This window comes from Salminus brasiliensis, chromosome 18, assembly GCF_030463535.1.
Source record: "Salminus brasiliensis chromosome 18, fSalBra1.hap2, whole genome shotgun sequence".
NCBI lineage: Eukaryota > Metazoa > Chordata > Actinopteri > Characiformes > Bryconidae > Salminus > Salminus brasiliensis.
This window is the reverse complement of record NC_132895.1, coordinates 11,677,759-11,936,229: the sequence shown is the minus strand read 5'-3', so window position 1 is coordinate 11,936,229 and position 258,471 is coordinate 11,677,759. Positions and strand designations below refer to the sequence as shown.

General features: G+C 41.6%; 11 protein-coding genes and 1 non-coding gene across 25 annotated transcripts; 8 read left to right on the top strand and 4 right to left on the bottom strand.

Moving 5' to 3' along the window:
• The first annotated feature begins 908 nt into the window (after positions 1–908).
• On the top strand, positions 909–982 carry trnai-aau (transfer RNA isoleucine (anticodon AAU)). Its single transcript has one exon. It is a non-coding gene; the product is annotated as a tRNA-Ile (tRNA).
• A 1,546-nt stretch (positions 983–2,528) lies between these two features.
• Positions 2,529–11,721, top strand: odf2a (outer dense fiber of sperm tails 2a). The gene is made up of 19 exons (XM_072661963.1): positions 2,529–2,629; positions 3,647–3,763; positions 3,958–4,062; positions 4,165–4,338; positions 5,054–5,241; positions 6,328–6,466; positions 6,660–6,791; positions 6,881–6,955; positions 7,071–7,142; positions 7,247–7,363; positions 7,480–7,665; positions 7,805–7,914; positions 8,085–8,220; positions 8,383–8,493; positions 8,651–8,914; positions 9,213–9,313; positions 9,414–9,576; positions 9,714–9,839; positions 10,330–11,721. Exons 1-19 carry the CDS (start codon positions 2,627–2,629, stop codon positions 10,501–10,503), a joined length of 2,493 nt encoding a protein of 830 aa, XP_072518064.1. The 5' UTR covers positions 2,529–2,626; the 3' UTR covers positions 10,504–11,721.
• A 90-nt stretch (positions 11,722–11,811) lies between these two features.
• Positions 11,812–15,634, bottom strand: LOC140539284 (uncharacterized). The gene is made up of 4 exons (XM_072661964.1): positions 15,550–15,634; positions 13,548–13,619; positions 13,209–13,389; positions 11,812–12,761 (listed from the first exon to the last, which is right to left on the bottom strand). Exons 2-4 carry the CDS (start codon positions 13,601–13,603, stop codon positions 12,444–12,446), a joined length of 555 nt encoding a protein of 184 aa, XP_072518065.1. The 5' UTR covers positions 13,604–13,619; positions 15,550–15,634; the 3' UTR covers positions 11,812–12,443.
• Positions 14,727–46,183, top strand: sptan1 (spectrin alpha, non-erythrocytic 1). 8 transcript variants are annotated; one of them, XM_072661955.1, is made up of 56 exons: positions 14,727–14,835; positions 24,372–24,611; positions 26,046–26,171; positions 26,710–26,850; positions 27,089–27,369; positions 27,491–27,635; positions 27,757–27,911; positions 28,072–28,207; positions 28,304–28,405; positions 28,503–28,640; positions 28,906–29,016; positions 29,128–29,205; positions 29,336–29,491; positions 29,653–29,857; positions 29,966–30,147; positions 30,234–30,477; positions 30,601–30,723; positions 30,953–31,170; positions 31,279–31,371; positions 31,470–31,604; positions 31,702–31,850; positions 32,157–32,216; positions 32,951–33,149; positions 33,271–33,375; positions 33,789–33,821; positions 33,940–33,975; positions 34,269–34,316; positions 34,823–34,914; positions 35,029–35,173; positions 35,288–35,469; positions 35,649–35,748; positions 35,882–36,079; positions 36,228–36,374; positions 36,506–36,609; positions 36,735–36,897; positions 37,205–37,219; positions 38,371–38,502; positions 38,641–38,778; positions 38,908–39,012; positions 39,111–39,319; positions 39,436–39,556; positions 40,124–40,245; positions 40,400–40,532; positions 40,622–40,720; positions 40,843–41,002; positions 41,123–41,199; positions 41,287–41,496; positions 41,668–41,964; positions 42,159–42,271; positions 42,804–42,821; positions 44,240–44,294; positions 44,388–44,584; positions 45,057–45,110; positions 45,197–45,343; positions 45,442–45,589; positions 45,724–46,183. In XM_072661955.1, the coding sequence occupies exons 2-56, from the start codon at positions 24,375–24,377 to the stop codon at positions 45,847–45,849; spliced, it is 7,443 nt and encodes a 2,480-aa protein (XP_072518056.1). In that variant the 5' UTR covers positions 14,727–14,835; positions 24,372–24,374; the 3' UTR covers positions 45,850–46,183. The 8 variants fall into 8 exon arrangements, with proteins under 8 accessions (XP_072518056.1, XP_072518062.1, XP_072518061.1 ...); XM_072661957.1 differs by lacking the exon at positions 14,727–14,835 and adding an exon at positions 18,618–18,747; XM_072661956.1 differs by lacking the exon at positions 14,727–14,835 and adding an exon at positions 21,378–21,543.
• Positions 46,184–46,249: 66 nt separating this feature from the next.
• dync2i2 (dynein 2 intermediate chain 2) lies at positions 46,250–52,603 on the bottom strand. Its single transcript, XM_072661932.1, has 9 exons — positions 52,211–52,603; positions 49,980–50,225; positions 49,783–49,892; positions 48,864–49,021; positions 48,419–48,528; positions 48,049–48,216; positions 47,246–47,478; positions 46,990–47,147; positions 46,250–46,646 (listed from the first exon to the last, which is right to left on the bottom strand). Exons 1-9 carry the CDS (start codon positions 52,286–52,288, stop codon positions 46,414–46,416), a joined length of 1,494 nt encoding a protein of 497 aa, XP_072518033.1. The 5' UTR covers positions 52,289–52,603; the 3' UTR covers positions 46,250–46,413.
• A 934-nt stretch (positions 52,604–53,537) lies between these two features.
• On the bottom strand, positions 53,538–57,580 carry setb (SET nuclear proto-oncogene b). The gene is made up of 8 exons (XM_072661589.1): positions 57,243–57,580; positions 56,057–56,114; positions 55,587–55,729; positions 55,306–55,409; positions 55,106–55,219; positions 54,826–54,996; positions 54,582–54,725; positions 53,538–54,471 (listed from the first exon to the last, which is right to left on the bottom strand). The coding sequence occupies exons 1-8, from the start codon at positions 57,313–57,315 to the stop codon at positions 54,451–54,453; spliced, it is 828 nt and encodes a 275-aa protein (XP_072517690.1). The 5' UTR covers positions 57,316–57,580; the 3' UTR covers positions 53,538–54,450.
• A 3,029-nt stretch (positions 57,581–60,609) lies between these two features.
• Positions 60,610–97,091, top strand: specc1lb (sperm antigen with calponin homology and coiled-coil domains 1-like b). Of its 4 annotated transcripts, none has more exons than XM_072662067.1 (16): positions 60,610–60,789; positions 72,723–72,903; positions 73,119–73,260; positions 73,491–74,233; positions 75,683–76,597; positions 78,958–79,165; positions 79,686–79,759; positions 79,893–80,068; positions 80,678–80,841; positions 81,041–81,162; positions 84,914–84,992; positions 86,078–86,243; positions 88,332–88,434; positions 93,554–93,670; positions 93,774–93,833; positions 94,637–97,091. In XM_072662067.1, the coding sequence occupies exons 2-16, from the start codon at positions 72,760–72,762 to the stop codon at positions 94,724–94,726; spliced, it is 3,303 nt and encodes a 1,100-aa protein (XP_072518168.1). In that variant the 5' UTR covers positions 60,610–60,789; positions 72,723–72,759; the 3' UTR covers positions 94,727–97,091. The 4 variants fall into 4 exon arrangements, with proteins under 4 accessions (XP_072518168.1, XP_072518166.1, XP_072518169.1 ...); XM_072662065.1 differs by having other exon boundaries at positions 80,678–80,850; XM_072662068.1 differs by lacking the exon at positions 60,610–60,789 and adding an exon at positions 62,315–62,371.
• Positions 97,092–98,117: 1,026 nt separating this feature from the next.
• adora2ab (adenosine A2a receptor b) lies at positions 98,118–108,256 on the top strand. Of its 2 annotated transcripts, none has more exons than XM_072661708.1 (3): positions 98,118–98,431; positions 101,209–101,911; positions 105,353–108,256. In XM_072661708.1, exons 2-3 carry the CDS (start codon positions 101,580–101,582, stop codon positions 106,398–106,400), a joined length of 1,380 nt encoding a protein of 459 aa, XP_072517809.1. In that variant the 5' UTR covers positions 98,118–98,431; positions 101,209–101,579; the 3' UTR covers positions 106,401–108,256. The 2 variants fall into 2 exon arrangements, with proteins under 2 accessions (XP_072517809.1, XP_072517810.1); XM_072661709.1 differs by lacking the exon at positions 98,118–98,431 and adding an exon at positions 98,895–98,926.
• Positions 108,257–115,087: 6,831 nt separating this feature from the next.
• snrpd3l (small nuclear ribonucleoprotein D3 polypeptide, like) lies at positions 115,088–118,558 on the top strand. The gene is made up of 4 exons (XM_072662089.1): positions 115,088–115,167; positions 116,468–116,604; positions 116,947–117,139; positions 118,311–118,558. Exons 2-4 carry the CDS (start codon positions 116,479–116,481, stop codon positions 118,376–118,378), a joined length of 387 nt encoding a protein of 128 aa, XP_072518190.1. The 5' UTR covers positions 115,088–115,167; positions 116,468–116,478; the 3' UTR covers positions 118,379–118,558.
• Positions 118,559–119,767: 1,209 nt separating this feature from the next.
• Positions 119,768–145,511, top strand: camkk2 (calcium/calmodulin-dependent protein kinase kinase 2). 3 transcript variants are annotated; one of them, XM_072661462.1, is made up of 17 exons: positions 119,768–119,960; positions 131,063–131,704; positions 132,549–132,596; positions 133,300–133,353; positions 134,942–134,993; positions 135,126–135,259; positions 135,348–135,384; positions 135,489–135,510; positions 135,614–135,702; positions 136,345–136,544; positions 137,229–137,282; positions 137,387–137,460; positions 137,558–137,645; positions 137,895–138,026; positions 139,178–139,278; positions 139,621–139,671; positions 141,358–145,511. In XM_072661462.1, exons 2-17 carry the CDS (start codon positions 131,117–131,119, stop codon positions 141,428–141,430), a joined length of 1,797 nt encoding a protein of 598 aa, XP_072517563.1. In that variant the 5' UTR covers positions 119,768–119,960; positions 131,063–131,116; the 3' UTR covers positions 141,431–145,511. The 3 variants fall into 3 exon arrangements, with proteins under 3 accessions (XP_072517563.1, XP_072517562.1, XP_072517564.1); XM_072661461.1 differs by having other exon boundaries at positions 131,060–131,704; XM_072661463.1 differs by lacking the exon at positions 139,621–139,671 and having other exon boundaries at positions 131,060–131,704.
• Positions 145,512–147,813: 2,302 nt separating this feature from the next.
• LOC140539625 (dual specificity testis-specific protein kinase 2) lies at positions 147,814–186,590 on the top strand. Its single transcript, XM_072662368.1, has 10 exons — positions 147,814–147,933; positions 148,936–149,010; positions 164,880–165,073; positions 169,486–169,607; positions 170,563–170,611; positions 171,807–171,956; positions 178,614–178,787; positions 180,133–180,216; positions 183,244–183,330; positions 185,416–186,590. The coding sequence occupies exons 2-10, from the start codon at positions 148,980–148,982 to the stop codon at positions 185,515–185,517; spliced, it is 993 nt and encodes a 330-aa protein (XP_072518469.1). The 5' UTR covers positions 147,814–147,933; positions 148,936–148,979; the 3' UTR covers positions 185,518–186,590.
• Positions 186,591–194,895: 8,305 nt separating this feature from the next.
• On the bottom strand, positions 194,896–242,679 carry nsmfa (NMDA receptor synaptonuclear signaling and neuronal migration factor a). The gene is made up of 15 exons (XM_072661559.1): positions 242,408–242,679; positions 224,483–224,541; positions 221,842–222,711; positions 220,327–220,393; positions 219,921–219,926; positions 213,008–213,060; positions 212,277–212,366; positions 210,250–210,377; positions 209,208–209,291; positions 208,886–208,919; positions 208,284–208,354; positions 208,057–208,136; positions 207,831–207,933; positions 204,399–204,474; positions 194,896–202,010 (listed from the first exon to the last, which is right to left on the bottom strand). The coding sequence occupies exons 1-15, from the start codon at positions 242,476–242,478 to the stop codon at positions 201,913–201,915; spliced, it is 1,890 nt and encodes a 629-aa protein (XP_072517660.1). The 5' UTR covers positions 242,479–242,679; the 3' UTR covers positions 194,896–201,912.
• Between the last annotated feature and the right edge of the window lie 15,792 nt (positions 242,680–258,471).

Below are 258,471 nucleotides of genomic sequence, written 5' to 3'. Positions count from 1 at the left end.
CACTCTCTCTTTCCCTCTCTCTCTCCTCACCAGGCACTGCTTGCTGTGTGGCCATATGGCAGAGTGCAGTGAAGGGGATGGACAGAAATAAAACAAAAACAGAGCAAAATTAACTAAAGCTAGACCAGACCTTTAAAACATGAGGGCCTGTGTGGTGGCACATGTCAGTGAGTTTTGTCAGGGGAGGGGAGTTCTGTAGTCTCTGTAACGGTGAGAAATATTGATGAAATGTGACATGTGTGAGTGTCTAGCATTCATGAAGTCTAATTTAAGCACAGACCTTCCCTCCTGTTCCTAGCAGGCAGTTTATTAATAGTGCATTGCTATTAATAGCCTGTCATTGTGGGAAAACTGCGCTACACCAATAAGAGTCCTTGGGCAAGACTCCTAACACCACACTGACCCTCCTCTGTGATACGAGGAACCTTGTAAGTCGCTCTGGATAAGAGCGTCAGCTAAATGCCATAAATGTAAATGTAAATGTAAAACACTGAACAAGTGTACAGGTGGACATTAAGCTACATTAAGAAACAGTCTTTATGTAATGTGCAGAAAGATTAGCTGGAGTGTGGCACAGTAATACAACCACAACACTGCAGATTGGCCTGTCCAACTATCCAAATTCTCAGTGAAATTAAATGTTAGGCCATTATACACCAAAACCTGTAACCGTGCTTGTTATGTGTGTCATTCAACAAGAGCTATGTCGAGTGCACTTGATAAACTGGATGTTAAGAAATGCATATTTTTTTCTCCATACTTTCAGATACGTGCATTAATTTAACACCAATTATTTTTTAAAATGCCGTCCTCACGTCAGTGTAAAAATGAGCCTCGCCGCTGTAAGAGTGCTCTATCAGGCTAAAGATGCCTTGTGTTGCAGCTGAAAGCGCCACGCTTCCGTCACTGGCCGGTTAGCTCAGTTGGTTAGAGCGTGGTGCTAATAACGCCAAGGTCGCGGGTTCGATCCCCGTACGGGCCAGCTGCCCTTTTTTTCGTCTTGCCACCTGCAACGAGGTCCAGCCAAAAAAGGCTTCTTAGGTGGGTGAACTCCCAGTGAGAGTTCCAGTCTTGTGTAAAACTTTAGGCGAAATCACACGTAGACTAATGAACTATGTCCTACCTGTTCTGCACCAGAGACTTAACCTTACAGTGTTTCGCTGTACTGCACCCCCCTGTACAATCACAGTAAAGCTGAACTGAATAGAGTTTAGTTCACGTTCATTTTCAATAATAATAATATTAATAATAATAATAATAATAATAATAAAGTTTTTGTCTGGTGCTCTGTGTGTGTGTCCAGCATGTGTCGGGTTAAAATGAGGGCTGTGTCTGAAATCAGTGCAGTGTGGTGGCCCCTGAAGTGCACCTCGAAATGAAAGGGTAATAAAGGGGTAAATTATCACATTAAAATCTGTCTAACTACCTGATTATATGCCTATCTGTCTGTCTATCTATCGATCTGTCTGTCTGTCTGTCTGTCTGTCTGTCTGTCTGTCTATCTGTCTGTATATCTATCTATCGATCTGTCTGTCTGTCTGTCTGTCTGTCTGTCTATCTGTCTGTCTGTCTATCTATCTGTCTGTCTATCTGTATATCTATCTATCGATCTGTCTGTCTGTCTGTCTGTCTGTCTGTCTGTCTATCTATCTATCTGTCTGTCTATCTATCGATCTGTCTGTCTGTCTATCTGTCTGTCTGTTTATCTGTCTGTCTGTCTGTCTGTCTGTCTATCTATCGATCTGTCTGTCTGTCTGTCTATCTGTATATCTATCTATCGATCTGTCTGTCTGTCTATCTGTCTGTCTGTCTGTCTATCTATCGATCTGTCTGTCTGTCTGTCTATCTGTATATCTATCGATCTGTCTGTCTATCTGTCTGTCTATCTATCGATCTGTCTGTCTGTCTGTCTATTTTTCTATCTGTCTGTCTGTCTGCCTGTCTATCTATATCTGTCTGTCTATCTATGTATCTATCTATCAATCAATATAATAATAATAATAATAATAATAATAAGTAAATAATAATAATAATATTAATAATAATAATTATTATTATTATTTAATCATGGTTTAAACGTTCTTCTGAGTTTTTAAAGGTAGAAATGTGTGGCATATCGTCAGGCTTGATAATTAGCTGATAGATTAGCTGTAAAGTGGAGGGGATCGGGGAAATAGGAGAGGAGAGGTCTTCATCAGACGCGTTTCTGTAGGTTATCTCGTCTCGTTTGTAAAAGAAAACGATGATAAACCCCTGCTGTTCAGGTCTGTCATACAGAGCAAGCATAGCTACCAAAGTCTTCGGTGATAAGCCCCTCTAACGCGCTGCTAGTGTCCTTGCCAACCTGTGGCTTGGCTCAGTGTTGGGCTTCGTTTCTATGGACACGGTTACTCCAGACAACGTAAGATGGAAGCGCAAGCAAGCCAGAGGCACGTCCACCTATCAGAGTCCAGTACGCTTTTGAACCAGCCAATCAGGACAGAGACAGGTTGTGCCCAGCGGAAGAAAGCTTTTCCAAGACTGTGGGTTGATAAGGGAGAGAATTAGCTAGCGGGCTAGCCGAGTGAGAGATTACTCTTAATCAATATAAGCACACAGTTCGGATTTTGAATGTTTATGTTTTCGGATGGTAAGAAATCTTTCTCAATTGCCCGCTCATGAAGTAGTTAGGCTGACAAGCCGTTTAGAAGAGCCGCATAACTCGTGATGTTGGGTAACTGTTGGCTAGCACGATTACTTAGTACTGGTGGAGGAGCTGGGTTAGAGAGCTAGGTCAGTGGATGGATAGATAGATAGGTAGGTAGGAAGGTCGGTAGACTGCTGACCTTTTGCTTTTGCTTTGCAGCTATATTATTTATGTAGATAATCCAGTAAGGTGATATGCCAACCTGCTGGCTAACTGTATGGTATGTTGTTTCTGGCTTGAAGATAGATCAGTAGATCAATCCATAGATAGCACTAGATTACTTAGCTATCTTCAGTACAGCAGCACAAAATAATGAGAATTGCAAAAACAAGAGCAGCCAAAAAAATTTATCTATCAATCACTATACTGTAGAAATGTGAATATAATAAAAAATAATAATAATAATAATAAAAATACAAAGAGTGCAATAAGTTACATAAATCTAACGCAGTGGCCTAATGTACCCTGTGTGCGCTTCGAACACTGACGTGGTCCAGTGATGTGTCCAGAGTATGAACTAGGCTTAGCATAAGATAAATGTTCATTTCTGAACTGTGAACCGTATCAAGAGTTCATTAGTGCCCGTACTCCTATCCAGTGCCATTCAAAGGAGCGTAAGCTGATTCCAGGTCAATATGTGCGCTATGCAAGTTTGATAAATGTGGACACAGCTGATAAACCAGCCACACGTTTAATGAATCATAACCTAATATACAGTCTCCTCTGTGTGTCCATTTGGACTTAAAACCTATGTCGCACAGGAAAAGCAGTAATAAGTTCCAGCGGGCAATAAGACCCCACTTCCCTGCTCCCTTACACCCAGTTCAACTGAAAAAGAGCTGATGGATTCAATCGGACTTGGTGCAGATATAAGAATAGGATGATAAGTTTAGGAGGGTTTGAGCACTGTCATACAACCTTTTTGCATTATTTGATGTAGTTTTTGTTTCTTTCTTTCAGAAAAAGGCAATGAAAAGCAGCTCCTCCCCGCCGTTACATGTCCACGTCAATGATAGCACACCTGTGCACGTGCATGTAAAGAAGGGCACAAAGAGCAGCCCCACAAAAACCGCCCAGGTTTGACATTCCCGTTCTCCAGCTTGTTGAAATTTGGAAAGTGACCAAGGATTATATAGCTTTAACTGTGTTTTCTAGTTGCCCTCTACACAGTAAGAGGACTGATGAAAAATGACATATAATCAAGACTATATTTAAATTGCTGAGGAATTTTCAGGAGACATGCTACACTTTCACTACTCTTCATTTTGCAGATCAAAACAAAAGGTGGCTTACGCCCAGCTGCTAAAGTTAAGACGAGGGTGCCGTGGATTCCTCCAGGGAAGACCTCAACACGAGAAGCATCTTACAAATGGGAGGTTAGCTAAAAAAAAAAAAAGTATAACATTTATCTATATTTATTTAAGACATCTGAAGTATTAAGCTTTTTTGAATTATTAAGTTTTCAGTGAATTTTATAGGGGCCCACGCATCGCTTGGATATTACCCCGCTGCCCGATGTAGAACCTGCTCAGACGGCTCTCCGTATGGAGGACCTCTCCACTGATGAAGAGGAGGCTCTCCATGGACGGATCAACCAGTACGAGAGGAAGATTGACAGCTTGATGACAGAGGTCAGCTCACTGAAGAACGAGGTAAGGTGACAGGCTGCAAAAACAAAGCAACATTAAGCAACATAATCTAAGGATATCCCAATCCAGTTTTTCTGCCCCCTGGCCTGACCTGAGTACTTTAATGCTGTGTATTGGCTGAAACTTTTTTTGGTGCTCTGCTAGAACACAGTAAAAATAAAGGATCGAAACGTGATCAGGCTGAAAATTGCCATTGAATTAATTAAAAGATATGCATGGATTAGACCCAGTCCTGATCCACTGGATTGCATCAGGACATCCTTAATCCCTATCTCAATTGGACAGTCGGGTTACATCAGGAATGGTAATATCTGTCCTGGAGGACCGCAGTGCTGTGTATCTAGGACATGTTTGACAGACATGATTCAGTTCCTCAATAGTTTGGTTAATGGCTGATAGTTCAGTAATTAGTTCAGTGAGAAAACCCAAAATGGAGTAGTGTTGTGGCCCGCAAGTACTGAAAAGACGTGTCTCTGTAATAATAATTAGGAAGGCATTGCACCAGAGTTCTTGAGTTCTTGTACTGAGACGCTGCTGTCCAGCACAGTTTGGTGGTTTCTTTTCTCAGACACATCTACTTTGGTGTGTGAGTAGGGAAACCAGCCATCCTGGGTTAGATCTGAAGATCCTTGCACTAATTGAGAAGAAATGCATATGTGCAATCTTAGCCCTATATCAGAGATTCATAGGTAAGATGTTTTCCTGTCTGTATTTGCAGGTTGAATTGCGTAAGAAAGAACAGTTGTTGGAGCGTCAGTCAGAAAGGCTGAACGTCTCTCAGCGTGTAATTGCTGAGCAGGAGGAGGAGCTTGCTGAGGTTGCCAAGGAGTTGGAAATCACAGAGCGGGAGAATACTCTCCTCCGAGAGTCAATGGAAAAAATGCTGGAAGAAACTGATTATGGCAGGTATGGTTCACTTGGATTTACGGATAAGTGATGCGTCTCTACACTACGAGCTGAGTCTTCCAGTCCCAGATTAGACATAATAGACTAAGCATCTAGACTAAAAAGAATTTCTGATGGTGATTCACCACTGACACTGTAGTTCAGTCTAAAATTAGACTTAATAAATCTGTAAACTGGCCTTATTGAATTGACATAATTGCCATTTTTACCCACCGATCCACAATAATAATGAATGATAATGAAAAACATTAGAAAATTAGAAATCAAAACCTTCACACACTTTTTGTATAGTAGCCCCTTTCTAGATATGTCAGCTTTGCACATCTGGATTTTGGCACTTAATCCCATTTTTCATGGCAGATCCTCTCAAGCTCCGTTAGATTATATGGTGAGCACCTGTGAACTACCATCTTCAGGTCTCCCCAGACATGTGATGGAGTTTAGGTCTTGGCTTTGGTGAACTGTCCCCCATTATGAGTTTCTTTTAGGACGTTTCAATATTTGGCTGCATCCACCCCTCCGTCCCTGCTGCTGTGAAGCACCCCAAAGCATGACGCTGCCACTACTGGGTTTTACAGTAGGGATGGTATTAGCTAGGTTATGTGCAGTGCCTGTTTTTCAGTAGACATAGTGCTTTCTGTTCCGCCTGAAGAGTTCAGTCTTCATCTCATCAGACCAGATGATGATTTTCCATAATTTTCCAGGCTCTAATGGGCTGTTATACATTTTACTCAATAGTGGCTTCTGTCTTGCCATCCTGTCATAAAAACCTGATTTATGGAGTTCTGCATATATATATATATATTGTCCCGCAGGTTCTCCCATGTCTGCACAGGACTTCTTTAGGGTGACAATTGTGGTGTTTTGCAAAGAACATTGGACTCTCGCAAGGTGGAAAATCTCAAAGGATAATTGAAGCAAACAGGATGCTCTCTCTTAAAGAGTGCAATTAAGAAGTACCTACAAACATTTAGACATATAGTTTAATATATAGGTAGCGTGTTTCTCCTTTAAGTTGACTGCAAGACAGTATCAAGCTGTTGCAGTAGCATAATCTGCTCCATGTCTCTGTGTGGTCTTGCTCAGAATGGAGAGGGACAGCCTGCAGCTGGAGAAGGATGTGCTCCTCAGGAAGCTGCTGGAGGCAGAACTGGACAGCAATGCAGCTGCCAAGCAGGTCTCTGCCCTGCGTGAAACTGTCAGCAGGATGTCCAGGAGTGTGAGCGTGAGCTAAATAATTCCTGTCCTATCAGTAATGAACAAGTTATAATGTATAGGAAGTGGTCACTGCATTTTTATAGAGCAATAATTTAGCATATGTATTAGATAATATTGTATTAACTAATATTGATTTGCATCTATTAAATATTTCAGCAATTATGGCATCTAATAGAAATCTGTTATGTATGTGTTTACAGGAGAAAAGGATGTCCGGGTCGGAATCTTCTCTGCTGGCCCGGCAGAAAGATCTTCTACTGCAAAAGCTGGAGACGTTTGAGAGCACTAACCGAACACTTCGTCGTCTTTTGAAGGAACAGCATGGGCGTGAGGTACCACTTTTTTTCCAGCAGAGGGAAGCCTTGTCATAGTATAGAAAAAAATCCAAGTTCTGATTCCTGTCTTTGTTTTCATTTGACAGATGGACTCACTTCGACTCTTGGAGCAAAAAGATTCTCTCCTGAAGAGGCTCGCTGACGTTGAGGCAGAGAACTCGGTTTGTCTCTGTTTTCTATATGGAAATATACGTCCCTAACCAGTGTGACATGTTTACTGCGAACACTAGTGTGGATGTAGCCAGGCTTAACACTAAGAACAACTCTCTCTGGTAGCATCTTCAGATGAAGGTTCAGGACAAAGATAAAGAAGTCAATCAGCTGACCTCCTTCTTAGAGAATGAAAAGGTAATCTGAGGACATGCAAATCCCAATGCAATGCAGTCCCAGCACATTCACAAGTACTGATAAAATGTTCCTTATCGTGAATTCTAACACGCTTCTTGTGACAGGAGAATTCTAAAACAACGAGTGAGCTGTCCAAAGTCCTGGAGTCAACCCGAGCTCATCTGCAGGGCCAGCTACGCAGCAAGGAAGCTGAGAACAACCGTCTTGCTGTACAGATTAGGGTACTGGATGTTTGTCATATTTGCTCTGCCTTTTTAATTTGCTCTAATTGTAATTTAGTAATCCAATTATAATACACCGTTATCTTCTGAGCTAGTAACAGATCCATTGGTTTTAGAACCTGGAGAGAGCAGCAAATCAGCAGCAGGGGGAGCTGGAGCACCTGCAGGAGCAGCTGAAAGAGATGAAGCTGCGCGCAGAGGCAGATAAGGAGGCCTTAAAGAAAGCCACTCGGGCCCAGAAACAACGAGCAGAGCGAAGTGAAGACACTGCAGGACAGCTCAACGCCCAGCTGGCGGAGATGGTGAGTGGACTGAGAGCGTCTGAGGCGAGAGGGCTCAGTAAATATCAGTGCCTAATTTTAAACTAAAATATATTTTAAGAGTTGTAATTAGTTTAAATGATCAACACAGGGCATTTTGTCCTTCAAAACTGACCTGTAGGAAACTCAGCTGGCAGATGCCGTTTCAGCTGCGGAGAACTGGAGCAGTCGCCATGCAAAGGAGCTGAAGGATAAAGGACAACTTGAGATGGAGATCACATTGCTGAACAAGTGAGGACTAAGAATGTGCTCTCTGAACAACTGAACTGATTACTCAAATCCAAATTCCAAAACATTGTCCTGAACAGCTGCTCTAAATTGGCATTTATGAACCGGTAACTTTAAAAAAAGGGGGCGTCATAAGTAACCCCCTCATAAGTAATTGATACATGTTCTCTTAGCCGAATCACAGACTTGACTGAGCAGCTACACGCACAAGAAGAAAAAGCGCGCTCAGAAAGAGAGGGACTTCTGGACCGTCTGCACAGCCTCACAACTGAGAGCACTACAGTTAGACTGGAGAACCAAAGCCTAAAGGTAGGGCAGATAATGCTCAATTCTACACTTAAAGGATTTCAGATTGAGGGACAGAGAAACATAGTTCAAAACTAGGTTAAAGGTGTATCCAGGAAGCCCCCTCAACACTCAAGTTGGTGATCCATCTGCTTTGGTAGCCTTGTAATTGTGTCGTTTCTTCAGGCCACCCTTTCAGCACTGGAGGAGAAGCTGTCCTTATCTCGTTCTGAGGTGGATCAGGTCAAAGCCTCTGTGAAGCAGTATGAAAGCCTAGTGGACAGTTACAAGACCCAGGTGTGCTTATCATACTAACATATACTTGTACACACATAATTATGAGATGATCCAGTGGATGTGGATAGTTAAATGAGAACTTGACACAACCTAAGAAACTACTAGTCTGAAACATTACTGAGTGTGTAAGAGTGTGTGTGTTTGTGTGTTTTTTTAGGTACAGAAGACCCGCGCTGAGGCAGATGAGTACAGTGTGCGTCTGCAGCAGGCTGAGAGGGAGGCGCGGGTTGTGAGGGAGGACCTGGACCAGGAGATTGAGCAGGTCAGGAAGCAGCTGCTGGGCCGCCTCACAGAACTTGAGCCTCTGCCTGAAGCCCTGAGACGCTCAGAGCTCCAACTACAAGAGGCGCAGGAGAAAGAGTATGCACAAGAGAGAAGAAGTGCCGAGCTCACCACTGCCCTCGCAGACCTGCGCATAAAGGTGTGTGTGTGTGTCAGTGTATGTACGTACAGTGGCTTGCAAAAGTATTTTGTATTTTACATTACAACGATGCAAAAATTATAAAATTCCTTCAGCGATCCCAGATTCCAGCAGGATAGTGACCATTAGCATACTTCTAAAGCAACATTTGTGGCTCAAATAAACTAATAAACTAGAAAAGATTAACCCAAACAACATTCCTTGATATGTCACAAAATTATAAAGTAAGAGAATTCATTTTTAAAATTGCTCTCCAGTTAAGCAGGTAAATGTACATGTGTGTTGGTTTGTTGTCTAGGTAGAGCAGCAAGGCACTCAGATGGAGATGGCACAACATAAGAACATGGTTTTACTAGAGGAGAACAAGCAGCTCCAGCACAAGCTGGACGCCCTTAACAGGTAATTCACGTGTGCATTCAGATAATCAGATAAGAAATATGTATATATTTTTGTGCTGAGGATTTTTTTTTTAAGCTTTGATTTGTAATCTTTTCAACAGAAAGTTGGAGGAGGCCAACTCACAAAATGGAGACCTCCTGCAGGTCATAACGAAGCGAGAGGAGACCATATTAAACAACCAGGTGCGTCTAGAGGAGAAGTCACGGGAGTGCGCTATTTTGAATCGGCAGTTAGAAGAAGCTCTGGATGATGCGAGAAGACAGGTCTGTATGTTTGGGCTGCAAAAATTATCTTAGCATTGGGAACCTTTTATTGTATTGCAGGACCAATCTTTTTGTTTGTTTAGTTGCCACTAGTATAAAGAAATGTCTCGTTTTGATATGAGTATGACTTGTTACAGGTGACTCATACCAGAGAGCGCGCTGCTTCTAAAGAACGTGTCACTCAGTCCAAAGTGATAGACCTGGAGGCTCAGCTGAGCAGGACCACCTCAGAGCTTAGCAAGCTGCGGCGAGCTAAAGAAGAGGTAAGCTTCACTGCAATGGCTGGACGTTTCCCAGTTAATTAACCTGTGAGCTGGACACAAACATACCCCTATGGCAGTCTGTGTGGCATGCATACTAGTTGCGCTTTCTGCAGTGTAGTTAATAGAAACAGAAATATGTACAGGCACCTTTTCCTTACAAGACAATTGGAATTCTAATCATTATATTTTGCAAATAATTAAGAATGAAATAAAAAAAGAATGTGATAAAAATTTAAATGAAAAAGGTTTCCTATGTGTCCTAATTTTAAAAGACTAAAACTAGATCAATACAATGGCATGTAAGTACTTCTGGGATGTACCCTCTTATGTGGCTTGTTGAAAACCTGATGAACAATTGCTAGTTAGAAAGCAAGGCTTTCTCTATTGGAATTAACTGAGAAAGGGAGGTGATTTAACTACTTTGACAAGTGTAACAATCTGTCCATTGTTATTCAATTGAGTGTATTGACTGTGCTGTCTGCCCTCCCAGACCGAGACAAGATACCAGAGTCGTTTGCAGGATATTAAAGACCGTCTGGAGCAATCAGACAGCACCAACCGAAGTCTGCAGAACTACGTCCAGTTTCTCAAAGCTTCCTATGCCAGTGTATTTGGAGACTCTGCTCTCACTAGCTCCTCATTCCGAGCCCACTCACAAATCTGAAAGTTGTGGCAGATTTTAGCTAAGGTGATTATGAGAGAACACACACCCTGTGTTTACATTCAATATTTTACGAGGACACTCATTTGATGTGAGAACCAAAGACTGTACCCTGTTTATTCTCGTATCGCCGTGGTGGTGCATAAACTTTAAATCTTCATTTAATGGCACATTTCATGTATCAAAATCATGATGAATGTCAAAATGTCATGATGGACCAATAGAAATGATCCCAAAATTATTTGGATTAAAATCTTTTTACATTGACTTCCATTGAAAGTTAGTTTCATGTAAAGTTGACATAAGGAAGATCAGTGTCGCTGCTTTTTGATTAGTTGAGTGTCTTCAAGAGAGCTAGGCAATGTTTTGAGATAGCTATGCATTTAAGTGTGAAAGTATTCAAATATTTACCTATATATTAAGAATGATGTTTATGAGAGTGCACTCATTTCAGTGTAAAGTAATAACACCATCTTGTTTTAGTCTTCTAACAGTTCATGAACAGTTGACATGGTTTTATAACCATATCATATTGAGAGAGTTGGTATTACAATACCTCTTTTATTATACCTCTTTTCATAGAGCTACACATTGTAGACTTGAAAGACTAGACTTAAAAGTGAACATGTTCTATAGAGGGTATAGGATTAAATTTAAGGTAATATTTACCACAAAGCCATTCAATTTTATAGTAATGTGGCAAACACCACAGTGGTTTAAATCTGAGATGCTGTCAGAGATACATGTTGTATTGAAACATACGCTTTACTAACATGTTTACATAAATGGTTTATTTACATGCAAATGTGTAATCTGTTATCTGACACTCCACTTAAAATCTGCAGTTTTCCCTGTTACCATTTAAGTCTGATCCCCATAAGTACTGTACAGAAGGGTATTAACTCAGGGTAATACCAGGTTTTGAAGATGTTGCCACTTACTTTTAGCTGAGGTGGTTTTAATGTAACCAGGGGACTGTTGTACTGTTCTAGAGGGTTATGAAGAATTTGTCAATGGGTGCTACCAGTTTTACAAAGTACTATTTGTAAGTCTTTGTAAGCTCAGTTTATTTGGTGTTTGAAGTTCTACTTGCACTTTTACTGTAGGCTTTTGCAGTTTATTTATCTGATGACGTGAATTAACAATAACTCGTACTGTTGTCTGTTCTGTATGAAATAATGGACTAGAAACTGTCATTTCATCAGTATATTTTATACATATGACCCGTTTATTATGATATATATGTATGTATATTAAAATCACTTTTTATGTTTGAACAAAAACAATGAACAGTGTGTGTTTGTGTGTTTAAGTAGAGGGAAATGATTCAGTGCAATAATAATAATGCAATAATAATAAAGTCATGCAATATGTTTATTCTAGACAAACCTTAAATTTCAACTATACAGCGAGCGGTATACATTTAACACTGGTACCAAAGTACTCATGGGCACAGAAGTTTTGTATATTAATAGAAGCAGCAAATGCATTGTATGTCCAAATCTTTGTGGACACACCTTCTAATGAATGCGTTCAGCAAATTTAAGCTGCACCCATTGCTGACACAGATGTGCAAATGTGTGCACATGTGGTTGTCTAGAGAGGTATTAAGTCTCCAAGTCTCATAGCTATTGAGCTATGCTCTCTGTAATGATGGTGCTCCATCCAATACGTTTGGGATTAGGTGGGGTGGTGATCATCCAACATTCTGACCTCTCTAACACTCTAACACTGTTGTTGATGAGTGCTCCAAAATCTAGTAGAAAGCCTTCATTGGACAGTAGATACAGCTACTCCAACAAAAGCAGGAAAGCCATATGGTATATTTTACTAATTGCACCCTTGAACAGTTAATACATATAAAGCTAAAACAGTAAACAATAACTGTAATGTCACTTAATTTACATGCAACGAGTCAACACAACTACTTAAATCGAGACACTTCAGTCTTGAACAAGGTCCGTTGGCTTTTCAGAAGCTGCTGGTGTTGAAGCAGCTTTCCTTAGCTTCAAGGTTATCACAGCAGACTTCAAAATTAAAGCTTTCTTTTGCCATTTCATCGCCTTGTGTGACTGCTCCATCAGTTCTTTCTGGTACTTTTTTATTTGAAGTTGAGCAGAAAGTAGCTTCAGTCTGTAAGCTCTTTCAATTGCTTGAATGCGTTCCTCACAATCACATGTTCTTGCTGGAGTGTCTGAGTGTGTCTCTGCTGTTTCTTGTTGAACGGTTACATTTTCAGACTCTTTAAAAACTTGCAAGTCCTGGAATTAACAAAGGCATGCATTGGAACTCATGCAGAATTAATGTACTCATAGTACACGTCCTAATGTATGCAACTTGAAAGAACCATAATTCAATCAAATTCAACGATAGTGGTGCAGATGTGTTATTAACATATGCTCTATATTTTGGTTTTAAAAATAACAGAGCAAACTACACCGTTAGCCTTAATTAATGTAAGAGTTGGTGTGTAAATACTGTTACACGCAAATAAAGGTTCTTGACGTTCTTGATACTCTAGGTGGGGAAACTTGTGTTTAGAATATAATGTGGAAATTCTTTAAACTCACGTTATTTGCCAGACTGATTTTCCATATAAATCACCACGCAATTAATAAAATGTGATTAGGAGCCCATTGGGCATGCAAATTTTTGTAACAGTTGGTCAAATTAGAATGTGATGTAATTTCAGACCATACAAAACCTACCACAGGTTGATCTGGAGGGAAAACAGTGGGAATGGCATATGAGTGTAGATGTCCTGACCCATCAAAGCACTCTGGGGTAAAATGAGCAGAACATAAGGCAGAGGATTCTGCTGGAGTCCATGCTTCATCTTTCCCCATGTTAGCAATCCACTGCTGCAGATGCTCTTCATCCCGGGGAAATCTGATGGACATCACATGATCAACACAAAGACAAAATGATCACATCCTAATGCAGGGCTTTTTCATTCCAATCCTGGAGGCTGGTGTACAGGACTCTGACCCTATAGGATTTAGGTTGAAGAGCCTAAAAAGAATTAATAATGGTAGGGACTCACTTACTTGTAGAAGGAGATGCCTGTTTCCGTTGTGTTTCTGCAGGCTTCACATGCAGTCATCTTGAGAGCAGTTTTGCTGAGTGAACAAGACAACTCAAGTGAGGAGGGATGGAGGTACAGGTTCTGCTTTATAGGGGGCAAGTTGCCAGAAATTGGTATCGGCCATCCTCAACGTGATAATGGCCAATTGGTGGCGCAATGGGCAATTTGCACCTTTAGATGCAACCTTATGGGTGTCTGAGCAGGTCATTTCTCATCTCAACATTCTGAATCAATGTGTGAGTTATAAAATAAACTCTTAAAGATAAGATAAGAGAAATTGAGAAATTGTTCCTGTTTAAATGAATAAAATATATAAACCACATAGGCATGCATTTCAAGTATTAATAAACTGAAAAATCAGATTTTTTTTTTTTACATATTAACTTAAATGTATGAGTTTTTTCAGCTTGAGTCTTCGAGAAAGCTATTCATATGTTCATTCATACGTTCATTTTGTGTGTTATTGTGATGATCTTTATCTGCCATTCTGCAGGTTTCCAATGGCCTACCACCTCAAAATGTTACACATGTCAATTGGCATTATAAATAAAATTCATAACACATTAAACTGTTATCCTATCCAGGGGCAATCTGTTTTATAGTACATTAGCTGGCTTCTGCTCTGCCGTTTGTGTGGTTGGCCAGGAGACTGTGGTGCCCTTAGACAGCACAATCCAACAGACCTTACTGCCCAGTGTGTGGTGTCAGCACATTCCACATAGTAAACACTGGTAGCAGTATAAACGGACTGCAGAGTCAATGCAGCCAAATGCCATTTCCTCTTAGCTCTTAAAAGCACTTGATATAATGCACTATAACATTACCAGGCCAGATAGATCTGACCTGAAATCATGTAGACATACGTGTGCAAGCTTTTCTTGTTTTCCTTTTGAAATGGAAATGGTTTTGTACATAAACATAAAACATACAATTACTGGTTCTTAGATGAATATCTAATTAGATGCACGCCGCAATAAAAAAAAAAAAAAATCAAACGTGCTCATACAATTTATATATATAATATGTAAAAATTGCAGTCAACGCAAATCGCTGTCAACCAATCAGCTGCCAGAGCGACTCGGCATCGCTCGACACCGTTCGGCAACGTTCGGCGGGTTGCTGCGGACCCTGACGTCATTGCCTCAGAAGGCCTCGGTCGTTTCAGTCAGATCGTTATTACAATACGAGGGGAGGCTGCAACCTGCCTTGATCCAGTCCATAAGACCAGAGCTGAACACCTTTTTGCAGAGGTAAGCGGCTCCGCCACGGCACACTGGCGTGAAATGACATAAAAGCCATTTAACTCGCGTTTGTTTCGCCTCAGAATGGAAATAATAAGCTAGCTAGCTAACTACTGCTTGTGGCACGGCTTTAGCAATGCTTAGGGGCCCAGTCACCGTTCACCATTCACACTCACCTTCAGCTGGGGGGGGGATATGCAGCTGTTGTTAGCTAGTGCTACATATTTTGAGCGTATTTGCACTTACTACACAGTTACTAACGTTATCTGACATGTGTTATAACCCATACAGCTAGTGTAATCTAACGCATTGCATTATTCCGAGGCGAAGTAGCTAGCTAACGTTAATGTAGCTAGCTAGCTAACTCTAGCTACTCACGAATAAAATAAAACGCTGGTCAGCGGACTGTTTAGGGTTATTTAGTTTACCATGCCGTCTGAACAGTCTTTTCCAGACATTAACCATCGCCTGTTAGCTTGCTTTCTGTCTTTCTACCGTCGGGAAAGCAAGATGGCTAGTTAGTTAGCTGGCTGGCTAGCTATAGCTAACTGTATTAGCCTGCTAGCACCTAATAACGCCTTAGCCAGCGGAGTGGCTAGCTGCACAACAGCTGCAGCTCGATTTTCGACCATAATATAGTTAGCTAGTGCTAAATACGTGCAGATTGGATCTAAAGACTATATAAAACACACATATATGCAGCTCTGTCGCTTTTCCTTTTACCTTATATCAGTATTTAGGCTAAAAATCGATATTTTGCGTCTGCGGTGTCTAACAGCTTGTAGGAGCCGCCCAGCTCCTCTCTCGCCCTCTCTCTCCCAGTGAATTTAGCTAGACAGGCGGCCTAAAACACAACCATCGAGATTTGTCTTGATTTTTTTGTGTGTACAGACCATAATATGAAGAAATGTTGGATAATAAATTAGATATCTGAAGCATTACACCGAGAGTAACGTCTTGGTGTCCATATGACCAGTCCTTTCTGTACACAGTGCTACTACCTACATATCACTTAGCTGGCTATTTGCGCTATTATAAAGAATAAGAGCTGTCATCATTGCTTAAACACAGTGATATGCATAAGAAAAGCTTCATAAATACGTTAATAGATGCAAATCAGGTTAGCTGTATTCTTGCTTTTATATGCCTACCCTGCCTGGGTGTCAACAGTCCTGCATTCCTCTCATTCCGTTCAGACACAATAGCTGGACACTTCTCCACCTTTCCTTTATCAAGGCACTAAGCTCAGGTTTTCTTAGTGAGACTGAAATTGAACCCCCTACATACATGATCTCGATCCTGCTGTGTCATATTGCTGACACCATGACATGAGCACAGTTAATGGCTGCAGCGCTGCTTCAAATGAATGAATGAATGAATGAATAAATAAATGAAGGACAGGCATGGTTTTGTGCTTGGCCATTAGCATGCAGAACTTGTGATCTGTACACGAGAGACTGCATAAAGCTGTTTATTTCTCCCTCAGAGAACACGAATGACTTTTACATTGTGTGAGCTTTAGCCTGCTGTGCTTTGAGATGCCTTGAATCTCATTCGCTAATCAAATTTCAGGTCCTTAAGGCCTCGGCTAGTATGTCATGGGTTACTCCTATGCCGTCTGCCATTCACATCAGTGTGAATATGTGGTATTTCGCATCGACGTCAGCCACCACTCCTGACCAGTGTCTGATAGAGGAAGGACATCCAGCAAGGAATTCTCTCCTCCCTTTTCCTTTTCCTCTGAAGCTGATGTAATGCACACCGAACTCTGAAAAACTCTCCAAAAGGGTGTGGTCCCTAAAGCTGAAGCGCTGGAACGTGGGGTCCTCCTCAGGGGCCCATGGGGTTAAGCTGCTTCCTCATGTGCAGCTGTGCGTTCTCTGTAGCTGATTTAAGTGGACGCCCTTTATAACCATGAAATGAAACTTTCTCGTCTATACTTTAGCAAAATGTGGGGGGAAATAGCATTTTTCTAATACCAAACAAGATGTATTGTACATATTACAAATATTGCAAGTATGCAAGTAACACAGCTGGTACACACCCTCATCCTCAGTATCATAAAAGAACCACTTTTGGTTCCAAAAAGATAGATTTTTCGATAGTTGAGTTTGGAGAACCTTTAAAGGGTTCTCTTGATGTAAAGGTTCTTCACACCCACACATCGTTAGCATTGCAAACATGGTTCTTCTGTGGCATTACTCAAAGAACCTATTGTAGCACCTGTTATTTTTAAGAGTGGAGGGCGAATGTGAAGCAGTATAGACATAGACAGGCAAAGGCCGCGGTTCCTAAATATGAATGAGCACACATGCGTATTGTTAGATTGTTAGGAGGCTCATGAGGATGGCATTGGGACTGCAGAACTGGACGTACTCTAGCGCAGGAATTCCTGATTACACCAGTGCATTTTCACAGGACTTTGAAATGGTAATGCTGTTTAAAAAATTAAACGCGAAGGGGGGGTGAAGAGACCATATTGAAGTGGCGTGTAGGTTGACTCTGGTTTTGTGTGACGTCCCGCTGTAACCCAATCAACAACTATGTGTTCCTTACTCTGGGGACTACCTCATCTGTTTCATTCCTGCATTTCCTTTGAGAATGTACGAGCTGTTAAGTGTGCTTTTATCGATAATCACACATAATTTGCATGAGCACTTACGGACTGAATGCCTTTGTGCTGAAGCTTGTGTTACCCTGTGAATTCAACTGTGACTGTATACATGTAATCGTGTTTTCCCTCTTGGTTCGCTCTTCCCACAAACTGGTTGCTTTGGTACAGACTATTGCGAGGCTGCACAGGTTTTACAGAGCTTTGGCAAAAAAGCCATTAAACTAAATGAGTAACATTGAATCACATTATTATTATTATTATTAGCTTATGTTTTTAGGGTAAATTGCCCTAATTTGGGGTACCTAAGAACTTTTTGGTGTAGGTATCCCTCAAATAAGTCAATCAAACTATGGTTTAACACGAGCTGTGGTTATTATAATTGTTGCTTTGTGTCTTGGAGGTCACACCAGATTATCATTATTTTGGGACCTAGAAAAATATGTATGCAAATAGAATAGGGTTGAATAGGAGGCAGCATAATGCAAAACTCGCCCATATTAAGCCAATTCACCCTATATTGCTGTGTCTGAAATGTTGCATTAGGATAGATTGTATAGCTACTGTTAACTATGTTCAAAATCCATTGTTGTTTCCAATCTGCTTACTTTCCTTCAACAACAACTACAACACGGTCTGGTTTCGTCTGAACTCCACGTTATGTAGCAAACCTTCATTAGGTAAAATAAGGAGGCGGTTTGCCAATGTTCTGTAAAGCTAGCCCAACCTCACAGCACATGACATATGGGGCAAGATCTTTGAACGCTTCCAAGTTTCACTAATAAAATGATTTAATCTTGTGCCCTGTAACCAGCACAGGCACCTGTTACCATGTCCAAGTTTATTAAACCCAAACTTAAGGTAAAGTGTGTGTGAATTTGTGTGACGTGTTTGTTTGTGTGTTTGTTGGGTATGGTTTGTGGTGGTGTGGCTCCGTTAGATGGTGTGGGCTCTATAGATTGCTGCGTAGCTTCTGGAATGTCGAGAGCAGGAAGGAAAGAGCCGAGCGTAAGCTCATTCCTGCCTGCTGCTGATTTTCTTGCTGAGAAGTCGCATGGGCAGGGCAGGGTCTTGGCTGCCTCCCCATACGGCCTTACCACTGCAGCGGCGATGCGTCTTCTGTCTGTCTGCACTGCAGTCACAGCTGGAGAGATGGAAGGACACGTGCACTCACAGAGTGTTGTGCTTCTCTGATGCTTTTGCGTAGTCATACCTCTCGAGGCTCATCTGCAGCTTCGAGAAGTTCATTTTAATTCATTTGGGCTGAGCCTGACGATACGCAGTTACCGAATAGGAGTAGACCGTCTGAGGTTGGTCAGTTTTATGGTTGTCCTAGGTTCTTTTATTTTCGATAGGTCTATGGGTTACTTTGTATACTGAGATTTAATGCATGCATGTAAGAGATGATTCTTTCTAGACTGCTGTGTTGCATGATGTGTGGGTGTTTTCTGCATGATCTTGCAGTGTGTGGGAAAACTGATGGGTTTATTCAGATCTACTGGTGCTCGGTTTAATTTAATCCTACATTTTCTACAGTGTTTTAACTGTTTATTTGGAACAGTCAGTAAAATACTGCAGTGTTTCGTTACTCCATAGCTTTTGCGTAGATCACTGTTTCCATGAATACTGCATGAAGAGACCCTAGCCCAGAAAAGGTTGGCTTTAAGTCATGTGCATCTAAAGCTTATAGATGTTTAGTTTTTTCTCAGCAACAGAAGATGGGATTTAAGTGGTCTATAATGTTCTGTGGCTGTTCTACGAGGGAGCAGTCTGAAATTCATGTGAACTCATGGGAAGTGAAGGAAAAAGGCCTCTCTGCTTCATTCTTTCTCAGTAGTTGAACTCTGCTCAGCTGGAGAGCTCAGAGTCGGCCCACCCGTTTCCTGGACATTCCTCAGGCCTGCATCCTCCTCCCATTCTATCTCCTGGCCCTTAGTAACAGATGTGTTTCCATGGAAACTTAGTGTTACGAACATGAACTGGGCATGTTTCCCACTGATGCTGATTTCCCAGTGGGAGCGCTGGTCTTGCTGAATGCAGGATGTGACATGAAGTTGTTAGGGGGCCTTGTTGTAGGAGGAGAAAGTAAAGCTTTGTGGAAAGAATTCTCCCTCTTTACTAGCCCTGTAGTGTCTCATTGAGCGTGTTGGACTTGCGCATCAACCAGTTCTTCTGCAGTAACTGTTATGCAGAATGTTGTTGTCCCTTGAGATAGCAAAAGAGTGAGATGGGCTACCTCTGAATATTAAAAGTTGCCTGGATGTGTTTACCACTAGGACGGTATGACGAAATGTTATTGTTATTAGTTTTCAAATCCAGTTATTTTATTGACACCCTGACTGATCAGATTACCTTAATGTTGCATATTGGCCGCTGCTGATATGATCCTGATCTTTATTTGTTATATAAGTAATACAGACACCGTTTAGCTAACATGAGCTGCTAATTAATACGGAAAAAATTGTATATAATGTAACATTATCTGGGCTGATTAACTATATTTGGAATCCGACTTCTTAAAAAATGACCCCTTATGACTAACAAACCCTGATCAGTCTATTCAAAACTAAGGTAGTAACTCCCCCAGATTGGTTACAAATCGATGACACGCCAATGATGACTGCTCCTGCTCTGTGAACATGATGTTTGTTTGTTTTTTAGTCTGAGAGCTGTATGTATATGTAAGTTCCCGGTAATTAATCTTGTAGAATGAGCTCCTAAACAACACACAGCAGAAGTAGCGACCAATCAGAGAATTAGACGAAACCCCTGGTGAGCAACCAAAACAATAACAAAAATGGTGATGGTAAAGTGTGTTCACAGAAAACATGGAAATCTCTGTTTGAAAATGACTGCACAAATCGGTGCAGAAACGATGACTATCTTCAGTTGAGCATGTGACAGATGATGGTTATTTTCATGAGACAGTGGGATTTTGTTCTCATACACGCTTTATTAGCGTGAGCCGAACAATGGTCGTAATTTTTTTTTAAGTTGTACACTGTCCACTTAGCATAGATCTCTCAAATACTAATCCAGGTAGTCACAGTCCCAATTTAAATGTTTAAATATGGTTATCAGCCTCTGCATTGGCAAAAAAACACATGCAAAATATTGAGAATCTGCATCGGCCCACAATTACCGTATCGTTGAAATAGCTTGAACTACCCTGATGTTATATATTTGCAATATTGCTTAATTTTGTAATGCACCAGTTAAAGAGCTTTTGCTTAACCCCCCACACACACCTTACTGGTGTCACATGTTCTCCCTGCTCCACTTAACATACTTCTGCAGCAATCTGTGCCACACTGGGGTGTATAAATATCTCTGCTCCTCTCTGCAAGATTGGTAAGAATGTCTTTGAGAGGACAACCTCATTATCAGGACAGTTTGGGAATAGGAGGCATGTTGTAAGACAGACCTGATTATTTGGACAGATGGGGAATATGTGGCACGTCTAAAAACGGCTGAGGAGACACCGTGTGGGCCAGTTGAGGCATAATTGAACTTGTATGTGTTTCTGTCTCTTGGCTGTCAGAATTGTGTCTTTCTGTGACTTACCTATAGTTATTTTTGACCTCCTTCACAACATGGTGTGAAAAAATCTCAGAGCACACACACGTGTGTGTGTGTGTGTGTGTGTGTGTGTGTGTGGTTTGTGGTTTGGTCTTTGGTCTTTGTAATAGCAGCTCCTTCCATGTAGGCCCAGCTAACAGCAATTACAGCTGGCCACTGAGTGTTTTGAGGGTGTGAGCGTGGACTTTGCCTGTGTCATCATGTGGCCGGAATGTGAGGGAGGTATCTGGGCGCCTGCTCAATGGACGAGTGTGTGGGAGAGAGAGAGAGAGAGAGAGAGAGAGAGAGTGGGAAAGGGAGGAGAATATTCCAGAGCTGCGCTGTTGAGCACTAATGGTGGGGCCAAGGCAGAGCTAGAGCGAGTGCCGAAGAGTGCTGGAGTAGGAGGGAGGGGGAAGAACAGGGTGAATGCGTAGGAGAGCAAGCAAGCTGGTGTTATCTCTGCTGTGCACACCGCTAAGGGCTCTATCTCTTGCTACAGCTGCACCACTTTAGTGCCCTCGTGCAGGTTTTATGCTCTTGTTGTGGTGAGTTGTTTTTTTTTGTTTTTTTTTCCCCAACTCCAACTATTTTCAGTCATTAGTCTTCACCGCAGTGGGGGGTGATTAGTAATGTCAGTTAGGTGTAAAATAAGTGTGTAATGTGCCAGCTTTCAGATTTGAGTGTCTTTAAGCAATATGTATGGCTCTGAGAAGACCTCTTCGAGGTTAGCGGATTTTCACAGTAAGGTGCGGTCTCTCTCAGGCATTTGTCAAAAATGCAGCGTCATGCCTTTTGTTGTGATGTCGCCATTTCAGCTCATACAGGTCAGGTAGGCATCCTGATGACCTATGACTAAATGCTGTTAACGCACAGCTGATGCTGCTGTGTAGGCTAGCTGTAGGTTGTTGTGCTCCTGACCGTGGCCCTGATCTTTATCCCCACTGAGAGCCATCAGGCTGAATCCAGTCGAAGCCACTGTATATAAGCTGACAGTGAATTGGGGACTGATGTGAAGGGATGGGCCAAATGGGGGAGGGGATGCAGCCGGGTAGCCCATCTGGGCGGGAACAGGGTGGGTCAGTTTAAGAGAGAGTAATCTGTCTTTGGCTAATGCACTTTATTTAGTCATAATTCACATCTGGGCGTGTTATGCTGGCTTGCTGTAGCTGTTATTCTTTATGCTGGAATGCCATGAACAGTGTAGAGTGTATTAAAGCTGTTACTATCAGTTATGTTCATAATTTACAAATAATTTGGATGATAAATAGTTAAAAAGATGACCAAACACGACAAAATGTATTAATGTTGGGCGATATGACCTTCGATGTGCAGACTGAACATGGCAGAGTCACATGACTGCATACACAGCACTAACTAATTAAGATTAGGTCAATTAAAGACAACTGCGATCACCATTTGTGATGGGACACAGATGGAATTTGGCCTTTGCCTTTTAACCTACACACATACATACTAGTGCAGGGCGAATGTCTTGTTCTATGCATCTTCAGCAATTGGACTTCATCTCCTCCATTAGCCACTCATTAGTGGATGATTTAGTGAGCTTCCAGATGTATGCTGGTCCTAATGGTCAGCCTCTTCCCTTACTCTCATGCTTTTTACCTCCACTGTCCTTGGAAATGAGACAGCATGCCTTATTTATCCATACTGCTGACTCAGCCAATCTCTCCCTGTATGTGAAAGACTCGCCCCATTTCTCTTGTTCACACTTTTTTGGTTGACTTCAGCCTTTCTTAGTGTGGTCCCTTTTTGCGTCGTTGTTAGTCCCTTCTTTTTCTGCGTCCTTTCCGGCACCCCTGTTTTTCTCAGTTTTATTACTTCCCCCACCCCCTGCTCTGCTGGCGAGTGTAACAAAAGGCTGTATTGATTTGGCCCAGCAGTCTCATGGTTGCAGAAGAAGCAGCTCTATGGCTCCAGAGATGCCCATTTTTTTTTGTTTTTTGCCTTGTGCCATGGGACATTGAACTTGGGCTTGGGAGAGCAAGACTCTTCTGTCCTTATTATGGTCACATTCACTCCTTATTCTTCTTCCGTTCACTGAAAAGGACTTATCTCAAGAACTTCATAATAAAAAAAACTGATAATCCCACTAAGGAGTGTTGTATGAATGTTTAGCGTCACCCACGGAGAAGTAGAAAAGCTAGAGGTTTAGAACAGGCGTATTGACTGAGTGGACTTATTACAGCCAATGTGGGAAGAATGCATTACAGTTGTCATCTTCAACGATGAGCAGCTCTCACTGTGGCCAGAAATGGCCACATTTGTTCTCGCCTATCTGTAAAATCCCCCAAAAGGACTCTGTGCCACTTTCTCACACAGTTTTCTGTTTAGCTGTTAATTCCAGCTGCTAAGTCAGATGAGTTTGCACTTAGCACAGTGGTTGGGCTTTGTAGCCTCTTAAAGAGAAAGGCTTATCAAAAGGTTCTTTGAGCGATGCCGTAAAAGAACCACTTTTGGTTCTATAAAAAATTGAAATTGAGTGTAAAGAGTCTTCCCACTTGCACATCTCTATTAAAAAATAGCTCAAAAAACATTTAATACACATTTATTTGTAGGAGTGTAAGCGATAGGAATTTTATCGCATTCCGTCTGTCCCCCTGACATTTGTGCAGTTCCTCCAAGAATAGTCCACTAAGGGGCCCACATTCCCAGCAGTCTACTCAGTCTAGTGCTGGGATGGGCCAATCTCTTGAATACCAGTAACATGTTACTGTATCCAGGGTGTGTCCATCCTGCTGTTCAACTGTGCTACATCATACAAAATCATAACTTAACCCTTGATGCTCCTCAAGCAGTCTGTGAAAAGCATAGGCCCTAGGGCATGACTGATGGAGTATCAGGAGGGGGTTGCAGCATGTGTTCGAAGTGGGTGTCAGTGGGGGTGGTGTGTAGAGTTGGCCCACATGGGGCTGACAGCAGCAGTCTCTTTGTGTCTGTTTGTTCAGAGGCATGAGGAATTTCCGCCTGGACCCCTTGTGTGCTCAGCTGTTGTTCAGGCCATCTCTCTAATCACGACATGTCTGTGTGGTGTTAAACTCGTCTTATTGATAAGAATTAATGACGCAAATTCTGCAGCTGTTTTAAGAGATCTGTCACAAGGTAAATGGATTAGGCTAGTCCTCTGGTCAGTACTGCTTAATCTGTATAAATATAATGTTTGTAATGGTGTAGATGTTGCATTTAATACTCCCCTTTGTTTTTCAGGACCCTCTAGAAGTTGTTTATAATCTAGGACCCAGACATTTGTTGTGGAATTTAATTTCAGCTAATGGAGGAAAGGGAAGGCACAGTGATGCAGCAATTTTCCAGCAATGCATGAAGCCAATCTTCTGTGTGTTTGTGTCTCTTTTAGAAAATGGATATCAGTGGAGTGAAAGTCCTGGAGACGGCCGACGACATCCAGGAGCGACGGCAGCAGGTCCTTGACCGCTACCGTCGCTTTAAGGAGTTGTCGACCATGCGCAGGCAGAAACTAGAGGACTCCTACCGATTCCAATTCTTTCGCCGCGACGCCGACGAGTTGGAGAAGTGGATTCAGGAGAAGCTGCAGATTGCCTCAGACGAGAACTACAAGGATCCCACCAACCTGCAGGTGTGTGGTTTAAGAATGTGGACGGGTGTCCATATCTAAAACACTTCCATTTTACTGCACACTGAAGCACATAAGGCAAAATACTGTGACTACTACTAACAGTAGGCGGCGGGGCGGCACAATACATAGTTTCAGCCATTGCAATGACATTGCAATGTGCACGTGTGCAATAGTCCCATCGAAGATGTGCAATCTCACATAAGGCAAATGAAATCATACACATTATGCTTGCTTTTGAGGAGGATGGGTTCCCTTTTTGAGTCCTGGTTCCTTTCAAGGTTTTTCCTCTCGATCTGAGGAAGTTTTTCCTTGCCCCTGTTGCAACAGGCTTACTCAAAAGAGGCTCTGACCGGATCTCTGTAAAGCTGCTATATGACAACATTTGTTGTAAAAAGCCTATATAAATAAATTTGAGTTTAATCGAATTTTGAATTGCTTGATACAAAAGGAAATTTCACACTGTTCTTATTTTCCATGAGACTGATTATATCTGCCCAATATCATGTATTTTATTAATATCACAACATGTTGGCTTATTGACATCTGGAGAAATCTGGTAAAAATCATGTGGTTTAATAAATAATAGAGCAACAAAATATCACTATCAGTTTTTTCCAATATTGTGCAGCCCTAGTAGGCGGTGCTTGCCAAGTCGAACAATAGTTGAAGATTTTGGCAAAAGCATCATAAAGGTGCATTTAATATATACATAAAAGCCTTATATCTCATATTTTTGTTGTGAATCTGGCATTTCTTTAAATTGTCAAAATTAAGATTTATGGGCCAATACAATGTATCCAAAATGACTTATAGATTATTATCTAATGACTTATTTATTATTATTATTATTATTATTTTTACATTACTTCCAGTGAAAGTTAAACGTTTTTTTCCTTCTCATGTGAAGTTACAAATTTGGAGATACAAAGTTTTGTCCGACTTTGGCAATGTTTGTCAAACTTTTACAGTGGTTTTAAACTTTGCTTCGCCAATCATACTTCAGACTTCTGTTTAACAAGATGCTTCTTTACCAGCCTAGCAGCTGAACAAGTTAATAATAACCTTCTTAACTAGTAGTTAAATATTGTAAACTGCGTTGTCAGTAAGTCATAGCAACCTTTGACTTGTGATTGCTCTTCCTGTAATTGAAAAAATGCCTTATAGGCATTCCCACTTGTAAAAGCACACGGGTTTCATTATTACACAACGCATCATGTGTTCAGTCATTTAAGTAAACATATTAGTAAACCATAAGTAATAATACTCATTTATGTTGTAGCTATTATCTTAAGTTTAAATCAAACCACTTATCCCAAACATGGGTGCAAGCTACAATTTTACATATGTTCTCTTTTAAAGAGATTTTATTATCAGAATATCCTGATCTTACCTCTGGAGCGTTCTTTGTCTCATCCAGTGTGTTTGTCTTCACAGGGGAAGCTTCAGAAACATCAAGCCTTTGAAGCAGAGGTACAGGCCAACTCCGGCGCCATCATCAAGCTGGATGAGACTGGCAATCTCATGATCTCTGAGAGCCACTTTGCATCTGAGACCATCCGTGTAAGAGACCTTACTCACATAACAAATGAATCTAAGCTTAATTCAGTGACCTGGAATATTACTGGATAAACACTGGTACATTTAGGGCTATATATGGTTATGTACAGTAATACAAAGATGTAACATGCCTCATGTAACCATCCTCATGTTTGACTCAGTCCTTCACGCCTTACCGGACTGCTCAGAGACCAATTGTAAAAAGTGTCAATTATGGAACTTATATCCAAGTAGGTGCTTGAGTGCTGTGACCTTTTATCTTAGCCTTTGGTGAAATTTCTTCTTCTTTCTTCTTCAGACTTCCTGTCCCCCTTGGGTTTAGCTAGACAAGTTTGTGGTGATATCTATAAATATATAAAGATATCAAATTGACTCCTACATTTCCTAGATTGTCCATCATTCTTTCTAAAGGTTTGGACATTATAAACCTAGTTCCATCAGGTCAGTGATGGACAGCCTTAAACTTTCCTTCTGCTGCCGCCTAGAGGACAAGCCTAGCATTGCGACACATTTTCTTTAATCTCTCTCTGTTTCGTAACAGACTCGTCTGGAGGAACTGCATCGTCTCTGGGACCTGCTGCTGCAGAAGACCAAGGAGAAGGGAGTGCGTCTGCTGCAGGCCCAGAAACTGGTGCAGTACCTGCGGGAGTGTGAGGATGCCCTGGACTGGATCAGTGACAAGGTCAGAAACCATAAGACATAGTACACTTTCTGACTGAGTAAGCCTTGCTATTTTAAACATATTCGGATGTGGTTAGGTAGTAGCAAATTGTTGTGTTTTAGGATCTAAAGCTTCAGCAGGATGTCGGCTTTCAATACTGATCAAACAATTCACACAGATTTAACCTTCTCAAATTCAGTGGTGTTGTTCAAGCACAAAGGCATGACCTGAATTAAACAGTACACATTTACTCATACAGGAAGCCATTGTCACCTCAGAGGAGTTGGGGCAGGACCTGGAACATGTGGAGGTTCTGCAGAAGAAGTTTGAAGAGTTCCAGACAGACCTGGCAGCCCACGAAGAGCGTGTGAATGAGGTGAACCAGGCTGCAGCCAAGCTCACTCAGGAGAACCACCCCGAAGCCGAGCTCATCCTGAAGAAGCAGGAGGAGGTTAATGCAGCCTGGCAGAGGCTGAAGGGTTTAGCCCAGCAGAGACAGGGCAAGTTGTTTGGGGCTGCTGAGGTGCAGCGCTTCAACCGGTAAGTCATACGATTAATACAATTAAAATTATAATAATGAATGATTTAGCTATATAACCACAGACTTTGAGTCTTGAAATAAGTACTTCACTCATTAACTTTAATCTTTTGTGGTTTGTAGGGATGTGGATGAAACCATCAGTTGGATAAAGGAGAAAGAGCAGCTGATGGCCTCAGACGATTTTGGACGTGACCTGGCAAGTGTTCAGGCTCTGCTGCGCAAACACGAGGGACTTGAGAGAGACCTAGCAGCCCTGGAAGACAAGGTCAGTCTCCCTAATTATTAGAACCTTTAAGATTTAAATTTTGACAACACTGTGCTTGTGCACATCTTTATACATTTGCTGTCATTATTTTTATTAAGTTCTGCCCTGTCTGTGTGCTCAGGTGAACACTCTGGGTGGAGAGGCAGAACGTCTGCAGCAAACCCACCCCCAGAACGCCTCTCAGATCCACCTGAAGAGAGATGAGCTCATTACCAACTGGGAGCAGATTCGTACACTGGCTGCTGAGCGCCACGCCCACCTCAACGACTCCTACAGGTCGGCACATGGCTTATTTTCTGTTTCTTCAACATTTGGCTAAAGTCTCAAGTTTAGTTTTTTGCTCATAATTATTTGAGGCCTTAAAGCTATAAGCTGTAAAAAAAGGTGTAAAAGCGGATATTTTGTACTGACTGTGACTGTGCATCCCACACCCCAGACTTCAGCGGTTCACTGCAGATTTCCGGGACCTCACCAGCTGGGTGACTGAAATGAAGGCTCTGATTAATGCTGATGAGCTGGCCAATGATGTGGCTGGGGCTGAAGCTCTGCTTGATCGTCACCAAGAGCACAAGGTTAACCTACACTCCTCTGAATGTGTGATGTCATTTAAGGACAATAGAAAATTCACTTTATTCTGAGAGACATTGTTTTCCATTACTTCTGAATAGGGTGAGATTGATGCCCATGAAGACAGCTTCAAAGCCACAGATGAGGCAGGGCAGGCTCTACTGAACACCGGACACTATGCCTCAGAGGAGGTCAAGGAGAAGGTAGGACAAAGATTTTGGTTGTGGGTTTTTGGAAAATGTAGACTCTATAATGGGCCATTTCATTCCATTGTGAACGTGTGTATGTGTTTTTGTGTAGTTGGGTATTCTTGCTGAGGAAAAGGAATCTCTGTTGGAGCTATGGGAGCTGCGCAGACAGCAGTATGAGCAGTGCATGGATCTGCAGCTTTTCTACAGGGACACTGAGCAGGTTGACAACTGGATGAGCAAGCAAGAGGTGTGTTTTTCATCCCAAATGCTCCTGAAAGCCTGACCAGTAACAGGCCAATAGATTAAATCTATTTATTAATATTAAAAGTTAAAAAAACTTTTAATATTAATAAATAACTTTTATTTAAATATAAATAACTATTTAAATTACTTACATTAGTGAACCCAGTCTTTGTTTAGATATTCTGCAAAATTAGATGCATATGCTAAGCAGTCTACAGGTGAGAAATCTGGATATTATTGAGGTAATCAGACTTTTGTCCCTCCTTTAGGCCTTCCTCCTCAATGAGGACCTAGGCGACTCTTTGGACAGCGTTGAGGCCCTGCTGAAGAAACATGAAGACTTTGAGAAATCCCTCAGTGCCCAGGAAGAGAAGATAACTGTAAGAATACTCTGGCATCTCTGCTGTCTCACAATAACTTTGACACAAAACCTTTTTAGGTTTGGCATACATATGGCCTTCTAACTAACTGCACATCACCGTAATCTTTAGGCCCTGGATGAATTTGCCACCAAGCTGATCCAGAACAACCACTATGCCAAGGAGGATGTTGCCACCCGCAGAGACGCAGTAAGTGAACAGTAACATCCCAAAATGTTCCTCAATTTTACACAGTTGGCGTTTCTCTGACCCTGTATGCTGAGTAGTGCTGAGTCATTGGGGATACATTGTGAATAGACTGAATGTGTGTGTGTTTCAGTTGCTGAGCAGACGCAATGCTCTCCATGAGCGTGCTCAGTCCCGCCGTGCTGCCCTAGAGGACTCCTTCCACCTGCAGCAGTTCTTCCGTGATTCTGATGAGCTCAAGAGCTGGATCAATGAGAAGATGAAGACCGCCACTGATGAGGCCTACAAGGTGCACCCACTTTTGACTGATTCACCCTTTTAATTCCATGTACTCATTGGTGTTGTACATTTTTAGACCTCAAGGAAATTAAGTATGCATGCTATTTTTCTTTTTTTTTTCCTGCTGCTGCTTGATCTCATGCTTTCAATTATTTATCCATGCACACATAGGACCCCTCCAACCTGCAGGGTAAGGTGCAGAAACACCAGGCCTTCGAGGCAGAACTCTCTGCCAACCAGAGCCGCATTGACGCACTGCAGAAGTCTGGCCAGGAGCTGATTGATGGAAAACACTACGCTTCTGGTGAGGTGGCTACCCGTATGGATGAGGTCAGCTCTCAGTGGAAGAAACTTCTGGAAGCCACGGAACTCAAAGGTAATGAGCTAAACTGATCACTTATTTTTATTCATATTTTGGGCATGAAGTATAGTTGTTGTATGTGTATTGTATAAGCCTGAGCAAAGTATCATGCTGTTCTATCAGGAATTAAGCTGCGTGAAGCCAACCAACAGCAGCAGTTCAACCGTAACGTAGAGGACATTGAGCTGTGGCTCTATGAAGTGGAAGGTCACCTGGCTTCTGATGACTATGGCAAAGACCTGACCAGTGTTCAGAACTTGCAGAAGAAACATGCTTTGCTAGAGGCTGATGTAGCTGCCCATCAGGTAAGTTAATTAGCAAAATCGATAAGCCTGACAGAATGTTGCGAATTAGATGTCAGGTAGCTGAGTCTGCCTTTTTCTCTCAACAGGACCGTATTGACGGCATTACCATCCAGGCCAGGCAATTCCAAGAGGCTGGCCACTTTGATGCTGATAACATCCGGAAGAAGCAGGAGGCTCTTGTGGCACGCTATGAAGCTTTAAAGGAGCCCATGGCTGCACGAAAGCAGAAGCTGTCTGACTCTCTCCGGCTGCAGCAGCTCTTCCGAGACATGGAGGATGAAGAGACCTGGATCAGAGAGAAGGAGCCCATTGCTGCCTCCACCAACAGGGGTCAGTGAATCATTCAGGTTCCAACTGGAGTTTTATCCAGACCAAGTTAATTGACTGCTGTAGTTCCTGTGTGGTAAAATGATCTGCTTTTGTTATGCCAATCTCCTTTTCTTACTCCCTTAGGTAAAGACCTGATTGGGGTTCAGAACCTTCTGAAGAAGCACCAGGCCTTGCAGGCTGAGATCGCTGGCCATGAGCCCCGCATCAAGGCTGTAACTCAGAAAGGCGAGGCCATGGTGGAGGAGGGTACGTGCTGCTTTTTAAGCACAAATGAGTGCTCAGAAATAAGTGTTTTCAGACCCTACATCAGAGCGCAAACCACTTGTGAAAGTGCTGTGGTTGGAGGTACATGATGGGGAGATTCAAGAATGCTGAATAGCTGGCTGCTTACATTGGGGAGTTATCCCACATACTGTTACAGAGTATAACCATAAATCCACCTTTAATGTAACTGTTAATGTAACCTCTATTGCAGGCCACTTTGCTGGTGAGGATGTGAAGGTTAAACTGGGAGAGCTGAACAATCGCTGGGAGACTCTGAAGGGTAAGGCAGCCCAGCGCAGGCAGGACCTGGAGGACTCCCTGCAGGCCCAGCAGTACTTTGCTGATGCCAATGAGGCTGAGTCCTGGATGAGGGAGAAGGAGCCCATTGTAGGCAGCCCTGATTATGGCAAGGATGAGGACTCTGCTGAGGTGAGTGGGCAGATTCCAGTGGAATGGATAGATGGCGCATATTTACCAACACAAATGCTTAATGACTACTTGAGAACATCCTTTTAAAAGCATGTTACTCCTCCCCAGGCCCTGCTGAAGAAACATGAAGCGCTGATGTCCGATCTAAGTGCCTATGGCAGCAGCATCCAGTCCCTTAAGGAGCAGGCTCAGGCCTGCAGGGTGAGTCCCTTGTTCTTTTCAATAGACCCGCACATCCTAGCAAAATGAATCTAAAGGAAAGTATGTCTTACTGGATTTGCTCACTGGTTTTCCAACAGCAACAAGTGGCCCCTACTGACGATGAGACCGGTAAGGAGCTGGTGCTGGCTCTGTACGACTACCAAGAGAAGAGTCCTCGTGAGGTCACCATGAAGAAGGGTGACATCCTTACCCTGCTCAACAGCACTAACAAGGTATCTTCTCCGAGCTTTAAACAGAAGGCCTGAGCTACAGGACTGACCATGTACAGTCACAGTCAAAAGTGTGCCATATTTTGCTTCTTCTCTTCAGGACTGGTGGAAGGTGGAGGTGAATGACAGGCAGGGCTTTGTGCCAGCAGCTTACGTTAAAAAACTGGACCCAACGCAATCGTCCTCCCGCGAGAACCTTCTTGACGAGCAGGGCAGCATTGCTCTGCGCCAGGAGCAGATTGAGAACCAGTAAGAGAGACAATCAGTTTTGTTTAGGATTTGATGTATCGTATAGATTGGTGTACTACTTCAATAATGTCTCAGGTTTGAGAGTGAGAAATGAGAAGTGTTTACTTTAACCCGTAACATAGTTTTGTCCCTTTCTGTCCTGTAATAATCCTCTTCAGTCACCCAGCTATGAAAACTAACTGTTCTTTCAGCCTAACGTCTCTGCCTTTCTTCATTTCTTCTTCCCCTTGTTCTTTCCCTTTCTCTCCCTTCCTTTAATCTAACCACTAATGCCTGCATGCGTGCGCCCAATCTGCCTTGTGGCAGGACTATGGTCACCAAGGAGGTGTGCAGTGTTTCTGTGCGCATGAAGCAGGTGGAGGAGCTGTGAGTAGGACCCAGACCTCCATTTTGTGCTGTTCCAACAAGTTTGCCTCACTGAAACTGCCCGTCATTTCTCACCTCATCTTCTTTCTCATAGTTCCTAATGCTTCTGTAGCTGTTGTGAATCTGCAGTTTCATCCTTTCATTGTTGATGTGTTCCATTTATTTATCTTTCTCTCCTCTGCAAGGTCATCTTTCCATACCTCTTCTATTCAGTACAGGGATAGAAGTCACATCTCTTGTTCTTTGTCTCTCTATCCTAAAGCTTGCCTAATGGTGACACATCAACATATAGTAGTCATTGTCATTTTTTCCCTCATCCATTTAATTCTTCTTATTTTCTTTGGATGCTTCACTACTTGCTGGCTTTTGTACTAGCCAAATACCTAACTGTAATTTGTAATACTAATAGTTGTTGTACATATTGTACATCTTTCTCATGATTTACTGTTTATGGTGTTTGTGTATTTTATGTAGCAAAGAAATAGGCACATGTCTGGTTTTCATGACCTCATAAAAGCAGTGAATTGAAAACAGGCTTGGTTTTAATACAGTATAAGGACTGTCTGGAATAGAGAGTGAATTCTTAATTTAACCTAAGGAGGAAATTAAGGAAAATTAAGTTTTCCATGATATGGGTGTTTTAAAGTTGTTGATTGGTGCAAAATCCAGCAAGACCATGAGGAGGGTCATTTAAGTGCACCAACCAGGCCCTGATCATTCTCTATGTGGCTCAGGTATGGCACCCTGCTGGAACTGGGCGAGAAGAGGAAGGATATGCTAGAGAAGAGCTGCAAGAAGTTTATGCTGTTCCGTGAAGCCAATGAGCTGCAGCAGTGGATCAATGAGAAGGAGGGAGCGCTGACTAATGAAGAGGTGGGCTCCGACCTGGAGCAGGTGGAAGTGCTGCAGAAGAAGTTTGATGATTTCCAGAAGGTATGTGGCTGCAAGTGCACCTGAGAGCATCTTCATCTTTTTCCTCTGGCACTATTCACACTACTTTGCTGAACAGTTTGTCACGTGCTGCTTCACTGCATCCTCTTGTGCTTTGCATCAGGATTTGAAGGCAAATGAGTCTCGTCTGCGAGACATCAATAAAGTGGCATCAGAGCTGGAGTCTGAAGGACTGATGGCTGAGGAGGCTCCATTGGTGCAGGCCCAGGTGAGAAGCATTTGGGAAGAAGCTTGTTTCACAGCTTTGCTGGCAGCAGGTTTATAAGTATATAACATTGTCACTGTCACTCAAAAATCTTGTATACCAATATTTTCTATCTTTTGAATTTTTTTTTTTTACATAAATTGAATCTGACAGTTCATTAAATTCTATCATATTTCCATCAAATATTCTGTGAAGTGACAATAAATGACACAAGAAAACAACTGTAATAAATGAATTGGTACTTAATATGGAGATAATATGGGTATATAAAATGCTTGCCTTTTGCAGTTGTGATTGAGGTCTTTGACAAGTGAAGGCAGTAGTTTTCAGAACACTGACGATATGAAAGCCTAATTTTAATGCCTTTTCCCCTCTCCTTCCTTCCCTCCCTCGCTCCCCACCCTCCACCCTCTCAGCAACAAGAGATGCTGGGCTCTGCTCCTGGCAAGGTCTTAGTCCTTTTTTTAAAAATACAATTACTGCATGAGGTGCCTGCATGCCTGGCCAAATAAGATTCTTACATTATATGTGATCAAATGAGACTAAAATGCCTCTCGTGTTTTACAGGACGAAGCTGATTCGAAAACTGCCTCCCCATGGAAGGTAAGCAGAAGACTTTATTTGAGTTTAAAATACTGACAATGGATGTGAAAGCTAATATCTCTAATGTTGGGAGGAACGGATGTGTTGGTTGTGCATGCAAAGTATAGAGTATTTCTTTGATGGATTTTCGGGTCTCTCACACTTTTTAATCTTTAATCTGGTGGTTGGTTCTGTGTGTGAGAAATTAGACATCTTTAAACTAACTGGTGGTGATCTTTCTTTTGACTGGTGTGATTCTTCTATTTTGTTTCCTTCTGTCCTCTCTCTTCCCTTAATTTTTCAACTTGAAATAGTCTATTCGTATGGCTGTCCAAACGACGGCTAACTTTAATACCATTAAGGTAAGCCCATCGTGCCCTCCTCTGGAGCCCCACTGAAACTGCCTCACTAAATCCTTCATCATGTCCCTTTGTGCGTAAAGGACTAACTGCTCAGTCTTGGTCTGTGGTCCCTTTTGTGTTATTTCCCCATTACTTTACCTTACTTACCCCTGCTGTGGACCTTCAGTGCATCGATGCAGTGTTGTCGACCATCCTGTAATCACATAGCCATTCTGTTTCTCATTTTTAATTGTATTGACAAAAAGGCCATATTTGTCAATATGCCTTTACATGTGTCGTATAACATTTATTTGTTGTAACGTCTGTTTTTTTTGTTGTCCTGCATCCAAACATTTTACCTGTCATCATAAACCCATCTTTCTTCATGCTGAAATGTATCATAACATATTTGCTGAACTGTAGTGTATTAGACAGATTTAATGATTTAGTTTAGTATAGGCATAGTTATAGAAAGAAAATATCAATGTAATTTTTGTTGTAAGCAGCTGGACTGTTAATGCTTTCAGGAGTTGAACAACCGCTGGAGAGCCCTGCAGCAGCTGGCTGAAGATAGAAGCAACATGCTGGGAAGTGCCCATGAAGTGCAGAGGTTCCACAGGTGTGTGATTTACCATATTCTCACCTTTACAGTAACATGCAATGCAAAGAAGGAAATCCCCAACACATCATAAGTGCACTAACAGAGAGGACCACAAACATGTTTCTCTTGCAGGGATGCTGATGAGACTAAAGAGTGGATTGAGGAGAAGAACCAGGCCCTGAACACAGACAACTACGGCCACGATCTGGCCAGCGTACAGGCGCTTCAGCGTAAACATGAGGGCTTTGAGAGAGACCTGGCTGCTCTAGGAGACAAGGTGCAGTCCTAGGGAGGACACTTGCAAATGCTCAGAGCATATCACCCATGTGATTTTGGTTAAATTATGTGAAAACGAATCCTAGACTAATTTAGCTTGCATTTGCCATTCCAGGTGAACTCCCTTGGCGAGACTGCAGAGCGTCTTATACAGTCGCATCCCGAGGCCGTGGATGACATTCAGGAGAAATGCACAGAGCTGAACACAGCCTGGAGCAGCTTGGTAGGCCGTGCTGACCAACGCAAAGACAAACTGGGCAACTCGCACGATCTGCAGCGCTTCCTCAGTGACTTCAGGTGAGGAGGGAAAAGAGTAAAGAAGGAGAAATGGATGAATGTTCTTATTACCTAATCTTGCAGTGTTTAAGAGAGAGTGGACAAGACAAATGGTGTGGCTGACCATGTTTGTTTATCCTTGCACTATTACTACACAGTGAACTGTACCACTGAATTATTTTGGGCTTTTATTTCTGCAGAGATTTGATGTCCTGGATCAACGGTATCCGAGGACTTGTGTCCTCTGATGAGCTGGCCAAGGATGTGACTGGAGCTGAAGCCTTGCTGGAGAGACACCAGGTACTCGATCCAGTATAAATATTCTCATCAATACCTCATCTGTTACTGTAGTCTATTACATAGAACCTAATAACATTATTTATTTTACAGCACAGCATGTGAAATCTAAAATATTCATTTTCTGCCTCTGCAGGAACACCGTACTGAAATTGATGCCCGCGCAGGCACCTTCCAGGCCTTTGAGCAGTTTGGCCAGCAGCTTTTAGCCCGTGGTCACTACGCCAGCCCTGAGATCCAGCAGAAACTAGAGGCTCTAGACCGGGAGCGGGCTGACTTGGAGAAGGCCTGGGTGCAGCGTAGGATGATGCTGGACCAGTGCTTGGAGCTCCAGGTAAGCTCCATTTTTTTCAAACAACCAAGTAGACTGAGATATAAATGACAAATGAATGAAGCAGAATATTCTCTGTAAGGAAGCAACCCAAAACAAGACCCTGGAACCTGTATCAGTAAATAGCCTCATGCCTCTCTTTTTTCTGCAGCTGTTCAACCGTGACTGTGAGCAGGCTGAGAACTGGATGGCAGCAAGAGAAGCTTTCTTGGCCAGCGATGACAAGGGAGACTCCTTGGACAGTGTAGAGGCTCTCATTAAGAAACATGAAGACTTTGACAAAGCCATCAACGTGCAGGTAAGCGCTGCTGTTGTATATGAATATTAGTTGTATTTGAGTTAAAACCCCATCTTTTATGTATTCATTTATTTGAATTGTGTTTAAGTGTTGATTCATAACTGATCTGCATATCCTACTGTCAATCACAGGAGGAAAAGATTGCTGCACTGCAGTCGTTTGCTGACCAGCTCATTTCTGCTGACCATTATGCCAAGCCTGAAATTTTCAACCGCCGCAACGAGGTCTTGGACAGGTCAGAATTGTTCTCCTCCATAGACATTAACCTTGGAGAATTTTACTTGTGTAGATTGTATGTCTTGGTTTATGTACCTGAGTGTTCTGAAGTGATTCTAAAGTGATCCATGACTTCACCACCAGGTGGCGTCGCCTGAAGGCTCAGATGATTGAGAAACGCTCCAAGCTGGGTGAGTCTCAGACTCTGCAGCAGTTCAGCAGAGATGTGGATGAGATCGAGGCCTGGATCAGCGAGAAACTGCAGACAGCCACTGATGAGTCTTACAAAGATCCTACTAACATCCAGGTAAAGTTTCACTGTAACAAAGCCTCTGTATACTCCGCCTGACTGCTCCTCCCTAAATAGAGTTCGAGTATGGTCCAGTTTGTATAATTGTGTTTGGGTTGTCCTATTGTACTTCTAACTTATTATATATTATGGCTTATGCTAAGTTCCTCGTCTTTGCTATTACCTTAATCAGTGAAAGAATCCCTTGTTAATACAGTCCTGTTTAATAAATACAGTAACACCTGTCTCTCCTGTAACCCTCCTGAGTGTATGTGGGGGAATGAAACTGAACCTCTCTCTGTTCTGATTGTCTGTCTGTTTTTAGCTGTCCAAGCTGCTGGTAAGTAGTAGGAGTAGTGTGTCCGCTAACTAACTCCCAGTAGGACCTGTTCTCGTGTCTCTGTCTGCTGTGTCTGTAGACATGTAGTAGAGCTCCATCTGTCTGTTCTGTGTCCTGGTGTATTTGCCAGTGTTCGCTTCTTATGGATTTATTTTACTTTGTCATCCCTAGACTTGTCACAGTTTTTTTTTTTCACAGTTTTTTGAAGCAGTTTTAGTTTTTAATTGCTGGGTGTGGTGTCTTTTTCATTTTTTTTGTCATTTTTCAGTGTTGGGCTGTCTTGTTTAGAAATTGTTCCACGCAATGTATTTTCTTGGGGTCTGTATGACACAGAAACAGTGGTGCTGAAAGATGTTCTCATGGAGTTCCTTGAAATTCTGAGAGAATTTTGACCTTTGCCAGGATGAGTGGAGATGGAGAGCAGCCTTCAAAACCGTTCTGCTTTTCTTCATTTTAGCTGCTCAGCAAAGGCTTCGGAATACGTTAGCCACGTGCATTGCTGCAAATGCTTATGCAGTGAAGAGGTGTGCTTCATTTTGTGCTTGTGTGCATTAGCAAGCTTCTCTTCATCTCACTCTACCTCTCTTTGGGAGTTATGACAGCATGGAACAATGAGGCAAAACAGCCCAGCTCTTTTGAGTTCTCCACAGATGCTTATTTTGTGCTGGATTGTGTTCCTCCACCGCATTTTATCAAATACCCCATCTGTCCGTTTTGGTTCTGTGTGTAGTAATAGTCGCTGTTTTTTGTTGTTGTCCGTCCTTGTTTGGTGGTGTATTAATTTCACCATAACCACAGCTTCATAATTGATGCTACAACACCATCCACGTTTGTACTTTTTTTTTTTTAAATATAATTATTATTATTTTTAATTATCCATGTTAGTCTTAACTGAGAGGAATTTTCTTCCATCACATAACCACACACTCATTCACACATACTACAGACAGTTCATATTCATTTGAATGTTTACTGCCTGCTGTATTTACTGAACGGTACTTGATCTATGGCTGTCATTTGTGGTCCACAAACGCAAGCCTAGTAAAAGAAAGGACAAGATTAATATTGTTTGCACAGGTATGGAATCACAAAGTCAGCCGGTTTAGCTGGCGTCATTGGCTTACTCTACTTCTCTTCCTTGCTGCTTTTAGAGTAAACACCAGAAGCACCAGGCTTTTGAAGCTGAGCTTCATGCCAATGCTGACAGAATCCGCGGAGTGATCGATACCGGCAACGCACTCATCCAGAGAGGTGCCTGCGCTGGAAGTGAAGATGCAGTCAAGGTGAATATATTTTCATTGCTGGTCTAGCAGATTCTTGATAGATCAGGTCTTATTCTTATTTAAAGGATCTCATGTTTTTTAGCTTTTACTTTGGTAGCAAATGTAATTAAGAGCCTGTGTGGGTGTCGTCTTCTCCAGTCTCGCCTGGTTGCTCTGGATGAGCAATGGCAGTTCCTGGTTAACAAGTCTGCTGAGAAGAGTCAGAAGCTGAAGGAGGCCAACAAGCAGCAGAACTTTAATACCGGCATCAAAGACTTTGACTTCTGGCTGTCTGAGGTAATACTTTTATTCATTTCATAGATACTGAAGCATTCTTGGGTGACTTTTAAAGTTTATATATAAAAAATTTAACTAGAAAGGCAAGACTGAGCTATATAACTTACTCTTTTAATCCCTCATGTCCAGGTGGAAGCTCTTCTTGCTTCTGAGGATTATGGAAAAGATCTGGCCTCAGTCAACAACCTGCTGAAGAAGCACCAGCTTCTGGAGGCTGATATCTCTGCACATGAGGTGATCTATACAAAACCATACATGTGTGTGAGAAGGCAAGAAGGTTTTTCTAAAAGTGATTTAAGATCAGTTTCATGTGACTCTTTGTTCTTTTCCAGGATCGCCTGAAAGACCTGAATGGCCAGGCTGATAGCCTGATGGCCAGCAATGCCTTTGACACCTCTCAGGTCAAGGACAAACGCGATGCTGTTAATGGTCGCTTCGGCAAAATCAAGAGCATGGCTGCGGGACGTCGTGCCAAGCTGAATGAGTCTCACCGTCTGCACCAGTTCTTCAGGGACCTGGATGATGAAGAATCTTGGATCAAGTATGTGTATTGCAGTGGATCAAACAGTTAATGTTGGATGTTTGTCCTTGAACAAGCTTAAAAAGCTTTAACAATGTAAAGTATTTTTAAAAGCTACCTTTTTTTTCCCCACACAGAGAGAAAAAGTTGTTAGTGAGTTCGGAGGACTATGGACGTGATTTGACAGGAGTACAGAATCTGAGAAAGAAACACAAGAGACTGGAGGCTGAGCTGGGAGCTCATGAGCCAGCCATTCAGGTGAGTAGCTACACCATATTTTCAAACATTTGTAGACATCCCTTCTAATGAATGCATTTAGCTATTTTAAGTTAACCCATTGTTGACACAGATTCTCTAGTCTTTAGAGATAAGTATTGCCAATAGAATAGGACTCTGGAGCAGATAAACATGAACCTATTGGCACCACACCTAATGCCAGGCATGGGCTAGAGGGTATAAAGCATAAACCCCAGCATTGAGCTGTGGAGCAGTGTAACTGTTCTCTGTAATGATGGTGCTTCATCCAATACTTTTGGGATGAGGTGGATTGGTGATCATCCAACATCCTGACCTCACTAACACTCTTCTCGCTGAATGCAATCAAATCCACACAGAAATGCTCCAAAATCTTGTAGAAAGTCTTTCCTGGACAATTACTTAAACAACAGCAGAATACACTCCTTGTATAATACCCTTGATCTTGGGAAAAACATTGAATGAGCAGGTGTCCCAATACTTTTGTCCATATAGTGCATCCTTTTGTTTCTGGTCAGCTTTGATGCTTTAGTTGTAGTAGCCAAAGTTAACACTGGTTGTCCTTTTTAGTCTGTGCTAGACACTGGGAAGAAGCTGTCTGATGACAACACCATCGGGCAGGAGGAGATCCAGCAGAGGCTGGCTCAGTTTGTGGAGCACTGGAAGGAGCTGAAGGATTTAGCTGCTGCCAGGTGAGCACTGACAAAAACTGTGGGTTAGTTTTCTCCAAAGTCAGTCTTTTACCGGTTTCTTCAGAACTAATCATTATGTGATCAGTGACATATTTTGTGACATCCCTTTCAAGTTGGGCCTGGTGAATAAAACTGTATTTTTATGTGAATGTAGGGGGCAGAGGCTTGAAGAGTCGCTGGAATATCAGCAATTTGTGGCAAATGTGGAAGAAGAAGAAGCCTGGATTAATGAAAAGCTGAACCTGGTTGGAAGTGAGGATTATGGTGATACTTTGGCAGCAGTGCAGGTTCGTAGACATGAGTTATTGCACAACACAAAATAAATTGCCAAACCTAAACAAATTCTGACTTTGTTTATCATATTGTTTTGTTTCAGGGCTTGTTGAAGAAGCATGAAGCATTCGAAACAGACTTTACTGTGCATAGGGACAGAGTGAATGATGTGTGTGCCAACGGAGATGAGCTTATCAAGAAGGTACAATCCAGTCAAAACTTGGAAGTGCAGTGACTTCTTAATACCCTATAGTACCCATGTTCAATTTACTTTGTGCCATCTCTGAAATTATGCATGACCTCTGCTGGCAACCCTCTGCACAGGAGAACCACCATGTGGACAATATCACAGCCAAAATGAAGGCCCTTCGTGGCAAGGTGGCTGAGCTGGAGAGGGCTGCAGCCCAGAGGAAAGCCAAGCTGGATGAGAACTCTGCTTTCCTGCAGTTTAACTGGAAGGCTGATGTGGTGGAGTCCTGGATTGGTGAGTGTGGATGGAGCTGCATGTGTCTGTTTGAAACGACACGACGTTGAAATGATATTTTTACAGGAGTCAATATAAAACCAGGATTATAGTCCTGAATCTCTCTCTATGATTTGTTAGGTGAGAAAGAGAACAGTCTGAAGACTGATGACTATGGACGTGACCTTTCTTCAGTGCAGACACTGCTCACCAAGCAGGTAGGAACAGTGGAAATAATAAAAAATAACATCCAAGAAAATTATATTGTGTTGTTCCTCATCACCTGTTTTGTTAATTTGCTGTAGGAAACATTTGATGCTGGGCTTCAGGCTTTCCAGCAGGAAGGAATCACCAACATCACAGCCCTGAAGGACCAACTCTTGGCAGCCAAGCATGTGCAGTCCAAAGCCATCGAGGCACGTCACGCCACCCTGATGAAACGCTGGAACCAGCTGCTGTCCAACTCGGCTGCCCGCAAGAAGAAACTGCTAGAGGCTCAGGAACACTTCAGAAAGGTGAGGAGCACCATGCTGGAAGCTGAATGAGCAATCCTGACATTTGTATCTTTGTATAGAAATAACACTAAATGGACAGACAATGTTTAAAGACTGTAGTTTTCCCACCGTGTGCTCTGAAAAGTCATCGTAACAGGGTGCTCGCTCTGCCCCCTTTGTGGTCCGATTCAGGTTGAAGATTTGTTCCTGACCTTTGCCAAGAAGGCTTCGGCCTTCAACAGCTGGTTTGAGAATGCAGAGGAGGATCTGACTGATCCAGTGAGGTGCAACTCCCTGGAGGAGATCAGAGCGCTGAGAGAGGCCCATGATGCCTTCCGCTCCTCGCTCAGCTCTGCAGAGGCTGACTTCAACCAGCTGGCCGAGCTCGACCGGCAGATCAAAAGCTACCAAGTGGTGTCCAACCCGTACACCTGGTTCACTATGGAGGCCCTGGAGGAGACCTGGAGGAACCTACAAAAGATAATCAAGGTAAGCACAGGATGGCACCATAACAGACATCACATAAAAAGAAAGCACCAGCAAATTCTTAACTAAAATACAACTGGATCTTTCTTGTATGAAGACTGTTTGTAGAATGTTGATGTTCTTAGTCTTCATTGAAAAGCCAGGAACCTGCAGTTCTACATCCTGTAAAGCTGAGTCTTCTGTTGTATGCTTTATAGGAGCGCGAGCTGGAGCTGCAGAAGGAGCAGAGGAGGCAGGAAGAGAATGATAAGCTAAGACAGGAGTTTGCTCAACATGCAAATGCATTCCACCAGTGGCTGCAGGAGACGAGGTACAAGAAGATCAGAGAGCCCATTCGGGAGTTGTAGCTTGAATAACAGACACTCTGAGCCATGTAGCCTTCGTTCAAACATGCTCTACATAGGTCTACTGCATGCTACACAGTTCTACCAACAGTTGATCCAGCTTTCATTGTCGGCACATTGCTATTGCTTGGATGTCCATGTTCATCCATGCTGTCCACCACCAGTCTGTGCACAATCACTGTCTGATAAATCACTGCATGCTTTGCTATGTTGTGTGTATTATATCTTTTAGTGGGTGGAGAGATGCATTTAAATCACCAGCTTTAACACAACCACATAAGTGGTCTGTGGACGTTTTGTTAGCAGAAACGAGCTTCTCACAGTTCACCTCTATTTACATGTGCCTTTATGTGGGTATTGAGTTGTGGCCATGATGTCACTGCTCAATGTTTTAATTGTTGATTGTGTTTCTCTCTCTCTCTCTCTCTCTCTCTCCTTTCCCCCCCTTCCTGCTCTCTCGCTGCTACTCCTGATGCTTGGGATCACTTTTCTAATCAGGACATATCTACTGGATGGGTTAATATCATTTTTTTTTTCAAATTTATTTGTGTGTGTTTGTATGATAAATGTTTGTATGCGTGTTGAAGACAGAGTGAGTCTATATGAAAGGAATGTAGATTGGTAAAATGTTCGTAGCATCCACAGATGAGTACAGGGATGACATCCATGACACCAAATGATGCATTCAGTTAAGACTATGAATCCCTGTGTATCTCTTCTTCTGCTCCCCTTACTCTGTTACTGTATATTTTGTCTGTTACCAAATGTCTCCCTTTGTTCGTTTATGCTATTTTTCCATTCCTTCCTCTCTCCCTGCTCCTCTCCGAATAGCATAGCCTATCGGCGGGTTATCCGTGTCTATCAGTATGAAGTCGATGATGATCTTTCTGGAAGGTTTTTTTTCCTGTTTTTTCTGGTTTTCCCATCTGGTCTCACTCCTCTCTTATCCCACATTGTTTGGGTTGTCTTTTCATGCACTCGAGTCTAAAACCTACCATTTGGGCTCTGCGTGTGCTCAGTTTCCTCTACTAACATTCACTGCAATGTGGCCGTGAGGCAGGCAGATGGACCCTTCCAGCTTCTTAATCTTACAAGCCTGGCTACACTCCAGCACTGTTTTGACGAGTTTATTTAGTTCACTTTCTTTAATTTCTAGGCCTTTGTGTTGGTGAACCATGTCCATGCACCAGATTCAGGGCTGGAAACTGCAACAAGATTTCCTAAATGGGGATTTGATCTTTTTTCCTGACCTGGCAGCTATATATTTTACATTTTTGTCATTGTCATAAATCCGTCTCACATTCAGATGCATCTAGACCTCAAATTATTTTCTCATGGAGCCATTGAATAGACTGCAAAAAAAATGTAAGTGTTCTTTGATGTGAGACGAAAATGGCAGTTTCTAACCCTGCTGGCAGTGACCCTAATCTAGCATGGTTGCCATATATGTGGGCTCCATTAGCATGGATTGAGTGGCTATTCTGGGTGCATTCTCGAATGGCTTTATAGTATATAGTTGACTTTTCACTATAAACTGTAGGTAAGTCTTTTAGTCTACATATAGTCTTTTGGCTACATATAATTACAGGGATATATGGCACAGTACATAGTTTTTTTGGTCTTTGTCTTTATGGGGTTCTTCCTCTGCATTTGGCATTAGTCAGTAGTCAGTAGACATGGTTTCAGAGTAGATCTAGTTGTACAAACATTTGAATTGACTTTCCCTCTTGCACAGAATCCTTTGTTGAAGCATAATCGGTTCCATCCATCTAATTAAAGACAGAATGGGTGTAACCAGTTCATGGATTTTGTAGGATTTGAAACAAGTAGTCAGGCTGATGTAGTGGAGTGAGTGTGTTGTCTTTGCTGAAAGTTGCATGGGAGGTTTTTCTCATGTCTTCTTGGTCGGATCTCACTGGTTTGCTTGTGGGCAGGTCCTGTATGGTGGAAGAGTCTGGAACTCTAGAATCTCAACTGGAGGCTACAAAGGTAAGTGACCTACAGATAGGAGAGTTTTGCCTGCTTACTTGGTTCATATGCACTGTGCTCGAAGCTTAACGATCCCTGCTTGTGTCTGCACAGCGTAAGCACCAGGAGATCCGTGCGATGCGCAGCCAGCTGAAGAAAATCGAGGATCTAGGAGCAGCCATGGAGGAGGCACTGATCCTAGACAACAAATACACAGAGCACAGCACGGTGGGGCTGGCCCAACAGTGGGACCAACTAGACCAGCTAGGCATGAGGATGCAGCACAACCTGGAACAGCAGATCCAAGCCAGGTCTGATTATGTTGACACAATCAGTAAACTTGAATGTGATTTGTTGATTAGCTAGGTTATGAAGTTGTAGTGCAGACTGCCTGCTTTAATCTAAGGGAAAGTATTTCCCTGAAAAATACTTCAACGGGGCAGTGATTCATCTGGCAACAGTGCAATGACATTCATTTTTTTTGGGCCCAAAAGTGGACCATTTCCTGATTAGTCAAGTATGTCACAAAACATGAACCCAGCTGAGTGTGCAGTTCACGTAGGAAGAGCAAGAGTAAAGGCCCATAATAAAAGTATTTGCAGAATTGGCAGAACGTAATCATGGAAGATGTCCAAAATCCTATCAGGAGTCAAAACAACAAAAACGTCAGTTAATTACAGGCAGCACTGTGTAAAGTACTAACCCATACACACACAAGTCCTCTGCCTTGATCTACAGCAGCAGCCAGTGCCTTTTAACTCCTTGTTAATGTGTATTTTCCAGAAACACTACAGGAGTAACAGAGGAGGCCCTAAAAGAGTTCAGCATGATGTTCAAGTGAGTAATACCACATCCAAATTACTTAATGAATACCTTTCTAAACCGTTTCAGATTTTCAGACTGTGTGTAACTTCATTCCCTAGGCACTTCGACAAGGAGAAATCAGGTCGTCTGAATCACCAGGAATTCAAGTCCTGCTTGCGCTCTTTGGGCTACGACCTTCCCATGGTTGAGGAAGGAGAACCAGACCCAGAGTTTGAGTCTATTCTCGACACTGTGGATCCCAACAGGTGAGAACCCTGATTGAGTTGGGAAAAAAATCTACCATCCATTCTTCCAATCCTGCATCAGTCCACACAGCTAACTACTCTTAATTCTGTGTTTGTAGGGATGGCAACGTGTCATTGCAGGAGTATATGGCGTTCATGATCAGTCGCGAGACAGAGAATGTGAAATCCAGTGAAGAGATTGAAAGTGCTTTCCGTGCTCTCAGCGCTGAGAACAAGCCGTACGTCACAAAGGAAGAACTCTACCAGGTATGCAATGCAACTGCACTATTGACATGTCGGGTGGAAACTTGGCATAATTGCACATCACAAAGCAACCAGCTCCATTTGACTCGTGGGTTAAAGACATTATTCTTGGTAACAAAATCTGGTCTCTTTTTCAGAACCTGACCAAGGAGCAAGCAGACTACTGCATTTCCCACATGAAGCCCTACCTGGACAGCAAGGGCCGGGAGCTCCCGTCAGCGTTTGACTTTGTGGAATTCACTCGCTCGCTTTTTGTCAACTGATCCCCCGCCCCTTTGCCTGCCAGTGACCAATCGGGATGCGTTTTCCCTTCACAAGAACACACGGCTCAACTGCATGAATCTGACGTTAGAATTCTCTATAGCACCCTGTATCTGTACCTAGGTATCGACCTTACTCTTAACTATTTATCATACACTTCTTCTCTTTGTGCTTCACTGACAATAGTGTAGTGAATTTGTCTGCAATTTATTGTGGTTGTTTTACCTGTTTCAGTGCTTCGCTTGATTTAAAGAAACCTATAGAGACGATGTGCTACAACACCATGCGTAATTCTGCAGTGTGCATTAATAAACGCTTCTGGTTAGAACTGGTAAAGTCGTTCTGTGTCTTTGTTTAACAGTTATTACAAAGAAGAACAGGTGACTGTTTATAAAGGACGAATTTATATAGCAACATAACTGTGAATTTACACAAACGAAAAGACATCATCTTAACATTCTTATCTTAACAATCTCCAAAAAAAGTATGATTAAACAGTCTGAGAAGATCAGAAATAGAAGCAAGTCCGGCTTTCAGGCTCAGGCTGCATCTGTCCAATATCCACCTCACTCAGCCACCTCGTTTGCCAGCTGCTCCAACACTGTGGTCTCTCTCGGGCTCTGCTCTGTTAACTCTGCACTCAGCTGCCAAATGTTGACCGTCCCATCTGCATTGCCCACTGCCAGGAGCTGCTGGGGATTGAACTCCAGACAATATGCTGGCTGTCCTCCAGTGTTCTGGTCAATTGTGGTCGCTGGCCTGAGAGACCTCCGACCCAGATCGAACACTTGCACCAACCCTGTTCAATAATAAGAAGAAATATTTTTTTAGTAGAAGTGGTAAAGGCTGCATTTCCTGATCACATTTAAATCTATATTCATTATTTACCATTTTTCACTTTGACAATTTAAATCTGGCAGTTGTCCTCTGAATTTTGTCAAAGGTTTATGATAAATGGATCACTAGACATAGTCAAATCTCATGGAATAAAATCATTTTACATTGACTTCCACTGAAAGTTGAGGGTTTATTTTTTACTTTTCCTATATATAACATGTTAACACAAGGCTTTGCCCGGCTGCGGTTAGAATATAGTCTTTATAGTATTATTTTCATACTGCATCACTTCATAGAAATCCTACCTTGGCCTGTGACCGCAGCAAAAACTAGCGGCCGGACAGGCGACCATCGCACTCCGAATGCGTAAGAGTCGGAAACTCGCAAAGCCAGCAGGGGTCTGGGCTGCAGTATGCTGTGGACTTGGGCCAAGCCATCTGTCCCAACACTCACAAAAAGGTTTCTGGAGCGAGAAAATGCGACCGCAAAATCAGTGTCTGAAAGAGATGCTGTAGCACTGGAATGAGTACCTCATTTCTTATTCCTCAAAGCAAAGCTCACCTATGAAACGGGGAGAAGTGGAGGGAATGTATTGGGCCGCCTCTTGCTGAGAAAGAGAACTGGGCAGGTGCGTGCAGTGTAACACTCTCACCGTCAGGAGGCACTGCTGCTACTGTCCGACTGCTGAAAGCGCATTTGAGAACCATGCCCCCCTCAGAGCCCACAAGGAATGTGTCAATGTCCCAGGGTGAAAGTGTCAGAGAGGTGACACCTATATTAGTGCCACCTCTGGACTGCGAGAAGAAAAACAACCAACAATTCCTACAGTCTTTTGTACAGAAGATCTTAACACTTAATCTCAGCTAGCCAAGATAATGGAACTCCCTTTTAAAGTAAAGTCATGCATGTAATGAAAATTCTTATGAAGTTAAAAATAAAGGTGCATCTCATTTGTTCTTAAATGGTTCTTTAAGCGAGGCCACAGAATAGAGGTCTACAACTCTGAACCTTGTTCTGTTATCATTGGTAGGTGTGACAGTAAGGGGCCAAACAATCAAACTAGAGAGTGATTGCAGCTCATCAGGGTTGTTGCTATGTGGTTATAAAGGATTTACTATGACATAGGTGTTGGTTACTAAAGCATATAGAAGTTGGTTGCTATGGTTTTGCTTGGTGGTTGCTGATGTGTTGCTATGGTATTTTAACTGTTCCAGGACAGTAATCTGGATTCAAGGTCCAGATCTGAAGAGCTAAGCCACAGACCTGCATGCCGTAGTGAGTGTGAAGAACCTTCACTTGATGTTTTGTTGAAGTGTTCACAATGTTTGAATGAAAATTTGACCCAAAGTCACCATAACACGAACCTTGCTCGCAGAACTGCTTTGAGGAATCTGTTGCCTGACTAGAGCATATCCAGAGGCTAGGGTTAGTTTGCCCTCTGCTCCGTCTATGCTCCACAGAAGGATTCTGCCTCCTGAACAAGCACTCAGGACAGCCAGTTCTCCTCTACGAGCCCCTGGAACCCATTTTACCTGCGCGCACACACACACACACACACACACACACACACACACATACCATATCTTGGGTCATAAATACCTCATAAAAAGAGAAGAGATTATCTTGCGCGTTAAACAGCCACCTGTGTCACTACTGAGGTGCTTACTGCCCTTAAGGCAGTTCTGGTCAAGGTGAGACAAGCTGAAATTGTTAAACTGTAGAAGAGACCTGTACCTCATATACTGGCTCTCTGTGAGTATCCTGCGACATCCCTGTTTGAGCCAAAACAGGGTCTTGAGTGCGAGTAGTATCCCAGACTATCACTTCTCCACTGTAAAGGCCTCCTAGGGAATCATCAGAAAGAGTGTACAGTTTTTAGCATAACGCACAATTTACATTACTGCATCACTTTTCATCTATCAAAGGCTTTCTGTGGCCTGTCTTTAACAAAACCATGATGGCTAGGTTAAATCCAGTGGGTACTCCACTGTTTATTCCAGTTTAAGCGTATGTTTACTGCTGTATTCTTTCTAAAATGATCAAACAGAAATCATTTGTAGGAGAAACTGCAGAAAACAATGGGGTTTCTAGTCCAACACACTGTCTCATTCTATCTGAATACACCCTACAGGACTGTGAAGTGGGCAGTGATGTTTCAGCCTCTGCGGCTACTGTTTACCGGCGATCAGAGACGGCCGCAGGGGATGGAAGGACACAGACATGACAGGTGTTGCTGTATCTATGACCATATCAGGCTGTTTGGGATTCAGTTTGCTTCGGTCCAGGTTCCACGTGCACACACAGGATCTCTCTGTGCTCCAGTCTCCATGATCAACTCTAACACAGAAAGCATTGATTAGTTGGGGGGAGGGTGGGAGTTAGTATGGGGGTGACATGACCTGCAAGCTAGATACAGATAGATACTGATAGACAGACAGACAGCTAGCTACACTATATATCCAGATGTTTGTGGACACCCCATCAAATAAATGCATTCGGCTACTGTTAGCGGCACCCATTGCTGGCACAGAAGAGCAAACGCACACACAGAACTTGTCTAGTCCTTGTAGAAAAGTACTAGAGACTCTCTGGAGCAGATAAACATAAACCTATTGCCACCATGCTTAAAGCCAGGTGTGAGTTAGAGACATTAAAGCCCCCCAGCACTGAGCTGTGGAGAAGTGAAACTGTTGTTTCAGCAATGATAGAAGGTGCTCCATCCAATACATTTAACGGAATGAGTTGGATATGAGGTGGAGTGGAGATCATCCAACACCCTGATCTCACTATTTCTCTTGTCACTGAATGCAATCAAATCCTCACAGCAATGCTCCAAAATCTAGTAGAAAGCCTTCTTCCCTAGACTAAAGAGACTGTTACTCCAACAAAAGCAAGATAAACTATTATTTAAGATCCTTGATTTTATAGAAAGAAACAATGAAAGAGCAGGTGTCCCAATACTTTTGTCCATATAGTGTAGATAGATAAATAGACAGTAAATACTAAACAGAGTGTTTGCCCTTACTGACTAGACTGAACTAACTGGGTGCCACATACTGTTCCAAGCAAGGACCAAACAGGGCCAAAGGGCAGCATACCGGCCATAAGCACAGGCAATAACAGAACCTGTGCAGTTCCAAGACACGCCAGTGACTTGCAGACCCCTCTGTTGTGCATCAGGATGCCCGAGAGAGTACAAGCATGTGACCTGTACAAGGATTCACACACAAAAAAACAGTCATCTTAACACCATGTGTTAATGCACACATGTAGCTTCTGTATGTCAGATTATTACCGCCTGATGCTGATCGACCCAGTTCACTTCAAATCCATCAAAAGCGTGGCTCTTTGCGTTCTTCACCAGCTCCCTGATGACCATATCCTCTACTCTGTGCAGGAAATCCTCCAGTCCGGGCGGGTCCGATGAGAGCTGCAGCTGAGAGAACTGCTCCTGTGGATCTGTCTGAGCACCGCTGTCTTGAACAGACCTGACCTGAGCTTCGGCTTCTGCAGTACGAACCGGCTTTGTTTGACAGGATTTCTAGAAAACAAACGGCCAAGACCAGTTAGATGGGTTACTTAACTATCCTTCCATAATAATTTCTGTACAGCTCAAATAGTTCACTGAGTTACACTGGTTTCACCAAGACAGCATTAAAAAGGTTCATTCAGAGGAAATCACAGAGTAGCAGTACTCCAGAACCAGGACTGACAACCACTGGACTAAAGCTCTGCTCCACTCCTACAAGACAGGGGTTCTCTATCCCAGTCTTGGGGACCCTGCCTGATTCAGCACATTAGCCAATGAATAAGGTCCTTATTCTCCTGGTCAGGGGAGTCGGAAAACGCAAAGATGGGACTTACTCTGAGCAGTGTTTCCCAACCTTGGTATCCTTAGCCCATAAAGCCAAAGTTAGTTTCTTATTCTAATAAGACGTCTTGTCCCATTTCCTGCCTATTTTGTATTTTCTCTGACGGATATACACAACAAATTATCAGATCATTAACAACCCCTTCTTGAAGTGAGCCTGTGTAAGCATGACAGAAACAAAGGAGCAGGGCTGAGAACCATTGCTTATAGGGAACTCTACAGAGTCCCAAAAGTATCAAGATAAATAAATAACAAATAACAAATAATTTTTTTAATAGAGGGCAGTTTATTAAATCAAGGGAACGACTTATTAAAGTGAGGAAAATATTTATTAAATCAAGGGAACTGTTTATTAAATTCAGAGATGTTTTTAATAGAGGGCAGTTTATTACATTTACATTTATGGCATTTAGCAGACGCTCTTATCCAGAGCGACTTACAAGGTTACTGGTATTACAGAGGTGGGCCAATGTAGTGTTAGGTGTCTTGCCCAAGGACTCTTATTGGTGTAGCGCAGCATAGTCACCCACACCGGGAATTGAACCCCAGTCTCCCACATGCTGTGGTAGCTCACAGGCCAATAGTGGTGTTATCTGTTGCGCCACACCAACCGTTCCCTTGATTATTAAATCAAGGGAACGACTTATTAAAATGAGGAAAATATTTATTAAATCAAGGGAACTGTTCATTAAATTCACAGATGTTTTTTTAATAGAGGGCAGTTTATTAAATCAAGGGAACGACTTATTAAAGTGAGGAAAATATTTATTAAATCAAGGGATCTGTTCATTAAATTCAGAGATGTTTTTTTAATAGAGGGCAGTTTATTAAATCAAGGGAACGACTTATTAAAGTGAGGAAAATATTTATTAAATCAAGGGAACTGTTTATTAAATTCAGAGATGTTTTTAATTGAGGGCAGTTTATTAAATCAAGGGAACGACTTATTAAAGTGAGGAAAATATTGATTAAATCAAGGGGACGTTTTGAGAACATGCACACACTCATATATTTGTATAATTTGTATGTCTTGGCTGTTGCACTATTGTCTATGCACCCTGTCTCCTGTCTTTCCCTACCTAATACTGGACCGGAGACCTGGCCTAACAGTGTTTCTTAGTACTGCCCAACCCTGTACTGCTATAATGACAGTACAGATGAACTGAGGCTGTAAATATTAGCTACATTTCTGCCCTGATCCTCCAGGGAGGGGCTCTCCAGATCCAGTATATCAGTGTTTTATTTCACATGTTCTCTCTTTCCTGCTCAGGTTGTTGTTTCCTGACAGGCATTTTTTACATCTACTTGAGTGCTAACTGGACTACACACACACCTAGGTCTTAACAGTGGGGTGAGATCTGAGCTACTCGTGGTGAAGCAGACTGGCCAAATGTCGCCAAGATGTGTGTTAATGGCTGGTCAACGCTGGTCAACGCTATCTAGAACATATAGATAGATATAGACACACAGTACTGAATATCTTCTTCCTGTTTGGTCGTTATTTAGCAAGCATAGCTAGCTGTTTTCTACACATCACCAGCATCCTCCAGCAGCTTCACCGGCTCAAAACCAGACCTAGGGATGCTAAGCTAAGCTAACGCTAGCTAAGTCGCATAGGGCTGCGTTAGCCTGCTCGACGCTAGAAGCTCACCTACCGACTCTTGTGCCCGCTGGTGGGATTTTTTCCATGATGACTGAACACCAACAACTTCGAGCGACTCGTCCACAAACATTTTGTCGAACTGTCTCTAGCACTAGCTAGCTATGATCGCTACTGTCTCCGCAGGCTGCCTTCACTTTGGCTAGCTAACGTAGCTAGCTAGCTAGCACTGGCTAGCTAGCGCCTCACTGGCGAGCGCTTCTAACGTATTAGCTGTAGGTTTAGACAGGCTAGCGCAGGGTTATGGAGCTAAAGCGGCTAGCTACAATCCACTGCGGTTAATTTATAGGTTAAGTATAACTACAGCCATTTTAGCTAGAACTGTGTGTGTTGGTGCTTCGCGGACATTGACTTATGCTATCGGCGGTTTACTTAGATAGCTAGTGAGTCTAATGCCATGGTTACCTATGGGTGCAATCCTAATCTCTCGTTTTCCCCTCGTTTTCACTCACTTGAACTATGTGTTCTTCACGTACTGGGCCAGTCTGCGAAAGCACACGTAGTGTATAATGAAGTGAATGTCAACTTAATAAACTTTACTCACATAATTGTGCATTTTAAAATATATATATGTGCTACGTTTTGTCGTGAGATCTTCCTACAAGTACCTAGGGGTAGTGAGGGAGTGTGATATTTATGTTGACCCAAAGTTTACTGTCGCTTACGGTCCCTAGAAAAAGTTCCGCTTTCTACGTGACAGCTGTTGGTGTTGGTGTTACCTTAAAAATATACATTTATTTTAAACATGTTAGAAAAATATTAACAAAAAAGAGAATGTTGCAATTGAACACGTGGCTTTAAATTTACAAATAAAGCTTCACCATATTAATGGACACGTTTTAATACCCATTATTGCAAAGCATCATTCAGCCAATGAAGGTTAAAACCCACTAATATTGTCTAGACTGGTACGAGGTTACCGTGTTATGGTTTTTCGGATTTAATGACATATTTGATGACTGAGGCGCATCATAGCCATGACATGACCCCCCCCTAAAACAGCAGTCAGAGGCTGTCCTGTTTCAGCCAGTCCACTTTACTTCATATTCAAAATCTAAGGAGCCTCTAAGGCTCCAAGGAGTATACTTCATATTGAGAGACAATAAAGGTTTACTAAAGCATATTAAATCTAGGTAACCTCTCTAAATATTTTTATACCATGATCCTTGAGCCTTTTTATGGTACTTTGCATTCATAAAAATAGCATGCTGGCATTCACTAGATCAGGACTGACATGCAGTAATATTTAAGGAATAAAAAGCAATAATTATCATCCAGCACAATCCAGTTATGAAGTTTGGTCAAAAAATGACCAGCATGAATGAATTCACACCTTTTATTGTAGGAAAAACACATCTGAATGTTTCCAAGAGCCTTGGAGTAGAAGGTGGATAAAAAGACCCAAATGTACATTTCTTGTAAGATTCTATGATTTATTCTCTCATTTAAATAATCCTTTAATTAGCCAAGCTCAAAATTACAAGAGGAAGTTTTTTTGTGTTTTATTTTTATTAAAAATGTAATTTTCAAACCTCATGGGTGTCTGTAAAACATTACAATGAAAATTCAATCAACATAAACCCAAATGTTGATGTGTCAAATGCCCACTTGCCCCACCCAACCCCATTTAACTGCCTACAATAACGGTCATACCCTGATATTGACCCCAGACATTTACAAGAGGTGACAAGAACAAGCTGGTGCTTTCCATTTGTCCAATAAATCACATAGGAAAAACAGTGTCAACTCTTTGGGGCCCACCCCTGCATTAAAGAAAATATACATAAAAAGAAGAAAAAAGTGGCTAGGTATGTATGCTATGATTAGGTCATCACTGCACCATGGCTTATTATTTCAATTCACAACCATTCACAGAAAAAAAAATGTATTTATATACTTATATATAAACTGCTATTTACTTTAGTTTAGTCTACAAAGGATGACGTGCAGATTGTTAATATCTTGTATTTGTCTTTGGAGATGGTGTAATAGTTGATGACGCAAGAGGCTTCAGCAACGAGATGCCACTAGTTTTCCAATGCAGGTATATCCAGGGAATTAACTCATTAGACATGGTAAGGACAGGAGAGGCTTCAGTAGAACAGAAGACGGAGCACAAAAAAAAAATTCAAAATAAACAAAGCTTTTTGCTCCCTCGGGTTGGAGGATGACTTCAAAAAGGAAAGAACAGGTATGGAGGTTGTTGAAATCTGGGAAAATGTCCTTAATCAGATCTTAGTCATCCTCCCCATCATCCTATAAGAGGGGGAAAAAAAAATAAACACTGGTTAGAACTCAAACTCCAGTTAATTAATTTATTTAAACTGCTCCTCCACAGATTCAGGGCAGGCAGAAGCACATCTTACCTCTCCATCCTCGCCCTCATCTTCCTCCTCATCCTCTTCTCCCTCATCTTCATCTCCCTCCTCATCAATGTCTTCTAGTCCTTCCTCCTCTTCTTCGTCATCCTCATCTTCACCCTCTCCTTCCTCATCATCCATATCTGGGACCTGAAAAGGACATAGTGGAAAAATATATAAATATATGCATCATGTGTCAAAACTGGTCTTTATTCAACTTCAATAGAGGTTACTTCAGTGGAAGCCATACCAGGTAGTACTGCAGAGGGTTGGGCCAGATATCATCCTTGATGACCTCCCCGAGTTCATCTGCGCCTGCATCGGAGTGGTCAGTGAACCAGGTGAAGAAACTCTCTGGCTCCTCATGTTGCCTCTTCTTGCCAGCCTTGTTCTGTGTCTGTCCTGCACGCTTTGTTAAGTCCTGGGGTTTTAGAAGGATGCAAACATTTAGTTGCAATGAATTGAAGCACAATGTCTAACTCTACAATGCAAAAACTGCCAAAGGATGCACGTTCATCAAGGACACCAACCTTTCCGGCCTTCCATTTAATTTCGGTAGACTTTGAGGATGGATCACCGCTTTCATTCAAGTGAAACTCTTTTGACAGGACTTTGTTTTCGAAGTACGGATTTTCATCAAAGTACTGGAAAACAAAAGGACAGATTAGTGCTCACATTCCCATCTTCTGCTAGTCAAAATAACAGTGAAGCAAGAAGCTTGGCTACTTACAAAATCTATTCTGTAACCTGATTTGATGTCCTCGAACTCTGTGACCTCGACTCTGGTCAGGTAATGAAGTGCTTCCTCATCCTCCTCCCCAAGCAAGGCTGACACTACATAATACAGTCAAGAGCTGTGATTAACATCATGCCAACTGAAGGAATGACAAGTACAGAGGAAAACACTGTTCTTTCTGGTATAAGAGATTTCAAATATACTTAAATCTATTAGATTTGACACCCAACTTCATACAGACTGGATTTTACAGCAACAAGTGCTCATTCTCTTACCTTGTGGATGGTTGACGAATGTTGTGACCCAGAAGTTAGGAATTTTGGCTATGAGTTCTGATCTCTTCTGGAAGAATGGCTGGCGTAGCTTATTGTATTTTTGCTCTACTTTTAAAATTTCCTCGCTTGCTTGTTCGTTCAATCTGGAGAGGACAAAGAAACACCAATCAGCAATGGCAGAACATTGGAGTTCAATGTAGGAAAGTCTTCACATACGCTGCTAAGATCCCAGAGAATCCCAGAAAATAACTAGATAATTTGAGGAGGTCACATTACAGTATTATCATAAAAAAGTAATCAAAAGTTATACATCAAACATCCTCAATTTTTATTATTCCCTCAATTTAAGACAGATGTTTAGTTCAACTGAGGGAACAATTTATTACATGATTACAAATCAGTATAATCTATTAAAATTACTTTTTTTAGAGTATTAATCAAATACCTAAAAAGAAAAAGGTGGTAATTACCTGTCAATTTCATTCTGTACTTCATCGATGTGTTCAATAGCTTCCTGCTGTTCTTTTTCTGGAAAAAGAAAGAAAATCAGACAGGTCAAACATAAGACCATAAACAAAAAGCGTACAGTCTTTTACAATCTTTTAAAGACACTGAACAGTGATGCTATGTGGAGAGGTGTGTGAGGGTGTGAGAGAGTGTGTGTGTGTGTGTGTGTGTGTGGGATGGAGGAGGGAAGGGGGGGAGGGGGGGTGTCCCTGTTCCCCGCCTAAAAAGATGTGCTTTAGCTGCTCGGCTAACATCACATAGGTTACATTAGCTATGGGTCACAGGCGAATGTAAACACGCAGGACATCCTAGAATAAACCCGGAACCCCGGACAAAACGACACGACAGGAAAGTGTCCCAGGCGTTTAGAAACGACTGAATCCATACAAATTAGGTGATAACCCGTCTAAGCACAGTAAAGCCCACCGATATGCTCGGCTCGCCGTTTCCTGCCACCGCACCGGGCCGCGTGGTTTGAATGAACGAGGCCACACGCTGCGAAACCTCGCTTAGCCACACGCTAACCCAGCCACACGTACACGACCCAACCAAACGGCACAGCGCAGAAACACGCCACCCGTACCGCCCAGCAAACACAGGCCGCACAAACACAGCTTTTCTGCGCTCCTCGGCGTCAACGTTGGCCGCCAATACTCCAGCTAATCGAGTCGTGATGGCGGGGAGACACAATAACGAGCTAGCTAGCTAGCTACACGCTAACCCCGCTGCCTCGCTGCCTGCTAGCTAGCTAGCTACACAATTCAGTCCCAAAACCCCCCCCGGGCATTCAAGGGCATGTAGGCATGGCTGTGGCAGAGAAAGGAGGTGGAAAACGCGCACATATCCGACATAAACGAGCGTATTTGGGGGAATATGGTGTGCAGCGAACATGCGTGGCACAATGAGCCGTGTAGGGGAACATGGCCTCCTCATGTAGCCCTAGCTTAGCAGCACAGCCCAGCGGCTGGACGGCTCGGTCCACGTTTGTGCGCGACCCCTCAAGTTCGCTCATATCGACAGACTGGAGGAGTTAAAACCGTCCTGGCAGTCTGAGCGAGGGGCTGAACACGTCCTCGGGGCTGAGAGAATTATAAGGAAAGTAAGTGGAAAATGGCGGTGCTTAGGAGGCCGCCATTATAGTTACTTTACCCGAGGTCTCGTCCGCTCCGTCATGATTAGAGTTCTGCTCCTTTCTACTGACTTTCGCCGCTGACGCCGACATGATGGTGATTTTCGCCTTTATTTCAAAGACAGACTGCTTTCAACTCCGCCGAGGTATTAGCTAGAGTCCCAAAAAGAAAACAACAAAACAGCTCGCTTCCCCTGAGGAAGAAGGAAACTTCGGTCTACCTTTGTGAGAGAAGTGCGAGTGTATCCGCGCTCTCTCTCTCTCTCTCTCTCTCTCTCTCTATCGCTGCCCTGCCGTGTAAAACGAGCTGCGCGCTCCCTCTCTCTCTCTCTCTCTCTCTACTCCACCAGCGAGCTCTCTATGTCTTCGTGAACGCGCTTTAGGAGACTCGACCGAAGCCCCGCCCCCGCACGGGGGGGGCGGACACCACACGCCTCTCGCACCCAGCGCTGCTTTCTGATTGGCTGAGAGGCAGACAGTGACGCGAGGAGGACCGTCTGGTTTGCGCACAAGTCCAGAGGGTGGAGACGAGCCGCAGCCCACAGCTCCCACTTCGTGTTTTCATTGGTTAATAAAAACCATCGTGAAATCCTCCGCTATAAAATATATCACGTGCATAATAGTTGAAATCAACTGCAATCGAAAGATTATTTATTTAAAGATTTTTTTATTTTTTATTAATAAATTAAATAGTTTTTAGACATTGTTACATCTATTTCAAGCTTAAGGTTGCTAAACAATTTAGAAATAAATAAATAAATAAATAAATAAATAAATAAATAAATAACCACAACATACAAACTCTCTCTCAGGGGGAAAATGTCCCCAAGCTGTGGCATGAAGTCCTAAACTGGCCCAGACTCCAGAGTCCTTATGAGAGGAGACAGGTCTGAAAAGCCTGCAGGCCCTGGTGCATAGTCACGCAGACACAGGCCCTGGAAACAAGCGCTGTGGACCGACAAAGACACAATAAGCAGATACAAGATACATTTAGCGAAAAAAAAAAAGATAATTAATAAAAACACACTGCCAACTGTGAAAAACAGGGGCTGATCCAGCATGCTTCGGGGTTGTGTTGCCGCCAGTGGCATTGGCAATATTGCACAGGCGGAGGGAAGATGAATTCAACAAAATACCAGCCAATCAGGGATGTGAATGCAACATGATCTGTTAAAAACTAAAGCTGGGAAGAGGATGGATTCTGTCACAGGAGAATAATCTAAAACGTACCTCAATGTTACCATAAACTACTTAAAGAGACACAAACTGAAGCTTCTGGAATGACCCTCACAGTCTCCTCACCTAATCATCATAGAGAATTAGTGGATAGACCTCCAACAAGTTGTACATGCAGGACAACCCAAGAACTGGACACAAGAATATACCTTTGTAAGCTGTATAGTTTGCCAAATGGGGTTTTACTAATTCCTGGCTCTGTAGGCTGTCCAAACTTTTGCACAGGCCATATTAATGATTGATGATTTTTATGTTATGAAAGATATACTAACTGTGCATTAGAATTAGCAGAAAAATTACCCTCTCTGCTCCCCGGGCGCTGGAGTTGGCTGCCCACCGCTCTGGGTGTGTGTGTGTACTCACTGCCCCTAACACATGTGTGTGTGTGAGTGTGTGTTCACTACCAGATGGGTTAAATGCGGAGGACACATTTCGCTGTACACTGTACAGTGACAAATACGTGCACCTTTACCTTACCTTTACCTTTAAAAGTGTCATTTGGCCAAGGGTGTCCAAACTTTTGCATATAATAGAAAATAAACATGTCTTTAATTATCAACTATGGTTGGATTAAAGGGCGAATTTGAACATGTTTGCTGGACCATTTATTGTCTGTGCACCAAGAAAAGCACACTCCACAGCACAATTCATGGGAAGGGGGTGCTGTATACCTCTGGCTGAAGCGTGGTTTGGGGTATAGTGACTTTAGGTTCAGAGGGCCTAGTTCTAATGGAAATGCTTTTCTGCAGATTTTTTAAAGGTTAATGTAGTTAAATCACTAAATACATGAAGTGTCTCAATAGTTTTGAAAACAGTGTTTTATTATTTACACAAGATTGGGTCAATGGATGAAAGTGAAAACACACACACAGCTTCAAGTTCTGAAACGTCTTTCAGAAAAATATAAAATAGATGTTTTAATTTATATATTTATTTATTTTATTACTTATCTCTGGTTTCAAGCAGCTTCAAGCAACTTATCTCTGGGTGCAGCTTATTCTATAACCACACACACACACACATACACACACACACACACACACACACACACACACACACACAAAAGAAGAGCCTGATTTTTCTGGACCTGAAAATCTCAGAATTACATTTAAAAGATGAAGTGATTTAGTCAGACTAAATATATTTGGGATTGATTTTCCATCCTTCTTGTTGTAGTCAGCATTTGGTGTAGGGTTAAGCCCCCCTGGAACTCAACCACAAGGACAGCACTTTCATCCCCCTAAGGACCCCTATGTCATATGTGCCATATATGCCTGGCAGTTCTCTACATTCTCCACCCTACCTAATTACTCCTCCATCATGTCTCTGTATTGTGTGTAACACAGCATCTACTCAGGCTTGTGTGTACAGTGTGTACATGGTAATGATTCTGCAGGGTTGTATAGAGTGTGTGTGTGTGTGTGTGTGTGTGTGTGTGTGAGGCACATAAAACGTGTGTATCTAATGTAGATGTAGACTAATGTAGAAATGAGGGGTCAATATGTAGGTATACTATATGTAAACTGACGTTTACTCTATATAAGAGATTTGATTTGTTTGATATCCCATATTAAATTGGTTAAATTGAGGGAACTTTATATTAAATTGAGAGAATCGATTAAAAAATGTATTAAATCGAGTGAACATTTTAAGTATCTAAATATTATTTTTCTACCTTGATATTTTAGCTGCTCCCTAGACTTTATATTGATTTCGGCCAAAAAAGCGAGACTTTTATTTTGAAAAATGTTTTTTGCATGTAGTTGAACACTATGTTGAAACGAGGGTCAGGTATAAAACATGTAAACTGACTTTCATTCTTACAAAACGCGTTTTGTGACAATATAAGATATTTGATTTGTTTGATATGAGTCCCATATTAAATTTGTTAAATTGGGGGAATTTTATATTAAACATAAATATATATTAAAGTGAAAGAATCGATTCAAAAATGTATTAAATCGAGTGAACATTTTAAGTATCTAAATATTATTTTTCTACCTTGATATTTTAGCTGCTCCCTAGACTTTATATTGATTTCGGCTACAAAAGCGAGACTTTTATTTTGAAACATGGGGTTTTTCTTTTGCAGCGGCGGGCGGAGCTCCCGCTCTGCCTGGCTCCAGTGTGTTCAGGCTCGGCTGTGGATCGGCCGAGGAGCGGATGAGGGCTGGACTCCTCTGGGCTGCCAACTAAACCGCTTATGTGTGTTTGCCGGGAGAAGAGAGTCCTTTTATCGTTTTTGTCAGGTTTTCCGTAGTGCTCACTTCAGCTTTCCTCCGAGAAGCTGGAGTACCGGACGACGTCTTCGACAGAAAGAAGATTTTAAAGGTAAAATCAGTGTTTTTCAGCAAAATGGAGGCTTTTGTTTATAGTGTTTAGCTGCTGCTGTGCTGCTGTGTCCCAACTGGACTGTGAATAACGAGCCGTATCGTTTGAGTGCAGCTCAGGCCTACATGCGCCTTTTCACACTCCACCTATGAATGTACAGGGAATCAGCCAGCCTGTGAAGACTGTAGGACCTTTCCAGCCCACTCGTTTTTGTCCTGTGACCTGGTGTTTGACGGGGTTTCATAGAGTCCAAGCCAGGATGAGGAGGACTGTTCCAGCTAGACGTTGTTCATTAGATAATTCAGTGCCAGGTAACTGTCTTCACTGCTGTCCTGTACAGGGAGCAGAGCTGTGGGATAACTGTGGATTTGCCACCTTTTCCATTATAACCAGTTACTTCTGTTGAGGCATATCTGTAAAGAAAGCTCGTTACTGATTCATTCTTTCAGATTTGTCATTTTTATTGATGTCAGCATGTTTATTGTTAGTTCTTTTTTTTTTGCTTTGGAGATTTACATCTGATTTTGGACTAAAATAATAATAAAAAAGAGAAAACATGATATAACTTAACTTTGCTGGTACAAGCTGGGTGTAATGTAAAGCTTCACTGCAGTCTGGTATATCAGTACTACTAATATTAATGTTTTTTTGGTATTTAACACTATTTATAGACCCAGAAATACATTACAGTAGCATATTGCCACAGTCAGGCAAAAACCTCATCTTTCAATGGGTGTAAATGTAAAAAGACTTTACTACAGGCCATTTTGGGACATTTATAATGTTGTAAAAGTTTTGACACAATGTAAAAAATGTCAGATTTAAAGGATGTACAATTATCTTAAAGTTGAAAACCCCCAAAAAGCTCATAGCCGATATATTATTAATAAAAACAAACTATAGAAGAAAACCTGGTGTTTTACTCTAGCCATTCTTTAAATAAGGCTGAAGCTCTTTTAGCCCCCAGTGTCGGCAGCCAGTGCTGTATAAAGCCATACAAACAACAAAGCCAGTATTTACAATTACAGCCTGTAAAAAGTGACCATAATAGGAAAGAAATGTTTGGTACACTATGCAGTTTTGATTCGAGCATAATAAACGTATTCATGTCAAGTTTATTTATTTTATTCGGCCCGTGAGAAACCCGGATGACTCTTCCTTTCCCTTGACGTTCTGGGAAACAGTGACCACGAGGTTAAACAGGCCGGATTGTGAAATCGGACATGCTCAAGACCGGTGTGGTCTTCTGAAGTGGTTTTCACACCTAAGGATAAAGCACGACCATGAGAAACATCTGTCCGAGCTTAAGCTCTTCATACAGTCGGAGTATTTCAGCAGCCTGTAGCACATTCCAGTGTTCACAATGGCCTCAAACATCTCCGGCATTTGCAGGTCCTTCATGAGGGTTTGCAGAGACCTATTATGTAAACTCATCGGATCTTTTGTCAGAATTATGACAGTGTTTTTTGTTTTTTGTTTTTTTAGCCTATCTAAAGACGAGGAAGTGTTAGGAATACAAGAAGGGCACTTGCGTTCATCTGCAGTGCACATGTTCAAGTGGATGCCTGCCAAGAACATCTAGGTAATGATGCTGTAGGCCCCTGATGGCAGTAGGGAGCTTGTATTTTAGTGATTTTCATTGGTCACACTTCTACAGCGTTCTGAGACGAGCAGAGGAGATTCGTTCATGACTTTCCCCTTTCGTTATCGCTGTCCATATGACCTCGGTAATGATTGACAGGAAGTTACAGTCACAGTGTCTGATCTGCCGCTTTTACTGCAGATTTCATAGTACAGAAGCTTAGCATACAGCTGTATAACCCAGTGTTACTTCCGTTCTTTGAGTTTTTAGGCTTATCCCCATTGATTTTCTCGATCGTTTGGCCTCCTTGTGTGGGTTTGTCATTAGAAACGGAGATTGGTATTGAATTTAACAAGGCAGCGCGGAAATGACGGCCAGCTGACTCAGTAGGGTATCCGCTAGACTCGACTGAGGTACACTGGCCTAGTTGTATCTGTCTACGGTCTCTCTCATGAGCGGGCTTACTCTGCAAAAGCGTGTTTTTACAGCTCTCAAAGGAATGGCTCCACTGAATTGAGGCTCTGTTGGAATTTTTCTAGCTCTCCGTTCAGAGAGGCTGCGTGGGGATTTGGGCATTTATATTGGCACACTTGACGGGAAAACTTGCTAAAGCGTTGTAGAGTATTTAATAAAGATACATGATGATTTTGTGATGTTTCGTAGCTACCTCTGACTGTGTGTTGAGTGTGTGATCGTTTGTCAAACTGAATGAATTCCTGCAGCCCTACCTAAGTAGCAGCTGCTTTGCCCACTTGCAAGGGATCAGCAAATGGGGAGCATGTTGTGTGTGTGTATGGATAGATGTATGTTTTTAGGCTTTCACCCATTCAAGTCAGTAGAACAAGGCTTTGGGGCCTGTGGGAGAGTTGGTGAAGTCGTAGACTGCTCATTAGGGAAATGGAGTCACTATGAGCTGAATCAGTATGAGGCTTCTAGTCACATGTTTTATCCTCAGCAATACTTCTCCAACCTTCAACCCTCTCCTGACCTTTTTTGGTATCCTTTGTTTAGCTTGTGTCTCTAAATATTACTGACAGGCCTGTAAAGATTATGGTGTTCCCAGAGGAATTCACTATTCCATGTGCATTTTAATGTCGGAAAAAAGACGTGTTATGCCCATTCCGTCAGAATCGAATGAAACAGAATGAGCGCTCACCAAGACATCTGGTTTTCTGAGTACTTTTCTTTCGGGAACGCTATCTGTTCCTGCAGGCCGTTATTTTTAAGAAAGTATGCCGCATTTCGGAGAGTCAGCTGGTGAAATGGTTAAAATTGGAGGAATGGATCTTTGAGCTGACAGCAGATTGATTCGATTCACGATTCATTGGTTCTTAAACGTGATTTTTGTACATTTTTGTGATTCCACACATTAAACAGTGTTTCAGTTGAGTGCTTTGGTTCTTTGAGAAATATAACGGAAGAGATTTATTACATTTAGTCAGTTTTTGACAGATGCAAAAGTTTCAGTATTCTGCAGTTACAGCTGAATACGTTTATAAGAATTATCACACAACTGGATGTAGTAGGGCTAGTCGATATGATAAAAATACTATATTACCATATTTAAAGACTTATTATAAGACTTAAAATTGCTATAGGCAATATTTATCACAATGCATGTAAGTCTTATAAACCACTATTCAGATCCTGTACTGAATAGAGCAATTGTTATGCAACATCTGCTGAACTCCATCTAATCTAATCTAATCTAAATCAGTCTAATTACACGGTTTGTAATGAAACCTGCAGATGATCAGTGTTTATTAAGCACTAATCACAATTAATCACAATCATATCACAATACAATAAGATATCATCATATTGCCCAGCTCTAGTTTGTAGTAGTAATAGTAGGTCTGGGTGATAAGGTAAAATACTTTTACCACAGTACTTCAATACATTTAAGATTCACAATATTTATCATGATGATTGTGATCACAGACTTGATGCATCAGTAGCGGCAGATTCTTTAAAACTGCTATTCCGATACTCTCCCGTACTGAACACAGTATTTTTTTTATTCTGCTGTACTTCATCTAATGAGTCTAATTACACTGTTGGTAATGAAACCTGCAGTTGATCAGTGTTTATTAACACTAACAATATCAGCGATATGCTTAGAAAAGCGTGTTGTGTATCACCATAATAAAATCTATCACCATGCAGTAAACTCTCGTCGTATTGCCCAGCTCTATGTAGTAGTATATTAAGTGGCAAATAATCCATTCATTTATTGAGGTCAGGATGTTGGATAATCACCACCTCACCTCATCCCCAGCTCATCCCAAAAGTATTGGATGGCGCTCCATCCATCATTCCACTGCACCACAGCTCAATGCTGGGCGGCACTTAATACTTTATACATCTTTACACCCCTCTAGTTCACACCTGGTCATTAGACATAGTGCCAATAGGTTTATATTAATCTGTTCCAGAGAGTCCTATTCTTTTGGCATGTACTGGATAATCTATGTGTGTGCATTTGCACATCTGTGTCAGCAGCAATAGGTGCAACTTAAAGTAGCTGAAAGCATTTGTTAAAAGGGATGTCCACAAATATTTGGACATAGAGTTGCTTTTTCTGTGTTGCCGGGCTAGCTTTAGGGCTAGGAGGTGTAGGTTTATTTTTAGGGTGAAAATATAACAAGTCAAGACTGTTAATTCACGTTTTTCTAGCCGTGGTTTGCTCTGTTTTTAGGATGAGACAGCGGCGTTTGCGGTTCACGGCATCTCCGTGCCATGTACTGAACTCTCATTATTCGACTATGCCAAGGAAAATGCAGTTTTACATTCTAGGACACCATTCATAGTCTTTAACGAGGGAGCTTTTACAATTGTACTTGTCTATGTTCGTGTTGTCCGTGCTCAGATATGTGGACATGTTTGGCTGGTCTGGATCATGCTTGGACCAAATATCTTTCCACCATATCACACACACAGAAGTCTCATTAGAGACTTGTGTCCAAACCACAGGCGAACCAACACTGGAGTCAATGTGTCACACGGCCTTAAAACTGTTCATGGCAGATCTATTTCAAACTGTTTACGCGGAGTGTTATTTTGTCTGCCTGTCTTTTGTTAGCTGGGACTGTGAGCTCACACTCTGAGCAGGTGCTGAGGGGTGTGATTACGCACCTGGCTTGATCTCTGACTCTCTGACAGGCACACACTACTTACACACACTCACTCAAGCCATGTGAAAGGGGCTGGAAGGAAAGGAGATCATGGGAAAGTGCTGAAAACGATCTGCTTGTAAAAGGTAACATTTTTTTTCTTTTTTTTTCTCCTTCCTCCTCCTCTTCCATGTGTGGAAAAAGTGACTCATTTGGATACTACAGATGAAAAGAAACTAAGTATTTTAACATACTTTTTAAAGAGTCCTGATTTTACGTACTGATGTTAAGCATTGCAGTCTGATGCGAATATCTCATATTTTCTGTTGGTACATACCTGTTCATAAGCATAAGCATTTATACAATGGGCTAAATCTAGATCTTAGCATTAGAGTGAACTTTGATTGAATATTGATTGATGTAGATTTGCAAAATAAGCAGTGAAATGAATAAAATCCAGATGTTTTAGTGGAGTTTTTGGTGTATTTGGAGTAAAATAAATACGTAATTAAATATCACTCATATCAAACAATGATCAATGCTGATCATTTGTTTTTAAAGGTGCCAAAGATGAAATTTTTGAGTTTTCAGGTATTATTTGATGTATGACTAATTGTATGCCACTTTGGTTGGTGCAAAAAGACCCCAAAAACCCTTAAACTTGTCATTTAACAATCGTGTTATGTTGCCTTAGAATGAAAAGCTCTCTTCATTGCTCTGCTTTTATTAGCTGGTTTATGTCAGAACAAAGTTTGCAGAACCTGCATATTATAGCGTAGTTTTATCACTGTGACAAAAACAGTTATTCCAGCGTCTTACCGGATAGTGTTGCTATCCTCTCGCTGTGTTTGAAGCTGAAAAGCTTGAGGCCTGCTTCACATCACCACCCATAACACCATCACCAGCTGGAGGTGTCTGGAGGTGATGTGCTGCTCTTCAGTATCAACAGCACCATATTCTCCAGAGGTCACTGTTGCGTTTTGCTATTTCACCAGCTTTGACCAGGGCCTTCTTTGTAGGGCCTAGTTGATGTAAATGTTTTTTTTCCAGCCCTGTTTTGCTTAGGCTGGATTATGGATGGAAGGAGGAGACGAGGTTTATGGTTTGAGGTTTATGGCATGTCCGTTTCAAGCACTGAAAAGCTTATTTATTATTTAACTACCCCAAGAAAAAAAAGTATTGACATGCTTGAGCCCTGTGAAGTAGTGATCTGCTCATACTAGTGTAATTTCTGATATTATTGTGTAGCGCTGGGCGAGATCACAATGAATTGAACATTTTACTTGACTTTAATTAATGAACAATCATATAAGCTGCTCCAGTTGCTCGGTTGGCTCTGTGTTTGAGTTCCCCTCCATGTTACTTCCATGGCTCAGACTGGATGGGGTGGAGTCACATGACTCATGCACACGTGGTAGGTAGGGCAGGTTATTATAAGGACTGTCCTATGAATATTCCTATCCTTATGCTTATCGTAAGGATTCATTAGTTGCGTCCTTCAAATTGCAGTACGGGTATGTATGGGTTGAGTAATTGGCGGTCCAAATTGGGAAGAAAATGGGTGAAAAATCTGATAAAATGAAAAAACAACAAAATAATAATAAATAAAAATTGAAATGATCAACATAGGCAAGATGGCACTGATTTAGAGGTTCTGAATGTATTTTCCATTAATTGCCCCGACCCATTGTTGTGTATTCCCACAGTTAAGTCATTGTTTTCTTGATTTTTCTGCTGCTGTTGTGTATTTTTGTAAGTGAGAGAGCAGTATGTGTGTTGTAATTTTCTTAAGGAACATCTTATCAGATGTCTGAGCATGTCTTGTGTTCGTGTGTGTGTTTGTGTGTGTGTGTGTGTGTCTCTTTCCATTTTCCATCTGTGAGTGATTGCAGCGACCAGAAAGTCTGATTTTGTGCTTGAGGGTTTGGTTCGGTTGGCTGTGGTTTGCTTACACGTGTCAGCGTGGCTGACCCCGCTCAGCTGAGAGATATTACCACAGCCCCTCCTCCAGTGCTTCTCGTCTCCTCTCAAGGATTCCAGAGTTTCAGTTATGTTATGATTTCCACCAACTGTTATTGTCTGGCGGCCCCCTGGGGGGGAAAAAAATACCAGCACGCTGAGCCTCAAGGCCTGCTGAGCTTGCGGGACTTAATGATCATTGTTTATGGAGGAGGAGCTGCTGCATCAAATTGAAAACCTGCCCGACCCCATCCTTCTGTCTTTGAGGAAAGCAGCGCCAGTGAGTTCACGCTGTAGTTTTGAAACCCCTGCTTGTGTCTTTAAATGACCGAATCAGCCGGTAGCTGGAGTGCAGCTCTTTAATGAGCTCCCTCCACCTGGCGCCACCCTGCGACGGCAGCAGGGATGATGGGTTGCAGTCTGCTGCTGGGTGTGTGGTTGTCTTGTTTTGTCTCCAGTTCAAGCAGATCAGCTTCAAAGACGTGGTTGTAAACTATACGGGGGTTTTGGGCGAGCGGGTGGACCTTAATCTCTGGCTTTGTGTTCAACTTGGTCAAGTGTTTGTGTGTTGAAGCAGCATGGGATGGAGCCACGCATCATTCGGTGCACTTCATGAGCAGATCCTGCTGGAAAAGGGATGTCATGTTGGGGTGGTTTAGGTGGCCTACTGTCATGAATTGTTCAGTGGAATTTTGCAGTAGTATTACTTTAAATAAATCAGCTGGTCACTTCATTAAAACCGCAATTTCGACACTCATCATCCATTACATCAGCTCCACATATAGGAGCACTTTGTAGGTCTATAATTACAGACTGTAGTCCATCTGTTTCACTGCATACTTTGGTAGATTCCTTTCACCCTGTTCTTCAGTGGTCAGGACCCCACAGGACCACCACAGAGCAGGTATTATATGACTGGTGGGTCAATCAGACTCAGCATAGTAGTCACACTGTCATGGTGGTAGTGTGGTTTGTGGCCCGAGTGCATCAGGACACAGCAGTGCTGCTTCTGATATGACCTGTAAGTCTGGGCGGTTGATGCAGCACAGAGGGTGTCAAGCTAGGGGTGTGAAACACCACCCTACACCATTCCTACAGGAAGACCCCTACATTCACCTACCGTAAAGCAAACTTTTAACAAATTAGCACAATTTCTGTTTATTGGTCAGTAAAATTTATAACTGTGCTGGACCACGGCACAGTGTAGTCTGGGCTCAGGACTTTTATTCTGAAATTCGACTCTGTGAGACTAAAGAGGAGCTAGCAGCCTCTCCCTTCTCTGTTCTCCTTAAATGAAAGACAAGCTGGATACTCGCTGATCGTTGATTACAGGACGATGGCATGCTGGTTAGATAGGGGGAGTCTTGTTGTTTGCTATGATATGTGATTTGATGTCTGTAGGTTACTCTGATCCTGGGTTATGAAGCCTAGAATACTGGTAGTGCTAGAATCGTGGTCCGTGAATGGATAAATTGGATCAGACTAATTAACCGATACCTGATCCATTTAATTTAGTTAGTATCGGGAGCGATATCTGATCCTAGTATTGGATCGGTAAATGTATCATTTGTACTAGTTTTCAATAGGGAAGCTTTGTGGTTATTGGGGTGGTATGTTACCAGCATAATGGAGTGGGTGGAGCTTTAACCGTCTTGGTTGACCACAGGTGTAGTGTGAATTGCTTTGCGAACGGTCATTGTTGGCTAGAACTTCATAGAAACATCTTTTGGCACACTTATGTCTCTCATTTCTCTTCTTAAGAGTTGTAGTGTTGGTGCGTAGTCTCAAAAAATTGTAGTGTTGATTTTGGAACATATATTCAAGTAGTTAAAACATGGATTTGCAAAAATCAACATTGATTAGAAGCTCTTTATTATCAGAGTTTCAAGTCAACAACCTTTCTGTTTTGTTTTGTTTTTTTAATGGGGAGAAATGCATGATTAAATTCTGTTATTGTGATGTGAAGCATATTGAGGATATCATCAGCAGGTTTCATTACAAACCGTGTCATTGGACGGGTTTAATTCGATTAAGCAGCAGATGAGTCTGAATAGTAGTTTATAAGAATTTTCGCTACTGATGTATTTCGTCTGTGATCACATGTATCATGATAAATATTGTGTATCGGGAAAACTGTTATTAAATATTGGGACATAGTATTTTTACCTTATTGCCCAGCCCTACATCAGAATCATGTTTTATGCTAGTTGACAGTGTGATGTAAGGCAGTAGAAGTTTGAGATGGTTGAGAAATTCTGCAGCATTCCTTTAAGTCACTGAGATAAATGTTATTTACAGTTTAGTCTGTGAGGTATTTAGTAAATCTGGGCAGAGTTAGAGCTGCAGGTCTTATCATGCTGAGACAGAGGCTAGAGTTGTTTCTCCTCTGTGAAGATCACAACAACTTTACTTCAGACTGGCTTCCAGGATCCACCCCCTGAAGGTTCTTTCAGTGGAACTGACTTTTAGCAGATGCTGACTTGACTTGGTGCATGTGTTTTAGGTATGCCCTGCTATCAGCAGCATATTCAAACCTTGCATTGTGGACATCTGATACTGTAGGTGTTTGTCTCCGGGCATGTCCAAGCCTATTTGGTTGGAATGATTGCACAAAATAAAATGTCCTGAGCTTGCAGGAGAGGAGAGGTTGCAGTCTCTGGGCACTTTACCATTGAGTTTATCATGTTTGAAGGTGTGGTAAAATTATTATTTATGCAAGTTTGTCAGTTTCTTTTTAATTGTTTTCCCCCTCCTAAACCCTTTCCAAGCTTTGTACCTGTGATTTTGTGGCAGCACCTCCCACGGCCCCCTGCTGATATTTGTGAAAGTGTACACACACACACACACACACACACACACACACACACACACAATTTCTGTTTTTGCAGTAAAGTCTCCTGTGGTCGAAAGCAGCATCGCTTAGTCAGACATCTGAATTATCAGCAAACTGCATTGCATTTATATATATATATATATATATATATATATATATATATATATATATATATATATATATATATATATATATATATATATAATATTATGGACAGTCTTGCAAAGTGTGTCCACATGTGTTGCGTTGGCCTTAGTGGAAAGTTTCTTAAATTAGGGCTGCATGATATTTGAAAAAAATCATATATGATGTATAAGGATATTTTTAAAAAAATACAGGAATTTGCACCAGATTTCTCTAGATACCAATGATCCAACATTTCATGATATTAATAATGCACTCCATAGATTCAGAAAATGAAATGAGAAATGAGAACAGGAATTTTGTGAATTTTTTTGTGAAAGTGAATTTTCCTTTTGTATTAAACTGAAAAAAAGATAAAAAATTGACGTTGCATGTCTTGAGATACGAATGTTGCGTATATGCACATTACAATAACGATAATCAAAATCTAGAAGTATGTGGCTCCAGAATGGCTCTACCATATAAGTGTCGGCAAATTTCTTCAATCCCTAATGATGCCACAGCCAGAAGTCTTCAGCACACTTTCAGCTAGACGAGTGCTCCAGTACTGCAGGTGGTGCTATGACCGTCATTTCCATGACTATTGAAAGAAGTAAGCATGCTGTAAAATAGGGCCGACCCGAGGCTCTAAATGCTGAGTGTTAGCTAACACAGTTTACTTCAGCTTTTATGACTAGACATTCTGGACTGATTGATTTAGTTTAGTTGAGACTTTTTCTTAAAATGTTTTATAGTGTTTAATATCTTATGATCCAGTCTGACCTCCCTGACCAATCAGCTCCCAGCTCCTTTAAAGCACCAACTACGAAGCTTTACACCCCTCTAGCCGTTGCCTGACATTGGCATGATGACTTTATTCTTGTGTGGCAGCGTTTCACCATATCCTCGCTGACATGCTAAATCCTCTGCAAACATGATATCCAAAATGACTTCATTCCAAATCATTTTGGAGCATTTCTATTGATCTATTCATCATTAATTATTTTCACGATGTAAAGAACGGCAGTTAGATTAATATTATAATTCAAAGGAAACGAAAGGTTTTTGCCAAGTCTGCAATGATATCATAGATTTAAACAATTTAACATTTTTTTTTAGGGGTAATTGTGATACATCTGACCTAGGGCTGTGTGATCTGGTAATTTTTTTTTTTTTTAATTTTCAACATCTGCTGCACTTTACAGTCTAATTATACTGTTTGTAATGAAACTTTGTGTTTATTAAGCACTAACAAAATGCTCAGTATGCTCAGAACAGCATTTTGTGTATCACAATACAACCATCGTCATATTGCCCAGCTCTAATCTGACCCCAGAGGATACCTCACTAAATGTTTAGTCTGATCCTGAACATGATATAATCCTTGTTTAAATATTGAGATACTTACTGGAATCATTTTTTAAAAATAGCCAATAAATATTTACATTATAGTGACATCTAAAAATGGGATAATCTCACATAGCATAGAGTTCACATTATATTACATCATCAAATGATGGAACGGGTCAGGTTTAGTTGCTTATTACGAGCCTTCAGGGAATACTGGAATGAACTAGCAAGACTTTTTTTAAACAATGCTAATAACCGTGAGCTGTATTCAGCAGAACACACTGAGTTGAACTGGCTAGGAAGCCTGTTCAGACCTCGTAAAGCCTTTTAAGGCCAGCCCCAGTGGGGATCAGCCTCAGTAACGGCCTTTGCCTCCACCCATGATGATGTGATAAGAAAGGCAGCTCCAGCCTCTCTGCCCATCCTCCAATCACACTGTGTGTGTGCATTCAAAAGGCTGTCCAGTGACGTTTCCTTTCGAAGTGTGTGTAAGTGCATAAATAGGGCCCAGGGGGACTGTAATGGTACGTTACAACTGTCTCTTAGCAAAAGCACAGTGTTCCATTGGCCATGTGCTCTCCAAAGAAAAGGACAACTTCTGGGTAATGGAGACGTTTTGATGTCTTGCTGATATTTCTTTTTAATGTGTTGTATTGTAATACATGTGGAATTAGATTGGAGTGGACTGTGCGTCTGTGCAGCAGCAGCCTTGCATGGTGTTATTGATTTATTTCATGCTTTTGTTTTTAGTATTGTTGTTATTGATTATTTTTCTTATGCTTTACTATAAGATGTCTTATTTAAAATTGTTTGACAGTTATTGTTGTTATTAATATTTTAAAGTCTCAAGCGCTTGTTCATGAAGAGCCGACTTCAAACAGGCTCACTAAAAAGTTATTGCTACTGACAGTTCTTCAGATTTAGCTGCCTTGTCTTTCTGCCTTAAAACCACGCATGTTTCCCCTCTCCGTAGATTGCCCCGTAAATGTATCAGGAACTTGGAGCCCACTATGAAAAAGGCGAGCAGGGCCACGGGTGCCTCCAGCAGAGCGACGGCTGGCTCTAAAGCCCAGGGCAAGCCAGAGGGCACCGGCACTATGGGCACTGGAGGCAAGGCCACAACCAAGACGCCAAACTCAGCCCTTCTGTCTAAGGTGAACCACTGTTGTCCAGTTGTTCCTAATGCATGCTCTTTTGATTGCCTCTAGTCTTTTCAGTAGCTTTCCTGTAAATAAAGCCATGAAGGAAAGTGTTGTAGTTTTGATAATGTTGACCTGAAAAGTTCTAGTGACTACTCTGGTGAAAGAGGGTCCCTCAAAACCAGTACTTGCTTGGACAATAACCATAGGATATCTTGTATGTTTACCAGACAAAGAGCAATGATGATCTCCCAGCGGTGAGCGCAGGCAGCGGAGCAGCTTCAGCAGCTGGCAGCAGCACTGCAGCCAAGAGCAAGAAAACTGCTGCTTCCACTCAGAGCAACACAGAGGCCAAAGCCAAGACCAGCTCAGGTGCCAGCAGTGAATCTGGGTCTCAGAATGTGTAATTGAGTTGATAAACCGCCTCTAGGAGGCTTTTTTCCCCCCCTTTAAATTTTGTGCAAAGTACAGTGTGTGCTTGAGGTGGCCTTAACTTAATTAATGACAATAAATACTGTCATGGTGTGTCCACCATTCATCACCATCAGCCTTTAGCCTTTTGAAGATTGATTAGCTGATGATTGATTGGGTGTGCCTTGTAGGTCCATCAGGAAGGCGAGGGACGTCCTCTGCCGCCAAGGAACCTGGAGCAACCCGTGAAGGTTTGCGAGAGCGCACCAGGAACAGTGCTGCCAAGAAGCTATCTGGGCCTTCTGACACCATGCCTCCAAAACGATCTCGCTGCCGCACCACTGCAGAAGCCGAAACCCAGGCCAGCAAGTCCCGCTACGACAGGCAGGTCACCAACAAAGCTGTGCTTGAGTCCAGAGTGAAAGATCTGCTAGGTCTGGCCAAAAGCAAAGATCTTGAGATCATGCACCTACGTTCCGAGCTGCGTGGGATGAGGGCTCAGCTGGGCCTGGAGGAGCAAGAGGCCCCTGAAATGGAGGGCCAGACTGAAGAGCAGCCCCAGGAGAAGGAACCTGCCTGTGGCATCAGCGCAGCCGATGTGGAATCCACCCTCCTGCTTCTACAGGATCAGAACCAGGGCATCCGAGGGGAGCTCAACCTGCTGAAGAGTGAGAACCGCATGCTGAAGGACCGACTCAATGCACTGGGCTTCTCGCTGGAGCAGAGGCTGGACAGCCCAGACAAAGGCCCACGCGGCACCTCTCTTAGCCCAGAGCCAACCGCCAGTGGAGGCAGCGGCAACAGCAGTAGTGCTGGTGGGGGAGGGACTCGGACGTCTTCAGCTGAAGGCTCTGCTGGCGGTTCCACTGAAGACCTTCTGTCCGAGGCAAGACGTGTTGGCTCACCCGATGCTGTGGACAGCGAGTGCAGTGAGGTAAATGTTCTGTCTGATTTAAGAAAACCAAAGAAATTTGACCATACAGAGGAAATCAAGATGTTCTGAGACGTTTCTCTCAAACCTGCTTTTTCACTCTACATATTTTCAGTGCTTGTATGCTATATTGAGTGTACAATATAGATGCAGGCATTTATCTCAGGCACTCTTCTGGTCCATTCTCCCAACTCTCAAATTGAATGATTGTTAGAATTATATTATTACACCAGTACCTCTTGACCATTGCTGTCATGCAAAAGCCTTGTATCTCAATGCCTCAATGCGCTTTCTAGCACAATCTAAATCTGGCAGTTGTTTAAAAGTTTCATTTTTTAAATGCAAGGATGAGTGACAATGACAGCATGTTTATGTTCTTATACAAGTACTATAGTATTTTATGTCCTGTATATATTTGAATCAACTATGTAAATCATACATTAGTGTTGTGTATTTCATTTTGAAAACTAGCTAATATTAACAGCTAGCTAATATTAACATTATCCATATCTTTCATGCACTTTGCTAGCCAGCATAGCTAACTGTGACTGACTGTGTAGCTGTTAAAAGCACTAATCAGAAGCAGGAATGTTAGTTAGAAAATGTATCACTGTAGTCATTTATAGCATAAGCATCTCAATAAATGACTAAATAAAAATTGGGTGGTACCATCAATATTGGGGTAACTTTAAACTTTAGCTTATTATTAAGGACAATTTTTAAGTTTATTATTACAAAGTGATGTTGACAGCTATGAGTGTCATGCTCATATCTTTAGAGTAGCACTGCTTGACTTTGGTAGTAGCAGACTGTAAGAGTCATTGTTAAAGACATCCCTCCTTGCCTAGTCAGGAAAAGACACATCACCACTTAGGGTAGTTTTACACACACAGTTGATTTGCTCTGGTCCAAAGCAATCACAGAGGTTGGAAACCTGGGCTGTTTCCTGGCTTGTTTTCACCAGAACGCATCACAACAAACCATGTGAGAACATCATGTCCACTGGCCATTGGTCAGACCTGTTTGGGGTGGAAGCAAGAAAGTAAATACAGGAAGAAGGTGCTGTGTTCTGGACTAGTGCAGGTCCCTGTGTAGTTTAACATTAGGCAACAGCCCAGATGGCATTTCTTCATAGATGTGGTAAATTACCTGGGCAATATGTCTGGTGAACACCTGGATTTTACAGTACACCTGGTAGTTGGATTGGATTGAGGTCAGATTACATTCTCACCACAAATGAGGCACTCCAGACTTTGTTTAAGACTGGACCGAGCCCACTTCTCAAGGGTCACAGTGCAGTTGATTTGGGTCGATTACTGTGTTCACACCTGCCCAAATGTATCGGACCAAGGGTGAGAATGAACCAGAGCACAGTTAGTGTACTGAAGAAGCAGTTTTCAAAGTTTCTAATCGGCTTTGTTTAATAATTACTGTCATCCTCTCATTGCCCAGGCGTACAGTGAGGCCTACCAGCCGATGACCTCCAGCGATGATGCCCTGGATGCACCCTCAGGCTGTGGCTCGTCCTCTGAGTCTGAGGCTGGTGGCTCCTCTCCAAGCCGGGAGCGGAGGGGCAGCAGTGGGAACGCCAGCGAGGTGTCTGTGGCCTGCCTGACGGAGCGTATCCATCAGATGGAGGAGAACCAGCACAGCACATCAGAGGAGCTGCAGGCAACACTGCAGGAGCTGGCTGACCTGCAGCAGATCGCGCAGGAGTTGAGTGCTGAAAATGAGCGTCTGGGCGAGGAGCGCGCCATGCTGCTGGACTCACTGAGGCAGCAGGCTGAGCGACTGGACCTCTACGGCCGCCAACTGGACTACTTCCGTGGCTTGCTGGATGAGCACCGTGTGGCCTATGCCGATGATGAGGAGGACACCAAGAGCGGGCGCTATGTGGAGCTGGAGAGGCGCTACGCTGAGCTGAATGAGAATGCACGCTTTGAGAGGGAGCAGTTGCTGGGTGTACAACAGCAGCTAAGTGGTGCGCTGAAAATGGCAGAGCAGGAGAACGCAGAGGCGCAGGGCCTAGCGGCTGCCCTGAAGGAGCGTGTGCGCATGGCAGAGAGGGCCGCCGAAATGGAGCGGCGAGAGCGTGATGCCGCTGCTGTGCAGCTGCAGGCCCTCCAACTGCGGGCTGAGGAGGAGCAGACTGAGTTGGACCGCTGCAGAATGCAGTTGGAGCAGGAGAGGCAGAGGGTAGCCCAGCTCCTCTCCATCCATAATGCTGGGGACAAGACTGACATACGCCATCTGCTGGACAGCGAGAGGATGGACAAGGAGCGGGCCGAGGGTAAAGCAGCAGAGCTGCAGGAGGAGCTTGGGCACACGCGCAAAGAGGCTGCCCAGCTGCAGGATGCAATTAGTAAGGTGAGAAAGTGCACACATGGCTACATAACCCGTAATGATGAAGTGCTTTGGCTCCATGCTATCTAATGGAGGAATTGGGTCAAAAATCAGATTTGCACAGTTTTCTGCTTACCTAAAGTGTAGTCAGCTGGCCTGACATACTTGGTGCCTCATGTTTGCTTTTTTAGTTTTTGCAGTGGCGCTTTAGAGCAGTTGTAATTAACAATTAGAGAAGTAGGAAGCATTGGTATCAGCCAATTACCTGTTTGCAGGAACATTTATAGAAGTACTACACGATTATACATTACCAACTTTGCCTGGAAAGGTGGTATAATGTGGTATACAGCCCCACCCTTGATCGGTATCTGCAATTGACCAGTTGTGCCAAAAGATGATTGGTATCTGGCCAAAACACTGATTGGTCCATCTCTACTAATGAGTATGCTTATGTGATACCCCACAAGGTAGCATTGTGCATGCCTAAATCAACAATACCTTCCTCAAACTGCATTAAGTTGTTAAGTAATGTCAAATAGACTTGCCTGTGTAGCCTAGTTTTGACTATACAGTCCATTTAACAGGGAAGCCCTATAAAGAATGCTGTGTAATCCTGTGTGACATGCTGTTTGTAGGGCTGTCATTATCCTTTATGTTGATATTCAAGCAATCAGGCTATTTGTTTATTCATTAAAAGTGCCAAAGAATATATTTCCTGGGTGTTTTAAGTTAGGGTTAGGTTTGATTTCTGAATAGTAAGTATGACTGGCTGGCTGGGACAGAAAATGCTCAGATATTATTAAACAAGCCTGTTTTCAACAATTTTGCGTTTGAATGAAACGTGCTGAGCTCTTATGTAAAAACGGGTGTAAAAACGGTACTATGTCATAGAACTATTCCCAAGTCTTACTAGAAAGCATTGCGATCCTCTCGTGTTGTCCTCTCAGAGTGATTTGCTTGTTGCTTGGTTGGGGGGGGGGTTAAATTTACTAGTGATGGCTTTCTAGGACACCTTTTAAGTGTTTAGGCCCTCAAAGAGTTGTACATCCCTTGTGTATTCCTTACAGTTTTCAGAGTTGGAGGATTACCAATAACTGTTTTAAAAGTGATAAAGTGAATATTAAACCTACTGGAAATCAGGACAGAGCAGTCGGCCCAGGACTGAAGGAAAAATTTGCATTGGAATTGTAATGTTGAAATTACATCATAAATTCCTGAGAATAAAGCACAATGATGGAAAATGATGTGACTACAGCGACTAACATTGTTCATCATTCCCTAGTGATTAATGTGAAGACAATAAAATCACGGCCATACACTTGACAGCTAAAACCTGCTGCACACCTGCTGCCAAGGAGCTCCCCACGTGTGCATTTTCTTGGGCCTCTCAGTTTCTTTAAAAGGCTTTAGAGTTCAGACATGATGAGCAGTAAGAGATGACTAATTCACCAAATAGGAAATTTCAGGTTAAAAGACTGAGCATGTCCTCAGTTACTCATTTCTTCAGTGTAGCTGAGACTTACTGGAAGGTGGAAAGTGTGGGACAAGATAATGATATCTGGCTAGCTAATCAGTTTAGCTGGCATTTATAGGCCAAGAACTGCCCCTTTTTACGTCCCTACAAATTGCTCTAAATCATCAATACTAATAAGATTTGAGTTCAATCAAAAATAACGGACAGCCTGTGAACTTCCAGTTCAAATTGCAACCAATCACTAAGCCAATTAATCAAACACTTTATTCATTTATTTATTTAGACTCTTTTTACCAATCATTTTAATCACAAGCCCTGCTCTACTTCTATCAATATGACCAGACAAATGTATTTTACACATAGCACACACATGTAGCAGTAGCCACTGTCTGTAGTTTTGTCCACTATTTCTTTTAACCCCTAAGAGCCTGAGGTGTATCACAGACCTTTTAAAAGATGTGGAGTGTTGTATACAGCACTGTGTGAATGTGTGTACATGTGACCTAATTTACAAAATGCTTCATTAGTAGCTCATTCTAAGTGTATTTTTTTTTTATTTATTTGCTTCTGAGGGTCTGCTCCAATTTTTCACTTTAATAATGCCATATGTCAAATATGACCCCATGTCTACAACTAATTTATGAAATGCAAGTTGAGATCTTTGTTGTGACCCATTACATGGGGATTTTAACCTTGGAATATTTACAGAAGTCATGTGACCTCTATCACAATAAGAAGGAACACCAATGAGGTGCTCAGTTAACGATTTAATGAATGAATTAATACCTGATTCGGTTATTTTTTACCAGTATTCAAAACTTTGGTCTGTTTTGAGTTAGGCCCTGCGGATTTTACAGTGCAGAGAAGCGAAATGATCACACTCATGTCTGTTGACGTGTTTTTATTGTAGCTGGAGGGAGACTTCCAGGAGTTCCGGGCCGAGGTGCAGAAACAGCTGGCTGATCAGAAGCGCGCCCTGGCTCAGCAGTGCTCTGAACTGGAGGAGAAGGACACTGAGATTGCGGACATGAAGGAGACCATCTTTGAGCTGGAGGACGAGGTGGAGCAACATCGAGCCGTCAAACTCCACGACAACCTCATCATCTCTGACCTGGAGAGTGAGTCCACCTTGACAGTTCTGCACTCCTTCACATATTATTAAAGATGAGGACACTCACAATTCACCATTTGTGTTGGACACGGATGCAATCTTCGCCTGTAACCCATGTACCTGTGTAGTGAGCACGTATACATACACACAGATGTGCAAGTGCACATTAATAGAGTAGGCACATGTGCTCGGAGTGGTGGGCGGCCATCGCTGCAGCGCCTGGGAAGCAGAGAGGGTTCAAAGGCCCTGCGCAAGGACCCAGCACTGGCAACCTTCTCATCAATAGCCTGGCGTTTTAACTACTAAGCCACAAAAACACACTAGAAATTGACAGCTGATCAATCATTTAATTATTTCTCCTCATTTCTGGAATTAGGCACTGAAGACTTATGACTGAAATGTTGTACAGAGCTTTGGCCACATTGAGGCGCCATTGAGCTGTTTTCTGCCATGTAGAGATTGTGTCTGTCTGTGTATGCATGCATTTTCTGTGGTTAACGTGATCTTTCCTCATCTCTCTCATATAGATTCTATTAAAAAACTTCATGACCAAAAATATGACATGGAAAAGGAGATTAAGACTCTTCACCGGAAGCTTCGGGTAATATATTTTTTCCCCATGTGCCATAAAATGTTGTTTTTTTTGCTTAATGTCATGTAGAGAAGCTTCATAGGGGGGTATAACAGGTAATTTACATGGGGAACTAAAGTGATTCTGATTCCTTGTCCTACAGGAAGAATCGGCTGAATGGAGGCAGTTCCAGGCTGATCTACAGACGGCGGTGGTCATTGCCAATGACATTAAGTCTGAGGCTCAGGAGGAGATTGGGGACCTGCGGCACCGCCTGCAGGAAGCTCAAGAGAAGAATGAGAAAATGAGCAAAGAGCTGGATGAGCTTAAGAGCAAGAAGTAAGATGCTGCGTGATTGGAAGATTATAAGGATTAGGTCACATTGCCTTTAACTGTGTTCTAAAAAGCATTACGTTTGGTTAGCTTGTCAATTGTGAGTGTAAAGCCATTACCTCACAATGATTGATTTGATTACATTACTGGTTTCTGCTGGTCACTGGTCACCATTGTCTGGTTAATACTTTTGTATATGTAGTTGTAATTGTTTATTATTGTAGTAGTAGTAGTAGTAGTAGTAGTAGTAATTCATCTCATAATTTATATACATATTTTTAATTATTATATACATTTTATGTGCTTTTCACACAAATCCTTATCTCCATTTTTGCCCTTTTTACTTTTTTGAAATGATTTGAATCTGGTCAGAAATTACTTTTATATATATATAATTTTTTTTTTTACATTGACTTCCATTAAAAATATTTTTTTTTTACATTTCTTGCTAAGTTGCTTTTTTGGAGACGCAAGGTTTTTCTATGTGACAATTATGATACTAATCCTAGTCTTTTTACACAGTTACCCAAATACCCAGTTATGGAACATAAGTAAATGAAAAATACCTGGAGATTACAGTCCATGTAAGTCTGATGATTTCTGTGTGTATTTCAGGCAGGATGAAGAGCGTGGTCGTGTGTATAACTACATGAATGCCGTGGAACGGGATCTCGCTGCGCTGAGGCAGGGCATGGGCTTAAGTCGCCGCTCGTCCACCTCCTCAGAGCCCTCGCCCACCGTCAAGACTCTCATCAAGAGCTTCGACAGTGCCTCACAAGGTTCAGAAAGTACATACACACGCACACACACACACACACACACACACACATACACACGCATGCATGGGTGCAATCAAGGCAATCATAGCTCCTCACACTCGCTTAAGACCTCATTTGAATTTTCATTGTTAACCATTAGTTGCTGTGTGTGTGTGTGTGTGTGTGTGTGTGTGTGTGTGTGTGTGTGTGTGTGTGGCAGGTCCAATACCAGGCACTCAAGCAGCCGCTGTTCCAGCTGCAGTTGCGGCTGCCATTCCCAGAACCCCTCTCAGCCCCAGCCCAATGAAAACTCCTCCAGCTGCTGCGGTGTCGCCAATGCAGGTACCAGCTGCTAGAAAAAAGAACAAATGTGTATACGGTCATGTGAAAAAACATATCTTAACATATTTAAATACATATGGACATTTGATCTTTATTTAAACAATATTGGGAAGTAAAATATAGTAAAAAGTAATTCATATAAATGCGGTTTTCCTGTGGGGGGAGGGTGTAGAACACCCCCTCATTTATTACTGCTTAAAATGCCTAAAATTAGAATCTGGTGTTCCAGATCTGCTGCAGAGGGTTAGAGATTTGAGAGGATTTTGGTGAGATCATGGTGAGATCCTTCCGAAAGAAGGTTGTAGTTGCAGATGAGTAGAAGTAAAAAAAAAAGTAAAAGTAAAAGTTTTTTTTTTATTTCTATTAATTAAATGTTTTAAAGGACTAATTATTTTAGTTTGTTTTATGTGTTCAGTTAGTTAATTACCTTTATCTCTGAACTTCAATTAAAGGTCAAATGTCCATGCGTTCAAATATGTTTAAAAAAAATAAGTACACCCATGAAATTGTATTTTTCATGGCTTTTTTTTTCTCATTGCAAAAATCATTTAAAAGCCCAGAAGCTTATTTCACGAGCAATGGAACAAGAGAAATGAGCATGAAGTGCACCAACACAAATTTTTATGATTATTTTCCAATGTAGCTTAATTCTTTAGAATTCAGTACTCTGTTTTTGTTACTGCACCATTAAGTAAAAGACTTTTCTTTAATTTCCCTTTAAAGTTAATGTTAAGTTTTTAAGTTTTTGTCATGTCAGGGATGCAAAGTGCAATATGTTCTATAATGTGTAATAAATGTTTGACTTCTTGCCAAGTGTACCACTTCACCTACATCGGCACGCTGCAAGTCATGTCTGCATTTGTAAGAGGGAATGTAGAACAGCCTTCTGATGGGTTCTCCAGATGGCGGCATTCTTTACTTCAAAGCTCTGTTCAGCGGGGTTATGGGGCTTCAGTGCCTCACCTTTAAATGAGAACACCAGAACCACCAGAGCCTAAAGAGGCTGAGGGGCTTTCCTTCTTCCCATCTCTACCGCATGGATATCCTCCAGAATTTGTCTCTGGAGTGATACGCAGGGTCCTTTGGGCCGTGCCAAAACAGGATGTTTTCATGCAGACAAAGGAGATAGTTATTTTTTGCTCAGTTTTTTTGAGGAAAGACTAGGCAGAAGATGGGTCCTGGAGACTCTTGTTCTTTCAGTGGTCACAGTAAAAAGCTCCAGTTGTTTGCTTTAGAACGTCTGGGGTGATTATTATTGTTGGAGTGGCATTAAAGATTCATGAACAGGGTCATGCTGTTCTGTACTCACTATGCAAAATAGTGGCTGTGTGGAAGAAAAAAAAAACTGTGTGACCGTCACTGCGCTCACACAGACTGTTAATGGAATTAAAACAATTCTGATTAAGGTTGGGGGTTTTGCAAGGGTGATCAGCACAGGCCTGGAAAAGTAGTGGTTTAGGCTTGTTCCCCTTGCCTTTATAACCTTTTGGCTAATAAATAAATAAATAAAAATACTATGACTTTATAAGACTATTTTATAAATAACGTAAAATTAAATGTTATTTTTAAATTATTATTATTATTATTTTTTTTATTTTTATTAAATAAATACCATTACAAAATAAGAACAAATGTATCACAATATTAGACTTACAATATAAATATGGTACAGAAAAGACGATAAATATGACAATATAAGTAAATCTAGTATATAAATAAATCATTTTATATACTGTATAATAAAAGTAAGATGGTAAATAACACTACAAATGACTGTGTAAACTATTTTATATGCTATATAATTATATAAGACAAAGACAATAAATACATAACTGTTAATATAGTATACACAAAGAAAAAAATGACTATTTTAATAAACTATAAAATAAAGACTAAGACAAAAAAGACAAGTATATGACCTTATAAGACATAAAGAGACATATACAGTGGGGGAAAAAAGTATTTAGTCAGTCACCAATTGTGAGAGATTCCTGTAATTGACATCATAGGTAGACCTCAACTATGAGCGACAAAATGAGAAAATAAAAATCTGAAAATCGCTGTCTAATTTTTAAAGAATTTATTTGCAAATAATGGTGGAAAATAAGTATTTGGTCAATAACAAAAGTTCATCTCAATACTTTGTTATATATCCTTTGTTGGTAATGACAGAGGTCAAACGTTTTCTGTAAGTCTTCACAAGGTTGGCACACACCGTTGCTGGTATGTCGGTGGGCAACACAGACTTTCAACTCCCTCCAAAGGTTTTTTTATGGGGTTGAGATCTGGAGACTGGCTAGGCCACTCCAGGACCTTTTAAATGCTTTTTACGAAGCCACTCCTTTGTTGCCCTGGCAGTGTGCTTTGGATCATTGTCATGCTGAAAGACCCAGCCACGTTTCATCTTCAATGCCCTTGCTGATGGAAGGAGGTTTGCACTCACAATACATGGCCCCATTCATTCTTTCATGTACACGGACCAGTCGTCCTAGTACACGGCCCTGAGTCCCTGGCGGCGTAGTGTGTTACTGACGGTAGCCTTTGTAACGTTGGTGCCAGCTTTCTGCAGGTCATTCACTAGGTCCCCCCGTGTGGTTCTGGGATTTTTGCTTACTGTTCTTGTGATCATTTTGACCCCACGGGCTGAGATCTTGCGTGGAGCCCCTGATCGAGGGAGATTAGCAGTGGTCTTGTAGGTCTCCCATTTTCTGATTATTGCTCCCACAGTAGATTTCTTCACACCAAGCTGCTTGCCTATTGCAGATTCAGTCTTCCCAGCCTGGTGCAGGTCTACAATTTTGTTCCAATTGAGTTTGGAGTGTGACTGTTTGAGGTTGTGGGCAGGTGTCTTTTATACTGTTAACAAGTTCAAACAGGTGCCGTTAATACAGGTAATGAGTGGAGGACAGAGAAGCCTCTTAAAGAAGAAGTTACAGGTCTGTGACAGCCAGAAATCTTGCTTGTGTGTAGGTGACCAAATACTTATTTTCCACCATTATTTGCAAATAAATTCTTTAAAAATCAGACAATGTGATTTTCAGAATTTTTTTTTCTCATTTTGTCTCTCATAGTTGAGGTCTACCTATGATGTCAATTACAGGCCTCTCTCATTTTTTTAAGTGGGAGAACTTGCACAATTGGTGACTGACTAAATACTTTTTTTCCCCACTGTATAAAAACTATTTTGTACATAAGTAAGACTAAAAACAGACCATATGTATTTTATGTGTTATATAATTATAAGACAAAAAAGACAAAAAATATATAAAACTGTTTTATACACTGAGGCTTAAAAAAAGACATGTACGACTGTACATAAATATATATGGTAAGAAAGTATTTTTTAATACACTCGGAGTTGGATTAGTTGTGTAATTTGCCCAATCATCTTCATTTTCTCTAAAAGAGTATTAGTGCTCCTGCCGCAGGGAACATGTAATTCAGATATTCATTGCAATGACCCAGTGAATGTCACATGGTTTGATCACAGTGCTTTTTCTTCCTTTTTCTTTTTTTTTGAAGTATTTCTGGCTACATCACATACACAAGTCATGATCATCTGCTGTTTGACCATTTGACATGCCACTGCATTTATTCATTGAGAACTATCTGTACAAATCTGGGGGAAAAACACAATCCAACATTCCTAACATCTGGGCGTCTGTGCCGGATATTATAAAACCTTGCCTGTTAGAAGCTCCAGCCTTGCATGCTTATAAGATGGGGTTTGTTTCCCTCCTTTGTGTTTCAGAGGCACACCGTCACCACACCCAAACCCCTCTCCTCTCTGGTGGATAAGAGACCCAGCTACACAGAGCTGAGCATGCCAGGTGGGTACAGACCGGCTTGGGTTTTCCGCAATTTAGAGCACCTCTTTAAGCCTCTCTCACGGCCTCCTTAGGCCAGTTTACACCAGCTGTGTAGAGTTAATGTGTGTTTTTAATAGTGGAGCAGACCAAGCACTGGGCCAGCTGCTTCTTATGAATATATACATGACTTGCATACATCCATGTAGCTTAATTAGCCCACAACACTGAATGCTTCATTCACACTAATAAACAAAAGGACTGAAAATCCATAAATCCATCAGGATACACTGAGGTGGGAATGCCACAAGCAAATGCTCTGCTTAGGTCAGTTCAGTGCTCTGCTTTCAGCTACAGTTATGTGCCAAGGTTGTCTGGACACCATAGCATCTGCAGAAACTGTTTAGTTTGTGTATGATCAGCTGCTAGGGGTGTGCATGAATTTGTTCAAAACAGGTACAGTTCTGTGCACACAGTTGTACAGAGCATTCACGGTACCTGTATTCCAAAGAGATCCTGTTAGCCTGCAGAGAAACAAAGTTTGTAGTGCCTGCATGACTGTGCTGAGGTAAAATGTATACCTGTGTAATTATCCAGGTTTGGTGCATCCTGTAAGCTCCCTGCTACTACACTCATGTTAATCCCCTTTGTCTGCAGTAACTGATTATTTCCTAGTAACACATCAGTGAAACTAATGCCGACAGTAAGGTGATTAGATACAGAGCAAATGATTGATCCCACCTAGGTTTCTACATAGATTTGTATAGTTAAGATTAGGGCTGTACAGTATATTGTGTTTTTCTTTTTTTTTTGCTTTGTTCCCTATGTATTGAACTCGTACAGAACCGTGAGGTCCAAAGTGTATGCGTATGTGTGTTGTTACCCCCATTAGCTACAGAGGTTGTGTTTACTACTTCTCCGTTACAAAAGAAAAATGTCAAAATGTGTAATTCGCCCAAGGGTGCGCAAACTCCTCCTGGCTCTGCTCGGCAGAGTGTGGCTAAGGTGGACTCCCAAGTCCAAATCAGGTGTGTGATTAAGAGAAGGAACAAAAAACGAGACGCTTAGACACTCCAAAAGGTTTTATTGTGTGTTTCTGTGTCTGTTAGTTTCGCGAAGGAGCAGTGAGGAGCTGAAGAGGGATTTATCGGTTACGGATTCTTCAGCAGCCTCATCTCTCATGGCTTTAGGCTCCTCCTCCCCTCAGCTCTCCCTCTCCTCAAACTCCTCTTCCCCCACAGCATCAGTGACACCCACTACGCGTGGACGTCTACGGTAGGAACCTTTCTGTTAGGGGAGGGTGATAAAAAAAAAAAAAAAAAAAAAATATATATATATATATATATATATATATATATATATATATATATATATATATATATATATATATATATATATATATATATATATATTTATTTATTTATTTTTGTGGATGACTAAATGGGGGAAATGGCAATTATAACAGTTGGTATCGGAATATCGGAATATCAGAATTATGACCAATATTTAGGACCGTTCATTTAGTGCCCTGTTTTTAGGCCATGCTTGTGGTCTTGGGCCTTTCCGCTCATTTCGAATGGGTAGCATAGGGGGTAAAACTGTTGTCCACGCATGAAGATCGGACATTTGCTTCCCCATTCAGGCAGAAATGACTCTGCTAATATCAGTCATTGAACAAGAAAATATTTACAGTGATGTAAACGGTAGTTGTCATGTTGCTTTAGCTTGTGATAATATTATTAATTATAATATAATTATGTAAGGATTATATTATGATGAGCTATTATTATTATTATTATTATTATTATTATATTGTAATTATTAATGAAAACTATTTAAATATTGAAACATGGAGTACCATTTTTAGTAATGTCTTAGTTGTCATATTGTCATGTTAATACATTTATTGATGTTTATTATGACAGCTGTTCAACCATAATTTGATATTATTGTTATAGTTATGTATGCATTGTTTGCATATAGCTATCTCTATTTTTAAGCATTTATGCTGGATTTATTTTATTTACATGTAATTGATATTATTCTATTCTAATACTAATTGTCAATATTTGCAGCAGTAATAATGAATGAAAACAAATACATGTAATATAAATTTACTTATCATGTCTCCAGTCTTATTGCTCACTTTCCCCCTCATTTAGTGCCTTGTTACCCACCTCTTTTGCTTTCTAGACACTTCCTCTTGATTTTCCAGGAGACTCCCCTCTCTCCTCTTCTCAGAAATCTCCCCCTACTGGGCGTAGTAATCACATGCCATTTGCACAGAGCTTTCACCTGTTCTGAAACTTGACTTTGGTTCCACTGTGGCTCTTAGTGCTGGAGACCCTGAGGCAGAATTAATCACACTACACAGGATCCCGGTGCTCCTCAAGTGCCGAGGGGGAAGAACATGCATATGAATGGCTGAAAGGATCTTATGATGCCCACATGCTGTATTCCCTTCATTTTTCACTGTGATCCTGCCAGGCAGCTGGTCATTGCTCGAATGTGTAGCTTTTGGTGTTTACTAGACTAATTTGCACAAATTACAGGCCATTAGTGTATGTTCCATTTGTTTTCATTTGGGCACATGGTGATTTGATGGCGATGTCAGATGTTTGATCTGTGCAGTTTTCAGGCAGGCATGTCCAGAACATCTGAGAAATTTGGTTGATAGTATTTCATATTTGGCCTTGTGGTGGGAGAACAGGTTAACAGTGGACTTCACCAAATATTAAATTCGTGGCTCTGCATGTTCTGAATCTATTTGTCTGTTTTATTGGATTGTAACCTGTGCTGGTTGTCCAAATTCACAGCTTTTATGGTACTGACCAAATGACATGTATAATATTGAGGATAAAAAAAACGTAATGTAATTTGGTACTAAATGTCTACCGATTTTCTCCTCACCATCCTTGACCCAGGAGACATGCTTGTTTCTAGACAGTCTTTTTTTGATGACAGCACTTTTTAATCTTTAACACTTTTTGAGTCTGCAATCTGTCAGTAAAAACACCCACTTGCAAAAACCTCTCGCTTAGTACTGGTTTATGCCACATCCTGTTTGTTTATTAAAAGAAGGAATCTAAATAAGTTGTGGTATTGGTGTTGGTACCGAAATCATAACCTTTTTATAATGGTACTTATGTCTTCTGGTGTAGTTTCTCACCTTCTTTTACTTGCCTATCCCAAAGCCACCAACCCAAATGAGCCCTGGTTTACTGATACCTTGTTTTGCCCGGCTATAGACATGCCCATATTCTCCCATTTTAGCTACATTTGTACTGACTCCAGAGATCACGTATTGAATTTTAGAAGTCTGGGTCCTTCGCTTAAATACATACCTATGGTGTATTTCCGCAGAGAGGAGAGGAAGGACCCACTGTCTGCTCTGGCCAGAGAGTATGGAGGATCCAAGAGGAATGCTCTCCTGAGGTGGTGCCAGAAGAAGACCGAAGGTTATCAGGTAGGAGCCTTTTGCTGTAATGTGACATAATGATTTCATTGGGATGGGATGACTGAAGAGTATGTCTGGTTGTTTTTGTGTGTGTAAGTGATGTAACATTTGCAGCAAAGAAAATTCAATATGGCAAATGATCTGTTCAAATATGAGAACTGTCTGATGATCTGTGTTTAAATGCTCACGGCTGATTTGTATTTGTTTCCGTTTCATTTGATTTCTCGGCAAAGACGGTGCTTTATTTCCTTCCCAGCTCGTTGGGCTTTTGCCGTGTTTACTGTTCACGAGCACTTTAGACAAGAGTGGTCAATCACCATGACTCCATGGTGCTCAGCTAGAAGTGCGGGAAGCTTCTACGGCTTCCTCTTCATGATAAGTCTGTGTGACCTGATCCCCGCCAATTGGGAACACATGCACAGAAATTCTATGTGACGCAATCATCTCCCCGTACCCTTTTCTTATGTTTGTCACTTTTGATGTAACAGTTTGGCTGTCACAACTTCATCTGGAGTTTCTGTCCTTTTTCCTTGTCCTTGGGGACACAAGGACACTATTTCCTTTCCTTTCTTTCTGCTTTTCATCTGTGCTTGTGCTGATTGATGATATAAGGGTACTGTATATTCCCTCTTTCTCTGTCTCTCCCTCTCTCTGTGTGATGGATGGTAATGGCTAGTGGGGTCTGTAGCTCATTTTTCACTGTAGTTCTAATGCGTTCATTAGAAGTACTCTGGACACGTTGGAGTGCTGTGAGTCAGAAAGGGCTGAACAGCGACAGGCCTCTTTCCACTGCGATTAGCCCCAAAGCTCCCTCCTCTTGGCTTTTCCTGTTGTGCGCAGGTTACACACACGCCACTCTTTTTATTACAGGTTCACTCTGAGCCGGAGCATGAACGCACACGACCGAATGAGTGCAGGCACACAAGACTGAGAGGAGCGTCCGTGCTTTAATGAGCTGCTCTGCTATCAGTCATGTGATGGCCAGGACGTTTTGTTTCGTGCGACAAGCAGACCACATCCTTCCTAGTTGAAGGTGGCTTGCTTCAACGCTGCCAGCTTTTCCAGTGCTGTGACAATTAGTGGGGCAGACTAAACAGATTCTTTAAAGCCTTACAACTCTTTAAAGCATTGTTTTGCATAGAAATCATCATTTGCAGAGTTCCCCTGTTGTAGTTGATCAGCTAAGACATGTTTAGTTTCTGTGGTTTGCTTCTTTAATTCATTGCAAGGCTGGTGTAGCTAACAAAAATGAAAATGTATACTTGCCTCAAACCACACCATGCAGTGAAGACCAACATCTCAGATCTTAACAGAAATCTGAGTTTTGTCTGGTGTAGCTAACAGAAATGAAAGTGTGTACCTACTTGCCTCAAACCACACTATGCAGTGAAGAAAACTGTTTTTTTTTCGTTGTTTCTGAAATGCTATGACCTGCTGGTGCATATAAAAAGCGTCAAAAGTACACCATGTCCAGATGTTTGTGGACACCCCTTGTAATGGATGCATTCAGCCACTTTAAGTTGCAGTCATTGCTGGCACAGATGTGCAAATACACACACTGCTTGTCTTGTCATGTAGAGAAGTACTGGCAATAGAAACAGACTCTCTAGAGCAGATAAACATGAACCTATTGGCACCATGCCTAATGCCAGGCATAGGCTAGAGGGGTATCAGCTGTGGAACTGTGTTCTCTGGAATGAAGGTGCTCCATCTGATACTTTTGAGATGAGTTAGGGATAGAGTAGGGTGGTAATGAAATGCAATCAAATCCCCACAGCAATGCTTTATCTTCATCTAAATCTAGTAGACAGCCTTCCCTCGACAGCAGAGATGGTCACTCCAACAACAGCTGGATAAACTCTTGGTTTTTTTTTGTTCTCATTTTGAAGAAACAATGAATGAGCAGGTGTTCCAATACTTTTGTCCATATAGTGTATGTTGCAAAGCTTAAAACAATATTCGAAACCATTTTAAAACTTTGCATTGTCTGCAATTTTGTTCGATGTTCAGTGGTTATTATTTAAGATAACTGTATGTGACAGTACTTCACTAATTAGTTACTACACATTTCCAGTACTTGTTAGCTATGTTGGCATCCTCGATCCCATGTGAAACTAAAGAAGTACTTGGACTGTGGAAATTGAAATGATTTGGCTGCTGGACTAGATTTAGAGGAAGGGGAAGATTGGGGTAATGTAATATTAGGATCTTTAATCTGGAAAAATATTTCGGAATTTCTTCAATTCAGATTAATTTGGATGTAAACATTCCGGGTGCTCTAATGTGAAATGCTAATTTGATGCAGTAAATGATGCAGTTTAATAATAATAGTTTAATGTCAAAATATGATAAATTGATAATAATAAAATGGTGGTAAATCCTAAAAATAAAGGCCTTATAATATCCTAATTTCCTTCGACTGCTATTTTACATTAGCGGCATTTACCTCTCTACCATCAGTGGACTGTTCAAAAATACATTTTGAACCATTTACATTTACTTACATTTACTTTTAAGGCATTTAGCAGATGCTCTTATCCAGAGCGACTTAGAAAAGTGCTTCGGTATTTACCCAAGAAAAACCTCAGTTAGTTTGAATAGACTAAAAATTCAAAGATATCTCTGAGCTTAGACTCTACTAAGCACAAGTCAGTAAGGGGACCACTCTGCATTCGCCCAAGTATTCTAGGAAGAGGTGAGTCTGCATTTGGGTCAGTCTGCATTTAAATACAGCGAGCGACTCGACCGTTCGGACACCCAGGGGAAGCTCGTTCCACCACTTTGGTGCCAGGACAGAAAAAAGCCTGGACGCTTGTCTTCCGTGGATTTTGAGGGATGGCGGGTCGAGCTGAGCCGTAATTGAAGCTTAAAGGGCTCTTGGTGCAGATCAGCTTTTGACCATCGCCATTTACTTGTCTGGTTCCTATCGCCACCTTTTTCAAAAACTTTGTTTACATCTTAACAGTTGACTTGTACAGGAATGGTGAGATGTCTGTGTAATTCCCCTTTAATACTGATAGGATTCAAGAGACGAGCTGAAAACGGCGACTGTATGAACATGCTCCTTGTACCAGCATGCGTTGACTGAGCATTATTGAAGTGTGTGAGAGGTGCAGTGGCTCGACCTCTCTCCTTCAGACACCTGCTGCTCTGATCCTCTCTGGTGACCTCACACTTTCTATCCATCTCCCTCACCACAGGCTCCCATAGCCTCTCCACCTCTGCCAATTTACACTCCCCTTTCGCACATCTGATAAGCGCTGCTGCTCTTTCACAGATTGAACTGTGGTTCTGGATCTTTGGGGTGCTCGAGGCGAGGAGTTTGAGAACAAGTAGCCTTTTTTTTTCCTTCTTCTTCTTTAAACAGGCCTAGCTGGGCAGGAAGGATATCCACCACCTGGTGAAGCCTATTAGGCTCTAAACATTATTTAAAAAATCCTAAAAGCCTTTTGGCAAATCTGTGATTCCTGTATGATTTACCTAATCGGCCACTAATGAATGGCATAAAAGTGTTCATTTTAGGTTAATCATCCTTTTGGGAAATATGCAGTGTCGAGGCTTCTCTGCTGTGATGGTACCATCATGTTGTGCTGGTTTTCTAAACTAGCTATCGTGAGCATTTTATCCCTGCATTGTTTTGGATTGACCCCAACAGTAAACAGACACCTAGGCAGGGCGTTAATCTGGTCTTGTTAAAATTGTACAATATCATGCAATCCACTTTCTGCTTTACTTGAGGAGTAACGGACCGTCAGAGGTTTGATTCCTGATGACAAAATTAGTAAAATATTCCTAATATCTTGGTTTAATGAGAGGAAACTGGAATGATGGTGAAGGCTGCTATGCTAAACACACGTTTCTCTGACTCAAAGCTTACCTTTGCTGTTTGGACTGTCGTTGCAGATCTTTGGTCCAAATGTAAACACATCTTGTTCGCATGAAATGTCTCTGGGGTTTATAGCCTAGTTTTGGAACTGTTTACAGGTGTGCGTGTTTATACCGTAAACAAGATGGTCGGTAATATCCAAGTATGAGGTTGGAGGCACCAGTGATAGCATTTCAGCTTGTTGCGGGTTGGTTTGTGTTGATAGATGATTTATTCAAATAACAGAGACTGGCATCCTTGCTGAGCTTGTCTCAGGATGGTTTCCTCCCAATTCTGTAGCTCTGTTGTTTTAAATGCTGCCAAAGAGACAGTACACAGTAAACGCACGTGACTGAGAAAGATCAATATTGACATAAATACCTTCATATAAAAGCTGATATTCTGCACTTTAACTCTTTAATTGCTCTATTTATAGAGATTTTAAGAATTGCCGTAATTCCACAAACCCACAACCAGTTCCAGTAATCTTCTAGATTGTGTGGTTTTTATTTCAGTGCTTTATAAAACACCCTATTAAAACCTAGCGGTAAAACATTGTTATGGCACTGCAATTACCAGCAAACCTATTAGAGGTTGAAATATTTATAATGGGGAAGCTTCCATCCCCCTGAGGCTTCCACTTTACCCGAATTGCACCGATATTCCTGATAGACACGTGAGAGCTATTGGTTAACTAATTGCACTGAACTGCCATGGTCACAACAAAGCCATAAATGGCCTCCGCTGTCTGTTGGTTTCCGCTGTATATGGGTTTGAGCGAGTGTGAGATGTGTGTTGACATTGATAAACGTGTCTGTTGGGCAAACACTCAATGTTGGAGAGAAGAGAAGGTCAGCCTGGCATTCTGAGCTGCTCTGTACAGCCGGGAACCAAGTGCAGATTCTCCTTGACCATCCTGCCCCCCCACAAATACCAGCAGCTTAATGATTTAACCTCTGTTTGAGCTTTTTTATTTTTTTGTCCAGATGCTTGTTTTAACCAAACTTCTCAAAACACATGCCTAACACAGGAACCATTTTCTCCAACTCTGCTAGCTGAAGCCTCAGGAACCACAGCTGAACGGAAGTGATACCAATCTAAAGATCACACCAGCTTTGCCACTAACAAGCAGACATAAGAAAATGTAAAAGGCTCCAAATGGGTGATTCCATCCGAGCAACCGCCATTGGAGGTCCTTTGACCACTAGTATGGGCCAGATTCTGACAAAGGTGGGGGTTGTTTGTTTGTTTTTCCTTCCTCAGAACATTGACATCACCAATTTCAGCAGCAGCTGGAATGACGGTTTGGCCTTCTGTGCAGTTCTCCACACTTACCTACCTGCTCATATCCCTTACCAAGAGCTCAACAGCCAGGACAAGGTCTGATATCTCGTTCTATATACGTCCACACAAATGCAGAAATAATGCTTTTGGATTTTCCACTCATGCATGCTTTCTTTTCCCCCCTCCTCTCCTATCCTAGAGGCGAAATTTCACATTGGCGTTCCAGGCAGCAGAGAGTGTGGGAATTAAGTCTACACTGGTGAGTTCAATGCAAACACTTTAAATGCATCCAAGAGTGTGAGGTCTGATTTTATTACCTCATTACACACTAGGGCTAATAATGGGGAAAGACTAATGATATACCATGCAAACATCACTTTATTACATTTACAAATGTAAATTTCACCTCCACTCCTGAAAAGCAGCAGTTTATCACCTTCAGCTTCTACACTGATGTTACCACAGACAACTATAGTATGAATAGCAGGGGCACGGTCAGGGATTTTGGACCCCATGAAAAGATATTACACTGGGCTGCACAACTAACAATGCTTTTGTAAAATATCCAATGCATTGGACCAAGGCACTATCCGAGGATCACTGGTACCAATCCAGAGTCATACCGCTTGCCATCAGCAATCAGAGTCGGAGAGAGCACAATTGTCCTTGCTCTTTCAGGGGTGGGTGGATAGTCCTTTTCACCCCACATCGATCCTAGTGTGATGTTGGTCAGCACAGCAGTCTGTTAGCTGTTGTGTCGGAGCTGGGGAGCTGCGCTTTTCTCTGGGCGCACTGGCTACCTACCTCACGTGTGTCGGAGGAGATGTGCTAGTCTTCGCCCTCCTTGTATTGGAAGCATTGCTAGTGATTGGGGGGGGGGGGGGGGGGGGGTTAATTGGCCTTTCAAATTGGGTAGAAAAATAACATTGGAATTCTGAGGTACCTGGGTGTACTTTCAAGGCATTAAAAGGTTCAGCTGTTTGTACCCAGCTGTTTTTATCTTTGTCTCTTGCATCTCTGATGGTTGGGTGGTCTCTCTGTCTCTCTCTCTCTCTCTCTCAGGACATTGGTGAAATGGTACACACAGAAAGACCGGACTGGCAGAGTGTGATGACCTATGTCACGTCCATCTACAAGTACTTCGAGACCTGAGTCTTCAGAGTTTGTGGGCGATGGCTGTGTTGGTGCCTGCATGCTGGCAGAGATGCTCCACAGCTTACCTCCACCTCAAGAGTCCCTGAAATTAAGACATTTCAACATGCAGTGGTTTTGCATTTTGTTTCCCTGCATTTCACAGATGCCTCATCTAGCCTTGGGGGCTTTGGGGAGGGGAAGGGGTGGATATGTTGGTTCACCCTTCTCCCAGTGTTCGTCCCAATGAAGAGGATTAAAAGCTTTTTATAAGGACCTTTCACAAAAGCTGTCTTTCAACAGTTTTTTTTTTTTTCTCACATGCTATGTGCTTACACACTCATCACATGCTCACATGTGCTCACAGAAACAGCTGATTGTCTTTGCTCAGTCATTTCCCATTCTCATGCAAGATGTTTTTTTTTTTTCTTCTGTAAAAGCCCAAGGCTGCTATGCAGGTACAGTTTGTGTTCTCCCTATAAGCTATTCCTCCACGTTTGGACAGGCAGCTGTATGTGAACCACATCCATGAACCACATGAATCTTCATTATTCTAGCCATTTGTAACACATTCCGGTTCAGGTTGCCATTTTATAAACCCAATTTGCTAACAGTAGGGTTGTTCAGATGACTAACCTCACCTGTGGTTTGTTTAGTTTCCTTAGCTTTGGACGTAACAGTGCCTTGCCTGTCATATTGATTCCTTGGTAGGCCTATTTATTAGAGAGCGATTCTCACGAGGCTGCCTTTGTCACATGTCCCATTGTGTTGTGTTCACTGTGATTGCATTTGTGTCTTTTATGGGAATCAGTCATATGCCTTTCTTCCATATGATTTACATATCAAACTTGATTGGGCTATGTAAGCTTAATATGTTGTTAAAGACTGTTGTTGGCATTATTAGTGTTATTATTTAAATTTTAATGTTTCACAGTTAAGCACATGCGGTCTGTAACCTCAGAAGTAACTCGCAGGCTCGTGTTTGTTCAAGAGCAGCATTGTCTCTGGACATTTAGCTGAACAAGCTCTTTTTCTTTCATTCTCTTGACATTTCCTCATTTGCCTTTTGACATTCCAGTAGCTGCAGACGTTTGTATGCAAATCTAAGAGTTCCTGGTATCGATGGGGCACAAACCTTCCTCGCTTGGCAACTTTTAAATCCGGAGCTGTTTTATCCCATGTGCTTACTTAGAATCTCACTGCTTCAAAAAAAAAAAAAAGAGAGAGAGAGAGATCTGGCGCACTTGGTGCCTCTGAAGAGCAGAAGTACTGAATGCAATTTATGATTGTAATCAGCACCATGCTGGGATGAACAGACCAAGTGCTTCCTGATTTCTGTAGCCCAATCCTCCTACTGCTCACTTTTCTTACTGGTAATAAAGCACAAAACAAGACTGAATGTTTGTATGCTAAGTTATAATGTGAAACCTTGTCTAAACCCTTGGATATTTCTGAATGCATTATATGGCTCCCCGGTTTGGAGCTTAATCTAAGCTACGCTTCTACACTAACATAATACCCCAGAGAACCATAAACATTGTGAAAGGAAGAATAGGCCTCTAGAGCACAAAGGGTATCCTACACGCTGATGTCTTGCTGCACTGCCTTAAATACTTTTCTAGAAAGGTGTCCCCCCCCCCCCCCCCAAGCTATTTTGCCCCTTCTTTTAGATATATATATATTTTAGGCAGTTAAGAAATGCAATGCAAGAATTTATGCTAAGGCCCATAGCAAGGGATAATGTTGAAATTGTACAATACAGTATTTGAAGTGCATATATTTTTTGAGTCAAATGTCAAGTTATCTTGTTAAAAAGGCACAACCTGTAATTTATTCTAGAAATGGAGTGCTTTCCTGCATTTGGATAATAAAGTAAGAAGTTATCTGATAAATGTATGAATTAGAGAGGTATCATAAAGCTGCTGTTAGTGTCTTAATGTGTTAATAGGCCTACATTATGCTGAAGCTGTTAGCATAAAGCTGGATGTTTAATCTGGTCATGGTGTCAATTTGCCTAATTTGACTAGATGAACAGGCCAATTGTATTATTATTTTTCATCCAATTTCATTCCAATTCCTACAGCCTCCAGTTTTGTGTGTGTGTGTTGTGTTTTTTGCATTTTAAGATTTCACTCACTGGAATACGTTGAAGTATCATTATGCAGTGAACTGGTTTAGTCACACTGGTGTTTAAATTGCCATCGATGTCTATAACACATCGTACCATGACTGTACATTTCTACACTCCTCTAGGACCACTCACTCGAACTCAAACTTCTGGTTGTGTAAAGATCTTCTTGTCAATTAAAGAATTCATATCTGGACTTCTTTCCTTAACGCCCTTCTTAGACGTGTAAGTCTAACACCAAATAAACGATTACTCCGAGCTTGGCTTTTTATGTATCATTTATGCCTTTGATCCTAATCCAGTTTCTAACAGCCCATGAATGGACTGAGGGAAAACAGGACTGCACCCGCCGCCCCACTGCCAAAACACTAACGCTGCTGATGGTCATCAGCCACATCATGGAGTTCCAACACCTTCAAGCACCTTCAAGGTCCAAGCAAACTGAGCTCCCATCAACAACAGTCAATGGTGGCTTCAAGCTGATGATCAGCTTAATGGGCAGCCGATTAAATATGAGAGGGGTTGCTCTTTTGCTCTTTTGCTCAGATGGAACAACTGCAGAAGTTCTTGTGTGTTATCACAGAGGAAAATATGTTTGGTTAGGCGAGGGGGGGGAAACCTGCAACACTAAAGACTAAAGATAATCTTACACTTAGACTAATGTGCGTGGGTGGTTTCAGTGAGGTTTAGGAAGTGAATTGGCTGGTTTGCATCAATGTGGAACTAGCTTTTCTCTACTTTCCTGATGCCTTGTGTCTATTGTATTGCAAAAAGTTTAAACAACAGGATCCTCATGATGTAAAACTCATGCTGCCTCCAGCACTTATTTATTTATTGTGTGCATATCCATTTATAGATTACATCTAGATAGAGTGAGTGACTAAACCTGTTGAAATTTAGCCCAAAAAGTGTGTTTGCATTTGCAGAGGTTTTAAACAATTGTACAAAGTGTTTATCACTATTAATAGTCAAACACTTACACGTTGGCTGGACACGCCCTTGTAAAGAGCCTGTTAGACGACTGCCTAATTCAAGTATACGTGATGAACTGCAACGTGCAAATAATAATTAATCTAATTAGGAGCTCTGGGTCCATAATATGGTCGATAAACGCGATCAAAGTCTCTTCCAGTAGGACCCGCAGAGTCAAAAGGCTAACGACGTGCAAGACCCTCAGATAGGGGTGAAGATGAGTGGGGGGTTGGAAGGAGGGGAGTGGAGAGGAGTGGAGAGGAACTCGAAAAGCAAGAAGAGCGATTTCATAGAGAGACTCAGACACACAGAGCAAGCCCAGCTCCCCCTGCTGCTCTCCTCAGATACAGAATTAGACTCCATTAAACTCAAACACAGCAGGCAGTATTCAGTCATTTTAATAGGCTCTAAGTTGACTTAAGAGACTTCTTTTTTTGTTTGATTTATTTATTTACATGTTTTACGTTTATCAGCTTAACTGTAATACTTTTTTTTTTCTTTTTTTCTTTTTGAGAAGTGAAGCCATTGGGAACAGCATGGGACCTGCTTTCCACACTTTTCTGCAGGCTTGTCCACTCGGATTTTGAACACACAGAGATTTGGCCGCCCTTGAGCCTGAAGGTGAGGTATGTATCACTGGTGCTGGTTCTACTAAATGTCTAAATGATGGTTTCACGTATGAAGTCTTTAAACGTTGTCTCTTTTGTTCATTAAAACGTTTTCAGCGATTAGACCACTCTCCCTTTACCTGCTTATTTAGCTTTTGCTGGAGGATGTGGCATCTCCTCAGTCCACCTTAAACGGTGCAGCAGCTACACCGCGTCTGTACTGGTGCCCGTTTAAGGTGGACCGGACAACTCGAGTAACAAGGCAAACTTTAGGCTCGTCCAAAACGCTTCTCCACGTTCTCGCCACATTTGAAAACACAGTGTTTTCGGCATGTTTTTGCATTACTGAAGCATTAAAAAGTATGAAGGAGGGAAAACCGGTCAGAAAGTGAAGTTAGCTAGCGAGCGCCGCCAGCCGGTCAGCAGCAGGCGCTGCTCCTGCTGGCGCTCTCCTGCGGATCAGCACGTCTCGCATCTCTCAGGTGATCTACAGAGCTGTGGTACAGTACCGAGGTATGTGGGGAGTGTTTACCAGGGTTTTTGTTGGTTGCTTTATCTGGTGTAATTTAGGGGCCTGACTCGAATAGTAAACTTTTTTAAGACTCTGTGTAGACGGTATGGAGGACCGTGCAGTAGCCTGGGCAGGTCATGAGCACTGCTACCCTGTAATATACAAACCTGCCCTGTTAGACCACTCCACTTTTTCCCCTTGTAATATTACACTAAAGTGCACATTTTAAATGTTAACCAGATGTTTTTTATTTATTTACACATTTTAGACTCCTTTTTTTGTTTTTGAGTCCACAAGGATAATGGCTTGCATATTGTAGGTATAGCCTAATGTTCATTATTTGACCTCTATATAGGTCACTGAAAATATTACAGTGTCAGAAAAATGTTTGCATGCATGTTTGGTCGGTTATAGACTTGCTTGAAAGTTTGACTCATTTTATGAGATCAGTTTAATGGTTGTAATTTTATAGACTGGATTTCTAGCATTAGAGAATACAGTTTTAATCCACATCAACAAATCATACTTGTCTAATACCAATATTCAATATATTCATATTTAGGGTCTTTTATTTTTGTTGATTAATGCTACAATTTCCCCCGTTTCTGTTAATCAGTGCTATAATGACTAGTAGGGATGCAGAAATTCAAAATTTGTTGTGTGTGTGTGTGTATACCTGTCAGTAGTGATACTGATGCCAATACACACCTTTTATTATCCAGATATTGGGACTCAATCCATCTGGCATTAAAGTAAATACAATATTTATTTCTGTATAGCTCTAAAATAAGGATTGAATCTGATCACGTCTGTCCTATATAATTAAAACAGAAATCAAGATCATTTGACTCCAGTATTATTGTGCATCCCCAATCAAGCTCTCCATTCAGTCTTCATTAACCTTTATGGGACACTGACCTTTGTGGCAATTCTCTTGAGCCTTCTCTTGTTCCTCTACCCATATGAAGCCCTCATAATATTAATCCAGCCATAGACCTGTTGTCTTACATCCCTTCTTCCTACAGTTAGTTTATATGCATGTAGGGAGATGCATAGTCTGGTGAATAGTGCACCCCACATTTCTGTGTTACAGATCTGCAGAGCAGTTCATGCTGAACACAGCACAGCCAAAAGCATTTCCTCATCCCCTGCCATGTGTTGAACTGCTTAAACTGAGTCTCTGTTGGAAGTGCATCTTCATTATTTCCACTGAGGTACGCCATCTCTCTCTGCTTGAGGGTGAAATGTGGTCACTAGGTTTCCTCCCAGGTGTTGGCACATTAAGTAATTACAACCAGCACGTTAACAGAAACGATCGGAAAGTCCCTTTGAGATGTGCACAAAGCTTGCTGCATGCATGCAGTCGCGCTGAGCTTTCTCAGGAAATTGTGAAAGGCATGGGCTACGCTGTGAGGAGAACTGCCATTCTACTGAACCTGCATGGAAGTAGCTGATATCTCTCACTCAGGGGACTTGACTACTACAGCCGAAGTTGCGCTGTACTATTGCACCATACTATAAAAAGAAAATAATGTCGCTTATCTGATATTAGATTTCTATGACTGAATTGTACAGTCGTTTCCAGTGATTGAGGTATAACAAACTTCTCCTAAAACCCCAAAATAGCTCCTCGCTGCGTTTTCTCTTTTCACAGTCTAGCCTGGACACAAGCCTATCACCATTTCTGTTTGTTTTTCTTTGTACCTTTTTTTTTTTTCCTTATTAAAAGGGTAAAGAGCATTATCACCACCACATGTCACTGCTTTATTAAGACTGGCTCCAGAAATCAAAGAGGGAGGGATGCATATTACAGGAGGTCAGTTATTTGTTATGTTGACATAATTGGGTAATGCACAAAACCACGTGCAGTATTTCATGAGTTATCTCCACAAGAAAAGCTGACTCATTTTAGAGGAGTTTAGGAAAACTTAGCACAGGGCCACGCTAAGCAGACTCATGTGAACGCAGGAACACAAAAGAATACTTGTTCTACGTTGCTTAAGCCAATAATAGCACAATCACTGCAAAGTTCAAACGCACACTTCCTGGAGACCGGAGAGGAAACACAGCCTGGTCTTATGATAAACGGCGGAGTTACAAACATATTTCATGAATATTTGTGAAGGCAGCCTTAAAATAAAACGGTATTGTCGGACTTTTGACAGTCCCGTGTGTCTGTTGTGGGAAAGTGACCTTCTGTTTCGGAGACTGATTGCTTTTTTGACCTAGCGGAGCGGTCAGAGGCTGATCTTCCAGTGTATGATGTGACTGTTATTGTCTGCAGGGTTAGGGACCTCAGAGTGACTTTCTGCTGGAGCTTCTCCAACCCCCTCCCTCCCCCAAATGCCTGTTTGACCGAGACTCAGGAGACCCGGAAAAGAGGGCTGCAAGGGTCAGCAAAGATGCCTGGGAGCCACATCGCAAATACTTTAGGAGGGATAGCAAGACCATCTGGATATTTGCTATTGTGATTCACCAGACAGCACCACACCTTTTCTTCCAGCCTTGGGCTAGCTGCCCTCACACCTGTTTAAAGAGAAAGTTACTCAAAGCAAGAGTGGTGGGTTTCTACCTGCACCTCAGGGCTCTTTGTGGCCCAGCTATGAGTGCTACTGAGCGTTCACACTGGCGGATGACACCCACCACTTGGTCAGCATGGTGAGCAAGGTCTCCGTGATCTACATTGCGCTCGAGCTGCTGATCGCGCTGCTGGCCGTGGCGGGAAATGTGCTGGTCTGCTGGGCTGTATGCCTCAACAGCAACCTGCAAAGCATCACCAACTTTTTCGTGGTGTCCCTGGCCGTGGCCGACATTGCCGTGGGGCTCCTGGCCATCCCCTTTGCCATCACCATCAGCACGGGCTTTTGCAGCAACTTCCACGGCTGCCTGTTCATCGCCTGCTTCGTGCTAGTGCTCACCCAGAGCTCCATCTTCAGCCTGTTCGCCATCGCTGTGGACCGCTACATCGCCATCAAGATCCCACTGAGGTGAGTAAAGATCCTGCAGACATGAGAGCATACTGGATGAACACAGATGATCTTTTATAGGGGTGGGTAACACCACAAAATCTGTTAGAAATAAGGGGATACATCAGATCACATATCGCAGATATCGTCAGTTCAGATACTGGCATATCGGTATCAATGGGTAACAGAGACATAGACTAATTGTTAACTGTTAATAGACCCTTAGATTAGTTGTTCAATCCCAGTCTTCACAAGGAACACATCTAAGGGCTTCATTTACATATAGCAGCAACAGGAAGGGCAACCTCACCATAAACACCGGGGTTGTTTCACTTGAATCGTTATTCAGCTGAAACTGAGCACAGGAGGTGTGAAAAGGTGCTGTCGTTGACCCTGGACTGTGGTACTACACCCTTCAGAGAGTTTTCATGCATGTCTACGCAGAGAACTTGCGTATTTCTTCCACACAAATTTCCAAACATGTTCACAGGTTTGCATGCAGGACTCTCACCCTGCCTCACTAATGTCTGCTCTCTGATATTGGCTGATAATGGACAAAGATCCAATTGTAACTGTGATTGGCTTCATTTCCTATTCAAATACTCTCACCAGCAGAGCAAGAACCTGCTGGGTTTTTAAGCAAACATACAGTGAAAAGCAATTGCTCACAGGCAAAGAAAATACAGTAGAGATGACCCGCAGTCTGCTAAACGAGATATGATGAATAATTGATTCTGTGGTTTTGGTTTTATGTAGTACTATCCCCACGACACAGAGACATTTAACTACCTCAACTGATAAACAGCCAAATTATGATTTACTTTGGCATAGGCTCGCTACCTTAAACAGTACACTTTGGCTTCCTCTGTCTGCAATAACTCATTTTCACCTTGGTGCAACAAGTACACAAACGTTAAAGGGACTGGTGGGTTATTTCTACACAGCACCAGTTATAAATTGGACTGGGCTAGATTTCCCCTAAGCCTCTTAGCACATAGATCATTGTTGAATGGTAGAGCAAGCATTACGTTAAACACTTCTTCTATCAGTTAAGAAGATCTTACAATGCTTTGGGGAAACTGGGCTCTGATTTTTATTTTTTTATTTCTTGTGGTTTGGACAATAGTAAAAGAGTCGAATAGCAAAGTAGCATGGGCGAAATGAGGATGTTTAATAACAGTGAAGCAGAAAGGCTGCACAGGCTTAGGTCTGTGCTAAATGGCCTGTATTTTATTTATTTGTAATCACCAACAAGTGATTTCCATGGAAGATAGCTTGCATAAGCTTTGTGCTGTGTAGAGAAATGAGGCAGGGTTTGACTCATTATGTAGGTCTGTCTGCTCTGCTGGAGTATCTGCAGCAGAAAAGCTCTAACAGGTGCTGATTGCATAAGGGCTGTGGGCTCTATGGTTGGGTGAATGTGGGTATTTGTAGCTCTGGAGCCCCTGTAAGTCTGTCGGCTTTAATGAACCGCTGTCTGCTACTGTCCACTGTGAGTAAGATTTGAGTCCCTGGATTATTTGAACAATTGCCACCAGACCCCCCCCCCCCCCCCCCTTACTAGACGCCACCCGGGAGAAGATACATGCTGCAGAGCTGGATGTTTTATGTGCTGATCAAAATAAAATAGGGCATGGTGATAATGGTGTGATTTCTAACAACTGGCTCTTCCCTTCTATAAACAGCCGGCGTTACAGACACACCTCATTTTAGCTGATAACACATTGAGCATACAATAAACAGCTTAAAATAATGGCCGTCTTTTCATACACGTTATGTTCATCAACAGCTACAACTCGTTTTGTCTTGTAAAATGTGTTTTTTACAAAAAAAAACACACACAGGGCTCGATTTAGAGGATTATGTCATTTGGTCATAAATCTTAAAGAATGGCTGTGGTCTCTTGGGACTGTGAGAGTTGCAGAACAAGTAGGAAATACATCCTTTGCACGTATCCTAGTAGTTTTGTGTATTGTTCAGCTAAATTAGAGTGCCTAGCCCTCAAACAATAGTCTTTCCCCAAATCTGTGGGAGGGATGTTGGCGAGTGTTTGAAAAGAGAAGTTTGTCTTTTGTCGATTCTCAAACTAGGTGTTGCAGAGCTCTGGAGGCCACAGGAAAATGTCAGAAGCTCCTTCACTACTTAGTAAATTTGTCATTGTCCTCATAATCCATGTGCTTTATATACTCTCAGGTTAAATTGAGTGAAATTCTAATTTTCATGGAACAACAAAAAATAAAACCCTGAGATGATCAGTAAAATAATAAAGACAACAATTTAATGAGCAGATTCAAAAATGTGCCAAGCGGTCCTAATTCCCAGCCGTCCAGCACCCATTTAAGTTACCTCTAACATCATAGAACAGTTTACAATCCTGTACCACCTTAAGACCTTAAACATTCTACCAGCATACAGTCTTTACTGATGCATGGTCACATTTCCATAATGTATGTGCCGGACATTTAGCCCTGTGAAATCAACCAGATAACAAATCAGTCATGCTTATGATGTGATGACGCCTTTCCTCCTATTTGAAGATGGATATATCCATGCAAAGATTTACATCCATTTCCGCATTCAAATTGTTCTTTGACGTGTTGTGGTGTTTGATATCATATGCAGATATGTCTAATTCATGACTTGTCTGTATCAAGGGAGTAAATTTACAATTACGTGCGCAGCTAATAAATAATAGGGCTAATGAAGAAAACTAAAACCCCAGAATTATTATCTTATTATTATTATTTTTTTATCTTTATTATTAGAATTATTATATCTTGGTTGGCAATTGAAAATGGTATTTTTGTCACAATTCGATCAGTTTGGGCTGCATTGAAAATTGATGTTGACGTGGTTGAACGACCTTTTATTGTTTAGTTTTTATTTTCCAATTCCAATCCAGTGATGACATTACAGAGAAATCTACACACTCAAAAAAGGAGTTGTCAAGGATTCTTTACTAAAGACAGGACCTACATAGAACCATGACCACTCACTAACTATTTGAATACTTCGCTTAAGGGTTTTTTGTATTGGTGGAAAACATCTTGTAGAAAGATCAATTCAAAACCTTTTCAATATGGTTCTGCATAGAACCCTTTTTACACATAAAACTCTTTACTTACAATGGAGCAAAGGTCCTGGTTCATTAAGTGAAACTAGTGACCGGGGGGCCACAGTACTATTTACTCGCCATCCACAACAGGGTCTTTCGACTATAAACTGCTGTTCTAACTGCTAATGCATTATTTACCTTTTTATCTTCTCATACCACTTGCATAGAAGCGGCACATCATGAACTTCCTCTGTCAGGAAGTTGATTTCATTCTGCAAATCTATAAAAATAAACATGTTTGGTGAGAGAGTTCTGTCCGTATATAACCAAATTAGGAATGCTGTTCAGCTCACAAGATACTGCGTAGTCCTTTGAATTCACTGTGTGTTTGTGTGCTTCTTAATCAGGTATAACAGCCTTGTGACGAGCCAGAGAGCCAAGGGCATCATTGCGGTGTGCTGGATTCTGTCAGTAATCATTGGGCTGACTCCAATGCTGGGCTGGAACATGCGGACCACAAACGCCACCAGCAGCTCTTGTCCCGCTGGCATGACGGAGTGTCTGTTTGAGAAAGTGGTCACTATGGGCTACATGGTTTACTTTAACTTTTTTGGCTGCGTCCTCATGCCGCTGTTAGCCATGCTGGTCATCTACGCGCGGATATTTATGGCCGCCCGACACCAGCTCAGACAGATGAAGCAGAAGTTGTCGCATGGACATTCTCACAGCGACGGCTCCTCGACCCGCTCCACACTTCAGAGGGAAGTCCACGCGGCCAAGTCTCTGGCCATAATAGTGGGCCTCTTCGCCCTGTGCTGGCTGCCTTTGCACATAATCAACTGCTTTACACTGTTTTGTCCCAAATGCGCCCGCCCCCCGGTCTGGATCATGTACCTGGCCATCATCCTTTCACACGCCAACTCTGTGGTGAACCCCTTCATATATGCCTACCGTATCCGAGACTTCAGGCACACGTTTCGCAGGATCATTCGGCAGCACTTTCTCGGACAGCGGGACAGGCTGCGCAGCAGAAGCACAGCTGCTGGAAACTTCACTACCTCCATTGGGATTAGTGTCGTGGATTCCTCATTTGCCGCTGTTACTAATGGCAACATGCTGAACCACAGTCAACCCAAGCACAGTCCCATTCTAGGTAATGACCATGAAATGTTCAAGGAAATGCATTCCACGGGTAACCAGTGGAGGCCAAGGTCAGGCCTCTCGGATACAGAACATGGCTCCAATGGACTTCACTCGGTGGAGCATGCCCTTTCTGCCCAGTCGAAGAAGCTTTGCTCGCTGGGTTCCTCTGATCAGACTGGTGGAGAGCTGTCCACTTTAAAAAGGAACTCCGAAATCATGGTGGTGAAGGACTGTAGTATTGTCGCCAATGTCAATTTCTGCTCTCTCGCCACAAGGACAAATCACTCCATTGAGCTCACCGAGGTGTCATGACACGCTCTTGTATGTTTAACCGGTGGTCCAGTAATGTTGTATGTTAGCTAAGCTAAACAAACATATAGTCTCATTTGACCTACGCTCAGCCTACACATCTGACTGGGTTGCTGACTTTCCCAAATCGGAATGTCACTGTTGTTGAAGTAAGGGTGACCTAATTCTCGGAAGTGTCTGGAGCCGGATATAGCAAAGGCATGTGTACCTGCTCTATGTCTGTGGGAACTGAGTGAACATGGCCATTAAATTCCAATACATCCCGACTGTGGAGCTCTTTGGTGGAGTGAATACAGCACCAACATCGCACACAAACAGAACCCTATCGGTGCACCTAAAGGGAAATTAACACTGATTTTTACAAAGGTTTTGTAGTTTAATGGTTAAGAAGTCATGTAAAGTGATTTTATGTGAAATACTCAATTCCAGAGAAACTTGCAGAGACTAAAACATAAAGGTGTTGATTGGAACAAGATGACCTCAGAGTTTAATGCCTCTAAAAGCAACACCACAGCATACAGATATGCTGCCTGATGTCCGATACATTGTTTAATATTATGACTTTTTGTTTGTTTTTTAGGTTTTTTAGGTTTTTGTAATTTAATGTAATTTTTAAAATGACAAAGCAGTTTAAAGTTGGCCAGATAGCTGAAGCCCTATGTTGAAGATTGTCTAATAGGAATGTCCCTCAGCTATTTTATTCTTGCACAGACTTTACTTTGAGCTTACAATGTCAGGCTAAACTGACAAATACTGCTTTGTGGTGTACTCTTTTGGTTTCCTTCGCCAACAAAAGGTCTGTCTAGTGTCTGTACTATATACCACTTTTCATCCAAACCCTTTGAATTACTTTGTTTACATCTTATCCAGAATTAAAAAGTGTGTTTGTAAGCATTGTACTGTAACTTTTTAAATATATTTATTAAAATTAATACTTTTAAAATAAAAGTGCCAGAAAGAAAGTATTTGGACCGATACCATGAAAGAACCACTTCTAAACCACTCTGTTATGATTGAAGGTTTCAGTCTGTGTTTTTTTTTAAAGAGCTTATTACTTTTTGTAAATGACTGTGGTGAATATTAGCATTTTATTTGACACATAATGCAGTGGTTAGGGATGCAAAATGATATATGAGTCATTGCAGAAAATGATCACCATTTGACCAGTAGATTTAAATCTACCTGGGAAAAATGTCATATTTCCCAGGAATGCTAATCCAAGTAGACATAACCTCATTTTCAGCCATTTATATATGTTTATCAGCATTGATTGGTATGAACATGGAAATATTCTATATTTGCATTGACCCACAGTTCTCTTAACAGTACATCCCTAGTAGAAGCTATCCATCCCAATGAAAGTTATTTTTTGTTTGTTTGGTTTTTTTTGTACCGTTCAAGAACTACCTAGGCACCTTTTAATTTTAGGATTGTAGTCGAACTAAAATGCAAATAAGGCAAGGTTCCCTGGTTAATTGACAGTTCTGTGAAATACTTAATCCATTTATTCACCAAAAACAATGAACAGCTTTATTTTTATGTGCCTTTAATGGGAATTTTAACTGTATGTGGTGCAGTTCAGCCTCTCAGACATTCTTTGCCCTACCAGTAACACAGTACTGTTGGATATTTCAGCAGTCACTGAAATATGGTCATGCACATGCTCCTTCAACATACTGCTTGGATAAAACCTCTGGAATGTCGTCTTCTTTGCGCAGAGCTTCAGTAGGTCTACTCTACTGATGCATGTTTCATAGTTCTGATTTTTACTCAATAAAAACAAACCTCAAACAAAAAACTTGATGGATACTGCACCTGTATCTCATGTGGTATCCATATCTTACCAAATTTGTCATACGAAAAGCTTGTATCTCCATTTCTTCATGTATTTTTTTTTATTTTTTTTCTATTACCAAAATTTGGAATAAAACCATTTAATGTTTCTGTTGCAAGTTAAGAAGTTTTTTCCCTTCTTTTTTAAGTTTGCCATTTTGGAGATACAAGGTTTTTGGTTGATGGTGACAATGGGTGCGTCCCAATGGCATACTAATTAGTAATACTAACTAGTTTCTGAGGATGCGGTAACATAGATCGCCTTGTCAAAACTGAACATACGCAAATATCCATGATGCATATTTAGAACTGGTTGGTTTTTGAGTGTGGTTTACAGGGGACACTGGTATCCCACATTGCAATGTGACACAAAGGGAGAAGCTACTCAGTGCAAGTGCGGCGGCACATGATGTATGTTGGCATAGCAACTCTCCATCACCTCCTGTTGGTACAAAACAAGTTAGTATGCTACATTTTTTTGCATACTAACCAGCCAAATCCGCACTATTAAGATCAGTACAGAGTGTTTACCTTGCAGTATAAGTGTGTTGTACTCATTTGGGACGCAGCAATGTGTTGTGACTGTTAGAGCTACAAAGGGGGTGGAGTCCCTCTTACCGAACTGCTCAGAGGAAAGCTCTTTGTACCCGGCTCTGATGCATCGGCCAGCAGACACCAGTGCACCAGTGCTGGTGAGCGTTGCACTGGAGTGATGTGGGGAGAATTGACACCTTCTTCTCGGAGAGAGAGCACGGCTAATTGTGATGCTCAGGATTTTTTTTTCACTTTTTGGTTTAGTTAGAAGCTGACCATTGTTCTTTGTTGTATCAAAACTTCATTATGAATGGACCAAAATAAATGCTCCAAAATGACTTGCTAACTAATCTTTTTACATTGACTTCCATTAAAAATAATTCTCCTGTAAAGTTGCCGTTTCAGAGATACAAGGTTTTGTTCCAAAAGCGGGAATAATGTCTTGATGAGTCAGTAAAATAGTGTTGTTTTAAAAAGAAGGCTGCTTAACTGTTATGCTTCATCCATCAATCTCCAGATTTCCAGCTGTGGAACAGATCTGATGACACCAGCAAACTTCAGGATTCTCAATTTAACTCTCAGTCCAAACAAACAAACAGAGCACTGCTCTATAAAGCACTCAATTCAGTGGACTTCGATCCTCATCATATTATAGAGTATGCTAAAAAGGGGCAATAAAAATGATAAACGTGGCATTTAAGGCATAATTACATAACTTGATATCATAAAATGATCAGATGGAATAAGGCATGGCTTATTTATGTTTCAAAACATGAATTAGTGCGCGGTTACACCTGCTGCCCGCACTCATGCTTACTCACACACTCACACACTCATCCACAGCTATGGTATTGTCTGACGCCAGCAGCCAGCCCTAATGCAATGTAAATCCAATGAAGGTGCATTTGACGATGCTTTTTATTGTGCCATTATGTTCCTTTTTCCTCATTAAAAGGCTCTCGGGTGCTGGAGGTCTGTGTCAAAGCAGCCCTGCTCATGTGAAAGGTGGAGTGAGAGCGTACGTCTGGAGCGGGAGCTGCACATCTGTTTACAGAGGGGGGAGAGACCTTTACTCTCTGTTCCAAAGTGGAACAAATGGATGTAATATAAGAATTCCCTGGAAAGTGAATCAGTCTTTTTGTTCCTTTGCATCAACTGATAAAGTCCTTATTTGGCTCAGACTGACTGTTTGTCATGAACCTCATTGCTATTAAAAACCTCTATCTCTTATCTAACACAGGAAGGCCATGAATCACAACACAGGTAATAAAGTGAAGTATGGCAGCTTAACCAAATATGATTGTTGATGTTTTTTAATGCAGCTTTTACATCTTTCTTGTTAGTTATTGCAAAAAATAATCATAGCTGATTTTTAATGGACCATGTTTCAGCCTCTCTTCCTGATCAGGATGTTTGTTACAGTTCTTTTTACACAAGGCAGCATGTACATGGCCTCTGTTCTGACTGGTGGTCAGTTCAGGCTGAAACACTCCTTGTAACTTCACTGTGGATGGGTGGGGCTGAACTGCTGTATGCTACATAAATGTATCCTAAATGTCCATCACCTGTGACATCACAAAAATGATAAATGACTGTTTTGCTGCTTAGCTTCTGTATTGTTACAGATTATGAGGGAGGCTGGGTGAAGTCCTCCCAAAATTCACTTCATTTAAACTTAAAATTAAATAAGAATCACAAACCAAAATGTTCCTATTTCTCCAATCCCACAAACTGCATGACTATCCCACATTGCTTCAAACCATGGCTTGTTGTTGGGAAATCTCAAAAATGTGTTTTCTGACTATAAAAACTGACCAATTTCAGGCCTTAAAATAAATTGTTCATTAGAGTGACCATGAGTCCTCTTGTTCCAGGGCAGTGGTGGTTCAGTGGTTAGAGCGCCGGGCTATCGAAAACAGGGTTGTGGGTTTGATTCCCAGGCTTGGCAAGCAGCCACTGTTGAACAAGGCCCTTTACCCTCTCTGCTCCCTGGGCACTGGAGTTGACTGCCCACCGCTCTGGGTGTGTGTGTTCACTACCACAGATGTTTGATAAGCTTTAAAGCCCACCATTTGTGAGCTGCAGACATAATGACTGTCACTGAAAAAGTAAGCTACCATATGTGCTGTGTTGTTTTGCACAACAGCAAACTGACTGGTATCTGTCTGCATAGAAAGAGGGAGTGTTTCTCCTTCTTGCTCTACTTGTCCTCTGGCATTTGTTCCTACAAAGCCTTGCATAAAATCCACCATCCAGTGTATAAATGAAGTTTAGCTCTGTTTGTTGACATATGAAAGCCTTTCAGACGGCACAGCAATGGCACTATTATTGGATGGTGTGCATGTGGACAGCTCCATCTGTTAATGAGACAAATATCCCGTTATTCTTGGATCCGCGTGGCAGCGGTGAGGATGTTCCTGTGACGTAAATCAGAGTGGACTAAAGTTAACAGACTGTCAGTGAGCCACATACATCAGTGGCTGCTGACATGTTCATTCGGCTGCTAAAATGAGGTTTGGAGAAACTGTTGAGAGTAACTGTGTAATCAACTGACTGGCTGCTGATCCGCTGCTTTTGAGGTGGACTGGCTGGAGAAATGCCTTTCCTCTCCTGATGCTGTTGTTGAGGAGAGCAGGCTTTCCTACATTTGAGCCCCTTTCTGACATCTCTTTATTCCTTTAGAGGGGCTGCTTTATCTTTAGGACTGGTGTGTGTAGAAGACCTCTGTTTTGATATGCTGTTTTGACTTGGCACTATGCCACATTCAATAGGTTCTGACTGAAATTCTCACTAACTGATCTTTTTAAATGGCCAAATAGGCGGAAACGTTTGGCCTATGTGCCGTCACAACAGATCTGACCATGGACTGGCATGGACTTTACCAAACCTCTGTAGGTGTCCTGTGGTGTCAAGATGTTAGCAGCAGATCCTTGTAAAGTTGTGAGGTGGGGTCTCCATGCATCATATCAGTGAGCCTTAGGCGCCTATGACCGGTTGTCCTTTCTTGGATCACTTTGATCACCAGAAAACCCCCACAAGACCTGCCTGATGTTTTGGAGATGTCCTGACCCACTCGTCCAGCCATGACAGTTTGGCTCATGTGAATGTGTCTCAGATACTCCATGTGTCCCGCTTTAAACACATCACCTTCAAGAACTGACTGCTCGCTTGCTGCCTAATATATCCCACCCTTTGACAGATGCCACTGTAGACAAAGATAATCAATGTTTTTCACTTTGCCTGTCAGTGGTACTAATGCTATGGCTTTTCGGTGTATATTGTCACTGGTCTGCAAAGACCTTTCTCTTGGACTATTCATCATTAAATCTTGACACAACATAAATAATTGTGTAAAAAACAAAAATGGAGATACAAGGTTTATGCATGACAGACAAAACTAAGCCCATTTGTCCTTGCAGAACTGCTTTATTTCAGATGGACTGCTTGTTTAAGGCCCTGTCTCTGCCTCTGAATTGGATTCAAGTCTGGGCATTACGTTTATTTCTTCTCAGCCAATGTGGCTTTACTTTCCTATGTTGGGTCATTGTCTTGCTACATAACCCATTTAGCTCAAGAGCAGATGAACAGTTTAACTTATGGTTTCTTCAATAATAAAAAAGGTGTTCAGATCAAGAAGCAGCAAAACCTACTCACACCACCAAGTAACACCACCATGTTTAAATGTTGGTCTGGTGTTTTTAAAGGCAGTGTGAGCTGTAAGACCAATATAAAGGGACTCAATACATGATATCATGCCAAAACGCTTATATTTTATTTTGAGCAATTTTGTTGTTTTGCTGCATAACTCTGACACTGATTTCTGGAAAAATAAAGAACTTATCCCCCCCCCCCCCACACACACACACACACACACCCCTATTCAAACTCTATTGAAACTTAATACTGATTTTCACATGGTGTCCCTAATCATGCTTACTCAGAGGTGTAAGAGGGAAATAATGAGGTTCTTATTTTTTTAAACGTTTTACTATAAAAAGACATGTGCGTCATACGCCGATCAGTTTTCTATCAGTTCCTTGTCAGCAACATGGGATAATGTGCCTACGTCTGCAGTAGTGTAGGATTTCCTACATCCTTGACTGCTTTATCAGACACAGACATAACAACACAGCTTAAAAGCAACAATTAAAGAACAGTAATTTCCCGCAGACTAGCCCACATCTCCCAAGGTTCATTAATTTATCCATTGTGTATCATTAGAATCTCAAGCAGGCATCCATTCTGCTTTACTACTCAGCTTTTGGAATGGTGCAGCAGGTCTATTGTACAGATTTAGGTTTGTTTTGACTGAGTGACTGAGTCTATGTGTTGTAAAAAAGTTAAATTAAGATTTCTTTGCTTGAATTAATTATTTGTGTATAGATTTATAATATTTTGTAAATTTCAGAAATGTGCAAGTGTTTGCTGTGCCACATTTGTTGCTGTTTTGCTTCTTTGCTTTAGCACATTGGACTTTCGCATATATTCACTCATTTCTAGTAATTGCTGAGTGTGGTATGGCTGCTATTCAGTGCTGGGTGCTGGTGCTGATTGTACCTATACATTTCTCAGATTTTTCAGATATGTCATGTCCTATACAGTCAGTCTAGCAATTTTATTTCTACAGAAGAGTATAGCAGGATGTATCACACATCCAAAAAACGATGGGAATGGTATGTAAGGAGTATGTTTTTTTTCTGTACATGTTTCCTGATTATGTTTTTATGTCCTCTATCTTGTCTACAGTAAGTATAATGGATGATCTGCAGGGGTCAGGTCAGGTGATTGATTCAGCCAGTCAACAGTATTCAGTTTTCTGGCCTTCAAAAATGCCATGGTTGCTTCTGGGTCATTGCCCTGCTACATGATAAAGTGCTCCTTACTGAATTTAAGAGGAATTTGGTTGCTTCTGTGAACTTCAGAATTTGCTCAGCTGCTTCCACTGGCTTTTACTGCCTCGCTGAAAAATCCAGATCAAGACCAAGCTGGTCTTTGATGGTCAAAGTAGATGAAAAGCTGGTCAGCCAGGTGAAAACATACCCTATGATGGTAAGACAACTGGTAAACCAGCTGTGTATGCTGCCTTTGATTTTGGTCATGCTGTTCGACGAGGTTAGTGAATTTGACACCCCCCTATTCAAACTCTATTGAAACTTAATACTGATTTTCACATGGTGTCCCTAATCATGCTTACTCAGAGGTGTAAGAGGGAAATAATGAGGTTCTTATTTTTTTAAACGTTTTACTATAAAAAGACATGTGCGTCATACGCCGATCAGTTTTCTATCAGTTCCTTGTCAGCAACATGGGATAATGTGCCTACGTCTGCAGTAGTGTAGGATTTCCTACATCCTTGACTGCTTTATCAGACACAGACATAACAACACAGTGATAATATATATATATATATATATATATATATATATATGTGTGTGTGTGGTCTTACAACTCTTACTCTGTTGATTTTTTTCATTTAGCTTTAGTCTTGTGTTGTCTTTATTTGCTATGTCTATTTTGGCTGTTATGCTGTTTCTTGTTGAATTTGACATTGTGAAAATCTCTTGTGCAAATTACACCGGAGATTCTGCATTGACCTGAAGCAGAAGCTTACATTGGCCTTTACGTGTGGACGGGGCCTACGTACACGTTAATCCCTTAATAAGAAGTAGGGGTAATGAAACCAATACTAAAGTATCAGTACTCCCTGACATTTGTTTTTAAGAAATCCTTACATGAATGGAATTTTCTTTAAACAGTAACTGAATAATTTGATTAAATGGAAAAATAAATGCTGTTATATATATATATATATATATATTTACCGTCTCTCTCTCTCTCACCCAAACAAACAGACTCAGATGCTCTAATGGCCTATTATAAGTGGTTATTTCACTCTACAGTTTTCAGAATGGTTTTCATGAGTCCATGTTTACTGTTATTAATATAATATTTATGACAGTAAGTGGAAAAATACAAGCATTTACAGTTTTTACTATGTACTATGTCCACATTTACTTTTATTACTGGTATATTAACAACAGTAAATAAAACAACATTATTGGTTTTCTCAAGGGATTTCCTGCATGAAGTAGAAAAGTATCAGAATTGATCTTCTACAAATATCAGCCGTAGCCATTAGCCTACTCGTCGCGGTCTGGAAACAGAAATTAGTGGCATTTTATTGTAAGTAATTAAGCAGCGCCCCCTGCTGCTGATGGAGCAGAAGTATTAGCCACGCTACACTCAGACAGTCGCTCTTCACTACAACTCCCATGATGCAGCGCTGAAGTGGCCGGATGTGAGGGAGCCTATTTGAAGTGCATTGTGGGAGCGGGAAAACGCTGCACGGACGCACGCTTCTGGAGAGCGGGTACAAAGACTTCTTCCCCACAGCCATTAAAAGGTACGGAGTCCTCGCTATACTGCTCTTAATCCTCCTGTTTATGCTGTTTTAGTGAAGCTGGTGAGTTAGTGTAGCCTTTAAAGGTTTTCTGAGGAAACGCGGAGCTGCTCGTTTTCTTATCTTCCTGTTTCTGTTAGCATATGTTGGCTAGCTAGCAAGCTAACGTTACTCACTAAGCTATGCGGCTAGCTAAGCTGCTCCCTAAACCTAAACGCTGGACTTTTCTCTGAAAGCTCTTTGTCCCTTTTAGACCTGTAAACCTGCCATTACTGACTGATTTAGTTCATTTGCCTCTTCGGTCTGTATGTTGTGTAGTTAAAGCTGTAGCTGCTAGCTTAGCTTAGCTTAGCTGCTAGCTAAATGATCCAGAGCTCCTCCCAGACGAAGCCGAGCGCTGTTCCCTCTAATAGTCCACAACACATTACAATCAGAGGCCGGGTTCACAGTCTGCCCTAAGGAGTAACTTTCTCTTAATCTTAGCTAAACATCAAGACCTTAAGATTTATTGCTCTTTAAATATTGGTCCATCAAGTCTCCAGAACACGTAGTTCTTTAAAAGTTGACTATTTGATTACCTCCTCGATTATAGATACAGATTATATCTGTATAAATATCTATATAAATATCTATATAAATAACATCTTGCAAGTATGACCATTCACCTGGAATGTAGCTAATGATCACAGCAGGTTTTATTTTGCCTGCTTGTTTATTTATCTGCTGTTCTGTGATTATGTATTGAATGTTTAACAATTATTGAAGAAGTAATTACAACATGGATGTAGCAAAGCTCTCAAACTACAATGAGTTTATGACTTTAAAAGGTTAAATGCATTTCTTAAGTTATTTTTTTAGACACTATTGTGCTTTTCTTATATAGCTAGCTGTTTGATGAGCTTATGCAGCTCAACACCACATTTTACCTTAGTTAAATCTGTGCAAAACCAAGTTGTCTTTACTTGTGTTTAAGTTGAGAAATTGACTTATTTCTTTCCAAAAGACACTTTTGGGGATGCAGTTTCAGGATTCCTCAGTGATTTAATAAACTAGTTTGTTAAATAATATTGATCCTTGAAGGAATGGTTTGGAATCATCCCTAAAGGTAGTCTAATCAGCCAAAACATCCAGTGTCTAAAGGTATGATGCTATTGTGGCTTCTTATCTGTGCTGAAAAAGTCCATCATGTTCTCCTGGGCTGTATTTGGGGTGAAGTTTCATTAGTGAACCATAGAGACACTTGGAAAAGCAGAGCAATGTTAGGGATCTGGTTTGTGGTTAACCCTCGTTCTCTTTGCTGCAGAAACCTGAATCATGTCGATTGGCGTTCCTATCAAAGTGCTCCATGAAGCAGAGGGCCACATTGTGACTTGTGAAACCAATACTGGTGAGGTGTACAGGGGGAAGCTGATAGAAGCTGAGGATAACATGAACTGCCAGGTAATGTATAAACTGCCTTTGGCTGCTTTGTATGTGATTAAATACAGGCTGTTTTTCCAGTGTCTTGGGTACACAGCCTTTTCCTTGAGCCCATTGTCTGTTTTTTATGGCCCACCTTTTGATGCTTGAAGTTGTTAATAGAAAGAGACCAGTACTGACTCATCTGTAAACCCATTAAACTTGTATGATGGCTGCATGTGATTAAATGCTACATGCCTACAGAATGTGTGCATAAATTTACTAGTAACTTGGTTTCCAGTTTTAGTTCGCTCTGGATTTGAAACGTGGTGATGAATGTAATGCTTGATGAATTAACCAATACTAATACTGTTACTTTTTTAGATGTCAAACATTACTGTGACGTACCGGGATGGCAGAGTGTCCCAGCTGGAACAAGTCTACATTCGTGGCAGCAAAATTCGCTTTCTCATCCTACCGGATATGTTGAAAAACGCTCCCATGTTGAAGAGCATGAAAAATAAAAATCAAGGAGCTGGAGCTGGAAGGGGCAAGGCAGCTATTCTTAAAGCACAAGGTACGTTGTCACCTTTAATCAAACTAATGCATACATTTTATATAAATATAATTATATAGGTGGGAAAATGTTTTCGACAATTTAACTGAAGCTCTCATTCATTTATATAGATGCATGAAATGCTAGCCCGCAAGTCACAATATACATGTAACTTGCACTTTAATGTGCCAAACCAGTTGCCGTTTAAAATAACGCCTTTTGGATCAAAACGTGGCAAATTGATTGTTCACTTCTATTACTGTGTGTCTGCTTGCATGCCTACTTTCAGACAGGGAGGCTTGAATGTATCTCTGAGTAAAATAAGCAAATACAGAATTGCTTATTGTTTTCTCCTGCCTGCATTTTTTGCACAAATGACTAGTAGCTACTAGGCATTAAAGAAATATTTTACTGCCAACATGATCTGTCTGCCATGTCTGCTTTATTTGGTCGACTGTTTCAGTGCTTCTCTTTACTAAAAAAAAAAAAGAATACAGGAAAGCTGCTGGCCTGTGTAAAAACCTGCAACAGAGGCAGCTGCTAGATTTCAGTCAGTTTGTTAATGTTATTAAAATTCATCTGTATACAAATTAAGTTATATTTGGCTGTAAATCTGTTGTGCTGTTCTTAGGAGATTTTCTTTTAATTGAATAAGATGCCTTACCAGCATATGGGTGTGGGAGTTGTCAAAAGCTCTGACTGACCATGCACACATACAGGAAACCCTAGGGAAAGTGAATGGAACTAGATTTTTCTTCCTTTGGTACTCCTACAACTTTGTTGTAAACAGATTTGGTAAGGCATTCACTCATGCCTGTTTCATCCTATGATTAATTCTGTGTATTGAACAGAGTAAAGTAAAGAACAGTTTCTACGCTCCACATCTCAGTGCTGCAGGGATTTATACCACTGTCAGATGCCAGTCATTGGGCATTGTGACCATTAGACTCCCGAGTGTTTTCCCCAGAGCATCCGATTCAGATTAAACAAGCTGCGTGTTGGTTGGTAATGCTAATAATTTGTCAACTAGGCAACACTTGGTGTTTTCAGTGGCACAATAATTTATCCAATTCAGTGTGAACTGCAGGTATTGAGTGTTTATGTAGTATTAATGTAGTGTTTCTTTTTCCTCAGCAGTGTTTATTGTATACAAACTCATGAGTAACCAATAATTCTCCTTTTGTTCCTACAGTTGCTGCGAGAGGTCGGGGCCGGGGAGGGCCAGGAGCAAGAGGAAATATTTTCCAGAAAAGGCGGTAGTTCAGATCCCAGTAGCTTCAGTCTGTACAGTTTCCTGTTCAACTCTTATGTTGAGAGCTTGCTTAGATTGTAACCCATATTGATTTCACCAAGTGTGTTTTTTAATGAGGTTGTTTGAGTTTTTTTTTTCTTCCCCCCTCCCCTTTTCATTTTGTTGTAATAAATGGATCTCTTTACAAATCTGTGACTCATTTGGTTTCACATAATACAATCACCAAATAAGACATCATCTGAATTTCACACTTATAGACACATTTGTATGACAATTTAGTTTCAGTCTGTGGAACTTGTGTGCAGAATGAACAGTAGTTTGAGAGTGCCCTGAAGCCTGGCATCAGGTTAGGATTAGCTAAAGTTTAATAAGGGTTTCACAGTATGTTTTGGTCCATTTTGAAGTTTTGCAAAGGTTTCCCAGAGTAAATACTACACTCTTTTTGTTCTGAGCTCTTTATTTGGTGTAGTGCAGGGGGTCCCCAGTCTCTCAAAGTTTTGTTACCCTTTTACTTACTTTAAAGGGTCCAGAAGCTCTTTGGAAACCTAGCTAGACACTAGTGTGTAACATTAGTACGCTGCTGTGATCAATGTAGATTTTGCACCGTTTGTACATTTTTGACTCTGTAGGAGTTTACTGCACAAATCCTGTATTGTTGCTTTCTAGTGTGGAAAATGCTGCTTTCTGCCCCCTGGTTGTACAGGGCCGTCCTGCCTCCACTTGTTTAGTTAAGTGATTACTTCAATGATGTGTACTTCTGTTTGGTTGGAAGGAACCTGCGCCTACGCCATGGGGATAGGGTTGGAGCCCCTTGGTGTAGAGCCTGTACAGTAGGCCTGTGGGTAGATTCAATACATTTCTATAGCTTCACTCATTTACAAAAGTAGGTCTATAAGAGGACATGTTTGGCCCCTTTATTTTTCAGTGCTGTTAAACTAAAGCGATTTATGTAGTTCTGAACATGAGGGATTCAAATGAGGGTGTGCATATGGACTCCACCATGTTAAGGGGTTAACCCAGAAAGGGATTTCCCATTTTAAGGTCCTCTACTGGGGGTGTTTATGAGGGTGGCATGATCGAGCTGCTGCTGCTTCTGCTCTGTTGATTGATGACCTTTGGTGCAGGACCTTTTGTACATGTGTAGGTTGATCACATTTCTAAAGGATGTTTACACTTGCTATTGACAAATTGGTCTATAGTTAAGAGCCTTCAGGGATTAGAAATGGTACTTGGCTCCAAACGACCTGTGACTACTATTAAACTAATGGCGTTTATGTGGTTCTGAGCATAAGGGATTGAAATGTGGGTGCACATATGGGCTCTAGCAGTGTAAGGGGTTAACCCAAAAAGAGATTTCCCCTTTTAAGCTTGTCTCCTGGGTGTGTGTGTGAGTGTGTGTGTGTGTGTGAGAGGGTGGCATGGCTGAGCTGCTGCTCTCTGATTCCGCCCGCACACAGCAGAGGATGCAGCGGCCCCGCATCACAGCGGAGCTGCTCGTCTATGCACTGAATCCCCATCACACCAAATACCCTTAAACCAGGTGGCTGTACTGCGAGGAAGCTGCCTCAGAGACACCCGAGACCAGGCACGGTGAGGACGAACACTTAATACTCCCAGACTGTGTTAATTTATGCCCTTGGCTGTAGTGAGGATTTTTTAGCCCAACATCTGTTTCATAAGACATCCGTTAGCTTAGCTTGCTTAGCAGAAACAACGCGGATGTTAATAAAACATCTATAATAGCCTCTAAATATTGCTGTCGTTAGTTAATTATAATGCGGAGTTTCTAAAAGTTGCCTTTCTTGAGCTGTTCATGTCAAAGACCTGGTTATGAATTCATGTTTGGCTTTTAGCTCCAGCACTGTTTTATCAACGTGTTAGCCAGCAGCGGTGGCGAGTCCAGGTCCAGACCGTAGAAATCCACCCCGGGATTTGGTTCTCACTGTAAGCGCAGCGCTGCTGCAGAGGCGCTGTCTAATACAGTTAGACTATTCAAAAAACCCGGGGTGGATTTTTACTGTCTGAACCTGGATCTCCCACCCCTGTCAGCTAGCCACTTCCAAAGTCGTGCATTGTACAGTGTGTAACAGCTAACCAGTGTATATTTCCGGACGTATACATAGTTTTAATCACTACCTGACTGGGAATTTACAAGAAAAGCAAATTACGGCTTTATTAACCACAATTTTACCGCAAAACAGCAAGAGAGAAAGAGGGAAAGAGGGAAAGTGCAGCGAGGCTGTTCGGTAGTCTGAACGGCAGAGCTTGAATCCGAGACGAGCGGTCCAAGTGTTTTCATTCTCATGTGGGTCTAGGCTGTTATATTTATAGTATTTTAGTCCATTATGCAATTAATAACCTTCTTTCAGTCAGGCGGAGTGGCTGAAAAGACGATCGTATGTAGAGAGAGTTTTGATGAACCTCAATTTCACCTCAAAACAACAAACCTTTAGAGAAAGTGTATGGTGGGCTGGTGTGAACGGCAGAGCTTAGCTAAATCAGAGACAGTTTGTCCGAGTGTTTTCATTTTATTTGCTTCAAGGCTTTTATATTCAATGAAAACCTCCTAAAAGCTCCTATATTTATATAGCACGGTATATATATATATGATCTTATAAGTGTAAGGTCGTATTTCACCCCGGTAGGCAGTTAGTTAGCCAGCTAGGATAGCTAGCTAATACCTTTATGTTCTGTCTAGCGGAGTGGGCGAGGAGACCATTTATAGATTATATCTGTATCAAAACCATGTATGTTTATCATATCTAAAATATCACAACTTAGCTGAAATACGAACTGTTGGATTTGCTTATTTTAGCAATAGTACAGCAGAGTCTACCACCGTTATGTCAGTGAATACATGCCCAAACAGTCTGTGTAGGTATGGGTCGAGTGTGGGATAGCAGTGGGTGGTTAACTAAATGGTTCTGCAGATAAGCCCCTTGTTCTGTATAGTCTGTGATTGTCATCTGTGTGTGTGTGTGTGTGTGTGTTTAGATCCATCTTGCAATACCAGTGAGGAGCAGTCACGTGACCACCCTATATGACAAACCACTGGCATCTGTACTATTAGAACATCTGGTTGGTGTTCGAGCACGAGCAGCTCTGCCTCAAAATACGGTCTTAGCGGAGAGCAGATACTAAGAGGTCTTAGCTGAACCCCAAATTGATTCTTGTAATCAGAGAAGACAGTTTAGTTCAGTAACTATGCTACGACTTATTTGAATATGAGGAGTACTAGAAAATACTGCTGCTGTCCTGTGAAAAACACGCATCTCCATTTTCGTCCGATTTTAGTTTTCTCCGTTGTCTAAACCCTGTAGTGGCTACCGTACACTGTGTTGATCATTCTGGTGATTAATGGAGCAATAGAAATGCTCAAGTACTCTTATTTTACATTGACTGCCATTCAACTTCTCCTGTAAAGTCACCATTTTGGAGATACATGGATTTCACTGGACAGCAACAATTCATACGTTATGTAATTATGCGAATGAGAAATTTAAGTGTAGACCCATACAATAGATGTGCAAATGCACACACACACAGCTTGTCACGTCCCTGTAGAGAAGCATAGCCAACAGAACAGGTCTCTCTGGAGCAGATAAACATCACCTGATGGGCATTATGCTTAAAGCCCCCCCACCCCTAACTCCCCCTAACCCTACCCCCCCCCCCCTCTCCAGCATTAAGCTTTGGGGCTGGGTTCTGTGTAATCATGGTGCCCCATCCAATACTTTTGGGATGAGGTGGGGTGGTGCTCATCCAGCATCCTGACTTCACTAACACTCTTGTCGCTGAACACAATCAAATTCTCACAGCAAGGCTGCAAAATCTAGTAGAAAGTCTTACTTGGGCTGTAGTCCGATACCCTTGATGTCAATACCCTTAATTTGTGAAGAAACAGCAAATGAGCAGGTGTCCTGATACTTTTGTCCATGTAGTGTGTATTGATTCCACTATATAATATATGATCTAGATGTTCTATTATTGCTGTAATATTAGACACAACTCCTGACTCTGCCTTCTCGCCAGTGTGATCACTGTTACGCTGCAAGTGTGTGTAATGTAATGTGATCTCTTCTGTTATTGCAGCACTTAAGTGTGTCGAATTCATCAGAACAACATGATGATAAAGATGATCAGATTCATCATGCAGCCCTAATTTACGGCTCTTTTTGTTTCTGATTTGTCTGAAACCATAAAGGATGTCTTGCAGTAACAGTGCAATTTACCTCAACACCTCAACCCTTTTAAATGCAGAAATTGCTGCCACTGCAGTTTTTTAAGGGATGTGCCCATTAAAATCTACAACATGTACACCTTTCTCTGGGGCCTTAACAGTTCCTGATTGGTGGAGCTCCTTTGTTAATGCTAAACTTGGGTACACACCACTGAGTTCATATTTGGCAGCTTATGTAGGCTCTGCACACAGAGCAGTGTATGCTTTGCAATCCATCAAAGATCAAAGTAGGTCACCCAGCGAAGGAACTGTCTTGAGATTAAAATAACTCGGCAGACCAGAGCTCCCTGTGCCACAGCAACGTCTTGGTCTTGGCCTTTGCATTTCTCCTCAACTTCAGTTGAAAGGGCAGCTCAGGATATGTTGAGTCTTTTTTTTTTTTATTCATCATTTATCCATGCCATCAGCATACGATAATAAGGGAGGAAATTGAAAGAGTGGGAGGAGAACTCTAAGGACTCGGGTCTGGAGTTCGGGTGTCTTCTGCTTTGTGGTCGAAGACCAGACCCCCCTCTGATATACAGAGATTGAACTGAGAGATAGGGCTGAGTGAAAGGGATGTGACGGGGTGGTTTTGGGTTGGCAGGACTGAAGAGTACTGGATGGAGCACCACCATTATTCCGGAGAACACAGCTCCTCCACTGCTCCACAGCTCAATGCTGAGGGGCTTTATACCCCTCTAGCCCACGCCTGGCATTAGGCAGCATGGTGCCAATAGGTTCATGTGTATCTGCTCCAGAGAGTCCCATTCTACTGACAGTGCTATTCTACAGGAACTAGATGAGCTGCCTGTGTGCCTTTGCACACCTTTGGACACCAAAGGATTCTTCTTCTGTTAAGTCACTGAACCTTTTTCGGTATTACAAATATCCCTTTTGTGGGCAGTGGAAATGCTGAGAGAAGAGGGAGGAACCTTGTTCAGGAGGATTATGGTTCGGTGCAGTGTTGTTTGTGTGTAATGATGAATAACCCCAGCCAATCATTTCACTGTCACTTGGCACTCTTTTGTCATCCTGGTATCAATACAGCAACACCTGCTCTGACAAATGGGTCTGACATGGGTGAGTGCTCAGACCTCAGAGAGGCTTTCTGTAGGCGACACTGAGGAAGGAGCGGATAGGTTGTTCCGAAACGGCCTCCACACAAATCCATCCTGACACTAAAAGCATCTCATAGTGTGCAGTCAGCTTTTTTTCTGGGAAGATTTAATTATTTATGCTCCGTTTGCTGATAGTCAATGAAACAGAGTTTTTTTTACAGTAGTTCCCCCAGCAGAGAGCACCTTTCAGAATCCTGAATAGCATAGTCATGATTACTCAAACTCAAAATTTAAAAAAAAAAAAAAATACCTAAAAGATTGCAGTTAAGCTTCTGAATGAATTGCAGTTGAGTAGGTATATCAGTTAGCAGTTCACACAATTGTAATAGCTACGTTAAATTCTGCCTCTGTCCTTGCTTAAGGCCATAACACACTGTATATGTCTTATTCCTGCAGTTTTTTAAACATCTGTTTTTTTGAGTAATGCCATAGAAGAACCACCCCCCCCTCTTTTCTCCCAATTTGGTACTGCCCATTAACCCACCCATGCGCAGCATCGCCTTAGCACGTGCAACGCTCCCAAAACTAGGAGGGTAAGGACTTAACACTCCTTCTCCTTCGACACATGCAACGACACTGCCTATTTTCGGACTGCCGCCGATGTGGATTTGCTGGGCAGCCGACGCGCTCTGAGAAAGGCGCCAGGTCCCCAGCTCCAATGCACCCGCTAACTGACCTCTGCTTGCCAACATTGCGTAAGAGTGATGAGGGGAGAGCACACAGCCAGTTGTGCTTTCTTGAAATCCAGCTGCTGATGGCAAACCAGTCTGAGTCCAATCTTTTGCCAGGGGGCTTTTTAAACCCTCTAGTTCACGCCTGGAATTAGGCATAGCGCCAACAGGTTCATGTTAATCTGCTCCAGAGAGTCCTATTCAGTTGGCAAGCTGTGTCCTAGACAAGCTGTGTGTTTGAGCATTTGCACATCTGTCAAACAATGGGTGCAACTTAAAGTAGCTGAATGCATTCATTAAAAGGGGTGTCCACAAACATTTGGACATAGGACAGTGTATTTTAAAACCTTTGAAAGGCTATGTATGATTTGTTATTGCTCAGCTTATATTGCACAAGTCAGACTGCTTGATTATGTATTAAGTAGGTAATCAAATAAGTGGGAGAGTACTCGATTACTAATTGAATCAATGCTGGCGGGCATAATCGTGAGAGGTTTGGGAGGAACGGTGCAGTAGTGCATGAAATAGATAAATTCTAGCCTGCCTCAGTTCTCCAGTCTGGTTGTTTAAAGTACCAAAATAAATAAAACCTTTTTTTAAATTATTGTCTTCACTTTAAAGTGGTTTGTTGCTGTGCTGCGTTTAGCTGTCATCTGCCATCTATTATTAATTTCCCCTTCAGCTTAGTCTCACAGTTGATGACTTCTGAACAGAGAAAGAGTAGCTAATTTCCTAGCTCTTCTCCTCTCATTGTCTCACATTAAATATTGCCTCCCTTCCGCCCTTTTCAATGGAATAACTTCTGTTACATCAGAAAAGATTGATTCCGCCTGAAGATGATTCATATCTGTGCTCAGAGCAAACCACAGTCACTTTTCTTCCCAGAAAAGTCTCCACACTGTTCCGGTAACTGCAGATTTAATATGTGGATGAAGAACTGCATAAGAAACACCATAAAGTCCAGGACTTTATCAGAATCGGAACCCCAGCCCTTAAGCTAACCTGACGTGTTTACTGGACTCCAGCAGACCCAGAGTTAAGGCTATTGCTCTGTTCGCTTACCTGCTGTTACAGTGTTGACTCAGTGTTTACTTCCTCAAACAACATAGAGCACGTCAATCACAGGACATGGCTGTAATTCAAATATTCCCTGAAGTGTTTGCAGTTCTCATACCTTGATTGCATGTGGCTGCGTTGTCCCCATACTGAAACCTCCAACTTTGATACAGTGCTTTGAAATGTGGTTATTTGCAACAACAGCAAATCAATAGGGTCAGACCACAGACACGCAACAGGGCCAGCTTCAGAAATGCCTGTAAGCCCATCAGCATAAACTGTTTAGTTTTGTTTACAGTGAGAGCCAGAGGTAGTCTGAAGTAGTCATGAAATTCTAAACATGTTCGAACCTTGTACTGTCTTTGCATAGCACCAAGTAATCTGCAACGTCGTATTTCTCTCGAATATATAGGTATTGATAGTATTGATTCATTGGGAAAAGGGTATTGGTATGATATCAAGACTATTATTCAGAGTTTTGAGTTTAGGTTCAGTAAGGACGAATAAAGTCATATTATATTTATTTTTGCTCGTTTCTTGGCACATCAGTGATCCCACAGGCACTGTAGATCGTTCAGTTTTTGTTTTTTTTTACAGCACAACGTCTGTGCCCACATTTCATTGCAGTCATATTAAAAGCCATGTTTTAACACCATTTTTAATAGTGAGCATCTCTCTATACAGTGTGAAAAGTGTAACCTGCAGAAATGATTTTGAATTATGTAAAATATTATTTTTATTTTATCAAACACAAACATTAACAGCATTTGGCTTATATTTGAATCATCTTACACATGTTGGCGAATGTAGGTTTTGGAGTCTTGCCCAAGGACTCCTAACTGGTGTAGGGAGGTGTGCTTGCATGGCCAGGGAATCCGATCCTCAGTCTACCACAGGGAAGGTAATTCTCTATTATTACTTATAGTCAGGCCTGTTCACTTAGTGTCTATCTTTGCAATGCCACCAGGCAGTCATTTCCATACGAGACCAGAACTTTACCGCAGCAAAACCTCAGTCATTGCAGTAAATTCCTTACTGTTTTCTTTTAGTTAAGTTAAATGTTTGAGGGATTTTATGCAACACACTTAAGTAACTCTTTTGGGTAAGGGAAAAACTTGAGGTTTTTTATGCAACTGGGCACACGCTTCTATGGTAGATATCTACATCTAGACCAGAGGTCACTAGTAGGCGGACCGCAGTGCAGGTCTATACCAAGATAGGGTATTATTATTATTATTATTATTATTATTATTCCCATCCGGACTATTTAAGTTGAATTGTTTTTATTTTCAACACAGATCAGTCACATTTGTTGTACATATCACGCGTGCCGCTACTCGGGCCAATCAGATCTGTCCGTAATGCAGTGCTGCAACTGACATGCAGGGAAGAGTTGACAAACTGCGGTCGGAGAGGAAAGTTAATTCACATGGCGGCTCTAAAACAGTATTTCTCAACCTTGGTCCTGAAACCCACTGCCATACACTTTAAATGTGTTTTTCCTGCTCCCAACAGACCTGAGATCAGTAATCAGCCATATAGAGACAGTAACAGCCCATTATTGAGTTACAGTGGATGTGTTAAAGCAGGAAAAGCTGCTCTAAAAGAGAAATGTGGAGCTCTAAAGACCAAGCTTTTAGTCAAGAATGGACAGACTGGTACATGTTTATTCTTTCCCCAGGCTGTTCTAAGCCAGAATGTCTCACCAAACTGTTGCGCTCATTACAAGCAGTAATATCAAGCGGCATTACGAGATGAGTTATTAAGCCTTTTATTTTAATATGCGTTTTTTTTTTGTTCTGAATGAGAAAATGCTTATTTTGAGTATTTGTTATTTAAAATCCGTCCTGGTGATTGTGCAAACTGACAGTACATACACTGTGTGCAGAATTATTAGGCAAATGAGTATTTTGATCACATCATCCTTTTTATATATGTTGTCCTACTCCAAGCTCTATAGGCTTGAAAGCCAACTACCAATCAAGTAAATCAGGTGATGTGCATCTCTGTAATGAGAAGGGGTGTGGTCTAATGACATCAACACCCTATATAATGTGTTCCTAATTATTAGGCAACTTTCTTTCCTTTGGCAAAATGGGTCAGAAGAGAGATTTGACAGACTCTGAAAAGTCAAAAATTGTGAGATGCCTTGCAGAGGGATGCAGCAGTCTTGAAATTGCCAAACTTTTGAAGCGTGATCACCGAACAATCAAGCGTTTCTTGGCAAATAGCCAACAGGGTTGCAAGAAACGTGTTGGGGGAGGCGCAAAATAACTGCCCATGAATTGAGGAAAATTAAGCGTGAAGCTGCCAAGATGCCATTTGCCACCAGTTTTGCCATATTTCAGAGCTGCAACGTTACTGGAGTATCAAAAAGCACAAGGTGTGTGATACTCAGGGACATGGCCAAGGTAAGGAAGGCTGAAAAATGACCACCTTTGAACAAGAAACATAAGATAAAATGTCAAGACTCGGCCAAGAAATATCTTAAGACTGATTCTAAGTCTGACTCTTGATGGGCCAGATGGATGGGCCCGAGGCTGGATCAGTAAAGGGCAGAGAGCTCCACTCCGACTCAGACGCCAGCAAGGTGGAGGTGGGGTACTGGTATGGGCTGGTTTCATCAAAGATGAACTTGTGGGACCTTTTCGGGTTGAGGATGGAGTAAAGCTCAACTCCCAGACCTACTGCCAGTTTCTGGAAGACACCTTCTTCAAGCAGTGGTACAGAAAGAAGTCGGTATCATTTAAGAAAACCATGATTTTCATGCAGGACAATGCTCCGTCACATGCATCCAAATACTCCACAGCGTGGCTGGCCAGTAAGAACCTGTGGTCCCTCATAAAATGTGAGATCTACAGGGAGGGAAAACAGTACACCTCTCTGAACGGTGTCTGGGAGGCTGTGGTGTCTGCTGCACGCAATGTTGATCGTAAACAGATCAAGCAACTGACAGAATCTCTGGATGGAAGGCTTTTGAGTGTCATCGTAAAGAAAGGTGGCTATATTGGTCACTGATTTGTTTTTGGTTTTGTTTTTGAATGTCAGAAATGTTTATTTCTAAATTTTGTTGTATTGGTTTACCTGGTGAAAATAAACAAGTGAGATGGGTATATATTTGTCTTTTATTAAGTTGCATAATAATTCTGCACAGTAATAGTTACCTGCACAAACAGATATCCTCCTAAGATAGCCAAATCTAAAAAAAACCACTCCAACTTCCTAATATATTAAGCTTTGATATTTGAGTCTTCTGGGTTGATTGAGAACATAGTTGTTCAATAATAAAAAAAATCCTCTCAAATACAACTTGCCTAATAATTCTGCACACACTGTATTGGTGAAATATATTGAATTGTAATTGTACTTATTATTTGAGTTCACATTCAATTGTTGACTCCATAAAATGTTAATTTAACTACTAGGCTGCTTCAATGTGCATGATATGTACAGAATTTTCATCTGCCATCATTTTGATCATCTGAAATTTAAAATCTGTTGTTTTACTAAAATGTTAGCTGGCTTTCTTGATGTAAGTAGTCCTTAATTCTCCCAGTCCACTATTTCCCATCCAGTTCTCTTCATATCAGAGAGAGGATTGACTTCATTCTTAGCCTTTGCGGCTCTAATGGTAATATCAAATGCATTCAGCTCGGCTTACTGATTTCAATAAAGTCAATACACTGTCAGCCTGCAAATAAAACAGGCGCTTCAGGCAACAGCAGTGGTATGAGATGAGCCAGCGATCCACAGTGCAGAACACTGCCTGGATAGAAATCTGTTCCTCTTTTTGAGAGCCTATCATTTGGAGCTTAAAGATTTAATCAGAGCGGTGGCAGCACTGCTCCAGTTAGCGAGCTCTAATAGAGTAGTGCTTGGTCATGCATTGCTGAATCTAACGTGCATAGTTCTGCAGCATGGCTGTTTAAAATCATGTCCTGTTTAATAAGAGCTTTCCGACTGTTCTCTGTGTGTGTTCTTTGACAGAAGGTGATACTGTAGGAGGCTGAAAGTCAGGTACTGAGATAACTTTGGGATAAAGATTTTGAGAGAGATGGGAATAGAGATGAAGAAGCAGATAGGGAATGAGAGCGACTGTGAGAGATGGAAGGCAGAAGGAGGACCGGCTCTCTGCGGAAGCTAGAGAGAAACGAGGACGCGTGGAGGGGGTGGGCCTGCCCACACGAGTTCTCCTTTCTGAACCCTCCAGAGTGATGAATATCTTTTATTGTACCTGCTTTTATCCCTATTGCTGCCTGAGACCCACACTGTTCCTACACACACAGTGAATAGCTCCAGTTTTCACACCCAACAAAGAGTCTGCCTGCCAAAGACACAGCTTAATGTGCCTAAATCGAGTGTGGTGCAAACAGCGGCTTAGAAGAGGAATGTAGATATGACACCGTCAAAGCAGACTGACGTTTTCAAGTACAGTTCAGGAACACAGAAAGTAGTTGTCTATACTGTCTATAGTACTGTACTATAGTATACTGTCTACATTGTCTATACTGATATACTGGTGCTGGTGTATCGAACAGTGCTGACTTTGCGTGATCTTTATTGATGAAAAACAACAACACAGTCAGCTTTGGTGGATGTCATTTGCTAGATGCCTCAGATTATATTGAAAGAACAGTTCAAAATGTTGGTGGGCAACATTAGGATTAAGAGAAGGGGCCCCGAGACTGCATGGCATCTAGCCACCCTGGCCTTGCTCTCTTCAAGGTGGGTCGCTGGTGGTTGCTGGCCGATGCATCAGAGTCGCAAACATTGTATTGGTGACAGTTCAGAAAAAAGAGGTGTTGGCTGGCTACACACTTGTTGGAGGAGGCGTGTATCAATCTTCACCCTCCCAGTGTTGGGAGCAGTGTATGTGATAGGGGAGAAAATGTACAATATGCTACGTTCACGGCTCAATTGATTTATTTCTTACTTTTTTTCCCCAGAACTGTTGTATAATAGCAGTAGAACACATCTGCTTCATCACAGTTGTGCTGGTAATTCAGGATAAAGCACTCCCCTTAGTATTGGGGTGGGTAATAGCGACGGTCTGGTCATAGTGACAGCTCCTTCATCCACAGGACCACTCAGAATTCATCTAATCCCATCTGGATACAGATTTTTTTTTCCTGTGTTCCTGTTCTGAGAAGGACATTGTGACATCAGGTGATACAGACTGTTTGAAAAGCAAGGGGGAACAAACAGCATATTTCATCCAGTTCCTCGTTTTCAGTTGTCACGTTTTGTAGACCTATTTAATCTTGTCTCTTGTCAGCCAAAATGTTGAATTTTAGAAATACGCACTAAACACAAAGTTGACAGACCTTCCTGATATCCTTCATCCTTCTGATGTGGGGCTGAGGCCTGTGGAGGCACTTTTAGGGCCATATTGGCTAATTTTACACCAGTGACCTGCCTTCAGGTCAAGCCTCCTACGAAAAATGAGTTCATCTCCTCTTCTATTTTCAAAATGTAGAGCAAAGGCTGCCCAGCAGTCAGGTACTTTCTCTTCTGTAATGTGGAGCTTGTCCTTTAGGAGCAGAGCTACCATGCGCAGTACAGTACGGTCTGTCTGGGGCGTACGCATAACTCATTCATTTTCTTTCTGTTTCCCTGCTATAGCAGGGCCCTCTGAGCTCCTAATGGAGGGGCAGTTGGGAGGTTTTTGGGAAGGACGCCATGTTTCCCTGTGTCTCCACCTGGCCTTCTGCTGAAGCTCCCGCCCCCCTCGGACATGCACCGCCCACTCCTCCTTCAGGCCAGCCGCCCAATCAGCCCCTTCCTGACCTGCTGCGCGGTTGCGCTGTACTGCCGCCCTCAGCACCGCCCCTGAGCCCCTGCGCCAGCGACATGGAGTCCGTCATCGTGGTGACCGAATACGAGCCCAGCAGCACCCATGGGCAGGGGGGCGGAGACGAGGAGGAGGTGGAGGACATGGACAGCTCTGAAACGCCCGAGCCGTCATCCGGTCCGTCGCCGCCCTTCCGCACGCCCTCCTGTGACCTCTTATCTCACACGGTGGGACGGCCCGAAGCTCTTTTCCCAGAGGCACAGGAGCACCGGGGCAGGCTCAATCTCTCGGACAGGAAGCTGTCGCTTCAGGAACGCTCGCAGACCCTCTCCTCTCCCTGCGGCTCACCTGGCCTCAACGGACGCTACATCTACCCGTCACTGCCCTACTCGCCCATCACCTCACCCCATTCGTCTCCGCGCTTACCCCGCAGACCCACCGTGGAGTCCCACCGAGTCTCCATCACGGATCTGCAGGTACAGAGCTTTTTTTTTCTCCATTGTTCCTCACTGAGTGTTATTTGCAGTATAATACACTATAAAGTAACAGAAATGCCTAAATACCAAAGAAGTGTTTGACAATTTCACAGAAACTATTTTGCAGCTCCTGCTGGGAGCCGTTCTGATTTGCTGGGGAGTCGAACACTTTGAAGTACAGCTGTGTATTAATGAAGTACCACAATTATGTAACATTATGTAATAGTTGCAGCGTTGCCCCAAAAATTCTAATCCCAAGCGCCAGGATGAGTCAAACCTCTTCAGATGCATTTTGACAAGAAATGATTCAGTCTTGAGAAGAACCTGTATTTTTCTTGTTTTCTGAAATGGCTGCACCCTCAGCAAAGCAAAGGCTGAGAATAAGAGCCCGAGGTAAGGTTTCACGTATGAGTAGACAGACCTCTGTGCCATACTAGAGCTTTTTTTACCAGCACATCCGCCTGTAGTTTACTTTTTAATGCTAATACAAGACAAACTCTTTTGGAGAAATGGAGGTCACTGGTTTATAGCTAGTACTAAATAGTACTCCTGCAATGTGTGTGTGTGTGTGTGTGTGTCAATGCTTGCTTTTCTGTTGTAAACCTCTAGTTTCCCTTGGGAAGCCCCCTTATTTAGGCTAGAGCACGAGTTGCAATGTAGACTACTAAAAATAGTGTTTTGGTGTAGCATAATTGTTCCTCATATGCAGGAACTCACATCTTACTGGGTTTTTATGTTTCCAGAAGACTCATTGGAAGCAGTGTGTTGTTAAGACAGGATTTGTTGGGCTAATTTTATAACAAGCTCACTAATTCTTTTGTTCTCTCTTTATTTATTTCCAAAGGATTGCGTGCAGCTCAACCAGTACAAGCTGAAAGATGAGATTGGAAAGGTATTTTAATGATGATGATTATCATCATTATTATTATTGTTCGTAAATAAACAGCTTCCTGCTGGGAGTATGATTGGAGCTTCACCCAAATGTGATTACTTTATTTGTGAGGTAAAATCAAATGCCCTGAATTACTGAATTGGATGTTTTCTGTAATACAACAGCACAGATAAAACAGAAATGATGAGGACAGAGGACACAGAGAGGGGTTCTTTCTCACACAGACGCAACAGACACTAATGGTTCCACGTACAGAGTGCGCAGAGAGATGGGAATGCTATTAAGAGTGCTGTGTTTACTGTGTATTTACACTGATGCTGTGAGCGAGAGCAGTGGCTCAGATGAGCCTCCCTGAGGCTGGTAGAGCGGATAGGGAGATTCCTGCTATCCTCTCATCTCTCCATCTAAGCACTGGAGCCCCTGCTGTAACCCCAATCTGTTCACCCAGCTGGGACCTGCTGTGTGTGTATGAGTGTGAGAAAAAGATAACTGAGGCTGCTATTATCCAGAAATGAGATGTTGCCATTATCTGAGATCGTTGTCTGTTGTTTAAGTTTGCATTGGTGTTCTGCAGAATAGGGCATAAAAGCTCGGCCAGTGAAACAAAAGATTTGCTTTGTGTGTGAGTACGTATGTGAATTTTCCTTCAATTTGGTGATCTTACCGTTTCTCACTCGTGCCTCTGTTCTTTCTCTGAAACAAGGGCTCCTACGGAGTCGTCAAACTGGCCTACAATGAGGACGACAACACCTACTATGTGAGTGCAGTACATCCGTCTTTCCATGTTATTATGAAGAATTAAGGACTCTTGCCTCACCATCTTTCTTCATCAAGATGGATCCAAAATCAGCCCAGTATGGGCAGTCCCAGTTTGATATGATGTTGAGCGGGAAACATTAGCATGATTCTAAGGGCCCGTGACTGACAGGGGCCCTAGTTCTTTTGGCACAGTTGTGGAGCCTAGTGTATATATTTTCCTACAGCCCAAAATCGTCTCTGTCACGCAAAAAACATGTATCTCTGTTTATGGAAGCACCCTGTCCTGCACATTTTAGTGAATTCCCTGCTGCAACTCTCGCAAGGACTTGTTAATGAGCTGATTAGTTGAATCAGGTGTGTTGGGAACAGCAAAAGCACTAAAATATGCAAGGCAGGGTGCCTCCAGGACCGGGGTTGGGAACACAGGCAAAAACACACACACACACACACACACACACACACACACACACACACACACACACACACACACACAAGTTACTAAGCCATGTTAAAAGCTTCGTACACACATTAACTGAATTCTGAATAAGATTTAGTAAAGCCTTGGACTGGTTACAGAATAATCTTTGACCGTTAGGTTGCTTAGAAATATAAGCCTCCCATTAACGAACAAACCATTAAGAAATTCGTTGGCTCTGTTGCCTTCCACTGTCTGTTGCTTAGTAAAGCCACTCACAATGTATTTTGCTCCATATTCAGCTTATGTAGTAAGCTGTGATGTTTACTATAAAATATGAGTGTATTGTGGGAGATTGTAGTGCCCTCACAACCATGTTAGAATTATACTTTCCCATTCGGAAAGAATGGGAAAAGAAAAATGGCCAATGTACTCATTAGTGCCCTAAAATGTAAATAGGGAGCCACTTTGCCACAGCTATTATTTCTGTCAGTATTTTATTATGAATTAATACATTGAAACTTCCTGCGAGTTTTTGTGTGATAGTAATGATATAAAAAAAAAATAATAACAATAAATAAATAAAATGTTTATATATATATATATATATATATATATATATATATATTTGCTCTTGCCACACATTTTTAGTGTCTGCAGATCCACACAGTTAATGTTCACCTAGATGAATTCGCCACACAGCAAAACCAGCAGCAGCAAATTCTGTTTTCATCTTCCCAAGTAATTTCCCATTCAAATGAATTGGATTTCAGGAGGCAAATTTTATTCATGTTAGCTTTGAATGCAACTCATTTACACCGTTAGAATTACTGCTGTAAGGCAGACTGTACAGTCTGCTCATTTGTAACACGTGTGATAGACTGGCTACTGTTTATTCAAGCTGCTCTTACATCAGTATGAATAAACAGCAGCCAGACTGTCACACATTGCAGATGTAGTGTGAGTTACACATGCATCTCACAGTGCGTAGTTGATGAATTCGGTTAGTTACTGTATCTGTCCCTGTGATCAAATAGCCTGACACAGTGTGTGTGTGTGTATATATAACCTAGCATAAATGACACGTGCAGAGTGGTGCATATGTGAAACCGCACTGACACTGGGTTTCTGCTTTTGTTTTCTCATTCTCACTCCCCTTTTCCCCCTGCAGGCCATGAAAGTCCTGTCCAAGAAACGACTGCTGAGACAGGCTGGCTTCCCGCGTAAGTGTCTGCCGTAAAGCAGATGGACAGCTTAGTAGGGTGCTTGTGTGTATGTGTGTGTGTGTGTTTCAGAGATCAGCTGAATCTCTGATCTTCAGATAATTATTGTTTCTATTTATTCTGGCCGTACAGGAAGACCTCCTCCCCGAGGGGCCAAATCGGCCCCGGAGGGCCCACCTCAGCCCAAAGGCCCTCTGGAGCGAGTATACCAGGAAATCGCTATTCTCAAGAAACTGGACCATCCTAACGTGGTCAAATTGGTGGAGGTATGTGTCTTTGCATGCAAGTATAGTAGACCAGTAGAGGGCGTTCTCTCACGAATGTTGAACCTGCTGTTGTTTCATGTGTGTTTAGGTGCTGGACGACCCCAGTGAGGACCACTTGTACATGGGTAAGCGAGGCCACAGAAATGTTGGTGTTTTATATTATTTTTCTTGCTGTATGGTTTAATACAACATTGTTTTTATTCTCACATTGATCTTTTTTCTTTCACAGTATTCGAACTGGTCAAGCAAGGGTGTGTAGCATTTCAGTACATCAGTATCTACTTCTTATATTGTACCTCCTAAACTACTTTTTGTCCTTATTGTAATTGAGGTGTATTGTCTGTCTGTTTACAGTGCGGTGATGGAGGTTCCGACTGATAAACCTCTGAATGAAGATCAGGCCCGCTTCTACTTTCAGGACCTACTTAGAGGCATTGAGTACTGTGAGTTCAGAAATGACTGAATGACGTAATTACCTTAAAATAGCTGCTTTAAAGTCATTTAGATGCTCCACTGACTTGTAATAGGGAGAACGGCCTCTCTGTCATTGCCACTCTGAGCCAGAAGGCGTCCAGGAGGCTAAGAAGACTAAATGGGACTAGTATCTGGATTGTATCCTGATAACATTTTTACCACATGCATTTACACTTGCCAGTAAAATGGGTCTGAAACCCGATTTTTGTGTGTTGAACAGAAAATGCAAATCTTACTGTTTTTGTACTGCATGGGGAGAAGGGTTGTTGGATGTGTCTTGGACAGACAAATGCGACTTCAGGACACTTCAGGACCACCTCCTGAAGTGTCTGAAGTGTTCAGATTCGCATATGCTTTAAATGCGCCTCGGGTGCGTTTATAAGGATATATAAGGATTATATAAGGATATATATATATATATATATATATATATATATATATATATATATATATATATATATAGGGATAAAGTGAATTGTACTCCCCACCTGTAACAATTATCACATAATTCTGCTTTAAAAACATAAAAATAGATCTATTCATAGATTCATAATTGATCGTGAAACAAATTATGTACTTTCTAAATTACAGTATGCTCTCGTTCTCTACAGTACATTATCAGAAGATCATTCATCGGGACATTAAGCCGTCTAATCTGCTGGTAGGGGAGGATGGACATGTTAAGATTGCTGACTTTGGGGTCAGCAATCAGTTTGAGGGAGCAGATGCACTACTCACCAGCACAGTCGGAACGCCTGCTTTTCTCGCTCCAGAGACTCTTTCTGAGACCCGCAAGAACTTCTCCGGCAAGGTCAGGAAGAGAGCAAATTAATTTGCAGTAATGTTGCATTATTTTATTTGTATATGAGCCAGATAAAGACAGTGCTCATAAAAAGTATTGACCTATTGGATGTTTTCCCCTTTTGTTGTTTTTATAAATAAAAACAGGGTCAAAAATGAATCTAGGGAGCATTACATTTCTTCCATTTCCTAATGATGAATTTAACTGAACTCCAGAGGATGTTCAGTGACTTGCAGTTTTTTTGGTATCCATCCCTTGACTTATACTCTTCAATAACCTATTCTTCATGGTGTATTTGTAACCAGAAATACTAAGTAACCCATGACTGGAACTTCTAGACAGGTGTCTTTATACCACAATCACTTGAGGCACATTCACTGCGGTCAGGTGATCTCCATTTCACAAATTGTGAGACTACTAGGCCAGTCACTTAATAAAAATCACTTATTTTACATGATATATTTTTATTTAAATGACATTATGTTGTAGAAATTTGTTTTCACTTTTGTTTTATTTGTAAATTCATGTTTAAAAAGCCAAATTTTATTGACAGATTCCATTTATGAAATTAATAAAACTGGGAAATATCAAAGGGGATGAACACGTTATGTAGACACTGTATTGTTATATGTAAATAACAAATTCATTCAATATAATAATGATCATTATAAGAGTAAATCTTTTTGGTTCCAGGCTCTGGACGTTTGGGCCATGGGAGTCACGTTATACTGCTTTGTCTTTGGCGTGGTAAGACTCTGTTCTCATCTCACACCAGTGCCCCGTGTCATTGATGCAGTAAGTAGCTCTGATCATTGGATTGTAAATGCTGTCAATGCCTTCATCTTCTTCAGTGTCCGTTCATGGATGAGCGCATACTGAGTCTGCATCAGAAGATCAAGACTCAGCCAGTGGAACTGCCAGAGCAGTAAGTGTTTAAGTATTTATGATCACAGTCTCTCTCTATCTCTCGGCCTCTCATTCTCTCTTTTGAAAGGTCACATTGTCCTTCTATCATTTTACAGTGCAGATGTGTCAGATGATTTGAAGGACCTGCTTTTAAAGATGCTGGATAAAAATCCTGAAACCAGAATAACTGTGCCACAAATTAAGGTTAGTGTCAGTGAATGTTTACTAGCAAGTTTATCGGAATGCCAGGAAAACTGTGCAAATATTTATCCCATAACTGATACTACACCGAAATGAAATTCCAAGATATTGGTACTTCACTTCATCAGGTGGTTGTCAAAAGCACTGGAACGGTTTCTGTGGTGTTGTTTTATGTGCCTCCCTGGCAGAGGTGGGTGCTGAGCGGGGGTGCTGTTTTAGATCACTGTATATTCAGCCTGTCTCTGGTGGTAGGTACACCCGTGGGTGACACGGCATGGTGCTGAGCCTCTTCCTCCTGAGGATGATAACTGTTGCAGTCTGATTGAGGTGACGGAGGAGGAGGTGGAGAACTCAGTGAAGCACATCCCCAGTCTGGCCACAGTGGTGAGCATCAGTACCATTATACTACCTTACATGTATATCCATGTCAAATACGTATATCCAAGTCTCCATGTAGTGCCCGACCGATGTATCGGTGGTCCAATAATATTAGCTGTTGAGACGCAGTTTTATTGGTATCAGAGAGTACATTGGCAGTGATGTGCCAGTAATTTCCAACTCTTTTTGTGATGAAAGATGTTCCATTGGGTTGGAAAACATCCTTACAGCAAGGCTCCAAAATCTAGTAGAAAGCCTTTCACCCTGGACAGTAGAGACAGTTACTCCAACAAAGGCAGGACAAACTATCTTTCAAAACCCTGGATTTCACTAGAAAAAATTAATGTCCCAATACTTTGGTCCGTATAGTTAATCTATCTGTAAAGCACTGCTTAACTAAAGGTATTGGAGAATAAAATAAAATCTTAAACATAAATAGAAAATGATATAAACCAATTTACATTTAGTCTTTTTGTTGTCCTGTTATCCTGTGTTCGCCACAGAAGGATGGGTTCAGGTTTTCTTCCTGAGGGATCTGATGGAGTTTTTACTTGCTACTGTGACCATTAGTTTGCACAAAAGAGGCTCAGACTAATTTTTGTAAAAGTGCCGTTTAAAAATAATATTTGAAATCAAATATTTTAAATCAAACAATTTTTGAATATTATTGGTTATTGGGTTTTTAGCCCCATAAAATCGATATCAGAATTGGTCCACAATATTTATTTTTTGAAATGTTGTTTGTTTTCTAAAATTGTATTTAATATTTTAATGAAAATACTCATTCTCATTTGCTTCTCCTAGACACAGTTAAGTCCTGTTTGAAATCAGTGTGTTTCTGAAATTCAACCCCTGTGAAACAACCCTTGGGTTTTTTCACTTTGGTCAGGATAATGTGTCACAGGTGGCTTAACTCCGAACACTCAGAATGTGTAAAATGTCTATCAGAGTAGAAAGGTACTTTTTCATTTGTCTCCAGAAATTCTACTAATACTACTAATCTTCTCATGAAGGGAAGAACCGTTTCAAAAATTGGTGATCTTTCATTTATACAGTGCTGAGATCTGTATTTTTTCTTTATATGGAGTCAATTCACACCTTCAAATGCAGACTTCATATGAAATGACTGTGGTAATGTCTGCCTTTTACTTCTGCAGATCCTGGTGCGAACCATGTTACGGAAGCGCTCATTCGGGAACCCTTTTGACTGGGGCCGCAGGGAGGACAGGAGCCCAACCACACAGGGACACTCACTGACGTAAGCTTCCATTTGCTGTTCTGGTGAGGAGGTGATGAGCACATGTTTGAAAGGTTTAGGCCTTAATAGTTTAGAGTTCGCTGGACATAAGGGATTCATCAGATCCTTTAACTGGGCTGGATGATCCTGAATGAGTTTAATATAGTAATCTAATAAGCCTTGGACCGGATGTTTTACACGTTTGAATTTGTTGACCATCTTTAGACCTTTCTTTATGTCAGTTACATAAGTACTTCCTGAGGTGTCATTTACATCCTATGTGTAGATCTATATTGAATCTCCCAATGTACCGAGTGGGCTATGGATGTTCATTGTGGTGTTTCCCTCTCTCCTGCCCTCTAGAAAAGGGAGAGCAGGGAATTTGAAATACTGCTACATTCATGGTAACCAAAGGTAAAAAAAACTACTGGCTTGCTAGCCCTCCACCTGCTCCCACCAAAGAGGAAATAGTCATGCCCATTAATTAATGACCATGCAAATGAAATGAATGAAAATGCAGTTCTGCAGCATGTCACTGTAATTGTTTTGAGAGTTTTTTCGATTTTTGTTAGTAACCAACAGATTCAGATTTAATAGTGTCAGATGGCTTTTATAACTACCCAGTACTAAACTCTGTAACCTCCATTCGGTCCATATCTTGCATGTGATGTTTTTCATGTAAATAATGTCGGATCAGAGGCACACCTCTCTGTACCTCTATGTCAATTCAAGATGTTCTCTCCCAGGCCTGTCGCTGCATGCCAGTCTTTGTCAGTGCCTTCTTTTTAATAAATTCTTAAAGAAGAGAAAAGCATCCTGACTTGCAGTCCGAAAGCCTCTTGCCATTCTTAATGAAATGTTTCCGTTCTCTGTGTTTTTAATTGCACTAATCTACCTCTGCATGCAGCACTACAAGTCTACCCTCCCTAAGGACATGCCAGTCAGATGTTTTCATGTCTCTGCCTCTGATCTGATTGTATAACTAGTACAGCGTAGGGCTGTCACAATTACTCAGTAAAAATGAGGGAATACTAAAATGTATCTTTAGCAGTGATTTTAAATGGTCTTGATGCATATGTTCAATTCTCCTACTGCTCTCTAAGAGCAGTAAGAGACAGAGCCTAATGGACACTTCCATGGATGAGCATTTTTAACCCTTTCGCAAGTAAACTCTGGCTGTCTGTAACGGCCTGTCCAGAGAGTTCTTTTAGTGTGTGCACCAGTCCAGTGTGTACGTCATCTGCAAAATGGTGTGCAAAATCAACAAGCAAGAACTGTGCAGGCACAAACAGATCAAGAATCCGGTGATATATATATATATATATATATATATATATATATATATATATATATATATATATATATATATTAAATAAAGTGGCAATGTTTCATGACTTTGATTCTTGTATTTGCTGGATCTGACTGATTTAACTTGTGCAAGATTGGATCTTGTAAAAGATCCAAATAACCCAAAATTCCAGCAAGAAGCTTGCAAATAATTTCAGCCTCATTACTGCAGCCATGTTTATTTACAGTCCCAGAAATCTGATTAATCACAGTGAATAATTTCCATGCTGTTTTAGCAGATGATGCAGTTGATAACAGGATTGTCATGTTGTTTAGGGGTTTAGGGGTTGGCTGTTTGCTGGTGAGGCTGCTAAATTAGTGAACTAGCTCACTAAAGCTGAGTGTTGCATCATGTTTGAAGCTAAACTCTCTATGCTGAACGTTTCTTTCCCATGGGTGGGACTGTACCAACCAGGGACCAGCCATGGCAAATCCCAGTGGTTGGACTGTACTTGCGAAAGGGTTAAAGACCTAGTTCATCTTTTTTCCAGGAAAATATTTAGGAATCTTTTAAAGATGAAGCCCTGCTTTACTATTGGCCCAGAGATTCTCAAATGATCATTAAATGATCATGCAAATAGTGGCAATAGTGACAGCCCTAATTTGGAGCCCTGTTCTCTTATTGTTCCATTACCTTGTTTTTTCCACTATATAACAACTAATACCAAACTTACCAGTTTGCATAGACTTTGACTGCTGCATATGTCTTCAATGTGTGGATATTTTAAAATACCACATTTGTCCGTTTCCTAGGAAACAAGAGAGTGGGGAAGGCATGAGGAGCATGGACCTGCCCTTCGTGGGCGAGGATGAAGTGCTTTCCTGACGCTTCGGGCCTCGCTAGCGACACTGAAAGAAGGGGGCCTGGCATTAAACGCTCTGCACCTGGGACATGGACCACTGGGGGGTGGGGAAAAGGCGTATTTGAATTGGTTCAGGATATCCAGGTTGCGGATGTGTAGCTGGGACATGGACTCCAGGAAGGGCCCTTGGGCCATCCGTCATTAATGTGGGGCTACCTGCCCACGCCATGCATGCATTGTTTGTATAGTCCTACAGTAGCATGCACGGTCCGTCCATCAGTCAGGTCTCTGCTCTCAGGACCTACTTTCTTCCTTCCGTTTGTGTGTGTGCGTGCGCGTGCATGGGTGTGTGTGTGGGTTTTCTTTTTCCTCATGTCTAGCTTGGAGGTTGTGCTTGCACTGTAGCGGGGGCGGCACTGCAGTAGAAATACAGATATGTGAATCCTAACTCTTGAGGCAGCCCACCAGCCACACAGACAAGCCCCCCAAACACACAATGAGATTTAGAGCAACAGGAAGATGTTTGTTCTGACTACTGTTAGATATGTGTTGATATGAAAGGGAGAAAAGACAAAAGAGGAATTTATGAAAATGTTAATTAATTATAATAATAATAACAGACAGTTTATTCCAGTCAGAGCAGTGAATCTGTGAAGAAGATCAAAGCTCTCAGTTCTACAAAAAAGCATCCCACTGCTTTACATCCTAGGTCCTTCCTGCATTGTAATTGTTTGGATAACTGAGCAATAGAGGACTGCGTCAATTGTAATAAAGCAAAAAAACAGGTGTAAATATTGATAAAAAAGCCACCCATTAACCAATGATCATATCCAAACTGAAGAGGTTTTATGACTCTTTAACTCTATTCAGGGTGATATCTAAGGGAAAATGCAGATACTGTATGTATGTATGCATGTATGTGTGTGTGTTATAAGGTCACAGAGCTTTGGGTGTGTATTACGATGTATATGCACTAGCTAATGGGCTAGTTTACTAAATCACAAAACTATTTCGTGTTTTTTTTTGTTTTGTTTTTTTACGAAGAACGTCAGTGCAGACTTTAGTAATGGCATGATCTCATGTTTCGAATAGTAAGTTAATCATTTAGGGATTACCCAGCCTTTTAGGGTATACCAAAATAATTGGCTTTGTGATAGCTTTTTCACACCTTTATCACCTCAGCCTTTTTATCTTGAAAGTCACAGTACTTTTACTGGAATTTCACAAACCCTCATGTGTAGACTTACCAAAATAACGCATATTAGTGCAGCATATTGCAAGTCGTCAAGGTGAAAGCGTATTAGCGTATTAAATATTGGCGTATAGATGCATTTTTTTTTTTTTTTAGGAAATACAAGAATTTTTATGATCTATGCATGACTCGTCACTTATTGAACTCTTTTGGACACAAATGTATGCCTTACATTTCACCAGAGTAAGTTTAGAGTTTTGATACCGTAGAGTTGAGGTAGGGCAAGGTATTGTAGACCTACAGTAGTGTAGAAACTGAAGAGCGTTTTAGTGATGTGTTTAAAACCAGGTTTGAAAATTAGTGGAATTAAAGCCCAAAGCTCTCCAGAAGTTTTTTTTTTTTCGTTTTTCTTTTACTGTGCACTTCAGTCAGTGAGCTCCTGTGTTTTGGCCCCTTTTGCCCTCTTTAGGTGTAGCTGAGTGTGTTTGTTAGTGGTGCTTTCTGCCACAGGACTTCCTCCTTTGTGACATACACACACACACACACACACACACACAGAAATCTGAACACTGAACACAGTTCATGCTTCCACAAGCTGAGGGGCGTTTCAGCACGAGCGTGTTTTGAATGTATAGCCAAGGGATTTAGGTTTCCAAGCAGGCAAAGCCACTTGTGCTCCTTTGGCTTTCTGTGCTTTGCTTCTTGCATGTCGGCTCTGCTGTACGCTCGAGGGTTCGTTCTCTGGGCTGGGTGTTTTTGTGGTTTTAAAACTTTTACTATGCATACGGAAATCTCAAATATGTGGTGCAGTTCCAGACCTTGTCAGTCAGTCCAGTCTCTTGTGTTTGTTGTATTGGATGTTGGTTATTGAGGGGAAAACCTAAGGAAGGCCTGTTGGAACAGGTGTTTTACAAATTGATATTATATGCATGAACAGCGATGTTCAGAACATGTGGGTAAATGGCAGAATCTATAAGGGAGTGTTTTAACAGATGAACTAAAGGGGAATTTCACCAAAATATAACAATTTGTTTTGATTAATTTAGTTTTAAATATGTCGACTCTGATTTCTGTACAGTGGTGCTGATAGTAACCAAAGGTAGCAATGTCTATGGGCCTCTTTACACCTGACATTAACATGCTTTTTTGGTGATCGGATCACTGATTTCAGTTCACTGTTTAAAAAAAGCCAGATGTAAACACCCCCAGGATGCATTATGATTGGATTGCGATTGGATCACTCAGACCTCAAATTTGAGACAAGTGTAAACCGAATGCGTTTTCTGTGTCTGTGTACAGTTAGGACAAAAAAACAACAACGAAAACAAAAAACGTTGATGCAAGTAATTATTACTGTGGATCTTGGCTTCTTTCTCTTGTTTACTGGTAGAATGTATTCTGGTGTGTTTTCTGATGTTGTTCTAGGAATGTATGAACCATTTATCTATACTGTTCACAATCCCCTGAAGCAGCGTAATGACAAACCAATGTTTACAGAAGGCAAAATGGGAATTAAGTGACGATGACTTTTTTTATGCAGAATAAGTCAAATGTGATTTCATCTGATCTACTACTACGACCGAACAGAATCCGGTCGTAGTAGTAGACAATATAAATATAGCCAAACCTAAACATGATATATATACATATATAACTTTGAGATCATTTCAAGTCTTTCACATTGCTGTTGGGTGACTTTATTCCATTCATAGTCTGCAAATCTAGGTAACTCAGCTTTGTTTGATGAAATGCCTGAAATAAAGCAGCTGTCATACACGTAGAGAGCAAATTTAAGAAAAGAAATGATGAGCTGTATATACAATGCAAATGTTGGGGTAATATTTTACATTATAAAGCATTGGATATACTCTCCACACTGCATGTAACAGTTTTGCTAGTATGATAACTTGTATGTAGCGTTAGAAAATATTATCACCACCACATTCATATAACACACATTATAGCCGCTCCTTATTTTTACCGTACTGAATTTCAACATATCGACTTAATTTGTCTCAGGCATCAGATATTGTATTCATAGTCATTTCATGGTATGAATCTCTTTAGTGTAGCTTTTAGATGCACTTAGTCTTCAGACATCTGGTTCCTATCAGCACCACTGAACAATTCTAACTCTTGAGGTTCTCTGGAACTGAGGATTTCACACCAAATCACTCTGAAGGAATTATTATAATTATTATAATTATAATGATTATTATAACTAACCATTAAATTGTACAGTGCAATTCCCCTTTAAGAGCTGAATGTCTGAGGCATGATGCTAGCTTCAGTAGATCTTTGAGAAAAACAAGCAAAACAGGAAAATTGACCTTAAATAGAAGTGAGTTACAGAACATGTTTTAAAAGCCACCAAAAACACCAGGACAGTTTTGCTCTCTACAAATAACAGCAGCCTTTAGATGAATTCTTTTATCTGAACTATGTTTTTCAATTAAAAAAAAAATGAATTTGAGCATATATTTTATACTTTTCACTAAAAAGGCACCAACTGATCAGCTTTCCTTCTAATTTGCCCCCTCCGTGCAAAGTAGACTGAGATCACCTGCAAGGTTTGAAATGAAATAAAAGAAAAATAACAACAACAACAAGAATGCTGTATGATATTTGATATTTGTATAGTATAAATATTTACGCTTTTTTTCTTCATGGTCGTGCCCAGGTTTACCTGAAGGGCTAGGATATCGGCATCCATATCACTTAATCGAGTAGGTTTTAGACACTGTAGTGACGGTTTACATAGACATTAAACTGCATGCCATCAATATTCATTACACTGAATTTCCAAGCTTGATGAGACTCTTTACAGAACACACAGTTACACCACCGTTGATCATTCTATACATATTGTATCTTGTTCATTATTTGAATAAATTTGCCTAAAATTGCCTTTACTCTGTGTGATGGTGCTGCTGTTTCTTTAAATGTGGTGTTTTCTTCACAGCAGCGCAGGACACGTGCTCACCTCTACAGCACTGCAGTAGTAGTGATTTAGACATGTAGAAAATGTTAAAAATCAAATGTTTCATAACATACATAATTATACATTAGAATCTACACTATATGGACAAAAGTATTGGGACACCTAGTTCTTCCAAAATCAAGGGTATTAAGAAAGAAAAAAGAGTTTATCCTGCTTTGTTGGAGTAACTGTGTCTACTGTCCGGAGAGGAAGGCTTTCTACTAGATTTTGGAGCCTTGCTGTGAGGATGAGATCAGGATGTTGGATGATCTCCACCCCACCTCATCCCCAACTCATCCTAAAAGTACTGGATTGAACACCATCATTCCAGAGAAGACAGTTCCACTGCTCCACAGCTCAGTGCTGGAGGGCTTTACACTTCTCTAGCACATTCCTGGCATTAGCCATGGTGCCAATAGGCTTATGTCTATCTGCTCCAGAGAATCCTATTCTATTGGCAGTACTTCTTTACAGGGACTAGACAAGCTGTGTGTGTGCATTTGCACATCAATGTGTCTAAAGTAAACATCTAAAAAGTCTAAAGCAACCTAGCAAGTAGCTGAATGCATTCATAAGAAGGGGTGTCCACAAACATTTGGACATGTAATTTGTTTGCTAGTGTAAAACTGCAGCAGAATCTTGGATATTTTAAAATAATTGTATTCAAGTATGTTTATATAATTAAATATATATACATGCTTATATAATTTTGGAGGTTTACTTATAGAACTTTGTACTACAGATGAGAATGATGTGAATTCTCACTGGAGTGCAGTTTACAGGGAGAACCACTAGAGGGTGTCAGAGGTCTGAAATCTTTATTTTGAAGAACTACAGAAGACCATCCAGCCTCTCAGCATGGGACATTTACAGACACACTAAAGCTTGCTGAACCAACCCAGCAGAATGAAACTAAGTCCAAAATAGGAACTAGGGGACTAAATGGGAAAACATAAATATCATAACTAAAAAACATGTACATTCCTGTCCTTCTATATATATATATATATATATATATATATATATATAACATCTATATATAAAACAATTAGAACCCCCCCCCCCCAGAATAATAGAAATAAAAAAGAATAATAGAAATCCATCAATATTATAATATACATAATATACATTTACACTATGATCTGAATGTCTAGATATTGATATACACTGTATGGACAAAAGTATTGGGACACTTGTTCATTTATAAGCTCTTTTATAAGTTTTTCCGAGTAACTGTCTCGACTGTCCAGAGAAGTCTTTCTATTAGATTTTGGAGCACTGCTGTGAGGATTTGATTGCATTCAGCAACAAGAGCATTATTGAGGTCAGGATGTTTGATGATAACCCCACCTCATCCCCAGCTTCCCAACTCATCCCAAAAGTATTGAATGGAGCACCAATCATAATTCCAGAGAACACGGTTCCACTGCTCCACAGCTCAATGCTGGGGGGGCTTTATACCCCTCTAGTGCAACAAAATTAGTACTGTAATTCTATGTAATGGTGCAATAGGTTTCCATAAGAATTATCACAGTTATTACCACTATGCCACTTTACTAAATTAATTCATCATTAATATATATATATATATATATATATATATATATATATATATATATATATATATACATTTCAAGTTTCTCATTTTTTTTATTTATTTGTTCAAAATTTATTATATTTATTTTATAGTGTGTTTATTCTTATTAGGCACTATGCCTAATGCCAGGTGTGGGCTAGAGGGGTATAAAGCCCCCCCAGCTTTAACTGATCTGGAATTCTGTTGGGATGAGTTGGGGAGTCCGAATGAGGTGGGTGGGGGGTGATCATCCAACATCCTGACCCTGCTAATGCTCTTGTTGCTGAGTGCAATCAAATCCTCACAGCAATGCTAAATCTAAAATCTAGTAGAAAGTCCTGGAGAGTAGAGACAGCTACTCCAGCAAGAGCAGGATAAACTCTTTCAATACCCTTGATTTCAGAAGAAACGATGATCGAGCAGGTGTCCCAATACTTTTGTCCACAGTGTGTAAGTGTATTGGAGTAAATGTAGCCCAGTCCCCCGGCGGGTTTGTAACCTGGCAACGCGGACTGATCTGTCTGAACGCTGAACGGGCGCTGAAGCTCTCTCGTTCCCCAGGCAACTGATCTGAGTGGATCTCCGCGGCGTTGCTCGCTGCTGATTGGTCGCCGGCGGCTGCGCGAGATTACAGCGGCTGCGCGCGGGCAGCTCATTCGTCTGGATCAACACACAAACTTCAGAGCCCAGTCCGCGCGCGCCGTGTAATGCAGTGACAGCCGGGGAACCTGGTTTACCACAAAAGCAGCGGGATTTCTCAAGCAGCCTTCAGGCTTCTGTGAGTACACACCACTCAGACAGGGTGGGTTTAAAGAACACTACAGGATGGGGAGGTTTTCTGATGATTTTGCTCTTTATTTAAAGTGAAAAGTGGATAAACATAGAGACTGTTTCTTAAACCTCACACTAGTGATGCTATAGTAGTGAATACATTGCTGATGGTGCTCCCTTTCCCCTTACCCTGCAATAACCTCTTACTGGTGCTGCAGCCTTAACTGTGTTTGCGTGTGCTGCTGGAAAGTGGTGTGCTCACAGTGCTGAGGGGTGTTCCTCATATGCTTTAGCTTTTCAAACACTTCACCAGAGTCAGTTATAGCTGTTTAAATAAATGAAATCAGGCCACTAACATCTCTGATACCTGCTACACGCTTTAGGCATTTACACAGATCAGCCATAACATTAGTACCACTGCTTATCTGCATCTACAGTGGCGTCTGTCAGAGGTGGCTATACTAGGCAGTGATCAGTCAGTTCTTGAAGGTAGTGAGTCAAACGCAGGAAAGAAATGAGCAAGCTTGAGAATCTGAGCCACTTCGATTTGGGATTTTTACACCTTGTGACGACTAGACGACTGAGTCAGAGCATCTCCAAAACACCAGGCAGGCCATTTTGTGTGTGTGTGTGTGTGTGGGAGGGGGGTTCTGGTATGCAGTGGTCAGTATCTACCAAAAGTACTCCAAGAAAGGACAACCGGCGAACAAACGGCAAGTTCATGGGAACGTAAGGCTTGTTAATGCAGTCCATGGAGGCCCCACCTCACAACTTACAGGACTTGGTGCCAGATACCACAGGAGACCTTATGTAGCGGTCTTGTGGAGTCCATGTCTCGAAGGGTCAGATCTGTTGTGGTGGCACTAAAGGGACCTACACAATATTAGACAGGTGGTGCTAATGTTATGGCTGGTCGGTGTAGATATTGATATTTATATAGTGATTAAAATATTTGTAGTTTAACGTTTTAGTCGTTCTGTTTCTAAAGGACATATGTTGTCTCTTGTAGCTGCTGACAAGCAAAGTCACCCTGGATCCACTCACCCAGCCGAAATGCACATGAATAGCCTGCTGAATCGGTGGAGTAAGTAACAGGGTTTTCCTCTGTCTTCTGTGCAGTATTTCTATGGGTTGTAAAAAGCGTTGCCACTGTCTGTGTGTATGCTGCCATTGTTTAGCACTTTTTTCAGGGTTTGCTCGATTCCATTCGTACACGTTAAGCAGCTTTCTGCTGTCCTAGATGGAAGTATATGTGATGTTATTGATGAAGTTAATATTAGGGTTTCTAAGTCAGTTCCAGTGTCAAATGGACTGCACTGCAGTACAGTGTTTCATATGGTCTGCCCAGTTGCAATTAAATGCCATGTATATTGTATTGCTAGGGAATCCCCTGAGAGATACACGCTAGTTTTTGAAGGCTGTGTATGGGCTGCTTAACCTTCCTGAATGTGTAAAATGTGCAGTGCTATGAAATTGATGTCCTGTGTTTAATATGTATTATTTTTAGCCATGTTGTTCAGATGAGTTGGCTGGTGTAGGGTGTTTTGGCTGGGCCGTGGCTCGTGTTAAACAGAGGATTAGCACAGAATGAAGTTTTCTCAGCAAATAATATTCCCTTATAACAGATGTCTGCCTTCTCCATTACTGAGTGCATGCCATGCCACTTCTCAGAGTGTACTGTTTATTTGGGATGTGACATGTACCCCCCTCAGCTCAGGAACAGCCCAATGCCCAGCCTGAGCCGAGAGGACGCCGCAGACAGTGTTGGTGTGTCCGAGTGTGTGTGTGTGTGTTGGAAACTGTGTCCATAAATCAGTTATTTATATCTGAATAGGTAAGAGACTGCTGGAGCTCCAACTAGAGCGGTCGCTTAAGCACTATTATAGACACAGACACGGTGTTCTGTTTATTCAGCTCCTTCATGTAAGAGAGTATGATACCAATATATATATATATATATATATATATATATATATATATATATATATATATATATATAACAAAAATTGGTATCATACTCTCTCTCTATATGGGCCTGTTATAGAGTAATATACTCACTATTTTGATGATTAATTGAGAAATCAGATTGATAACAAACCGTACCTGGAGTAAATGTTCATGGTTTATGCATTATGCATTATGGGATTAGACATACATTGTAATAAAATCAAACTTTATTTGCTTTTAAAACACAACAGAATTATTTCTTCAATTCTACTCATCCTAATGCACTGACGTGTCTGTGAGGTGTGCATGTGAAGCTCATACCTAACAATGTTTTTCATTTAAAAACAAAAACTGCATTGCATTTTAATAAACACAGAAAATGCATAGAAATTAACTCCACACGCTCTCAAAGACCAGACCAGAAAAAGAAATATGATCTAATATATAAAATGAAAAACGTGCATTATAATCTATAGTATATAGTAATACTGTGATTAGATTGGGTATCATAAAGTATTTGCGACAGCCCTAATTAGAGTAGATTTTGAATTAGTTATATATATATATATATATATATATATATAAACATTTGCTATGTTGAGGCTGTTAATTTTTAGGTGTCCTCTGCTAATAGGAAAGTTTGTGTAATTTTTTTGGAAAATTCTAAAATAATAAAAATAGTACAAAAATAATAATAATGATAATAAAATTGTTGATTATTTTATCAGTACACAACATGTACAGTAAAATAAAATAAATTATACAAAACTACAATTCTATATGTAGAATTCTATTCTGTATAAGACACTATATATAAGATGTATATTTGTTTTTTTGTAAGTATATTTAAGTTAATGACTTGCCTGGTTAAATAAATTAGTGACTGTTTTAGTTTGTTTAAATCACTTAAATTACATCCTGTGTAGAGAAGCACAGTAATACTGGAATCATATTAGTATCAGCAAATAAGACACTGGACATATGAACATATTTCACTCCACAAGACTAAAGACTCTGGGCTAATGCATTAAACATGTCTGTATTTGATTCATTTTACTGTGTTTGTGACTTTCAAATAGACTCTATATTTCTATGTAATACCATCCAATTTTTTCATCAGCTCACAATTTCCATAGCGGTGTATTCCTTATCCCAAGGCTAAATATACTGTAACTCCATGGAAAGCAATGCAAACTGAGCGGGTTCTTATAGGAGCTAAAGGAGTAGGGAATGAAATCCTGGCCCTAAAGGTTGCTCCTGGTCATGTAAGGGGTTTGGTGGGATACTACTCAATTAAAGACGTCTTGTAGAAACAGCACTGTAGGTGTTTCTCTGTGTTAATGTTTGAAAGCCTTTGAGATGCTGCAGTGCTCAGAGCTGGGCTGTCATTTGCAGGGATTTCTGAGTGAGTCTTTAAGTGCTTTGTGTGCATTGATAGAGATGTTAGATAATGATGACTCAGTGGTCAGCCAGGTCTGCAGAGGTTTTTCTCTGTTCTGTGGATCATTTCACTGCACAGTTTTGCGGAGGCCTTTATCTGCTGGAGGATGTTTAGATCATGCTATATTAAACTTTGAACAAGTGGGATATTTGTGAGAACATGAAAACAATTAGTAAAATAGTAGTATAGTATTAAGCCCTCCAGCACTGAGCTGTGGAGCAGTGGAACTGTGCTCTCTAGAATGATGGTGCTCCATCCAATACTTTTGGGTTGAATTAGGGAGTTGGGGATGAGGTAAGGTGGTGATCATCCAACATCTTGACCTCACTAACACTCTTGTCACTGTCAATGCAATCTCCAAAATCTAGAAGAAAGCCTTAATTTCAGAACAAACAAAGAATAAGCAGGTGTCCCAATACTTTTGTCCATGCAGTGCATCTTCTGAAATCTCTGTTAAAGTCTAACAGGCCAGAGCGAAGTTAATGTATGAATGTACTGCTAAAAAACAAGGTTCATGTTTTTGTGGAGGATTTAATGGCATTAGAAGAACCCAGGTTGCCAAAACAGCTTGATCTGCAGATGAAGCGCTGGAGGTTATCACTGTTTCGGCTGAGCGGGGCATCGTTGCTTTGCTCTGTTTGTTTGAGTTTGTGAGTTTGTTTATTCCAGCAGCTGTTTACTGTCCACTCTGTACCGTATCTGAAACTGAATGAAAGTGCAGAGGTCATCTCTGTAGCTCTGTGCAAATAATACAAGACAAAAGAGAACAAGGGCTGCGATTCATTAGGAGCTTAGAGCTGTGAGTGTGTGTGAGCTGTGGCATGGCACACCGGTGGCACGCAAACCCTAATGAACTCTGCCCATGGCTAATCTCTGCATGACATAATCAGGATAGTGCTCTCGCTTGTGGAAATATTAAACATGCTGTGTGTGTGCTGCTGTGAGAGACAGTCAGTCGTATAGAGTGTGTTCAGCCTATGCTGTGTGGACACGTGCTGATCGGAATCTGAACCCTAAAGTCCGGAATAATAAAGAGACACACTGATTCAGGTGTCGGTGCAGATTTTCCACACTCAGAAAGACGATGCCAGTGGTTAAGTTGGGATTGGGCTGCATGTTAACAGGGTTTCCTGTTAAAGGTGAATCCTTAAAATGTCTTAAAGTATTAAAAAGGCTTGAAACTCAGGAAATGTCTGGAAATGTCTTTTTGACTGTCTCCAGAAGAGACATGTTCTCTTAAGCTAAAGTTAATTTAAAATTGGGTCTCCTTGCTTGCAATATTACTATAAAGGGAAGTGGTGCAAAGACATTCTGTGGCATTAATATGTTTATTAATAAATCTAGCAATAGCATGTTGACTCAACATCGCTATCGTGGCATTACCTTCGCCTCTGTGCCGGTCACTTGGCTCTCCCAGCATCGCACAGGTAGTAGTACTAGCTACTGTGTGGGAATTGCAAATGACTAAAATTAGGAAGAGAATTGGGCGATTAGGAGATGGCCAGTATCTAATAGATGGTCAGTATCTAGGTTTGTCATGTTTAATTGAGGATTGCTGAAAATTATGGTCATGATTAATGTAATGTAAGTAAGTGAGTTGGGCATTATGGGTTCTTATAGTGAGTTCTGTGGTCTCCCAGGGTTCATAACATTCATTGCCAGGGGGACTGTGATTTTATAGTTTTTTTAATTGGCCAATATAAACTTACTATAATACCACAGTACACTCTTCAGCTCAGTTGATCAACTAAGATTTAAAATGAACAGCTACAGTATAAGCAAATGAGGTCAGGAACTTAGCCAAACCACATCTGGGACCGAAGCAGCAGAATCCATTCATGAGTCTGGACACTATTAGCAGCTCATCAGATGGATAAAAGACCAAGAGCTGAGGAAGAGCTGGTGCATCTACTAAAAAGTGTAATGGTAAATATTTGCTGACATTTAAACAGTTGGGTTTTATTCATACAACAACTCTATCGGGGTCTATGGAGGGGGGTTTTTTTTCCAGGAAGAGGTCCCTGACTGTAAAGTGAGAGCCCCCTCTTTACATGATGCCGCATTTCCTTTCCTGTTTTTCTTCCTCTCAACAGCTCGTTTCATCTTGTTTCGTAACTCCACAGCCTTTTCTTTCTCTTTAAAAAGCCCATTTCCAGTAAACAGGGACTCCACTGGGAGTCTGAGTCGGAGCAGTAGCGTTTTGATCAGTGTGTGGAATTTACGTCAGAGATCTCCAGTGCATGAAATTTAACAGCGCGGTGTGAACTGAGCTTGATAGGCATATTTTCTCTGCATTCACCTGTGTGTGTGTGTGCCTTTGTGTGCCTTTGTGTGAAAAACGCATGGCCTCTTTCTTAGGTATTCAGAGGCTGACCTCAGTGACTTCAGCATGTCAGATTTTTCCGCTGGTTGGGAAGCTCAGTTACCCACCTCCTGCTGGGCTCCTCTCCTCTTGCTGTTTTTGTTAGGAAACCGATCACATGTAATTATTAGCTGAAGACGTCACTGGGTTGTAAGAAATACATTGTTGGAAAAGGTCCTGGTTTGATGGAAAAGCAGGAGGAACAGTTGAACGTCTGAAAGTCAGTTTGAACAGTTGCTGTACTCAATGGTTCAGTAACACTGAAATAAAGGGGATGAGCTTTAACTGATTTCCTGATTAGTTGCGTTTAAGCTGCCCACAAACCCAGATCGAGAGAAGTAAGACTTGTCCCATTTAACTGTGCTACTTTTGATGACGTGCAGAGCGCAGAGGATGCAGATAGAATACATGTATTCAGTATTATTAAGGTGTAGAAGACACCAATTAAATTAATCATAAATTAGCATTACTAGGCTATGGTTGCATAAAGTACAGTAAACTGGTCATGGGTGTATTTATCCCCAATAACGATGTACTGATATTGGTGTCACCCAACAATAATGATTGTAATTGTAGTTGTATTAATGACTTTCTCCTCTGCATAATAGCAGTGTCCTTGTTTCATGCGGGTAGAATGACGTTGTGAAAGATTCTCTTTGCTGCACTTTTAAGAGACGCAGGACAGGATTAAATAGTTTATTCAAAACAAGCTATGTCAGACAGACTATGGGAAGAGATGGAAAATTTGGGTCCAGAAAGTAAAAATTTGCTCCGGGTAGTTGGAACAAAATCCTAGTGGGTTTTTTTACTTTCTGGACCAGAATCTCTAACTATTGGTAGCAACTTTACAATACCACACATCACAATACAGGCATACGGTATCTACATCTTTGCTGAAATGTTGATCATTGAACTGTTGAAATGTTGAACAATTGAAAATTCAGATTATGTCAAGGGGTTTGAAAACAGCAAACATTGTTTTGTTTATGTCTAAATATAAATAAGTGAACAAAGCATCTACAAGACAAACCTAAATAACAACCTAACAAATGTATTAGCTGAATTTAACTTATGTGCCCTCATCATCATATGTGCCACAATATACTGTATGCCAAATAAGTATACAATATATGCCAAATAATTTGTCATTCAAAACATCTACAAAAATGTTGTGGTCAAAGGTTCATATTTACTAAGCATAGTCATGGCAACATTGAGCTTTAATGATTTCTTTGTACTGTTTCTTTGCTGGGGCAGAATCTTTAATAAAAATATACACAAATATTGGGCACAGATTTTTATTTTTGTTTTTTTGCACACAGGGTCAGAAACACACCTTCTCCCACGTAGATTACTAATTAATCAGAGTATAAAAAATAGTCGAGTTATTAATGTTTCTTTTGCTGTGGAGTCACATCGTCATCTATTCATCTCCCTCTGTCTGCTGCAAACATGCAAACCAGCACAGCTCAAAGACAGCAAAAGGCCATGACCCAAAGGATTTCAGCATCTACAGTGACAGGAGGAAACTCAATAGAGCTGTAAAACAGAGTGGCCTAGGAGACACACGAGGCCTCTTTCATTACACTGAATAATTCATCACAGACCGAGGGGAAATTGACTTGTTTTCGATCCCCATGATTGTTTAGCAGCACGTGTGCAACCTGTTTAGTGGACAGGTGGTTGAACAATGCACCGATTTCACTGACAACAATATTAACAACAGAAAAGCAGCACCACCTATATATATATTTATATATAAACACACACACACACACACACAACTCTACTGTTTCTACTACATGTTGGAGCATTGCTGTGAGGATTTGAGTATTTGCATTTAATGACAGAAGCATTGAGTGGGGTGATCACCACCCCACCTCATCCTCAACTCCCCAACTCATCCCAAAAGTACTAGATGGAACACCAGCCATTATTCCAGAGAACTCCACTGCTCCACAGCTAAATGCTGGGGGACTTTATACCCCTCTAACCCACGCCTGGTATTAGGCATGGTGTCAATAAGTCCATTTTTAACTGCTCCAGAGAGTCCTATTCTACTGACAGTACTTCTCTACAGAGAATACACAAGCTGTGGGTGTGCATTTGCACTTCTGTGCCAGCAGTGGTGCTACTTAAAGTAGCTGAACGCATTCATTAGAAGGTGTGTCTACAAACATCTGGATATATAGTTATACTTTAAGCTCTGGTCTGTAGCCCATTTTACTGATGGGCGACAGTTTTATAAATACTCTGACTTTGTTCCAACAATCAGCAGCCATGAGCTCTTCTAAGCAGCTGCTTAGCACTGCATATTAAACTAAGTGATGTAGCTGGTCCTTCAGTCCGCAATGTGCAATGTGATTAAGAAATAGCCGTAAACAGAAAAGGTGAAGGCCAAGTTAAGGACTAAAGTTTCATACTTGCAATTCTACGTAGGAGGGGTTCGAATTTTACACAGATATTATAAAAGAAAAAAACAATAGGAAACAATGTTGACATGCATGAACATGCAGGGGGATGAAAGACGAGAAACAGATGACAGGAGCGGACAGGGATAGGACCAGAAAAGCAGGGGATGGTAGACATGCAGTAGAGGGTTCAGAAGCAAATGTCTCTGCATTGCCGGCCTGAATCTGTGCCTTTCCTAGCGCTGCTTTTCATCTGGTGTGTTTTGTGTTTATAGGGTCAGGTGACCACAAGGCATTCTTTCTTCCAGACCCCTTCCCTCTGTACTGTAAGAGGATACTCTCTGTCTCTCAGTGCCTCTGCATTCCCTGCAAAACTTAACACAGAAATGGGTATAAGTGCCCTCTCAACCCCTCCCCACCTCTCTGTGGAAGCTTCTCAGTAACCTCTGACCCTCTGCTGCCGTCCTCTTTATTTCTTTCTTCTCATTCTCTTCAACATGGTCCCACATAAATACACATTGTAGCCTACAGGCTGTGTGAAACTCTAACCTGAGCCAGCCTGACCACATTCACTGTCTCCACCAGCATGCGAGGAAGTGGACGCTAGCGCTGGTTTCAGGTGTCTGTATCAAAATGTTCTAAAGGGATGTTCAGAAAAGGTTTAGCCACCCCCTAAAGAGTGAGAGAGCGGCTGCGTCCCAATTGTGTACTACGCACTAATACTAAGATACATACTAGTAATCTTAATAGTGTGGGTTTGGCAAGTTAGTACACAAAATATAACCATACACTATATGTCCAAATGTTTGTGGACAACCCTTCTAATGAATTCATTTAGCTACTTTAAGTTGCACCAATTGCTGAGACAGATGTACAAACACACACACATACAGCCTATCTATTCATGTAAAGAAGTATTGCCAGTAGAATGGGACTCTCTGGAGCAGAGGGACCTATGGGCACAATACATACATACATACATACATTACTGCAGTGTTTAATACTGTACAGGGTTAATATAAAATCTGTAAAATATTATTATTTACATATAAACATGGGATAAGATGTGAGTGGGTAGAGATCATAGTTCCAGTCTTTGGTGGGTGCAGTGTGACTGAGCACCACTGAGGTCACAGTTCCAGTAAGTGAGTGCAGGGTGCAGAGTGTGTTTGTATGGGGTATGATGAAAGGTATAATGAGATATCATGTGTGATGAGACTGGTGAGATAGCTTTGTGACAGACTGGATGGACTAGACTCATACACTGAAAAAAGGATGCATTAACTTTGCAATAGCTTTGACACTACATAATTCTATACTACATAATTCATACTTATTATCATATTGAAGATTTGTGTGTAACTGGGACGCACCTAGAAAAAGGCATGAGCAGAAAGTGAGTTGTTATAAGAGGATCTGCTTGTGGTCAGTGGGGCTGTGGCCGACAACAGCTCCTCTTTAGCGTCTCCCTACTGTCACTACCAACACATTAGTGCTAAATGTTGGTGCTGTTTGTGAGGCATCTAAATGTACACAGTGCTAAATTCAGTTGCATACCGTAAGTTTGAATTGCAAAATTCAAACTTAAGGACGAATTTGAACCTTGGTTCTCACAAATATAGAAATGTGCGCACACACATACACACACACACACACACTTCAAAACTGCAAAAGTATTAAACTGCACTAAATATTAAACCTGTATGTTTTAAACAGTGCAATAGTGTATGTATGGCATATGTACAATTGTGTATATTGCTGGTGTTCAATGAAAAACAGCATCTCCTTCTTTGTCCATTTTCAATTTTCTCCATGGTTTGAACCCTTTAGCTGCTCTGGACACTGTGCAAATAATTCTGGATGAATGGACCAACAGAAATGCTCTAAATTACTTGGAATAAACTCATATTTTACATTGACTTCCATTCAGAGTTATGTAAAGTTCCAATAGAGATCCATTTTTTTTATTGGACAGTGATGATATAATGTGTATTTACTACTGTAGTGTACTATGCACTAGTTTCCCACTCACAATTACACCTGCGCCAATGTCATGTGACAAATGCAATTTGATAGAAGGTCCTCACAAGTATAGCAAAACCGTGTGTGTGTGAATGTATTTTTGTTTGTGTGTATTTATGATGGTAGCAGTCAGGGTTGGATATGTACTGTAGAAAGTCAGTTACACAGATCGTATCTTTGTGCATTGGTGTGAACTGCGTGGCATGAACACTATCTGCTTTTTGAATGTTGTATGGTTGGTTGAGGAATCTATCAGATTTTAGGATGCAGATAGTTTACTTTAGATAGTCATGGCACCCTGCTGTAGGTGTCAGTGCTAGGTGTTGGAACTGATTCAGCAGCAGATGCTGAGGGCTCAATCTCAATGATCTCTGTAAGTGGTTACTGTACCAAAAATGTCTGAATTTCACTTCTTTAGTTTTGCAGTGGAGCTCCAACACCACTGTACTAAACAAGTAATAGAAGGTTATAGGGTTAGCATTGTACAAACTGCATGTCTAGATCATTACACACTTGCCTCAAACTGTATAAAGTCATTAAGTCAATATCCAATGGAGCTTGTGTGATTTCTGACTCTGTGGGACACACTGATATCTATAAATATGTATTGTATTGCAAATGTATGGACAAAATTCAAGCCCCAAACACCATGCATGACACAGAGTGCTGAGCTCATGCAATTATAATAACAAGTTTTACACTATGTTAGCCAAGTGGCTAAAAGTCTTTATTTATCATTTGTTAGCCACATAAGCAAGTGTTGTACAGTAATTCAAAGAGAAAATGGAGCCCAGACCTACACTCATTACTTTTAAAAAAACATAATTTAAGTATTAGTTTAAAGTGGTTTTGGTATGAATAATGATATTGATACACAAAAAAATACCCTATAAGTTCTTTAGGGGTTCTTTGACTCTTTTTGTGCTATGTAGAGCCATTTCTAAGAACCTTTAACCAGGTAAAGAACCTTTTAATCATACAAGTGTCTCTTTGAATTGCTTTTTTGATTCTATACAGAACCGTTGCTTTTACTCAAAAAAGAAGAGCTCTATTTAAAGAGTGTGGAGAATAAGAGGTTAAAAAATAGGCTGTCAGTCTTAGCCAGTCCAAAGCCCATGCATGATGCAGAGTGCTGAGCTCATGCAGTTATGATAACTCCCTCTGCAAATCCCTCTTACTGTAAGAGCTCTTCCACGATTAGCGCCGTCTCTGCATATGTGCATTAAGTTATCTAACTCACCGTCTAAGGCTAAGCTCAGGCTTTCATTTTAAACTGCCTATTATTTTCTGGATCTCTCCTGCTTCAGCTTTTTTTTTACTATCAGGATTTTATTTGTGTTTGAGGAGATGCATGTGAGGAGTGACACTAGAGATCAAACAACATGTAATCTTTAGCGTCATGAATTACATGATGTGAGTTTTTCACAATACTGTAGAGAGCCTGTGAACAGCAACAAGCAGTGTATGGTAACTGCATTGTAGCAGGTAACCAAAGACTAGTCTTTTTTATTCAATCATTACATTTAATTCCTTGTTCTTTGTGAATACTTTCTTATTTAATTAAATGTTTTATTATTTTATTGAATCAAATCTGAATTAAAACACTGTAGTCATGTTGTTTTTGAACATTATAATGAGTATTGTCTGTCATACACATGTCTTATGTATTGTAATCTTATATTTTTGCTTAAAGGGCCCTAGAATGGAATAGTTCAATAATAAGCATTCAGTACATGGAAGTGACAAACTGTAAACTCACTTTCTTTACACCCCTAAAATGTATATAAACTCATCCCACTAGCGAACACCTTTTGAAGCAGGTGCTTTGAAAAATATGAAAGTGAGACTAAGGAAAAAGGGCAGCCCAGAGGAAGCGCATCAGCGGGTATCTGCTCAGGGAAGCCGGGGAGGTGGCATGCAGGGTGTGTGGAAGCTGGTACAGCTGATGGGTGCTATGTAGTTGCTCAGCTCTGCTGACCAGCTGTAGTGTTAAAAGTATAAGATCCTTGAGGAACTTTTAGGGGTTCATCAATTTGAAACTGTGGAGGAACCTCTTAAGATGCTTTGAGGAAACTTGAAGAAATGTTTTTTTTCTTGTAGGTTCCTCAGAGCACCTTAAGAGGTTCCTCCACAGTATCAGATTAAAGAACCCATCAAGTTTCACAAGAAGTTTACTTTTAACAGTGTAAATACTTTTAACAGTGTACAATGCCTTAGCTAGATAACTGCACACTGCGCTGAGAGGATACCAAGAGGACAGCAACACTGTCTGGTTAGAATTGGGAAAACTTACAGGCACATAAACCAGTCAATAGAAGTAGAATACATTTGACGAAAATCAGCATGTGTCCTTTTGAGACAAAATAACATAGTTACAAATAATAAGCTTAGTCATAGGCTATAATAATAGGCTTGTAAACCCGCATCTGAAATTTTTTTGCTTTCACAAAAGTCCTATTTTTACTATTTCAACATCAAAAAACAATGTAAAATTCTCCATAAATGAATTCAACGGCACCTTTAAATGATACAGTTAATAATTATTGTGTGTGTTATTGTTTTTTTGACTTGCTGTGAGAGAACAGTAGGCCAGTGTGTAACAGTGGTGTAGAAATGAAGGCCAGCAGTTAATGGGGACTGGTGAAAGCTGGCCAGCTCTAACAGGGTCATTATGTCCACCGCTGCCCAAGGGAGCTGGCAGGACTGCGAGTAAACCATTTAAAGGGCAGTTAGGACACCGGACTGCGGGACGCTGAGGGCATGAGCTCAGCTGTGACGTAGTTTAATGATGCAGTGATGTAATCTCAAGCTGACATGATAATCCATGATTCAATAAAATGTCTGAAACACAAACACACAACACATAGAGCTGAGAGTGAGAGCGAGTGTTTGTGCAGTAAGCTGTTTATTTTCAGAGCACTGAGGGAAAAGAAACCAGGGGAATAGACTAATCCCTGTTGCAGCAATTGGTGTTGCTACAGTGGCTGCTGACACACATGCTGACTCCAGAAGATCCTTAAATTGAAAACCTAAAGTTTACAAACGTTTTCCACTGTCAAACTCAAATATGGCTTGTCCTAGAAATCTGGGAATATTGAGCTACAGTGAATAGTATAGCAGAAGTGGTTATGATCAGCAGGGGTCGATGGATTGTTGGTTTGTTGACTATGAGGGATATTAAGGTATCACAGGTTAAATATATGCTTAGCCTTTATCTGTATAATAACATTATAAAGCAAAAATAAACTTTCTATAAAATAATTTTTAATGAACATTTTTATCAATCATTTCAAAGAAAAAAATAAAAAAGAATAAGCTGTAATTAGCAGAATCCACAAAACTATTATGAGTTCTGGAAAATATCTTCTAGTCTCTTTGTCTCTATGATATAATTCTATTATTTAAGACATTTCTACGGCCAGTCTGACCTTACACAATATGAGCACTTACGAAACAGTTGGCATCTGACAGATGTAAGTTTAGATTTGAGTGATATTTTCTAATTATATTTGAGGGAGTATTATTACAATTCCCATTTTGATGCATCCCTATTGGGTTTCAGGTTAACAATGTTTTGGTGATATATTTGATAAACAATGAGCAATATATCAATCCATAAATCCCTATTACTAAACTATTCTAGGCCTGAAAGCCTAGAAACTAACTGTTCTAGGCTTTCACAGAGCCATGTGCTAAGAAGCAGAACTAGTGAAGTAAGAGTTAACTTCATTATTGAAAATTTAAAAACTTTGATATATTAGGAAAATATTGTGAGCTGTTTAATTAGTGATTATATTAAACTATATTAGCTAATAATGTTGGTTATTGGAATTTTTAGGTTCTCAAAAGGTATCGACACAAGTCAGAATAGTTCATATTAGGCCCTAATATCCAGGTAGCTGTGCTGTGGACTGGCTGAATGCAGGTAGCACAGATTTTTTAAGAACATAAATAATGACCATGTAACTTAAGGTGACCATGTTAAATTTGGGCCTGAATGTGTGTGTGTATATCAGGTTTAGAGGAATGAGGGGCCACCTCCCCCAGCCCACTTTATTTAGATCCGGCACCTAAAAAGTGACCTCATCCCCTCGCTCATGAGCTCATCTCACACAGTGCTGAGAACAGCCTGGGGTAAACGTTATGTCACACACTGAAAAAAATACCTTGGCCACAGTGGAGGAGGATCATCTTTAAACACTGCCTGCATGTCATGCTCTGGATACCCTCTAGGCCACACACACACACACACACCCAAGGAGCCAGTGTAGTATTATGATTGTGTCCTTATTCCACACTCATCAGACAGGCTTCACAGATTTGTGCCAATCGTCCCTTTGCTTTATACAAGAGCATTACATGCTGTTTTACAAGCTCTTCAGCTGAATTCACTGAGAACAGTATTATTTGTCCATGACCTCAGCGTCCAGTTCGAGAAAAGGTCCAAAGGTGTAGATCAGGACTCAAAAACAGAAGAAAAAATGATCAGCTGGTTTACACTTAGAACTAAACCAGTATATTAATGTTTAGAGTATTGTGTTTAAGCCCCAACATTTCTAATCTGGTTTAAAAAAAGAAAAAATGTCCAATCCTTGAATGCATTGTGCTACTTCAAGCTGCATCTGTTGCTGACACAGATGTGCCAATGCACATACACAGGTTCTACGACATGCTCTGAGGAAAGTGCTGGATCCCCAGCTCTGCCACACCAGTTGACAGATGCCTGTGTCGGCCAATGCTGCTCCAAGAGTCATAAGGGGAGGGAGCACTATCTACCCACCTGGCCAATTGTGCCCTTTTAGACTCTGGCAGCTGATGGCAAAGTGGCATGGCTAGGGATTTGATTTCCGTTACCCCTTTAAATCTATAGTATAAATGTATTTGTATAATTTGTATTAAAAATATAACATTTCTGTCTTGTAGGTTTGACACCTTAAACAGCCTATGGTCCACCAGCAGGCCAAAAGTATTTTTATAAACTTCTATTACCAGAGAATAGCCCCATCAGTTTATACAGAAGTCCCTGTAGTTACTGAGTAAAACAAAAGCAGTGATGTTGAGGCTGAAGCATTCATTAACCCAACAGTGGTCTTTTGTAAGAGCGTGGAAGGATAATCAGATTACCTCTAGATAGGCGTTTTTTCTTGGACATGGTCTACAACTTGCTTGCTTATCTAAGGTCTAATCCATTACAAAAAAAACAGTTCTTTCAATGCAGGGCAAGAGCCTGTGAGGTCAGCTGTGTCTTCCAGATAGTGTCTCATTGCGGGGCTGCTGTAAGTGGAGTCGCTGAGGTGTAAATGGATGGAGGAGAGGTGCCACAGGCTGGCATTTGATGCCCACACTAAGTTCAGACACTAATTCTCTGCACTTCCAGACGAGAGCTCTGCCACTGCAGTCTCAGCTGTAGATTTTGTTATATCCCTCAAAAATCAGTCAGACCGACCTACTGAGACTGAGGGTTCAGAGGTTATTTAAGATAATGTGTTTGCAAGAAACTCATATTATGCTCATGTTGAATGTGTGAGGAGAGAATATTGGATGTACACTGATATGCAGTGATATCAGAGGAGCCTGCACTTCACTAAATACAGCTTTTTTGAGGATGAAGTGCTGACACTGCACTGTAATGTTTCTGTTTGGTCTAACTTAGACCTGAATCAAGTTCAGTCAGTTGTTGGAACAGAGGAGGGACGTAGTTGTTATTAATGTGTGAAAAACACTGACTGGATAGGAAATGTTCAGCTTGACTCTGGAAGAAACGTTGGTACAGTTTTGTACAGTTAGGTTACAGTTAGTTTTAGTTATAATACTGTTAATGTTAAAACTAAAAATGTAGTTGCTATGGTGTTGCCATGTGTTTGCAATGTTGTCGCGGTCTCTATAGTGCTGCAAGCTGGTTGATATGGTGTTACTTAGTGGTTGCTAGATGGCCGCTATGGTATTACAGGTGGTTGCTGAGAGCAAGTGCTGCAAGCTGGTTGATATGGTGTTAGTTAGTGGTTGCTAGATGGCCGCTATGGTATTGGAATTTGCCATTGGGTCGCTAGATGGTTGCTATAGTGTTGCTAGGTAGCTTCTAAGGTGTTGCTAAGGGGTTTCTATAGTGTTAATTAATGGTTAATATTATATCCCAGGTGATTGCTATGGTTTTGCTAAATGATTGCTAGGTGGTTGCTATGGTATTACTTAAGTGGATGCTATGGTATTCCAGGGGTGATTTCTGTGGTGTTGCTAAATGATTGCTATTGTGTGGCTAAGTAGTTGCTGTGATATACCAGGTGTTTGCTGTGGTGTTGAATAGTGGTTATTAGGGTGTTGCTAGGCAGTTGCTGTGGTCTATCAATCCATTGTTATGTTGTCGATTAGTTGTTGCTAGGATGTTGCTAGGTGGTTGCTATGGTATCCCGGGTGGTTGCTTGTTGCTTGCTAAAGCTGTGTACAAGCCTAATTAGCAAAATCTGCTGTTGAAAAGCTTTGCATTGCGCCAGTATAATAACGTGCACTGTTTAAAACATCAGCTGATCTTGAAGAAATGATGTCAGTCGTCAGAGTTAATTAATTGTGAAATGAGCAACAGCTACATCCTAACTCATCAGTAGAAACAGAATTATAGAAATACAGACAGGCCTGATTTGATCTCTCACTCTCCACTCGTGCCACATTAAGCTCCTCTATTATGAAAAATGCTGTTGTTTTTGCTGCTGCTCTCGTCACATGTTGTTTAAATGGCCGACTCAGAATGAAGTGTCATCTCCTGTCCACTGCAGATGAAATCTCCAGGATGTGCGAGGTGGACGTGTCCCCTGAGCCCGGCAGCCCCACGCTCCTCAGTGAGTCTGCGGACACTTACTGCCAGGCAGACCGCTGGCACAGGCTCCGCACCAGCGTCCGCAGGCTGGAGTTCTGGGAGGACTTCAGCGCTGAGCTCATAGGAAGTGGCTTCTTCTCCAAGGTCTACAAGGTACACTTACACTCAGTGAGCACTTTATTAGGAACATGCTTTTTATGATCAGAGGTATTCTGTATTAAGCAGCTCCTCTTAAGAAGGCATAATAATTTTAATAGAGTAAAAAAAAAAAAGTAATAGAAGTGTTTATTGAACCAAGTTCTGCACAATATTGGAAAGAACTGACATTGTAATTTCTTTTTCTGCTATATATGTTGTGATAATTAAAAATACAGGAATTCTCAGCAGAAGTTAATAATCCAGCATGTCATGATATTAGTAATGCACTCATTGTATCCAAGAATGGAACAAAATAAATGATATTGGGCAGATATAATCTGCCTCTAGTAGATCTGTCATGGAAAATAAGAACAGTGCAATTAAGCTTTTGCATCAAGCTGCAAAAACGTTTTGAAATGTAATAAAATGTGTCTTGCATGACATTGTATATTCTGCACTGTGACTATTGGACATGCCCACATTGTGATGATGATGCTGAACAACATATTATGCAGCCCTGCAGTGTAGTATACAATTAGAATTCTGTGAAATGAAGATATTTAAGAATAAAAGGTATCACTTTCCTTGAATGGTCCATTATAAATGCTTCAAATGCTTTTAGTTAAATGTCTCTTAAATGCAAATGAACTCTAAAGTTGAATGTAACTGATTGTCTATTGAATGTAACCATAGGGTTAGGGTTAGGATTTAGGGTTGGAGCATCCACATAAGGTGATACCGATACTGAATATAATACTGAAAGACGGAATCTCGAATGTCAGAATTGAAAATCCATTAAAAGCTATTAAAGTAGGCTGTTATTGCTCTCCCCCTTAATAAGGACTCTCTTGGTCGAATCATCGTTTTAAATCTTATGCAAATCAGCAGCACAGTCTGTCTGTTGAAATGGTTGAGTTCAAGTGTTTTTCGTTCCACCAGTTCAGACGTTCTAGAAGAAAGGGTAGAGTTGCTTCATATCGTCATGCCTTATTCTCAAGGGTAATTCATTGCCCTTTATCCTTCAAAAGCACTCGCTTTGAATTATGGTGTGAACACACTGAGAACATCATATCTTTGTTAATCCCGAAAACAGCACTTCAGAAAGACGTGACGTGCTTCAGGCTTCACGACATGTCATCTCATGCAGACAGTTTTGCTCTGAACAAAGGCTTGCATGAGATGATATCATCCCTTTGTCCACCCTCAGACTTAAAAGCATTCTGCTGAAAACATGAGCAAATAACACAAAAACGCAATAATAGTTGGGCATAGGTGGTCATTTACTTTCACAGGGTTGCCATGTGCTGCTTATTTCATCATTGTTGGCTTCTGTGTGATTTAGTGTCTGTTACTATAGACTGCACCTCATAGCGTCTTCATCAGTGCCACGCTACACTGAGATGCAGTATTTATAGTATTTATGTGTGTTCTTACAGCTCCTCATGCAGTGCATATGGCAAGGAGTCACATCAGGTCACAGTTGTGGCCCTGATGAGCTTCCTCCTATTGTGAACCCAAGAGTGGTGAGATGGAATGCAGATAAGAATGGAAAATGGCAATAGGCAATGCAGAGCATTCAGAAGACTCCGCCGCGTGCTTTCACTGTGACCGTTCTCACAACAAGAGCCAAGATGTGACGACAATGGACGGCATTTTTTCTAGAGGACATTTCATCCTCCAGTGGCCTTGCCCTCTGAGGAAACAAGAAGCCATTAGGGTCAATTAGTTTAGGGAGGAGAGCTGTCATCTTTGTTGTCCCTCTTTCACAATAAGAACATTTAAACTGACTGGCCGAAAAACAACAACATCTGAAACCATGTTTAAAGCAAAAGGGAATTCTCTGGCTCAATACTGCCTTAAAAAAGGCCAGAGGACACAGACCTAACAGTGCTTCCACAGTGGTAATGAGCCTGGTTACACATGGCATTAACATGAGCTTTTGGTAATCGAATCGGGTTCAGATTTCATTTGTCCTCATGAAATGCCAGGTGTACACTAAGAAGCATTGTGATTGGATTGCGAATTGGATCACTTAAACCACATTTGAAGGTGGTCAGCGACGGATCTCGTGTGTTTCCAATTTTACTAGTGTATTTTCTTTTTTTCTGCCAAATAACCCACCTGTTTGTAACTCCCCTAAAGGGTTGAAGAAGTGTTAACTTTGTCGTTGCTACTGATCGAAGATCCCACTATCTCCCACGTTCCCAGAGTGCAGAACTTTGGATGTGATGAAGTGCTCTAAAAATTGCATAATTTGAACAGTCTGTGAATTCTGAGCTGTTTAAGATGACTGTAGGTTTAAATACATTTACATATATCCAAGAATAAAGGGTTCTTCAAGGTTCTGTAGTAAAGTACCATGACAACTCAAAGAACTGTGTTGATGCTTAAATGGTTCTTTGCCTGGTTGTAAGGTTCTTTGAATTGATAGAAAACCTTAAAAGTAGATCACTCTTTTTTCTGCAACCCCTTGTTCTGCATTCAAAGCAAAAATTGTGCTATATAGTACTGGAAAACTCACAGTGGTAGTGCAATCCTTTTGGTACCATTTACAGAAGGTTTTCCAACAATCCCAGGAATCCTCTAGCCAGGTAAAGATTATCATTTAAGCACTGAATGGGTTCTTTGAGTTGCCATGGATCTATATAGATACATATATTCATCTCTACTAAGGAACCCATGAGAAACCCTTTATAGGTATGCAGGGTATGCAGGAGCGTAAACACAGCAAATAATCCCACCATTTCAACACATTTCACAATTTCACACTTTCAACCAAAGCCATGTCTTAGTGTTAAGATCTTAACTGGTAGAGAGAGTGGTCAATGTTTTGCCCACTCTACTATTTAATCATCACCTTTGTGCTTAGATGTGTTCAGGAAACCCAACCCTGATTAACAGGACAAATATGAAGTAGGACAGGGAGCTGGAACAGAAGGAAGCAGCCAGTTATTCCATGTTTTTCCATGTTATAGTTTTATGCATGTATAATATGTATTTCATATTATACATGATATGTTGATTGAGTATAAGTGGACTGATACCCAACTACCCAAAATGATACACAGTATATGGTAATCAGTTTCTTTTTGGCTATCAGTTGGGAAGCATAGGTCAGAAAGGTTAGGAATTCCCTGTTGTAGAATGATTTGGAAAAGTACTGATTACAGCAAATGAATCGTAATAGAGGAGAACATCCTATAACTCTAAAAAGGACTACACTGGGAACACACTGTGTTGTAGGGCTATGTTGTAGGGCCCTAGCAATGTGTGTGTATGAAGGTGGGAGGGACTAAAATACCCTTAAAAACATCCAACTGCATTGGTACATTAACACATACTCATTTACCAAGACCAGTCAATAATCTTAATAGCCTAAATGGCCAAATCATCTCCTTTCAGATTTTATATTTATATATATATATATATATATATACAAAAAATACATAATTAAAACAGTCTACCTATTTCATTTTAATAAAAGACACTTTTCAGTCCTCCTGGTCTGTGTGACAGACTGATTTGGACTTTTGAGAATATTTGTTTTTTTGACTGACTTGTATATAATAATAATTATGATGTAATGCATGGACCAATAGATATGCCCCAATAAAATATTTTTACATTGACTTTCATTAAAATGTAAGAAGGTTTTTCCTTCCTGAAAAATTGCAGACTTGGAGATAGGTTGCCATTTAGGCATTTTTTTAGGCTGTTATATCTTATTTAAAGCTGTACAAATCCGTACATTGAATATGAGACAACTGTAGAAGTAGACACTGATGTAAAATCAAAGCAAATTCCTGGCCATTATGCGCAATTTAGAATTCCTGACCAGACGCATTTTTACATTCTGAAAAGAGGACAGGTCTGAGAAACAGAGGACGTCTGGTCACATTTACATTTATGGCATTTAGCAGATGCTCTTATCCAGAGCGATTTACAAGGTTACTTGTATTACAGAGGAGGGCCAAAGTAGTGTTAGAGGTCTTGCCCAAGGACTCTAATTGGTGTAGCACAGCATAGTCACCCAGACCGGAAATCAAACCCCAGTCTCCCACATGGTGTGGTAGCTCACAACCTGTTGCCCCACAACAACCACTATTTACCACCCTACTATTTACATGGGGGAGACCACTGTAGAACAGTGGGAATGGGAGGATGTTCTAGAGCAGCATGTTTATTGGATACATTCATTGAATAAATTATAAAAATTGTATTAAAGGTACATCAGAAAAACAGTCTGTTGAACTGTGAGGGAGAAAGAGAGGTTGGAAAAACGGTTGTGTAAGAATGAACTGTCAGTGTGTTTGGTAAATGAACCCACAGTAATGTCTGATGAAGTGGATCTCAGAAAATAAAAATGAAGACAAGAATACAGTTCATGTTTATTAAGTGATTGATTGATTGATGCTCATGTTGGACAGGTGATGCACAGCACCACCAAGAAGGTGATGGTGGTGAAGATCTATAAGAATGATGTGGATCAGGACAGCATCGTGAGAGAGATCAGCCTCCTGCAGAAACTCTCCCACCCTAACGTAGTGAGGTGAGCCGCCTCCACACTGACACTTCATCATACCACGCTCCCCCCTGCTGCCATCGCAGTCACGACACCCCCTTAGCACACACACAGAAAATGAACTCTCTCTAATTGCCTGATTCAAGTCCGTGATGTGTGTTTTGTCCAGTCGGTCAGCGACAACAAAAAGCTTGGTGTATTTCAGTATGAAGCTTTCTTACTCATAGCTTATTGAAACAGAAGTGCAGATTGTCACCTTTCAATTGAGACCACTTTTGTACTTGTATCTTTTTCTTGTTGTATGCGCTTGCACAGACCTCCACATCGAGCTTTTTCTACTAGTGCTCTCGACATAACCAGCAAGCTGATTGGCTGGGAATTTGCAGGGATTGTATCTGTATCTGCCATGCTGAGCGTTACCAGAACTCCCATGTTTATTTCAACTTGTCACAAGACCTCCTCATTTACACCTTCTCTTCCATAGCTCTATCCACACCACAAAGGCTGAGGCTTATAGTGTAAGCACCTTGGACTGCATACAGGGCTGAACAGGTGCCTTAACGAGCCTCCACTTAGTCCATCCTGGTGTTTTGGATTTTATTGGGGAACTACTTTTTGGTGGAAGGATCTGTCAGCTAAAGCTTATTCAGTATGAAATTCAGAGCTTATTTGATTGCTTCTGTTTCTTTTTTTTGTATGATGTTATTTGTGATAACACACTCCCTCTCACTGGGACTTCTAAGGGTTATTATGGGGAATTGGTTAGTGCAGAAAATGCACAAGACCAATACTAATGCCCCTTCTGATTTCACACACTGTATATGCTATAGTGACAGACATTGTTGATTTTGCATAAGTTAAATGATCTAATGTTTCTACAGTCAATAGAACTGAATGAAAACCAGTTGCAGAATTATGCCATTCTTCTGCACCGTTTTGCATTTCTGTGAATAATAAAGCCTCTTTAATCTCTTTACTGAAGGTATCTCGGGATTTGTGTGAAAGAGGATAAGCTGTACCCAATTCTTGAGGTGAGTATTATTTGAACCAATTAAGGACTTTCCTGTCGTTACACACATGATAATATTCTGGAGTTTCATTGTTTAAAGTCTTTCCATGAATGATTTCATACTACACATAAACCAATGGCATGAAAGCTGGTCAGCAGTAATTACTATTTGTCTAGATGTCTCCAAAGCAGTGATTTAGAGCTGGGAGAAGTCTTATAAGATGTCTTACAGTTGAGAAGTTATGCAAAAACACTGTTGCTGTAAGGATGTGTCGACATGGAAATTTTGGGCTAATGCTGATATATCCAATATCCAATACTTTTTAAACCTTCTGCGCTTTTAGACAACAACAAATACATCAACAATTATCAATCTGAATCATTGGTTTGAAAAGAAGTTACATCATCTGTCTGATCATTTTTTTGCTATTCATTTTATCCCAATATTAGTCATATTCAATTCCCATCCAATACCTAGGACTCCCTCTGTCACACAAATGACAGTGCTGGGAGGGAGAAAGCTAGCATGTCACATGAAGTGAGCCACCTCAATGCAACTTCATGTTACATTGGCCAAGAGACGCCCGCACTGGCTAGCATCCCGCTGAGTGATAGAGGGAAAAGGACAGCCAGAGAGAGCTCTCTGGGATTCGTGCTTACGGATGGATGCTGCATGACTGGTAATCTCCCAATTATAGAGCAGTTCATTGTTTCCTCCGAAATCAAGGGTATTAAAAAGAGTTTATCCTGCTTTTGTTGGAGTAACTGTCTCACTGTCCAGGGAAGACTTTCCACTAGATTTGGAGCAGTTGTGTGAGAATTTGATTGCATTCATTTGTTGTGTTAGTGAGGTCAGGATGTTGGATGATCACCACCCACCCTATCCCCAACTCCATAATTATCCCAAAAGTATCGAATGGAGCACCATCCATCATTCCATTTCCATTTGTTTGCAACACTGGCCATTTGCAGTATGATGATCATCTGGCAGCTGTTTTACTTATACATTTCTTACTTATTTCATACTTATAACTTATAAAATTTGGAAAGACGCCAAACAGTGTTTTTTGCAGAAGCGTTTGTACTGTGTTCCAGCAGCCTTGCCTAGAGCCTCTTCTCAGCTCTCCGAGTTCATTTGAGTTGAGGTCAGCGGGAGTGTATATGTGTGTGTGTGTGTGTGTGTGTTTCATAATGTCCTGCTCTTCTCCCACTCTCAGTATGTGAGCGGAGGCTGTCTGGAGGAGCTGCTGGCCAGGGATGACATCACACTGTGTTGGAGGGAGAAGGTAGAGCTGGCCTGTGACATCAGCAGAGGAATGACTTACCTTCATTACAAGAATATCTACCACAGAGACCTCAATTCCAAGGTGAGATCGCTGCAGCAGTTTACGAGGGCCTGAGAGACGGATACTAAAATATGAGAGAGAGAGAGAGAGAAACAGGGCTCTTGGAAGGCACACATACCGGGGCTATTTTGGGGCAGAATTATAATTGTAATGAGTTACAGGCTATACAGTGTATGTTAATCCTGAAGTTCAGGATCAAATATTAATATTTCTAATATTTGCTGCAAAGGTGCAGATTATTAACATTTTTTGTCAGCACTTTTTTTTCTGGTTGTGTCGTTTTAGCAATAAACTGATATGTTAACTCCAAGCTAATACACTAGCCACAAGCTACAAAACTATACAGTAGGAAACAATGCAATACGCTGGAATCCAATTCAGCATAACATGACGTCCTGATTTCATACATCTCTAATAATTATATAGCTATTTCATCAACTGATTGGTTATAAATTGAATTGCACATAGATTTGGATTATGACAGTACCACATAAAGAAAGCCATCAAAACACCACAAATAGAGAAGGTTTAATTACACACCACTCCCTATGTTGTGTACTGTGTGAAATTACGGATTCTAAATGTAAATAGAGCATTATAGATTTGTAGTGGAACAGTGTTTACTTTTATTCATATTTGTAGTGCTATGACTTAGGCAGATAAGTATGTGGGTAGTAAGGAGGTATTTGAGATTCAACCAGGAACATGTATGAACTTTGACGTCAGCGTTTTCATAAAGCTCCCTTTCCCCCGACAACACAACAACACTGAAACACTGTTTTCAAAAAACTCCACTTTTTCCTAAAAGCTCAAATTTCAGTAACTTAAAACTTTTTTCCTGATACGTGTGGATGGGGCCTGTCTGCACTTTTTGTTGTTCGTTTTAATGTCAAAAAATATTTCAGTAGCTTGTTGCACACTACCATAATACACACTACCTATACACACATAGTATTGTATCTTCTCTCTTTATGATGTACTGTCATCCCAAACAGGGCTATCATTTAGTGCTGATTATGTTTAGATTCAGAGCCTAAGTTCATTTGCATATTCACTGAGCTATGGAAAATAATACATATCAAACTACAGCATGTTTCTCTCACCAACCTTTAAAGGTTATTCACATCACTGAAGCTAATACAGACAAAGTTTATTGCTTTCCTAGATGCATAAAATAAGGCTGGAAACCTTATAGAGCCTTATAGAGAGATCTGTCCCTGTTTTCGTCCATGTTTCTTCCTTCCCCAGCTGGACCTTGTTTGTGCCAAACAGGTCTAAGCATTTCCTGCAGCATAGAGCATAGCGCACATTCCACTGATTGACAGGCAGTGAAGCAGTGCTTTGTTTGTGTTAAGCCTGTTTTCATTTTAACGTCAAAAAAATTGCCCAGCATTTCTTCTCTTCATTACAGAAAACATTCTCTTCAGATGTTCTCCAGTTTCTCCTTTCTGCTCTGTCTGACAGGCTCAGCTAGTTGTGTGAGGTTAATTTATGTATCATCTGATGATCTGATGATCTAATGATCTGATAGCTGTACACGGAAACTGATGGGTTTGTTGATGTTTGTCTCCCTTAAATTCACAAATTCATCCAAATCAACAGGACTTTAATTTTGCTGATGGCAACAGTATGAATTCCTTAAGTAATGGATTAATCGGTATAATTAAATGACTAAGATTAAATATTAATAGAGTATTTATTTCCATTCATTTTTTATTTTAAAACTATATTAAACTTTTAGGTATTCAAAATTGGTAAAAATCAACTTTATGGTACACATTCGGACCATGTCATCAGCATTGAGGTAAAGGTGACGGGGTGGAGGAGGGTTGTGAAGACCTTGTTTTAGACACATAAATAAGGTAGAGATGATATTTATTGGACATTACATTAGGAGGAGGGGCTTCAGGCATGTTTCTCCTCCCGACATTTTGGTATTTCATGACACTACGTTGTTGGTCTTTTTGGTCATTTCAAAAGTATACATTTTTTTTTTTACTTTTGACATAATGAGAATCTGGCAGTTTTTTCTATACATTGTGTCCAAAGTTCATGATGAACGGACCAATAGAAATGGCCCAAGATGACTTGGAACAAAATTGTTTTACTGAGAATCTTTTTTGGACTTCCACTGAAAGTTGAAAGTTTGGAAATACGAGGTTTTTGACAGGGACAGTATACTGGCAGCATTTTACAGTGTGTTCCACTGAAACCCCCACTGAAAGACTTTCCAGTCCTAAAGCACAGGAGGTGCAGTGGTTGGGAGCAGAGAGTTGTCGTCACATTTCAAGTGCTGAACACTGAGCTCAGTGTCTAGACAGCTTTAACGGTGTGAGTTGCCAGGTTGCAGCAGAAAGCAGGCAGTAGCTTTTGTTTGAGGAGCAGGGAGATGGGGAGGTCAGCCTTTATTATGCTAATGCTCTGCTCCTGTACACAACATTTACCCTGCCATAAACACACACACACACACACAGACGTATTCTCACTTTCAGTGAGTCTTCTCCACACACCTGTCTACATGCAAGTACACACATACACAAACACACACATCCTCACTCACAGTCTCTCTTCCATAACAAGCCTTCAGACACACCCTCAGACATGTACACACACTCATCCAGACACAGCACATTTATTCTCACCTCAATGCATGCAAACACACACATTCTCACTCTTGCCTGTTTTTTCACACACGCGCACACACACACACACACACACACACACACACACACACACACACACACATATACACTCTCTTATCGGTCCTGAGCCCTGTTCAAACTTAATTGGTTTATCAGGGGGACGTCAGCAAAAATCTTTCCTTACACATGTCCTCGGTTATAAAGCGGCAATAAAATCACAGCAGGACGAGCGCGGTCCCAGTAACCGGATGTTTGCATTATAAGGTCCTGGAAGGTCTTCAGGGTCTGCATCATGTGCCTGGAAAAACACAGATGTGTATGTAGACGGGACTAAAACTATCAGAGCACATCTGAGTTCAGTGAAAAACATTACACTCTTACATCTATGAAGAATATTTTAAAGGTCCAGATTGAGATTCTTCACACACGCCTCTATTACAAACAGGGTTCTTTATGCAACCAAACGTTGTTCTTCTATGGCAAAGAACCTTTTTGAAGAATCTTTATTTTGAACCTTTGTGTAGTTTTAACATTGTCTGTGCTCCCCTTGTCCTGAGGAGCAATCATGACTTGAAAACTTGAAAAAGAAAATGTAGCTTGGTGGTGTACAGCTTTCACTGAAGTATTAAGAAATGTGATGTTGGGGTCATTTCATTTTAAGATCATTTGAAAAAAAAAAGATTTTTTAGGTTTTCTCTGCTGTTAAACATAGTGGCTGGTCATGTGTGACCCTTACAAAAGGGTTAAGAGTGTACTTCTGCCTGTAATTTTCTCAAATGACTGACAATGGTCAAAAAACACAGAAGTTTTGATCCAGATGGAAACAAAATCACAGAGGAGTTCCTGTGAAAGAGAGAATTAACCCCATGTACATGTAGCCATGTCTGAACAGGGCTTTACTCTCATTCTCTCAAAGCTCATATTGGGCTTCCCAGAGAAATCTCTGTGTAGATTTTCTCCTCATTACCCAGGAAGGAGACTGAGGTTTGAGTCCCTCAGAAATCACAATTAAAATGTGTGGCCGTGTTGCCTTGTGACACACAGCTCTGTGCCCAGATTGAAGAAATTATCACTATAAAAATAACAGCAGCAGTAAAACTGTATTCCACACTGTTGTGGTTAAACTTTAGTGATTAATCTGTGGTTCACGTCCCAACTCGTTCCTAGTTAGCTCAAGAAATACGAGTAATGATGTCACTCTTAATTGACAACTGAAGATCCATCTCTTCCAAGAGTACCTGGGCGGAGTGTATTGCGAGTATTATGGTCTCCATGTTGACTTTTGTGTTTAGTAGTATCTAAGCTTAGAGGTATCTTTTGGATCCAAGTCTATACAAACTAGCTAAGGGTATTTTTAAACTAGCTAAGGGTTTTTTAAACTAGCTAAGGGTATTTTCTGAGTAAACGGTGAAGCACTTTTGTAAGCCGCTCTGGATAAGAGTGTCTGCTAAATGCCTTAAATGTAAATGTAATACTTGAGACTAAAGTGCTCAAAACTACATTAAGATATTATAAGAAAAAAAAGGTGTATTAGGTGTTTATGTGTTCTCCCGCCGACTTGCTAGCTAGCATGTTAACTTAATGGATTAATTATGATTAATCACAAAAAATAAACATTTTAATAGTTTGACACCACAAAAAAAAAACACAAACAAGAAGGATTTTTACCGTTGAGTCTAATTGTGTTTAAGCACTGTGTAACTATATCAACCGATATTACTGCCTATTGGAATTTATCACATGTATAAACACACTCATCCTCACCCTTAGTCTCTTTTTTACCCCTGTATACATATAAACACACACACACACACACACACACACACACACACACACACTTCACAGTGGCCTGGCCTGTCAACGTGGCTTTCAGTCATTTATTCACTTACCATGTCCATTTCCCTGTTCCACACACACACTTCTATGCACTTCAGCCCACTCAGCTAAACCTGCTCTACACAGCACTTACACACTCCCACACACTATGGAACCAGTCAGCTCGGAGATTTTTTAGGGGAATGACTTCATCCGTACAGCCCGGCTCTGTGCTGCGCTGGTGTGTGCTGTAGAGACTGTGCTCTAGTTTGCTGCCGCTGTTGTTGGTGTGAAGACACCCGGGCCGAGTTCAGGTTTCACAGTGCTGACGGCGGGTCTGTACAGTGATATGTCAATGGCTACTGTATATTAAAAATGCAGAGGATGGATTATGTTTCTGTGTGGACAGAAAGAGAGAGACCCACACACATACACACACACACACACACATACACCCCATTGGGGCCACTCTCATGTTGCCACGCCCTTCAGTTTTCTCTCAGATCAGAAGCGCCTTTACTCTGTGTGGTCAGAATGTAACGGGGTGGAGCTCAGCTCCATCTGCTCTGTAATCACTGAGAGGTGCAGAGATCATGAAGAGGAGGAAAGAGTGTGCTAGTTTAATTAGAGACTAGAGTCTTATTTTTGACTCTCTCTTCTGCATTTGTTTACATTGTACAATGACGCCTGCTGGTTGTGGGTGCTGGAATTGCAGGCAGTGTGTGTGCGGTGTACACAGTTTTTCCCCCATTCGATAATTCTCATAGAACTAGACATGTCTTAAGAATTAACTATACCAGTCAGCCATAACATTAAAACCACCTGCCTGCTATTGTGTAGGTCACCCTCATGTCCCCACCAACAGTTCTAACCCACTGAGGCATTTAGCCAGCATTAACATTTTCAGCAGTTTGTGCTACAGTAGCTCTGGTGTAGGATCTGTCCAGAAGGGTTAGCCTTCACTCCCCATGTCCATCAGTGAGTCTTGGGCACCCATGACCCTGTCGCTGTTGTCCTTTCGTGGAGCACTTTTGGTAGGTACTGGCCACTGCATACCGGGAACACCCCACAAGACCTGCTGTTTTGGGGATGTTCTGACCCAGTCATGTAGCCATCACAGTTTGGCCATTTGTCCTGGCCATTTTGGTGGTTTTAATGTTATGGCCGACTGATTTATTGGTAATGGGATTGATAGAATCTCCTCCATGTTGCAGACGGGGAGGAGGGGAGTCATGTTACTACTCATGCAGTAGTATGTTTTAAGGGGATGTTTAGCTATCTGATGACATATGTATTGATCTTAAGAAGAGCAGAATATTTAGATCATTCTTATTTAAAAATTCTCATTTTAGATTGTCAATGTCACTCAACTACCTTTGTCTTATTTTTTTTGGCATTTTCACTTTTTGACATAATTTGAATCTGGTTGTTCTTTATATTGTGACAGAATTTAATGATGAATAGACCAATAGAAATGCTTCAAAATTATTAATAATTACTTATGTAGCAAAAATATTTTTACATTGACTTCCATTAAGTTAAGAAGTTGCCATATTGACGGTGATGATGAGCATAACCACATTTATTATCCCCCACAAATAACTGGGTTGGGTGTTGGCATTGATCAATAATGCATATGTTGGTAAATCCTTTAAATAAAACATAAACAAAATAAACATTAAAACAACAAGTCTATATTTTTATTTGTTTATTTATTCTTGTATTTAATTTACTTTTTTCCAGCCAATACAATCCTGCTCACATTATTGTTTATGCATGGTGAGAACTGAATTTCACACGCAAACAAGAGCGTTTTACCTGGAAATCGAGTAGCTGTCTCATTAACGTGCTGTTGAAAACATGACCCCAGGTCAGATGTGAATAATTCACTGGCTAGAAGAAGGTGGATGACCACAGGAGGGCAGCATGATGGTGAAAGAACCCTGCTGTGGGGGTTCTACATATTTAACTATAAGTCATCGCTGCCCCCTTGTGGTGATCAGACAGGAACACATCCAAGTGCAATGAAAAGGCAAGTTTTCTTGATTAGATAGGTGATGTTTCTGTTATTCCTTGGTTAAACTATCTGTCCCTTTAGTCATGATCATAATGCTGGAATATGAGAGAGGAGGAGGTGAAATAGGAGAAAATACTTTTGCCTTCTTCTTCACGGCTCTCTGAGGTGTGTTTTACTATATGAGATCCAACCTTGTTTTTGTAGAACTGTCTAATCCGAGTGACCACACGGGGCAGAGAGGCAGTAGTGACGGACTTCGGCCTGGCCAGAGAGGTCGGGGAGCTGCCTGCGAATAATCCAGATAGGAAGATGTCTCTTGTGGGATCTGCCTTTTGGATGGCTCCTGAAATGCTGAGAGGAGAACCATATGACCGCAAGGTACGTAGAAAGCACTGTGCTTACAGAGGAGCTGGGTTACTGCACTGGATTTACCTGAATAGGTTCAAATATGTGCATCATTTCTGCATTTAATAAAATATGTTGTACCAAAGGAATAAAACCGAGAGATATGTGAAAAGTTAGAACACCCCAACCTTTGTCATTTGTAACATATTTAAACATCTCATTTGATCTTGATTTGAACAATATTGAGAGATGGGGTAATCTAACTAAACTCATACAACTGATTTTGAAAAAGATTTTATTTACAGCAACGGTTTCCTTTTTGCACAACTTCCATCACAATCAAACATGTGATGTCATTTTAGGATTGTTAAAGACGTCTCTGCATTTTGTGGTCTGTGCTTGGGCTGAACTTGCTAGGAGGGTCTAACCTGCCCATGTTGGAAGTTGCTGCACTTATAAAGTATTTTCCAGACAGTGCAAGAGCTAATCACCCTTCCTAGATTTCCTAGACTCATCTGCATCTACAGCCTACTTTCTGAAGGCCTCTGAAAGCACATCAGGAGCACGCCAAACTAAATGCATTATATGAAAATTCATTTTTTCATATTTTTTGCTCGTGGGCTCCCCCTACAGTCAGGACGTGTAATTCACCCTTTCAAGCTCCATCTAATGGACGCACTTAAAACTTAACATTTCTGGACATGCTGAAATGTCAACTCAGCTAGTGTCCTTCTGAGATTACTTCCCATCATGCTCCTGGTGGAAACTTTTGAACAATGGAGCAGAAACAGAAGCAGTTTTAGGCCACAGCTGCCCTTGTGTGTGTTGTAGTTTGCTTGAGAAAAAATACACCACGGACGCCACAGAATGACCCTGGCCACATCACAATGAGCATGAACCAAGATGTTATAGCGTGATATTAATAAATGAGAAACAGGCAGATTACCTGACCACCTTACACCAAACAACCGAGATTTAAATCACATGGTTCAGTGCAGGAAGTGAATTCATATGTTTTGCAGTAGATTTATTTCTTTTTTATTAAACTTGTATTCTGATCTGTTTCCAAAGTCACGTTTGAGATGGTCTGTTATTACAGTGTTTAGCTGATACTCTCTCTATTATCTTAACAGGGTCTTAGCACTGTAGCGCTTCCTGGAAACTCATCGGAAACTTATCTCTGGGTTCTTAGTAGACTGTATGTAATTTGTGGTTCTAGCTGTGATGCTGATGAATCAGTTAGTGGTCATCAGGCACCAGGCTGTGATTGAAGAACACCCAGTCTGTACTATGTGTATCTCAGGAATTAGGTCAGCATTCTGCTTGTGTTCTGATGGCTTGTTCTGACCTCAGTGATTTGCTTCCTCTGAAACCCCAGGTGGATGTCTTCTCTTTCGGAATAATGCTGTGTGAGATACTGGCAAGAATTCCTGCTGACCCAGAGGTGCTGCCTCGAACACGGGTAAATACATCTCACAGACAAGCGCAGATGCGCGCACACACACACACGCAATGGAGAGAACAAATTAGTCTCTCGTTTCTTGCTGACCTGGTGTTTGTATATTTCTGGACAATGATTTATTGCAGCTGATGGATGAAGGAGCAACAGTTTCACTTAAAGTTACCACAGAATGCATTTGTTCAGTATTTTAAGTTGTTGGTTGTATAAACAGTAAATATGTGACTTTGAAAAAAACATGTTATTCTGCCTCAGATTGAAACACGCTGATTTTGCTTTTAGGTGGAAAAAGTGATGAGCTCTGCTTTTAATGGCTGGTTTACGGCACCACAGCAGCTCACAGGAGCCACACTGCATAGCATAGTATAGCATAGCTTGGATTTTAGCACTATGAGAAGAACACTGTAGTTATTTTCTGAATCTTTCTAGACAGTATTGCTGTCCTCTCTGCCTCAATAGTAGCCAGTCAGCTGGTGTTAGCTTTTAGCCTGGCACCTGCTCATTTCTCCAGGTTTTGTTTCCCTTCCCCCTTCTGGAGTTAGCCCAATCTGAGGTAGTCTAAGTTGTTTTCAAGGGAACGGATTTTGGAGAGAACGGATGTTAAAAGCCAGTCAGCTAGTGTTAGCTTTTAACCTAGCACAGATCTCACTGCCATCCCTGGCTTTATCATCCTCGCCTTGCCGGGTTTGAGTTAGCCTTTTGTGGACAGCGGCACAGGAAAACACCAATATTACAATAAATACAAATTACTGGAAATGTTTGGTTAATCATTTCCAGTCCTTTCCAGACCTCTCCTTGCCCAGTATTAATATTCAATCAATACCTCGTTTATCTGATCAGTGCTTCATTCAGTTGGAGCAGCTGGTGTATTTGGACAAATCAAGTCAGTGACTGGGGGCATTGAGGAGGAATCTGGAAGCCTGTGTTATTCCAACTGTCCAACTTGATTAAAGCATGACATTCCTGTTATTTTGAACTGTACACTCCTACAAAGGGTTTTTTGAGCATTTGCCATAGAAGAACCATTTTTTGTTTCATAAAGAACAATTTTTGTAAAAGAATTATGTTTGAAGAACCTTTAAAGTATAGAAGGCTTTTATCCCCCGATGCTATCTCTGTCTCGAGTCTATTAATGCTGACTAATCTTTGTGTTTCTATAAATAATACAACTCCACAACTTAGGGAAGATGTGTTAATACACAAAAGATAAACACCAGTAAACTCACTGTTTTTAGCATCTGTTTCTATAATCAGACTAAATTCTAATCTTATTTACTTTGTTTGAAGCAGCATTTAAAACAGCTGTTTTAAACTCTATAGTGTTTAATGTCTTACAATCCAGTTTGACTGATCTACCGAACCATTAGGCTCCTGGTTCCTTTACAGCTCCGCGGTCACATCGCTAAGTGTGTGTGTGCATTCACATTGGCATCATCTTCCTCCTCGGTTCTGAATGCAACGTTCAGAACTGGTTTAGAACCAAAGAAAGGAGCGTGGCTCTCTCACTGGTAGAACAGCATTTCCACCACAGTTTGGTTTCTAACCAGGCGTAATTAAAGGTAAAAAAGGGGTGGGAGGAACAGTATATCTCCCCAAATGGAGATAATGGAATGGAAAGTCAGTGCACATCTACAACCAAACTGGGTGGTTTTAGTAGAGTGACGAAAATGGCAGAAAATAGACAAACATTTAATGGAAGAGCGAAAAGTTAAAATCCTCTGACAGATGAACTAAAACACTCTTTACCTGCTGCTCTGTGAGCCGTTTGTTGTTTACAACTAACTTACTTCCTAAAATTTTCTTCTTCCATGAACTTCCACCTTGAATAATGCAGCAGTTCTGTTCTGCTGTTGAATGTACACAATGTAACTGTGGAGCAATTTAAGGTAGAATGGAGAGTTAGAATTAGAAGACTGTAGTTTTTTCGTTTTGGCAGCTGGTAACTGGTAATGTCACCGCACTTATCAGTTGAAATAAAGCTCTGTTTTGTTTTGCTCACCGAAATAAGGTCACCTATGAACTGTCTAGGGTAGTTCATAGATGAAAAATGAGAAAATGCATCATGCCTAATAATGGAGACTAAAGGAAGCCAGATGGCAAAAGCGAATACCCGGTCCATTAAATATGCCTGGATCAGCCCCTCATTTTGTGTCACTGGATCGGATCGGGGCATCCATACTTTAAAGCTTTATAAAGAAGTCAGCATGAAGGTTTACCAATTTCAAGATTCTTCATACTCACAGCTCTTTTACTAAAAGTAGTTCTTTATCAAACCAAAAATGGTTCTTCTATGGCATCTCTCAAAGAAACTTTTGTAGCACCTTTATTTTTAAGAGTGTATTTATGTTTATTTGTCTGTATACTAATGATATATGACATAATTTAGTAATTTAGTATTAATTTTATTGGTCTATTCATCCTCATTCACTCAATGCACAAGCTTTCTTGATTTTTCAAGAAACAAAAATGACGTTTTTAATTTTAATAAAACGGCAATGATAGAGACATTGTTCCTCTACTGTACCAGAGCCAGTGAAGGGAAGGTTAGAGAGGGCAACTGGCTCCTCACATGCAATAATGTAGCCTTTTATGCATCATTAGGACTGATAGACAGTCTGGTGAAGAGACAGATCTCATCTAGATTAAGGGAATTATCTTAGGGGTATTTCCATTAATCAGTAGTGATATATTCACCGCATTGTATCCATCACCATATGAATTAATGACATTTCTGTCACCCTTCATCATCACTGTAAGTGCTGAAGCAGCTTCTCAGGGCATAGAGTAGATATATAGTGTCCAGTGTGTGTGTGGTCACTAAAGCTGCTGTTAGCACATTAGCACACACACACAGTAACGATACTATTGATGGACTTTCATCCCTTGCTTGATGGGATGGTGATAATGTACTTTCTAAGGTTTGGTTGTGTTAGTGTGTGTACCTCCTTGTGCATAGCAATGTGTTAACACTAGTGAGTGTGTGAGTGTAAACAGTTGAGTAATGCGAGTGTCCTGCTGCTCCCCCTGCAGGACTATGGGCTGGATGTTGAAGCGTTCAGCGGGCTGGTGCAGGGCTGTCCACAGCGGGTGCTCAAGCTGTCTGCCAACTGCTGCCTGGTAAGTAGGAGAAACAGCAGGGAGGCGTTAATATTGAATTGTTAATATTGTTTTAAAAAAAGGGATTTTATGGAATTGTTTTGTGCAGAATATTGTACTCTGATGTTAAAGCAATCTAAGTTTGATGCTTATGGTTGTTTTGGCCTTTTTTAATTATTTTATATTGTATTATTTTAAAATATTTTATTTTATTATTGTTTTTGTATACTTACACAATTTACATATTTATATATTTACAATTTATTATTTAAAACAGGTTGGTTTCCACAAACCTGCCTATATTCATTTATCCATTACCCTTATTTATGTACACATACAGCATGCACAAGACTAAGCTGTTTTCCAATTTATGTTTATAGAAGAAACAATATATAGATATAAATGTAGTGTGTTCTGTTAAAACAAACACAGAGAGCAGGTCCCAGTATGTTCATGATAAAACTAATAAACATTATTTTCCTCCAGGTTCTGAAATATAAGTGCATCATTAATCTCATACTTTATGTAGTGTAATTAGCTATATAAAAAGCTAAATAGCATTTATATTCCATTTGTACTTTAGTAGGGATGTTCTATGCTGAGGATGAGCCAATACTAATCTGATCTTTGTGTTTGTATAAAGAATACAGTCACAGAGTTTAGATAAGATGAGCTGCTGATTCATATGTTCAGCTAAATCTATTTACACCAGATTTCATCCTGAACACTGTGAATCGGAACTGGATTGGGAATAAAATTGAAGATACATTTTTTGGGGATTTTATTTATATACTCCAGTAGGGTTGGGTAATGTGACAAATACATATTCATTAATTCAATGAATTCATTATCAAATATTCTTTATCTATTATCACAATATGTCAGATTTTGTGCTCCTACTGTAGTGTATATACATTGGCTCTGCGGGTATTTATAGATCTAAAGGAATGGTATGGAGTCGAGAGACAATATGGTGAGGCCCATGGGTTAGCCTTAAATGGGAGAGCATGAACCATTCCCAGGCCTAATTTGGTAAAGCCATACATGAACTGAACAAACATAGTATGTGACAATTGATTTACACCCCTCATGGAGCTAAACAGTGACATCCTATATATGGAAATAGTGCAACAATACATGACCTGTAGAAGGGTATAAAATGTGAGATGCTCCTCTGTCTAGGGAGGAAGAGCAGAGGGGCACTGAGAATTGGCAGGCTCTCTCCACACTGTACTTTTGAATAAAATGTTTCATCATTGCAATTGAAAGACAGTGGTCACGAGTCTCCTTTCAAGAAGAAGTCCTTCCAAGAACACCACGACACTACCAAAAATGGTTCTATGTATATAATAAATAGCAAATGTAATATGTATAAAGAAAATAGTAAGTAAGCAGGGAAAATCACATACATTTAGCTTTTGGGTGTTTTAAGACACAGCAGTAAAGTGCTTTTCGTGTTGTCTTAAGGACCTTCCTTATATCTCAAGCAATGTGTACTTTTCCTTTAGACTAGAGTAGGATGGCTTAATTCTAACACTAGGCCTTTGCAAGTTATTCCAGGAGAAATGGCAGGGTACAGAACCACCTCTGAGCATGAATCAACCTGATGTCGTTCTTTGCAAAGTGACCGCTGCAGAAATGAATGCGGGATTGCTCTGTCGTAGTGTATATTTATAGGTAAAGCTGCCTAAACAAAACAGCTAGATATTATAAAAGCATAATATAAATAAAAAGCTCCCAGCAGAAGAATAGGAAGGATATATTCATAGCCTAAATGACTGTGTCAGAGAAGTAAGACAAGGTATTAGAAGCGAAAAGAAATCATTTATTTATTTTTTTTACACTAAACTCTCAAGAAAGTCATAACTATAATTGACAGACAACTTAGCAGAGCTTGACAGAACACCGACAATCACCTCTACCCTTCAGATAGCCTGGATCCCTTTAGATCTTAGCATGTGCTTGGTTATACATTAACGAAAACCCAGGTATGGCTGATTTTATTTAGAGCACTGGCTCTGAGCTACACAGTAAAATGCCATAAAGCTGGACTGTGCCAATCTGAAATGTTCCACATTCACCGAAAGAGCACTCCTTTCCTTTCAGATGGACGCATTTCGGCGACCATCGTTCTCAGAGCTGCTGGACGAGCTGGAGGACATAGCAGAGAGCCTGGAGCCACCAGATTCTCTTCTGACCACAGGGTGAGGGCAGCAACCTCAGGCCTTCGACCTGCATCTCCAGCCTGAAGGACTTGATGGAGCTGCCTGCCTGTATGTGCCTGTAGTGGTGGACCATGACAAGGGTATCATGGTCAGAGGAACATCTCCTTAAAATCTGACCAGTGAAAGTCTTACATTCTAAAGCTATGAACGCCATGCCTGCTGTGAATGTGTGGCCCAGGCCCTGGTTCAGCTTTCACTTTCTACTTTCCTTTGTGAAACCTTTCTTCTGGGGGGGGCCCTCTTATAGTGATGGTGGACTTCATTTAAAGACCAAATTAAGTGACCAACCCCTGATTCCTCATGTTTGTGGAAGCCAGGCTATTCTAGGTTTACCCCTAGTGTAATTTAACCTCCACTGGAATTAAGCTTAATCTTTGCAGAGGTTGCACAGTAATATGGAGCAAATTACCCTTACACATTCTTTTACTGTAGTGCTTAAAAGAGGCACACAGTGTATCCCCAACGGAGGAGAATATTGGGTATAAAGTTGTACAGAGGAGGTGTGAGGTGACCTGTGTGAGAGAGGTGTGTTAATGTGTGTGAATGGGTGAGCTATTTTTCTACTTTTTCATATTGCATTTAAATCCCCTAGGAAGCTTCCACTTGAGAACAGTTGCTCTCCTTTAGCGGCATCCTATTTGTTCTGGATTATCCACCAATCAGCAGATACATCAGTGTAGTTTTCTGTGAAGACCACTGTACTGCATGCATTGGAGGACTTTCAGTAAGATCTGGAACCAGCTTGACGAACAGATGTCACAGCTTCCTGTAAACCCTTGTCTACAGGTGAAGGAAGCAGTTAGTCTGGCATTGGAATCAACGTTCTCTCAGGATTTGAAGATCTTCGACATGTGAATATTCTTTTACATTTGTTAGTCCTTCTGTTTGTACATAGATTTGTATTAGTCTGTCTCAGAATGTCATCGTTTAGTCTTGCACTTCTAAACTAGAGTCTATTTTGTTTACTGTATCAAATCAAGCTGTTTATATTCCTAATTCTGATTGTTTGTAGGGTGTTTGACATTGGTAGATTGGGAAATAAAGATCTTAAAGTCATGGGGTGTGTTAATTAACCTTATACAGCACACACACACACACACACACAATTTGCTTTGATAGTATGGCACGATGTAAGGTTCTACTGTGCATATGTGCCACTATGTAGTTCTATAACAGACTGTAGTCTGTCTGTTTCTCTGCATACTTTGTTACCCTCTTTTCACCCTGTTCTTTAATAGTCAGGACCACACGGGACCACCACTTAGCAGGTATTATGGGTGGGTGGTGGGTCATTCTCAGCACTGCAGTGACACTGACATGGTGGTGGTGTGTTAGTAGTGTGTGTTGCGCTGGTACGAATAGATCAGACACAGCAGTGCTGATGGAGTGTTTAAACACCAGACATATCCAGCCAATCCTGTGACCACTGATGAAGGACTAAAGGATGACCAACACAGACTGTGCAGCAACAGATGAGCTTCTCTTCCTTTGCCTTTACATCTACAAGGTGGACCAATCAGCTTTTGGTTGTTTTACAGCAATAACACTGAACCTAAAACACAGCATAACTGCTCAGATGCCAAATTGGCCTATAGGCCTCAGTTCCGAGGTGAGATGAGGACGCTTAAGGAACAAGAGTTTGATTTGTAGAGGATTTTGATTAAGGCCGTGTGTGAGTGGAGCTGTAGTCATTTGATTTCGGTATGCTGTCTCAACTCTGTTTTGCTGCCCTAATACCGGAGCTCACAACACTGGCTGTGTTTTGCCTGTAATTGAAGTTTCTATGAGGCCACAGATACACTGTTCTGTCGATGGCACGCATCTGGAGATAGATTGGAGCCGCTGAACCCCATAGGATGAGAGTCATGGGCTGGGTGACATGAGCGTCAGTTAATTGATGACTGTGGAGCAGAAAAATCAATTTGGAGGCCATCAGCAGGGCAAAACCCACAGCGAAAACACTGTCATAAAAACAGCTACGAGTTATGATCACTGTATTTACGATGGGAGGAAAACAAGACGAGCATTTCATTTAAGAAGCATATGACAAAGATACCTGTCTTTTCTTAACATGAGTGTAATTAAGTTGTGCAATGTGTGCAATTAACTTTAGTAATGAAAATATCTCATAAAATGCAAATGTTGCTTGTCATAGGCTTGTTAAAGGGGAGCAGAACGAAAGATAGAGCGCCCTCTACACATGGTAGGAGAAGCAAATATGCGCAAGATTTTACTAAACCTGTCAGTTTGGACCAGCTTTTAATGTGTTCTGTGTACCATATCAAATGGATGTGTATTTAGGTGTATTTTGGCTTCTGTAGTATTAGTATGACAACCTGCTACATGGAGTTAATTTTGTGCTAAACAAATAAATAAGAAACTGTTTTTCTGCATTTAAAATTTAACAAAATGTTGTGGAAAATGTGGAAAAGGATTGTGTGTAGATGCATTCACTCATTTCTTGCCCGAATGCTTTCACTGCAATCGAATTTAACTCCAGTTGAAGAGGCTTGTGTTCGGTAGGTGTGTAATAAGGTGTAGCCCAGTTATACACATATGTATGGCCATGATTGATTTCTTCTAAAGGGGATTCTCAATACAAGTTCAGACTGGTGTACTTGGTAGTACTGACTTGGCAAGTTAGACCTGTAGTACAAACTCCCAGGAACAGTAGGACGCTGTACGGTAATGTTGCAATTGGAACAGCAGTGTGGTGTGTAATGCATTCTGGGATATTTGCCTGTGCCAAATCCACGCAAGTCACATCCTGATGCATCCTCGGCGGAACAAGAACACATCCGGGCATTTGAACTATACTTGGCTAGATGTGAACTTGTGAATGGAGCTGTACTTGGGCTGCAAGTGATGACATTCACAAGTCCAGAATCGGCCTATGTCGCTAGCCCCTCATTGGTTACTTCAGTCAGTCGTTTTACCAAATTAACTGTTATATCAGCACATCGACTGGTTATCAGCATAATGATGTGGAACTGTGTTTCCACAGATTCAGCTGGAAGAGTCAGGAGGCTGGATCCTTCGATTTTGGATTTGTTTCCCATGCATACACAAGCACAGCTTGGTCATCAGCCTCTCAAATGTTCTCAAAGGTTAAAGGTAAAGGTGCACGTATTTGTCACAGTACTATATACAGCAAAAAAACAGAGCGGTGGGCAGCCAACTCCAGCGCTCGGGGAGCAGAGAGGGTGAAGGGCCTTGCTCAAGGGCCCAACAATGGCAGCTTGCTGAACCCAGGTATCAAACCTACAACCCTGTCATCAATAGCCTGGAGCTCTAACCGCTGAGAGACACTGATCAAGGGAGGGAGCAAGAAGAGGGGGGCAAGGTGAATGGTGAGGCTGAATGATGAAGAGAGAGGGATACTGTGAAGGGAATTAGTGAATGGGGAGACGATTGGTGAATGAGGAAAAATTTCCCCACAACCAATAAGCTGTTGCAGCCAATATACATAAAGTCTGGAATGTAGATGAAGCCACATGTGAGAGGACATGCACTTTATCTCAGTGCATGCTAGATCAAGACATCGGCTGGGGTTTTATATTCTAAAATGTGAGTATAACCATGTTTATCGCTTTAAAGGAGGAAAGCTCAGTGACAGATGAGTTTGCTTATTAATTTCACTGCCCCTTTTTATTGCACGGGTATGAAACCAGAGCTTTTGCAGAAGAGCTAAATGGGACATCAGTACTGTGTTTTGAAGCCTAGGTTATTACTTCACTCTATTTGAAAATGGCATGTTCTGCAGTACTATAAACACTGCAGCTTTGTGTGGCTCAGAACAGGGTTGTTAATGGCCATTTCTGTTTTCCTGAGGCGAAACAATTCTGGAAAACTGCATGAACACTCACCCCCTCCCCTCTTACTGGGTCTCGTGTGACACGTGTGGGTTCAGATTCCTGTATCAGCAGGCAGATTGTGCTGATCACACACACACACACACTATGTTTAATTGTTTACTGGGGGACTGCTGGAATAAAGGTGGATAAAAAACAGCTCAGCAGTGTAAGAAAGTGCAAACCTTTGCAGATACTATGGTGTTTCTTTTCTTAACTCAATCATTCTCCCTGTTTTCTTCGCTCTCACCTGGTTTGCTAATCTGAAATAAGAGCAGCTGTGATCGCGAAAAAGAAAGAAAAGGCAGAGACAGTAGGTGGAGAGTGGTGTTGGATACTGGAATATTTTGATTGTTCCACTGGGAAACTGTATTTACTAGTTACATATACCTGGTAAATCACTGCTGTCCAATGAAAACGATGCATCTCCATTTTTAGTTTTCTCTGGCATTTGAACCCCCAGTCTGGACAAATAGATCACTTGAAATGCTCTAAAATTGCTTTTAGAAACTCTTATTTTATATTAACTTTATTGTTTGTCAGTGACCTCTGCTGTTAGGCCCCCGGGCCCGCAGGCTCACCTAACGACTTTTGTTTTGTGATTCAGTTCATGTATGTATCGGTTCAGTGTTCAGTTCAAGTTCATTCACGTCAAGTGTGTTTGATTCAGTTCCTTTGTGTTCATGGATTTGGTGGTTTTGTACTGTTTAATTGCTTCATGCATTTCACATGAGGCTGGGGTTTCTTAAGGGGCTCCCACAATCGACTCGATGCAGAGAATTAAACTAAACGCTTTGGATTTGATGGTCACGGGCCTAGAACCTAGAGGTCGTCAGAGAGGTTGCCCCCCCTAATCTGGATAGCGTTAGTAATACCGTTCATGGGTGAGCCCCATTACCAGGTCTCCTAGCTCCTAGTTTCCCAAGCGCCTGACGAGCGCAGCCTTAGTTCCCCTGTGTTTCTCCTGTTGGTTTTAGTTGTCATTTCTCATCCCGGTCCTTCCCTTACTGCTAGCTTAGCTCCCGGAGGCCCACCAGCCTCAGGTGTGTGTTGTTTTGCCCCTTTGTCTAGTCACGGTTGTGTTTGGTTTTTTCATTTTTGCCCTGTACTTGCTGCTTGGTTCTGTTAATAAATTTTCTTGCATTAGACCATCTCTGAGAGTGTTCACCCCTCTGTCTGACCTAGCCCGTCATGACAAAAACATTGTGTCGCCTTTATTTAAGCGTGTAAACGATACCTCATACCTTAATCATACCTTTTGCTTTAGTTTTATTATTGAAAACTCATTGACTGAAAGTGTCTGTTAAGCATTTATTCTAATTAACTGACTAACTAATAAACTCACTCACTGTTGAGTGAATAGTTTTAAGCTATGTTTGTGACATGGCTCTCCACTACCCTGCTGCCCGCTGTCCTGCTCTGGGGCCTCACATTGATTCAGCCTCACCTCACTGCATGACTATGCTTGTGACTATTTGGCTTTTATGGCTTAACAGCACATTTGACATATTCCCTAAATTCAGTGTTGTTTTATTGTGCTATCCAGTGTCAGCCAGAGGAGGATGGGGTTCCCCTTTTGAATAATGCGTCCTCAAGGTTTCTTCCTCTGGATCTGAGGGAGTTTTTCCACTGTTGCTGATGGCTTGCCGTTGTGAAAAGTACAATATAAATGCATTTTTATGGAATTGATCTTTTCTGTGTTTTACAAACCTTTATATTTCTGGTCTGCCCTGATTGACCTGTACTTAACTGGACTGTGCAGTTTTTGCAGCATCTACTCACACTGTCCCCTGGGTGGCAGGGGAAGTGGCTTCATCAGCCAAATCACAGATGGCAAAAATGGAGGAAATTAGACCATTATACAAAATGTTGGCAAGGTCAATGTGCCCAAACCTCTCAACTTGCATTACTTGCATCTGCATCTTCATGTGTGTGAGTAAAACTAGCAATCTAGAGACTGATTAAAGGGTTAAAGCCCACTGTATACTACAGCCTTGGTTTAAAGCCTGCTTTATCCAGATAATGCCAGGCGTGCAGATCCCTGTGTGTCCCTCAGCTCGCGGTCCTGTGTGTGTGATGCCAGGGGGAGGCCTCAGAGCGCTGCAGTGAGTTGTTCACCTTGGCGGGCTAGGCCAGCGGCTGGCTGCTGACGGCCTGTCACAGCTCACCGTCTGTCTTCCGGGAGACCGGCAGTGCCCAGAGATTTATCACCTTATCACTGCTCTCACTTTCACGATACAGCTGGCTCAGTGCCAGTTTAGACAGACAGAGGGGGTAGTTCTCTGTTCTCTATTCCTGGGCTCCTGTGGCCACTTGCATAAAACATCAGAAATATTTAGATTAAGCTAAATACTTAAAGGATAAACTTACAGCCCAGATAAGAACTGTATTACCATACTCTTCCTGATTACTATTGATTTTACTGATTGATCAGTTCCTGTACTTGAAGAAACACTTCCTGTTGAAGTTAGCTGGCACTTGCTTCAATATCTGTCCCTTGGCCTCTATGAAGTGTCATGGTTTAACCCTTTAAAGGTACGAATCACCGTTATTTCAATGTAATCTCTGTCGGCTGTGACTGTAGCTTACCATAAATAATATATCTTATATGCTTTTCTCCATTTATTAAGAGGACAGTAGGACACTCTAACAGAAGGATCTACCCATTGTCTTCTACTAGTTAGTACTCGTTCTTAGTCAACAGATTTCAACTTTGTGCAGGAAAGCACGTCCAGCTTATTCTTCATGGCAATCGGATGTATGGCGTAGATGTGGCAAATAGAGTGGCTAGAAAATCATCAAAGTACATGAAGTTTTCCTCTGAGCTAAGGGTTATACTTACATGCTCAGCAGCACTGTATTATAGAACTGTCACAGTGATGAAAGGTGAAGAAATCTAAAACTCTATTTGCCCCTAAGAGTTTTTTTTCCCCCACCAAGTATTTCCCTGAAGTCAGGGTGGTATGCTGGCGCAGCAGGGAGTGTGTGTGTGTGCGCTGTACAGCTTTAGGGGCCTGAGGTTCAATCCTTGCTCCGGTCGGTCTGTGCAGAGTTTGGTTTGTTCTCCCAGTGTCCTTGTGGATTTTGTACTCAAGTTACCTCCCACCTCCTGAAAACACATGGTGGGTGAATTGGCAATGCTGTAACTTTGATGTAGCATGTGTACACTCTTGATGGTTTAAACTACACTGTTCACATAGAGAATATGCTTCAGAAACAGCCAGTTTGGAATGATCTGTGCTTTTTTACATTAGCTGTCTATTCAGTCTAGAGCAGGTTACCTCACTTGTTCACACTATAAGGAGTGTTTCAGACCAATCAGAACACAGGTAATATATATATATATATATAAAGGTGCAGTTAAACAGCCTGGAAGGATTCTAAAGGATAAAGAGAGGATGGAAACTTTGAAGTTTTTGTAAAAATCTATTATATTGTAGATACATAAACATACAGAAATGCCATCTGGAAAAATCCAATGTACAAGTAGTGTGAGAAAAAATGGGTGTGTGGTACCCTAAGAAGAACTGGCGCCCTGTCCAGGGAGTCATGGTTTGTCAGGCGTGACGTACTCGTAGGATATTATTTAATAAAGGAAAACAAACAGAAGAAACATGCTACAAACCAAACACGATGATATGAAACCAAACTGAAACGGAAAAAGCAAATATAGACACTTAAACTACCAAACTAAACAGACAGGCCAAGCCTACAAACCATAAACTGGCATGAACACAAACACAGGGCCATGCCCATTTTAACACGCACAAGAGGGGACAAGGCACGACTGAAACTAAGGGGCACTTGTATAGAGGATAACGAGGAACACCTGGGAGTAACAAGGAGGTGTGGTTACAAAGGAGACACTGGTGGAAACACTAATGGACAGGCATGGCTAGGACAGACAAGACACAACCAGTGCTTGGGAGCACATGGCAACACAAAACAGAGCAGGCATGTCACAGGGTGTATTCTTGTATTGCGCCCAATGATTGTGTGTGGGCTTGAAATGGGTATGAAAATAAGTCATTCACTCACAGTAAAAAACTGAAATATTAGTCTAAAAATCCACTTAATGTTTTGTACAAGCGACCACTCATCTACCCAGCAGCTGCCTGCTTCTCTACAACGATGCACATCAAAAGCTTTGGTATTGGTATTATTACATAATAAGCCTTACACATATTTCCAACACTAATGAAGCTCATTATCTTTAATGAGCATTGGCTCATTAAAGAGCCTCTTTCCACCCCAAAATTTAGCCTCAGAAAATAAGCAGCAATTTCAATTAGGCATGCAGATTCTGTGGCTGTGTTGAGTCCTCAGCGGTACTGTGGTTAGGGCTGCGCGTATCTCGTATTCAAGGAGCCTGTTTATTTCATAGTTCCAGTTTTTAAATTAGAACTCCGACCCAAGAACATTCCCGGCATGAGATGAGCTTATCTCTTCTGAGGGACCCTTGCTGCAGCTCTGATTGATGTTAGCTCTCGATGCACCAGGCCTCTCACTGAGCTCAGCTTGATAATTCATTGAAGCTTGTTTACAAGAAACATTTTCTGTGGGCCTTGGCACCACACAGTGGTTAATTCCGCCATTCTGAATGCAGATTTGCCATTGTCTGCTATGGCTTCACACATCATGAGGAAAAGGTATAAAATAAGGGAGGAAAAGAGAGAGAGCAAGGCAAAACTGACAAGAATAAGATCTTCAAGAATGCAGCCTTAAAGAGCCAATATAATAGAAATCTGGATTCCATTCACTTGCTTTTATATATATATATATATATATATATATATATATATATATATATATATCCCAAGGATTGATTAATGGCTAAGAGGTTGGTATTACCTTTAAGAGGTTAGTATCTTTATCAAGTAGCTTTATCAACTCAGCACAGGCATCCCATAAATCAACTCCTGCTAGCACAGGTCTCCCAAGGATTCATGTACAGTTTAGAGGTTGGTCTTCCTTTAAAGTACAATCTTGTTAAATTATGACTGCTTTATTTATTCTTGATTTATTTGTTTGTTTATTGTATTTATTTTAATGTAATGCTTTTATTTATATATATATATATATATATATTTTTTTTTTTTGATGTCTTTGTATTCTTCTGTGTTTATGTACTTGCCATAGTGTGTGAAAGCTGCTATACAACTTGCTTTGCCTATTTTTGTATATTTGTCACATTAAAATGTTCATCCAAATAACTTTTTACTATAAGATAAAGATAACATGTAAGCACACATTGCAGCTCTTTAGGATTTTTTCTGGAGCCTTTTGGAACCTCCTGGATAAGTTGTAGAAGTGCTCTTGCTGAATTCTTTGTAGACTGGCCGCTCCTAGGACGGTTCACCACTATAAAATTCACACAAGTATAATTCTGTATGTGGGAAAAAAAAAAACAATATACAAGAAAATATCAGATATGGGCCCTTAAATTTAAGTCCCTGAACACACACACACTCACACACACAGAAACAGACGAATAAGAACAAGTTGGTTGATTTTTGATTGAAACTGAACATTTTACTAGAAAAAAAGCATTAGAAACATTATGCACCTGTCCAGTGCCAGCATGGTAGAATGTCTCACATTCAAATGCTATTAGTACTGCAACTGCAATCATCACACTCCACTTTAATCCCCAGTACACTGATGAACAGTTATACAATGCAGTGAGCAAGACACAAGTATGCTGTTGTGATTTATTTCGAAAGAGAGAACCAACACCACCAGATACAGTATATCCGTTAAAGCAGCTCATATCTACAATATCTATCTCCTAAAAAAAGAAAAAGTGATGCTGAATGAAAAATGAATCAGTGGTCTTGGACGGTACTCTTTTCTTCAATTAAGAGGCTTAGAGAATTTGTTCTGATTAGTCCATTTGAAGAAGAAACCAGACACTGAATATTCATCCTGGTCCTGCTCTCCAATCATATCTGCTAAGAAACACAATCTGCTGTGAGATGAAGAGAGAATGGAGCCCCCTCCCGCCCCCCAACATGCTGAGATCCATCAATCACCTCCTAATTAACCCAATCAACACCGGACCAGCTGTGCTGCTGTTGATCTCCATCCCCACATGACTGGATCCCGCAGAGAGAAGGACCAGATATGGATAGGAGACTGCACTGGACTTTAAAGCAGTCCAGAAGGGCATCTGGACAAAAATGACTGTCCATGGAAATCAACCATGTGCTACAAATTGACCAAAAAAGAGTATTCCATTAAACCTTTAGAGCTGAGACTTTTTTTAGTCAGCACTTTAGAAGGTCTGGTCACTGGTAACTACTGTGAAACAGAAATGTGAGTTTTGTAGGCTAGATCTTGTGAGCTAGTCTGAAGCACAAAGCTTGGTTCTCCTGGGCACCCCTGTCCAGCCAACATCCAGCATGGATGTCTTCAGTTCCATCTCCAGCTCACCTAATTTACCACCATTAAGCACTGGTTTAGCAAACCAGCTGTTGGATGATAACTATAAATAATACTAGACTCTCATAAGCAGAGCTCTGGGGATAATATTAGTGTTTTACTGAGCAAATAAACACTTCTGCCTAGGTAAGCAGCTTTTATTTGGATTTTTCACAGCTGCCTAAAACGTGCACAGTTCTGGGGGTTTAGAGGTTTTAAAGAAGAACTGAAAATATTTAATGGCTTGTGTGAAAAATGGTAAAACCCCAAGCTGTTCTGTCTCTTCATTCAACTATTTTACCCATAGCAAAAATGATCTTATAGATTTTATTTAATTCTGTCACCACCGGTCAAAAACTTCCATCCTACAACGCCCCTGCAGGCAGTACACAGATGTTACTACAGTGTGTGCCATACAGTGTGCAAGGAACCAGTAAAATAAGGAAAAAAGAAACATAGTAACACAGTTCAGAACACTTAGTCTTGTATAACACTGGTTTTGTGACTAAATAGTCAATTCATCTCAAAAAATAAAAGTGCTATTCATATAGTAAATATTTCACAAATCTTCTGTGTAGTTGCTGTGAAAAAACAAACAAACAAACAAAACAGATGTGGATCAGACTGATTTGATCAAATCAAATCCAAAAAAAAACACCAAATCTATTAGAAAAAAGAGCAGACGCTATCAGAGCAACAGTACTGAAGCAGCAAAGCAATCACCAGGATGCTTTGTTAATAGAGTTTATTATTTAAGCCTGCTTTAATATTCTGGTTAATGAGAGAGTTTACTATCAAGACTACAAAGATTCACCATTCAAGCAATGCACATATTACAACCACTGCCCTCCTCTCCAGGAAGGGAAAGAGAAAAAGAAAGTTTAACCAAAACAAAAACAGGGAGGAAAAAAATAAACTACATGAATGAATTACATGAAAATTCAGATAGAATGTAAACAAATGTCACGTATATTGCTACATCAGCAGAGAGTTTCAAACAGGAAATGTGTTCCCACATGACACCTTTTACACTCCCACAATAGTGCCACACCACAAAAGGCCAGAACACACCGACCAAACAAACACCAAAAAACACACAACTGTCTAGAGCCAAATTCACAAAAGTGTCCTAAGAAAGATTTTTTGCTTGGATGTTTTGTTTTCTTCATAAACGTCATGCTTAGAATGAGGTATTTTAAAAATGATTTAAAAAATGTTTAATATTCTTAAATATTTTATCAACCAAGATTCACACTCATTTTAGACTTAAAAATAAGGTCAGTCTCTAAAAATGTACTTAGTAGAATTCATTTAAAATGAATGTAACAGTACTTTAAGAAGAATCTTCACTTTTAACACCTTACGCTCTGTGACGTATTGCACTCTAATGATTACTAATCTGCAACTACGTGCAAAGCAATGCTAACCTTCTGGGTTGTTCCCAAGTTATAACAATGGGCAAAAAATCCTGCCACAGTTTCCAAAGTTTCCAAGGAGAATTTTTTCCCTTGTTGTCGGTTTCCTCCACCGTCTTTTCTTAGTTCTGGTTTACTGAAAATTTGCTAGTTCAGACTTAATGTTGATATGGGAGGAGGCGGGGAGACTGGAGAACCAAAGTTGTGCGGGAGTTCTTGTGGCTTCTGATTTGTGGTAGAAGGCCAGACCCCCCTCTGATAGTTGGAGCTGAAAAGTGACGGGGTGGTGGAGGGTTGTGAAGACATTGCCATAGACACATGAACAAGGTACTTATGAACATGAACATGGTATTTATAGTTAGTTATAGATGTTAGATTGGGAAGAGGAGCTTTAGGCACGTTCATACCTAGGTTCCTCTCAATGTTTCTCTCTCGATTTGAGGGAGGTTTTCTTTGCCACTGTTGCCACAAGCTTGCTCAAAAGAGGCTCGGCGCCGGATTGCTGTTAATAAGCTGCTTTAAAACCATTCTTATGATCTTCTTAGTGTTTGTTTTAGAATACTAAACTATTTGAGGTTGTTCTTAGGAAAGCTCTGTGAATCTGGCCCGTGGTTGATGTGTCATACCTGTTTGATTTGGGAGAGTCTAGAAAATTGTAGATTGCTCTCTGCTCATTCTCTCCGGGTCATTTGGCTTCTCTGTTCTACATCTAGAAATTCAAGGGGCGACTTTAAACATCAGCACGTTGGTCGGTGTGCTCTGGCTGGCAGAGGATGGCAGCATTCTGCATCTACGTCACTTTTTGCTTAATTTCAGTGTGCACATGTTTGGATTGAGTGCAGATGACCTAAACGTGAGCTGACCACGTTTACATGACATTTACATTCATGGCATTTGGCTGGCGTTCTTATCCATCTTAATCCTGTTAGACAGGTGGATGAATGTGGAGTTAGAAGTCTAGCCCAAGGACTCTCATTAGTGTAGGGTGGTGTGCTTGCTTGGCTGGGGAATTAAACTGTAGCCAACCACAAATGTTTTCTTCTGTAGCAAATGCTGCAGGAAATTACTTGGAAAAATGATGGTGCTCCATTCAATATTTTTGGGATGAGTTGGGGTTCCACAAGGACCTCTCCTGTTCAGTGTATATATCCTTCTCCTTGGACATATTTTATATCACTTCAAACATGACTTTCAACGTTATGCTGATGACACCCAGATTTACCTCAGTACCAAATCCATCAAAGATCCTTACCCACCTAGAGGCCTGATTATCAAAAATCAAAAACGGAATGAATCATAACCGAATCAGTCTCTCAGTCTCTGCATTGATGATGTAGCTGTTTGGCCTTGTCCAATGATCCGAAATCTGGGTGTCATCTTTGATTCAACTTTTTCATTCAATGTCCAAATCAACTCAGTAGTTAATATCTCCAAAATCAGACCATCCCTCTTGCACTCTTATCCATGCAGCTCTTCCTCCATTCACAAGCTCCAGCTGGTCCAGAACTCTGATGCCTGTTGCTGCTCACATCATCACATTACACCCGCTCTCCAACAGGTCTACTGGCGCCCAGTTAAATTAAAAATTCTACTACTTACCTAAAAAGCCCTTAACAATTGTGCTCCCTCTCACCTGTCTGATCTTCTTCTTCCATACAAGCCCTCAAGCTTATTTAGGTCTTCTACAGCTGGACTACTCACTGTACCTCCATCTAACCTCCAAGGCTTTGGTAACCATGCCTTTTCTAGATTTGCTCTCTTCCACCTCTGGTCAAACACCATACCTCAAAGTCTATCTTTCCACACCAAGCCTAAACTGCTTCTCCTGTAGGTCTCCTCCATCCTCCATGACATTCTGCATATATTTGTATTATTGTCTGTGATGCTCTGTGTACTGATCACTATAAGCATCTTTGGATAAAAAAAAATGCTTAATAAGAATAAATTATTATTATTAATTGTTGTTTTTTTTTACCCTGCCTTACAGTCGCATTTCATATGGGCAACTCAGTGTTATCTACTGAGTCCTATGCTTTTTAGGCTGAATGGGAAATGGGCCAGTGTTCTATAAAACTTTAGCAACAGTAACTACCTAGTAGTGTATTTGTGGAAGGAGCATTTAAAGGGCAGCTGCTTGTATTCACTGCTAAGCTCCACTTTCAGTGTGTGTTTCTCATCTGTCCAGGCCATTCGCCTAGAAATCAAGGCTACAGGCAGGACACTGTCAGACTGGTCCCAACTGCAGGCATCTGTTCATTTCCGAGGTGACCAGATTTCACATAAACGTTTTTTCCACAACTGAATGTTCCTGTTACTATGATAGCGACTGTACACACACACTTACACACAGACACTCGCCCTCCCACCTCTCTATTTGTCACTCATACACACTCCAGCCTTGCAGACTCCAAGCACTAGTCACAGATGGCTCCAAAATGGTTCAAATTGCTGGAGGATCAGGCCAATTCATTAAGTGTCTGTTTCCTAGCTGCCCAGTAGACTGCCGGGGAGAGGGATGGACGATACTAGATTCACTGCCCCGCGTGAAGCTTTCAGCAGGCAGGGAGAGAAAAAACCCCAGCAGCAACTACATGCATTTTATTAAGCATATTCTTAACATTTACACACTTCAATTAAATTCTAAAAGGATGTGATATGTGTTGTTTTTTTGTTTTTGGCTCATTCACAGTGATGCCCCCCCTACATCGCAGATGAACCAACACTTACTGAGGAACCCCTCACTGTCGCCATTGCTGCTACGCACCTATATTTAATTATCTTATCAGAATTGTACTTTCTATGTCAGGAATTATTCACTTCCAGTCCTGAAGGGTCACAGTGTGGTGACTTCCATGTTCACACACACCTAGTAAACCATGGCAGTTTACAGTTGGGAAATTACGAATTAAGAATTCCAGATCACTATGCCAGCATAGTACACCTTACTCTTCTCTAATCCTCTGGAATCACCATTATAACGTCAGTTACTAACGTTCTCTATAAACGTATATGACCAACAATTTCCACATCTCTCTGTTAATACATCCAGGATGGCACAAGTGCACACTCCACATTTTCAAAAAAAATAATACAATTTAATCACACCTACATCAACATCTGGGAAGGTGTTAAGCCTTAAACTTTTTCTGCTTTCAAACGCATTATGGGCTCATGCATAAAATGTAACTGTAATTAATGACTGTAGTAAAAACACCAGCTCTTTAGAACCACCCATTATTTCACTAATGTTCACTAAGACAGACTGCAATGTCACTGGATGAAACACCTGCAATCAATGATGAGGTGTGTCCCAAAACTTTTGTCCATATAGTGTATCATCAATAGGGTATCAGTAGCTGCACTATGCAGTCTCAGCCACTCAAGAGCACAACTTCACAGGATCTCTATTTCCAGGACATTTCTAGCAGTTTTTTATGAAGCATGGGAAGCTCCATGGAAGCTCATTCCCACTTAATACACTGAAAACAAACCCTTCCCGTCTCTCACAAACCTACGACCCCACAGCTGAAGTCAGACTAATTATGAGACATGCTTCCAGAAGTTTCCATAAGCTCCTGAAATCCATGGTTCTGAGTGCACTCAACATTCGTTCCCCTTGAAAGCCTTGCAGCACTGCCTTACAACGGCAGACACTTCCATTTCCCTAAGCTGGCCCATGAAGATAGAGTTAGTGTTCCTGATAAATATCATATCTAAGCTATGAGGTCCAAAACTGTCACTTCAGGTCCCAGTGGAGGTCAGCAGCAGTCTGACTGGCCTCCACTATGGCACACCAAGGTCCTGATTTTAGGTCCTATTGGCTTTGTTTCCACTAAGCTTGACTAGAACTCAGTTAAAACGATATGCATCTGTATATATGAGGACATATATCTGGCGAGAGGAAAGAGAAGAGTTGGAAAATGGGGGAAACATATTCCAAGTTTGGCTAGAAGGAATCTCTGGCATCTTCTGCAGCGAATTCAGAAAGGGTTACAAGTCAGCGGAGTATACATTCTTCACACAAAATACCGAACAAGGACTCTCAAACACATCTGGACAGAGGATTAATGAACATATTCATTAATGGCTAAAACCTGAGTTATCCAAAGTAGTTCATTAGAAAGACCACGACGACAAACATCAAAAAAATAAATTATGTACCACCAACATTTAGATTATTTGCATGACTATAGCTACACAATATATTAATGAGATGTATGTACATCTATATATTAGTGGTATTAATTATCCTTATGTCTACATTGTACTTTCGAAAAAGGTTCGAAAAACAGCCTGATCGTAGACAGAAGACCTTTGCTGTCTGAAGCACGCTTGTCTCGGGGAGAGCGTAGTGAAATAGATATATGTTACATAGAAAAACAGAACAGTCTGCCTCCATTTGTCTGCATCGCCGCCAAAGACAGATTTCACACCCTCTCGTCCTTCTTTTTTTTGCTTACTCGGACAGGAAATGCTGTCTTTGGCACAAGCCCACTCCAGTCTCTGAGCTCTGCAGAGAGTCCGCGTCCTGCTGGAACGGCTCAAGTTCTCGAGGGGAGAGTCGAAACACACGATGGCTAACTCACACAACCTGTGGCACTTCATCCTCCTCCTGTACCTCCAGTTCCTGTCCTCCTTTATGAGAGCTGGTGGGATGGAGTGTTTCCCGGGGGGGTGCGGAGCTGCTCTGCGTCACAACAGATCCTCGTAGTCCAGCAGCTTCGAGTGCTGTCGTGTCTTCCATAGCCGGTAGAGACGGAAGTCGAAGTACATCTCAATCATTTCCTTTCCTGTGACAGAAAGAGTTCAAGCGGATATGCCTTAATGCATGGCTGACTGAAGGTGGCTTTACGTTTTCTGATTAAAGCTGTGTCAGCTCTGTTACAGTCATGGGAGAAAATGAAAAAAGGACCCTTCATAAAAATCTTTGTCTTTTTAAACATATTTAAACATATGAAAGAGATGGAGGTACTAAACACACTGAAACACTGAAGACGTATTTAAAAATCATTTGTAAAATAGAACTCCTAGCCACATAAAAATGGAAGTGTAAACACACCCAAGACTCAAGACTCATTTGAACCAGACACAAATCTGATCACGCAATCCAGTTTAGGAGGTGGTCTGAGAGTTACATGCTAAATTGTGGTCACATTGGCCTTGTAAAATGGGCGTGGCCACGAGTAGGGTCAGAAATCAACGGTGTAAAAAGTCCTCCATTTTGGCTCAGCTTTGGTTCGGCTTTCACAATCAAAACTACTAAAAAAAACCCAGAAGAAAAGAGACTCCTTCTGATCCCACCTCCCAACTGACTACGTAATACCGCAAGAAAATGTATCATAATATCTCCTGTTTTGAAACCGCAACAATCAGCGCTTCCTCCATGTTGGCTCAGGCAGACTAGAGACAGTACAGAGCACGTTATAGCTCACACAGCTACAGCAGCAGTGGTATTGCTCAGGGACAAAAATATGCGTATGGAATTTTACCAAAGTTAAACTCCACACAAAAATTTGCAGGCAAAATTTCAATAATGAGTGAATTTGCATATTCCATCCAACACATCAATCAGATTTCAGTCTGACTAACCAGAGACACATATGACTACCCAGTGCTTGAGGCTAAAATCAGGACACAATCCAGATACCAGTCACATATGAAGTGACCAGGTGTAAACAGGGTCTTTGTTTGGTTTGCTCTTGATTGTTGAAGTGGGTAGTGTCACGCTAGCGAAATCCAAAGAGCTCTGTGAGGCCTTCAGATAGAAGACTGGTCAGGCTTACATCAGGGACATGGAGCATTGGGGGGAGATTTTATAATTGTTAAACTGAAACTGGTAAAGGTAATCCTAAACAACCCACAAAGCCTAATGAAGACCTGTGTGCTTGTTCCAGGGTGCAGCCTTTGTTTATATTTATTCAAAACTTGAGCTGTTACCAAATCGCTTCTCTCACCAACAGCTGGCCACCTTAAGGGTATGTTGCTAAAATACAAACACAAAAGAAAGTGTATGCAGAACTAGGCTTGTTCTGAGCCCCAAAGCAATCCAATTGTTTACTAAACTGAAAACAATGTCCCACGTTTCGAATACATAATTCCCCCTCTAACCAGTATAGCTCTCGTTCTGTGGGTGTTCGAGTACTCAATCTTTGGTGTGTAGCTTGAAGGTGGGCGAAACAGTCTGTTTCCACACCAAAACCATATCAACAATCTGGCTGGTCGCCGCTCAGCTCATCTGCCCAAAGTTTGTCCAGGAGGAGAGACAGAGACGAGTAAGCAGGGTGTGCAACTGCGCTGCGAAGTGTCAGTTCTACAAGACAACTCACATTATAGCACGTAACTATTTGGATACTTTTGATGTCAATGATCAACAAAAAGTACACAAACTTTTCATGGAAAATGTCACAGTGTGGGTAAATCTCATGAAACATCCATCAATATTTTAGTGCCATCAGGCAGATAACCATCATGCAGATAAACAGAATTCATATTATTTAGTGGATCCATCTGAGCTCTGTTAGTAAACTTTAAATTTTAAAGCAAGCCTATCATCACTAATATTCTACACATCTGCACTGTCCATTTCTCCAAAATGGTGACTTTACAGGAGAAAGCCAAAATAACTCTAAACAGAAATGTAAGTGATTTAAAAAAAAAAAAAGTTGGGTTTGTTTTATATTTTCTATATTACAAATATTTATCTAAAAATACAAAGAGACAGTACAACTGGATGTTTTAGACACATAGCCAGACCAAAGAAACTGTATATACTAAAAGTATATTGGACTGAAATCATATACAACACCTTTAACAGTCATTGGATGTTTTTTTTTATTAATATAGTCATTCTGGAGCTTTTTTTGGAGCTTATTGGTCCATTCATCATGTAATGTAAAGAACAACAGTCAACAAAAGTGAAAATTGTAAAAATAGAAAAAGACAATGATATGCAGTGTACATCTACATCCCAAAAGTAACATGAATAGTTGATAAATAAATTAATCATATAAAAATCACCATTCTGAAATCATTCTTTTTTAAAACAGGGACAGACAGTACTGATGAAGAGAGAGACAAAGCCTATCTGTCTCTGTGTGTGTGTGTGTGTGTGTGTGTGTGTGTGTGTGTTTGTGTGTGTGTGCGCAGGATGTTGCGGTGTGCAGGGCTGTTAGCCTCACCCTGTGCGGACAGCTCCAGTGGTGACTCAAAGGTGACCGAGTAAGGCCTCATCAGGTTCTTCAGCTTCTGGAACAGCTGTTGGCACACGATAAGCGCAGACACCAATTAATCCTCTCTCTCCTTCTCCTTTAGTCTGAGCAGAACATGCTCGCCCTCCTCTCTCTGTCTCTCTGCCTCCAGAGCAGTTGTATTTACGAGAAGGGATAATTCTACCACAGTAACAGTAGGCTTTCTCTTTACCACAACAAGCAACTCGTTCATGCCTCAGAAACGTCTGGCTGGGAGGACAAACTGGGGGGACCTTCAAAGGTGCCAATTACCATGACCACACTTTAACCGAGGCATGAATTTGAGTGGCTCTGGAACCAGGACTGTGTCTCCTGCTTGGGTATTTGCCTTTTTCCGGACGTGATTGGCACTAGCATTGAAATTCCATGCACACCTCTGTAACTCAATGTACGAAGTAATCTAATGCAGACTGGTTCATTTTATGATGTCAAATGTATACAGTTTTTGGTTTGGCCAAATTTGGACATATTTAGCTATGTCTTTTTGCTTTCTAAGGCTGCCAGGTGTCTTTTGTAATCATCATGTGCTGTAAAAAAATTTAAAGCTTGAGCAAATATAAAAAGGTTATGTAGATTCAGTTACTGATTACATAGTCATTTTAGTTAACTCAACTTAGCTTAGTCAAAAGTTCTCCTACCTCACATTTACTTCTGCATCTCAGGTTGGTCCACAGTACATACTGGGTTGAGCCTCATAAACATTAGTAAAGGAGCACCAAGCATCACATGGTGTCCCCAGACTGGGACTACTTTGACAATGGAGCACTGAGCTCTAACTGGAATGTGAACTTATGATCTCCTCACACTTTTGATGAGCAGCAGTTAGACTGTTGCGCCACACAAGAGGTGAGACATATATTACACTACACAGTTCTGAGTGAATTTACCTTTTTGTTCTTTCTTGAACACAGAAACATACATGTTTTCACAGCTCAAGAGTGGGGCAACTGTCTAACTGCCTGCTTGTCAAGACAGGAGATCATAAGTTCAAATCCCTTCAACACTACGGTTCAACATGATCAGGAATCCGAGAGTAGGAGAGACTAGGAAGGCCTCCCCAATGTAATAGGGAAGTCATAACCTGCAAATGGGAATAAATAGTAAACAAATTGAGGGGGAGGAGTCATAGACTAAACACCTTACAATATATCTGAGCTGCAGCTCCTTTACTAATGCTTTTGAGGCTATTGTTGACAAAACCTGTCACAAGAACCTGTGACTTTATGATTTGGAAACTATGATAAATTTTCAAATAGATTTTTTAGTGTTTCTTGACAAAATACAAGACACCATCACCCATAAAAATAGGCAATGTGTATTGCATAGCCAAAACAGAACTAGCATCTATCTTAAAGCCTGACTTTTTAGGCCATTTTTATAACACCACCTTGAACAGTGTTAGAAGTCACACATCAGCATGTCTACTTGAGATGGCTCTGTCATTTGATGTGGTTTTAAATAAGTGTGTGATGATGTAAGCATGCAGTTGGTATAATAATAAACCTGGTAAATCTGGTAAATAAACCTAAATCAGAAGCTTCCACTAGGTGTTCCTCCCTTCCTCCTAGCCATATTAGCCTCAACTTAAGCAGCAACCTCTGAACACCAAACATCTCTTTTCTGATTGAATGGCTGGTAGTTTGCTTTGTTTGTTTGTTTTTTTGGCCAAACCATCACTTAAATATTAAGGTGGCTTACTGAGGCCTTATAGAAGACTTTGGCCGACCATATGAACCAGGCCCTAAAAAGGCTGTTTTATTTTTTGCTTCCCCACAGTGCGGTTCTGATAATGAAGGTCAAAACTTATCAAATAGCAACCCACATTCACAAACTCACACTAGTACATCACACACATGTCAATCACACTCACACACTCAGTTCCCAAGAACAGCCATTGCCTCGGCCATTTGCGCCACGGCTATCTCCATAGAAACACACCCGTGGGATACCAGACCAGTACTAAAATGTCCTTAGGGCAAAACCTCAGGTCTCACAAATAAAAATAAAAGATACCTATGTGCTGAAAGCTCTAGATCACAGCTCTAGATCACATTTGAAGACCAGAAAACTTGCAAACTACATGTTTTGTTGTACTAATATCATTATTTGTATTTTTATTATTAGTAGTAGTAGTGCTGTGCTACAGTCAGTGGTTTGTGATCATGCTACAACTGGAGAGGTGGACAGGACAGCTTCTGGATTACATAACCAACCAGACACAGTCTGTCAAACATGACAGGCATAGACAGAAAAGTGAGAGAGAGATAAAAGAGAGTAAGAGTTCAGAGAGTTGAAAGACAGAGATAGAGTGTTAGAGAGAAAAGAGAGAGAGACATTGAGTCAGAAAAAAAAGAAAAGAGAGAGGCAGGGATGAGAGGTGAACATGGCCACTTAGTGCTACACTAGGCTCCAGGGGTTCCAAACACTGAGCCATGACTCAAGATGAGATAATGGATAGCTGCAGGCAGGCAGAGAGGGTATGATAGGCTGCCCCTGAATTCATGTTTATCGACTGAAGAGACAGTATAAGAAAAATTCTAGGAAACACCTGCATCGTAGAACCATCAGTGTTCAGAAGCTGAACGGGAGGTATTCATTTCTGAAAATCAGTATCCTCTTCTTCAAAACCCACATTGGGGACATGAGGAGTGGACATCTCAACCAATAACATAAATCTGTTCTAGAAAGCCCCCCTTTTATTCTGTTCTAGAATGTTGTTTATTTACACTGTTCTAGAATGCCCCCATTTATTCTGATCTAGAATATTGCTCATTTACACTGTTCTAGAATGTCCCCCAATTATTCTCTTCTAGAATGTTGATCATTTACACTGTTCTAGAATGTCACCCATTTATTCAGTTCTACAATGTGGATCATTTACGCTGTTCTAGAATGTCACCCGTTTATTTAGTTCTAGAATGTTGATTATTTACAGTGTTCTAGAATGTCCCCCATTTATTCAGTTCTACAATGTGGATCATTTACGCTGTTCTAGAATGTCACCCGTTTATTTAGTTCTAGAATGTTGATTATTTACAGTGTTCTAGAATGTCCCCCATTTATTCAGTTCTACAATGTGGATCATTTACAGTGTTCTAGAATGTCACCCGTTTATTTAGTTCTAGAATGTTGATCATTTACAGTGTTCTAGAATTCTTTACCCCATTCACACTCCGCTGAAATGTTTTCCAAAACTGTTCCGTTACCAGTTCTTTTTCTAAAGTTTCTACATCAACATTAGAAAAAAAAAACATTAGAGCACTAGAACGTGTGTGTTTGTTGGTGATGGTTAGGTCTTGCTATGAGATTCAGATTTACAGCGCTGTGCTGTTTTCTCACAGCATGCAGTATAAAAGCATGTACCTTCTCTCCATTGGGATTCCCCAGCACGTAGCAGCCCATGATGTGGATCAGGTTGGGCTCAGGGTTCACCTTACTCATAAATCGGCTTAGCCTTTTCCAGAACCTACACACAAAACATAGGCACACAGAAAGAGTGAGACAAACAGTTACTCTGCCGATGAGAAAACCTGTGTTGTCCAATTTGCGCTGCATTACAGAGGAGGGGGCAAACATTGATTTTACTCACTGGCTCATGTCCTCCTCTTTCTCCACTTTGGCAAAAGTAGCCACTTTATTCTTCAGCAGATACAGATGCCCTGGACCGCCCTAACAGAGAAAGAGAGCTGGTTCAGTCTCTCACACACACAAACGCAGGGATCTGACACACAAAATTTGCTTGCACTAGTCTGTTCTATGCGTGTTCTGTATGTGTGTGTGTAGCTTTGTGTTTTGTAGGTTTGGCTGTAAATTCACCTGACAGAAGATGAGCATGCGCCAGATCTTGGAGCCTCTCCTGTAAGACGTCAGCCTCTTCTCAATCTCCTCTACAGTACAGAGGTAACAGGGTCAAGGATCAGTACGAATGACAGGGTTTATATATATATATATATATATATATATATATATACACACATACACACACACACACACACACACACACACACAGTGCAGTGCAAATTCTAGGCACCTAGAATTAAAAAGTTTCTTATTTGGGCAGTAAGAGTTTCTTCTCTCAGTAAAACAATAGAAAGTGGCGATTTCACATCACTGTGTTTATTAAAACATCTACAAAGCTCCAAAGCTCTTCTCATGGGAGTCTACTATTACAGTTATAGTCATTCCAAATAGTCTGTCAGAAGCTATAGTTTGCCTCAGTGTTTCCGATTTCTGCAGCTCAAATCTACTTCCTGAGCTTCACTCAAGTAAGTGCAAAGATAAATACAAAGCCATTCCACATCAAACACCCAGGCAGAGAAAATGGCACAAAAACAACAATACAGAATTTGGTTTACAGATACAGCACACACACACACACACACACAAATAGACAGAGAGACAAAGCACACACTACCTACCCAATATATCATCAAACGTAGCATGCTCATGGTCCTAGAGGTAAAACCAGTAATGCAGAGCAGTCAGTAAAAAAACCTGAACAAATACAGTCAGCTCAGAAGATGTGGTGTTCAATATGCAAGGTGAAAAAACACATTTCAATCACTGTGTTTATGAAGAATCTTCTTCTAGAGAAATGTGATTACGTAGCTGAAAAGGTCCTTCTATACAGAGGATATGAATAGCTAGTATTACCATCTGAGAACCTGCTGCCTTTTTTCTTCTGTGATTCTGTGCAGTGTTCAACACAGTATCATAGGCCATTGTGCAGTACAGACTTACATAAAGTATGGGTATAATGGAAGGGTCATCCCTCCGAATGATGTTCGGAACGTACTCTGCCTTGGGGACCTTGGACGATATCAACTGAAATAACAAACGAGAATAGGAAAATTAATCAAACACTCAAGACAAAACAGTGATTGAGTCTAATCTTGAACTAACCCGTCCATGTCAAAAGAAAACAGACATACATGTCGGATGATCAACAGCCCACCTCATCATGCCTGGCAGTGGTCATGGTGCCAATGGGTTCATGTTTATCTGCTTTTGACAATACTTCTCCAAAGGGAATAGACAGGCTGTATGTGTGTGTGTGTGCATTTGCACATCTATGTCAGAAATGGGTGCAGCAACTAATAGTAGGGGGGGTGTCCACAAACATTTGGACATATCGTGTAGTTTAACTTTTCCAATGAGTTGTTTTCTAATTTTATGCCCAAAATAAAAGCTGCAGGTTAATTTTAAGTCCTATTGCTGATACATAATGTGCGTAAATGCACACACACAGCTTGTCTAGATCCTGTAGAGAAGTACTGCCAAAAGATTAGGACTCTGAAGCAGATAAAGCATTGAGCTGTGGAGCAGTGAACGAACCGGTCTTCTCTGGAGTAATGGAGAGGTGGCCTGACCTCACTAAAGTTTTTGTCACTAAATGCAATCAAATCCTCACAGCAATGCTCCACAATCCAGTAGAAACAAACTTTTTTTAATACCCTTGATTTTAGAAGAAACAATGAATGAGCAGGTGTCCCAATACTTTTGTCCATGTAGTGTACTTTTTAAGGAGATCTTCAAACATAAGGCTGACCAACATCACACTAGGAGTGATATAGAGAGGAGGTGTCATCAACCCACCCTTGAGAGAGCAAGGCCAATTGTTCTCTCTGGGACTCCGGCTGCTAAAGGGCAAGCGGCATGTCCTGGAATTTGAACCAGTGATCCTTGGAACATAGTGGCAGCGTCGTAGCCCACTGGACCACTCAGAGCCCCAAAATAAGCAGTTTCTAATGAGCTACATCAAGTGGAATTTGATGGAACCGACCATGACTTTCGGAGGGATGAAGTCATCTCCTTCACACGCCATTCTCTCCATCTCTCTCTCCTCCTCCCAGTCCATATCTTCACAGCCTCCATCTTCCAGAGTGGCACAGGACGCCTGCAGGTCACCACCTACAGCACAACACGGCACAGTGCAGCAGGGCCAGGTCAGTCACACACATACAGAGAGACAAGGAGAGAGAGTGATAGAGTGGACGAGAGAGAGAGAGAGAGAGAGAGAGAGAGAGAGAGCTGCAATAGCAGAAGATAAGACAGATAATAAAATAACACAGAAGTACTGAACTGAGGCACAGAGTCCTTTTGGAAGCACAAAATACCTGCCAGCATTAGAGGCAGAAATCAAACAGAGAGAAAGGACAAGAGGGGTAGAGAGAGAGAGAGAGAGAGAGAGAGAGAGAGGCTAACATTCAGATAATGAGACCAAAAGTCACAATAAGCCAACACAGCGTTTCCCCTCATATCGCGCGGGTGGCACAGAAACCCAAACAAAAAAAAAACAAGGAGACAAACACACATAAGACATCACATGCTGACAAAAATCTACACGGCACAAGTGCAAACACACACACACACACACACTCCGAACCCCAGACACACCAGCTGAGACAAGTACTCACAGAGCGAGAGAGAGAGAGTGAGGAACACATACTCGGAGACAGACCCTCACTTAGAGGAAGACAGACACACAGGGTCAGAGTCAACAGCAGAGGAAGCACATCACTGTGTGTGTGTGTGTGTGTGTGTGTAAGTGTGTGCTTTGCTGTAGGAGTGTATGAGTGGGTGTGCGTATGAAGTGAGTGTATTTTCTACTAATTTGATGGATTTTATTGTTTTTTACCACTAAAGTTCATTTCTACTGTTTGTGTAGTTTTGTATGTACTCATGCTGCGCTGCATTTCAACTGAGATGTCAGATTTTCAGAGTTTCCGAAAAAAGTCAGATTTCCTATTTGGAAAGTCGGGAGAGCCTCACCAACCAAAATCCTAGATGTCGGTTTATTAGCACTTCTATCTATTTGGGTAGCACTAAATTAGTCATACACACAGCACTGTCCAACATCTATCACTGGACATGTTTCCATGATGGTTGGATGCATTAAAATGTATAATGTACAATACTAACCTGGGACAATGATAACCTGGGACAACGCTAACCTGAGACAATGCTAACCTGGGACAATGCTAACCTGGGACAAAACAATTGGGCAATATTTTGGTTAGATTTGCCATAAAGCATCATAAATCAGCTGTGGAAATCACTCTACACCTTAAACCCTTTAAAACCTGTGTGCAGACTCACACTTCATTCCTATTATAGTTCACTTTAATAGGCCCTATAATAGAACCCTGCATTTTTTGTGGTTAAAGGTAGTTTTGTTTCCGTACTTTTAACACTGATATACACTATATAAACAAAAGTTTTGGGACACCTGCTCATTCACTGTTGCTTCAGAAATCAAGGGCATTAAAAGGAGTTTATTCTGCTTTTGCTGGAGTAACTAAGTCTTCAGTGTCCAGGAAAGACTCAGGATGTTGGATGATCACCACCCCACCTCATCCTCAACTCCTCAACTCATCCAAAAAGTACTGAATGGAGTGCCATCACCATCACTTCCATAGCCCTCTAGCCCAGGCCGGGCATTAGGCCAATAGGTTCATGTTTATTGGCTCCACAGAGTCCTCTTGGCAATACTTTACAAGCCAGTCCCTGTAGAGACATGGCAATGGGTGCAACTTCAAGTAGCTGAATGCATTCTTTAAAAGATGTGTCCACAAACATTTTGACATATAGTGTATTTAGACTTGATTTAAGAGAATTTCACTGGCCAAGCTATCATTGTGCAAACCCTGTTAGTGTGACCACACTTGTATGACCAATGAGAGTGGGAGTATTAGTGAGTGTGTGTCTGTAAGTACTGCACATGATGTGTGCATGTGTGTGTGTGTGTGTGTGTGTGTGTGTGTGTGTGTGTGAGGCAGTGTGGAGGGGTGTGTTAACAGCTTGACTCACTGTCTTTTGAGTCGTGGAGCGAGTCTTGCTTGACCGGAGTAGGGTCGCTCCAGGACCGGTTGAAGCTCTTCGCCCTGCGCTCTGCAAATGCTATCGGATGTGAAGAGACAGTCACTCTCTCTTTCTCTCTCTCTCTCTCTTTCTCTCCATCTTTATCTCACACACACCCTCAAACACGCCTCTCACACTGTGCCTGCTGAACAGCTGTCACACACTCTGTAGGGTGTCTGGAACACCAACCGCACGCTGCACGGCACCACACACACATCCATGTGCCCAACTCTGTTCCATCTTTGCCTGCATTCTTCTGCTGCTTCTCTCTCTCTCTCTCTCTCTCTCTCTCTCTCTCTCTCTAACACACACACATACACCCACGGTGCACTCCCAAGACCTAGTCTCTAATCATTATCTTAATGATCACTAGGAGAGAAAGGATCACCCGGAATCCCAACCCACGCTTACCACCAAGACACTTACACACTCACACACACACACACACACACACACACACACACACACACACACACACACACACACACACACACACACGTACCTATCCATGCACATACACACATTCCAATTACAATACACATGTACAGAACACACACACCAATGATACGGTGCTATGACACACACAAAAACACACTAAACACACCGACAAGACCACAATCACTAATGAAATCACACACTCTGACACACACACACATGCACATACACACACTCTGACTCACTCTGAGCTTTCATTCTTCTGCTGCCCACCATCCTAAGGTGTTTCCGGAAATTCCTGCACAAAGACAGAAGCAAAAATGGACAGATGGGTCAGATCTGTCCCCTGCTTGTAGACAAAGGTCTGGTGGACTGAGAGGACAATGGCTGAGTGTTGGAGGTTACGCTGTAGACGGTGTAGTGCATTTCAACACCTGTTCTGCTGCTAATCAGAAATGTCATTTGACCTGTCCATCAGGTCCATCTTCAGCTGTCAAAATTAACCTCTCTTAATGATCTCTCTTAAAATCACATGTATCTCTTCCAGCCATGGTTCTTAAAGTGGGGAGCCTCAGCTATTCATGATCTATAGTGAAGGGTCTGCAGTTTATTTTCTGACCCAGTGTAATCTGTGGCAAGAGAAGAACTATGATATGAGATATGCCACAACATCGCTGGTTTAACTGATAGTACAGTGATAGTTGCACTGTAACCAAACTATTGCTTCAATTCAGAGCTCACATCCCATTCCACGTCTCTTATCGGTTGAGATTTGTGCATGGGCCGTGCCTCATGGTCATCATTCCTCTCCAGGAGCACCTGCCAGACTGCCCCCCATGCACTTCACTACTCTCCTAATCACCACAACCCCAGGTGAGCAGAAATGAGTGAGGGAGAGAGAGACAGAGAGAGGGAGGAGAAAAGAAAACAGAGATGTGTTCTCCTGCCCATCATCAGCTCTCTCTAGACTAATGAAACCAGCACCGTGCGGCAAACGACCGACACCTACACTTGCAGAACCAACATGTCCTTTAGTTACGGCTGCACAGCTGCACAGCTCTGCCATGCTGGGATGCTACCTCACTGTTTTATTCATTGGCTTCTTTCACTGCTGTACTTAAAAATGGATCCATTCCACCAGATGACATCATCCTGCTCTGCAAAGTCAACACAAGAATGGTCTTGTGTAGACACTGCAGTGCAGGGTGATGTCAGATGCCTGTATTTGACAGGGAAAGTCAAATATGGACATTTCTGACATTGACAGTCTATTAGCACAGCAAAAGTGGTTCTCACAGCCAGGCAGTTGAAACAAGGTTGCTATGGTATTCTAGGTTGTTTATAAATTGTTGCTCCATAGCTGGTTGCCATGGTGTTACAAAGTTGTTGGTTGGTGATTGCTATGGTATCACAGATTGTGGTTGCTATAGTGTCGCTAAGTGGTCCCTAATGTGTTGCTAAGTTGATATGTAGTTGCTATAGTGTTGCTAAGTGGTCCTTATCACAGATGGTTGATATAGTGTTCCTAAGTGGTTACTATGGCATCTAAGGCAGTAGCTATGGTATCCCAGGTGGTTTGCTATGGCATTTCTCTATGGTTGATATGTAGTTGCTATAGTGTTGCTAAGTGGTCTCTATGGTGTTGCTAAGTGGTTGATATGTAGTTGCTATAGTGTTGCTAAGTGGTCCCTATCACAGATGGTTGCTATAGTGTTCCTAAGTGGTTACTATGGCATCTTAGGTGGTTGCTATGGTATTCCAGGTGTTTGCTATGGCATTGCTATATGGTTGATATGTAGTTGCTTTAGTGTCGCTAGGTAGTCCCTATGGTGTTGCTATGTAGCTGCTATAGTGTCGCTAAGTGGTCCCTATGGTGTTGCTAGGTGATCATATAGCGTTGCTGCGGTATCCCAGATGGTTGCTAAGCTTTATACTCACTGTATACCCAGTGTAGTCATTGGCATATTGGACAGCTCTACCCTGAGCTAAAAAATGACATAGTTACAGTGAAGGGGCCAAACACTGACAGATCACTGCATACAACTTCAAAGGCTCCTCATCCAGAATCAGGATGTTCTAATGTTCTAGCTACATTCCAAAAGATGGGCTGCAGCCATAAATAGTGGGTCACTAGTAGCACTGTTTTATTAAGACTCCTTGTTTGTATTACATTATGCAAAACAGAGTGGTCTACCAAGGTTGCTTTGTGATGGCGCGCAATATTGGATGGAGAAAATGAATTCAATGAATGTAGAGCAAAGCATGAATTGTAATGAAATGCTTTTCTGAGAGCTAGAAACCGTTCATCTCACAGCATTTCACACCCTGCATTCACTGCAGACCCTTACACTGCCGCGATACACGAGTACAGGAAGAGCATACTGGATATTTTAATATGCAATTTGAGGCCTTTTACAACAATGTGGAGTTCAATTTGCATATGATTTCTGTGCAAACGCTAGTATGGGCTTTCCAGTGGGCTAATTAAAGCTAGACCTTCTAACAAACATAGACTGGTTTGTATTCAGGTTAGACACCTGATAGGATTATGGGAAATCTCTAGTAGTATCCTCAAATATTGTTTGTTCTTCTGATTGGAACAGGCTTCATTAATGTAGCAGCATAGAAACAGGGGCCCACAGAGACGGCAGCCTAGCTTCATCTACATTTAACTTGTGATCCGCTGATGACCTGAAACAGGTATGTGAACTCCTCAGAGCTGTTGTCTGGGAGGAAACCAGTTTGAGAGGTCTGATCTAGAACAGGTTCAAATCATCCTGAATGTGATCTGTAAACTTTTCTTGGTCTGGTCAATTAGAACCTGATTTCACTTCTCCAGGTGGTCAACCTTTTCCAATGAGGGCTTTAGAAACTTCGTTTCCAGCTCCCCAACTCATCCCAAAAAATATTAGATGGTGCCCTATCCATCATTCCAGAGAACACAGTTCCCCCGCTCCACAGCTCAATACTGGGGGGCTTTAAACCCCTCTAGGCCTTGCCTGGCATTAGGCATGGTGCCAACAGGTTCATGTTTATCTGCTCCAGAGAGTCCTATTCTATTGTCAACACTGTATTGGAAGTACTTCTCCAGTGACTAGACATGTTGTGTGTGTGTTTGTGTGTGTGTGTGTATTTGCACACCTGTGTCAGCAATGGGTGCAACTTAAAGTAGATGAATGCATTTATTAGAAGAGGTGTCCACAAATATTTGGACATATAGTGTATATATATTTTTTTGTAATATTGATGGATATTGTATGAAATCAGGCAATAAGACTAAAAAATAAGATTGACAGGATTCTGAGTGTGACCGGATCCTGAGTAGCTTACTTACAAGCTACAGTATCTTTACCGTGGTACTGTGGTATAAGTGATGTAATTGCTGTGTAGTGGCTTGTAACCAATTGGCACAACAGTGATAGAGTGCTGAGGTGAAAGAAAGAAGCCGGGTCACACACGCTGAGTGGGCAGACAGCTGTGCAGTCCTGAGCTCACATCCGAGAAAGAGAGTGAGAGAGAGAGAGAGAGAGAGGTAGTGAGAGAGCAAAAGAAAGAGACAGACCACAGAGACCCCCTCTCTTCTTTGTCCTTTTCACTGCTTTCGCCCACAGACATCACAGACGCACACTGCCTGCCTAATGAGGAAATGAAAGAAAGGACAACGAAAAGAGAACGAGAGAGGGAAAAAGATAGAGAGAGAGGGAGAAAGATAGACATAGAGACAGAGAGAGAGAGAGAGAAAGAGAGAGCGAGGGAAGGGAAGCACCCTTCGCCCCCGCAGCCACCAGAGGATGAGTCAGTGGCTTTCTCGGCCATATCGCTTCTCTCTTATCCTTATACTAACTCTTTTATGTCTAGGCTGCGTTTTCCAACCATGTTAACTGCTCCTCCTATTTCATTGCTTTGCTACTAGGCGTGGGCAACATGACGCTATGCTAATGTTACTGCGCTAAATTACTTCACAGTGTGTGGATGATGCGTATATCGCAAGGTCAGTGATTCACTAAACCACTAAAATGCATTGTAAAAAAGACCAATTATAGCGAGTAAACAACAACTGCTGGCATATAGTGACCACATAAACTGCATGGTAACAAGAAGCCTATTAAATACACTGTATGTCCAAATGTTTGTGGACGCCCCTTCTAATAAATGCATTCAGCTACTTTAAGTTGCGCCCATTGCTGACACAGACGTGCAAATGTACCAACATACACACAACTTAAAAAGTACTGCCAATACAGATAGCAGATAAACAACCAATTGGCATCATGCCTAATGCCAGGCATGGGCTAGAGGAGTATAACACCCCCAGCACTGAGCCGTGGAGCAGAGTATATTTCAGAAGAAACAATGAATGAGCAGGTGTTTTTTACTTTTGTCCATATAGTCCATATTGCTCTATTATGTCAGTGAGTCTCTGAAGAGCTGAAACCCAACAGACCCAACACTAATACTCAGAGACCCCTGAAGGTTTCCATTAGTGTGATCAAGTGTGGTAGATCTCCAAGGTGGCAGATGTCTAGAACCAGGATTGGGGACCCCTGAGCTCAGGTGTGTCAGTAATGTAAAAATAGGTACTCAGAAAGTCGCTCTGCCTAGTGACTGAAGGCAGTCATCCATATGTATACCCAGTGTATAAAGGACAGGACAATTCCTCCTTCACCCTCTCCCAACTTCTTTCCCTTTTTTTCCTCTGTGTTTGTGAATGGTTCTGCAGCGCCAGGAGCTCTTCTCTATTATTCAGCTGCACGTCTCGGTCACACTGACCTTCCCCAGCAGCGGTCAGGCATTGAGGGATACGTCCCACTGTCTGCACTGTTAGCGTCCTTTCAGTGGCTAATCATCATCAACCCCTCCCCTTGTCCTCAACTCCGCTCCAACACCTCTGGTTACGCAATCATCTTACAACTGTCCTTCTTCTCTTGCACTCTCTCTCTCACTCTCACTCACTCCTTCTGTCTCTTGCCCTCGCTTCTCGCTCCCTCCGTCCCCTGAATGACTGATTGCCGTGTGCCATTGCTCTCTCCTCGGAGGGAGTTTCACTCCTGCCTAACAATGTAAATGTAAATCACCAGAGGCACAGTGAACTGTCTCCAGAGCAATGAGAATTCATTCAGCATTCTCTTTCAATTGCCTTACTCTCATCTTCAGGAACTGCCTCTGATGGTATTTATTCACAAAACACGAGTCTCTCTAAAGGGCACCAAGCACATCCAATACTGCTAGCCACGCTTGATCACTCACCTACCAAGAACTACCTTACTTATAACCACATTCATTTCATAACTAATCTCCTTCTTTCAAATATGTCTAGACATAAAAATTAAGATAATCTCAATGATTGGACTATTTTTTACAAAAGTCAAGAATTTTACAGAAAATGTACATAAATAAGTAAACCAGATGGAGAACCCGCTGACAAAAAAAGCTGTTTTATATCACATAATTCATTCATGGCTCTGAAACACAAAAGGGAAAAGCGTTCATGGTTGGGGGAAAAAAGCAATTTCAGGGTGTGATGAAACCGTGGAAAGTGCTCTGAGGCATTACAGTTCTGACAAAGTGTGACAATGAGTTCTTTTAACTTTTAGTTAAGAATCTATGTGATCAGACATACCAATGAATATATCTAATGATACAATCTGTAATCTTAACTCTGGCTGTAAAATAGAGGACATAGGCAGCAATAAGCTTACTGAATGAGCCACGTTAACCAAAACCACAAATACCAACCACACTTCCAGAAAGTCTACTCATGTTGCAGAAACATAGGGTGATTGACTGATTTGACAAAATTTTATTTGACATAATTCAAAATTTCAGTATTTCACAGGTAAACAAAATCATTCAAAGTGGTTTAATGTGGATCGGTGCATTTTAAAGAAAGAGATCATCCAGGTGAAATGATATAGGAAGATGATATAGGCAAAATCCTGCCCCTAACTACCGGGGTTACACATAGAGCCCAGCCCATTCCCTTTCCCTATAATCTAATCACCCGCTACATTGCATGCTCTGTTAGGTAGGCACCTCCCTTAGTCAGAATTTTGCTGAATTAAGCCCACAACACCTTGGGTAGGCTCAACAGTGAAGTCTGGCATCCCAGACCCACTCCCCTCCAAGCTCACTTCACAGGATTGCGCAAGGTTTTACTCACAACCAGCATAGCCTGCATATCTCCCACCATACTAGACCTTCAATAACACACTGGCCTTCCCCACTGAAACACAGCCCTTCTTATTGACTGATGGGGCATAACATTATAACCACCTGACTAATACAGAGTAGCCCCCTCAAAACAAAACAGCTCTGAGTCATCAGGACATGTTCACTACAGTTGCAGTGTCAGAATAATTAATTCCCTTAATTACAAGCATCTTTAGTCCTTAGTAGAGCATCCTTCTGCTCTCATCACCTGCTGCAAACAGGATGCATAGCCAGACACCAGCTTCTGGTAGCGTTCCTGTGGAGTCTTAGTCCATTCCCCATGGGCAGCGACCTCCAGTTCACTAATATTCCTGGTGCTGCAATCGCGTTTATCAAATCCCACCAAAGCCCTTCTAGGCATTCAAGTCAGGTGGCTGTGACTGACAATAGTCTCTATAGTCTATATAGGTTGATCTGTTCATGTTGATCTGCTTCAGAGAGTTCTATTCTATTGGTAATACCTCTCTAAAGGGACTAGACAAGCTGTGTCATGGTGCAACTTCACCACCAATTAGCTAAATGCATTCAATTAAAAGGGGTGCCCACAAACATTTGGACATATGCTGCAATGGGATATCAGGAAGAATGTAAACCTGAATAAACAAACTAGACACTGGGCTCTTTCAGCACTACATACTACATCACTGAAGAGCTGTCCGGATGTGTTTAATATACAGTTGATTCGGTTTAGATTAGCTCTTTATTGGCCTTCAGAACCGCACCTGATTCAGAAGGAGAACTGAAGATGTAAGGCATACAAGCTGGCACTTCTCATGAATTCAACTTAGTGCTCTAAACCACACTCGAGTCTCCTTGGTAACTTCAAACACTCAGCCAGGAGTAACGCAGGAGGGGGGTGGGTTACAGGGTGCAGAACAGGCGGCTGGGCGGACAGAGGGAGAAGCTAGAATTCAATTGGCAAGAAATATTATGAAAAATTGTACTCACGATATCCTGCAGGATAATGAGGGAGGGCACACATGGAGAGGAGCGAGAGAAAGAGAGAGAGAGAGAGAAAGAGAGAGAGAAATTTGCACTTTGATTAAAACTGAGATTTGTAGTAAGCGATAAAGTGTGTTTCCTTTATGTGTGTTTTTGATGTGTGTTTTTGGTGTGTGTGTGTGTGTGGGGTGGGGGGTTGTGTGTGTGATCTGCTCACTGTGTACTTGTCAACTTCCTGAGTCCCTGCGACACTGTGTGTTTGAGAATGTCACTAAAGTGCTGAATGTGTGTGGATACAGCAGCACTTGCAGGGCCATCTGTCCCTGCAGTCACTGCAAAGTAAAAGAGTGTGTATTTGTACTGAAGTGTGTGTGTGTGTGTGTGTGTGTGTGGACGTGAGTGGGTTACTCACGCTTGCATAGTTGTGGTAGCGGTCTGGAAGGAGAACATGTTCTCTTTGGGGTACCAGTGGCTGTCATCTGTTAGGGGGAAAAGGTGTGGTTGGCTGTGTTAGCAGCGTTTGTGATCATGCGGGTCACTTTGTATTTAAATGGATTCATTATCAGTGTGTTACTGTGCACACAGAACACTCACAGGTCCACTGCACAGAGGGCGAGAGAGGATCACAGTGACACAGAGGAAAAGAGAGAGAGAGACACAAAAAAATACAGACCACGGCACAATCAACGGACGCCCCTTCCTCCCCCCCCAGGGGTTAAATTAGGCCGGAGCTTCAGCACCGCTGGTTGAATGCTTACACCAAGCAGAGCTCAGCTCCGATACTGAGGTTTCGCAGAAATTTAAACCATTTCTAAACCATTTTTTATTACATTAATACATTTATATTAATGATTTGAATTTTGACACCAACTGGCTGGAGCCTTGTCAGGCCTCCTCCGCTCCTAACCAGGAAGCTGATTGGCTTGTTTTGTTGAAGGGCCAAACTTTATCTGGAACCAGCAAGCTGATTGGCTCTTTCTGTTGAATGGCGGGACTTAATCAGTAAACAGATGCCAAGTTACAGAGCCTTACAAAAACTCACATTCATATTTCAACCAGAAACCAGCCTCCTCAATGATTATGTCACTCAACCCCTGACTCACACGGCTCACAGCAATAGAACTCTACTCTCCACTCACACACCAAAGTCATGGTGCTGTAGATGTGTGGCCGCGTCTTATGGTCCTGTAGCGGTTTCTCCACACACTCTGTTCACATGACAGACTCTGCATCCAGATTGAGAGAATTATTATCATGAAAAGAACCACAGCAGTAAAACTCTCTTTCACGCTGTTATGGTAAAGCTTTGGCTTTTAAACCACGATCCACGTTCGTCCAGAACCGTCCCTAGTTAGTGTGAGAAACATGCACAATGACATCACCAACTAATCGGCTATTAAACTTATCGCCAACTAATTTCTTCATCATTTTTAGTTAACTAAGTTGATTAGTTGTGGCACCTACAATGCCTAATTTAGCCCACCTACTGCCAGGTGGCATTGTAAAGAGAATCATGTGATCAAACAATGTTATTCACAATGTTATGGCTGATGTGTAATCTAAACACATAAACTGTGATAAATCTAAATATTTATAAATATTTAGCAAGTGGCTTCTAAGGATACAGTCAATATGTTAAAATTCCACTGTGTATAATATTAAATACTGCACTGATTTATTGGGTATTGATAAAATATCAGCAGAAAAATGTCAGACTGGGAAATCGAAATAAAAATGTAAACTTTTATAGCTCAGTAATTCTAAAAGTGAAAGATTTCATAATACCAGCAATTAACCAACGAAACTGAACATCACTGATACCTGTTAAAGAAGTAATGCACCTCATAAACCCCAATTTAACCCCCATCGCACCACTCCCCTTTGAGCTCCTCTCTTTCTCTCTCCCTCATTCTCTGTCCCCTCTCACCTCTGTCCAGCCCAGTCACCCGGTCCACACTGCACATCCGCTCTAGTGGCCGCCGGGGCTGCTTGCCTGCCTCTCGTGTGCTGCTCTCCAGGTCCAGCGAGCCCTGGCTGCGGGAGGGTGCTCCAGGACAGGCCTCACAGGCCAGGCCACACTCTCTGGCCTCGCCCCAGCCACGGATGTTGTGGGCGCTGACGGAGCTCTGGAGTGGCTGGGACAGGTGGTGGTGGTGGTGGTGATGGTGCTGTTGTTGGGACGGTCCAGCTCCGGAGCTAACGGACCCTCCGCAGATTCCATGCTGGTTGGTCCCACCCCCGCTGGTGCCGGCGTGGTGGTGGTTGCCGTGGTGATGGTTGCCATGGTGGTGGCTGGCGCCTCCGCCTCCCACTGGCCCTCCGCCATGGTGGTGGTGATGCTGCTGGGTGGGTGAGGAGGATGTGGAGGAGGAGGCTGAGGGTTGGCCCAAATTTTGGGACGTCGAAGGAGGGGCATCCCGTGCCCCCCTCAGCACCTCCAGCTCTAAGCTCTCCTTGCTGGTCAGCATGGCGCTCTCGCCACTGATGGTGTAGACGCGGGACGGCTGCAGGGAGCACTCCACACACTTCTGCTGTTCCTCCTCGGCTGAGAAGCTGCGTTCCAGCGACAGGCGGCTCTTGGAGGTTGAGGAGAGGGAGGCGGAGGAGGCAGGTGGAGGAAGAGGAGGAGGCTGCAGGAGGCCCAGGGTGGGGTTAATCAAGCTGGGGTCAGCACCGCTGCTGCTGCTGCTGGACGTGTCCTGTAAGGGGTAGTTGTGGTGGTGATTGTTGTTCTGAGTGCACACGCTGTCTGGGGAATCAGAGTCGTGGCCAATGAGGGTGTCAGACAGTAAGTGATCTACATTGATAAACAGAGATAGATACAGAAATACAAGACACAGACAAAAAAAGACAAATGAGGCCACAATCACAGTACGGGTGCAAATCTCTGGGCTCACAGTGATTCAAATGTGAATGCATCTGAATCTGATATTTTGGGTCAGTATCAGCATCAATGCAAACCTTGTTAAACAAACCAGACATCAGTTAGACAAGACTGACCCACATTTGATACTGATTCTTTGCTGTGGACATTTGTAACAGCACCTCTGGTTTCTGCATTAACAAAGCAAAGATGTTTTTAACCTTACATATAGAATAAGGACCCTAAACAATTCCACATAATAAGATAGATACATCTGAAATTGCACTGGGAACAAAAAAGGGTAGTAGTCTGAATACATAAACATGACTGATGGAATTATTAACCAGGATTAGAATCCAGACACAAAGTTTTACACAAAAAGTACTGTAAAAAACGTTTACCAATTATTCACAATTTCTGCATAATTCTATTGTTAAACTTTTAACAAAACCCATTCAGATTGTTTTGATGTAAAACCAGTTGTCTTTACATTTACATTTACGGCATTTAGCAGACGCTCTTATCCAGAGCGACTTACAAGGTTACTCGTATTACAGAGGTGGGCCAATGTAGTGTTCGGAGTCTTGCCCAAGGACTCTTATTGGTGTAGCGCAGCATAGTCACCCAGACTGGGAACTGAACCCTGGTCTTCCACATGGTGTTGTTGTAACGCAATGGTAGGTGGTGGTGTTATCTGTTGCGCCACACCAACCATCTTTACAGTGGTGTTGATGGGAACCAGGGGTTGGGAGATCTACGCACAAATATAGCTATTACTATTATTTAGATAATATTATGTGTGTATGTGTGTGTGTAAATATTTTATATGCTGATAATGATAAAACAGTGATAAAACAAACAGAATAGAGGAATAGAGAATAGAGGTAGAGGAAATAGAAGGTTATGCAACAGTTCAACCTCATCATATAATTGGTTGAGAAGCATTCTAACCGAGCTGATATTTGTGATGACAGCAAGGTAATTGGCACTTTTTGTTGAAGGGCAGGACTTTATCTATTAAAAGACTTCTTTGATTTATTTTGTTTCCTTAGTTTGTAAAATAGAAGATAGGGTATGATGTCGCAAATAACACCACAGCTGTGATGACCTATGGCGACCAAATGACAGCCCTGATGTTGTTATTCTTGATAACACATTCCCTGTCGTGTTCTTTTGTTTAAAAACATGTTTTTTAGGACTATTTTTGCTCTCAATCATGAATGGTATTAAAATATATGTTTTAGGCCAAAACCATAAAACTATGAAAATTTTCTGGTGATTAAGGTCATTTCCAGATTTCAAGCAATTCTAATCTAAATTTCTAGCCCTGTAATCAGAATAAAGAAGTTTCTCAACTCGTTACTATCTCCACCACAGTGAACAATTCCGACTCTCTAGAAATGAGTTATTTCACATGAAATACTGAAAGACTGACATCCAAGTGACTGAATTTTGCAGAAATTGGAGGGAAATAGCCAGAGAATGTGTTATTTTGGCCAGAACATGAGAATAAACTGAACACTGTATATTACTGTATTCTACACTGCATCCAACTTTCAGCTGCAGTTCTACACCTTCACAGAAAAGTGATGCTTTTACTGAAATATGACTGCCTCAGAGGTCCAACCTAGAGCAAGTGAAAAGGGGGGAAAGACAAGGAAAAAAGAACAGTAGGGAAAGCAGAGCCAGGAAAGTCTGAGCTGACCTGATCCGTTCCGGCTCTCAGGATGAGTGTGAAGATACTCTCCAAATGCTCTGGCTGCTCTGCAGAGAGACAAAGAGACACACTCAGATTACACACACACACACCAGAAAAGGGAGTACCTGTTGCTGAGGTCAATCAATTACTTTGAACAAATCCAATATTACTTTCTGCCAAATGTTCAGCAGCCAGTTCAATCAGTCCGGCGGCTTGCCTTTGAATTTGCCTACGCTGATTAAAACAAATGCAGTCTGAACTGGGAGCTCATTAACCCGGACGCTCAGCCTCAGCGCCTCATTCTGACTGCACTCGCTTAGCTTCAGCCATCCCAGTACATCCCAGCTCCCCATTGCCTTCTTTGCAATTCTCCGCTCTTAAAGTCACCTGGGAAGCTGACACCAGCCCAAGGCATGAAGCACTTAAATGGGGATTGTTTTAACGCAGCAGTCTACGCCACCTTGGAAGACGGTGTTGCAGCTGGAATTGCTGGTCTTTAAAGCTCTGCTCCACAGTGAGGGAGAGGGAGCAGGGGGCACGTTTTAGTGCAAAACGGTGAAATGGGGAGGGGGTTGGTAGAGAGACAACGTGAAAGACAGAGAAAGAGAGGGGGGGGGGGCATTACTGACAGCTTTGTAGATGTCTGCCACCCACAGACTGAGATGTAATGTGTTTATCTCTCCACTCCAGGCTTGTGAATAAGGAAAACAGGTTGAGAGTGACAGAGAGAGAGAGGAGAAAAAGAGACACAGGGAACACATAAAGAACACAGATGACAAACATAATCTAGTTTGATAACCTTTGGTCCCCAATCTTGTCTTCAAATGAGCGTCATGGCAGCGCTAATTTGTGAGTCAATTCATGTGTGAGAGGAAGAGAAAGACAAAAAGAAAAGAATAAAAAAAATCCATAATGTGCTTTGGCGTGTTAGATGTAGAGTGCTGACCCTTGAAAATTAGTGTGTAACCCTGAACAGAAAAAAAACCTGGCGGTTCAATTATAAACACTTGGAAGTGCCAGAAACTGCTGAACTGCTTAATCTACACACAGCCATACACATCCACTTCCTGCAACAAGTGATAAAAAATAAGACCAGAATTCAGAGATGTTTTACAGTCTGACATCATCATTGCAATAGTTTTCCTTCATGCTGTTTAAAAAGCATTCCACATTTCTTCAACCCTTTAAGAGTAAAACTAAGATATACACAGGCAAAAAAAAAAATTCTGAAGTTTCTGAACCCTAATTTATACATTTTTCAGTGTTCTGTACAGACAAGCCATTCGGGAAGCAAAAATGCAAGTCAACTGGGTGGTTGACTTGCCCAGTTAGGGTAATTTAGGCATGAACTTACGAGTGTGACAGAACAGTCACTGTAATAGAGTAAAAAATCAAACGCGCCCTGCTCTCAAGTGACAAAGGATAATGCCACATCCTGCTGTTATAGTCCCAATATTACACATTTAAATTAAATGAAGTACGGGGGAAACAATACACTCAGCCACTCATGATACGATTCATAACATAGGATTGATGATTTGATATTCTCATGGCATGTCACATAATCTACCTAATGATACTACAACTAAGAGATGGGAAATCTTGTGCATGACATGACCATGCTGAAGTAGGTTATTGGTTGGTGCTGGTTGCTTGCATACATTAATGCTTGAACAGTTCATTCGACTGGGATAAATACATTGCTTGTGCACCACAATGCACTGTCAAGTCTTGTACATCCTCAAATTTATATTTGTAGCATCTTTTTTTTTTTTTTTTTTTTTAAAGAGTGCAGACTATGGCTATACAAATGAGGCACAATAAAGCACAACCAGTCAAAAAAGAGGTCACTCTTTTGGTCTTATAAACAAACTAACAAATGTAATTTAGGTCTAATGGATACAAACATGCTCGGAAAATTGCCATTATTTAAAGAAATAATAAAAAGAATAATAAAGGAAAAAAAATTAAATAATACTACATAAATGTAGGATATATGAACTTTATGGTATTGTTAACAAATATGTTATGGAAACATTTGGGAATTATGTCTGATTGGGAACTGATGTCCAGATTCTCTGATTTGCAAAACGTCCTATGAGAGTTTTCCGCTTTACCTAGATGACATATTCAAATACACATACACAAATATTCCAAAACAGTGTAACTGTGCTGTGATCTGGCCTCCATCCCACTCTCAAACAGTAGAGACTGATCCCGAATCCAGAAAATCTTGGTTTATGCTGCATTAGGACCTTATCCGGGGCATTTCAAAGCCCCTTCTTTTCAGAGTGTGTGCAGATATCTTCTTGCCATCTCCCTCATAATTTGGTGGCCTCAAACATCTGGTGTTTTGAAACTTTGTTCGTTTTAAACACTGATGGAAATGAATGTCACAACTCCTTCCACAGGGGAAATAAGTTCCCAGTGGCTTACCGTAGACGGCAAAAATCAAAGAAGAGAGCGAGACAGTAATTAGTGGTGCGCCTGAGGGGGTTTCATCAGTCACCATCTTTCAGGCACCCTGAGGATCATGGGGAATGAGCTTAACAGATCAGAAGAGCAGAAGACTCCACTGATTCTGCTCTGAATTCACTGGTGGAGCGCTGCATCCCAGACTGCAACTGCAACAAGCAGCAATTCCATACAGCCAACCAGCAGTTTAAGAGCATTTAGTGGCTTCTATACATTGCACAGATATGCCGAGGCCCTAATCACCAAATTACAGCATATTCTGATCCACATATGCTGGCATAGGGGCCAGTGCGGACCCCTTGTGAGTCATCGGTGTTTAAATAAGCTGTTCTGCATCCAAACAGCGTAGGACACAAACAGAATGGGAAGCGTTTAATGAGGGCAAGCTTTATCTCTGTTTATTTCCACAGTGAAGATAATGCCTCTACAAAAACACACACTGGCGCAGACATACACACACACATATGCCGGAATGGTGTATCTGCAATAAAAGTGTCAAACGGTGTCTTCTGAGGGCAGGCTTTTCTTGTGTTTCCACAGCGAAGATAATACCCCTACACAAAACAGACATCCACATGCACGCCCGCCCGCCGGAACTGTGTATCTGCAATAAAAGTGTCAAACTGTGTCCATCCCCTTTCCAAACACCCACACCGCTCTCAAAACTGCAGCCACCTCCACAGAAGCTGTCAGGCAGCCGGGGGATTCCTCTACAGGTGATTCCCAGCGGGGGCTGTAGCCCCGGGCCCACTGACGCCACGTCCCAGAATGTGAAGGCAGCTTTTGCATTGCTGACACGAGGCCATATGACAGTGCTCTCAATTATTCAATGTCAGCCTACACCGGTGGTCTGAAAGCCGACGTCTCCGTCTCTGACCATAACAAGCACTCAGCTGCTTCTCGCTTCTAGCTAATGGGAGAGTCAGATCAATCTGAGGAGACACACAGGCCACTTTCGGGGAGCCTTTGAGCTGAGTGGAATTGAGCACTGTTACCTGTTAGTGGTGCTAATGTTCTCCAAATATGTTTTTTTTAATCCACAAATATTTTTCTTGAAGTGATTTTGCAGTAATAACCAGAATATGGAGATAAATGACACTTTTGTTGTTCCAAACCTGGTTAGTGCGCCACCAAGTGGTCAAAAATTCAGTTCTGCTGAAACTTCTACAGACTATGCCTCAATTGGCAATGAAATGGAGAGGATTTTCCCCTCTGTTACATAGTGGTAGGCGCTGACCCTCTGAATGCTGGAGCTCTTACTGGAGCACCACACACTTGTTATCGACCCCCCAAACATGCATTCTTCATATGTGCTGTTTCATATATGATACTGAGGATGAATTTAGTCTTTAACCCAATTTTTGTCATTTCCAATTCTATCCCACCAGTTTGGACCCCCTCATCACGCAGGGTCAGGAAAAACAAAATGCCAATTCTGCTAAAAGCTGCTTTCAGCTAACAGACTGTCTACACTGGCTAGCACAGTGAGTGATGGAGGGTGAGCAAGGGCCAGCCATCCCATCCAGAGAGAGCTAGGTCGTCTGCGCTCTCTGGGGCTCCCGGTCACACATGGCCATTCCCACTGTTGATCCGGTGACGCTTTCTGTCGTATAAGCTAATGAAGCTAAGCTTAGGATGGAGGCAAGTTTAGCGTTTTTACCCAGCTGAGTTTCAGTTAGCTACAGCTACTGTTTGTCTACGTAATGTTTATTAGGTCAAGTAGATATTTTGGTTCACTTGGCAACAGTTGCTAAGAAGGATCGCATTTGTGGATGGAGAACGAATAGATCAACACGGAAATTTAGCGTGTGTTGTTAATTTCAAATGATTTAAAATGTTATTTTAAATGTCTGTGAAAGCTTACGCTGTTACGGCAGGCAGGGGGTAGTGTTAGCTAATGTTCGCTTATTGGCAGAATTTAGTGGTCAGTGGTCATTCAAAAACAGGTTGGTGGCTGCAGTACTGATCGCAGGTCGACTCACACCAGTTCTGTGTGTACAGCACTACATATAGCCTGTGCATATGTCTCTGTGACTCTGTCGTCACCGCCTCCTCTGCTGCCTTTCTATTCTATACAGCCACATCAGCCAGCGCTTTATTAACTCCCACAGGCTGGATGGCAGGCAACTCCGTAGGAGGAGCTTTAACTATAGAGGAGATCGTTTAACAGGGGGGAATTTGTTGCCTTTTTTGACGACTTACCGCACACTCGCACACTCACATGCCGCTAGTGTGACTCTCCATCTCTGCATGGTGTGATGATGAAAAGACTTTTAGCAGTAAGAGGTAATTATCAGCTCCCTCTGACGGCCTCACACAATGCCTCATATTTTTCATTTATATCCTCTGAGCTTTGATTAACATCAACATGACAACACGCGTTCTGCCACCTGGAAAATTGCACCATTAATAATACATAAGGAGAAGTACAGAAGACTGGGTGAGGCCTCTGTCAAAGGAGAGAGAGGCAAAAAGAGGCCAAATCTGTCCTCGGCTTTATACAGCTGTATCCTTTCTTACAGGCCTTTTGCATTGATGTGAAATACCTGTCATCTTATTAATGGCCTGACACACTTAACTTCCTTTCCTAGGCACATTTAAAGAATGTCTAATTCTAATAGCATCACTGACATTGCCATGTCTGGGCCCCAATGCTGCTACTGCACCATGCAACTTTGGTGGAGCTGCATAAGACCTCTTGCAAAGAACTGCAAAATGCTACAGTATTTGTGTAAAATACTGTAGCATTACTCTACCGCCTCAGTGCACATGCTTCTTTCATCTCCACTTGTCAAGAAATGCAAGTGTATAGCTTAAAGTATTTGTATTTACAGCAGTGGTGTAAAAGCTAATTACACTCCCCAACTGTAGGGGGAGCCCAGAGGCAAAAAAAAACCAATTCTTGCCAAAAATCATGGAGACTGCAGAAAAGGGGTACAAGCCCCATAATTCCATATCTACAGTGGACTCGGTGTAACTGCTGTTTAAAGGTCTCTTAACCCCAGTTCTACAGCCCTGTTTGTTTTAGGTGTATTCATACCCCTTCAGGAGAGAGAGAGAGAGCGTGCGAGAGAGAAAGAGAGAGATACTGAGATGGAGAGACAGAGAGAGAGAGAGCGCGCAAGAGACTGTCACAAATCCTATGCAGACATCAGTGAGTGTCACTGGGGAGGAATAATAAAAAGAGAAGCAGAGTAGATGGCTGCATGCTGCTATCCATGTGACAGGGAGAAATGGAGGCAGTAAGGAAGATACGTATGCGCACATGTGTGTGTGTGTGTGTGTGTGTGTGAGAAAAGCAAGGTGAGAGCAACCAAGCGGAGGAGGCTGAGGGAATGAAAGAGATGGAAAAAGGAAATATGTAGACAGTCCATTAGCCTGTTAAAGATGAAAGAGTGCGAATCACGGTGAGAAAAGGCTAAAGCTAGTGCTTATCTTGATCCGCCAAGTCACGCGAGAAACAGCTGTGGGCATCTGAACAGCTCAACACGTGAAAGGCACATTTCCCTACTTTTTTTAAACAAAAGAGCTGGATGTAGTACACTAACACTGCTCAAATACCAAAGTAGGGAGTTTACTCCTCTGTCCACATCGTCCACACACTGGAAATTCAGCTGCAGAAAGTTTCATATTGCATACTCAGATCTTCCTTCAGCAGCTTTCCAGCAGTGGGAAATCAGTTGTAATTGGTTGAGTGAGCTTAGCTACAATCTGCAAGTTACATCAGAAGTAGCAATCTAAGATAAAGTTGGCATGTGGTTGCTCGGTGCTTACTACATTGTTGCTAGTTGGCTGCTATGCAGTTACTAGTTGGTTGCCATGGAGTAGCTACGTAGTTGCTATGGTGTCAGTATATGTTGCTAAGTAGTTCTTTTGGGAATGCTAAGTAGTTGCTAGGTGGTTACTATGTAGTACCCTGGTGGTTGCTAAGTGGTTGTTATGGTATCCAGGTGGTTGCTATGCTGTTGCTAGGTGGTTGCTTTGTGTTGCCAAGTAGTTGCTAGGTGGTTGCTGCAGTATATTTTAGGTGGTTGCTAAGTTGTTGCTAGGTGGTTGCTTTGCAGTTACTAAATGTTCACTATTATGTTGCTAAGTAATTGCTATCAGTATACATCGCTAGGTGGTTGATTTGGCATTGCTAAGTAGTTGTGTAGGTGGTCACTATAGTAACTCGGTGGTTGCTACGAGCTTGTTAGGGAATCCAAGTGGTTGCTATGGTATTGCTAAATGGTTAATATGCAGTTACTAGTAGGTTACTCTAGAGATGCAAAGTTAGGTTAGGTAGTTGGAGTGCAGTTGCTATGTAATTGCTATGATATCACAGGTGGTTTCTGTGGTATTGATTGTTGTGGTTGCCAAATAGTTGCTTTGCTAGTGCACCCCAGATGGTTGCCATGGCATTGCTAGGTGAAAATGAGAAGAATAAGAATATATGTATGTATATGTGCCAGAAGTAAAGATTATGTAAATATGAATTAGAACTGGTTTTGGCAAATAAATCCACACAAACATCTTAAGTGGACTTTGAAATAAATACATACATAAATAAATATATATAAATTTAGTTATTAATCATAAAGCAAAAACTGTCATATAGCCATTTCGCCTACCAGATCCACAGGGTTCTGTTGTAGGGTGCCACGCCCGTGCCGTCGCGCCCGCCCCAAAGACGGTCCCGGGCCACGGCTCACAGGCGAAAAGGAACTATATGTTAATGAACCATGCCATGTTTATTCAAAGGAAGGAATTTTATGTTGAAATGGACCTTCGGGTTGACACCCCTCGTCCCCATTTTGGTTTCTGGTTTTGGTTGTCACGTGACTGTTCTTTGTTTGGTTAATGTGTTACACCTGTGGGCTGGTGTATTTAAGTAGGGCTAGTGCCAGCTGCTGGTTGCCGAGGATTACCCTTAGTGCACCACATGCACCCAGGTTATTCGGTTAACGGTAGAGACTCAGACACCGGTCTGGTCTGTAGAGTCCATCCTCGTACAGAGGACTCTCTCTCTACCTGGCTAGCTTGGCAGGGGAAGCTAACTAGCTAGGCTGCTCTTGCTTCAGGGTCAATTAGGGAGCTACTGTAGGTCTGTGGCGATCTTTCGCCAGGCTTCTTCGGTTCTGCAAGCTGGGGTCCTGGAGCTCCAGGAGTGAGCGACTCTCCAGCTTGCTTCAGCAGTTATCTCTCCTCATCTTCGGACCGGATCAGTTGTCTAGGTTTGGCGGCTGACTCCTCACGCTCTCAAGTCTAGTAAGTTATATGCGCCTGACTAGCGCTACTCTATATGTCCTAGTTCGTAGCTTTCCCAGGCTCGGCTTGGAGGTTTATGTTTCTGAGGAATGGTATTGGCTCAGCCCCGGCAGCCAGCACTGCCCTAGTGCCTCACCAGCCCCAGGTGTGTTCCTTTTGTTTGCCCAGTATTGTTTGTCACGGTTTTGTTCAGTTCTTCCTTATCCCTTGTGATTGGTGCTGCATTTCTGTTTCGTTTATGGTTTATTGTTGCCAATAAACTCCTCGCTTTGGTCCATCCCCTGCGAGTGTTCTCCCGTCATTGTCAGACCGAATGGATCATGACATAGGGCCTCTGAAACTAATGTAAATTATGACAGTAATAAAAAGTGTGGGCTTATATATGGAGTTTTAAAGGGTTCAAGCATTCGTAGATATTTACGTGAAACAGCAGCATTTTTTGTTCATCAGTTGATAAAACATTATTTTGGAGAACAGATGTGTAGGAGGCTTTTCAGACTTTAGAAAGGTTATACACACTAGCCTCATTTACATAAATCATCCTATAATGAATCATCCACTTCAGGGAGGCTTTTTCGGCACCTTTATCTTTTGGAGTGTATCTGTGACAGTTTTGTTTAAGCATTATTGAACATATTCTGCTAGCTGCTCTCCAGTAAACTGACCGCATGAGTCCTTCTGCTGAGCTTTGTTACTTCACGCTCTCTCTCAGGCACCATGGTGAGTACACAGTCCTGATGAAAGCATCCAGCTCAGTGGGACACTATACAGCACATGACACAGCACTCAACTATTACTACACATCCAGAGGAATACACACACACACACACACACACACACACACACACACACACACAGTTATCATGCAGAGATGTGATCTTTCACCCTTGCACTCCACTCCACGTCTCTTTGAAGGCACGCACATGTGAGCAGCTCTTACCCACCTGTTTAGAGCCTTTATATACAATATTAGCAAAAGCAGCTTAGGAATGCTGAGACTGGAGGCACCCAAATATAAAACCTCCAGCAATACAGCAAAATAAAACTCCATTTTATTGTCCAGTAGCTGTGAAATAATTTGCCAAACTTCCAAAGCAATAATCTCTTATTTCTGAGATCCCAGCCCTTCCTCACTTCCTCAACACTTTCTCTAAATACCTCCGGAGGACAAACGTCAAAGATACCTTTAAAAGTCACTCCGCTGGCAGCATTCCCAGGACTTCCTAAATACTTAATACAGGCAGGCAGATCCAAGAGGACCATTATAAGATGCCTGTACAACTTCTATATCTATAATCTATTCAGGAGCATAAGGGAGGAACATAAATCTGTCTCTTAGCTTTTACTAATTCACATATCAGACTGATGGACTCTTTCTCCTGTGTTCCTGAGTGAGCCTGCCTGTCAGAACACCTTGCCTTCTTTTTAAAATATGATTTTCTCACTGTAACGTTTTAGTCAAAGGACCCAAAATCATGGAGAACTGAATATTCTTCATTTTTTTAAAACAAAAAAATACAGAGTAAAACCTTATTCACTCCAACAGGGCTGGATCACCATTGACAATGTGACAAGACTTGCTATAAAAGTACACACTACACCACAGGAGATACCATCAAGTGTAAATTATGCTCATCACTAGTGTGTGTGATACTATGTGCACTCAATGTGTTCTTTTTAACAGTATTCAATGTCAAATTAACACTGAACATACAAAATATTAAAAGCACTATATTTAACCCCTTAATGCAGAAAAGCTTATTACACACTAAGGCGTATTACTCAGTAACTACAGGGACGTTTTTGTACAAACTGGTGGGGCTATTCTTTGGTAACAGAAGTTTGTAATACCACTTTTGGCTTGCACGCAGACCATAGGCTGTTTAATGGATTAACAGTCCATATGTGCACTAATCTAACATATACAGCTGTGTAGCTCCTCTGTTCACTCATTTTGAAGTTGTAAGGAATGCTTCAGCCTGGACGGCCTTCTAAGATTTACTCATTTAAAGCAGTCTAGAAAAATGTACAATTACAAAAACCTTACATTATGATAAAGAGCAGCTGTGAAACTTGAAAATGAAGCCTAACCATAGGTACCGTGGAATGGAAAATTGGCATGGTTGAACACAGAGTTCAGTACATGGAACGGACATACTATAAACCTAGAGCTGGGCAATATGATAATATTTTATCGTATCATGATCAATTTTCTTATCGTGATACACAACATGCAACACATTGAGGATATGATCAGTGCCTAAATAACACTGATTAGCTGAATGCTTCATTACAAATAGTGTAATTAGTCTGGTTTAACTGGATAAAGTGCAGCATATTTCAATAAAAATCACTGTACTAAATATGGGTGGATGGTAGTTTTTAAAAAACCCATTACTACTGATGCATTTTGTCTGCGATCTCGTCTATCCTGATGAATATCGTGTATCGTTAAAAAATATCTTTAAATATCTTGATACAATATTTTTTCCATATCACCCAAACAGGGCTGGAAAACAGGCTGATTCCAAAACCTCAAAACTCTTGATGCATTATATATATGCATATATACTATTAAACATACACAGTGGCGCAAACCCTGCTTGCCCTAGTCAAAGCTGGTTGTGAGGTGAAACGCAAAAATCCACTTTGGAAAAATATGTTGTAGTCAGTTTCCAGAGACAATCACTGCCGCAAGTGTGCTTCAGTAACACTAGCCTCATGACCGCAGCGTTGCCTGAGGCCAGACCTGTGACCCCCTTAAACCTTAAGGGTCTGTATGTGGGCCCACGCTCCACTCCCTTACTTTCATAACCACATACTTAGTATTAGTATTAGTCAGTTAACAGCAGTTACTGAAACAGTAAAACTTTACATTACATTTACAGTAAATGCTTAAGATGAAGAGCCTACAGATACGTAAAACACAGTGATAACAGTGAAAACACAGTGACCCTAAGGGCCAAGTGGCAGCAAACTGTCTGTAAAGCTAGATGTCCTCATGCTTTTGATGGACAGTGTACCTGGGATTGAGGGTCCCTTGTGTGGAGATGTAAAGGAGATTAGGACAGATCTAATAGCATGTTCCAGTAGAGCCTGTTCACACAGCATTTGGGGCCTTCCCACAGAACAGACCAGTGATTAAAATGTCACCTCCTCCGGGGGCCTACGGCTCCACAAGCGAGCCTAATGACGTCTAGAGCCCTCCCTCATACACACACCTCTCTCTCTCTCTCTCTCTCTCTCTCTCTCTCTCTCATTAACACACACACGCACACACACACACACACACACACACACACACACACTCATACTCATAGGCAGAGTCAACAATGTCAAAGGCGTAGTCATAGTGTCAAAGTCATCCTGGAATCTGTATCGTTTCATGCAATCAAGCTAATTACAGTGCGCTCTCTAATCCTTAGCACTGGAAGATAAAGAGAGCAAGAAGGCGACACTCACACACACTCACACACACACACACACGTTCTGAGTTGCCTGACTACTTCAGCTATTTATCCTTCTCATGCCCACAATTTAGTTTCCGCACAAGTTAATAATTAGATGCTGTTAAACAGAAAAAGTGAGGGATCAGCGAATTGGGCACTGCAGCACTATTAGCACTGTCAGTTAGAATACATAGTTGTATGGAAAACACACTGCATGTCCAAATGTTTGTGGACATCCCTTCTAATGAATGCATTCCACCATGCCTAATGCCAGGCCTGGACTAGAGGGGTTTAAAGCCCCCCAGCATTGAGCTATGGAACAGTGGAACTGTGTTCATTGGAATGAGACTGTGTTCTCAATCTAATATTTTTGGGATGAGCTGGGGAGTTGGGGACGGTTTGGTGATCATCCAATATCCTGATCTTGTCGCTGAATGCAACCAAATCCCCACAGCAAAAGCCTTCCCTGGACAGTAGAGACAGTTACTCCAACAAAAGCTGGATAAAATCCTTGAAAACTCTTTTTTAATGCCTGTGATTTCAGAAACAACAATAAATGGGCAGGTGTCCCAATACTTTTGTTCATGAAGTGTATATAGGAGTTCTTCGCTATCAGATATGCGAGTGTCATTTCCAATATGGAGGAGCATCTAACAGGGTTTGGGCTCCAGCTGTGATGCCAGCAATCTAGCAGGCCTTTTTTAAGAAGTGGTGGCATTCAGCACGTCCGTCTGGGAGACCCACAGATCAAAGAGTCAAATTTCATCAGCCTGTTGGGAGCTGAACAAAGGAAACACTCAAATGAGCCTCTCCTCCTGCTCGATATCTCAGCCTTGGACGAACAAAAAGGCTCCTCAAATGTGAAAAACACAGCAGCCTGTTCGGAAGAGATCCTCAGAAGATACAATACACAGAAAGTTAATGAAGTTTGTGTGCTTCAAGTGCTTCCTCCACTGGTGATTATGCATTTTCACAGTGAGTGATAAACACATACTTCAGGTTAGTAAGGAATATGCACAGTGGTGAGCTCTGGGCAATCACAGAGATAGTGTCTCATTTCCAGCAACATACAGTTGCTCAGTCCGTCTCATTGGGTCAGTAGTGTTATACAATGGCTCTGAAACTCCAGCTTTCACTTTGTTTCACTCTATGGCTTCAGTCTGGCACCTCTGCCACTGCAAGCCTTTTCCATTCCCAGAGGATCCGCAGCCTGGATGTCCAAATGATGGTAAGTCAAAAAGAAATCAGGTATATACAAGACATAACTGGAAAGGGGAAGCTAGAAAAGAGGTATAGGAATGGTTATGTGTCCGAAGTGTCTGAGCAGCTGAACAGTTTTCATAGCTAAAAATTAATGGACGTTTAAGTGCAGCAAGTTCCACTGCTCCACAGCTCAATGCTGGGGGGGCTTTATACCCCTCTAGCCCACAATTAGCATTAGGCATGCCAAGAGGTTCATGTTACCTCCTTCAGAGAGTCCTATTCTATTGGCTGTTCTTCTTTACAGGGACTAGAGGACCTGTGTGTGTGTGCAATGGATGCAACAACTCAACATGGTTCATTGGTAGTTGTAACAAGAAGCACAGTTATAATTGTGGCACAAACTGCCTGTCAGCTATAGGCTATTAGCTTATTTGTGTATTTGGTAACAACATTGTCCACCCCTAGGTACACTAGGGTTTAATTCCCCAGCTGGACAAGTAAGCCACCCTACACCAATTATTGTGGTTGGTGTAACTGGGCAAAACTCCTAACACAACATTCTCCTACCTGTGTAATATGATTCTAATGTACGTCACTCTGGATAAGAGTGTCAGCAAAATGCCATAAAGTAATATTTTACTGTACAATGTTACATTTACCAACTATATCTGGGGTAAGTGTAAGTTAGTTGTAAATAAACAGCCTTTAAAACAGCAACTGTTCTCAAATCGTAATGCTTTTTTCCCCTCAAATCCTGCTGAAATTCAGAACACATGGCTGCATCTGTTTCAGCTTCATATCGCTATCTGCTGGCTGCCGGCATGAACAGCTACAAGACAGAGGAATAACAAACAGCTCTCAGCGGACGTGACCGTGTGTGTCTATTTGCACAACAAGTGCGAGCTCGTGATTCGCAAACGCTGAGTCAAAGCCTGCGATTCGAGCCCTCTAGTTTCACCTCCCATAATATGCATGAGTGTATGGACAGCGTGGAGAGTGATGGAGTCCTCGGTGATGACTCAGCCTCTCTGCACATAAACCAGGCTGGATGGGCTTCAAGTGGCACGACGAGGGAGTGGCAGGGGGCAGGATTGCTCTCTGGGGCATCCAGAAGCAGTAGCAGTCTGGACCTCTATTCTGGCCTATTGTTTCTGATAGGATCCATCCATCCAGTTCTATGACTCAGACAGGGGCTGAAGATGTGCAGAAAAAACCCCTGCCAATATCTACTGCTTCTGTGAGAGAATGTGTGAAAGGAAGGGGGTCCTGAAGGACAGACAGTATTGAGAGCCAGCAAGAAGCCCTAGCATGCTCAAAGAGAGATGTATTGTGCAGGGCGCAGAGTGTGTGCTGAGATGAGAGAGGAGAGGACAGTGAGCAGCTGTAGGACGCTGAAATAGAGGGATGCTGTGGTTCTGAAGAAAGCTTGGCTGGAGCAGTCTGAGGACATTCCTTGCTGCTCTCTTGAAGAGGCCATATTCTACATTTCTCATGTATTTTTGACATCCTTATGTCTGCAATAAAGGAAAAAACAGCTGCAGTTCTGCAGACAAAACATCTTATTGATGAGAGAGGTCAATGGAGAATGCCCAGATAACGACTCTGTACATCTGAGGTGAGCAGAAACACATCCCTGAATGCACAACACGTCCAACCTTAAGGTGGATGGGCTGCAACAGCAGAAGTCTGGTTCCAATTCTGACAGCCAAGAACAGAAAGCTGAGGCTGCACCAAAACTGAGGCAGTTGAAGAAAATGTAACCTGGTCTGATGAATCTCTGCTGAGGCACAAAGTTAATAGGGTTAGAATTTGGTGCAAACAGCATGAATTTATTGACCCAACCTGCCTTGTGTCTGCAGTCCAGACTGGTGGAGGGGGTGTAACACACCTGGGGGCTTTGATACCAATCAATTCTTGCTTGAATGCCACAGACTATTTCAGTACTGTTGCTGACCATGTGCGTCCCTCATGACCCCAATTCACCCAGCTTTTAACAGCTACTTCCAGCATGATGATGCACCATGTCCCAAAGCAAAAGGTACAGTGTTCCTTAGGGGCCTTCCCAGTCAGCGGATCTGAATCCAATGGAACACCTCTGAGATCTTTGAGATTCTCAGCATGAATGTCTACCTGAAAAGTCTGCAGGAATTATGGGATGCAATCATGTCAATATGGACCAGAATCTAAAAGGAATGTTTCCAAGATCTTGTGTAATCCACAAGCCATGAAGAATTGAGGCTGTTTTGAGAGCAAAGGGAGGCCTTTCCCAATATTAGACTTGTTGTTGTGTTCCTAATAAAGTGCTTGGTGGGTCTATGTAAATGCTTTGCTTTTGGGGACATGCTTTGTTTGTTTTTGAGGCTGTTTTTGGAGCTTAGCCCCTTTAAAAATATAAGGTTGCTGAACAGCATTATTAATTACACTGAGGTTCTTTAAACCTTAAAAAATGTACATTTACACATTAGTACCGTTCACTGAAAGGTTCTTTAAAGAACCAATAGTGGTTAGCCTATGGCACTGCTCTAAAAAGCTTTGTTTGGCACCATAATTTTAAAGAGTTTCAAGACTTTGATTTTGTGATAAATATGAGTCACAGTTCACAGCCTCTCGCGTCATTTTCTCACCTCCCTCTGTGGGAGAATAACAAATAGTCAGGTGAAGTAACCCGAGAACGCAAGGTGAAAGTATGTAAGAGTCCTTAATCTGTTTAATATTTGACAAGGTTGGGAATTTGACTGATTTTAAAATACACTGTATGGACAAAAGTATTGGGACAGCTGCTCATTCATTGTTTCTTCAGAAATCAAATCAAGCGTATTAAAAAAGGGTTTCTTCTGCTTTTGTTGGAGTAACTGTCTTGTAGAAGGCTTTCTACTAGATTTTGGAGATTGCATTCAACTCCCCAGCTCATCCCAAAAGTGCTGGATGGAGCACCATCATTCCAGACAACACAGTTCCAGCTCAATTCTGGGGGGAATTATACCCCACTAGCCCACACCTGGCATTAGGCATTAGGTTTGTGTTTATCTTCTATTGGCAGTATTTCTCTACTGGCGCTAGACAGGCTGTGTGTGTGTGCTAAATGCAGTCATTAGAACATTTAGTGTAGGAAAGAGAAAAAGCTTTCCAATATTTAATATTTACAGACGCTTCCACTCACACTACACTGCATTAATCCCTTATTTCCTATCCAAACATGCAGCATCTCACTATAGGCAGCATAATAAATGGCATATGAGGTGAGAGTGTGAACATGCCTGCTCATTACCATGCTTCAGCCGATATAAGTCATTTCGGCACGCACTCTGTGCAAGTTACTGATACACAGAAACAGCCCTGGAGCTACAGTGGTACTTACTTACAGTCTAATTATTCATATTCAAACAAAAATGTGCTCGGGCCTTCGCTCATTTCTGCACACTTGCATCAATAATGTATTCCAGTTTTTAAAGTGTATGTCACTGCAGCAGGGTGATTACCCTCTGGGGTGTGCATGTGTGTGTGTGTGTGTGAGACAGCATGTCCGAGCCCTGCTGACGAGTGTCTGGGTACTCCATGTTTTGTGGCTCTCTCTCTGTTATATCAACACTGTGTTTGAAATCAGTATGCTGAGCAATGTGCACACACACGCCTGTCCTGCATACTGAGCAGTCTCTCTCTCCTCTCATTCGCCATGCACTCACATACCTACACACACATACACATAGGCTGAGGACAGGGAATGCCATGCACCCCATACTCATGAATTAAAGCGAGCTGACTCTCAGGCAAGGCACTGGATGCTACGGTCACGTAGAAGCTGAGGTTACATAGGTTACATCTACGACCCTGTGAAAGGAGGCTGACAATAAATATGACACATATTTAACACCTGTGATGTCATACGACATGTATCATCTGGAACCCGAGCCGCTATACTCATTATTTAAATGAGGGCAGTACAGCACACACACTGAGAGGACATGAAAGCACATGGAAGAGGACAAAGGATGAGCACTGCCTATAAATGACCTGTAATGCTACACGGCCGTTAGGCTATGGCTATGTGTGTCCAGTGCCAGCATAATTCAGCGGTGATATAACGACCAAAAGCAGCCTAGGTCACTTCCAGCTGACTGACAGAATTACTGATCGACTGACTGGCTGGCTGACCAATTGGTAAATTGATTAATCGATTGATTCTCTGATTGATCAACTGGTTCGCAAATCAATTGATATATTTATTGGCTGACATGATTGACAGGCTGAACAACCTACAGATTAGCTGGCTGATTGACCAAGTGATTGATTTATTCCCTGACTGATCAACTGATTGGCTAATTGATTATTACACATACTTTGGCTGACTTGATTGACTGGCTGACTGATCAACTGATATGCTGACTGATTGAGTAATTCTGATCGATTAATAAAAATATTTATTAGCTGACTTGATTGACTGATTGACAGATTGGACTGACTGGCTTACTGACTAATTGATTTATTCTCTGATTGATTCATTGATTGGCTATTCGATTAAGATATATCCATTGGCTGACTTGACTGACAGGCTTACCGATCTACTGATAGGCTTCATGACTGATTGATTCATTCTTGGACTGATCAACTCATTGACTAATCGATTGATATATTAATTGGCTGACTTGATTGACAGGCTGACCGGTCTACTGATTGGCTGGCTTATTGACTGACTGATTAAATGCTTGACTAACTGTTTGCCTGGTTGATTGACAGACGTATTGAGCTCCCAGATCTCCCAGACATTAAACGTTCCACTCCACAGCTTTAGCAACGCTGTCCATCCCAAGGTGAACTTGGCGAGCTGCTGCCCTCTTTAACCTCCTCGCGCTTCATTATGAGCAGGAGATCATGAAAACACAAAGCACAGCCCTAAAGGAGCTAGTGCAATGTGGGAAACCTAAACCACCAAACCCTCCTTTCCTTTCCATCCCTTATCTTTCATCCCTTATGCTTGTATCCGCGTGCGCCGTTCATCGCAGAGCCCCAGTCTGAGCTCGTGCGTGGGGAATAGGAGTGATTAGGCTTACTATCCCCCTGCAATTAGCTCCATTCACTCTTCTCTGACTGAATGCATGCAGAGCAGACCCTCCGCAGTGGTACCTGACAGCCATGCAGCTCCGGCATGTGCACAGTGGGCTACAGCACCGTCCCACTTACATCAGCAGTGCACTGCACGGAGCCTAAACGAGCAAATAAACCCCTCAAATCCCCCTCTCCCACCATGCATTCCACTCTGGCGACGGCGAAGGCATGCAAAAGCCCAATCCTTGACAGGGGCGAGAAGCACCATTCATACATTATCTCAATACCACAGGGCTGATCTCCAGGGCTACTGGGACCTTGTTTCCAGTTGCATGCTGCTCAGTCTTGGTCAGACTGTGTGTGACCCGTCCTTGGTGCACGGACAAGATGCTGCAGAACCATCTCAGCGCATCGTTTCGTAACTCTGGAGTTACCTTGGAGCATCTTAGCATCACTTAAAGGGGGGAGGGATACTGGGGCAGGATAGGATGCAAGTACAAAGGGAAGCACTCACCTAACTTTTGCCGCCACCGACGAAATGGCATCGTTTCTCAGATTCTTCCTTCTGGACACGGCAGTTCCCATGCTGGAGGGAAAACGACGCTGGCGAGAAAGCAGCTCATTCCAAAATATCACTCAAAGCCAGAGAGAAATGCAAGGAGGGAGCAAATGTGAGCTTATATGAAACAGCAGGTCCTCCTCAAACACAGAGAAAGCTATGCAGAAGAATGTGGGATACAGCAGAGCACCCGGTCTGTCTGCTCCTGGCTGCTCTGCACTTCTTGAAAGGAGAATAAACACACAGACACAGAAGCTCCACCGCGGTATTATCATTTCCCACCTGTCTTCAGACAAGCTCCGCCCAATCCGGGACGCGATTGGCTAGTGTTGTCCCGTGCGAGGGCTGGCTGACCCTAGCCCCGCCCTCCTGCGTTACGATTGGCTAGCAGTTTATGATCATAAGTTGCCCACCTCTGGGCCACCTTCTACCTGCTAGCCAATCTCAGCGCTTGAGGGCGGGGCTTGGCGTAATAAAGGTGGAAGAAGACGCCAACCCCCTTCTTCTCTATCTCCCATTGATGTGGGAGAGAAAAATAAGAGGGGGCGTGGCTTCTTCTGTTGAAGGGGTGGGTGGGTGACACACAGGAAACACGGTGGAGCCATATATGGTCTCTGAGACCACGGACTGAGTTATATGATGACTATCAGATGAAGGGATGGAAATGGGGCACATATACACACACACACTCACACATATACACACACTGAAAGTTAAAGCAGGTTTTATATACAGCAGGGTTGACACACTCATTCATGAGTCAGGGTCACGGTGCCAAGTCGGTTACACATCCATAAAGATTTAAGGCATTCTGCAACCGTACCACTGCAGAGGCTTGGAGAGTGAGGGAATGCGACTGTGGTTGTTAGGCTACACACACACACACACACGGATAGACACACAAGCACTCACATACACATATAGATAAACGCTCACCGAGCTGGGTTGGGCCTCCCTTGGCTCTCGGAAGAGCTTTAATTCAAGACAGAAACGCTCCTTTGGGATTCTGATCCATTTTGGTATGATTGCGTCACGCAATTCCTGCAGGTTTTTTAGGAGCACATTCATGAGGTGAATCTGCCGTTCTACCACATCTCAAAGGTATTCTACTGGATTCAGATCTGGTGACTGGGAAGGCCGCTAAAGAACACGAAACCAACTGTCATGTTCAACTTCAACTTTTGCTTTGGGACACGATGAATTATCATGTTAGAAGATGGGAAACTTGTGGCGGTGCAGGGGTGCACATGGTCAGCAACTATACTCAAATAGGCTGTGGCATTCGAGTGTGCCCAAAAACACAGTCCACATCATTACACCAGCTCTTCCAGTCTGGACTGTAGACACAAGGCAGGTCAGGTCCATGGATTCACGCTGTTGGTGCCAATTATGATCCTATCATCTGTGCTCCTCAGCAGAAACTGAGACTCGTCAGACCAGGCTACGTTTCTCCAGAATGGTCATCTGCTGTTGTAGCCCATCTGCCTCAAGGCCTCACAGTTGTACAGAGTGGTTATCTGAGTTACTGTAGCCTTTCTGTCAGCTCCAACCAGACTGGACATTCTCCGCTGACCTCTCTCATCAACAAGCTGTTTCTGTCTGCAGACAGAAAACGCTGGATACGTTTTCTTTGTTGTACCTTTCTGAACTCTAGAGACTGGTGTGCTGAACATCTCAGAGGATCAGCAGTTCTAGAAATATGTAAACCAGTCCTTCTGGCACCAACAATCAGGCCACACTCAAATCACTCAGATTTCATTTCCCATTCTGATGATTAATATGAACATTATCTGAAGCTGCTGGACTGCATGATTAGTTGCATAAATGAGTAGGTGTACAGTTCTTCCTAATAAAGTGCTTATATCTATATAAATATTAATATATTAATATTAAGCCTTTGCACTGCATGATGTCAGGATCATCTTACTGTTGGATTGGCTGTCATTTGCCTGCATTCCCTGCATATCTTCTCAGTCATAATCCCATTACTCTAATACTATTGGAACATATGGTTCTGAGGCGAGAAGATAAAAGAGGGTGTGCTCTGAGAAAAGGGGAGGACACCATCAGTGGACCGGCCACTGTAAATAATAGCACTGGGAGCCGTAAGCAGTGCTGAAGCGTGGAGCAACTGCAGATGAAGAGAGGAAAAGGAGGGATGAATGGGAAGAAAATCAACAGCGCATACACACACACGCACACAGACACACACACACACACACACACACAGCAGAGAAAGCACAGAGCAGATTTAGCTGTCAGCACACGGTCACACTGTTAAAGGGGCTGTGTGTGCATAAGCAACTAAATGAGGTGAATAGCAAAGTAAAAACACTGGCCTACAGTGAACACTGGGGTTTCTAAGGACCTTTGGTGTGTTGGTGAGTTATGTCTGGTTGTTTTTGTCTTGTAAACTAAAAAAAACAAGGAAAAGTACTTTCATAAAAAAAATAAATAAATAAAATGTGGAGCTTAGTTATTAATGAAGGTAAGAACACAGAGAGGCAATTCTCAGTTTAAATACTTCATGATCTAAGATACCAGAACAACAAAACAGACAAGACAGTCATTCGGCTCGTCTTCAGCAGCAGACGTGGTAATGAGCCTGAACTCCTGAAGCATCAGCCCAGCCCATAATCCCTGTGCATTAACGCATTAAACGCTCAACCAGTTAATCAATACGTCTGAGCAGCAGCACCATCCCACTTCCTTTACTGTTCATTCTTGCTGCTCCTCTCTCACGTCGCCACCATTCTCACAGCATCACATACGCACGGCCTTCAGCCAGAGTGCTTTGGTTTATTGTTCAATATCCCGTTGTCTTCAGTGCCACCTCCCTTTCTCCCAAAACACAGTTTTGCTGACGTACATAAAGCCCGGGCTTGAATTAAACTGCACACGCCATGAATCTTCTCCAGTCTAGAGCTAGACCCAGTTTGTGGCTGTCGGAGGGAAAAACAGCCCCAGAATACAGACTGAAGGCTGGAGCTGTGAGTGAATTTAAATGGGTGAATTATGGAAATTAATTGTGTGCTGTTTTGTCTGTATGAGGATCAATGAGGAAGAGAGAAAATGAGGTTTAATCATGAGGACTGTGAATGAGAACCACTGAACTCTACCTTGTTGAGTGGGCAGGCCTTATGAATTCCTTTATCGTTTGCTGTGAAGAAAGAAATGATAGAGAAACAGATGAGAGCTTTTCATGGTATTGGGGAAATGGGAAGTTCTAAAACTAAGGTGGACGAAGCTGGTTTTTGGGCAAATGCCATCTACTGCATGATTCATTAGAGATCCAAATGTGGTTCTTCTGTGGCACTGCTCCAAGAACCCTCTTTTGCTCGTCTATTTTTAAAGTTTAACCACCAGGAGACCTGGAAGAAATCAGAAACGAAGACATGTGAAGTGAAGTCCTGTGGTAAGTCATCTTTGTTTCTCTAGCACAGAATTCCCCTTCTGTCTGTCATTCTGTTCTGAAGCCCTCCAGAAGCTCCAGACAACCGAGGACAAATACAAACACACACACACACACACACACACACACACACACACACACACACACACACACACCAATACACATGCACCGACCTGGATGATTACTGAAGGTATGAATTGCTATTCTCATCGCTCACTTTCTGTTGTTCTGCCAAGCTCATCAGTCAGCCACACAAACAGTCCAACAAGGTCAGCCAAACACCCCATCCTGTCACTCTGTCCCACTTGGTTCTGGCCTGCACACCTCTGCACCTCAATCGAACCAGGACCATGACCTGATACACCCCTTCCACGCTGGATACCTGTTAGAGATGTGTGCGGATGAGAGTATGAATGGAGGCCGGAATTCTCAATGTAAGGACTGTGCAGGTTCCTGGTGAATTCTAGCGCAAAGTTGCTATGAATTAAAAAAAGTCCAATCACCTCCCATTTAGACCGAATCCAATGCCCTTTAGCCCTATAGCAACACCCTAATTAGATATATATAAGTAGATATATTAAGAATAGTTTAGGATCTGAATACAAATTATGTTCAAATATTGACATGGTTTGGACATTCATTGTCATTACCAATAATCATTCTCTCAGCTAGCTGTCTTTAATGATATTATCTTTACCCTAGCTAACTCATGCTAGGTCCTCCCTGTCTCTAAGTACACCACGGGCCCTTCTGGTAGCTATGAAAGAGCAAGATGGGTTGCACTGCCATTCCTAAAGGAGCAAGGTATGCCTGCACTTCTTTGATCACATTTTATATAACATATTGCTGCTGTCACACAAAAACCTTTATCTCTATTGTTGTTGTTTTGTTTTTTTGTGCTTTTGGACAAACAGCAGTTGTTCTTTTCATTGTGTCAAAATGTTCTGATGAATGGACCAACAGAAATGCTCCAATGCTTTTTTCTTGAAAAGTTTTGCATTTGGAGATACAAGAATTTTGCAATACAGCAACATATTTTGTAGAAGAATTTAATGATTCTTACTACGAAGCTGTTCTACTTCTGACACTGAGAGTTTAGATTTGAATGTATTAACATTTAGTGTGACGTTCAGCAAGGAGATGGATATCTACATGATCTGTAGCAATATTACAGGGATGGTAATCGACAGCTATGCAGCACCTGTAGTCCAACGACCTTCTCCTGAGCAAGAAAGCATGGATAGCTTTGAGCAGGTCTTTGAAAATTGAGTGGAATTAGGGCTTTGAAGGTGCTGTCACTATGATCAGAAGATCGCTGGTTCAAATTCTGGGTCATGCTGCTTGCCATCAGTGGCCGGAGTCAGAGTGAGCACAATTGGCCCTGCTCTTTCAGAGGTAGGTCGATAGTACTTCCTTCTAGCATGATGTTGGGCTAAGCTTTCCACTGAGTACATTGGCTAGCTAGCAATGCTGCATCAGCCAGGAAAAAAAGGATAAAAAAATTGGGTAGAAAATTGGGTCAAATTAGAAATATTTCATATAAATGAAAATGAAGTGGAATCAAATTGTCACTGTCAGATTTCTGGGGCGCACAACAATCTACAATTGCAGTGGCTTTGTAGTGAATAGTAATGTTTCTTTTCTCTGTAAAAGTAGTGTAAATTTAACAGTACAGTTACAGTTTTTAGTAGCATAGCAGTGAAGTAAGCAGTAGTGAGAGTAGTTTTCCCCCCCAGTAATGCTATTAGTAATTAGTAAATTGTAATGGATTTTTGTGGGGGAAATTAATTAAGATTACACCTCTCTGTGGACTTATACATGTCACAGATGGCACACAGTTTTCACTAGTCATCAGTGTGTGAGCTAATATACAAATAACGTATATATTTGAGGGACTGATGATGTGAGGCTAGATGTCTGAGGGGTTATAGTAGTGAACCCCCGCTGTAGAACACGCATAAACTTACATTTGCATGAGATCCGAACCCAACCCAATGTGCATGCAGTAAGAGGACTGTTGCCAAATATTGCTGATTTGATTACTGAAAGAGACAGCACGCTGTCAGAGTTAATCAGAGGTTTCATTTGAATAGTGAAATAATTGCCAATTATGGCAGTGTCTCCACAAGTGTAGGATGTAATTCACTGTGTCAGAACGTCTAGGCACACATCAAATGAAGAGCAGGAGCTATGATTTTACACCATTACCCAGCAATTTGGTTCAGCCTTTCTCTCTCTGGAGAGACATACAGTAAGCCTTGCACAGAACAGCTCCGCCCCTTTCCCACCCCTGTCCTAACCTTCTTTCAGTCTAAAGGGAAAAATAATAAACAGAGGTTTATTCAATATACCATACTGTTTATTGTTACACTGAACTTCGCAATACAAATATCACAGAAGGCAATGATATGCAAATTAGCTTTTAACCATTGACAAAGTTTGTACACAGAAGTTCTAGGGATTTTTAATCCAGAGCAAATCACTTTGGTCAAGAGAGTGCTTTCTTTATTAACATCACATCAAGACTTGTGTAATTTTACCTTACCTTATTTTCTACCCAATTTGGAAGGCCAATTACCCAATCCCTGGTCATGTAAACTCCCCCTATAAATAGCAATGCCTCCAAACACTAGAAGGCTGAAGACTAGCACGTCTCCTTCAACAGTTCAGCCATCTCCTCTTTCAGAACTGCCACTGACGCCACATCGCTAGTTAGCCAGTGTGCTTGGTTGAAAGCTAATAGACACATCACACTGGGAGTGACATGGGGAGGAAATGCTATAAACTCAAGGCCAATTGTGCTCTCTCTTACTCTGGCTGCTGATGGCAAGCGGCATGTCCCGGGATTGGAACAAATGATCCTCCGAACATAGCAGCAGAGCCTTAGTCCACTGAAGCACATAAAGCCCCTCCACTGTGCAATGTAACTTATGCAACAGTCTTATGCAAATGCTACTGTGAACGTTCACATTCAAGTGGCCCCAAGTGGTCCCGCCTTGAGTGGTCAACTGGAATAAGCCCCTGTCACTATGACCAGAGGTGAACACACAGAGCTGAGAACTGCAGTAGAAACCGGTGAGGCCAGGGCTCTGAGTGGCTTAGCACTGCCACTGTGGTCACAAGTTTAAAATGCTGAGCCAGGCTGCTATGCCACCAGGGGCCGGAGTCCGATAGGGCAAATTGGCCATGCACTCTCACCCTCATCACTCATGATGTAATGTTGGCCAGCACAAACATCTGTTAGGGGACCTGCCGCATTCCTCTGAGCGAGACGGCAGCCCGGTGCTGCCGTATTGGCGGCTATTCAAAAAGAGGCGGTGGCTGGCTTTGCATGTATCAGCGGAGATGTGTATTAAATTCTTACCCTCTTAGTGTCGGGAGCATTGCTAGCGCTAGGGGGAGCTACAAATGGGTGGGTTATTTGGCAGTACCAAATTGGGAGAAACAAGGGACAAATAAATTGGGTGGGTCTAAGCTGTGGTAAACTGACAGAGCAGGGGTGTGTAAATAAACCGGTTCTGATGACGTCAGAGAAACAGTGGTTACAAGGCTAGTTACTTAATTTGCATATCTGAACTGTACGGACTGGCGAGGGAATGGTACATTTTTACACTTTAAAAATACTTATTAATTAGTTCAAACATCGCAGCTACGCATGTTGAATATGTGTATATAAGTGTAGGTGTGTGGAACTGGGTATTTGAAAGAGGAGGGGGTGATTAGTCTGGGGGTGGTGTCAGTGTGTGTGTGTGTGTGTGTGTGCGTGTGCCTGTGCACATGACTCATAAGGAGAAGGGCATCCATGCACGGCCTGCAGCCTGATTATCTGGTTAATGATGTGCACATCTCAGGTCTCCAAATAAATGATTCCCGCAATCTGCTCGCGGGACCTTCAGCAGATTTGACAGAAAAGTTAGCTTGACGATGATGTGCATGACTTCTCCTGTCACATCTAGCCACAGCAATATGTCATCAGGATTGCCTTAAGTGTAAATCATTAAGCTGTGGGTCTGTGTTAGCTTTTCTGCAGTAAAGGCTGACTGTGTGAAAGAATGTCTTTAAGAATGCTACATTGTGTTGGTAGAGGGGTTGGTCTGGACATGCCCTGATTTATGATCTTCCATATCATTATTAGCAGTGTGGAATTGGGGTGAAATAGGGGTGCTTAGGGGCCAAACAGTCTAAAGCAGGGCTGCCTATGGACAAAAGAATTCTTCTTATTAGGATATAGCTACATATTAATATTGTAATATGCAATGTGCAAATGTATGTCCAAATGTATGTACAAATTTAAGGATGGACAAGCAGCATAGGTACAGAGGAAATACACTCTTAAAAGTAAAGATGCTTTAAATGGTTCTGTGAGCGATGCCATAGAAGAACCACTTTTGGCCGCATAAAGAACCATGTTTGTAATAGAGATCTGCAAGTGTGAAGAACCTTTAAACAAATAAAGGACCTTTACATCATGTGATTAAAGAACCTTAAAAGGTTCTTCAACTCAACTCACTTTTACAAACATGGTGCTTTATGGAACCAAAGGTGGTTCTTTTACGCTATCGCTCACAGAACCTTTAGAAGCATCTTTATTTTTAAGAGTAGTGCAGGCAGTGTTTGTTACGACAGTGATCCTACACTGCCATACGACACAGCTAGCAATTATTTTAAAACTATGCTAGCCTCTGAAGTGAGACCAGGCCACTGGTTCCATTTGCCCTCTCCTCACCCCACATCATCTCTGAGTGCCCTTTAGCTCACCATTGTGTGAGACAAGAGCAGGACGTACTGGAGCATTCTGACCGCAGCTCATCTCCACAGCTCCTGCAGGAAAGGGCAATCTCTCACATCCACTGTGCTTCATCAGACTGTGCTGGTCCAGACATACAGAAACAAACACAGCCCCTCTTACACCCCCTCCAACCCAGCACACACACAGAGAGTACTGAAAATACACCAGCATTAATATCAGGGATGTTCTGTGGGTTACTGCTGTACAACACTTTACCTGTCTCAGCTGTGTTACCAGAGGACGAGCTAACCACAGTAGCTGCTTATTCTCATGAGGACCATGGAGAGCGTTTTATGGTAAGGCTGATCTCCATGTCCATCTATTTTTTCACAGATTAGCACAATTTAGACCCCCATGCACCTGACTACACAGCTCATGTCAAGTAGATTATCCTTATATACACTACATGGACAAAAGTATTGGGACACACCTCTTAATTATTGCATTTAGGTGTTTCATTCAGTCCCATTGTCACAGGTGTATAGGATCAAGCACCTAGCCATGCAGACTGCCTTTACACTTATTAGTAAAATAATCTGAGGTTCTAAAGAGCTTCCTGAATGGTGGTACTGTAATAGGATGTCTCCGTTGCAACAAGATAATCCATCCTCAACTGTGAGTGGTATCATTGAAAAGCAGAGATGTTTAGGAACCACAACAACCAAGAGAACAGAGAGAGTCATATACTGCATAAAAGTAGCCGGCGCTCTGCAGACTCAAAAACAGCAGAGCTCCAAACCTGCTGTTAGAGCTGCAAATGGGGACCAACTTCTTCATAATGTCAATTTACTTTAAATAGGATGTCTTAAGAAGCTCCTGTAAGTGTAATGTGTAGGTGTCCCAATACTTTTGTTGTAGTGTACTTTAGTATTTTCTAACAACTTTTATTATCTGAATCCATGGATAACTTGTATTATCTGAAGCCTGATCACTATTACTAGTGAATACACTGTACCAATAATAAATAAATAAAGGTCAGCTGCTCTGATGAAGATCAAATGATCCCTCTGCATTTACTTTGACATTTTCTAAAACCCAAAAATCACACAGACCTTCATATGTACACTTCACAATAAACTAAAAAAACAAGACCTCTGTTCGTCCCACATTTCTCCTGAAATCAGGGGTATTTTCAGGAGTTTGTCCCCTCTTTGACATGGTAAAAGCCTCAACTCTTCTGGGAAGGCTCTACACAATGTTGGAACATTGCTGTGACAGCCACAAGAGCACGAGTGAGGTCAGGTCCTGATGTTGAGTAATTAGTTTTGGCTCAAAGCAATGCGCCAACTCATCCCAAAGGTATCTGATGGTGCTTCATCACTCTAAAGAACATGTCCCAATTGCTTCACAGCCTAGGGCTGGGCAGCTTCATACTTGATAGCTGATGTTGAACACTGCACATGGTGCTGCACTAATGTTTTTATGTTATACTATTCTGACCATTTGTAATGCAGATAACACAACAATGTGAATGCATTAAAGACCTGCATTATTAATGGCTGTGCCCTGAAAAGGAATTCTATCAATGTACCACAATTTTAAAGTAATTGAGATGTAAACACAGTTAGTCAGAGGTTTGATGTGAAAGGTGCCTTACCCTGGTGGTAAATGAAACCATGCTGCTGTGCTACACTAAAAATATAAGGGTAAATAATCTTTCATTATTTTGTAACTAATATATTTTAACTTACTACAGGCACTACATGCCCCATAATGCCCCAGCCCCTAACCATAAGTGATTCAGTAAGAGCTTTTTTATTGAGTAATAGACATTCCTACATACAACAGACAAGGTAATGACAGCCACTTATGAGCGTATTAACCTACCAACCATACACATAAGACCACTGAAGGAACAGCATTAATTAAACTCATCAGTTAATTAAAGGCATCAGGTACATTAGCATAGGCTTTTTTTATACTAGCTGGTAACACAGGCATTGATAACACAAGCTTGCAAAATGAGTGCTGTGGTATTGCCAGTATAACAGTAACCTTCTCATTTTGAAAGGTAAAGGTGGCCATATTTGTCACTGTACAGTGTACACTGCACAGCGAAATGTGTCCTCCGCATTTAACCCATCTGTGGTAGTGAACACACACACACACACACACACACACACACACACACACACACACACACACACACACACACACGTGAACTAGGGGCAGTGAGTACACACACACCCAGAGCAGAGAGGGTAAAGGGTCTTGCTCAAGGGCCCAACAGTGGCAGCTTGCCGAGCCCGAGTATCGAACCCACAACCCTGTTATCGATAGCCCGGCGCTCTAATCGCTGAGCCACCACTGCCCCTAGCTTGGGTTATCTAACTAACATAAACTGAGGATGCTAGTAATATTATTTGGCAAGAAGAGGGGTAAAGCTGTTCCCCTCTAAATGAACTGTGTATAAACTGAATGTGCCTTGGTATAGCAAGTAGTCTAGAAACGCCCCTGTATAACACTAACATAGTGTTTAAAATACAAACTGTTGCTAGGTTGGACAAGCTTTACAGAATGCTGGTAAAATAACATTGAGCCTAATGAAATTAAAACATGGGTGGATTAAGGGGTTAGGATTAGTCTGTGGTGGGATTCCAGTGCATACCCTGAAACATTGGACCAGAAGGCAGGAATACCTCCTGGACAGAGCCCCAGTTCATCGCAGGGACTAGTTATATTTTATCAATAACTGCAGTAATAATATTATTCATATAAAATCCTGTAAGAAGATGAGAAAATGGGATATGCACTACATTAGGTTTCATTTGGTTAATTAGTTTGATTAAATTATTAATTAATTAGCTTTTAATAATCTGAATGGGCCAATGTTCTGTAGAGTCTGTTCAACCTGGTAATAATCACTATAAAGGAACCCCTTAGTAGGCAGAGCAAGGATGGATCAATTAGAAGGGCTGTCTAGACACTTTGGACATACAGTGCACCTCTGTGGCTGCATTAGTTAAGGCGTCATGCGAGAGGAAAACTCCATTAGGGAACATAGTGACTTAAAGAGTGCAGTGACATTTTCCGATCAAACCCAATGACTCCGACCCTGAACGACTCCACCAATATCATTACTGCTCCAGTCCCAGCACGGCTGGCATTAAAGTCATTACACGCTGGCCTATTCAATTAGCTTGCCAGGGAGTGGAAATCCTGGGCCTGTACGTGATGCTCATGCCTATGGCCACCTTGCCTCACCTTCACTCTGCCTGCAGTAAAGCTAGTGGGGCTGGAGAGGGACAGTACACCAATGTGTGTGCGTGTGTGTGTGTGTAGTGCTTGTACCACTCGTATCTCACACTGATGATGTCAGCTCAGCGCGTGATGTATGGCAGGTGCTGCTGCTGCTGCTTATTGCTTTCCCCTCGTTCACCCGCTGTCGGCTGCAGCCGCATGACCTGATTCCGCGAGGGAGAAACGTGAGGAAACAGCTGGGAGGGGTGAGAGAGGACAACAGAGAGATGAAGATGAGAGAGAGAGCAGATGAGAGGAGAAAGAAGAAAGCAAAATCCAGCTGATCTGACTTTACAAAATCCAACATAAACTGATGCAGTGAGTGATTTCAGAGCGTTCTTCTGAGTTACCTCAACTTCGTTTAGTCAGAAGCTCTTCCTAAATCACTAAGCTGGTCAACAGTTGAGCTTCAAAAGCATTAGTAAATTAGCTGCAGCTGACACTGATTACATTTTGTGTAAGATCTTTAGTCTGTAGCTTCTTCCCCTCAATCTCTTTACTGTTTATTTCCATCTGCAGGTTAGAACTCCCTCCATCACATGACATCCCCAGACTCGGAGGCATTGGACAATGGAGCTCTGAGCTCTTACTGAAATTTGACCTTATGACCTTCTCACACTTGATGAGCAGCGGTTAGACCACTGTGTCACTCTAGAGTTACACTACATAAAGAAATACAGTTCTGGGTAAATTTACCTTTCCTTTTTGAACCCAGTTACTGAATATACCTGGCTTCCCAGCTCTAGAGTGGCACAGCTGTCTAACTGCCTGCTTGTCAAGAGACAGGGGGGCATATGTTTGAATCCTTCTAGCCCCCCTATTCCTCCTCAACCTGAGGGGACGGAACACAGACTAAACATCTTACACAATATTTAATCAGCTTTCGCTGAATGCAATCAAATACTCACATCAGTGCTCCAAAATGGACCATAGAGACAGTTATTCCAAATATTTATTTTAATAACATTGATTTGGTCCATATAGTGTATTATACAGTACCTCTCACCACCACCAATAAACAGGATTACTGATAGAAAGCCATGAGTGCAATATTTAAATCTCCTGCTCCTGCAGCCATCAGTGCGGCTCAGACAGCCAGTGTCTGATATCCTGAACATTTCATCACTATTCCACTGCAGTGCTCACTGCATCCTCCTGTCAGCGTTCATTCAAGAAGACCAGCTAATACTTTGTCAGGAACACAAAGCCAGACTCTGCCGATTTCTGTTTGACCTTAAGCTCAGGTCTGTTTTCACCGCCCTTGCTCTTCTCGTGCCGATCTCCAGCCTATCAGAGCCTCGTCTGTACTAATTTCACAGCACTCTGTCAGTGCAGTGAGGGAGGACGAAGCTCATCCCTCTAAATGTGACTTTGCAGGCAGGGCTAGGAGCGGCTCGCTGCAGCCTCGCTCGGGGGCTGGGACTTTATGAAAGTCTGGCAGCTTTCCCAGATGCTGACAGATGAATTATTGAGCTCTGTTTAGCCAGACGGTCCGCCACTATTCCATTCAGACTGGAGGGCAGCAGGGGAGGGGAGGAGGGAGGCAGGTAGAGTGCACAGCGCTAAAAATCAAGGCTAACTGCATGGTCATAAACCACACTATTACGTCATCAGGGTTTCACCTCTTAAACGGTACACATGGCCACATACTTAAAGCATTACCATAATTACTTACTGTGCATAATTAATGCTTATTATATTAATGCTACTTACTATACATTAACTACTAAACTAATATGAACTTATGAAAGCAGTTACAGGAGTCAGGGATAATGAAATATATATGTGGGTATTTTTATTTTGGTTAATAGTTAAGCCAAGCAGCCACAATCTGAGATGATCATGGGTTAGAAATGTCTAATTTGGGTTTTCTATGTAATTTCAGATAAATACAGGTTCTACAGTTTGGTCTTAGTTCCTGCATTTACCTTTACACATCCCAGTGAATGATATACACTCAATGCTCATTAACGTAATTAGCTAATGAGCCAATAATGTGGCCATCAGCTTCAGATAATGTCCACATTAATCATCAGAATGGATTAAAATGGGTTCTCAGTGAATTTGAGTGTGGTCTGATTGTTGATGTCAGGTGGGTTGGTTTGAGTACTTCTAGACCTGCTGATCTTCCTGAGAGTTTTAGCACAACAGTCCTTAGATTTTACTAACATTGGTGTAATAAAGAAAACACATGCAGATGTTGATTAGAGCTCAACAGAGAATGGCCAGACTGGTTAGAGCTGACAGAAAGGCTACAGTTAGTCAATGAATTTGGGGTTTTGAGAGCAAACGACACCCTACTCAGTTTTGGGATAGTATTCCTAATAAATTGCTTGGTGAGTGTATGCTAGCAGATTATGAGGATCGCCCAGACTGATAAGGGTAATGAGAACCCAGCAAACAAGTCCATGTGGGGCCTGTATGGGCAGCTCAACCGGGAACCAAAACATTTTGTCCTCAGGTTCCACATTGTCTCCACATATGAAAGGGACCCATGTAGGATGAAAGTGGACTGTAATGTTGGGGCCTATTTGGGAAGCTTAGTAAAAACGTATGTAGAAACCCACTTACACCTCATGCCCACCTGGAACCCACCTTAAACCTCTTAGCCAATGTTCTACCCATGTGAGCCCCACATCATCATTTTGGCTGGGAATTTGAAAAATGTGCATGTAAAAATTAATCTCATTACTGCTTTTGAAACATTTCATATAGGAAACTAGAGGAAGGTATGTTCATTTCCAGTAAGTCTCCAAGGCCACACCTACAGTGACAGAGGAGCAGTATGTTCTTTCTCCTGAGTGAGTCAAGAACGTTGCTGGACACAGCAGGTTTGGTCTTTGTTCCTCAGCGGTCTAAAGCAGCCTGAAAAGGCTGAGTGTCCATGGTGACCCATTTCCCCGCCAGAGGCATGAGAGCAGTCAGAGGGACAGAGAGAGAAGACAAAGGCCACTGTAATCACATTACACCTGGACTCAGCACTCAGCCCTGAGCCAAAGGCCAGCATGCCCTTACTCTCACTCTTTCTTCCTCTCGATATTCTTGCTTTGTGAAAGTCTTCCTGCTTCTCTCTCTCACTCTCTCTCTCTATCTGTTTTTCTAAATAACCAGGCTGTGCCGGTTTAGTCTGAGTTGGACACAGACTTTCAAAAAGAGGCATAAGACGCTAATATAAACTGAATACTCTCATAAAAACTCAACACACTCTCAAGGCAAGATCACTGACTGCACTTAGATGAATGAAATTAACGTAAACCCACTGCATAATGTAAAAAAAAACAACAATCAGAAAACAAACAAACAAAAAAAATGGTCTACCTGGCACAAGCTGAGATAAAATAAAAGAATCTCGTTATGTAAGGGTACAACGAGAATGCAAAGACCTGCAGGCAGCTATGCAGCAAAAATCAAAAGCAACAGCACAGCTGGGGAGAAATGAGTGAAACAAGCTCTACACATTCAGGTGTTTTTGTTGACCCTGCCTTGCTTGCTCCAGTGACTGCAGAAAGCATGGACAGAGCAATGTCTCTCAACAGTGATGCAAACACAGGTCTAGTGCACAGGCTGGTTGCAGTATGATGTGTAGCTCCGCCCAACCCCATATATTTTAATGACAAAACAGCTCATTTTCCATCTTATTTTTCTCCTCTAAACTGTCTTTCCATCTATAGTATCTCCTAATGACAACAGTTAGTTTTCCCCTTCAATAATATTACATTATTACACAACATTATTCTGATATATCATTAGAATGAGGGGTTACGCTTAGCAATGAAGTAACTGACAGCTTTGGCTGGAAGAATGCATCTGCAGGACCTGAGCAGCTGAGGTGAAGTGGAACTTATGTGAGCTGCACTTTTACTGACGAAACAACAACCGCACAGTCTGGGAATCCAGTGGGGAAAATCTGCTCTCTTCTGCAGTGTAAGCTCAATGAAGGCGGTCTGAGACACACTTGGTCTGGGAGAAGGTGATGGGTCTACCAAATAAGTAGTACCCATTGCGTCCATGTTTTCTACGGTCATTGGTTTGCTCTACACATGACTCCCTGACTCCCAGATGTGCCTCCAGGATAGTACATACATGGAATGCTGTCATGCATGGTTGGGCAAGTGAAAGGAGGAGAAGCAGGCAGAGAAAGACATATTAGCTAGGTTTTGAGCTTGTGGTTGCGTTGTTGGGATAGTTTTAGCTTAGTCCTCAGCTTTTGCTCTCCTGTCTGGTTGAGGAAAGCATATATATATATATATATATATATATATATATATATATATATATATATATATATATATATATATATCTATTGGTCCATTCATTATAAAATTTGGTAACAATGTAAAGAACAACATTAAGATAAACCTAATAAAAAAGAAACATGGATGTAGTTTCTGTGGGACTTTAAATATAAAGTAAACTCAGTACAGTCTCAGGGCATGATCAGTGACTGCACCCAGATGAATGAAATTAAGGTAAACCCACAGCATAATAATGTTCTGTGAAAATTGGAAAACGGTAATTGGGAACATTCATGGGATTTCATTTTACACCTTGGGAACACTTTTTATTTAGGGTCCAATC

What these genes read in the sequence shown, in the direction of transcription:
- odf2a (XM_072661963.1), top strand. An exon ending in AAGCATCTTACAAATGGGAG is followed by an intron (nt 4,063 to 4,164) that starts GTTAGCTAAAAA and finishes TGAATTTTATAG; the next exon opens with GGGCCCACGCATCGCTTGGA. An exon ending in GGATGTCCAGGAGTGTGAGC is followed by an intron (nt 6,467 to 6,659) that starts GTGAGCTAAATA and finishes ATGTGTTTACAG; the next exon opens with GAGAAAAGGATGTCCGGGTC.
- LOC140539284 (XM_072661964.1), bottom strand. Translation starts at nt 13,603, where the DNA reads ATGACTGCATGTGAAGCCTGCAGAAACACAACGGAAACAGGCATCTCC. An exon ending in ACAGGCATCTCCTTCTACAA is followed by an intron (nt 13,390 to 13,547) that starts GTAAGTGAGTCC and finishes GATGTCCATCAG; the next exon opens with ATTTCCCCGGGATGAAGAGC. An exon ending in TCCCTCCAGATCAACCTGTG is followed by an intron (nt 12,762 to 13,208) that starts GTAGGTTTTGTA and finishes TGTTAATTCCAG; the next exon opens with GACTTGCAAGTTTTTAAAGA.
- sptan1 (XM_072661955.1), top strand. Translation starts at nt 24,375, where the DNA reads ATGGATATCAGTGGAGTGAAAGTCCTGGAGACGGCCGACGACATCCAG. An exon ending in TGCTCAACAGCACTAACAAG is followed by an intron (nt 31,605 to 31,701) that starts GTATCTTCTCCG and finishes TCTTCTCTTCAG; the next exon opens with GACTGGTGGAAGGTGGAGGT. An exon ending in AAGGATTTAGCTGCTGCCAG is followed by an intron (nt 40,246 to 40,399) that starts GTGAGCACTGAC and finishes ATGTGAATGTAG; the next exon opens with GGGGCAGAGGCTTGAAGAGT.
- dync2i2 (XM_072661932.1), bottom strand. Translation starts at nt 52,288, where the DNA reads ATGTTTGTGGACGAGTCGCTCGAAGTTGTTGGTGTTCAGTCATCATGG. An exon ending in GGGTCGATCAGCATCAGGCG is followed by an intron (nt 49,893 to 49,979) that starts GTAATAATCTGA and finishes ATCCTTGTACAG; the next exon opens with GTCACATGCTTGTACTCTCT. An exon ending in GCGGCCGTCTCTGATCGCCG is followed by an intron (nt 48,529 to 48,863) that starts GTAAACAGTAGC and finishes ATGATTCCCTAG; the next exon opens with GAGGCCTTTACAGTGGAGAA.
- setb (XM_072661589.1), bottom strand. Translation starts at nt 57,315, where the DNA reads ATGTCGGCGTCAGCGGCGAAAGTCAGTAGAAAGGAGCAGAACTCTAAT. An exon ending in ATTCGTCAACCATCCACAAG is followed by an intron (nt 55,410 to 55,586) that starts GTAAGAGAATGA and finishes TGTATTATGTAG; the next exon opens with TGTCAGCCTTGCTTGGGGAG. An exon ending in TTAAATGGAAGGCCGGAAAG is followed by an intron (nt 54,997 to 55,105) that starts GTTGGTGTCCTT and finishes CTAAAACCCCAG; the next exon opens with GACTTAACAAAGCGTGCAGG.
- specc1lb (XM_072662065.1), top strand. Translation starts at nt 72,760, where the DNA reads ATGAAAAAGGCGAGCAGGGCCACGGGTGCCTCCAGCAGAGCGACGGCT. An exon ending in ACTACGCGTGGACGTCTACG is followed by an intron (nt 86,244 to 88,331) that starts GTAGGAACCTTT and finishes GTATTTCCGCAG; the next exon opens with AGAGGAGAGGAAGGACCCAC. An exon ending in TGGGAATTAAGTCTACACTG is followed by an intron (nt 93,834 to 94,636) that starts GTGAGTTCAATG and finishes TCTCTCTCTCAG; the next exon opens with GACATTGGTGAAATGGTACA.
- adora2ab (XM_072661708.1), top strand. Translation starts at nt 101,580, where the DNA reads ATGGTGAGCAAGGTCTCCGTGATCTACATTGCGCTCGAGCTGCTGATC. An exon ending in GCCATCAAGATCCCACTGAG is followed by an intron (nt 101,912 to 105,352) that starts GTGAGTAAAGAT and finishes CTTCTTAATCAG; the next exon opens with GTATAACAGCCTTGTGACGA.
- snrpd3l (XM_072662089.1), top strand. Translation starts at nt 116,479, where the DNA reads ATGTCGATTGGCGTTCCTATCAAAGTGCTCCATGAAGCAGAGGGCCAC. An exon ending in AGGATAACATGAACTGCCAG is followed by an intron (nt 116,605 to 116,946) that starts GTAATGTATAAA and finishes TTACTTTTTTAG; the next exon opens with ATGTCAAACATTACTGTGAC. An exon ending in AGCTATTCTTAAAGCACAAG is followed by an intron (nt 117,140 to 118,310) that starts GTACGTTGTCAC and finishes TTGTTCCTACAG; the next exon opens with TTGCTGCGAGAGGTCGGGGC.
- camkk2 (XM_072661462.1), top strand. Translation starts at nt 131,117, where the DNA reads ATGTTTCCCTGTGTCTCCACCTGGCCTTCTGCTGAAGCTCCCGCCCCC. An exon ending in ACTGCTTTGTCTTTGGCGTG is followed by an intron (nt 137,283 to 137,386) that starts GTAAGACTCTGT and finishes CATCTTCTTCAG; the next exon opens with TGTCCGTTCATGGATGAGCG. An exon ending in ACACAGGGACACTCACTGAC is followed by an intron (nt 139,279 to 139,620) that starts GTAAGCTTCCAT and finishes CCTGCCCTCTAG; the next exon opens with AAAAGGGAGAGCAGGGAATT.
- LOC140539625 (XM_072662368.1), top strand. Translation starts at nt 148,980, where the DNA reads ATGCACATGAATAGCCTGCTGAATCGGTGGA. An exon ending in TCCCACCCTAACGTAGTGAG is followed by an intron (nt 169,608 to 170,562) that starts GTGAGCCGCCTC and finishes TCTTTACTGAAG; the next exon opens with GTATCTCGGGATTTGTGTGA. An exon ending in TGTCTGCCAACTGCTGCCTG is followed by an intron (nt 183,331 to 185,415) that starts GTAAGTAGGAGA and finishes CTTTCCTTTCAG; the next exon opens with ATGGACGCATTTCGGCGACC.
- nsmfa (XM_072661559.1), bottom strand. Translation starts at nt 242,478, where the DNA reads ATGGGAACTGCCGTGTCCAGAAGGAAGAATCTGAGAAACGATGCCATT. An exon ending in TCGGTGGCGGCAAAAGTTAG is followed by an intron (nt 224,542 to 242,407) that starts GTGAGTGCTTCC and finishes GTCTCTCTGCAG; the next exon opens with AGCAGCCAGAGCATTTGGAG. An exon ending in CCATTATACCCATACTTTAT is followed by an intron (nt 208,920 to 209,207) that starts GTAAGTCTGTAC and finishes TTTTACCTCTAG; the next exon opens with GACCATGAGCATGCTACGTT.